The 252956-nt window shown below is 45.5% G+C and overlaps 77 protein-coding genes and 1 non-coding gene across 78 annotated transcripts; 40 read left to right on the plus strand and 38 right to left on the minus strand.

Annotated features, from left to right (window-relative positions):
* Positions 1-1597: 1597 nt before the first annotated feature.
* Positions 1598-2824, minus strand: BDR25DRAFT_205207 (putative isomerase YbhE; the record flags this gene model as incomplete). Its single annotated transcript, XM_033684452.1, has 2 exons — positions 1598-2396; positions 2451-2824. Coding segments are annotated over 2 exons (1173 nt in total), but the record flags the coding sequence as incomplete, so codon positions are not given.
* A 575-nt stretch (positions 2825-3399) lies between these two features.
* BDR25DRAFT_334732 (amidase) lies at positions 3400-5868 on the plus strand (the record flags this gene model as incomplete). The annotated part of the gene is made up of 4 exons (XM_033692957.1): positions 3400-3418; positions 3902-4149; positions 4208-5471; positions 5524-5868. The coding sequence occupies 4 exons, from the start codon at positions 3400-3402 to the stop codon at positions 5670-5672; spliced, it is 1680 nt and encodes a 559-aa protein (XP_033546630.1). The 3' UTR covers positions 5673-5868.
* A 732-nt stretch (positions 5869-6600) lies between these two features.
* BDR25DRAFT_288193 (methyltransferas-like protein) lies at positions 6601-8407 on the minus strand (the record flags this gene model as incomplete). The annotated part of the gene is made up of 2 exons (XM_033688376.1): positions 6601-8270; positions 8319-8407. 2 exons carry the CDS (start codon positions 8405-8407, stop codon positions 7031-7033), a joined length of 1329 nt encoding a protein of 442 aa, XP_033546631.1. The 3' UTR covers positions 6601-7030.
* Positions 8408-8607: 200 nt separating this feature from the next.
* Positions 8608-9320, plus strand: BDR25DRAFT_263163 (uncharacterized protein). The gene is made up of 2 exons (XM_033686806.1): positions 8608-8823; positions 8882-9320. Exons 1-2 carry the CDS (start codon positions 8626-8628, stop codon positions 9137-9139), a joined length of 456 nt encoding a protein of 151 aa, XP_033546632.1. The 5' UTR covers positions 8608-8625; the 3' UTR covers positions 9140-9320.
* Positions 9321-9617: 297 nt separating this feature from the next.
* BDR25DRAFT_325961 (uncharacterized protein) lies at positions 9618-10757 on the minus strand (the record flags this gene model as incomplete). The annotated part of the gene is made up of 7 exons (XM_033692244.1): positions 9618-9849; positions 9879-10113; positions 10162-10197; positions 10231-10339; positions 10394-10456; positions 10491-10631; positions 10734-10757. 7 exons carry the CDS (start codon positions 10755-10757, stop codon positions 9618-9620), a joined length of 840 nt encoding a protein of 279 aa, XP_033546633.1.
* Positions 10758-14312: 3555 nt separating this feature from the next.
* BDR25DRAFT_263165 (uncharacterized protein) lies at positions 14313-16214 on the plus strand. Its single transcript, XM_033686807.1, has 3 exons — positions 14313-14828; positions 14961-15501; positions 15648-16214. Exons 1-3 carry the CDS (start codon positions 14519-14521, stop codon positions 15841-15843), a joined length of 1047 nt encoding a protein of 348 aa, XP_033546634.1. The 5' UTR covers positions 14313-14518; the 3' UTR covers positions 15844-16214.
* A 50-nt stretch (positions 16215-16264) lies between these two features.
* Positions 16265-17136, minus strand: BDR25DRAFT_227681 (EBDP4, emopamil-binding protein; the record flags this gene model as incomplete). Its single annotated transcript, XM_033685254.1, has 3 exons — positions 16265-16639; positions 16700-16863; positions 16923-17136. 3 exons carry the CDS (start codon positions 17134-17136, stop codon positions 16265-16267), a joined length of 753 nt encoding a protein of 250 aa, XP_033546635.1.
* Positions 17137-18312: 1176 nt separating this feature from the next.
* On the plus strand, positions 18313-19943 carry BDR25DRAFT_325964 (glycoside hydrolase; the record flags this gene model as incomplete). Its single annotated transcript, XM_033692245.1, has 4 exons — positions 18313-18405; positions 18461-18547; positions 18594-18945; positions 19126-19943. 4 exons carry the CDS (start codon positions 18313-18315, stop codon positions 19941-19943), a joined length of 1350 nt encoding a protein of 449 aa, XP_033546636.1.
* A 796-nt stretch (positions 19944-20739) lies between these two features.
* Positions 20740-26935, plus strand: BDR25DRAFT_39659 (uncharacterized protein). The gene is made up of 3 exons (XM_033698446.1): positions 20740-23527; positions 23581-26628; positions 26685-26935. The coding sequence occupies exons 1-3, from the start codon at positions 20897-20899 to the stop codon at positions 26742-26744; spliced, it is 5739 nt and encodes a 1912-aa protein (XP_033546637.1). The 5' UTR covers positions 20740-20896; the 3' UTR covers positions 26745-26935.
* BDR25DRAFT_394166 (uncharacterized protein) lies at positions 26659-27873 on the minus strand (the record flags this gene model as incomplete). The annotated part of the gene is made up of 8 exons (XM_033698290.1): positions 26659-27042; positions 27083-27125; positions 27187-27205; positions 27234-27433; positions 27471-27504; positions 27547-27595; positions 27659-27711; positions 27759-27873. 8 exons carry the CDS (start codon positions 27871-27873, stop codon positions 27010-27012), a joined length of 546 nt encoding a protein of 181 aa, XP_033546638.1. The 3' UTR covers positions 26659-27009.
* BDR25DRAFT_288212 (phenylacetaldoxime dehydratase) lies at positions 27770-29233 on the plus strand. Its single transcript, XM_033688377.1, has 2 exons — positions 27770-27851; positions 27905-29233. The coding sequence occupies exon 2, from the start codon at positions 28056-28058 to the stop codon at positions 29133-29135; it is 1080 nt and encodes a 359-aa protein (XP_033546639.1). The 5' UTR covers positions 27770-27851; positions 27905-28055; the 3' UTR covers positions 29136-29233.
* Positions 29234-30456: 1223 nt separating this feature from the next.
* BDR25DRAFT_227598 (class II aldolase/adducin domain-containing protein) lies at positions 30457-31471 on the minus strand (the record flags this gene model as incomplete). Its single annotated transcript, XM_033685250.1, has 3 exons — positions 30457-30693; positions 30753-31011; positions 31068-31471. The coding sequence occupies 3 exons, from the start codon at positions 31469-31471 to the stop codon at positions 30457-30459; spliced, it is 900 nt and encodes a 299-aa protein (XP_033546640.1).
* A 3764-nt stretch (positions 31472-35235) lies between these two features.
* BDR25DRAFT_227736 (uncharacterized protein) lies at positions 35236-35751 on the plus strand (the record flags this gene model as incomplete). Its single annotated transcript, XM_033685257.1, has 2 exons — positions 35236-35509; positions 35558-35751. Coding segments are annotated over 2 exons (468 nt in total), but the record flags the coding sequence as incomplete, so codon positions are not given.
* A 5749-nt stretch (positions 35752-41500) lies between these two features.
* Positions 41501-45107, minus strand: BDR25DRAFT_39726 (uncharacterized protein). Its single transcript, XM_033698494.1, has 5 exons — positions 44704-45107; positions 44220-44651; positions 42910-44161; positions 42264-42859; positions 41501-42214 (listed from the first exon to the last, which is right to left on the minus strand). Exons 1-5 carry the CDS (start codon positions 44858-44860, stop codon positions 41517-41519), a joined length of 3135 nt encoding a protein of 1044 aa, XP_033546642.1. The 5' UTR covers positions 44861-45107; the 3' UTR covers positions 41501-41516.
* Positions 45108-45309: 202 nt separating this feature from the next.
* Positions 45310-51481, plus strand: BDR25DRAFT_334744 (uncharacterized protein). The gene is made up of 7 exons (XM_033692958.1): positions 45310-45674; positions 45728-46505; positions 47106-48388; positions 48440-48778; positions 48828-49825; positions 49874-50227; positions 50317-51481. The coding sequence occupies exons 1-7, from the start codon at positions 45356-45358 to the stop codon at positions 51142-51144; spliced, it is 4899 nt and encodes a 1632-aa protein (XP_033546643.1). The 5' UTR covers positions 45310-45355; the 3' UTR covers positions 51145-51481.
* Positions 51482-53331: 1850 nt separating this feature from the next.
* BDR25DRAFT_t30 lies at positions 53332-53415 on the minus strand. The gene has a single exon. It is a non-coding gene; the product is annotated as a tRNA-Arg (tRNA).
* A 1160-nt stretch (positions 53416-54575) lies between these two features.
* BDR25DRAFT_227394 (uncharacterized protein) lies at positions 54576-56447 on the minus strand (the record flags this gene model as incomplete). Its single annotated transcript, XM_033685246.1, has 2 exons — positions 54576-55003; positions 55049-56447. 2 exons carry the CDS (start codon positions 56445-56447, stop codon positions 54576-54578), a joined length of 1827 nt encoding a protein of 608 aa, XP_033546644.1.
* Positions 56448-56777: 330 nt separating this feature from the next.
* On the plus strand, positions 56778-57798 carry BDR25DRAFT_39775 (uncharacterized protein). The gene is made up of 2 exons (XM_033698518.1): positions 56778-57257; positions 57312-57798. The coding sequence occupies exons 1-2, from the start codon at positions 57108-57110 to the stop codon at positions 57675-57677; spliced, it is 516 nt and encodes a 171-aa protein (XP_033546645.1). The 5' UTR covers positions 56778-57107; the 3' UTR covers positions 57678-57798.
* A 1523-nt stretch (positions 57799-59321) lies between these two features.
* On the minus strand, positions 59322-60674 carry BDR25DRAFT_39795 (uncharacterized protein). The gene has a single exon (XM_033698519.1). It carries the CDS (start codon positions 60535-60537, stop codon positions 59449-59451), a length of 1089 nt encoding a protein of 362 aa, XP_033546646.1. The 5' UTR covers positions 60538-60674; the 3' UTR covers positions 59322-59448.
* A 1624-nt stretch (positions 60675-62298) lies between these two features.
* Positions 62299-63981, plus strand: BDR25DRAFT_370455 (uncharacterized protein; the record flags this gene model as incomplete). The annotated part of the gene is made up of 2 exons (XM_033697141.1): positions 62299-62400; positions 62458-63981. 2 exons carry the CDS (start codon positions 62299-62301, stop codon positions 63550-63552), a joined length of 1197 nt encoding a protein of 398 aa, XP_033546647.1. The 3' UTR covers positions 63553-63981.
* BDR25DRAFT_39818 (uncharacterized protein) lies at positions 63944-66263 on the plus strand. Its single transcript, XM_033698520.1, has 2 exons — positions 63944-65104; positions 65155-66263. Exons 1-2 carry the CDS (start codon positions 64334-64336, stop codon positions 66112-66114), a joined length of 1731 nt encoding a protein of 576 aa, XP_033546648.1. The 5' UTR covers positions 63944-64333; the 3' UTR covers positions 66115-66263.
* A 510-nt stretch (positions 66264-66773) lies between these two features.
* On the minus strand, positions 66774-69070 carry BDR25DRAFT_343496 (galactose-binding like protein). The gene is made up of 2 exons (XM_033693829.1): positions 68494-69070; positions 66774-68125 (listed from the first exon to the last, which is right to left on the minus strand). Exons 1-2 carry the CDS (start codon positions 68678-68680, stop codon positions 67008-67010), a joined length of 1305 nt encoding a protein of 434 aa, XP_033546649.1. The 5' UTR covers positions 68681-69070; the 3' UTR covers positions 66774-67007.
* A 743-nt stretch (positions 69071-69813) lies between these two features.
* BDR25DRAFT_39860 (uncharacterized protein) lies at positions 69814-71550 on the plus strand. The gene is made up of 5 exons (XM_033698521.1): positions 69814-70102; positions 70162-70260; positions 70317-70702; positions 70749-70816; positions 70867-71550. Exons 1-5 carry the CDS (start codon positions 69935-69937, stop codon positions 71364-71366), a joined length of 1221 nt encoding a protein of 406 aa, XP_033546650.1. The 5' UTR covers positions 69814-69934; the 3' UTR covers positions 71367-71550.
* On the minus strand, positions 71389-72290 carry BDR25DRAFT_356063 (uncharacterized protein; the record flags this gene model as incomplete). The annotated part of the gene is made up of 8 exons (XM_033695567.1): positions 71389-71406; positions 71477-71584; positions 71636-71801; positions 71834-71875; positions 71901-72000; positions 72040-72072; positions 72153-72193; positions 72265-72290. 8 exons carry the CDS (start codon positions 72288-72290, stop codon positions 71389-71391), a joined length of 534 nt encoding a protein of 177 aa, XP_033546651.1.
* Positions 72291-72324: 34 nt separating this feature from the next.
* BDR25DRAFT_356064 (uncharacterized protein) lies at positions 72325-75464 on the plus strand (the record flags this gene model as incomplete). Its single annotated transcript, XM_033695568.1, has 24 exons — positions 72325-72367; positions 72411-72457; positions 72520-72619; positions 72687-72763; positions 72795-72851; positions 72909-73105; positions 73141-73289; positions 73344-73368; positions 73424-73435; positions 73485-73678; positions 73717-73781; positions 73869-73978; positions 74032-74041; positions 74097-74173; positions 74215-74232; positions 74264-74373; positions 74398-74826; positions 74854-74879; positions 74946-74951; positions 74982-74999; positions 75043-75122; positions 75184-75288; positions 75327-75363; positions 75405-75464. The coding sequence occupies 24 exons, from the start codon at positions 72325-72327 to the stop codon at positions 75462-75464; spliced, it is 2052 nt and encodes a 683-aa protein (XP_033546652.1).
* Positions 75465-75493: 29 nt separating this feature from the next.
* On the plus strand, positions 75494-76425 carry BDR25DRAFT_356065 (uncharacterized protein; the record flags this gene model as incomplete). The annotated part of the gene is made up of 6 exons (XM_033695569.1): positions 75494-75519; positions 75611-75756; positions 75795-75844; positions 75882-75975; positions 76025-76249; positions 76292-76425. The coding sequence occupies 6 exons, from the start codon at positions 75494-75496 to the stop codon at positions 76423-76425; spliced, it is 675 nt and encodes a 224-aa protein (XP_033546653.1).
* Positions 76426-76925: 500 nt separating this feature from the next.
* BDR25DRAFT_288241 (uncharacterized protein) lies at positions 76926-78232 on the minus strand. Its single transcript, XM_033688378.1, has 2 exons — positions 77713-78232; positions 76926-77649 (listed from the first exon to the last, which is right to left on the minus strand). Exons 1-2 carry the CDS (start codon positions 78132-78134, stop codon positions 76971-76973), a joined length of 1101 nt encoding a protein of 366 aa, XP_033546654.1. The 5' UTR covers positions 78135-78232; the 3' UTR covers positions 76926-76970.
* Positions 78198-80045, plus strand: BDR25DRAFT_394179 (uncharacterized protein; the record flags this gene model as incomplete). The annotated part of the gene is made up of 11 exons (XM_033698291.1): positions 78198-78225; positions 78259-78283; positions 78319-78440; positions 78475-78493; positions 78526-78871; positions 78906-78998; positions 79041-79140; positions 79223-79259; positions 79318-79356; positions 79405-79576; positions 79644-80045. 11 exons carry the CDS (start codon positions 78198-78200, stop codon positions 79731-79733), a joined length of 1071 nt encoding a protein of 356 aa, XP_033546655.1. The 3' UTR covers positions 79734-80045.
* On the minus strand, positions 79494-81299 carry BDR25DRAFT_343499 (uncharacterized protein). Its single transcript, XM_033693830.1, has 3 exons — positions 80818-81299; positions 80263-80760; positions 79494-80213 (listed from the first exon to the last, which is right to left on the minus strand). Exons 1-3 carry the CDS (start codon positions 80864-80866, stop codon positions 79834-79836), a joined length of 927 nt encoding a protein of 308 aa, XP_033546656.1. The 5' UTR covers positions 80867-81299; the 3' UTR covers positions 79494-79833.
* A 715-nt stretch (positions 81300-82014) lies between these two features.
* Positions 82015-84718, minus strand: BDR25DRAFT_334750 (DnaJ-domain-containing protein). The gene is made up of 5 exons (XM_033692959.1): positions 84504-84718; positions 84370-84454; positions 84087-84313; positions 82457-84029; positions 82015-82392 (listed from the first exon to the last, which is right to left on the minus strand). Exons 1-5 carry the CDS (start codon positions 84534-84536, stop codon positions 82223-82225), a joined length of 2088 nt encoding a protein of 695 aa, XP_033546657.1. The 5' UTR covers positions 84537-84718; the 3' UTR covers positions 82015-82222.
* Positions 84719-85275: 557 nt separating this feature from the next.
* On the minus strand, positions 85276-87715 carry BDR25DRAFT_39894 (kinase-like protein). Its single transcript, XM_033698522.1, has 2 exons — positions 85940-87715; positions 85276-85886 (listed from the first exon to the last, which is right to left on the minus strand). Exons 1-2 carry the CDS (start codon positions 87563-87565, stop codon positions 85428-85430), a joined length of 2085 nt encoding a protein of 694 aa, XP_033546658.1. The 5' UTR covers positions 87566-87715; the 3' UTR covers positions 85276-85427.
* Positions 87716-88474: 759 nt separating this feature from the next.
* BDR25DRAFT_288250 (kinase-like protein) lies at positions 88475-94597 on the plus strand. The gene is made up of 8 exons (XM_033688379.1): positions 88475-89029; positions 89090-89256; positions 89308-90504; positions 91318-91444; positions 91777-92731; positions 92781-93303; positions 93372-93515; positions 93607-94597. Exons 1-8 carry the CDS (start codon positions 88720-88722, stop codon positions 94357-94359), a joined length of 4176 nt encoding a protein of 1391 aa, XP_033546659.1. The 5' UTR covers positions 88475-88719; the 3' UTR covers positions 94360-94597.
* A 1162-nt stretch (positions 94598-95759) lies between these two features.
* BDR25DRAFT_152159 (MoaC-domain-containing protein) lies at positions 95760-96335 on the minus strand (the record flags this gene model as incomplete). The annotated part of the gene is made up of 1 exon (XM_033683911.1): positions 95760-96335. A coding segment is annotated over one exon (576 nt), but the record flags the coding sequence as incomplete, so codon positions are not given.
* A 2754-nt stretch (positions 96336-99089) lies between these two features.
* Positions 99090-100717, minus strand: BDR25DRAFT_304242 (molybdenum cofactor biosynthesis prote). Its single transcript, XM_033690165.1, has 2 exons — positions 100323-100717; positions 99090-100268 (listed from the first exon to the last, which is right to left on the minus strand). The coding sequence occupies exons 1-2, from the start codon at positions 100636-100638 to the stop codon at positions 99259-99261; spliced, it is 1326 nt and encodes a 441-aa protein (XP_033546661.1). The 5' UTR covers positions 100639-100717; the 3' UTR covers positions 99090-99258.
* A 482-nt stretch (positions 100718-101199) lies between these two features.
* BDR25DRAFT_315059 (uncharacterized protein) lies at positions 101200-101730 on the minus strand (the record flags this gene model as incomplete). The annotated part of the gene is made up of 1 exon (XM_033691495.1): positions 101200-101730. One exon carries the CDS (start codon positions 101728-101730, stop codon positions 101200-101202), a length of 531 nt encoding a protein of 176 aa, XP_033546662.1.
* A 1475-nt stretch (positions 101731-103205) lies between these two features.
* BDR25DRAFT_370467 (uncharacterized protein) lies at positions 103206-103979 on the minus strand (the record flags this gene model as incomplete). Its single annotated transcript, XM_033697142.1, has 1 exon — positions 103206-103979. One exon carries the CDS (start codon positions 103977-103979, stop codon positions 103206-103208), a length of 774 nt encoding a protein of 257 aa, XP_033546663.1.
* Positions 103980-105080: 1101 nt separating this feature from the next.
* Positions 105081-106320, minus strand: BDR25DRAFT_39938 (uncharacterized protein). The gene is made up of 3 exons (XM_033698523.1): positions 105392-106320; positions 105198-105303; positions 105081-105143 (listed from the first exon to the last, which is right to left on the minus strand). The coding sequence occupies exons 1-2, from the start codon at positions 106099-106101 to the stop codon at positions 105231-105233; spliced, it is 783 nt and encodes a 260-aa protein (XP_033546664.1). The 5' UTR covers positions 106102-106320; the 3' UTR covers positions 105081-105143; positions 105198-105230.
* Positions 106321-110038: 3718 nt separating this feature from the next.
* On the plus strand, positions 110039-111438 carry BDR25DRAFT_356073 (uncharacterized protein; the record flags this gene model as incomplete). Its single annotated transcript, XM_033695570.1, has 9 exons — positions 110039-110146; positions 110176-110342; positions 110395-110425; positions 110458-110517; positions 110550-110690; positions 110722-110770; positions 110848-110990; positions 111027-111135; positions 111167-111438. 9 exons carry the CDS (start codon positions 110039-110041, stop codon positions 111436-111438), a joined length of 1080 nt encoding a protein of 359 aa, XP_033546665.1.
* Positions 111439-111503: 65 nt separating this feature from the next.
* Positions 111504-111878, minus strand: BDR25DRAFT_227946 (uncharacterized protein; the record flags this gene model as incomplete). The annotated part of the gene is made up of 2 exons (XM_033685263.1): positions 111504-111572; positions 111624-111878. Coding segments are annotated over 2 exons (324 nt in total), but the record flags the coding sequence as incomplete, so codon positions are not given.
* A 2712-nt stretch (positions 111879-114590) lies between these two features.
* BDR25DRAFT_370470 (uncharacterized protein) lies at positions 114591-115824 on the plus strand (the record flags this gene model as incomplete). The annotated part of the gene is made up of 2 exons (XM_033697143.1): positions 114591-114698; positions 114754-115824. 2 exons carry the CDS (start codon positions 114591-114593, stop codon positions 115531-115533), a joined length of 888 nt encoding a protein of 295 aa, XP_033546667.1. The 3' UTR covers positions 115534-115824.
* Positions 115825-115879: 55 nt separating this feature from the next.
* BDR25DRAFT_304247 (uncharacterized protein) lies at positions 115880-116937 on the minus strand. Its single transcript, XM_033690166.1, has one exon. It carries the CDS (start codon positions 116809-116811, stop codon positions 116056-116058), a length of 756 nt encoding a protein of 251 aa, XP_033546668.1. The 5' UTR covers positions 116812-116937; the 3' UTR covers positions 115880-116055.
* A 167-nt stretch (positions 116938-117104) lies between these two features.
* On the minus strand, positions 117105-118007 carry BDR25DRAFT_343507 (uncharacterized protein; the record flags this gene model as incomplete). The annotated part of the gene is made up of 5 exons (XM_033693831.1): positions 117827-118007; positions 117654-117775; positions 117427-117601; positions 117246-117373; positions 117105-117190 (listed from the first exon to the last, which is right to left on the minus strand). Coding segments are annotated over exons 1-5 (657 nt in total), but the record flags the coding sequence as incomplete, so codon positions are not given.
* A 1656-nt stretch (positions 118008-119663) lies between these two features.
* BDR25DRAFT_154234 (uncharacterized protein) lies at positions 119664-120005 on the plus strand (the record flags this gene model as incomplete). Its single annotated transcript, XM_033683947.1, has 2 exons — positions 119664-119810; positions 119835-120005. Coding segments are annotated over 2 exons (318 nt in total), but the record flags the coding sequence as incomplete, so codon positions are not given.
* Positions 120006-121023: 1018 nt separating this feature from the next.
* BDR25DRAFT_356077 (uncharacterized protein) lies at positions 121024-122372 on the plus strand (the record flags this gene model as incomplete). The annotated part of the gene is made up of 11 exons (XM_033695571.1): positions 121024-121037; positions 121148-121175; positions 121215-121338; positions 121402-121412; positions 121488-121570; positions 121600-121716; positions 121768-121774; positions 121868-121914; positions 121955-122076; positions 122136-122213; positions 122308-122372. The coding sequence occupies 11 exons, from the start codon at positions 121024-121026 to the stop codon at positions 122370-122372; spliced, it is 696 nt and encodes a 231-aa protein (XP_033546671.1).
* A 294-nt stretch (positions 122373-122666) lies between these two features.
* On the minus strand, positions 122667-123644 carry BDR25DRAFT_195624 (nucleotide-diphospho-sugar transferase; the record flags this gene model as incomplete). Its single annotated transcript, XM_033684327.1, has 1 exon — positions 122667-123644. A coding segment is annotated over one exon (978 nt), but the record flags the coding sequence as incomplete, so codon positions are not given.
* An 876-nt stretch (positions 123645-124520) lies between these two features.
* On the minus strand, positions 124521-126133 carry BDR25DRAFT_370474 (acyltransferas-like protein). The gene has a single exon (XM_033697144.1). It carries the CDS (start codon positions 126024-126026, stop codon positions 124551-124553), a length of 1476 nt encoding a protein of 491 aa, XP_033546673.1. The 5' UTR covers positions 126027-126133; the 3' UTR covers positions 124521-124550.
* Positions 126134-126696: 563 nt separating this feature from the next.
* On the plus strand, positions 126697-128198 carry BDR25DRAFT_370477 (uncharacterized protein; the record flags this gene model as incomplete). The annotated part of the gene is made up of 2 exons (XM_033697145.1): positions 126697-127836; positions 127897-128198. The coding sequence occupies 2 exons, from the start codon at positions 126697-126699 to the stop codon at positions 127978-127980; spliced, it is 1224 nt and encodes a 407-aa protein (XP_033546674.1). The 3' UTR covers positions 127981-128198.
* Positions 128199-128894: 696 nt separating this feature from the next.
* BDR25DRAFT_356080 (uncharacterized protein) lies at positions 128895-130619 on the plus strand (the record flags this gene model as incomplete). Its single annotated transcript, XM_033695572.1, has 12 exons — positions 128895-128941; positions 129003-129055; positions 129090-129365; positions 129400-129520; positions 129576-129630; positions 129669-129809; positions 129873-130027; positions 130070-130159; positions 130201-130292; positions 130336-130449; positions 130506-130557; positions 130586-130619. The coding sequence occupies 12 exons, from the start codon at positions 128895-128897 to the stop codon at positions 130617-130619; spliced, it is 1230 nt and encodes a 409-aa protein (XP_033546675.1).
* A 315-nt stretch (positions 130620-130934) lies between these two features.
* On the minus strand, positions 130935-132453 carry BDR25DRAFT_343509 (uncharacterized protein; the record flags this gene model as incomplete). Its single annotated transcript, XM_033693832.1, has 3 exons — positions 130935-131624; positions 131671-131788; positions 131885-132453. 3 exons carry the CDS (start codon positions 132451-132453, stop codon positions 130935-130937), a joined length of 1377 nt encoding a protein of 458 aa, XP_033546676.1.
* Positions 132454-132973: 520 nt separating this feature from the next.
* BDR25DRAFT_263232 (carbonic anhydrase) lies at positions 132974-134004 on the plus strand. The gene is made up of 6 exons (XM_033686808.1): positions 132974-133196; positions 133247-133326; positions 133386-133442; positions 133496-133612; positions 133663-133771; positions 133829-134004. Exons 1-6 carry the CDS (start codon positions 133159-133161, stop codon positions 133962-133964), a joined length of 537 nt encoding a protein of 178 aa, XP_033546677.1. The 5' UTR covers positions 132974-133158; the 3' UTR covers positions 133965-134004.
* Positions 134005-142116: 8112 nt separating this feature from the next.
* BDR25DRAFT_356082 (uncharacterized protein) lies at positions 142117-143203 on the plus strand (the record flags this gene model as incomplete). Its single annotated transcript, XM_033695573.1, has 4 exons — positions 142117-142161; positions 142210-142280; positions 142616-142778; positions 142805-143203. 4 exons carry the CDS (start codon positions 142117-142119, stop codon positions 143201-143203), a joined length of 678 nt encoding a protein of 225 aa, XP_033546678.1.
* A 770-nt stretch (positions 143204-143973) lies between these two features.
* Positions 143974-144540, plus strand: BDR25DRAFT_343510 (uncharacterized protein; the record flags this gene model as incomplete). The annotated part of the gene is made up of 1 exon (XM_033693833.1): positions 143974-144540. The coding sequence occupies exon 1, from the start codon at positions 144064-144066 to the stop codon at positions 144538-144540; it is 477 nt and encodes a 158-aa protein (XP_033546679.1). The 5' UTR covers positions 143974-144063.
* Positions 144541-145100: 560 nt separating this feature from the next.
* Positions 145101-147349, plus strand: BDR25DRAFT_343511 (uncharacterized protein; the record flags this gene model as incomplete). Its single annotated transcript, XM_033693834.1, has 2 exons — positions 145101-147078; positions 147135-147349. 2 exons carry the CDS (start codon positions 145101-145103, stop codon positions 147275-147277), a joined length of 2121 nt encoding a protein of 706 aa, XP_033546680.1. The 3' UTR covers positions 147278-147349.
* A 706-nt stretch (positions 147350-148055) lies between these two features.
* Positions 148056-150234, plus strand: BDR25DRAFT_304249 (L-gulonolactone/D-arabinono-1,4-lactone oxidase). Its single transcript, XM_033690167.1, has one exon. The coding sequence runs from the start codon at positions 148316-148318 to the stop codon at positions 150050-150052; it is 1737 nt and encodes a 578-aa protein (XP_033546681.1). The 5' UTR covers positions 148056-148315; the 3' UTR covers positions 150053-150234.
* A 39-nt stretch (positions 150235-150273) lies between these two features.
* Positions 150274-151292, plus strand: BDR25DRAFT_40034 (uncharacterized protein). The gene is made up of 3 exons (XM_033698525.1): positions 150274-150323; positions 150372-150680; positions 150732-151292. Exons 2-3 carry the CDS (start codon positions 150468-150470, stop codon positions 151011-151013), a joined length of 495 nt encoding a protein of 164 aa, XP_033546682.1. The 5' UTR covers positions 150274-150323; positions 150372-150467; the 3' UTR covers positions 151014-151292.
* Positions 151293-151966: 674 nt separating this feature from the next.
* Positions 151967-152800, minus strand: BDR25DRAFT_161220 (PAP2-domain-containing protein; the record flags this gene model as incomplete). Its single annotated transcript, XM_033684044.1, has 2 exons — positions 151967-152470; positions 152522-152800. Coding segments are annotated over 2 exons (783 nt in total), but the record flags the coding sequence as incomplete, so codon positions are not given.
* Positions 152801-154961: 2161 nt separating this feature from the next.
* On the plus strand, positions 154962-156577 carry BDR25DRAFT_40081 (uncharacterized protein). Its single transcript, XM_033698526.1, has 5 exons — positions 154962-155203; positions 155249-155284; positions 155336-155386; positions 155440-156178; positions 156236-156577. The coding sequence occupies exons 1-5, from the start codon at positions 155142-155144 to the stop codon at positions 156335-156337; spliced, it is 990 nt and encodes a 329-aa protein (XP_033546684.1). The 5' UTR covers positions 154962-155141; the 3' UTR covers positions 156338-156577.
* A 3321-nt stretch (positions 156578-159898) lies between these two features.
* On the minus strand, positions 159899-161251 carry BDR25DRAFT_356087 (uncharacterized protein; the record flags this gene model as incomplete). The annotated part of the gene is made up of 9 exons (XM_033695574.1): positions 159899-160098; positions 160154-160254; positions 160286-160423; positions 160466-160570; positions 160665-160704; positions 160754-160930; positions 160996-161028; positions 161096-161204; positions 161243-161251. 9 exons carry the CDS (start codon positions 161249-161251, stop codon positions 159899-159901), a joined length of 912 nt encoding a protein of 303 aa, XP_033546685.1.
* Positions 161252-161278: 27 nt separating this feature from the next.
* Positions 161279-162835, plus strand: BDR25DRAFT_356088 (uncharacterized protein; the record flags this gene model as incomplete). The annotated part of the gene is made up of 13 exons (XM_033695575.1): positions 161279-161379; positions 161454-161498; positions 161557-161671; positions 161765-161810; positions 161836-161856; positions 161888-161986; positions 162028-162100; positions 162144-162253; positions 162292-162368; positions 162403-162456; positions 162507-162703; positions 162732-162772; positions 162810-162835. 13 exons carry the CDS (start codon positions 161279-161281, stop codon positions 162833-162835), a joined length of 1005 nt encoding a protein of 334 aa, XP_033546686.1.
* Positions 162836-163918: 1083 nt separating this feature from the next.
* Positions 163919-165379, plus strand: BDR25DRAFT_334756 (uncharacterized protein). The gene is made up of 2 exons (XM_033692960.1): positions 163919-164280; positions 164334-165379. The coding sequence occupies exons 1-2, from the start codon at positions 164244-164246 to the stop codon at positions 165056-165058; spliced, it is 762 nt and encodes a 253-aa protein (XP_033546687.1). The 5' UTR covers positions 163919-164243; the 3' UTR covers positions 165059-165379.
* Positions 165380-166140: 761 nt separating this feature from the next.
* On the plus strand, positions 166141-167077 carry BDR25DRAFT_370494 (uncharacterized protein; the record flags this gene model as incomplete). The annotated part of the gene is made up of 1 exon (XM_033697146.1): positions 166141-167077. Exon 1 carries the CDS (start codon positions 166154-166156, stop codon positions 167075-167077), a length of 924 nt encoding a protein of 307 aa, XP_033546688.1. The 5' UTR covers positions 166141-166153.
* An 82-nt stretch (positions 167078-167159) lies between these two features.
* Positions 167160-169013, minus strand: BDR25DRAFT_356091 (uncharacterized protein; the record flags this gene model as incomplete). The annotated part of the gene is made up of 13 exons (XM_033695576.1): positions 167160-167229; positions 167286-167318; positions 167401-167444; positions 167468-167509; positions 167582-167673; positions 167726-167876; positions 167926-168030; positions 168095-168161; positions 168224-168315; positions 168358-168378; positions 168419-168583; positions 168625-168693; positions 168729-169013. 13 exons carry the CDS (start codon positions 169011-169013, stop codon positions 167160-167162), a joined length of 1236 nt encoding a protein of 411 aa, XP_033546689.1.
* On the plus strand, positions 168896-172531 carry BDR25DRAFT_304254 (uncharacterized protein). Its single transcript, XM_033690168.1, has 3 exons — positions 168896-169201; positions 169257-170984; positions 171035-172531. Exons 1-3 carry the CDS (start codon positions 169111-169113, stop codon positions 172174-172176), a joined length of 2961 nt encoding a protein of 986 aa, XP_033546690.1. The 5' UTR covers positions 168896-169110; the 3' UTR covers positions 172177-172531.
* A 259-nt stretch (positions 172532-172790) lies between these two features.
* BDR25DRAFT_288278 (uncharacterized protein) lies at positions 172791-174702 on the plus strand (the record flags this gene model as incomplete). Its single annotated transcript, XM_033688380.1, has 2 exons — positions 172791-172835; positions 172889-174702. The coding sequence occupies exons 1-2, from the start codon at positions 172802-172804 to the stop codon at positions 174700-174702; spliced, it is 1848 nt and encodes a 615-aa protein (XP_033546691.1). The 5' UTR covers positions 172791-172801.
* Positions 174703-174902: 200 nt separating this feature from the next.
* BDR25DRAFT_304255 (uncharacterized protein) lies at positions 174903-175514 on the minus strand. Its single transcript, XM_033690169.1, has 2 exons — positions 175282-175514; positions 174903-175215 (listed from the first exon to the last, which is right to left on the minus strand). Exons 1-2 carry the CDS (start codon positions 175379-175381, stop codon positions 174959-174961), a joined length of 357 nt encoding a protein of 118 aa, XP_033546692.1. The 5' UTR covers positions 175382-175514; the 3' UTR covers positions 174903-174958.
* Positions 175515-175828: 314 nt separating this feature from the next.
* Positions 175829-178271, minus strand: BDR25DRAFT_343519 (MFS transporter-like protein Fmp42). The gene is made up of 2 exons (XM_033693835.1): positions 177911-178271; positions 175829-177855 (listed from the first exon to the last, which is right to left on the minus strand). The coding sequence occupies exons 1-2, from the start codon at positions 178173-178175 to the stop codon at positions 176288-176290; spliced, it is 1833 nt and encodes a 610-aa protein (XP_033546693.1). The 5' UTR covers positions 178176-178271; the 3' UTR covers positions 175829-176287.
* An 822-nt stretch (positions 178272-179093) lies between these two features.
* On the plus strand, positions 179094-180689 carry BDR25DRAFT_370506 (uncharacterized protein; the record flags this gene model as incomplete). The annotated part of the gene is made up of 1 exon (XM_033697147.1): positions 179094-180689. One exon carries the CDS (start codon positions 179094-179096, stop codon positions 180687-180689), a length of 1596 nt encoding a protein of 531 aa, XP_033546694.1.
* Positions 180690-181353: 664 nt separating this feature from the next.
* Positions 181354-182954, plus strand: BDR25DRAFT_304257 (mitochondrial carrier). Its single transcript, XM_033690170.1, has 3 exons — positions 181354-181619; positions 181740-182448; positions 182503-182954. The coding sequence occupies exons 1-3, from the start codon at positions 181462-181464 to the stop codon at positions 182596-182598; spliced, it is 963 nt and encodes a 320-aa protein (XP_033546695.1). The 5' UTR covers positions 181354-181461; the 3' UTR covers positions 182599-182954.
* A 276-nt stretch (positions 182955-183230) lies between these two features.
* On the minus strand, positions 183231-185061 carry BDR25DRAFT_263255 (alpha--amylase-like protein). The gene is made up of 2 exons (XM_033686809.1): positions 184928-185061; positions 183231-184873 (listed from the first exon to the last, which is right to left on the minus strand). The coding sequence occupies exons 1-2, from the start codon at positions 184938-184940 to the stop codon at positions 183357-183359; spliced, it is 1530 nt and encodes a 509-aa protein (XP_033546696.1). The 5' UTR covers positions 184941-185061; the 3' UTR covers positions 183231-183356.
* A 1559-nt stretch (positions 185062-186620) lies between these two features.
* On the minus strand, positions 186621-188489 carry BDR25DRAFT_315083 (HET-domain-containing protein; the record flags this gene model as incomplete). Its single annotated transcript, XM_033691496.1, has 2 exons — positions 186621-188272; positions 188333-188489. The coding sequence occupies 2 exons, from the start codon at positions 188487-188489 to the stop codon at positions 186621-186623; spliced, it is 1809 nt and encodes a 602-aa protein (XP_033546697.1).
* A 1045-nt stretch (positions 188490-189534) lies between these two features.
* Positions 189535-191300, plus strand: BDR25DRAFT_304260 (uncharacterized protein). Its single transcript, XM_033690171.1, has one exon. The coding sequence runs from the start codon at positions 189562-189564 to the stop codon at positions 191017-191019; it is 1458 nt and encodes a 485-aa protein (XP_033546698.1). The 5' UTR covers positions 189535-189561; the 3' UTR covers positions 191020-191300.
* Positions 191301-191309: 9 nt separating this feature from the next.
* Positions 191310-192113, minus strand: BDR25DRAFT_304261 (uncharacterized protein). Its single transcript, XM_033690172.1, has 4 exons — positions 191831-192113; positions 191726-191761; positions 191535-191650; positions 191310-191480 (listed from the first exon to the last, which is right to left on the minus strand). The coding sequence occupies exons 1-4, from the start codon at positions 191850-191852 to the stop codon at positions 191427-191429; spliced, it is 228 nt and encodes a 75-aa protein (XP_033546699.1). The 5' UTR covers positions 191853-192113; the 3' UTR covers positions 191310-191426.
* On the plus strand, positions 192069-193920 carry BDR25DRAFT_40234 (glutathione transferase). The gene is made up of 5 exons (XM_033698527.1): positions 192069-192080; positions 192267-192516; positions 192650-192962; positions 193192-193255; positions 193308-193920. The coding sequence occupies exons 2-5, from the start codon at positions 192470-192472 to the stop codon at positions 193667-193669; spliced, it is 786 nt and encodes a 261-aa protein (XP_033546700.1). The 5' UTR covers positions 192069-192080; positions 192267-192469; the 3' UTR covers positions 193670-193920.
* Positions 193921-194202: 282 nt separating this feature from the next.
* BDR25DRAFT_334765 (uncharacterized protein) lies at positions 194203-197652 on the plus strand. The gene is made up of 3 exons (XM_033692961.1): positions 194203-195532; positions 195618-195815; positions 195874-197652. Exons 1-3 carry the CDS (start codon positions 194554-194556, stop codon positions 197229-197231), a joined length of 2535 nt encoding a protein of 844 aa, XP_033546701.1. The 5' UTR covers positions 194203-194553; the 3' UTR covers positions 197232-197652.
* A 557-nt stretch (positions 197653-198209) lies between these two features.
* Positions 198210-199948, minus strand: BDR25DRAFT_325995 (uncharacterized protein; the record flags this gene model as incomplete). Its single annotated transcript, XM_033692246.1, has 2 exons — positions 198210-199837; positions 199906-199948. The coding sequence occupies 2 exons, from the start codon at positions 199946-199948 to the stop codon at positions 198210-198212; spliced, it is 1671 nt and encodes a 556-aa protein (XP_033546702.1).
* Positions 199949-200494: 546 nt separating this feature from the next.
* On the minus strand, positions 200495-202178 carry BDR25DRAFT_325996 (uncharacterized protein; the record flags this gene model as incomplete). The annotated part of the gene is made up of 4 exons (XM_033692247.1): positions 200495-201871; positions 201920-201952; positions 202004-202065; positions 202121-202178. 4 exons carry the CDS (start codon positions 202176-202178, stop codon positions 200495-200497), a joined length of 1530 nt encoding a protein of 509 aa, XP_033546703.1.
* Positions 202179-203343: 1165 nt separating this feature from the next.
* Positions 203344-204885, plus strand: BDR25DRAFT_304265 (uncharacterized protein). The gene has a single exon (XM_033690173.1). The coding sequence runs from the start codon at positions 203509-203511 to the stop codon at positions 204751-204753; it is 1245 nt and encodes a 414-aa protein (XP_033546704.1). The 5' UTR covers positions 203344-203508; the 3' UTR covers positions 204754-204885.
* Positions 204886-205993: 1108 nt separating this feature from the next.
* On the minus strand, positions 205994-207257 carry BDR25DRAFT_370514 (uncharacterized protein; the record flags this gene model as incomplete). Its single annotated transcript, XM_033697148.1, has 3 exons — positions 205994-206426; positions 206491-206613; positions 206677-207257. Coding segments are annotated over 3 exons (1104 nt in total), but the record flags the coding sequence as incomplete, so codon positions are not given.
* Positions 207258-252956: the final 45699 nt, after the last annotated feature.

The raw sequence follows: 252956 nt of genomic DNA on the forward strand, positions 1-252956 counted from the left end.
GATGTTAAACAAGCTAACAACATATTTTAATAATATATATAGAGACTTCTTTATTGCTTAGGATAAGGACCTAATTTACAAAGATCCTATAACTTAGTAGCATTACATAGGCAAGAAATAGTACCTTATTTTATATAAAGTTGCCTTTAATTATTTATCTATACCTGCTACCTCTTATAAGTGTAAAAGGTGCTTTAGTAAAGCACAGAGGACTATATTAATAAATAAAAACTTTCTTTCTTTAGCTATAATAGAGGCCTTGTAACTCTAACATAATTAGATTTAAAATAAGGCTATTAAAAGTAAGCTAAATAAGCTTATAGCTTACATCTCTGCTAGAGGGATATTTAAGGATATAGATAATAATTTAAGGGGTACAACTCTAGTAACTCTAGTAACTCTAGTAACTCTAGTAACTACACCCTTTAGTTACAGAGCTATTAAGTAGTAAGCTGTTACAGTAGCCCTCAGTTACTGTACTTAACCCACCCCCCATCAGTTGGTCAGTCGGGCGAGACGTACAGTTACGGCTTCAAATATACCCAATAGTTACTAGTAACCGACTATTGGAAACGATGTACGAGCCCCTTAAGCGCTCCTCCTCCATATGCACTATAAACTTCAACAATGCTAGGAATGTTATTGTACAACTCGAGAACGACACGCTCGGAGAACTGGTAGTGTCCGGGAATGCGGAGTCTTCTACACTTTCCCATATCTACCCGGTAATAGACAAAATATTCTTAGAGAATACGAGAATTGCTTGTCTCGCGTTAAACAGCACTACTGTAATGGAATTTGATCTTCAAATTTAGGCACAGCTGTGAAACTCCGCAGGATGTAAGGGCGTCTGCAAATTTTTGAGGCAACTAGGGTCCGAATATTGGGTCGAAGGCAAATTTCACGATGATGGTTGTAAGTGAGATGCGATGACAGGTAGGCCATAGTTGTAGTTGCGAAAGGTAAACAGATGTGAAGCATGGATAGGAGGCACAAGTGGAACAGCAAGTGTCCTTTGTAGAGCGGAGATCGTTGAGACTCCCCAACTTATAGCAGGTTTGGTTGCGGTACTTTTGAAGTTCCAACATGGATTCATGGAAACTCTTGACTACAGGCGTAAAAGCTGACTTCAAAACCCTAGTCGGCGTTATGGGTTTTCGGTGCCCGCGTCCTTAGTTTTGTATGGACAGCACTTTAGTTATTTTATGTTTCTAATCTATGTACTCGCCAACCCCTGTCCTATTCCTGTAGCCCCCTCTCCTCTCCCCACAACCATCGCAAATTATGGCGCCTTAACCCTAATTACCCGCCGCTTCAACCGGATCGAAGGTGTACGAAAGAGCAAATCTGGAGAGGCGCAAATTAGGTGAGTCTGGAGAAGCGTAGGGTAATTTGCAAATGGCACCGGAAGTGCGGCTAACTTGGAATAGCATGCAAAGTTATAAAGGACAGTTGAAGAGCTCTGCTAAGCCAACCAGACTTTATATAGCAACTTAGAATGTAAGTTAAAAACTCTAACAAGAGAGGAAGCACCACGTAGTTTATTGAGCCGCCAATAGCCTCGGTACTTTGTTTAGCCTTTTATATCTTACAGCTATTATTCATCCCAAATCACAGAGCTCAAGCCATCTTCGCCACCATAGGTTCCCCTTGGAGGAATGACAAGATTAGCAACCAACTTGCCCAACTTGCCAGTGACCGTGTCCCTAGCGACAATGGCAACGTTCGCCGTTGTCTGACCGCCAATAGCCACATACGTGCCGGCCTTGTTGATGGAGAACGAACGCGGGTAGTAACTGTACGAGTTTGCTAGCTCGATGAAGGTGAGGGAGCCAGACGGCTCAATCTTGAAGGTGGCCAGAGAGTCCTTCTCTGAACCGAACGACGTATCGTTGCGGTTTGACGCGTACAAATAGTTGCCTGCAATGCGGATCTCAGCGGACTTGACAGTGACGCTGCCGAGGGGAACGCTTGGCCCGTAGTTGGATATAGTCTGGACTAAGACGAGCGAAAGGCAGTCTGCACCGTTGCTTGGGTACACGACATCGTACACGCCCATGGAGCTGCTGACCTCATTGAGACTGTAGTACTTCAGGACAGACCCAACTTTGTTGAAAAGGCCGTGACGCGGACCGTCGCCAGGGAGTGAGGAGATGGCTGGGCACGCCGTCAATATCCCCGTGTCCTTGTTGATTTTGAAGATGCGCGTGAGATCCGCACCCAGATCTGGAACAATCATGAATGCCCCCGTCGGGTCGGTAAATGCAGAATGTGGATGGGGTTTATCTTGGCGGTCTGGCCTTGGCCCTGGACGGTCCATCTTAAATTCCAGTAGCTGGATTGGCTTAGTGGTAGAAGTTATAGGTAGTTTGTACGCTGTGAGAGTGGATGGGGAGCTACAATTCTTGTTAGGAACTGGGCTTATCAGGTATTATATTAGACGAACTTACTATTCAGAAGTAATCACGAAGCTCTTTCCATCTGGTCCTCCGTAGAGCGAACCATGGACACTGTTTCCAGGTGTCGGCGCAGACCCAGTCAGAGACAAGGCGCTAACGCTCGCATTTTTTGAGTTGAGCGAGTATTGGGTGATGACACCGCTGCCTTGCCAGCTCTCGTCGAAACAATAAACGATACGAGTGCTCTCGTCGAGATACAGCCAAGTAGGGGTGACACCACAGCCTGTGGCCTTTGAAGTAATCGTTAAGGCACCGCTAGTGGCATTGGAAAAGGACAGATCGAGGGTATATATTTGTCCAGAGAAATGGGAAGCGAGCAGTTTCACGGCGACGGTCTCGGAAAGGAGAGATAGTCCTGTTAGAAGGAGAGACTTGATGGGGGCCATGGCGACTTGAATCCTCCAATGCTAGAGTAGAGTTCACGAGGTTTTACCATGAGCCAGCCGGACGGCGCATATTTAAAGCTGAACAGAAGGTTAAATTCCTTGAAAAACATTGGCATGCGTTTCTCCGCAATTCCGGGAACAATATAGTAGGTGATAACAGGGAAAATGCGCAAGATTTCATCTCCGGGTAGAGGCTCCGTAATTGTTTCGGCAGCTAGCAAACTATAATGACAAGGAGGTTTCAGCCCTAAAAAGCGAAATCTCTGATTAGCCCTGATGAGCATGACAATGATTGGCTGAAGGGCACGTGGAAGTGTTCGGAGCAAATCACGTTGGAACCGTGCACCACGTGATATTGCGGGGTACAGACCTTCGGGAAGTGTTGCGGTGAATGGTGGAGTAGCCGTCGCGATGCTATTTCAGGCCTGAATTTACAACACAGCATTTTCGACTCTCTGTCCCTCTTACCTACGTTTAACGAGTATCTGAACCTGTAGATTGAATGGGTAATGACTTATGGAACGACAACAGAGCATGTTCAGGATATTGCGACGATGGCCAATGTGGTAGCAAGCAATTTTTGGTCTGCGTTCAAAGGCGAAGTCTTGAAGGGGATGTATGAAGAAATTATCTGTCAGAATCAGCAAATGGAAAATTTACTAAGCCCGGAATTTCCTAAATGCCCACCAAGGAATCAGTTCCGGTAGCTCATCAAGTTGGCGTCCAATATTCTGACAACTGCATCACTTCTACATGCCTCCATTCTCAAAGTCAAAACTCGTAAGCTATGTAGGCTTTCAGACCTCTCTGTAAATCGAACGAAATGACAATGGCGATGGTTACAGAAACTTTCCATAGACCAACGAAATAGGCTAAGTCATAGCAGATGAATGTCTCAAGGACCTCGGGAGGCAAGGAAAGTTAGAGTGAAGGATCCCTCTGCTGACTAATCCCCTCTCTTGCACAACCTCGGCTTGTCGATCTCTCTATTGCTACTCCGACCTTTCGTCGGTTATATACAATCTCCACCATGAAAATTTGCTACAATGGCTTCAGTGCCCGAAAAGTGGCAATTAGCTTCATGGATGAAGAAGGATGAGCGATACAACCGGATACCTAAAGACTGGCTCCTGAAGGACTTACCATCTTCTAATGTGACGACTTATCTCGACATACCTCGCAAAAGCAAGCTGTTGAATGCGGAAGAGCTGAAAATAACGGAGGAATATGATGCCACATCGCTGGCTGAAGCAATCAGGAGGAAGGAGTTGAAGTGCGTGGATGTTACGAGGGCTTTTTGTAAGGTGAGCTGAAGCATGTTATCACATGAGGTGTGAGGAAGCTAATGTAGATGGAATAAAGAGAGCTGCAATTGCGCAACAACTCACGAATTGCCTGACGGAGATTCTATTCGATGATGCTTTAGCGCGTGCTGCAGCGCTTGATGATCATCTCGCTGCCGGAAAACCTCCTTTGGGTCCACTTCACGGCGTTCCCGTGTCCCTGAAAGACACGTTTAAGATCAAGGGATATGATGCCTCCATCGGTATCGCAGCCCTGGTTTACAACCCTGCTAAAGAGAACTCCATCTTGGTCGACATCTTGCTAAATGCTGGCGCCGTGCTGTATTGCAAAACCAACATCCCGCAAACCCTTATGGCGCTGGATACACACAACAACGTCTTCGGTCGAACCATAAATCCCTTGAATACCCTTGTCACTGCTGGCGGGAGCAGCGGCGGTGAGGGCGCCCTTCTCGCAATGAGAGGCTCAATTCTTGGCGTTGGTACGGATGTCGGTGGATCCATCCGCATTCCAGCGATGTGCAACGGAACGTTTAGTATCAAGCCTAGTTGGCAGCGTATCCCATATGCAGGACAAGAAGGCGGTACTCCTCCAGCAGCCTCGAAAATGGGCATACCTGCGAGTGCAGGACCCTTAGCTCATTCAATGCGGGACATCGAATTGTTCTTCCGCGTGGTCTCAGAACAGAAGCCGTGGGAATTGGATCCAGATGTTATACCTTCTCCATGGAATACGGTGCAGTCTTCGCTGGGCAGAAAACTAAGGATAGGTGTTGTTAAAAGAGACGGCGTGATTGACCCCCATCCTCCAATCCTGCGGCAGTTAGATGAGGTAGCTGGCAAGATGAAGGCCGGAGGAATCGAGGTCGTCGAAATGGACATCACGCATCTATTCTCCCAATGCCAGTCCCTCGCCAACGCGCTCTTTAGTGTCGAAGGAGGCAACGCAATGTTTGATATTCTCGAATCGACGAAGGAGCCGCTTTCCCCTTGGCTGAAAACTCGCATGCGTCGCAAAGCTCCTCTATCTCTTGAAGAGGTCAGGGAACTCCATGCTAAAAGAACAGAGTTACGGAAGCAATTCCTCAAGATATGGAGAGATGCAAGTGGCAAAGAGATTGACGCCTTCATTTGCCCTGTTGCACCGCACCCAGTACCACCAATCGATAGATGGAATGCTGTGAGCTACACTAGTTCCTTCGTGCTGTTAGATTATCCCGCCGGTACGCTGCCAGTGCGAATGTTCGAGAGTAAGGATATGGAAGGCGAAATGCCAGAGTCAAAGCCCTTGGGAAGCTGGGATGAGGCGAATAGAGAGCTATGTGAGTCTTTTCTTTTCATTAGCGCGGTGCGCATGCTGACACACTAGCTCAGGGACGGACTTCGACCGCTCGGTCTATATTGGCACTCCGCTTTGCGTTCAAGTCGTAGCTCCAATGCTGGAAGAAATGAGGTTGTGCGAGGCCATGGCTGCGATTGATAAAGCACTGAGGGGCGATAAGACACTTTCCGCGAAACTGTAGTATTAATGGTACCCCTCCTCCGAACCATGAAAGGATGCGAGTATTCCTTCCCCCATCATCGCCAAGAGAGCGAGGCCCAAATCAATACATATGTCACAATGTACATGCTTCTCTGTTCAGCCCCCAAGTACGATATACCACTCCTTCCTACCAGTAGCTAAGGAGCAAAGTCACAATAAACATGCCACTCCCAAAACCTTTCCACTCCCACGCAACCTCCCTGCCCATCCTTGACAAAACACGTCCAATCCCCATCTCTATCATCGTACGCCCAACCACTCACCGCAACCCCACCTTTCACACCCTCAACATAAGTCCCAGCATAGAACGTTCGATCATTGCTGCAAAGCGTGCTGCACCCTGGCGTTCTCTTCTCCAAGAAATTGGGAATTGATCTCGGAGCGGATACGGATCGGCGTAGCGGCCATCCGTTGTCTTGCAACAAGCTTCCTACCAGAGGGATCTCACATGCTACCGTTGCTGCGTCGGCAGAGATGCTGCAGTAGCCGTTGTCGGAACGATATGGGCTGAGTGCGGGATTTGGGCTTAGGATTGCGTGTGTGTAGGTGAGTTGGACGGCAACAGATGTGTATGTGAGAGATGGAACTGCAGGGAAGGTGAGCAGAACGCTGCTTTTGTCCGAATTGAAGGTCATGTGTGTTGAGGCGTATGTGGAGAGGAGAGGAACAGTGGAGGGCGGTGAGAGGTATAGAACTTCGCCGCCCGGCCAGATGGAAATGCAGCCAGGGTAGATGGTTGTGCGTTCCGAGAGGAGAGTGGGAGTATTTAGCATGGCATGACTTGGGAGAGCGGTGGTTTGTGGGAAGGGGGTTGCAATGAGCGTGAGGAGAGCGAGAAGGAACATAGTGCGCGTTATAGTTTTGGAAAGGATGATAGGTGGCGAAAGTGCTTTGCAAGAACTAGAGGCGAGGTAGCCTTGATAGCTATGTGGTTCATTTGCAGCCATGCCTCAAATATATAGTTTGACTTTTATCAGAGCTGATACCTGCGAACAATTCCCCAGAAACTGTTTAAAGAAAATCATGCAGTTGAACGTGGATGGCAGCCTCGGAAAGGGTGGACCCTAATACGGACATGCGTCGAGTTGCATCCCTCGTGTTCGCTCTGCCTGCCCGTTGTAAACGAAAAGAGCCTTATACATCGATGCTTCTTGGGTCGCTGATCATGTTGATGGATTCGGAAAACTTCTATTGGTGGCTAGCCTTGGCATATGCTGGTCGTTATCGAAAACACTCGTATCCGATTGGCTGGGATATGGTTCGCTCAGCTTGTGCAGAGCACTTTCGGGCTCCGGGTCCTGGAGCACAGCTAGCACAGATGTGCAATCAATTCCCATTTCAAATGCTGATTGCAATGTCGTTCTTCCTTGCTATCCAGAAAGATGGTCGGTAGATATTCTGCAACATGCTCTCAGGATTCGAGATATATCCAGTCTCAATTCGGCCCGTCTCATGTTTCTCTATGGTGAAACCAAAATGCTCAACCAGTTGGACAACCTCTTCATCTGTTAGTTCAACTGATCCAGGATCGGCAATCCCAGCACCTAAATGCTTGTTTGCCGACTTCGACTTCTCTTCATGTTCCTCCCCAGAGCATTGTAGTCTCGATGCATGATGCCAGAGAAGCGGGCCTAAGTTAATCCAGATCCCTCCGACCTTTAAACAATTTTTTACAGCTTCAATGTATCGAATGATGTTCGGCGCGGTATCGATGAAGAAAACAGTAGCTACCGCATCAACGGTGTCTCTGGCACTCGGTATACTGTATAAAACGCAGAAATCGCCCGCTGCCATACTCATCCGCTCACTTGCAGGAACTTTCCTACCTTCTGAGGCCTTCTCGAGCTCTACTCCCGGGTGGATATCTGGGACCTGGAACGTGCGGAATTGGTCGCCACGACTGAGATGATTGGAACATTGCAGAGCGAAGGGAGCAATTTTGTATTCCCCGATAGTTTTAGTGTGATTCAAGACCAGGGAGCTGGCGATGAGGGCGTGATATGACAGTTCGTTTCCTTCGACAGAGAAGCCGGCACGGCAGATGTCGAGGAGGAGGCGTCCGAGACCGGTACCGGGTAACAACACTTTAAATTCGGCTTTGTCGAGCCCTGGGCTCTCTTTGAGCCGTTGCGCAAATTCTTCTTCAAGAGCGTTCACAACCGGATCGAAGCACTTGGCCCGCTCAGCCGCCCCTGCCACACTCCAGTCCCGATAGAATTGATGAACGGTGCTCCTCGCTTTGTCGACATCATTTTGAAAGCTCTCTTGCGTGGTCCGAAACGTCAAGTGATCCATAACGGTGGAGTAGACTAAAAACTCATCATGGACGCTTTTTTGGTCGACAATTTTGGCAACCCACTCGCTATCGAGCGCCGGCGCTATGAAGGCCTTGAATCCGACTTTGAAGATGGCTTCTGCGAGCTCCGCATTGGAGTCGATAAGATCGTCGAGCTGTGACAGGGAGTCCAGGATGGAGAAAGGAGGCCTAGATAGGAGACCCCAGTGCTCTGACGGGAGGGAATAGAAGGCTTGACGGCGGACGTGGGTTGCATTAAAGTGAGCGAGACGCCGGTATGACCTAGATGATGAGAGGGTATCGTCTGGTCAAACAGTATGGGCGACCCACCGGAAAGAGTCTAGTACAGACAAGAGATGTTTTTGCTCGTCTGGATCAGCAAGTGGATCAAAATCGCCATCCCACTCTCCATCTGCCATTCCGTCCCTCTTACCCTAAAGCAGGAACACGATATATTACGAAGACTTCCGGAACACTGCAGGAGTAGACAGTCTTGGAGGAGTTATTTGTCCGGGAACAGGATCGCCTGTGATTATTAGTTGCGGGCTTGGCGCCCGGCGTTTACTCCGAGACACATCCGAGAGAAGCTGTTTGATTTCCAGCCTCACACAGGGCAGTTCAACAACTCAAATCAACAATGGTGTTCTCGGTTCCGAATGGAACTCCCTCAGGCAAGCCAGTCGAGGTCTCATTCCCACTTCCACGAGCTCCTCAAGCACACATCCACCTTCAACTCACTAACAGCCGTACCTCCCTTTTGATATTCCTGAGCACCTCTTCGACCGAGTCGCGGACTGCGGCATCGCTCGGAAGCTTTGTGTATGCTATGCCCAATGTACATGTCTCCCTCACCCTACCCCATCAGGCCAAATTCTCTGACGCCGCGGAACCAGCTAGCGAGCCCTTCGAATCCTTACAGCACGCCGCTCTACACCCAGAGCGCGACGCTGGACTTTACCACACGACTAGCGAAAGTTTTGGCGAGGAAAGCCAATAAACCTGTATATGTAGGCAACTCAATCAGCTTTGCGAGCGCTGGCATGGGGGGAACGGTGGAGGAAGAGATGGAGGGCTTTCGGAGGTGTGTCGAGGTTGTGACAGGCCTGTTGGAGACGCGACAAGGTGGGGAGCTTGGCCAATCTGGAGTTTGAGCACATGGTCACGGGATCAGGCGACGCGACCGTGTCAGCCCTGGAGTGCTACTGTAGTTTTCATGAGCGTGGTTCCCACTCTCTTTTCCTCATTGCCTCATCCCCACTACCATGTCAAACGAAACACGGAATCGAGCGATCCCCCTTCCATGCTGCATTATCGCGTCTCACAGACCTGTCCCAACATCGAGGAATCATTCCATGCAGTTTACCAGCTGACAGGGGTATGTTGACCTCATACTCACTTATTAGCCCCATGCTCTTCTTCCTAGGTCACTTTTCGAGATTATCCACGTCAAGGCCGAGGTCTCATGGCGATTCGGAGCATCACAAACCATCATTGCATTCATCTGATCTTACAAATGAGGTTTCTATTCTGGTCATCTACTCACACATCCTCTCGCTATTCCTTATCCGGACTACTTCTGCATTGATTCATATACGTCTTGGCTCTGAATCGCTAACAACCGCACGCTAGCTACTCTTGAGGGTTTACAACGACTCTGCCGCTGATTTTCCCTTCGAAAACCTCAGTGCTTGCTTGATGTAAGGCAGTGAGTCCTCTGCCTGGTTTTGTGAATTTAACCGGCTCAACCAAGTTCCCTCTCAATACCTTTAGTAGATAGTCCTTGCACCACCAGGCGCGAGACTCGCTGTACTGATCCCTCTGAACCGCTTGGCTAAAAGCCTGGTAAACCCGATTAACATTGCTAGGCAATTCAATGTCTCCTCCCAACACTGATCCAATTGCCCACCACCTTGTGCCTGCAATAGAGAGGTCAGCGCTTTCTGCGATGTGGAATCACCGCTAGCAGTAAACAGGTATTTGTAAGATCCAAGTGAACGAAGATGATCCACAACATTTGGAGCTTTATAATCGATCACCTCAGAAGCACCAAGCCCTTTCTGGCGTTCTACATCTCTTGAAGAAGCCGTGGCAATTACTGTATGCCCAACCTGGCATATGTTAGTATCTTCGATTTCTAATCGCTCTGGAAACAAACGGTCAGAGATACTCCCACTTTTCGCATATTGCACCGCATAACTTCCCACTGCTCCTCCAGCACCCTAGATCAAGACTTTATCCTCACCTTTCCCAGTATTTGGTTCTCCCGTTCTTAGGAAAAGATTGAAGACTACAACAGCAGTTTGCAGAGGGTAATCGATCAAGACAGCCTGTTCAAATGAAAGGTCTCCTATCTGCCAATTTGTTAGTGGCTAGCCTTGCCTTCTCCCAGTGGACGATACCAGTACCCTGGCTAATATTTTAGCATTGCAGATGACAAGCGGCTGCCACGTTCCCTCGCGCCGTTGTGTCTCCGTCCTTCACATATGCTTGGGTATCAAATACCGCACGGTAACCAACCTCAAGTCCTGTTACGCCTTCATCCAGCTCCTCGATAGTTCCTACTCCACTTGTCCCGAATACGACCGGATAGCTCAACGGACCAGCGCCTCCATATCCAGAAAGAAACATTTTCGCATCCAAGGGCTAGACAGCGATTACCTGATTGCGAACCAATACTCCTCTGCTTGACGGGCGGTTGACTGGAAGACTTCTCACCTCCAACTCCTTTCAAGGGCTTGGGAATACCCATACGCGGTTGTCGGGTGTCATATCTGACAAGGTGGGACGAGCTATAGATGAAGGGAGGAATATGCCGCTCAGATCTGTGTGCAAGTGACACATAATCAGCGATAGTTAGCATGAAAAGCAAGTGGACCAGTGATAATATAGGTGAGCCCTTAATTTCAACATTTCAGAGAAAACACTTTCATGGGGTAAATGCTAACTGTTTGAGGCTGTGGTTCAAAGGCTACCCCTCAGTTGTACTGTGTAACCAATATCGCATGGTGGAATAAGCCCTTTGGCAATCCTTTCATAAACCAGATCCACTTCTACAGGACCATTTGTCGAGCATGGAAATGCATCGTGACATCGTAAACGAGTTCGAGCGGCGATTGCGTAAGCATAGGGTAATCAGGTAATCACAGGGCCAAGGTAGCCAGAAGTCCGTTAATTAGGCAGCTTTAAAACTGAGCGCACTAATTTAGGGACATCATCTTCGCTTCAAGCCCCCATCCACATCTCCGCGATAAATCGAAGCCTTCTGTGTTTGATATTGTCTTGTCTCGTCAGAAGTTAATGATAACTCTTTCGGGAAGACGTGCAAGCAACAGAGCATTTACAAACAATAAGCACCGACTTGCTTCCTCAACACCATGCAGAGACATCGTCGATGCTCGCTTACGCTGGCACAGCCTCAGCCCTGGAGACGATAATAGGACCTATCTCTACCAATCTATTGGCAGTCCATATCCTCGGTGACGAACCCGCGTTCCGGCAAGAAGGAAATGACTGCAGGACCAGATGTCTGAGATCAGACAGTTCGACGGGATCTCAATTTGGAAGTCTTCTAGAAGTCTACTGGAAGACTGTCCTGGCTTCCAGAGAATCGTCTTCTGCAGGCATCCCCTGCTTAGCGTGAGTACAAATCACCCAAGCGAGGAATCTCCGCTGACAAAACCTCCGAGCAAGACACTAATATTGATCTCTTAACACCATTGGGTGCCTAATTTGGGACATTATGCTCTCTTCCCTCTAGCTATGACCTCATGGCGTGTCATTTGGGAGACGTTTTCCTGCAGACTGGGGTGGGGCCAGAGCGGAAATTTCAACCACAGATGAGTAAACTCTCCCAAGTCGAGAACCACCTCGTGTTAAAACACCTAATATTAGAGCCTAGCGGACCTCTGATTCGTGTGCGTTCATTTCACGGCTTCTCAAGATGACAGTTCGACAGAGTCAATGCGTTCGAACCATACTCCTCGTCACGCTAATTACTTCCTCCTATACAATCATGACTAGTCAGTTACGCCGAGCTTGGGCATCCACCCATACAAAAGTGTACGAAGTTGAGAGAAAGATGACAAAGAGTATGCCACTAATCACGTATACGTGCCGCGTCGAAGAACACTCGGCCTCATTCCGTCACTGGTCAATTTGACATGCTTACCAGAGTGAAGACAAACCGCGTTCTCCAGACACTAAGAGAAGGGGTAGAATTTTTAGTGTATCATGAACATATTCAGAAAGGGCCAGCATTACAACAAGGCAACAGTTTCGATACTGCCCTGGATGCGCAGGACCAATCTGCTCAGAAGGGAACTCTTCGTCTTGGAGCATATCGAGCCTTCGTTTACCCTTGCAACGGAACCGGTCATTTTGCATGCGGCTCAGGATAAGCATCTCACGACAGCAAGCCTTCACCCTCCCGCTGCCAGATCGGTACCACAAACGCATCCGAAAGGTTTACACAACCAGAGCGAGACGCCACACGGCTAAAAAAGGCGTGTCCGTCCTACACCTCTGCACTAACCCAGCTACTCCGCAATCTGATCATACCCTACCGCCCGGAATCCGTCTCAACACCTCGATATCATTTGTCGCTGGTCTTGTGCTTCGAACTCATCTAGGGAAGAGGTACTCCGCTCTGACCTCCACCACTGGGCGCGGGCCATCTATATCACGATTACTTCATGCTTTGGACGCTTATGCTAGAGAATTTTGTCTGAGTTCAGGGTCTCCTCTTGTTCTAAGCATCGGATTCGTGATTTTGGAATCTGGACCGAACCTTTGGATTCGTGGCCCCGGTTACTGGATCCAGGGCGTATAAAGACCTGGCGAAGATCAGTTAAGTGAAGTATACAACAACTTCAACAACATACCAAAGAGTTCCTGCTCCTAGCTAACAACTCGGAACCCCAATATTGAGCACTATTGCCACGGTGTCAACTCCAGCACATATCAGGAGTTGCGAAATCAAATTCACTGTCGGTAGGACAATCAGCATATGAGCAATCACCATTCACGAGAACCCAATCCACCAAATTCATCAAAGAATCTCGTTACCCAAGAAGCTCCGGCACATCCTGAGTCCTCGAGTCAGCAACCAACTGCATTTAACGGCCGAGAACACTTTGCGGAAACCTCTCAACGTACCTTTGGACCTCGCTCTCAGTCATTTCCAGACTTGCCATCAACCGCACAAGATACTCAGTCGCACAACCCACCAAACCCACCAAATCCAGTCCCGGAGGCGCCACGAATAATAGTTACCGGTTCTCCCGAACGCCACGACGCACGCACATCATCCCCCGCGTTTGAGTCGATCCCACGACAGAGTCGCTCACTGGTATCTCGACACAGCCCCAGGAACAGCTGTTCGCAGCCAGCAAGGCGGTCTAGCACACCGTACACCCGCCTAAGATCTCGATCGCAGTCTCAAGAAACCCGAACCGCCACAGCTGCCGCGATGTCTTCTGCATCCTCCTCTCCAGGTAACACCACGACCGCCGGGGCCTCAACACCGCAGCCCTCAACATCCGGGACGAACCCATCTTATCACCTACCGTACGCACCATTCCCATATCCTATGCCTGGAAATGCACGTGGCTCTGGGCAAGGCAACCAGGGAAGCAGCAACTCGGGCAAATAAGCGCATTTTCCAATCACATTTTCCAGAATTGTTGCATTTGTGGCGTTCTGATATGACGAGACGGCTGAATATGAGTTCCTAGATACCATGCATTGGACCGGTTGCATATGGCGGCGCTGGATAGAATTGTCCCTTTGAATACTTCCTCCACTTCTTCACCTTTTTTCCATTCAATAGTTCACACGCCCTTCTGTATATATTTCCCCCCACCCTTTCCTCTCATTTTGCAGCTGCAAAGGCACTTCTCCATTCGACTGGCCACCGACTGGTAGGAGCAACGTACGAAATGAGTGGATGGTTTGGCACGAACCGACCCTAGTTCACTCCTTTGATTTTTGGCATGACGATACGACTTTGCATACCGACCATTGTTTATTCATTTTGCTGTAGACCGACCCCAGTACATTCATTTGAATTTGAATTTACGAGATAGATAAGATTAGACAGAGCTTCAATGAAAGAGAGCAATCTCACCTTCCGCGCGGAAAGCTTTGGATCAGGCCTGACACTTACGTGCAATGCTATCGTGATGCAATAACGGCGATTCGTGCGCAACAAGGTAGTAAGGCAGTAGAGGTAGATAACAGGAAGTGGGACTGTGTGGCTGACCATTACTAATAGATCTCTTGGCACTATCAGCCACGGCAGCCTGTCGTTTCTCTGGCTTCGTCATTGAACCAGACTGCTCACGTTGTCTGAGCACAAGAGCATCCCTTTTCATTCACGCGATACTCCAGCTGCCTCGTGCCGGCACTGTTATTACCCTTCCTCCTCTCTTTTGTCCCTCCTTAGCAACTACTCCCACTCTCTGGCTACCTCTCCTCCGCGATCCTCCTGCCTCCTTTCCCTTTCGCCGTCCGTTTCACCATTTCCATCCAACATGCGAGCCTGCACCTCTTCCAGCCCCTCCAGCTCAAAATCGCCCTCCATATTTTCGGTATCGATATTGTCAGCATTATTTCTTAGTTTTTCGTCGCTATCGGCCGGTTTCGATTGCCAGGATGTTGCTGCGGACCGACAGCATTTTGACTTTAATCAGTTGGGGGGCCCACACCGAGTGCACTGGTTACAGGACCCAGACATTGTGCACCAAGAGCAGTTCAACTACACATTCACTCTAGACATCTGCCATCCGCTAAAACGGGATAAAGGAGTGCCTAAGGTTGAGTTCTGTCATCTCGGGTCTAGAGGTGTGTTTCTTCTCATTAATGCGCTACCCCCCTCGCCCTTTGACAACAGAAGGACTGCAGATGCTGCGCAGTCCATGTCCACATTTATATCTAGCTCGTTGCATTGAATCGGTGCTGATCTGCTGTGGATAGTATGCGCTGTGAGAGAAACCATCGATATGTCAGACAAGAACAATCGAACAATCAACCCTATCGATATCGCAGGGACATACAGAATGGACAACGGCCGCACCATCGACGCGAAATTCAGTCTTCTCCGCAACTCAAAATCACACTCAGATGCTGGCCGGGAGGGAGTACGAGCCGAGCTGCACGGCGGCAGATTTCCATTCAAAGACAATAAGAATGGCTTGGATCAGATGGCCATCATCGAGTTTGTCTGCGATAAGGACCGCACGGGTCTTGAAAACGACGAGAAAGATGACGGGGAGAAGGAGGATGATGGGAAGGACGGAGAGAAAGAGGACAGCAAGAAACTGAGGCGGCGAGAGGACAGCAAGTGCGAAGACAGCGATAAGAGTCTCCGCTTCTGCAGCTACGAGGTTGAGGAACAAGAAAAGGGTAAGAAAGTCAGTGTTCTCCGATTGGAATGGCGGACAAAGTACGCGTGTGAGGACGCGCTTGACGACGCCGAGGGCTCTCACTGGGGCTTCTTTGCTTGGTTCATTATCATGTGAGTTATCCATTCCTATTATCCATTCCTAATTCCTCGTCGGAGCCTCCCCCATCGACACCTACACACACCAACTTTGGAAATCGGAGGTTGGAGGTTTCCACAATATGCTGGGTTCTGTGGTGCTGACGTTTCACCCAACACAGCCTCTTCCTTGCAACAGCCGCCTACCTCATCTTCGGCTCATGGCTCAACTACAACCGCTACGGTGCCCGTGGCTGGGACCTCCTACCTCACGGTGACACCATCCGTGATCTGCCCTATATTTTCAAGGACTGGGCTCGCCGCGTCGCTGGCGCCATTCAAGGGCCAGGAAGCAGGGGCGGGTATAGTGCGGTCTAAGTTTGGTGGTTAATCAGCATTTCTAGGGTCTGCACAGGTTTGGGACTAGGCAGGGGACAGCAGCACCTTGGCGTTAGTTCGTATTGCTTCACACATCTTGGATTGGGTTGTCTGGAAAGAAGTATAGCGTAGTTTCGAAGCCCTTGTTCTGTTTATTAGCCTGTACATTTACTAGTACCGAGTCTGGTATAAACAAAGTGATTGGTGTTCAGTCTGTGCGTGGCACTGGCAGATTTAGGGGGGGGAGGGTGTTTCTGTTCAAAAATTAGTATATTACCGTTTCAATGCTGTCGCATAGAAACGAGCTCTAGTCTAGAGGTATCAATGCACGCTACAGTAAGTATTGCACAACGCAGAATAGTCCTCCCATCAACTGAAGGATCGAGCAGCCAAAAGACCCCCAATCAGCAGCCACCACCCCTTACTGATGCTTCTTGACAGCACCGTTAGCAACCCCATTAGCTCCCTTCGCCTTCAGAGTGAGTTCCTTCAACGTCATCTCTACTTTATTCAACGCCGCAACGGCCCTAGCGCTCGCACTCACGCTCGTGCAGAGCAGATACAGGGGTATTACAATCCAGAAGCTGTTCATAAAGACAAAATACCCCCAGTAATACGCTGCCTCAGGCCTCGAGTATGAGACCTGCAGAATCATGTGGTCGAATAAACTGGTTGCGTAGTAGAGGACGTCGCCGTAGAGCTGGCCGAGCGAGACAATGGTTTGGAGGGGGTAGCGTAGAGGGTGGTCAGTGGCGACTAGGGCAGCGGTAAGGAAGGAGAGGGGACCCCAGAAGATCTGTTGTGGTTCAATTGTTAGTGGGCACTTTTGAGGTAGGGGAGGAAGGGGAGGGTGTACCGCGGTGATAGTTTCCATGCAAAGAACGAAGGCGTCCTGGGTTAAGTAGCGGGAGTCGGAGAGCGAGTACTCTTTCCATAGCTGCCCGAATAGATCCTGCATCCCACCCATGCGGCGGAAGTTATACGCGAAGTAGCCTTCGAAGAAGAGGTGAATGCATCCGCCTATGCCGAGTGTTAGTCTACCAACCCTAACCGTCATATGTGCGCATTGGAAAACCTACACAACACAAACCACATGACGGTTGCCAGATCCGGAGTTGACACATGAGGTCGCAATCTTTTCACGGCCAAATATGTAGCCACGAAGATGACGGCACAGCCCGCTGAGAACATAGAGCATAGCTCCAGCGTGTTCCATTCATTGGCGAGGTATCCGACGATCTCGGCTTCAATTGGGTAGTAGGGGTGAAACGGAGTCTCCGTTGCGGTGGGCATGGCGGGCATGGCGGCGGGCGGCGAGAAGGATTCTTGCAGACGTTTGAAGAAGGATGCCATGATGAGAGGCCTGCAACGTCACTTTATTCCTCGAGCGATGTTAGGGATACAAAAGAAAAGGGAAGGGACCGTGGGGAAATGCGCTTGCTAGAGATGGTTAGGTCAGGTCGGGTGCGTGTGTGCCTGCCAAGGGACATTGTCGCTAACGTTCCAACCTTGGAATTCATTCACCGTCCATGTGACCACTGCTGCTGACCTCGGGACCTTCACACGTCGTGAGCTGGACTCAGACTTCATCTTCCCCGCATAATCGCTTTCTATTTCTCACTTCTCCCATCTTTTCATTCTTGTTCTTCGCGCTGTTGTGTTGTTGTTGTGACATCCGGGGCGCTTCCCGAAAACCTTGGAACCCGATCTCAAGCCAGGTAGCCATTCGTTGCATTGTCGCATAGCCGAAAGGATGCACAAGGCGGAGGAGCCAACCGGCCACCCAGAAGAACGCGGCTACTCAGAAAAGGTAACCTTGTCCTCCTGTTCCAAGAACCTCTGACATCATGCGCGCGTGTACGCCCGGAAAGCATCCCCATTGTCACTTTCCTCTCTGGCTTTGCCAACAACACCCCATCGATGGCACTTGAATGCATCACACGGCTTTAGAAGTGTCCTGTTGGACCACACGTCTCACCGGGACGGGCTAATATATGCCGGGGTCGGAGCTTCCCCTGATCTATCCACCTTCCCCGCTCGTCGATCATTTTCACTCCTGCAACCTCGATCGGCACGCATCTTGACAACCTTCAAGAATGCACCAATCGAAAATATGTTCCGAGCGCATCGCTGACTGCCACGCAGGAACAGTGTCAGATCACACGCAGCAGCTTCAACCATGCAGCCACACCCGGCCGGCAGCCGTTACTTTGCCCCTCTAGCCTGATTGGCGATGCGAAGATTGGATCCTGGACCCAGCAACGTTCTTTCCCGGCCCAACATCCAAACGTTGCCTACCAAGCCGTAGTTAACCCATATGACCTTGCGAGGAAAGGCCTCCTGCGGAGATGGGCTAACCCAGGGGCGGCTGATCAATTCTTTACATTTAAAGCGGGCTCTCCCCAGAAGTCTTCATGGCGGTTGACCTCTTTTTCCACTGGTCTTGTTATTTCCTTTCTGCTTTTCGCAATGTGGTATCTGTATGCATTCTTTCTTGGCTTCTTTCCAACTACAGCTCCACTAGTCTTGGAAAGTGGTGTTGGAAGACTCCCGGCCTTGGGTGTGAGTTTGCTCGAACAGTTTTCAATACATTAACTCTATGCTAAATATCCGACAGTGGAATTCCTGGAACGCGTATCATTGCGACATCTCTGAATCGCAATTTCTTACTGCAGCACAAAAATTCATTGACTTGGGATTGAAGGTCACCATTCCCCAAGCCTTCTTTGCTCAACTACTCACAGGCTTAGGACGCTGGATACGAGTATGTCAACATCGACGACTGTTGGCAAGTCAAAGACCGCCGAGACAACAAGACCAATCGTCTGATCCCGGACCCTGATCGCTTTCCAGACGGTATTCACAGCACGGCTAAGAAGATCCATGACCTCGGTCTCAAGATCGGCATCTATAGCAGCGCAGGTACCCTGACTTGCGCCGGCTATCAAGCGTCTATTGGCTATGAATCGATAGATGCTGCCCAGTGGGCCGAATGGGAGATTGATTATCTTAAGTATGATAATTGCAATGTCCCGCATAATTGGACGGATCCTTGCCGTGGATGTGTTCCGGAAAGGAGGGGCGATTTGGTGAACGGAACTTGTGAGTTATTTCGCACCCGTCACTTGTCAAGCACATGCACAATTCTAGGAATCTAGCCGCTCTCCCGAGCTGAGAAATATCTATCTTCTTTCAGATGCCTGCACCGCCGGGGTCCTTCATTTATCTTCTAATGATCACTCTTGCGAATTACTGTGCCAGACAAGTTCTAAGTGTAGCTAGGTACAAGTGCATCCGGCATGTGTCCTTCGGGCTTCGACTACTCCAACTCTCTTACTGCCGAGCGTTTCCGTATAATGCGCGACGCACTGCTAGCCCAAAACCGTACAATTCTCTACTCCCTCTGTGAATGGGGCGAAGCTGGGGTCCAACAATGGGGAAACAGCACCGGCTCTTCCTGGCGCATGTCCGGCGACATCGAACCGACCTGGCAACGTGTGCTCGATATTCTGAACCAGAACTCGTTTTATTTAAATAATGTAGACTTCTGGGGCCACTCTGACGCGGACATGTTAGAGGTCGGGAACGGGTTGAGTATTCAGGAGAGTAGGAGCCATTTTGCGTTGTGGGCCGCGATGAAGAGTCCGCTTTTGATTGGGACGGACCTGGCGAGGATTGCAAGCGACCAGCTCGAGGTGTTAAAAAACAAGTATTTGTTGGGCTTTAATCAAGACCCGGTATATGGAGCCCCAGCCAAGCCGTACAAATGGGGTACAAACCCCGACTGGACGTTCAACGCTTCATATCCTGCAGAATACTGGTCTGGAGCTTCAACAGCTGGGACTTTGGTTCTCATGTTCAATCCTTACTCTGATGCGAAGAACAAGACGGCAGATTTTAAGGAGATTCCAGAGTTAAAGAAGGGAGGCAGCTATCAAGTTAAGGATATTTGGTCGGGAAGAGACTTGGGGTGTATAACGGGGAAGATCAACGTTGAAGTGGAAGGGCATGACACAGTGGGGCTTTTGATGACTAGAGAGTGTTCGGGAAGACTAGGGAGGTTGGGTGCTAGAGGCTTGGGGTTCTTTGGGAATTGGTGAGAGGAGAGCGTATGAGATGAGAAGCTGAAAGAGGGATAGAGGTTAGTTTTTGGCATCCAGTGTACTGGCGCGGTTTTATGGCATTGCTATGCGAGTCTTTCTTGATTCCTAGTACATAGATATTTTCATTCAGCATATAGCATGTTATCGCAGAAGGTAGAACATAAGCAGGGTGGAGTCTAGCTGTTATAGCTCTTACTGGAGCCAGGGAGAACATAAACGAGATGAAAATTTGATATGCTGCATTCTCCCTCTGTGACATACCACATAAGATGATTAGATTGAGCTGGCCGAACAAACTCCTTCGGGGCGGGTGTGGCTGTCGTGGCTGATATCGAGTTCGTCAGGGTGGATGATTGGTTGCTAGGTGGGGGCGCCACGAGGACCACGATAGGAATAGCGTGATGGAGGATGGAGACTTTGCCTGCACGCCTCACAGGCTGTGCAGGGCCAAATAATAAGGTAAAGAAAGGATAACAGCAAGAAGAAATGCGAGACTCAAGACAAATGAAGGTCTAGAAGCTCGTCGACGTGTCCCTGTTTGCCCGTCGCTTGCGGTCATTATCGGATTGTGTGGTTGGAACACCATTTCGGATCGGATCTGCAGTGAGTTGCGCGATCCCTGCTCGCAGCTCTAGCTTGCTTTCAGCGACGCACCATTGAACAGCACTCACCTGTGGGACTGATAACTGAGAACCCTTCACACCCTTCACACCACCACGCTTTCATGTACAGATGCTGCTCACCATCCACCATCCTCTCACACATCATCAACATCTTCGCACCCGCCGCTGAAGCTTAGCGAGGTGTGCGCGGGCAAGGTACGTCGTCGAGGGTTTGTTTACAAGTTCCACCGCCCAGCCCCAACGCCGCAAACATCACAAGTAAATGCAGACGCGGTTCTCGCTCTCACCATGGCCTTTCACTGACTATTGTGACGTGCTTCAGACCCAATGCCCGCATCGCCGTCCCCGCAGACGCCTCGAAACCCCTCTCGTCAAAAGAAAGATGGTACGCCGAGCAACAGGAAGGAGCAGACCAGCGCATCGCCGAGTCCCCTCCGCACCATGAAGCCAGCCGACTTCGGAAAAGCCATTGGCATCGACAAACCCGCAAATGTCAAGGACAAGATTCGAAAATGGCAGATCGACCTCGAGGGCGACGACGCAGCTCCTGAGAATCTGGTCCCATCCGCGCTGGCTGACACCAACCCAGCGCCCTTGCCCAAGCTGCAGCCGACACCCAAGGGCACACCGCTAGACGAGAAGCCGAGTCTGAGACCTGCACACACACCCTCGAAATCAACAGATGAGCTTCCAGAGCGTCCGAAGAGCGCAAAAAAACCGGTGCACAACAAACTGGACGACGATCTGCGCATTGCGAGCGCCCCGAAGAAACGTGTGGTCAGCGACTCCCACTGGCGAACGAAGAAGTCTCCCCCAAAAGATGGCGCGACTCGGCCATCGCCAAAACAACTCCCTACCGCATGGGTCCGGCCTGCAGTGCGACGAACTGAAACATCTGAGGCCAAGGTCTCAACCCCCAGTCGCCCAGAGCCGAAGCCTCTGCTGCTATTTACAACCAGACCCACAGGCCCGCGGCCAAGAAGCGCAAAGCGGCGGAGGCCGTCACGGCCTTCGAGTTCAGGGAACGAGGAGCGGCCAAGTAGTAGCGGGTCAGGAAGTTCCAAAGGCGCGAGGAGCGGGGATGATGGTCTCGCATCACCAACCTCTCCCACCTCGGCCAATAAAGTGGAAAATGTCCCCAGGCGTCGACGACGACGTCGTCGCGGAGCAACCTCTCCGAGAGTGTCGCTGTCGACTGAAGACGGGGACCCCGTTAAAAGGAAGTCCATGCGGAAATCAGATGCGTTGTCAGCAGATGATGCCTCTGGCGAGATACCAGATGAGAGAAAATCTCCGCACTTTCAACCGTCTTTCAACGAAGACGGTCGAGAAAAGCGACGAAGCCACCATCGGAGGGAGCATACCCTCACCTCTCCAGAGGATCTCCCAAGAGATGCCCTGTCCAGTGGCCGACGCCGCTCGCACCGAAGATCACATCCATACGACTCGGAGTTCGAAATAACTACCCTTTCACACAAACCTACGATACCAGAGACTCCACCGAAACCACTAGGGAGCAGATTGGAAGCCTGGCTCAACACCACACCAGATCCATTCGTTGACGCGGATTCTCGGACACGGCGACCTTCAAAAGAGTCAATATCGACACTGGAGTTGTCGCATCGCAAGCCTGAGAAGAAAGATGCTTCTGAGACCATCGAGGTCACGAATGCGCCTCTTGAAGATGCCCTGGAGCGCAAGAGCGGCAGCAGGCGGCGCACAAGAACCCGGAGCTTGAGTTTCAAATTAGACACTGAGGCCTTGAACGATAAGCAATTATTAGCTCCCTCGACAGATCATACTGAGACTTCCTCCGTTAAGAAGGATGAAGAAATAGCTCCCAGCCTGACGCTAAGGCGGCGAGGTGCGAAACGTACACAACAATCCCCAACCAAGGATCGAGCAATATCTTCTCCGCTCTGTGAATCAACTGTGCTGGACGAAGATATTGCGTCTTCTGCTCCTCCCTCATCATCCGTCGAGGCTCCGACAATGGCACTTGAGAAATTGTCCCTACGGACTAAACCGGAGAACCCCGCAATGCGTCGCGTCTTCCCGTCGACTGGAAAGCGACTTTCAACGATCGCGTCCGTGGAGACTTTTGCGACAAAGATGCAAGCTGCGGCTCCTTCAGAGACCGTAGGCTCCGAACCAGTGGAGTCTGTTGAGCCAGTGGATGTAGTAACGGAGCCAAACAAAACTGCTAACGAGGCGCCTGCCTTGGAGTCTGAAGATCACTTCAATGCGGATACTCTTAATACTCTAAGTCGTAGGAGCACGAAGCGCAGACTTGCCAGCCATGCTGATTTGATATCGGTGCTGTCGATGCCCACGAGCAGGGCAGGCACAAAGAGTATCATGTCCGCTCGAAGCATCCGTACAAACAGGAGTCGCTTAGCAACTGCCACAACTAGCGATATCATGAGCGAGCTTGCTTCTGATGAAACCAAATATATGCGAGAGCTTCGGACGCTGGTTGACGGGGTCATTCCTGTCCTGCTCAGTTGTGTTTTGTCGAAATCTGATTCTGCCGTAGCAGCGGGATTGTTCAGTCCTTCCGCCTCGAAGGCAGATCCGAATAATGTCACAAAGCCAATAATAGACATGGGTATCTCTTTAGAGCGACTGAAAAGCTTACACAGACGCGTCCCGAAGGACGACCCTGATACCTTCCTTTCCTGGGCGCAGAGTGCGCAACGCGTGTACTTCGACTACATCAATTGCTGGCGGATGGGATTTCAAGATGTGGTGGTGAGCCTTGCTCCCGCTGATGAGGATCCTTCTTCATCTACTCCCGCTAAGGTTACCGATGGCACGGAGGACTCTGGCGCTTGGGATGAAGGTCTGCCGCAGAATGCGGAAGGCTACGTCGTAAATGGAGACGGGGAGAGGGTCGATGTCGCCTACATGCTTAAGAGGCCATTGGTTCGATTGAAGTATCTAGCCAAGAGCATCAGAGTACGTGTAGCCTTCCTTGTTCAGCATTATGGAGGGACGCTAACCATGTGCAGGGTATCAATCACGTAAAACCCTCCGAGAAAGCAGAAAATATGTCGAGCGTGTTCCAAGAATTGGTTGATGCTGCTCGCAAGCGCTCCAACGATGAGCGAGCTCGACTCGAGGACGAAGCGGCTGCAAACATAGATCCGACACGCGCAAGAGATCCGCGAAGCCTAGCGCCTTTGACCGGCGTGCGCATTGACCAGACCCGTTGTGTCAGGGCCAGAGACTATTTCGACTTGCACTTGATCCACTCCAGTGGCCAAGAAGTCGACTGTCGTGTGGAGTTGCTCCTTCGCGACAACGCCCAGGGCACAGGCAGCGGTGGAGATGTCCTATTATGCGAGGTTGACGGAACTGGCCGTTGGCTATTCTTGCCGCCAATTCAGCTCGGTCGCATCTCCGCGCGTAATGGCGACGTGAAAGGCGAGATCATTGTTATGATTCGCGGATATCATTCCGATGGAAAAGAATGGAGTGAGGTCTTTTCTCTGCAATCAGACTATGAGCAGGCTGGGTTTGAATGGGTTCAGATGTTGGGACTGAATCCAATACCACCCCAGCTGGAGGAGCTGAGGCAAACCCACAGCCTTGTCAATAAAACGCCACGGCCGACAAGCAGTGACGCCACTTCTTCTTTGGTCTCCACAGCAACAGGGTCGACGCCTCCACACAAGAGCCGTTCTCCAAGCCCTCACGAGATCCAAATTCCGATTGGAGAACAAGCCAGTGCTGCATCCAAACGGTGGGGCTTTGAGACGCCTGAAAGGGCCTCGAGGTCATCAGAGGCGTCGCCTACCACACCACCAAGTAGTGACGACTTGAGGCTGAGCAAAAAAGTTGCTGCAAGTCCAATATCGCTCTCATCGCCTGTCGACCCTCGCCTACGAGCTGAAGATGGCGTTCGCATCTCCACTCCTATACATGCAAGCCATTATGACGATAGCCAACTTGAGCGAACACCTCGAAGCCTCGATGAAGCAATGATGATGGCTGGGAGTGGTTCGCCGATCAGTCTTAAGCGGACCAGAGCGAAGAGACTTTCGAAAAATTCCTCCTCATCCCCAACTTGCTCCCGACCATCCAGACAAATTGTTCTTGATGATCCTTCGGGAGAGCCCAAGCAATCGAGGAAGTTATCCAAACGCCACCGATCCGAGCAGCCACACACCTCTCCAGCCTCGTTAGTGTCTCAGTCAAGCAAAGGCTTCAGTGTATGGATGCCGACATCGGAAGCAGAGTATTCCAGTGATTCTGATGAGGAATTTCCGGTAAAGGGAAAAATACGAGAGGAACCAAAGAGACTGGAAATGCATAGACGGGCATCGTCTGTGCCCTCAATGGACCTTCCCATTATTCCAAAGATTCGGAAGACAAGTCAGCCGAGTACTCCGGCCAGAGAGCCTTTCAAGGAGGAGTCTTCGGAGGCCAAAGAACCACCAGCATCTGCCCCTGCCAAATTAAAGAAGACTGTCCCAGAGCCAGTTACGGAGGGAGCTGAGAAACCTGAGGATGAAGACAAGCCACCACCGGTACCACCTCATCGATCACCAAGCCCTGCGACCCCAGTGACGCTTAAAGGATCCAATACGCCTTATTTCACGCCATCTCTCCCAGGCTACAAAACACGTCGAAGATCCTCATCACCTCTTAAGCATGAATACGAACCCTCCACGGCCACGGAGTCATCAACAGAAAGTGAGGAAGAGGTCTCGGCGGAAGAGGACGACCCGCTAACCGAGGAGTCATCTGACGATGAGCTTGAAGATGATGTGCCAACTCCTCTGATGCCAATTGGCCAAGCCAAGCAGTTCCCAAAAGTCTCTCCGCCAGCCTCCATCTACACTCTCCCCAACGGAACAATAACACCATCTCAATCTGCCTCTAACACGCCCTATAGGGCTGTTCCAAAGAGCTCTGGTCAAGCTTCGAAAACTATCGCGTCGATATTCAGTTGGTCTGACGCAGGTAAATGGGATAGTCTTCATCCCGATGAATGCAGTATTGTCGTTACACCAGGAAAGATCGAGGTTTTTGAGATTACGGCCGCACACTCAAAGCCCTTCCTAGCAGACGGTGATGAGATCATTCAACCTGGAGGACGCGCTCCCCTTATTGCCCTAGAGCTAACTCCTTTGGTTCCCATCCGCAAAGGAACTGCCATTGATATTACAATTCGCTCTCCACCAACCGCTGACTCTCGCATCAGAAGCGGTAATAACATCATGCTACGGAGTCGAAATCCCGCAGAATGTGCAGACCTTTACGCCATGATCAATCACGCTCGAATCAACAACCCGACGTACATTGCGCTCCAGAATGCACGAGGACCATATGGCCAGACTAGCTGGGCTGAGGCAATGGACCGTCAGAACGCAGCTCGATCTACCGCCGGTTCCTCAAGTAGTTGGCTTGCTGGTACGCTAGGTCGACGAAGCTCGTACCGAAAGTCCAGCACTCGGGCGGCCTCAATTTCAGCTGCCACGGAGTCCTCTGTTGGAACAATGAATACTGCCTTCAAGTCGGCTCTCAATCGCTTTAGCTTTGGCAAGAACGGTCGTTTCAATATCAGAGGCTCAACGCTTGGATCTCGTAGCACCAATAGTTTTGACTCCGGGTCAAATGGGTCGGGGTCCGGTACCAACACACCACCAAATCTCGAGCCAGGGCGAGCTCCCGGTGCTCCTGCCGGTATCACCAACACGAAATGCCGCCTCTATGAACGCGAGTCTTTTACAACTAAATGGCGAGACCAGGGAGCAGCACGTCTTACTATCATGCTTCCGGATCCTTCCGCCCCGCAGACGACTATGAGACAAGGCCAAGGTAGTCCCGGTGTCCGCAATCCCACCCTGGAGAAGCGAATTTTGGTCATGGGCAAGACGAAAGGCGAGACATTGCTGGATGTCACACTTGGAGAGAGCTGCTTTGAGCGCGTAGCGCGAACGGGTATCGCAGTTAGTGTGTGGGAGGATGTTGTCGGGCCTAATGGACAGATCGGGACTGTGGGTGCGGTCGGTGGTGTGAGTGGGGCCAGGGCGAGGGTTTATATGATTCAGGTACGTTCTTGCTTATTCCTCTGCATCTCAGGACAGCTGCTAACCCAACGAAATAGATGAAGTCGGAGCGTGAGGCTGCGTACTCTTTCTCTCTTCTCGGAAAACTCCGATACTAATAGGACGCGCACCCGCAGAGACGACATGACAGCGGCTTCTCTCGGCATCTTTTTTTTCAGCCAACCGTCTACACTACAGACACGATTTCTCTTTCCTGTGGATTTTTAGCGACTTCCATTTTCTCTTTCCTACCGCATGCAATGCATATACCTGTTTTCAGCGAGCGTCGGCGCATGCATGTTTTGTTCCGAAGTATCTTGCGGTTTTCTCACTCGATTTCGGAACTTCCACGGCTATACTAAGAGACTAATAGAGCTCTACTGCTTATCGAGCCAACACGATTTCTCCAAGTTCTTTCTTCGAGTCATGTCTCTGTCCCTTATTTAACTCTATCCACTTTTCTCCTCCAACCATTTCCTGAGGGCGATATTGCAAATACACTCACAGGTTTTGCATTTGGAATGTTTTCTTTTCTTCTTTATGTCTAGCTTTTAGCATTACGAGGCAGGTATTGGTTCTACTATTCAGCGTGCGTGCAGATCCGGGACATTTCTTTCTGGCACTGGAACTGGTCTCAGGGGCTTTGGCAATAAGGGCTGACGCTGGCGTAGCAGCAGGGGCTCCATAGATAGGCGGTGTACTGGTCCGGGGAACGGGAAGCCGGGGGCGTGTATAAGTAATAATACTATGTGTTCGTCTCATCAAAGTCTCAAGACCGATATTGCAATTTGATGCTTGAGTACCTTCGCTAGTGGATGTACAGAAACGCCCTTAAGGTAATTTACCTCTTCGTGTAAGTGGTTCGGTATGGAATACTCACTAGAGATGATTACTTACAACTTGGACGTATGTAAAAAGTACTTCCAATTGTGTCTTTCAGCGTCAAATGATTAGGCAATGGGTGCTCGCGCTAACAACGGGGACCCACTAATCTATCTGCACACAATTTCTTAAGGAAAGCTAAATATTAGACTACTCTCAATAGAATTAGTCGACAACAGAGTAAGCGTTCTATTGTTGGGCCTCCTATTTATCAACGTATGAGCAGTGCTCTAAGCTACTATGAAATGCACGAAACGAGTAGTACAGAGGCCGGTCAGAAAAGAATGCGCGACGACTTTCGAGCCCCATGGCAATAATTAAGGCGCACTCCCAGTTCAAAATCTGTAAGCCGCATCTGCATGCCATTGGAAGTCCTCGAAGCTAAGAATATCTCTTGATGACAAACACCAAGCCTACCTGCAGTGCAACGCACACGTCACAAGTGCTCACTAGTATCAGAAGCAGAGTCAGTTCGGTTGCTAACCTACATAATCCATAAAACCCCCTAAGAGATTCTCCCGCAGTTATCGATATCATAGCATAGCAAAATGTCTGAAGTTCTCGAACACGCGATTCCCGAATACCTCCAACAAGAAAGAACCAAACCCTCTAAGCTTCCAGCCAGTTATGTCCCTCCGTTTCCAGCATACGTATCCCGATACCCTCGCTCCATTAAGGAGATTGTCATGGCCATCATCGGCGTGCAATATCGGTCCAAAGACCTCGACGATGGCGTAGTAATCTCCCAACTATCGGAATTCATGACGGCATCATCGTCCAAATCCATCCAGCCAACTTCCTGGGAGCTGGCGTCTGTCACAGATCAGGCTGGGGCTTACAACGTTGCTATTATTGCATATTGGCCAAGCGCAGCCACGCACAAGGAGTGGGGTTCTGCCTCAGGATTTGAAGCATGGTGGCAGGGACTAGAGGCAGGAGAAACTCACGGCTGGTTCTTAGAAGTCCTTTCACCATCCATGGATCGCTGGGAAGATGTGTATTCTGGTAACGAGGCCATAGAAGGAGCTGCACACATGCGCGAAGGAGTCAGTGGTCCTATCCACGAGCACGCGTATTGGGGAAGCATGCGGGATCGGATTCCGGCGGCTCAAACGGACGACCTTGCTGGTGAAGCCGTCGGAAGCTCCACGCTGGATGGCGGAAAGACTGCCAGCCGTGTCCAGGTCCCTGGACGAAAGAACTTAGCCGTCATTCGCTCCGGCCAAGATTGGTCGGCAACCCTCCCCGAAGAGCGCAGATTATATCTAGAAACGATGCATCCCGTCCTCCTGAAAGGCATGAATTTCCTGCGAGACCACGGTTCCGAGATAGGCTGCTACAGCTGCCGTCTAATGTCCATTATCGACGCGGGAACCCAGAAACCGGATAAGGATCGCACGTTTGGGCTGGCGTACTTCGACGACTTGGCTTCATTGGAGAAGTGGAGTAGAGAGCATAAGACGCATCTAGATATTTTTGGAGGGTTCTTGCAGTATGCTAAGAAGCTGAATAATGAGATTTCGCTGGAAGTTTTTCATGAGGTGCTAGTTTTGAGGCCAGAACAGCAGTATTTTGAGTATATAGGTTGTCACACGGGGACTGGGATGCTTGCTGCTTTGACGAAATGAGGAAGCGGGTTGTAGCGTGTAATTGGGCGCTTTGTACCCTGTAGTGCATTGAGTCTTGCGGGATGACCTTGGATTATCTCGCATCCATCTTCATTTACTTACCCCTGATATTGTTCTTGTACCTTGTTAAGCTTTTCCCAACACTTGAGTCTAACGCTTCACTGACTGTGATCCCAACACTGTGTTCAATTTCCAAATTTACGACTTCCCATATCTCCTTACCCATATCCTCCATGCTCCTCTTCAATTACTGTAACACCATTTGACAGCCGCCACATCAGCGCCTATCATACTTAGTAAACTCGTGGCAAAACCCTGAGTCCAGATGAGTACCGATAGTCAACATAAGTGGTCGCTCTGCATCCGGCACCGGGGAGGCATCAGGGGGGAGCCTGAGACGCGTGTTTGCGGTCATTAATTGTGGACAGCGGTGGGGACGTCGACACTCGCATCTATAGATTTTGACATGCCAAATTGGTATCATCGTCAAAACGCTGGAGACAAAATGGGCGGGGCCGTAAAGGACCCCTAAGCTCTTGGTATAGTGCTCCGCGATGTTATTGTCAGAACTCCATGTACGACTCTCGCAAGGTGCTCGTAGCTGCATATCCTTGTATACGAAATCTGCCTCGATGTGAAGACTCCCTGTAAACCAAATTGGTCAGAGACGAGCACTCAGATCGATCCAGTGGGATAAATTTTGGCGCACAAACTGTATTTACCATGCCGGAACTCCGCTCTGGGACTGGCTTCCCAATATCCTGGCCTCCTTGTTCTTCCTTGCTTTCTGCGCCTTTGCACCGCCGCGTCTCCCTCAATTCCTAGCCATTCAAGTAAGGGGGAGTAGTTGAAGGAACGAAGGCCGTTGGGATTTAGACTCTTTTCTGTATGATTTGTGGGCTGTAGATACTGGTAGGGAGTTATGGGGGCAGCGGAGTTGAGGTGGAAGGAGTAGAATTGGCGAAATAGTAAATGAATAGGTGGCAAAATTAACCAGTTACCACTTGCAGTTGATGGTGTGGGTGTAGTGAAACTGATGACTAGAGTGTATGTGAATTTGACATTTAATGAATGTAGTGATTTATGTGACTAAAAACTAAGCAATCCTCCGTTTTGTGGAAGGAATTGTAAGGATGAAAAGGGCGGAAGACTAGCCGTTAAATGAAACGTCAGAAACAATTCCAACATTAGAGTGAGCCGTACGAAGATAAGCCCTAGTTAACTGTTGGAGGAGACGTGTTTGAGTGTTGAACGCGAGTCTCTATGTCGTAAGCAACAGTGAACAAAACATCCCCCCCTGGGTACTGTAAAGTCGCCCACCCTAGTTTGCGAAAATACCGTCGCAAATTTCCCGCTCATACTCTAAGTCAGGTTGGAACTCCCAGTAGAGGCTCTCAGGGTCACTAGCCATTTTGAAGGTATATGCCGCCGCTTCGTCATCAACGAATATCTTTGGAATGCCATTGGCAGCGGCAGCTTCGACCATCAGCTGGACCTCACAGGAGCGCTCCATGAGAGTGTAGAGATACGCAGCCTCGTCAACTGTGCCTCCTACGGTCTATCATTGTCAGCTGGGTATACCCCCTTAATTCGGTAGGATGCTTGGGATAAACGTACTAAAAGCCCGTGATTTCTCAAGATCATACCTTTCCCATTTGGGCCTAACGCAGCTGCAAGACGCTTACCTTCGGCCTCGTCCAGTACAACGCCACCGAATTCCTCATAAACAGCCTGGGCTTCGCCATACATATAGCAGATATCCTGATTGATCATCTCAAGCTTCCTGCCAAATGCACTCCACGCCTTCCCCGCCTTCCCATGACAATGACATGCCGCATGTACATCAGGCCTGGCTTTGTGCACAGCGGAGTGGATCCTGGTTGGAGTTGAGCACAATTATTTGTTAGGGGATCAGGTGGACCCATCACGTACAAAAACCCAGCTGCGTTGGCCGGTCGAGAAGTGTTGCCTCCTACTACCTTACCATCGTAGTCGACAAGTATCATATCAGATGCTTTCAGTGTTGCGAAATGTTTGCCGAGAGGATTCGTCCAGAAGGTGTGGCAATTCTCTGGATCACGTACGGAAATGTGGCCGGACATGCCTTCTGTGAAGCCTTTGCGAGCAAAGACACGGAAGGCGCCTGCCATGTGTTCTAGAATCCACGCTCGATGCCTGTCCATGGAAGAGAAGATGGGGATGCCGGGGAGGCAGACTCCTTGCGATATGGCCTGAAGCGGGCTGAGTCCCTGGGCGGGCTTCTCTTCACCTTTTGAGACCAGCTGCTTCATCTGTGGGACGACTATTGATTCGGCGGGGACAGCGGATGGAGCCATTTTGTAGGCTGAATTCTACGAGAGGGCGTAAGAGGATTTACAGACGAGATGGAGGATCCTAGAAGAAGCTCTTCCTGCTTCCTGTCAAGGACTTGACATGTCCACAAGTGATACGCTTCATAACGAATGAGGCTGCCGGGAAGGCAGTGTCCGATATACTTCCGAATCCATCGCAATTGGGAAGGTATTTCCCAAAGGTGGGGGACATGGTCGAGTTTGTCTGATGTTGAGATGAGTGCTGATACGTTCATCCCGAAGCGGGGTTCGCGCGGCAGACGCCAAGGGACACCCAGGTAATGACAAAGCTTTGATGGTATATAAAAGGCCGCCTCGACCTTCTTAGACGTTCAAATGAGAGGGAAAAGGAGCTTTTGAGACGGCGAGCGTCCAATATTCTATACCTGAGTAATGTCTCCAAAATAACGAGGGGTAAATGAATGTATATATGGGAACGCATACAAAAATCTCAGTCCATAATTAAGGGGCCCTAACGCCAGTGCATGCCGGAGTAATAGTTGTGGATAAGATTCCACCCTTACCCCAGAAACAACTTACAGCTCTCCAGCCAGTTAGTGCATGACAGGACTTCGCAGTTGTGGCGAGATCGCGCGAGGCTGCTGGAGCCATTAGGTGAGGGGGCTACGAGATGAAGTTGAAAGAAGCGGTATGAGGGGACGCACTTTTCGATATCTAGCCATTAGGATCGTGGAAAGGAAGGCTAAGGAAGACAAAGATGTGCATGGAGATGAGCGAGTGGTGGGAGAGACATTGAAGCTCGAAAAGCCGCGGCTGTGGCTGGGTGGCTGTGCACCTAGGGCATCTCAACTCAGGTCTCAACCTGCTTCCTGCGCCACCACTCCGAACTCATCCCCAGCCTGCACTATCGCCAGCAGCTCTTCAATGTACCCACCAAGCAGACCGTATTCACCTCCAAATTTCGGCCTCGCGTCTCTTCCCACATCCGCCGACCGTAACGATCAGCACTTTCTGCGCCCGAAATCACCTCCCCTCTTAGGCCTTCAACAGTGCCTCCTAAGAACGAATTCAAGTCCCTAACACTTCGACTATTTTTGAATAATGAAAGGTCACCTAAATGCTCGAAATCTTGAGAACTGCAGCAACCTGTGCCGAGCTGCTGTCAGCTCGTGCTCGGCTATACATTCCAAGCCCCATGTTTTCTGACCGGAAGGGTGTGAGGTGGCGCTACCGACCCGTCGTGCGCAGCTGCGTGTTTCTGCTGCGCAAATCAAGTTCATTACACAAAATGTCTTTTCTCTTCCACCAAACCTCCCACACTTCCCATTCTTTCGCATAATCTGTATTACTGCGCAAGGAATTGCTCTGACACTTTGGTCCTACCCTATTCCAACAAGCCGCTATTCCCGCCCGAAACCCAGCAAAAATGGCGGAAGTTGCAAAAAACAAGTACCAGGCACCAGCTGACTCCATAGCGCGATCGCAGGAGGAGACAGCTATGGGCAGTGTTAGGATACGACTACGGATCTTAGATAGTACCGAAATCGACTCAAGTTCAATTATCGAAACAGATGCTAACAATTGCTCAAGTAAGTCAATGTTCCTCATTCATGTTCTCAATTCTACTAACGCTTTGACTGGCTAGATGCTGGGGCGGATATCATACTCCAGAACTACTACCTGTCGTCTTCTTCAATAGGCAAAGCAGATTCTGCCTTTTTGGATGCGACAGACGGTGCTCTGCACAATATCGATTACCCTCCTCGACGTCCTGAGATATTTTCTGATGAGTTGTCATTCGACCAGACCAATATCGATGAACGGCAATGGCCTGAATGCCCTGTCGAGAACGACAAACCCATCATTACTTGCGCTGTGGCGAAACCACGTCTGACGAAAGAGGAGCACTACGTTCTCGAGTCCCATTTCCAGAAAGAACGCAAGCCTAGTACCCCGACCAAGAGAAGCTTGGCGGAGACTCTTGCAATTCCTGTAGACAATATCAACGTTGGTGGCCCCCAGGCCCCGATACAAACTCTCTAGAATTGTGCTAATCACCCCCTAAGAACTGGTTTCAAAATCGAAGAGCCGCGGACAAGTTAAAATCGAAAACAGGAACCAAAGATGCCACAGTGGAGGGTATGGCAACGTGCCTGTATAGCCCACTCCCAGCTACAACGAGCGACATCCGATGTCCAACGCATCCAGCCCTTGATTGGAATTTCATCACGCAACATGGCCCGAAACCTAAGCTCTCTACAATCTCAACATGCCCAAGTCTCACAAGCGGAAGCACATCGACCAGCCGAAATTCCTCAACGAGGTCGACCAAATCTCTCAGGTGGACTGAACGTGATAGTCCTGCCCGTGGAGTGAATCCGGACATCCTAAGTGTTTTTGACTCGGGATGTAGCGAAGATCTAGAAAGTTCGGGTTTCCACTCGCTGACTAATTCCACCGACCGCCCTATAAAATGTCCAATACAGACATGCGAATACCATTTGAAGGGCTTTGCAAGAGCTTATGACCAAATGCGACACACCTGCACCCATTACAAGGGCCGCATAGTCTGTGGATTCTGTCCGGGATCCGGTACCACGATAGAGAAGGCTTTCAACCGCCACGATGTGTTTTCGCGCCACCTGCTCAGCGTCCATGGTGCACACCGACTACCAACATCTTCAACAGCTGCGAAGCAGATGTCGCCGTCACGAAGGACACAGGCAAAGACTCGAAGGGGAGAGCTGTACAAGACTGGCGAATTCAAAAAACCACAAAAACCATTCGAAAGGGAGATTCTTGCACAGTGTACCTTATGCTCGTTACCTTTCGACCCCCAAGGGATGTATGAGCATCTTCTAGGCTGTGTTCTTCGTTGTGTGACAGAAGGTACTAGCGCCGAAAGTAATGAACCACCAAGAATCCCCATGGAATTCAACGATCCTACCGGGAATGCTCGTCGAACTGATTCGGTCATCACTCGTGATGAGACAACAGAAATTGGTGCTACTACAAGCGATTGTCTAGAGAGTCTTGACTTAAGACCTGAGGCAAGCTCAACTCCGGAACCAGCTACGAGTTCTCAACATGATACCAAAACGAATACTCTCCTCGAACCGAATACAGACAACGACTACCCAAGTTCCAGCGCAAGATCTTCCAGAAGCACGACTACCCTTTCTGAAACCGACGATTTGAGACCACAGGAAATTACAACACCTTCTCGTTGTCCCTCGCCGACAACCTCAGACGAAATCAATTCTTCTGACGAAGAGACTGATTGGACAGAAGACACATCAGCCCTTTCACCTCAGAGTGAGCCAGATGTACGGATCCAGCCGGTGCTCTCACCAATCAAACACGAACTCATTGATGAGATCATGAAGGAGTTCCACCTTCAATTTGACAAGTATTCGGCTCATATTCAATCATGCAATGGAGAAAGCAGCCACAGCAGCTCTCAAAGCACTTCTAGGCACTCATCTTCGAGTGGAAGCTCTGCAGACTCTTCCCACGTGTCCCGGAAGCGAAGCCTTAGCAACCGGTCAACCCCACCACCTAATCGCGATGGTGACAATGGAGATGACCCAAATAAGCGTCGAAGACCTGACTCAAAGCGCTGTGGAAAAGACGCCGTTCTAGAGCGGCGATTTGCGTGTCCGTATTACAAGCGAAACCCTGGACGGCACCAGACCTTCACATCGTGTCGAGATCCCGGGTTCAATACCGTCGCTCGTTTGAAGTGAGTATGCGTTCACAAGTGAGTTTTGCATCTTGCTAATCTCTTTAGGGAACACCTTTATCGCCGACATCTTCTTCCAATTCAATGCAATCGATGCTGCTCTACTTTTCCGAACGAGCCCTCCCTTCGCGAACACCAGCGCGACCCACGTGGTTGCGAGATTCAAGAACAAATCCCATTGGAAGGATTCGACAAGGATCAGGAGAGAAAACTGAAAAGTAAGAAGAGAAACCTCGGGTTTCTGACCGAGGAAGATAAATGGAAGGGTGTATACCGAATCCTGTTTCCTGACGACAATGAAGAGAACATGCCGTCGCCGTGTAAGCACATGTCATAATTTCTCATTGATTTAAGCTCATTATTTCCAGATATTGATTACCGTGTTTCCTCGGAAAACACTCTTCAAGGGGAATCATCCAACATTACCCGCTTCCAAGAGTTCTCTCGACTCGAACTCCCGCGCCTTGTTCGTCGTACCCTTGAAATTGTCGTTGAACAAGAAGCACAACCATTAGAGGAGAAACTGAAGGATCGACTCGTCGATATTGTCAAGGAGTGCTAGACGCAGTTGATATCCATCTTCCAAGGCGTTGAAGGTACGATTGAGGAGCCGGCGACTCTAAGCTCGACACCCGGGCCCAAGCCTTCACAGCATAGACTTGAAACTCCGTTTGATTTCCCATGGCAAAACATAGACCCCTTGCCTAATCTCAACCTTACACCAGCTACAGATAAGTCGAACGTAGACGTATGCACCTCTCTGAAGGAGCAAACGGAACCGTCTCCTGTTGAACATATTACGGATTCTCCAGACTCGGGCTATGACTCGACTTGGGCCAGCACACTGCCACAAGATATGTCGTTCGAGTTTCCCTTCTTCCCTGACTTAGGGCACGTGGTCGCCGGGGACTATTGCGGTTTTGATGACAGTCAAAGTTTCAATTTGGACCCGTCCACTTGGTCATTCGATGACGCGGTGCAGGCGATGGGTCCTCCATTAACCGACACCGCACAATCTCGAAATTAGCTTTAGGAAAGATTCGTTTTCATTCTCAAGAGAAAAAGCAAAAGGGCTAGGAGAAGGAGAAACGGAATTGTGTGATGGGGATCGCGGAATTGGGGTAACTGGGGTTATAGAAACTTTCGTATTCCTAGTGTTGCTGTTGGGAAGCTCCAGTCTCCTGGCGAGTTCTGCTGTACCTTCGGTAAACAAGGACACTATTTAATCTCACTACTTAAGGTTGCCTTTTGTGTGAATCAACCAATGTGGATGAGGCTCATTAGGAGGCAGGGGTCTTGAAGCATCTCACTAACTCTGGGGAGCTAGCGCCTTCTGAGTCACGTGATACATGAGGCTTCGCAACCTTGCCACTCTTTGCACTCGCTAGATTTGCCTTTTAGTATTCTATTAACCACTAATTTGACAGCTTTTTGGAGCTTTCCTTAGCTTGCTACAGACTTGCGATAAGCTGTTTAGTGGGAGTAATTGGAAGCCCCAGCGTTCAGCGTGGATGAAAATCGACAATTGCGGTGATGGGTGTGTTAACGGCGAGGTTGCATCGGCTTTGCCGGTCATCGGCGACCACAAGAGCGTATACGAGCGCGGCTGAACAACATTTCTCTGAGAAAAATGCAAATCTGGGAAGGTTCCCTGCAAACAAGCTTTTTCTTTTCTTGGATGTCAGACGGCCTTACCAAATTCGGTTTCGTGATGTTCGCCACACTTGCCCAAGCAAGGCTGGCGCCTTTACAGCCTCAACATTGCCTCCCTAGGTAGTTTTATGATGCTCGTACTGCAGTGCATATAAGACCCGCGTGCGTTCCTCTTAAGTTATGATATCGCCATCACCAGGATGTCAAACTTGACTCAAACCCCCGCCCAATTCGACAGTTGAATAAAGACATTTTCGACAACGACATGCATATCTTCTCGGCCGCCACGGCTGGCTTCGTAGCGGTTGCCTCCCTCGCAACCCCAACACTCTCCACTCCTCTGCAAACTAGCGAATTGTCCCCCCGTGATCTTGCTGGAAAATGTACGAATGGACAAACAATATGCGGTTGGGCTCTAGTTCAAAAAGGTGAGGACCCAAAATCCCCTTGCATCATTCCTCGCTGCTTGCCAATCTCAAGAGTCTTCCTCCTTGTTTCTCTCTATCAACCCCTTCTTCCCACCACTCGTTTCGATGAGCACCTGAGAGCTGACAGAACACGCAATAGGCTGGAGTCCGAACAACCTGCAAATATGGTGTAATGGGCGATGCAATCCCAACAGCGGCGACGTGTGGAACACGCTATGGCAGTGCACGGGTGATTGGTCGGCTGTACCATTGCATCTTTGCGGGGGAGAGAATAGCTGTGTGATTGATAAATTTAACTGGGCGTACACGTGTAGAGGCGGCAGTTGCTAGGGCTCTAGGGAAAGGGCGGATGCGGAATACTTAGGAGGACTGCGGAGTGGGGAGATGTTCGCGGACGATAGACTAACGAAGCAGATTTCATCGTACGTCTCGGCGCATAATCAAGACTCCTTCTTATAGAATCAAACCTACCTCGAAAGAATAATATCAACCAACTTATCGGATGGATCCAGTCCAATACTTTTGCTCTAGACTCAATACTGCTTCTGCGCGATTGTATACTGTATATTATTAAGTGTTAATCTACTATACATGTCCACTTTGTTATCCGCTCTCACGATATTAAACCCGACTGTCTTCAAATCTCTCTATTTCTGACTAGAGGCGGTCTTGTTAACTTTAAAATCCTCAATTATGTAGCTAAGACCAAGTGTCATCGCTTTAGAAAGCCGCAGGATTTCTCAGAACTGCTGTCGTTGGATCCACACTAGCCTGTGCAGCGCCATACCTTCATACACGAATAGCAATTGGAAGGGGGAGAAATAAACAATATGACAAGTCGAAAGCCAGGATGAACGGGAGTCTGGTATCACGGCAATCCCGCAGATAAATACCTCCACTGGCTTCCAAGAGAACCTCCGAATGCAGATTTAAATGGCATCACAGCAATAACCAGCGCATTGATTGCTAATCGAACCCAATTTTAGCTGAGCCTAGCACCAGCGGACACACCACAGCGGCACCAGGAAATCAACCGTCCGTGTCCTTCAAGATCCGGGACCAAACTTCCAGCACCCCAAGAGCACAAAACCTCGTTGAGCCTATCTTTTGAAACATGAAGACGTTTACAGTCAAACCCCGCCAAGCCGATCACCCGCTAAGCTAATAACCTTAATATCGCGATAATTTTTTTGTGCCTTAATTATCCCCCTATACAAATTAATTAATACCTTACCCCCTAATATATTAGCTGCAAAACACTAAAATATTACTTTACTAAAATTAACAAGTAATAGCTTGCAGGATTATAAAAGAACAGCGCAGAGCTCTTAGAAGCTAGTATAAAAGTTAAACACCTTAACTATGCTATAAAGACTGTATACAGTAGTTCTTATAGCAGTACAACTATAGAATTAGTTAGTTAATAGTCTCTAAGTTACTAAGTAGTATGTTTAACAATATTAACTAACCTAATCTCTCTTAGCAGCCTTTATTAGCAGTGCAACATATAACTAGTAATTAGCTAATTCTTAACTTAATACTTTTTTAGTAGTTCTAGTTAATAGAAGCTTGCAGAGCTTATATTACTAGCAACCTGCTTTTTAAGAAAGCACATAAGATCTAGCTGTAGATTAACAAGTATTAACATCTACTTTTTTTAAAGTTTAGCTAGGGCTAGCTATATTAGTTCTAGCAGCGCTTTAATATTAAGTTTTAACAGCGCTATAGTAAGGCTAGATCTGTAGACAATACTATAGCAGAGAAGGTAATAAAATTAGTTTAAACAATCTATAGCAAGTATGCTAAAGAGAATATATATAATATAAATAAAACAAAGTTATTTTAGAAAAATATACTAGTAAGAGGGCTATTAACCTAGCCTCTACCTAGAGTTAAAAAGTTAAAGTTAAGGATTACTATAGTATGCTGTACTAATATAACTAGCTCTTATTAGCTATCTTTATAGCTTATTAGCTATGCTAAGCAGCCTTAACCTCTCTGTGGTATTAATCTCTAAGCGCTTAATATATATTAGTGTGTAAATAAAAAGGCATAGATAAACTTAACACTTATAGCTAAGTAGTTAATATATTTTTATAGCAGTGTTACAGCTTAGCTAATTCTCCTCCTTATAGACAACTTTAAGGCTTACATTTAAGGCCTATAGCAGGCTTCTTTACTATTCTATATCTGTGTTGCCTTTCTTTTACTAAATACAACAAGCCTATATTAACCTCTTAATTAAAGGATTATCTAGAATCTAAAGACCTACTATAAGAAATACTAGCTTTAATTTATAGTAAAGGAGTATAAGGCTAGCTATAACTCTTTATTAATAATTACACTTTAAAACACGCTTTAATAGCTGCGCATTGCTTAGATAGACAATATATTAAGCTTAATAATATATAATTGCTTCTGCTGCAGTACAGTTATCCTACTACAGGTACTGCAGCTACCCCTCTAGCTAGAACTAGACCTCTTAGGCCTATACAATCGTACGCAGGAGGCTAGCTAGATATAAGATATAATAAGCCTTAGTAACTTCCTTAATCTAATTAATAAGGACACTAATATTAGGGAGAAAGATTAAATGCTTAAGGATATAGTTACAGAGCATAATAATAGTGTTAATACTAAGAAGGCTTAAGCTAAAGATAAGAGTAAAATTATACTTTTACCTACAACTTATTAAGCAATTTAGGCTATCTAGTTACTTTTATAATACTAACAACACTAAGAGACAGTAATTAATACAGACATCTGCTAACTTAAGCGCCTAGAGAGGCAATATTAAGCCTACAAGGCTTAACATCAGCGCTAACAAACACTAGATAGTTGGCTTATATAATTAAATTATTGCTAAGACACATCTTGGCAACCCTAGTAAGCCGATACCCTTAGTAAGGCGATTGAATTGACGTGGCTGGATTCCTATCGGCTTGGCGGGGTTTGACTGTATCCTGGTTTCAATCACTTCCTCTCCCCCACCTTTCACTCCCGCGCTCACTCCATCTCCTAAGCTTTAACAGCGACCATCCTTTATAATCAGATTGATCGCAGACTTCAACACACCTTCCTCGTAGGTGTTAAGGATTCAAAGAGCGGAGCACTGATGTTAAAAGCGCTTTGTTTTCTTTCGTAAAGGCAGCATGGCATATACCGCGGAGAAGGAAGAGAGAAGAGACAGTGAGTAAGTGTCTTCTATGTGCATTAGCCGCATATAAAACTCCCCGGTTTGCAAGTTAAAGATCTGGGAAGTAGGAGGAGGTGTGGGAGAAGGGTAAGGTGGTTTATCTTTAGAAGCGCAACCTCTTGCATCATCATCATCATCATGATATCTTCTGCCTGAATTTGATCCTAGCTAATGATCTGTAACGCTTGGTCTATACCCCGTATTCGAGGTCTGCATTCCTGATATCCACGTCTTGCCTCTAGAAGACTCCCATATTCCTCCCCGTTAGATGTGAGGTTTTACAAGCGCTAAAGCCGCCCCCTTCAGACTCCACTTAGGCATGTTCCAGGCATTAACGGTTGTATATAATTCGTCGCAAGTCTAGATGTAAGAGTGGAGGGAGGTTTTCGCAACTGTAGTTGGTCAACAGGCATGGCAGACATCTCCTCGCAGCCAGCTGCCTACTAACTCTTGTCTGAAAACTACGTATGCATAAACATCAACTTGAAGCACCACATCACGAAGGAAGATAGTTAAAGAGGAAAAGCTTGATTGAAGGGAGCATGCCTCCTGAGTTCCCTAAGCGAATCATCAATGATGTGAAAATATAATAAGTTGAAGCCATTCGAAACTTCATACACATCATCCGCTCAGTAAGGAGGGCGATGCGTAAAATCCGATCCGAATTGATGGGAATTAAGACAGTGGCCGAAAGTCCGAGAATTCTTTTCCATTCCATCCCACCCGCATATCCTAACAGGGCCGAAAACATATTATATCCTTAATGCCAATCCCAAAATGCCGCTTCAAATGTTTAAATTTGCCGCCAACGCCAGATACGAAACATTTACACAAACTCGAGTCTTGCATGTGCACGCTCTTCAACTACTCTTACAACGCCGATGCGTTAAGTTTTTTCCCGCTAGTGAAATCCCCGCTGAGCCGTTGCGGTCTCAGGTATATTCCTTTTCACCTTTATGATGATGGTACACTCGTAAAACGCCATCGCAATCCGTGCTCGCCTACCCAGGGTTACTAGGCTAGTCAATCGTCCATGATGCAAATCTACCATCACTGTCCAGGTCCAGATCCTGGGTCTCCGACGAACCCTCCACCATTGTCATAGAAGGGCAGTATATCATGTGGCATATATTCCAGATCCCACGGCATCATCTCACTTGCCAACGCCGACATATCAATTTCCTGGCTCTCAATCATCATGTCTCCGATGAAATTGACACCAGAGTTCGTCCCGTCCGAAGGTGTTGGATATTGTCCAAATGCTCCCGGTGAGAAGTCTTGGTTTGCGTTTGGGGGCTGGTTTGTAGGCACTGAGGTGGAGCCGCGGTGGGTCGTAAAGGGTATGTTGGGGAGTCGAGATGTATTTGGCGAGCCTGCGGAGAAGGGAGAGTGCAAATTCAGGAGAAGGTCGGCATCGGAAACTAGGACTGGATCGGGAGTGTGGACGTTGTGGAATGTATTGCTCGGCGGTGGCATCGATGTGGGGTTGAACTGCTGGGAACTTGGCATAGGGAAGGTGGACGACGAGGGCATCGTTTGGGAAGATTCGTATTTGATGCGCGGGTTCGCCGGAGGGCCGTTCGTTGGAGGCTTCGACAGAATAGAGGCGATAGATGGCTGGGCACCGTCGACTACATGGTTTGAGTTCGAAGGCTTACTTTCACGGGTGTGGCCGTTATCGGGGGTATACATGACTGCAACGCTAGTCGAGGGCGAATTCATAGTGCCTGTGAGCGACCACCCGATTGCTAGACTAGGTATTAGCAAATGTGGATACGCACGAATGGGAGAACGTGCCTTGACTTGGATGCACCATGGGTGATCCTGGTATCGTGGGCGTGTGAGAGCCTTTGTTTCGGAGCGCTGCAGGCACCTTGGCAGCATTCATGGCGTCACCAAAATTCTGTGCAGTCAGGTACGTCCCCCAACTCAGTTTCCGCCGCCATCCAGGGCTCGTAAATGAAGGCTCGGGCTTGGGCAACTCCAGGGCACTCTCCATCTCTTCTCTGGTGTAGAGCAAAGGATCCCCAACCCCTTTGGCTTTCTGATCTAGCACGGTCAAGATATATTTCACCCCCGCCCAATACGTTTCTAGTGACTGTAAGGCTCGGTAACAGCGCTGATAATTCTGGTTGGCGGCTGAAGCAAGCAATGTGTGCTTGGCGGCTTGCTTTTGATCGTGATCTTGCGTGTGACTGGACCGTTCGCCGTTGGGCGGAGTTGGGTGCTTCTCAAAGGGGAATTTCATGTGATCTAGAAACGTACTCTCAGCTTCCATTGGTCCATGGTCGAGAATGGAACCTGGCGTAGACGGACGGGAATGGGGATTGGACGATGCAGAATGCAAAGCAGTCTCTTTTAGAAATGCACATGCAGCAATGTAGATGGGTTGGCTGGAGAGCAGAGATTAGCAAATGCAAGAAGACCCGACAACGCGACGCACCTCGTAAAAGGATTCCCAACCCCTGTCTTCGCATCGATAAGGTCGGTGAATGCCAAGATATCTGCAACGGTTTTCGCAGAAGACATTGATAGCTCACGACTGTTGCTTGAAAGAGGCTGAATACTGCCTTCAAACGTCTTCAGTAGAGTAGGCTGGTGGAGCAATACAATCAGCGTATGGAACCAACAGTGCAGCAGTAGGAAATTGGTCCCCTGGTTGATCTTGACGTAGTGCTGGAAGTTGACGGCGTTGAAATGGAGCCGGGGCGACAGATTTTGGTAGATCTCGGTTAGGTGGTACTCGAGCGTGTCCAGCTGCTTTCGGAGGTCGTCCGTAATGTGCACCTTTTCTTTGATGCTGTTGAGCAAGTCTGTGACTCTGCCGTACAGATGCACGATTCGTATCAGTGCGGGGAAAGGCAGCGGCCACCCAGAAGCTGGGTCGACGTCGTTCAGAGAGGGAAACGAGATCTCAATGTCTCTGTCGCGCAGGGTGACAGGGCGTCCAGTGCCCGACGAAATGACGCGGTCGAGGAAGAAGATGGACCAAAAGGTATCCAGTCTCTCACGCTCCACTGCCCGTTGCTCCTCGACCGAAGGATCGAGGCTTTTTCGACGCTGTGGCTCAGGAATCTTCGCCGCAGCCTCGGACCCCCCATTCGGGTCTGTCTTCACTGACTTGGGTGTCGGGCCCTCGCGGCCTTCGTACTTGAGCCCCTCCAGCGTTTGCATGCCGAGATCCTGGGCCATCCGAATCGATATCCCAAGGTACATCCACAATCCACTGTCGCGGCTCGCCCCGAACTCATCGTACGCCAGGAGCAGTGCCGCCTGGACGACGGCAACGCTCGGGCAAGGGAAAGTGTCGGGAATGGCCGATTTGGCGCGTTGGGCAAATGCTTGGCCGAACTCGGACGGCTGTATACTCGCCTCATTCCCCCCATCTTTCTGGGGTTCAGGGGTGCCGGTTAACATCGGATGAGTGGAAAAGCGCGCCGCTAACGCGCACACAGCGTCGACCAATATAGCGTCGACTTGCTTTTCCTCCAGATCGCGCATGAAGCGCTCTTTTTGCAGAAAGGGGAAGTTGCAACCGAGATGGACGAAGAAGAGCTTACAGAGGTGGGTGATTAAGGGGCTCGGGGACATGGCGGAGGTGTCATAGACGGGGATTTCAGCGGGGGTGCGAGCCTCATGGAGTGGCGGAGACAGCTGGCCGACCGAAGGGGGTTGGCCAGGCGAGGACTCAAGGGCTACAGGTACTTGGTCAGCGGAGGGGCGAGTTGAGCACAGAGAGCTAGACAAACGTACGATCGGACGACGTGTGGCCGGTGCCGTGTTGCTTGCCGCGAACCTTGACGACCATCTGCTTGAAGCCGGGCATGATGGCGGTCGGGCCGAAGTACCTGAAGTAGGGCATACGATTGCGGGTGCTGAGACTGAGGCTGTGATGCTCTCCAGACGCAGCTGCCCCGCCATGTCTCGCGCGGTCCTGCGACTCCGTCGACGCTGTGTGCGGCAGGGGCGGTCGTTGTGATGGCGGGGGAGCTGCTTCCTGCTTCAGCTTTCGCGCAGGCGGGCTGGAGGCGGTCCCGGCATTGCTCTCGCGGCGCTGCTGGCTGGTTGCCTTCTTTTCTCTGCCGGCCTCGGTCGGGCTGTTGGACGTGTGAGTGTCGGTCTCGTTGCCGTAGCCGGCGCACTCGTGCTTGTTCTGCGTGCAGGTGCCGCATACGGGCCGCTCTCCTGCGCATCAAGTCAGTCTCCATCCGTGCGGTCGTCTGCCATCGTCACTGACCCGAGCAGCGCGTCTTCTTCTTTCGACATGTCAAGCAAGCCGAGTTGATCCTCCTGCGCTTCGCATACGGTCCGTCGTGGTTCGTCACGAAGCGGATCGGCTTCGGCTGGGGCGGGGCAGCATTTGCAGAGGCCGTCGAGGACGCGCTGTGATTCATGAAAGAGGGTGTCTGGGTGCTGGGAGGCAGTCTCAGAACTCCAGCATCGGGCAGCGAGGCCGAGGCCGATGGGGTCGGGCGCGACGAGTGCAGGAGCGGGTGCGGGTGTGGTGTGTGTGGTGCTGGACCAAGAGCTAGGTCGGGCTGGCGGGGCACCCGGAGATTTGCAGAAGGCAGAGAGCCGGCAAGAGCGTCGCGCGAGAGCAGAAGAGCATCACAAGGTCGCGGATGAGCGCCTTAATGTTTGGTCCAGCGAGTCGGCGATTGAACGGTGTGACGGGCGTTGTGATGGGTCGTGGTCTGCAGGACACGAAGCGTGGAGCGATGCGCCGAGACGGTGCCAGAGTCGCGCAAACCCCAGGAAGCCGCCCTACACGCCCCAGCAGGTGAGCCGAGCGTGGGGATATCGAGAAAAACCGACACGGCAGATCACCACCTCATCTCCACGTCTGCACCCCGTGCGATCCTGCTCCCCCCTGTGTATGTCCATTTATAATGGATGCAATGCGCCCGGCTCTCGTGTCGCTGCGGCTGTCTGCCCCCCGACGCAGCCCCCGCCCCCGCGCGCTGTTCCAATGCCTTCTTCACACGTCCCCATCACGATCTGCGACGCCGCTTCCCCATCCCTCAGTCCCTGGCCCGCCACCAGACACGCCCACGCCTGCTGCAACAGACGCGCTGGACAGAGTCGCACGGAAGCGGAAACAAGCCGAGCTGTTGAAGCAGGCGCAGGAGATAAGAACGAGCCCTTCGAGGCCGGATACCATTCTCAAGAAGCGCTTCTGGAAACATGTCTCGGTGCGGGACCAACCTAGTACGCATCACCAATTGCATTAGAGGGGGGTTTGCTGCGCTGACTGCCCGCAGGTGGACTACAGGTCTTCCTGGACAGCAGGCCCGTCCGAACCCCCAGCAAACAAGTCCTCAACCTTCCTCCCTCAAAGCACCAGCTGGCCACCGCCATTGCCCTCGAATGGGATCTCCTCGTCAGCCCCCAGCAGGCTCTCAAGACGCACTACATCCCCATGACGTCGCTCGCCGCTCGCGCTCTCGACATTGAAAAGGCGGATGCAGAGGGGAGGGCCAGTGTTCGCGACAACACTATCCGCACGCTGCTGCGGTATCTCGACAGCGACACATTGCTATGCTGGGCGCCCGAGCGAAACATACACGACGCGCCACAAGACAGAGCTTCCTTACGGCAGCTTCAAATCGAAGTCGCGCAGCCCATCATCAATTACATAACCACCTTCGTGTGGCCGGGCGTCGAGATCAAACCGATTCTGGAGCCGGACAGCATCCTCCCAATTTCACAGCCCGACATGACGAAAGACGTGGTGCAGGGATGGCTGTCAGGGCTCCCAGCATTTGAGCTCGCGGGATTGGAACGCGCGGTGCTGGCCAGCAAGAGTCTGCTGGTCGGTGTGAGACTTATCCACGAATGGGGCGAAGCGTTTGCGCACTCACGGGAGGCCGGAGATGCGGACCGTCGCTTCGGAATTGAGGAGGCGGCGGAAGCATCAAGCTTAGAGGTGCGGTGGCAGACGGGGCAGTGGGGAGAGGTTGAAGACACACACGATGTTGAGAAGGAGGACCTGCGGAGACAGCTCGGAAGTGTGGTGGTGCTTGTGAGCGGAGATAACTCGTAGAAAGGGTGGGAATAATTTGTCCACGAGAAGGATTGTAAGTGGCCACAGACCCTGTACAGTGCCTACCTGTGTATGTAATCATGCAGCACATACGCAACAACAGTACGCGCTCTCTGGAGGTGAATTCACTCATCGATGTGTGCGTGTGCTTATTGAGACACCAAAGCATGCAGTCCCGGAGCAGTGATTGGGCGGTGCTGTGGCGACCCCCTGAATCTGGACCGTGAGCTCGGAGCCCCGCCACCGGGTGTGCTCTCCAGGGCCGGCCCTATGCTGCACTTTTGAAGCTCGGCGCCGCCGCACAAGCCCACACTCCAAAGCACTCTCTCACTTCTTTGACCTTCTTATATTGGATACACCATCTCCTCTACAGCCCACATTGTTACTCCCGTTTAGCCCTTCTGGCTTATGACAACGCGGCGACGGCCCGCCCAATCGCACAGCAATGGAAGGGTGAGTGGTTTCTAGATTTAAGACTTCTGTAGTATCAGCACGAGACGGCATTGCAGTGCCCGACATGTCCAGCAAAAACTGGATATCATGAGCCTGAATGCGCGTATCTAGGCATTCTTCGAGTGGCTGACCCAGTGCCACAGACACAAGCGTACCAAGTCCAACAGCGTGAAAAACCTCCTCCAGCGCGTGTCGTCAAAAAACGACGTCACCGACCTCACCGCCGAGGGCAGTGTCCCGCCCTCCAGTTCAGCCACGTCTCTCAGCTCCCAGCAGGCCCCCTCCATTGCCTCCCATCACCACCACCACCATCATCCGCATGTACATCACCGCACCGCCTCCAAGCACCGGCCGCACCTCTCTGCCACCATGTCGAATGTTGGTGCCCCGGACATGCTGTCTCCCGCCTCGCCTATCCACCAAGCGTCCCCCTCCTCCCCCACCACCAAGGGCGCTTCAATCGAGCAATCTGTAAAGCTCTTCCGCGTGTTTGAGTCGCTTCGCAATGGAGATACTGGTGCCATTTCCAAGGCAATCAGAGAGCAGTCCCCCCCCACAGACGGAGAGCAAAGCAGTTCTTCGCTGTCTTTGACCGGCGGCCGCTTAGAAGGGACATCGATACTTCACCTAGCCATACAATGCGCCGAGGTCCCCGTTATCGAGTTTGTGCTGTCCAATGCGACAGCCGGCTCCGACTCGACCATCGACATCAATGGCCGCGACAGGGACGGTAATACACCTCTGCACCTAGCAGCCACCCTCGGGCGTACCCCCGTGGTTCGCATGCTGCTCGACCGACCCGGCATCAACGATTCCATTACCAACTACCAGGGCCAGACCCCATTGGACCTGGCTCGGACCCCAGACATCTTCCAGCAGCTGCAGCTAGCACGGTCGATATTCATAGACACAAACGTCAAGAAGATACACCAGCTAGTGACAGTTGGGGACATTGCCACGCTCGAGAAGCTGTTGCAGGATCCCAGGATGAAGAGCACTCTGGATGTCAATGGCGGTGAGTTGGCGACGGACCCGATCGTGGTAGATAGCGGAGGTACATTGCTCCACGAGGCGGCAAAGCGGAGGGATGTGAAATTGATCCAGATGTTGCTATTGAATGGTGCGGACCCATTCCGCAGAGACCGGAAAGGGAAACTGCCTCAAGACTACACCAAGGATGACCGCACCCGGGCAATACTGAAGCGATCCCCTGCCGCTGCTGCTGCCCAGAGGGGCATTCAGGAGAAGACTATCTTGGCGGGGGCAGGTCCTCAGGCGGGGGCAGCATCTGGGGAAAATTCGTTTGGCCCCAAAGAGGGGCGCGAGATGAAGGGCTATCTGAAGAAGTGGACCAACTACACAAGTGGCTACAAGCTAAGATGGTTCGTTCTCGAGGACGGGGTGCTCAGCTATTACAAGCACCAAGGTACGGTCACGGAACATTGCCACCTGGGCTTACGAGACTAATTGCCTCTAGATGATGCTGGGTCGGCTTGTCGTGGTGCAATTAACATGAAAATTGCAAAGCTGTACATGGACCCCCAGGACAAACAGCGCTTCGAGATTCAAGGCAAATCTTCGGTGAAATACCATCTAAAAGCCAATCACCAAGTGGAAGCTAAGCGGTGGTATTGGGCGCTGAACAATGCTATCCAGTGGAGTAAAGACGAAGCGCGGGAAGAAGAGAAACGACACAATCGGGACCAAGAGGCGCTGAAGCTGGCAAAAATTGAGCAGATTACGCGACCATCGAAGGAAGGCGATTCGCTGAGCATCACAAGTTCAAGATTGACGAATGCGAAAAATCTTGCCCCATGTAGGTCTCTGTCCGTTGAGTGAGTGAAATCGTATCTCACAACCAACAGCAACATCGCTCGGCGTTCCATTGTCAGGCCAAGACACCACCTCCCGCACAGGAGCCAGCACCGCAGAAGAGCCCGATCCTAGCATTTATGAGCCCAGCGTAGGCGGGAATGAGCTTGGAAAGATGGTCAGCAATATGGGAACTGCAACGATTGAAGGCGACATGGATGATGATGAAGATTACGGCGATGATGGGAGTAGCCATGATATTCGACCTAACAACAAGGACGCCTTCAACATCACAGCGCAGTCTGCAAAATTGCAACTCGACCTTCTCGGTCAAGTCTCTACAGCTTTGCAGGCTGAAAAAAGCAAGCACCCGACAATGCAAATATCTGATTCGCTTGTCGTTCAAGCTTTGTCGTCTTATGAGGCAGCTGTTGGGAATCTTAAAGGCCTCGTTGGCGACTTGCTCCGAATATCAAGGGACCGCGATGCGTACTGGCAGTACCGTCTAGATCGCGAAGCGAACGTCCGCCGCATGTGGGAGGAGAGTATGGCAAAGGTCGCTAAGGAACAAGAAGAGCTTGAGAACAGAATCGGCGAGTCGGAACTCAAGAGAAGGAAGACAAAACGAGCGCTTCGTGAAGCTTTAGAGGAGTTTGAAATGAACGAGCACGTACCTAGCGAAGACGAATTCACCGAAGCAGAAGAGTCAACGCACCTAGAACCAGAGCCCAAGGCTTTGAGACCGAAAGCCAGTTTCAGTTCCCAGGCTCTGCGGCGCAAGTCAACGTTTGCAAACATTAAAGCTGATATGTCGGAATCGGAATCGGAGGATGACGAAGAATTCTTTGACGCCGTCGGAGCTGGCGAGGTTGAAGTTGTCGAGATGCCAATCACCAGTCCGGGCCTTGAGGCTGTGGAGATGGCTCCGTCGGTCGAGGATTTGTTTGAGGGGAGGTCTGCTGAAATTGCTACTGGTTTCAGGGGTTACGAGGATGGCCCACGACAGAAGCTTGCTATGGATGCGGATAACAGACCAAGGATTTCACTTTGGGTGAGTTAGATAGTGCCGGAGGTGTTTTGAAGCTAACGTTTGATTTAGGGCATCCTCAAATCCATGATTGGCAAAGACATGACTAAGATGACTCTTCCCGTCTCTTTCAACGAACCTACTTCGCTCCTCCAGCGCGTCGCCGAAGATATGGAATATACGGACCTCCTAGATACTGCTGCAGAACGTATGGATTCAACAGAGCGGTTGCTCTACGTTGCCGCGTTCGCCGCATCCGAATACGCATCTACGATTGGACGTGTGGCTAAGCCTTTCAACCCTCTCCTTGGTGAAACATATGAGTATGCAAGGCCGGATAAGGGATATCGCTTCTTCATTGAGCAAGTTAGTCACCATCCTCCGATCGGTGCTGCGTTTGCCGAATCGAAGAAATGGGATTACTATGTGAGTCACCCCCCGACCATTTTCGCATCTATTTGGATACACGGTCCAATAAACCGCCGAATCGTAACATTTTTGCTAACGTAACGTAGGGCGAATCGAATGTCAATTCCAAGTTCTACGGCAAATCATTCGACATCAACCCATTAGGAACATGGTTCCTTCGCCTCCGACCAACCTCGACCGGCGGCAAAGAGGAGCTGTATACCTGGAAAAAAGTCACCTCCTCTGTCATCGGCATCATCACGGGCAACCCCACTGTCGACAACTACGGACTCATGGAAATCACAAACTGGACTACGGGCGAAAAATGTCAACTCAATTTTAAGCCCCGCGGCTGGAAAGCATCATCAGCCTACCAAGTTATCGGTAAAGTCCTCGACGCCTCAGGCCGAGTCCGCTGGTCCGTTGGCGGCCGCTGGAATGACAAAATCTACGCAAGGCTCACACCGGGTTTTGAGGATGCTGAGATTGATAAAGGCGGGTCGATCTCCTTACACATCAACAGTAGACACGAGGAGAATAAAGCTTTCCTCGTCTGGCAATGCCACGAACGCCCTACCGGCATCCCATTCAACCTCACTCCCTTCGTCGTCACGCTCAATGCCCTTCCAGACGCGCTCCGCTCGGTCGTCGCGCCGACGGATACACGCCTCCGCCCGGATCAGCGCGCGATGGAGGACGGAGAGTATGATTTCGCGGCGACGGAGAAGAATCGGGTTGAGGAGAAACAGCGGAAGAAGAGGAGGGAGAGGGAGGCGATAGGTGAGCAGTTTATTCCGAGATGGTTTTCTAAGGGGAAATGTGAGGTTACGGGAGAGGAGTATTGGGTATTTAATCATGAGTATTGGAAGGCAAGACATGAGGTTGCGGTTAAGGAGGCCGAATGGGGGGATAAGGGGCTGGAGGATATCTTTTGATCGTTGAAGTAATCAATGTTCGGGTTTGAGGTTAGGATAGCCTCGTATATATGCATTTACGTTGTAATGTGTTCAGGTTTTATACACTTATTGTTTGGACGGTTATGCGATTGTTTTTCCTGCAGTGGACTGCGAGTGGACTGCGATCTTATTTCGGAAATGCACCAGATGAAGTTGAGCAGGTTGAGAATAATGAGGGCGAAGGCGAATAGTGTGGTCGTGGTTGACATAAATATCGCCAGTGGTGTTCACGTCAAGGTTTGGATCATTGAATTGCCGTTAGGTTTACTCCCCACCCCACCTTGATTTTTAGCAACAATAGGATGGTGGGACGACGAAATATAAAACGCTCTAATATTACAAAACCATATAGCCTAATCAAAGCTTTAAAATGGGTGCGATATTTTACCAATTCATCACCATTTGACACTATCAAAGCTCTCCTAACCCCCTACATGATCCATCAAGTCGTTCGTACGTTCAGTCGAACCACCTCAACAACAACACCGAAAGCTCTATAACAACACCGCCTTTTAGAATCAAAATTACATATACAAAGAGGAGCAGCAAGTGTAAACGCTTTTGTATCAAGATTCTAAAAAATCTGTTTGCGTTGGAGGTGGTTTGATTCGTGCGTTACATTCTGTGTGCGAACGTAGGTTGTACGGATTTGTGTGTGATATCATTGAGAATTTTTTATAGCGAAGATGGTATGTAGATGATGCTGCTATGTCATCGTGGCAAAGATGTTGGGTGTGGATATTGATTTGGTCTGGTTTTGGTGTGTTCTATTGCAGTGTGATGTATATTACTAGTCGGAGGTTTGATATCACTTTGGTCGAGTTAGTGCGGATGTTTCATTCAATGTGCCGGAGTCGTGGAGTTGAAGGTGCTTCTTGATGAGTAGGCCCCTACGCCACGTTGCGTTTGAATTCATGCTAAGTTCTAAGGGGGTCGGTGGAGTTCCCTTGCTCTGTGGTGGTGACGATGTTGTTGGTCATATGGAGTACGACGGCTAGGAATGCGATCGAAAGGACTGCAGGAAGCGTTATGATATCCTCGATGAAATAGCATATCCCGGAAGTAGGTCTAGCGTGGAGTATAGCTACCAGCTGCCGTGCATAGACTCAATGAGGCTGAGGTGGCTGTTTATATATTCCTGCCACCGTGGCCAACACAACACTTTCTTAGAATAGGCAGAGGGCCTTATTAGGGGTTTGCAAATAGATCCTTCAAGATGGTTGCTTACCAGGTCAACTAATTCCCCCTTTTGGAAATCTCGCTCGTTGTTTTGCTTATACTTCCCTCGTTTAACATGGTAGTTAATCCATCCAACAGAAGTCAGATCCTCAGCGTAGGATCTCGGGGCTAACGTGATGATGAACGAGGCAGCGGATCCGTGCGGAATTGTGAGAATATGCAGGATCCTAAGGCCACCTATCCGGATAATGAAACTCAAATACCAACTCCGCTGAGGCATGTGTATGCAGGAATGGGGTTTGGAATGGGTGCAGTAAACCCAAGATTTTGGTGGAGGGTATCCCTACTTGTCTTTTTCTCTCCCGAACCAATTACATATCCAGGTTTGCCTGTCACTATCAGTATCATCGTTGACGGCTACGAACGCCTCTTAAAAGCTTACCCCACTTTCTCGAGCCTTGAAGATTCCCCCTCGACATCTCGGAACGCACACTTTCGTGGTCAAAGTCGATTGCATATGCTGTTCTCTCATGGGTAAAGTAGAACTGTTTTTTCTATCTGTATCGATCCTGTACTTCCTAGGTTCCATAACGTTCCTACTTGTTACCCTCATTCTGGAGAGCGTTTTTAAAGATGATTCGATATACCAAGGCGAACTACCTAAGCTGGACAGAGCGTGGGAGGATTTGAAAGTACGTCTACCAACCTCTGCTACTCAATTCGCAATCTCTTTCTTTCTCTCTCCCTCCCTTTCTCCAAGTCCAAAGTCTAAGCTTTCTCTAACGTATGACTGCGGTTGAATGACATCCTGTATGCAAATAGAGATGGCCGAAGCAGGCGCTACTAGACCCCTAAACAGGACATCCAAGACTCCAGGCGATGAAGACTACTACATCGTCGAGCGCGATGTTTTCTACCAATTGCATGGCTTGAATCTTCGCACTAACGTAGCAAAAGAGAACAAATAAAAATGCAAGAGAGCAAAAACGAAGCCCATGGGGCTCGAACCCACAACCTTTGGTGAACAGGCGAAGACCGAAAACCAACGCGCTACCATTGCGCCAAGGCTCCAATGATAACTATTTTCTTAAATTAGGTTTTATATATACAAATTAGATAGTGACAACAATATGACGTTAAACAAACTAGAAATGCTAAGAGGCTGTTATGTTGAGAGATTACAAGCGCCGGAAGGACGTGTGGCGTAGTGGGTCTAGGTTTGAAGTGTGCGGGGCTATGATTATCGTCTAGTTCCTGTAATTGGGAGCCTTCCGTGCCAACAAAGCCTGGGTTACTAAAGCCACACAAAACGGCAACGGCGGACTATCATGCACATTCAGGTGTTATAGCATCACCAGCATAGTGGAGTGACATGGTACTTTAAATGTATTGTGCCCAACACTATAATCAAGTATACCAACCCATCTCGCCCATATATTGCTCCTCACCTCCCTCTTGCTTCTCCTTCTTTCCTCTCCCATTTCCATCTCCACGTGCCTACCCTCAATAACCCCGTCCGGCAAATCTACCAGACCCCTCGTTAAGTAATCCAAACGCATTACGCATAGTAATGGCCTCTCAAATCATAAATTTTTTTTGTCAAACACACCTATCATAAAGGCATTCTATTCAAAAGAGCGTCAAGAAAAAGAAATACAAACCAAAGGGGCGTGAGCTCGTCAGCATTACGTGTCATCTCTTCCACGTCCTCACCTGCACACACGCATACATAAACGAAAGACAAAAACATTAAGAGCCATCTATCCCGCCCACCAGCCAAACTCCTGAGCCAGCGGGAATTGTAAACGGATGGCGGGGAGGGGGGAAGGTTATTAAGGGTTGGGCAGGTGCGTATCGGGGAAGTGGAGAGTGCATTAGGCTGATTAACATTGGTCGAGCTCGAGGCCGAAGGTAAGGACTGTTGTGAAAGTGTGGGAAAGAAAACCGATGAGGGTGTATGCAGAGTGTATCGATGCTTGCTACGCTGCAAAACAAAAATTTCAGTCAACGCTAGACTAAAAGCAGGCAAAACGCCGGGATATCCAAAGGGGAAATGCTGGGATACGATGTTGGGTATGCTGAAGAGGAAGCAATACTTCAATCGGTCTCGGGTATCCTAGAATATCGATGTTGTATGAGATCGATGAGTGGGCGGTTTATATAACAGGGCGGGGTATCGTGTCGTTCGCATGGCCTGATAATAGGGTCTCGCAGGAGGTGAAGACTACGTCTTAGCGCCGAAATACCGATTTATGGGTGAGCGGCGAGTCGAACGGTGGCATTGGTCCACGTATTCTCCCACCTCTAGCAATAGGAGTTTGTCCCGTACAGAAGACGCACACATAAACAGGAGGAAGATTGTGGGTATTGAGTCCAACGCAAGCCATGTGGAGCCATTTCGTGCATGATTCACATTGTACCATTGCCCGACCGTCATCCGCAGAGTTGCAGACGCAGCGTGTAGTCTCGCTCGAAAGACTACTTCGGTCGGTAGATGGTGTGGTGAGACTGGCGTCGGTGTTTGTTGCCGGAGATCCGTTGAATGAGTTGCTATAGGGGTCGTATAGGCTGTGTGGACTTGTGTTTTGATGCGCCATGTCGGCAGATGCTTGTGCCCAGCGTTGGTTGTGAGCCTGGAGGGTATTCTGAGAGGAGCGTTCTGCAGGAAGTTAGCTAGTGGAAGAAAAGAAACGTAAAACCATACCAAACCGCTTCTGTCGACCCTCGACTACCTTCTTCAGAGCTCCAAGAGCATCTCCGGCCGAATCAGACATCTTCTGGTCTTCATTTTCTTTGACATCGCTAAAAGGGGTAGGAAAGTCCATCATGCTGTACCTCCGGAAGGGGTTGTCTTGCCCCTTCTTCACAGGACGTAGTGTCTCAAACGAGGACTTCTCAAAGACTCCCGAAGAGGGCCTCGGCATCTTAAAGGAATTAGAACGATCGAGGCCATCACTGTCTGTCCGAGCGTGCTTTGACGTCCGGCGTTGTGGGATGTTGAAAGACGCGTTTCGACTCAGAGTGACTGGCTCATCTGGCTCCGACTCGCTGTCGTCGTCAATCCAAAGACCGGGATATTGGCGCCTTAAATCCTTCTGCGAGCCCCCACGAGTATCCCTCTGCTTATCATGGTCCTCAGCAGGAACAGTCTCTGTGCGTGCCCGACCGTCTTCGTCAATGACAAGCCGAGTCCTTGGTCGTCGAATCTCTGGTATGGACGTGAGGGAACCGCCACTCTGCCTCTTCAAAGGAGACGAGCGTCGAGGGATGTGAAAGCCTAGTACAGATCCTGACGATTTTGATTCCATAGATGATGGCCTACTCTTTCTGAAGCCACTGTCGGTGTTGCTACGCTGCAACCCTGGTCTAGGGTTTTCAAAGGAAGCAGTGGACGAGTTAGTATTTGTCCGTGAGTGCTGGCTCTTTACTATTTTGGCCGACTCCCTTTCCCGAAGCGATTCCCGAACCTGTGTTTCATAAGGCTGTCTCCCTTCATGATTTACGTTCATCGGCTGTGTCGGGTTGCTAAACGAAGAAGCTGGTCCCGGACTAGAGAAGCTGAACAACATGCTAGGATCAACGCCCCCAGAAGTGGAAATGAAAGAGTTGGGCCGCGAATGTGAACTCTCAGTGGGACCTGGATTGTTCGCTGCAAATGAGGGAACAGGACCAGGAGAAGACATGCCATGCAGAGCTTGAAAAGCCTGAGGATCCATTTGGTTAGCTGGAGTATGGAATGTCTGCCAATTTAGAGTGCCGTCGATCTTGTGTGGGGTTGGACCAAAGGGATCTGATGAGATGGGCATGTCTACATCCATGCCACTTCCATCACTCGGCTGATCCCAGAACAAGCGCGAGTGAGGAAGAGCAGGCGCCGACATCGGCCCTGTGCTTGGAAATTGCACCATATCGGGCGAGAACTGGAGAGCTGGAAAGCCGAATGGTGTTTGATTGAAGAGTCCATCAGGTGCTTGCACTTGGCCCGATGTCCGTGAGGTCACGGTAGCAGGTGTGGCAAATTCATTCCCTATACTCTGATGTTGACCCCTCCGTGAAGTTGCGTCTCTCGTAGGAGGCGGCGTCTGCATTTGCGATGTGTCCATGCTAGCAGGATGAAGCCGTGAAGATGAAGTTTCCCGTAGCGTATATTCAGGTTTCTTCACCGACAACGGCCCTGGTGAAGACGACAACCTTCGAGAAGGGTCGACGGGAGGCAGAGGAAGATTGTTCGGCCTGAAGTGGTTGACATGAAATTCGGGATCTTCGGGGGTCCGAATGCTCTGACTATATGAGCTGGATGGCCGGTCTATGGGAGTCGAAATTGTAAATGATGGGGTTTGTGCGGGTGTCTGGTGCCCATTGACCCGAGGGGTAGACCAAGCGTCGAGAAAATGCGACTGAGGAACAGGCTCAGCCTTGGGCGTTCTAAATGTCGAGTCCGGAAAGGTCACGGACTTGGGGGTGGAAGAAGGACTTGGAAGGTGCCAATCCGTTGATCTGACGAAACACCTCACACGTTAGCCTTGAAACAATTGGGGGATTCACTAATACGAGAGTGAGAGGGGCATGCTGAAATATTAGATCAGACGACGGACATGGTGGAATCCATTGCTGGAGCATTGGGGAACGATTCCTGTCCTCGACGTCTAGAGTGAAAGTGAGGTCCAATTTGAGGGGGAGCTTTGGGGGTCGGTGCATGAGCTTCACGACGGCGATAGTGGGGTGCTGCCTGCCACTCTGCCTAGAGACAAGCGATAGACGAGATGGTGATTCGACGAGTCTCTGAAGGAATAGGCAGCAAGCCGTGCCGGAGACTCCCCACCACCTATACAGCCATGCTCGAAGCACCCGCCCTATCGCACCTTCCCCTTGAACCGCAGGCTGGCATCGGGGCACACGAGGAAGCAAACCAGGTAGAAGAAGACCCGTACCCATATATGTGCTGATCCAAACTCATAGCAAACCAGGTGAAACAGGATTCCCGCCCTAAAAGACCATGTAGCGTGGGATATCTGGCGGCGTGCGGCGTTGAGCAAGTCTCGGAGAGAAGTGGTGATGGGCGGTTGAGGACGAGCAGGGACGACGTCGCTTTGGCAGAGATTTTTTTTTTTTCTCTTCACTGTCTGGGAGGTCTGGACAGGATGGGAGCGGATCCGGGCAAGGAAGCTGTGGTACACTGTGGTACGCTCGAGAGGAAGGGTCCGAGAGGTGCCAGTGCGGTGAGACCTCGTGGCTGCAGGTACATATGGAGACCGCAACGGCTAGTGGGTAGTGATGATGTCTGCAGGCCTAGGGGGGGGGGTGTGAAGGTTAAAACAAGGTGGGTGTATTAAGGAACGACTGCACTCTGGAGGCACTCCGTCCACTTTTCGCGAAAAGAGTTATTGCGGCTGCAACGAGAAATAATTGGGCGTACCAAGACGATGCGCGTGGGCCGGCCAACTGCCAGCGAGCAAAGGAGTCTTCTCCTGAGCCTGGGGGGCAATAATCACGGATCTGGCAGCAGGAGATCAGGAACCACGCCGCAGTGGGCTGGAGGCATGCTGGCGGGGATGCTGAGGTTGAGGCGAGATCATTATTGGCAGGGAATCGTGGTAGAAGCCTTCAGCAGCACGGAGGTAAGATGGACTCGCCGGCTTGGGCGACAGGCCACACTGCACAGGATGGTAGATTGCCTAGTACTCGCCTCTCCCGAGATACAACGATATGCCCACTTCCAAACGGCACGGTTGAGAGGGCTGAAGGAGATGTGTGCGGGATGATAAATGGCATACGATATCGCCATCCATCAATTCGTCATTACGCTAAGAGGAACCGCTGGTGAACGTCGAGCGGCGCAGCTGCACCACTATTGGCCTTCAGCCCGCCCTCTGAGCTCTCTTCTGCTGCAAACTCCTGTGCCGTGAGCAGGTTCGCTGCACTCCTGAATTGTGAACGTCAATGGCGCCGTAGTCGGCTTGAAGCAGCAAGTGGGCAGCCAGTCATCGCGGTCGTAGTCCAGAGTCCATGCCCCATGCCAGCTCATCAGCAGTAGCTTTTAATCTGCGGTCTTATGCCTTGGAGAGCCCGAGCTTCTTTTGCATAATTCAGCCAATGGTAGCCTTAGGATCTTTTTCCTCGGGGGAATTACCGCCTGCTCTTTGGTCCGACCATGTTGGCTCAACTCTCCTCACCATCTCGAGCTTGGGGCCGGGTAGGCTTCTTGGAAAGGAAAGCTACCTCATGCCAACATCGCAATGGTCGTCTTGACTAACTGACAGCTGTCGCCCGCCCTGCCTCAGGCGCTATTTCGCTTCGGAGAGGAGCCCTCTTTGCGACGGTTCGTTTCATCTACCGCTAACCCTTCCGCTGCTGCGCTGTCTGCTCTCGTGTGATGTTTCCGGATCCACCGCGAAGTCGAGAAGCAGGGCGTGTTTCGGTAGCCTAGCATTGGTGCAGCCCTGCTAAATTACACTCTCTCGGTACGAGCACCTCTCCATCCTGTAGGTACCTCTATGCAAGGTACAAAACACTCCTTCGCCAGTCCAGTCTCCTTCTGTAGACTGCATCCATTCCACAGTAAGCCACTGCACCCGCCGAGCTCCCCTAGTAGCTGAGTCTGTCTGCAAAAATCATCTCATCCTCTGCCGACCGAACAAGCACACAACGACACCAAAGCCAGGGGAACCCCTCCAAACAGTTTTTGTCAGTCGGCCATTCACAGCGCCTGCCTGAATTCTGCCTCTTGAGGGGTCAACGACATCATCCTCCGACCGTTTTCGGCGGCAAAAGGCACCCCTGTGAAACACGAGGTCCTTATTCAGGACACCAACTTGGACGAATTGTTCATCAGTACCAAACGTCATTGTCATGAAACTGCTTGCATTCAGAAGATGCTATATATAACCCTATTTTCATGCCTGTCGTGCTATCCAAGAGTTAACCTGCCTAAAAATCCTATGGCCTCACGAGTTCATCCTTTCGCCAACGCCGAGCTTGCATGCACTGAAGAGAAATTAAGTAAGGAATAGTGCAGTTGACTGCATCGAACCTGCTCGTCTTCCGGACTATTATGTACAGGTACGAAACCGTTTCCTCTCATCTCGCCTCGTCTCGTCTCGTCGTTCATACTGCCGGTCTTACCACTACCGGGTCGTCTTGGTACGACAAGTCGGATACTACCGAGATCCTATCCTGGTTTCTTCGGAACGTGGGCCCTGACAAGTCCGAGACTGCATCATCATCATCGGTCGGATCTGCGAAAGGCGATCGCGTGGGGTGATCTTGGCTCGAAATCAAGTTTGTGTGTGAATGCGCGGCTGGGGGAGCTCGCAGGCTTGTGTCGCGCGACAGAGGAGCAACACTTCGGGGCCGGTATGGTGGTGGGGGTTCGTCCTGTGCCTCATCTCCATTGACGAACGGATTTCCAAGGCCAGTGCGATCCTGCGGGTCATGCATCGACACAATGTCTGAGGTGTCAATACCGGTGTAGTATGCTCCACTGGAACCTGGCGCAATCGGTCCTAGAATGACCGGTTGGGGAGTGGTCGGGCTTGCTAAAGTGGGAAGAGGGTGGGATGGAGGTGTAGCGTATTGGGGTTGGGTAGAAGGTGGGGCTCCAGGATGGACGAGAGGTTGGACAAAAGGTTGATTTCTCGTCTTCATCTCCTCTACATGCGCCTGCACAGCCTTCACCTGTTTGTCCCGCTTACGCTTACGCAGGTAAAAGAAGAGAGCAACACCGAGGATAGCCAGAATCACGACTGGGACGACTCCAGCTGCAGCGTACGTTATTGTATGATTAGGCCCATTCCTTTGCATATCCGTCGAGCCGTCGTTCCCGTTGTCATTGTTGCCAGTAGATGTGGGATTTGGTCCAGTATAGATGCGAGTTGGTGTTGTTTGTGGCCCATTAATGTCGGAATATGGGATGGTATGCGATATGCTGGACTGTGTCGACGGAGCACCTTGTGGTGGCCGGATCCCAGTCAACCACCCAGACAGAAAATTCCCAGTCTGATGCTCGTAGGTGGGCATCTCGCTCTTAAAATCAGATAGAGTGAATTCGATTATGGCAGTGAAGGATAGACCACCCGATGGCATTATGGTTGGTATCGGGGTCGGCTGGTTGGTCACGTCGTCGTTATGAGATCCCCAGGAATGATGGTCTTCCGAATCTTCATGAGCATCGTGCTGGAGGACAGGAATGCCCATCGAGACGGATCCCGGGTGGGCAGTGATATGTATGGGGGTTGAGCCTGTTTCTGACGTACTTTCCTTCCAAGGGTGTATCAGAACCTAAATCAAAGAGGGGTGAGCTCGACGAGTGATGATAGGTCCTTAGTTGTGCTGTTGTTGGCAGGGTGCCGTATCAGTCACCAGTGTCAGCGAATTCAAACACGGGACGAATGCTGAGGGCGCAGTTTTGTTCCCTGCCTGTACCGGTGGGGCCGGATAACGGAAAAGTCGCAACTTCACGGCCTATAACCTAGTAGATGGCCTCAAAAGCAAGGGCTGGTGATGACGCCAGGACTAGAAGTGGTGCTGTCTGACTTAAAATCATGAAATGGAGCGGACACGAGGCATGATTGTTGCAACAGCAAGAATAACAGCGAGTGTGAAGAGTGATGAGGAGAGAATAAGCTAGAAGTGGGCGGTGGCATTTTGGGGTTCGCTGGCATGTTTCCACATTCTCACAAGCTCCAGTCAAAGTCCGACTCCCGAGGGCTGAAGTTGGGTGATGGCTGGGGGCACAGCCTCGATGGCGCTGGATGATGGCGGTCACGGAAGCTGGAAACACCCCACCCGCTCGGAAATGGATTATTTTTAGGCTTGGCCTCCCCATTTTGACCAGGTTCATCTGTCGATCAGAAGCTTGGCCCGGAAACAAATACTCGTCTTGTGCTCCCTGACTTTGGAAACAAGACCCTCTTGGTGAATGGTGCTATCAACAGTGGAGATCTGCTTTGGATGAAGCCGCTTGGAGACACTTCACGAAACATTTGACGGCAACAAAAGAAAGAAGCTGGAATGGGGACGGCGAAGAGATTGCCGACCTTCCTGTGAGACTCACCAAAGCACTTGCAGATCTCCCAATCAAGTTCCCCGTCAAGCAGGGCGCACTTTATCATTGGTCGCTGCAAGAGACTATCTGCTCATGCCCACCTAACAAAATCAACTCTCTCGCGCGCTGCATTTGGCAAACCACTGTTTCGGAAAGCGATAATGACATCCAATTGGAAACTCCCAAAAGACCTCTTGTCGAACGCCTCCAGAGAATGCACCAAACAGGAATCGGATAACTTACGCTCCGGGCTCCGTTACGCTTCTTGATGTCCTCGTCTAAGACCGCAGGTTGGCACCAACTCCGGAACATGAATAGTAAGCATCTAGATGTAAAAAAAATATTGTTGGATCTAAGTAGAGCGTTCGAAGGAAACAGGTTTGTGTCTTCAACCAGCGCCGGTTCGATTCCAATATGCCAAGACTCAGTACCACCGAGCGAGTTTCGGAGGACGCAAAAATCTAACCACTTGCCATTGTGCGAAGTGAGGCTCGGGGATACGAGATGTTACACAAGTCACTTTAGTCCTTATTCAAGAATGCGGCTATAGCGTCCTGTGCATCGTTGTTCAAGACTGCCAGTCATCCGTGGCGTTGAGTTTCTTTCCACTCTTCGGTAGAGCCAAGTCACAATGAAACACCAAGCCCAATTAAAAAGACAGCAGCTTACTTGCTGAAGAAGCTAATGGCTCGTCCTAGAGTTGTGTCTCTCCAGCGATTCCTTGGGGAACTCCAGCTCCATCTTCCGAGTCCCAAAGTTTGATACTCGCCTGATTCAGGAAAGGTCGATTTCCCTTTGATAGGGTAGCTGAATCATCCTTGGCACCTCGTCATCGGCACCTCGACAATGGTGCAGTTCGACACCTCCTGCTCCTCCCACATGACAACACCGCGGTCCATGTAATCAATATCATGAGCGGCCTCAAAGAGCTAGCAAAAGGGGGGTGGCATCCAAAAAGTAAAGGGAGCGGGAAAGAGAGCTGGCGCGGTGACTTCAAGGGTGTGAACACGGTCGTATGTCCCTCTTCCGTATGTTCCGCGCTGGCATTGCGAGCTAACTCAACTATCCAGGCAGGATGGGTGGGCAAAGGCAAGAATCCAGAGGAGGAGGCCCATAGACACCAATCGGCGCCTCTATCAACCCTCAAAGACCCTGCTTCGTTTGGCCCTCCGCCGAAGCACATTAATTACCACGGAGCCGCAGCATCGCCGAACTCGACAATGTCAGACCGCCAAGAGCTTGGGGAGCCGCTGTCGCAAGAAGAAACTGCAGCAAAGCAAAGAGTGCAAGAGGCACGCGAAGCAAAAGCAAAGATAGAGGAGGTAGCGAACAAGCCAACCCCGGGTCCCTACAGAGCAAACACGACAGGCCTTAACACCACCCACGTACCCAAACCGCCTACTCGTCGATTATCACCTCCTCCCACCGTAGACCTGACGGTGAAGCTGAAGCCCAAACTCCCGCCTAGATTACCTCCTCGACAAAATTCTCATCCCGATGGGTACACTCAAGCGCCTCCACCTCCCTACAGTGAGAGCACACAAGGTGACTCGTCTACACCAGGCCACCTGAATCAGGGGCCGTTGGAGCGGTTAGGACAAGCTGGAATCTCTGTACCTGGCTTCAACATTGGCCGTACCGCGTCGCCGCCTGTACCACCTCGTCAGAACTCGTCGCCTCTGCACGCACCTCCTTCTCCTGCAGCAAATGCGAACCGCGGGCCACAGTTAAGTGAACTACAATCCCGGTTTGCAAAGCTGTCGACGTCGTCATCGCAAGGTCAGGCGCCCACTACTGGAACGTCTTTAGCAGATAAGCAGACTGCATTCAAAACTGCGCGCAATCTTCGCAATGACCCCTCGAAAGTGTCACTCTCGGACATGAAAAGTGCTGCAACTACAGCCAGCAACTTCCGTGAGAGGCATGGGGAGCAAGCCACAGCAGGCTGGCGAACTGCGAGCAGTTTGAACCAGAAGTATGGAATTGCAGACAGGATGAACAGCCCTACTACCACCAACGCTCCCCCTTCAACCCCGCCTCTCCCGCAATCTCCTACCCGGTGGGGAAAGAAACCTCCCCCTCCGCCGCCACCGAAGAAGAGGGAGCTGGTGCCAAACTCTAGTGAGCCGCCACCAGTGCCCCTGGGAAGTAAACCCAAGTTTTGAATGCCGTTGTTGCGATTCCTTGCTAGTATACCCTGTGTCATGCTCAAAGCTGTATTCATGTACATATCATTGGACATAAAAGCTATGACTCCCCAACACGTTGAGAAGACAAGGCAGCCAGTAGTGAGCTGCTTCGTGTGAGGTGACGCGATGCTCGTGTAACTACCACAAGTGCAGGCGCCGTCATCTCGTACACTTTCATATAGATTCGAGAAAGCGTCAGATTTGATTCAGAAAAGAGCAACTCTTAAGACTCCAGATGCAGCCCCAGGGCACGATGCACTCATTTGGTGTTGAGGGGCGGCTCTAGCAGGCACGTGCCCGCGTCATACCGAGGCTTGTTCCGACCTCGGGTCCAACTATTTTTCCGATGCCAAGAAAATTTCTAAACTTTTGTTGCCTTCACTGTCCTGCTCAAACGAGTGTTTCGTTGGACACATTACACGCAATCTGAGCTACGATCCGCTCTCTATTGCTTGCCATCCTCCTTCTCGTCGCTCCTTGCACACTTGTTCAATCCATTGGCGCTGTTTTCAAGCGTGTCATCCAAACAAAAACACTCGCGTGCTCAGCCAGAAACGCGCAGAAAACAAGCCCAACAACACTCAGACGTCGAGTAGCTACAACGTACACTCGAAATTCAACTCCCTAGTTTTGCCTCATAGCCATTTCCGCCAATTGGCCTTCTCTTCCGCAAAACACCGTCTTCGGGCCATTTCCACATCTTCCCGCGCTTCCTCAACACCAACAACTGAGCAAGCACATCAGCTCTGACGTTATCATGTCTGCTGCGGGACCGACTCTTCTAGCGGGCAAAATGCCATCACGCTCCCTCTTCGAGTTTCCCCCGCATATGGAGCCTGCCGTCATCCTACCACCGTTCCAGGAGCCCTCCTTCAAGACGCCCTTCCCGATTTCCTCCGAATTCTACAATGGCGCCTTATCCACCGTCGTCCCGCTCACAATCGCTGTTATCTATGCAACCACCGTCTTCTTCGTGAATGCGTACAACCGTCGCCACAAGAATCAGCCATGGGCCATCAGCAAGACTCGTCTATTCAAGGCGTTCGTCATTCTCCACAATGTCCTCTTGGCCATCTACTCTGCTGTCACGTGTGTTGCTATGGTTCGCGCCTTGAAGCACGCCATTCCGCACTACACTGAGCCCAACGCTCTCGTCGGCACCGTCGATGCGCTCTGCAAGATGCATGGACCTCGCGGCCTTGGCGATGCGGCAGCGTTCAACATCACTCGCAATGCTTGGGAAGTCAAGAATAATCTCATCCATCTTGGCAACAACGATATTCCTGACTCTACTGATCTCGGGCGCGTCTGGAACGAAGGTCTCGCATTCTGGGGCTTTATCTTCTATCTCTCCAAGTTCTACGAGGTCCTTGACACCTTTATCATCCTTGCTAAAGGAAAACGTAGCACCACTCTTCAGACATATCACCATGCCGGCGCGATGTTGTGCATGTGGGCTGGCATTCGCTTCATGTCTCCGCCTATCTGGATGTTTGCTTTGGTGAACTCAGGTATCCACGCAATGATGGTAGGCTTCCCTAATATCAATTCTTACGCCCCTGTGCTAATCCTCCTCAGTATTCCTACTACACAATCTCTGCCCTCGGCGTTCGCGTACCTCAGGCGGTTAAACGTACCCTCACCAGTCTTCAGATCCTTCAGTTCGTCGTTGGAGCTTCTTTCGCTGCCGTTCACCTCTTCGTCTCTTATACCATTCCCGTTCAAGTGGCATATGAAGTAGCAGCCACACCGACCGCCATCACAGCACCGTCGTCAAGCGTTTTCTCTGCCTTCGTATCGGCCATCACAGTCCCTCTGACGTCATCACCAGCGCTAAGCACAGCCACCGGCGCTGCTTTGGATTATCTGAAAAAACTCGTATATCGTGCTGCAGGAGAGGAAGGACTGGCAGAGAATGTCGTTCCAGCACCGGGCGTCACCCACTTCCCAGGACAAGCCCAAGGGGAGCCGCAACATATCCTCCAGGACACTCTAAAACAATTCACCTACCGGACCGAGTACCACGAGATCTCCTGCATCGACACAACTGGCCAAGCATTTGCCATCTACCTGAACCTCATTTACCTTGCTCCTCTAACGGGTCTCTTCGTCCGATTCTTCGTCAAATCTTACATTCGCCGAACCGGCGCCACCACCAAGCACCAAACCAAGAAACGTGCCCTTTCAAAATCAGCCTCTGACGCTATCCACGGTGTCGATCGCGAGATCGAATCTCTTGGCAAGTCGGCCGAGGATGGACTCCAGAAGGCAATCAAGGCAGCAAAGAACAACGTTCGCGGCAGGCCCATCAAACAAACCACCCTCAATAGGGATGGCTCACTCTCACCAGCAAACAAGAAATTTGTCGAATCCTTCAACCGACGCGTCTCACAGACCCTGGCGGAGATCGGCGAAGATGGCCACGCTGATTCGGTCAGGAAGGCCAAAGAGATCGCGAAGGAGGTTGTTGAGCGCGCTTCCTCCAGGGCCTCCACACCCAAGAGCGCTAGGTCCATGAGCCCAGAGGCTAGCGCCTAGATTGCTAGTGTGAGGCCAGTATACTTGTTCTTTTTCTTCTCCCTTTTCATCGCCCCTTTACTGGGTTTAGACGGAAAAGTTTTTTTTGTTTGTTTTTTGCTTGGGTAGCTCGGCTACTTTTTTGCCTGGCTTAATGCATAGCGCGGCTGGCATTATAGATACACTCTCTTGTAGGAATACAAACGTTGAAATCATTAACTGGGTGCTGGAATTTGGTGTGAGTGAAGCGGAATTTTTCTCGATCGCTGTTTACTGATAAATATTGCTAAAGCGATGTATAGATTGTAATCTAGTCAACTATTGTATTGCAACTAGCATAGTGCAAGTGTAAGTCTTGTTAATAAAAATGAATCCAACACCCTTAGACCCTATGTGGCAGAGCATCGGGTGGCTACTATTATACTAACTACCCCCCCTTACTTTATGCTAGTTGAGTGAATTGTCTTCTTAAAACTGCTTTTTTCACAATCTTGCTTTGTTATTTTCGGTAGGGTATTGCTATAGTATTACCTCTGATTAAGATTCTGGAAGTATAAGACAACTGCTTAAATATATCTACTTAACACCTTAGAAGTCTACGGTATAGAGTGTAGGAATAATAGTTGATTCACAAACTGTTTGCCTGGTTTGAATAGCAAGCGAGCATGTTCTAACGTACTACTTTGTTTTAAAAGCTATCTCATTGCATTTGGTCATAGGAATATTGTCCGATCTTCCACCACCAAATTCTATAATCACAGCAGACACCTCTATTGCATCTGCTTGGGACTGGAGCGGGCCACATAGTCCCTTACACCCTATGAGTACTCTTCCACTAGGCCACTTGCTGGACTTTTGTTACTCAGTAAATATGCTTTCCTCCAGCTTCCCTATGACAGACGTGATGACTATCCCTAACGAATACTCCCCTCAACATCCCACTCACTCCTCGCCAACAGTCTACCACCACTACCACCACCACTCTCGGCTCCCCCGATTACCCCACCACCTCGGCTACCACTAGTCCTCTTCCTTCCCCCAATCCCTCCACCTCCAACGGACTTCCTTCCACCAACCACTACCCTACTCTCACTCTCCCTCCCTTGCCCTCCCTCATTATCCCGTGCAAAGATCTGCAGACCTCGTAGGTGCGTGTCCTTTCCGTTTTGGTGGTTCTCCAGAATCTTGATTTGTACGAGATGGGCGCGAAGGACGGGGAGTTTGGGTTTCTTTTTGCGGGAGAGGCGGGGGAAGGGTGTTGTGTTTACGGAGGGGAGAGGGTGGAGGGGGGCGCGAGGATGGGGACGGATTGAGGATGGGTTGACATTAGGGTTGGGAATTTGTTGGTGGACGTGTTGGGGGGAGTGATGGGGGACGGTGGGAGGGAGCTGGAGAGGAGGTGTTGGACCTGGAGCTGTGGGTGTGTCGATGGCCATGGGGTCGCCACGGGTTGCCCCCGCTATTGCTATTCCTGGACCATTTATTACGGGCGTGTTGGTAGGTTGCGTATTCTCGGAGTCCGATATATCGTCATTAAGCGCAAGTTCGAGGTCTGGCAACCGCCCTATGACCCCGCCTTCACTTCCGTCATCCTCACCATCAAACCCCCCTTCTCCATCCTCATCCTCAGAATCCTCGCCTTCATCCTCTACATCTCCCACGCCCGAAAAATCCGCCCACACCCACCCCCTCGGCTGCTCCAACCTCATCTCGCCCCACTCCACAAGATCATTTCCACCACTCCCCGCTAAAAATACAATCCTCGTCGGTGTATAACTCTCATCGGCATCGAAATCCAGATACAATCTCAAACCCACAATGCGCACCAGTTTGAAGAAGTGGATGTTGAGATAATGCGGTTGCGGACCGTCGGATTGCCAGAATAGGGAGTTCGAGGGCGAGCGCAGTTGCGGGATGGAACAACCGGGTTTGTTGGATGAGACGGTCCAGGAGGCGAGGTTGGAGATTTCGCGGAGGTTGGGCGGGATTGGGTCGTTGTGGGTGGATGGGGCAGTGGAGTGGGTTGGAGAGACTGGAGAGGGTTTAGTTGAGGGTTGAGAGGGAGAGGAGGGAAAACAAGGGATGGAAAGCGCTGTATGGTAAAAGAAAAGGACTTAAATATGGCGGAGGGGTGGAAGTGCAAACCATAAGTTCTTTTTGAACGATATAAGAACGTGCAAACGAATATGAAGATGAGACAGGTGTTGACTAGAGAAATGAAGCTGAAAACACGTGCCTAAGGCAGACAATCGCTGCCCATGCGTCGAGGCGAATACAAGCAATTAATAGATAAAGTTGGACAAGCACCCAAACAAAAAAAGCAAACGAAAATGTCCCCGAAGCATACATCAGGTAGGTGCAAATCAGGAAATTGAAGTGCATAACAAACCGTGCACTCACCTAGTGGCTCCTCCTCGTCATCATCTTCATCCTCTTCTTCCGCTTCAACCCCAGCCAGCTCGTCTCCAATTACTTCCTCTTCATCCTCTCGAACACCCTGATCGTCCGCCTCATCGCTGTCAGAAACTGGAACTGCGTAGTGCTGATGTGGTGAAGGCTGGCCGCGTCGACGTAATGTTGGTGGCATGATTGCCGCTTCAGGGAGTGTTTGGTGGGGGAGTTGACCTGGGTAGTCCGGCGAAGGTCACGGGATCCACCCCAGGGCTGACTTCGGGACGCAAGGATTGCAAATGAAGCGAAGCTCTGAGTGTTTCAAAGGACCCCGAAAGAGAGTCGTAGATATCCAAGCACGAGGAAATAACGGTTGGAGGTCACAATTCCGATTGAGGCAACAGGCGGGTAGATGCTGCTGTGATATTAAACTCTTGATGGTGATTGGCAAAATCTTTCGGGAGGATAACGAATTGTGAGCAGAAGGGTGAAACGTGCTACAAGCCCGAAGCGCTCAACGTAATACTCGGCGCGCGTTTAGTTGAGACGAGAAGTTGTATCTCTTCTTTTGCTCGTTTGTTGGAGGTTCCTGTCGCGGAGGGTTCAAGCAGTGTAGGCCCGAGCTTTCGGGAGCTTCCTTAGATTCCGCGGTCCTTAATTGTGGTGTCAAGTGTGTGGTCGGTGCGGGACAGGGATAAACAAAGGCTATTGCTGAATACTTTCACCAATGGATGATTGTTATCTTGCTGATTCATCTTACTCTTACTCTGTGCATTTGTTTAAAACAAGCATATGAGGGTTTTGGAAGCGTCCGTCACCGCACAGTCACTCAACATCCTCCACTTCCATCTAACTAACATATGACCACAACGATGCATCATGTTTGAACTGTCTCAACCTCAGTTCAAGTTTTCCGCATTCCTCCACTGGTTCCCGGCTACCTTCTTTCGTCCATGTCTTATAAATACGGGTCGCTCAGAGGCGTAATGCATTACAGAAGTCGAGACCACTCAATGGCCGAACAAATGATAGGTCATGGGCATTTACCACTCTTTGCTTTTCGGCCCCCCTCGAGAATTCCCTATGTCATCATCAGCTGCACCTAAGGCTGGGTTTGGAGGCATCCGCCGATCTCGCAATGCACAACAGGCCCCTTGCCGCCGAGCTGGATGCATTCCATCCCATCGTTGGCAACGACGAAACCACATGTTGCACCAAGCAAAAGAAAGCCACACCCAATGGCCGACCAGAGGGGTTTTGTATTATTCGTCCCATCAGACCGAGGAACTACGTCTGTGGTAGAACCACAGTTTCCCTTGGGCGCTCAGCCACCCGCTTTTAAGTCTCATTCTTTTCTTCAACTTCAACTCCAATCTCGATTGCTTCCCGTCCATGCAGCATAGCCACATCAATTCTCCCCAAAATTTCCGGCCCCCAAAACCTGTTGAGAATGGCCCAGCACGATGATAATTCACTGGCTTCCCGTGGAAGACAACAGGCAAACGTCGCAATAGCCTTCCTTGTTCTCGCGTGGGTTTTTGTTGCATTGCGAGTATGGACACGAATCTATGTTATTGCCAACTTCGGTTGGGACGACCGAACAATGATTCTCGCCACCGTATGAATTACCAACCTATTTGATTGTCTATAGCACTTCATTTACGCATATACCTCTAGATGATATTCACTGTCTATTGCGCGGCAATGTTTTTTCTCGAGGCCCACGGTGGAGGGACTCATGTAACGAGCGTGGCTCAAATGATTAAGCTTATCAAGGCGAGTATCACATTCCATTGCTATTCTCCATAACAACATGGCTTACTTGGAGACAGTGGACTATTGTTGGAGAAGCTACATACCTTCTCACAATCCTCGTGCTTAAAATCTCCCTGGGCATATTCTTTTCGCGCATTATCGTTAAGCGCTGGCAAGCTGGGACAATCTGGATTACCGTTGGTATTAGCATTCTCTCCGGTACTTCCTCGCTATTCTACGTCTTTTTCAGATGCGGCGCCAACCTAAATCACTACGTCTACCGCCAGCTGGAAAACAAATGCACCTCACGAGGACTAGATCGATTCTTTGCCTATCAGCAGGCCTCATTTACTACACTTACGGACTGCATATTTGCAACACTTCCCATATTCATTCTGTGGAATTCTGGGATGGACACACGTTCGAAAATATCAGTTGGACTCATTCTCTCCCTAGCTGCGCTGTAAGAAATCATTTTAAGCCGAAAGGCCTTTCTGACAACAGAGTAGTGGCTGCATATGCTCTATCATTCGCTTCCAGTATGTGGATGGTCTGACACAAATCGAAGACTTCTACTGTAAGCGTATTCCCAGTGGTGGAGGATTTTGGTTTAGTGACCGTTTCCAGGGAACGCCACGAACGTTGCAATATGGTCCACGGTAGAGCCTGGGTCAGGCATTGTAGCAGGTTGTCTTGCGACGCTCCGGCCGTTCTTGAAGCGATTCATTACTACAGCACGATCAGTACGATCAGCGACGGCCAAGCAACTCTCCCGCTCCCTTCGATCAAGTGAACCTGGCTCGGACTCAAAATGTCCCACTGAAAGCAATATGAACCACACAGCCGCTAATAGGTCGTGCCGAAACACAAACGACGCATTTTCCAAGCATGGGGAATCTTTCGAATTGAAGTCAGAAGCGAACAGAAAAGATGGTGAGAGCACAGATTACATCCTCACTCAAACAGACGAGTTTGATGGGTCGTGGGCAGCACAACAATCTCGCGGCAACCTCGCTCTGGACCGACGAAGCACACGAACAAGTGGAGGACTGAGTGGCACACACTCCATGGACCCACTTTGGCCCCCAATTCCGACTCAGGGCACCTCTAACGACGAGATCGTCTGAAACTCGACCGACTTTCCACCTATCAGCTCTGGTTTAGCATCTACAGGATCACCACAATACACACCATAATAGCATTATCCGGCACTTCTAGCCCCAGACTTTAGCTCTACATATGGTGTTTCAAGGCTGCCCAGAATGGCTCGCATACCGAACTCGTTTCTTCCTGCATGACTACCCGTTGTACGTTGTGTCCAATCACAAATACCATGGCCGATATCCTTCGAGAGAACAAGGACTTGACATCTCTATTCTTGGGTTTTAGGCGCCACATATTTGCTTTTTAGTTTGTCGGCGCCCGTATTACCCCGCCGTTTTTTGCTGCCTGCAATACACAGCATGGCCAAATGACTCAACACCCTGAGCTTTAATGCTTCAGACCCCAAATTTGAGACTTGCAGATGGTCGATACGGGGATACTGCGGAGCAATGCAAGATCTTAGTGTCTGAAAGGATGGGATTTATGGGACCGGGCAGGCTGTTTGCTTCTCTTCTGCATGAGATACCATTTACTTTTTGTTCACGTTCTGTCATCACAATTGCTTCCTCTTGTCACTAACTGATCTATTGATCTTGCGGCCTGAATTTCTAAAATAGTTCGTATATTTGTACGGCATGTTACACTTACCACCGAATGCTTACAAAGGGGTTTGGGTCATTACCTTGCAAGCAGAACAAGGCGGACTACCAGAAGGTGCAGACTCCTCCACTAAAACGCACTTTTGACATTATATCGGATGGGTTAGCATTCAGTTGAGTTTACGTTGCTAAATCTCGTGTAATACGTACGCTTTGGGCAATATTTGTCAACTCGAAACATCTCCTCGTGCCTCTCGTACTACTTTCCTTCTAAGCTAAATGCCCACTTTTCTAATTCTATAAACTGTTCCTTCATCGGTACTTCTTCTCAAGTTCGGCTCTCGGCATCCACACATGTTTGTTTTTCGTCACACTACTCTGCATGAGCCACTGTTATCAACCCTTCGCCTCAAATAAATCCCACGGTCCCCACTAATACACCTTGTCCGCCGCCGATCGACTGACAAGCTGAAAGTCCCCCCCGGTCCAATGTCCCAGCTTGTTTAGACCCCAGTGTCCTCCAAAATACGAGCAGAAACATCATTCTATTTCTGCATGCCCGCTGACAAGGTTCAAGGTCTCTGTATCATATCCAGGCCTAAAGCATTTGACCAACTTCTCAGCCAGCATTCGCAATCGCCAATCTGGAAGCAAGAACCGACATAATCGATCGACCTGTCAGGGCTAATTCGGAATAGTATACAACGCAACACAGTGCATGTGCACGCGCTTGGATTGCTGCAGGGAGAATCAAAAGTGTAATCTGCCCCACCATTGCGATGTTGGCGTTCCGAGCTGTCAGAGTTGGCTGCTATGCCCAGGTAAAGGCAGGCGGAGAGGGATCTTCCGGAGAGGGATCGCAAAATGGATGGTGTGTGGGAAACGTCGGTATGGAGCAAGATCGACCTTGTGAAGCCTACTAAGACAAGGTGAAAAGCATTCTCTAGTTTGCGAGCACAACTCTAGCATATCTCCGAATGCGAATGCGATATCGAGCTTCACATCGCTCCACGAAGGATCACTTGTACTTCCAACAGTCGACAAGACGAGATTTGTGCCATGCTGATAATTCGCACGATCCTCAAATCTCCAACAACGGGTGTGCTCCACGACCATACAGCTTTGTGGAGTATCTTCGGTGAGATTCCTCCTAGTACGGTTCTGTGGAAAGCATCAGGTACTTTTATTTCCACCTCAGGGTTGTGTCGAAGCCACTCGGCCAGGATAAAACGAATCATTCTCCAGTACTTGCCCTTCAGATGCCCACACATCTTGATGTCTACGCCAAGCTGGAAGCCTGGACGGTAGGCGCCGTTGCAAGGATTTTTGCGAAGGATCGAGTACAGAGTAACAATATAATATAAGTAGATGGAACAAGGTACACACAAGAGCATGGATCAGGGCCATCTGTGTTCCAACTTGCCACGTGCATACATTCTCCAGCCCCCTAGTTGCTTCAGAAGGTAGATACCGACTTGGAGCTTCGCCTTGTAGTGAGGATGCCCACCACACATCCCGAAAAATTGCCTGACCTTATTGTAGTATGATCTCGAGATCGACTGCTATTCACAATGGTGGCAAAAACGAACGATCCAAAATCCGCAACCCACTAAAGAGGATAATTAAGGAATCTATGTCATCTAGTCTTCACGGCATAGGTAGCCACACCGCAACCCTCTCCCCCTACGGGAACGTCTATCTCTCGAGCTTCAACCATTCGCTACCAAGTGTTATTCGTTTCCAGCCTCCCAAACGCCATCGTCTCCATCGTCAGCGCAAATCTTCTTAACGGCATCAAGCCAGTCGCTAGCTAATACAGTAGTAGCACCGCCACCTGGGGTCCAATCATCCATAACAACTTCTTCGCCAGCAACCCCTCCTCCCACGGCTAGTACTAGTCCTTCAACACATCCAAGAGACTTCTAGGTTGATGCGATCCGTGGCTTGACTCCGGGCCATTGGAGCATGCTTCAGAAATATACCACGTCGCCTTCGTCACATATCAAGGACATCCTCATAGATGCCTCGCAAGCTACGTAAGTCAGGCGCAACGATGTTGAAAGAAATATAAAATTATTGCGATGGGAAGACAAATCAAAGTGCACGCAAAGGCAGAAATAATAGTCAAATAGCTTGACAGATTCAAATAAGTAGGGGATGCGACGGTCAATGCTATTCCAATACACGTTGGGCTGCCTTGCGCAGCTATTCGACTACTTTGAATACGATATGTTTTTCTCTTCATGACGTGGGAAGTTGACACACAGCGTAGACTGCCGTTTCGGACCAAGTGCAACTTAACGCGCAGTTCTTAAGATCAGAGCAAGTCATATATACCATTCACAGATACGTGGTTTATTTCGCCCCCTACCTGCAGATCACGAAACCATGCCCAGCCTTGTGCAACCAATCGTCAAGACGTTATTAGAGAGTCTGTATGAGTTGATATGAAAAGTACTAACCCAAGGCCTCAAAGTCTTGGCCAAGAAGGCAATTGGGCGGACTATGTTTTCAATATGGAAACTGGAAGGGATATTTTCATTCGCCGAAAGTTGCCAAAAGATCGAGACTCGCGTCGAAACGGAAATAGAGAACATAGAGCGCACACTTCATCACCAGGACCAACCAGATTTAACTCGAAAGCCTAACAATTTAGTAAAAGAGCTCCGGGAAGTCGGGGCCAAGCGACCAACGGCCGAAATTTTAGGCTCCAGATGGGAGGTGTTCGGAAATACCAGAAGAACGAGAAGAGGGCTGTATTACTGTGCTGGGTTTCGGACATTCCTTTTGATGATGATCATACAACTGCTATCAAGAATTGCAAGCCTGATACCGGACAATTACTTCTGCAGCCTAGCCGATATGAAGGTTGGGAGAGTCCTCAGTTGCCAATGATCCTTTGACTTCACAGCATTCGTAAGCCACATCCCTAATCTCGTAATGCAATTCTAACGAATGCTGTGAGCTAATGCGAGAAGTCGTAACTCGTCACTTGCGCCCTAGACCATCGTATGCAGAGCGCGATGCACCCTGCTCTAGCGTTCTTCTACCATAACCGTGATGAGGCATTACAACGTAGCGTAGAGGGGGTCCTTCGTAGCTTTGTTATGAAATTGGCAGTCTTGTCAACGAAGGGCGACAGGCTGCTTCAAGGTCTCTTGAAGGCCTAGACGGGAACAAGTAGTCTGGCTTTGCATCTGCTAAGCTAACCCTTGAGGTGCCGAGAATGCTCCTCACCGAGATTTCTTCAAGCCTTCCCCGTTGCAAACCTAGCACTTGACGCACCAGATGAACGCAACGAAGACAGCTGGTCAATCTTAATCGACTTTTTCTATGAACTGGTTTAGTCATTTCCGGCAATAGTGTAAAGATCTTCATCTCGAGTCGCCACAACGGCAACAGTAAAAGACAGTTGAGTCAAGTAGAGAGCGTTAGTGTCGAGCAACGAACGACGGGGACTAGATAAGCAAATTCGTTATCGAAATAATTGACCATGACCATCAACTGGCACAGAAACACTAATCTCTAATGTTGTGAAAAAAGAAGTAACGATGCATTGCTCGAGAAGAGTTAGGGAGTGTCAGAGCATTAGTTTTATTCATTGTCTCCAAAGAACTGGCCTTCTATAAATTCCAATAGGCAACTTTACAGATTGGTCAGCTGTTGAGATTTGAAAGAAAACACGACGTACGGTTACGTCTCGGCAAACTCCCGAAATATCTAAAGGAAGCTTATGATCCCTCTTGGTGTCGATTCGTGCTCAAGAAAGGAGCGAATCAGAAATTAGAATTGGGGAAGTTCCATGAATTACTTCGTCCTTCTCGCCCCTAAAGATTGACACCCTCACTCAAGCAGTGTGCAATAACGGTAGCAAGGGCGACTTTGGCTATGACATTGCTGAGGTGGAGTTGTTTCTTAACGCGTGCTAGAATCTCGGAGTCTTGGATGCTGAGGATCACTGCCAGTTCTCACACTTACCTCTGGAGGGGTACTTTTAAAATCATTCCCCATGGGCTATTCAAAAAACTCATCAGTTGATAGGTAATATTTGCGTGAGTACATTACTACCGAACAGCGCCGAGTGCCTACGGCTCAATCCACTCTTTCGTTACGCCGTGAAGTGTGGACGAAGTGGGTGTTGTCGATGCCATTATACTTCTACTTGCAAGGGAGGACAGATGTGAATGACATGCCTATGGGGAGAATCACCTTGCTAAAGGTGGCAGCTAGGCAGGGACACAAGGAGATTCTGAATTTGCAGTGCAGGGGTGACGCAGACGCGAACAAGAAGATGGAGAATACTGGTAGTGGATTGGCCGGGTTAGTGTATTAACGGAAAGCGGACGCAGCCAAGTTGCTTTGCAAGATTTTGGCTGGTGCGGACATGAAGACAAAGGGGCATGGTAGCGGATTGTGTCGCGTGACAATTGACGTGGAATTGGATATATTATCAAGTTACTTATCGACAAGAGCACTGATATGAACTTGGGGACTTGTCACTCATCTGTTTCATTACTTGCCTCTTTACCTCCATTCCCCATCTCTCCTGCTTCCAATGCTTTTCGGCATTTATGCGCTATAATCTCTTAATTCAAGATGACGCAGTACCCGCCCCTTTTTGCTCGGTACAATCTATACCTTTCGTTTAAACATAGCCTTAGTAATACGATCTGTAAAAAAGTCCTAAATAGTGAGGCAGCAGAAATCAACCTGGGCTTTAAACTGTGCTACCAGCCTTCAAAATATGTTGCAATCTAGTCCGGTAATACTCGAGGGAGGAGGAAATGAAGTATCTTGTATGGAATAGCAAAGCTTGAGTAGTTGTTGTGTTTGGAATAATTAACATAGGTGACCAAATAAAAAAAATACTTACTAGAGGGGAGTTATTTGGGTGGGGGTGGAATTAAGCATAACCAATGTAGATCTGAGAGCAATGGAACATCGACATCGTTTTCTAGTTATCCACAGATAGCCTTGTTGACACGATAACATAACAGCATTGCCTGACGTTCAAACTCCAGCACCCCGTTACTGACCCCTTAGAAGTATCTCCACCGCAGCTACAGCTACACTTAAGCTTTCCCCATCCCAAGCATACTGTTCAATGCGATCCTTCAGCTTTTGAGCTCTTCTGCTCAACTCCTCCTGCCCATCACCCCCCATATTCTCCTCTGCCTTTTCCAACACCTGCTTGGCTTCCATTACACTTTCCCAGAATCGCTGGGGCTCCGTCGCATATCTCGTATCTTCAATTGGCTTCGAAAACCTGAGGTGGTTGAACGGGAGAGAAGTGAGCAAGTCGTCCATGAGCTTCCAACGCTTTCCTTGAAGGTCGATAGGGAAGCGCACGAGAAGATCGTCTTCAGAAATGAACCCATTGTTTGTCACGACGCTATTGTACCAATGGGCGGGTTGGTAGAGCGCTTTTTCTTGGTATGGGTGTTCTTTGAGAATAACCTGGAGAATCGAGTCCGAAGGGTCGACGCCCGATTCACTTAATACAGGCTGTAGGAAGGAGGATAGCGCTCTCGTGAGGATTTGAAGCGAGCTCTCGGAAACGCGGATGAAGAAAGTTGAGGTTGATATTGCTTTGCCATCCGGCTTCGCTAAGATCAAAGTGACGTCGTCGAAGATATCTTCCGTCGGCGGTAGAAAGACACGTAGAGGAACCCGAGAATTGAGAAGAACGACTGAAGGCTCGAAGTACCTATATGACAGAAACAAGTCAGCTCAGGACAGGGGAATTGCAGAGGAGGGAGCCAAGGCAGACATTATCCAGTCAACCCTATCCTCAGCTGATTTCCGCAGTTCGTTTGTTACGAGACTCTGTAGCCAAAGCCACTTGCCCCAAATGTCTTTCGTGATTTGGTGGCGGAGGATGTGCATCTCATAGCCATGCAGCTTATTGTGCTGGGCATGCGAATCGAGCGCTTTCTCGTAAACAAAGTTCTTCTGTCCATAGAGAATCGTTGCCTTCGCAACCCGTACGTCCCGCACTGGCTTGGTGGTATTTAACGTGACTGGTGTGAAGATGGTAGGAAAAGCTGAGGTAGAAGGAGAGGTGATGTGAGCTGGTTTGATATAATAGCTGGAGGCCACGAGCAAGAGAGCGAGTGCCAGAATCTGCAAGCGGAATCTGTGAAGGAAAGAGTGTCTGAAAGAATGAGAAATGCATATCATCATTCTTGCCATGCCGGAGTTAGTAAGAACGTGTTGTTAGCCTTCAATCGTGAAGAGACGTGTTAGAATTCCCAAATGAAATTTGTTGTATCACTAGCAGATGGTACAATCTAGACCCGGTATTGCTGTGTGTGAGTGAAGGTACAGTGGTGGAGTTTGAGGTACATACAATTACGCTTGTCTGAGAGAGACTTAGCGCGGGTAGTCCTTATCTTATCAAAGCCACTCCACCTCGCCAACATCTCTTCTTGCTGGAAAAGACTGAAGAACAACTGTCAGCGCAGTGGTGGGTGATAAAGCTCGAAGATGGAGGGAAGGGTGAGAATTCTCTGCCCTTTGGATTATTCTAAAGTCCTCCTTCATTCTCATACGTTGTCTTGTCTGTTGCTCTCTGAAAACAAAGCTTCAACATATTTGACGACCCCGTCAGTCGCATCTTCAGCCTCGACAATTCCAATAGCCGTCTAGCCCTGCTGAGAAAACATTTTGGTTTGTCGAGGGAGGATTCCGGTTGTACAATTCCTTCCCACCTTGCCCATGTCACTCAACTTCAACAATCCCGATACCTAGCTAGCCACCCTTCCCTTCGTGCAACACACTTGACACACCTTCCCACCACCAAACCTCACCTCTCTCAAACAAATTCCATATCTTCGACATTCAAATCCTCGGTCATATACTCTTCCGTCGTGTTTGAAATCGGCCTCGGTCGATCGCCAAACAGCCACTTGATCTCCGAAACACGCCTTGTTGCAAAACACCCCAAAAACAACCCTGCGATAGGCTCGCCATGCAGAGGAGGTTTTTACCAAGTGTTTTGAGAACAGAGTGGCCGAGGTAGCGCTAATTGTGATGTATTTTTGTAGCACGGAATGGGTGGGGACCGACAGCTAGTGTGAGGATGGATAAGGGTACGAGAGTACAAAAGGTGGGAGTGCCCACCTAGATGGACAATTGATTGATGTGATGGCGATTTCGACCCGAAACAGTGGCCTCGAATTTCGAGCAAACTATACTTGTGCTCTTATTAGGCATCGAGTTTTAGCCTCTCTTTTCAGGATCCTTTTCACTGCGGTTACTACAGTCATCCAGCACCTCAGTGGACTTGGATAAAGCCTTGATGAAGCGAGATCAGGAGTGTGTTACCTGTATCTCACCTCCATGGCTGTTCCATTACACTTGACGGTCAGCTGAGATCTTCCACTTGCAGTTCAAGCAAGTTTTTCCGGCGTCGGTGAGTGCTATGCCTTCTTCTTGTCCAACCATCTCTCTCCAATGCAAGTTTCACCTGTCACTTCCACACACTCACATCTCCTTCAAAATATGCATTAGCAAGATTAACAATGCAAATATATTTCCTATTCCGTTTTTCCATCTATGCAACCTGTCACATCTTCAGCCAAGCCAAGCATGACACGAAAGGGTCTTTCATAATTCCTTCATTCTCCGAACCAGTCAGGAGCTGGCATTCACCCTACCACACAACAAAGTTGCTATCCAATACCGCCCGAACCATGACAGAAGCCAAACGCCACCAGAGGGCATGAGCATGCACATGCACCTATCAAGAATGAGAACACTTGGACAATGAAGAAAAGCGAGGAAATCTAGAGAAACGACATTTGAGGGTATCTGCTATCATCTCTGCACCAACCTCAGATCACAGAACGCATACTTCCATCTGCAGTGGAATCGCAATGTCGGTTGTCGCTTAGTTCTTCCCTCCCTTGGCCACCTCTCCGATCTGCTGAGCAGCCGCCTGGTTGGCCTCGTTGTTCTGGTTAACGTTCTCAACGTTTTGTGCGTCCTGGAGCTCCGCCTGCCACGCCGCGGCAATGCTGGCAGCAGGGTCCTCAACCACAGATGACCAGGTTGGCTTGTCACCAAAAAGCTGAACGCCAGCAGTGGCAGTCGGGATGGCGGTAACGGTTCCGTTTGAGGGGATTTCGCCCGCGACGGGGGCGTTAGTGGGAGAGGCGACACCGCCGATACCACCACCGAAGCCATTGTTGCCACCGAAGCCGTTGTTACCACCGAAGCCGTTGCGGCCGTTGATGACGTTAGTTGCAATGAGAACTTCGGATTGGAAGACTAGATGATGTAAGTATTGCGTTGGGAGGGGAGGTAGGTCAAGACTCACTCATGACAGTCTCGCTCTGGCGACGGCCACGGTTGGCAACAACAGCCGACTGAGCAAACACAGACTGACTGAAGAAATTGCCTTCGCCATCATCAACCGCAACCTGGATTTCCTGGACAACCAACATGACCGTGCTGACATCGTTTCGGTTATTCCTGAAGTTGGACTTTCGGGCCAAGTCGTTAAAGCCATTGCGGCCGTTGTTCTGGTTGATGACCAGAACCTGTTCCACTTGCTGAACGATGGCTTGCTCGCGGCCGTTGTCGACGATCTGGAGGTTCTCCTTCTGCACTTGGATGACCTGCTCGTTATTGAAGTTGTTGAAGTTGTTGAATTGGTCAAAGAAGTTGAAGTTGTCATTGTTGCTGATGTCGTTGAACTGGTTACCGAAGCCGTTGCCAAACCCGTCGTTCCCACGCTTGGCGGGGGTCACATCGGTGCTCCGTCGGTAGGCGGGGAGTTCCTCAGGCGTACGGGGAGCCTTGACGGGCGAAGCGGCTGCGTATAGTCATCAGTAAACCGTCCAATCTTGACTAATGTTAATGTCAGACGTACCAGCGAAACCAGTCGCGAGGGCCAACACGGCACAGTTCTTGAAAAACATCTTGTCGAGTGAAGGAGGTATAAACCCAGTTAATACAAAAGAAGGGATTAGAAAGGTAACAAATTAACTAAACGTCACAGACGTAAATAAAGAACGTTGCTTCAAGAGTAAATTTGTCAAAGGAGAGACCGGCAAGTAGACAACAAGCAGACTATCAAAGTCGCGAAGAAAAGAAGGTATTAACTGGGTTGAAGGAGGGAAGGTTAGAAGGAAGGTGGGTAAAGTCTTTCAGCGAAGACTACTAAAGACTGTGATGGTGGTGAGTGAGGAAGAAGCGAAACCAGGAAGCGACACCACCATCAGCTTATATTCCGAATTCCTGAGATTGGAGGCTGCCCGGCACCAAGGCCCCTGTTTGCCTCATCCTCAGCCCCAAGGCGACTGTCTTGCTGCGACCCAAAGGTTTGCACACGCCTGTAAACCTGGGCATCTGTCATGCCATCCGGCCACTTGCAGACCCGTCTTGGCTAAGCTTTTGGATGGACAGCTAAAACGGCTGCCAAGAGTGCTTCGAACTACAGGGCTTGCTGGAGCCGCGCTATCAGATTGGTCTGCTGGGGCCTACCGTCTGCGGAGAGTTGTATCCCGCATCTCTTGCCAAGAGACGTGTGCGCGGATCACCTGCTCGCCACCTCGCTCACACGCCCAAATCGGACTGACAGGGGGCATCAAGAGCGAGAATTTGTAATGTCGAGACTTGAATGGCTTCACTTGAGACGGAGTGACCTACATACTGGAGTACGTTGGGAGGATTGGGTATGGTGTTGAGGGTTACGCGAGACGGTGCTGAAACCCCTGTTGTGTGGGTTGAAGGAATCTGTGACTTGCAGCGACCCCCGACTGTCCAAATAAGCTTATATGTCCATGCACTAAGTTCATGCTGCATCATTCGGAACCGTGCCGTTCCTTTTTGATATTTTCCACCGAGCACGTTTTGCGCCTAGCTGCCCTAGTAACAGGCCTGTAGCACATCATGGAGGATGCTGAGCACATCAAAAGTGGCACCATGTTCTAGCTTCAGCACGTTTTAACACGAGACGGTACGCCTTTTCATCCATTCTCCCGTCCCCTAAGTTTTGATTTGCAACGTCCAAGACACAACATCTGGGAAAATGATTTGAAGGAATATTTCAAGAACTTGAATTTGACTCATGTACACGTACTCTTATACCCCATTCGGTAGATGCCGAGTCTGCCATAGACTTCGGAAGAATTGAAAGCCCGCTTAGCAACCCTTAAACGCCTGGAAATGCCAAGTGCTGCGACCGCCATGTTCCCCCGCTACCGACAGGAAGCAATGCTGAAAGGCATCTGGCTCTATGCCATCTAATCCGATTTGATTTGACAGACAAGAGATTACTCCTCGTCTGTATCAGTATCAGTATCGGTATCGCTCTCGGAACCCACGTCTCCTTCTGTATCGCTTCCATCGCTTGAGTCGTCATCCTGAGGCCTTCGTTTCTTCGGTTTGGAAGCCCCAGGAATGCCGCCTGACTTGAGTGTTCGCATTTGGCCGGCAATGGTATCTACAAACAAGATTAGTCAGTCTTCTCATTTCAATTCTATATTTGGAATGTGATCGGGACTCACCATCATCCGGTTCACTGATCTCATCTTCCTCCTCCATTTCCTCGGCCTTACTCGCCTCCTCGACCAAAAGAGTAACCTCCATCTTGGTATCCATGCCGATGTAGCTATCGCAAATCATGTGCATGACAAACGTGTAACTGCCGGCCTGGGGTGGAGCTCCGAATTGCATGTTCAGCGTCTGCATGTTGAACGTGGGCTTACCACTTTCGTCGAGAATTGGCTTATTGAAGGTTGAGAAGGTGAATGGAGGCACGGCAATTTTGCCTTGCTTGCTGTCTGCTAGGAATACATGCCATCGGGGAGCATGGTTGCGAGCAAAGTACGGCCCATGAGCTAGAGGAGGTTGAATGGGCTTCTCGTTTTCCTTGTCATCCTTGCGTCCTTTGAGGGCGGTGAGATCACCTTCCTCGGGATCAACATCTTCCAGATCCGACTCTTCAATAGCGGGAACATTAACGGTACCAGGTGGGATGAATCTTGCCTTGACGATGAACTGCACCAAGGAACTTGGGGTAATGAAACGCTCGCCTATGACTTTGAAGAACGCCTTCTCCACGTGCAAAACAGGCAGCTGCGACACAAGAGACATCGCATTCTTGTATTGAGCTTCGCTGAGTAGACCAGGTGCGACAACACGGGCCTTCCGTTGACCCGCAGGGATTCGCATGAATTCCTGAATAGCAATGTGGGTCCTCGATCGGTCTGCCTCCGCAGCTTTAGCGACTGCAGGAGTGAAATAAGGAAGTTGTTCTAGAGGAGATGCGCCTGGTCTTAGAGCTTGAATTAGGTTCTGTGAGGTGTGGTAGGCTGAGAGAACAGCTTTTGTGTTGCCATAGGCGAGGGCCATCGCTGTATAGGCCTCGTTCAACGTAAGGGCAATTGGAGCAACTTCAAACTTTTCGTCGTTGAGGATTGGGTCGTTGAGCTCGATGCGACATAGGTAGGCCCACAACAGAGACAGGACCTTCCTCCGAGCGCTATCATCCAAATCCTCGAGCTTTTGGCGATCCTTCTTCGTCAAGACGCCATTGACGGGCGCATCGACTCCATCCGCCAAGACCTTCTGTTCGAGTTTCGATAAGCCATTATCTGCTTTATGCCCTTTCAGAACTTCGTTGAACTCTTCTCCGCTGCTCAGGACGCCGATGACTCCGCTGTCGCTGTGGTCGTTGTCGTATTCGCGGAAGAGCTTCCCAGCACTTGCGACCAAGATCTTTTCTTTGGTTACCCTTTGTATTCCATACCACCATCGGCCAACAGTGTAGGGCAAAAGGACACCCAGCGCCAGGGCATACAAAAGCAGGACGTATGTGCCGTGCCCTTCGGTCACGATCCACTTCGGCAGGGCGATTCCAATGCTAAAGCTTTGCTTTCCGTCGGGGTGGCCGTATTGGAGGTAGTTGTTTCGGATTTCCTCGTCCGTGAGAGCCTTGAATGCCTTTGTAACCTCGACCCAGTGATCGTTGATAGATTCCTTCGTAATGTTATTTGCGGGATCTTCGCGGGCCTTGTCGGGATGTGCGACGAGGGACAGTTTGCGGTAGTACTTCTTGATCTCCTTCTCGCTGGCAGACTGTCATTTTATGTTAGCGAATGTTTGAAACGCCGAGGAACGGACGAGTGCACATGCCCTCGAAACACCCAGAACATCATATGGATCCCATATCTTAGGTACTGTCCGTGCCGTGACTGCCATCAAATACACCATCCAAGCTATGATAAGCCATCCCCCGACGCTGAAGAGAAACCGTTTTAGTCGCCGCTCCCGTCGCTTCTGCTTCTTCCGTTGCCCCTCGATGAGATCGGCATGCTCGGGCTTGAAATCTGTTTCTATTCGAGTGGCGGTATTCTCTAGTTCTGCCCAACGGTCAGAAAGGGAAAGTCCATGACTTGTACTCGACCGGGGAACGCACCTTTACTTGGTTTGAGGAGGGAGTATGTAACGGGGATGGTCACTAGACTAGTGATAGTGAGGATGAAGTAGGGAAAGAATTGTCCCTAGAGATAATTAGAATTGAAAAGCCATGCGTCGCAGCCGGCTGCGCACCTGCTCATCGTAGTTGTAGTCTGTCCCAGACATTTTGGACAGTTGCCCCTCGACGGGATGCCGACTCGAGAGGTTGGTTCAGGCAGGGAAAAATTAGAAGCGAGGTGCTGTTGAAGTCGTAGCGCATGCAAATAAATTGGCGAGTTTGGGTATCAAGATGGTGGCATAGCGAGAGGGGAGTTGGCGCTTTAAGAAAGTCAGGGCTCAAAGAAAGTCGTGGTCAATAAAGTTCCCGCAAGGACACATTTCGGGAGGCCATCATGGGGCCTTGGCGTCACGTGGTACTTCGCCACAAGGTAAGCCACTGCAGTGATTGGGGGGATTGAAAAAGTCATCTCTTTGACATTTCTTCCCGCCCCAAAAATAATTCGACAGATCTAGGCATGTGCACGAGTACTAAAAGATACTTGCAACAGGCTGGGGAGAAATTTACACGTGTTCTTGCTTAGCAGAGTTTATGTCTACATATTTTTCTACGCCCTGCGCACTCTGGACCTGCCGTGCTCTGCACTAATGTTTCAACCCAATGCATTCATTGGGAAAGCCCTAGCATTCGTGCCTGGTCAATTCATCATCAGCTCTCACACTTTCCTCCCGAATCAGCCCAATCCCCACACATAGAAGAATGAGCGACCTATTCCTTTGCAGGGAGACAATCATGGTCATATACAGATTTTCCCTGTAGGAATGAAGAACGTTATATTCTTCTGAGTGTTTGCAATGGATTGTAGGCCCTGCTTTCTAAGATGTGCTTATCAGGGAGAACAAACGCGGCTAAGAGATCCAGAAGGATGTCAACTGCGTTGCCATGACCAAGGTAAGCAGTGAGTGCGGGTGGAGAAGCAGGTGCCGAAAGAGCATTGAGGGCACGGGCGAAAGATTTGGAAAGTTGGATGGACGACAGATCAAGAAAGTGATGACCCTTCAACTACTTTCAACAGTTGTCTCTGCAGTGGACGGTGAATTCAGGCCATTGACTCCTCCAGGGCTAGGCATGGCGTCCAAAGGCGCTGCGTGCAGAGCTGGCTTCTGAGCACTCGCCAGGGTTCCTTTCCTTCGTTTCTCTAAGGCATCTCTTACCCAAGTTGCAACCTCCTTGTCCTCTACACCTTCTCCCGACTCCAGCGATCCTTTGGATGCAGTCGATGCAGGTGATTCAGATTCACTCACAGTTGCGATTGCGGCTGCGGCTTCTGCCTCCTCTTCATCTTCCTCGAGAATTGTCTCCGGCATGACAAGGGGTGCAAGCCATGCGTGCTGAAGAAGCATGGCATAAGTTGGCCGAAGGTTGGGAATTTTGTTCAAGCAGCCTCGGACGAAGTTCCTCGCTGCCTCTGAAAACCCTTCTTCGGGAAGGTCAGGAGGTTCACCATCCACAATGGCCTAGTTGCGTTAATTAGATAGCGATGCACATGGAGAGACTGTATGGGACTTACGCTGAGCTGACTGAAGATGTTGTTGTAGGTTTCAGGAGGGTACGGATACCGGCCCATTGCACACTCGATGATAGTGAGACCCAGACTCCAAATGTCACTCTGGACACTATACGTGCCTCCTCCGGGGTTGGCACCAGCTTGAGCGATTCCACCCGAAGAGATTCGCTCCGGTGCCATGTAGCTCTGGCACCCTATGTTTGTCTTGGCAACACTTGCCACGAGATTACCGCTAACTCCGAAATCGCAAATTTTGACTTGACCCTTCGTGTTCATGAGAATATTGGTGGGCTTTACATCTCGGTGGATGATGTTGTGTTCCTCTTTGAGTGACTTGAGACCCATTGTCGTAGCCAGGGTGATCTTCCGCAGAACGTTCTCTGGAATGCCGCCACCGTACAGTTTGTCTATTGAGCCTCCATCCATGAACTCCATGCAAATATAAACAGCCCCTTCTTGGAAGAAGGCACCATAGAAATCTACGATGTAGGGTGATATGCAACGGTGCAGGATGTCGAGCTCCATTATGATTGCCGCAAATTTAGCATCGTCTAGTTCAAGACGTAATTCCTTCATGGCCATGATGACTCCAGTGCCTGCGACAGGTTTTACAGGCGCTTGATTCGGTTCGTCTCCCTCGCCGGAAGCTCTCCGCGTTGGAGAACCTGGTATAACCTTGTTTCCGGCCAATCCCAAGCCAGGTCTTCGCATACGTGGCCTGCTATGCCTGACCTTAAACACAGTGCCGTAGTTGCCTTTACCAAGTTCGTCCAGAGTATCAACTTCGTCCAGCGAAATGTTGAAGCTTGTGCCGCTTGCAAATTGCACACCTTCGGAGTTCAGAACTGCTTTTCCTTTGAAACGCAAGCTACCCGTTTTGGCATCAAGATACTCTGCGTATTTTTCCAGCATAGTTTCTTGTTTGGGAGGAGAATTTTGCATCGTAGTCTGATCCCCGTTCATTTGCGACAGCGTTAAGCCCGGCTTCTTCCTGCCTGCAGGCGGTGCGGGACTCTTGCTCGATGGGGTTGAGCCTGGTAGACCACCAGGGAGCTTGAGTCCACGCTTCTCAGCGAGGGAAGGCTTTCCTCCTCCGCCAAGGTGGAGCCCGGGAACGGCGGGAGCTGACTGGAAGTTGGTCATCTTCGGTTTCCCCCCTGCTCCGGGAGGAAGTCGAAAGTTGGAGGGAACACCACCTGGGCCAGTCATCAGCGGCCCCCCAGAAGACCCGGGACCTTGCCTACCAGACACTGGCCCTGTTGAGTGCGGGGACATGATTGGAGGCCGTCCTAGTCCTCCGCCTGGGAGTGGTACACCTTGCCGCCCAAGATGCACGGCTTGTACTCTTGCCAGTATGTCCTGCGAGAGATTGAGACCGCTACCTCGACTCGATATCGTAGGAGCTTGTGCTCGTGGATTCCTCGCGGCATTGACATTGCCCAGTGGTGTCGAAGAAGTGGTCATGGCTGCAGTTGCTCCCGGTGAGGATATAGAGCGAACGGCCTGGTGCGGGGATTCAAGGGAGGCGACAGGGGAGGCAGCAGCATTGGGGTCAGGGGATACAGGAGGTGACGAGGGAGATTCGAGAGGAGTGTTGTTGTCGTACTCGGTGTCTGGGGTAGATGCCATGGCAAAAGCCGAGCTGTGTACGGCGACAGAGGCTCGCCGCGAGGTTTTGGCGTGGCTAGAGGCGGGAATAAGAGTGAAGGCGGGCGAGTTAAATGCAAATAACGATAGGGTTCAGCACGGCAGAGGTGGGATATCTGTGGTGTGTCCCGGAACGTGACTGCCAAACCAGGCGCGATCTGGGTCCAGATAGCGCGTTGTGGTGGTGGTCGTGGCTGTGCGGGCGGGCAAGCGACCTGTGACGTTTTCGTGCAGATGGAGCTTATCACAGAGAAGGAGCTGGAGTAACACAGACAGGTGCGCTCATGGCGAAGGAGACAGAGAAGGAGGATGGGAGAGTGAATGGCAGACGAAGAAGTGGCCAGCTAGCCCGCAAGGAACAAGCAGCAGGCAGAGATGAGAACCTGCTTCGGCGCAGACAGAGCTCATGCAGTCAAGAATGTGAGGGGCGGGCGGCGACGCCAAGGGGCCGAGCTCGAGCGTGTTCTGGGTCCTTCGCTTTGACAAAGATCGCGACTTCCTGCACCTGGATTGAGATATAGTAGGAAGGTGCGATGCGAGAATGGGGTAGGAACAGCAGCAGCAGGAGGAGAAGGAGGAGGAGGAGGAGGAGACGGAGGAGGAGGAGGGAGTGAGGGAAGAACAACGGACAGCCATCACCAAAACCTGAGCATCGAGCAATGATGGGAGCGATGTCCGATGGCGATTGAAATGCGATAGCCACTCGAAACAGACGGCCGCGCTCGTATCAGTGAGCTGCTGTGGCGCAGGCGAGCCAATTGTCCGTCATCCAAAGGCGGCTCGCTGCCAGCGAACGTGCAGCAGAACCCTTGTCAGTGCGTCGAAAAGCATGGAAGAGTGTTTTCACCATCGATACGCGGGATTGCGCAGCTATCTTGGCTCCAGCCCTGTGCTTGCTTCTGCTTTTAACGTGTCTCTCGCCCACTCGCACTTCATAATAATGACTCTCCTCGCCCACGCTCCCAATTCTCCTTCGTCTCTCTCTTAAAGTTTCCTGCGCCCGCTCGCCGCGCATTGTGTTGGCGATCATACGTCAAAGCCAAGCATCTCCGACCCTTTGCGCTTCACGCTACCACGGCTCCCACCCCTTCTCCAGAAGCGGCTATCGTGTCGTTTTACGTCGCGGGCTCAACAAAATGCCCCTCTTGGGCGGCCTTCAGTCTCTACGACTGCGTAACCTCCAGACAGCACCCGCTGAATTCATGTCTATGGCGACCGTCCCCTATTCTTCCGGCAATGGCTTCATGGATGCCTTGAAGCACAAACCTCCTCCCCACAGCCAGCACCCCGACTTCGCCAATCTAACACTACTAGTCTTCGAGGCAGTCCTGGAGGTCGTGTGCGTAAGCTTGCCGGGCTACATTGTGGCCAGGATGGGCATGTTCGACGCCGAAGCCCAGAAATTTGTCGCCAACCTCAACGTGCAGCTGTTCACGCCGTGCCTCAGTACGCCCTACCAACCTTCACATGCCATTGGTACTATTGCTAACGCACGTGGCCGCACAGTCTTCACCAAATTGGCCTCCCAGCTCTCCGCTGACAAGCTTGTCGAGCTCGCCGTTATTCCTTTCATTTTCGTCGTCATGACGCTCGTGTCATACATCTCTGCCCTGCTCGTGTCCCGTGTGTGCAGTTTCCAGAAGCGGGCCAGCAATTTCCTCATAGCAATGGCCGTATGATTCTCCGTTGTTCCCCCCCCCGACTCTGAATGCTAATCAGACCAGGTTTTCGGCAACTCCAACTCGCTTCCGATATCCCTCGTCATCTCTCTTTCCAAGACGCTCTCAGGACTACATTGGGATCGGATACCGGGCGACAACGATAACGAGGTTGCGGCCCGTGGCATTCTCTACCTTCTTATTTTCCAACAGCTAGGCCAGCTGGTGCGGTGGACGTGGGGCTTCAACGTGCTCCTTGCGCCTCCGGAAGCATACAAAGATGAAGATGCAGGCAGGAACAGCACTATCGAGCGTGGTGATTACAGCGACGACGAGGCCGAGCGTCTCCTTCACGATGACTCCCACTCCGACTATGAGTCCGGAAACATCACCCCAGAACACCGTCGAACCTACGCCGCCTCATACTCTTCCAGCTCCAGCTCCAGCGATTCAGACTCTATCATACAGCGCGAGAATGCTTTGTCGTCCCCTGAGGTATTGCCCACACCTTCGAATGGCAATGCCGTTCTCAAAGGACCAGGAAACATTATTGGCAACGGAGATGTACCTCGTACTAATGGTTACATCGTGCCGTACAAGCCAGACAGCGTTCCCAGAGGTCCTAAAGGCTGGTGGGTGCGTCTGAGTAGAGCTGTTAAACGTCGCATACAGTCCGTATCTGGTGGAGTCGCCCGCATCTCTCGACGTGCATTCTTTGCCCTCCCTCAATGGCTTCAGTGGGTTCTTTCCAGGGTGTACTCTTTCACCACCAGTTTCCTCCATGGATGCTGGGAGTTCATGAACCCTCCGCTTTGGGCTATGCTTGTAGCCATCGTCATTGGTTCAGTACCTCGGCTGCAACACGCATTCTTCGACCCAGGCACATTTTTGAGTAACTCAGTTACCCGTGCTATTAGCCAAAGCGGCGGTGTAGCTGTTCCCTTAATTTTGGTCGTTCTAGGGGCCAACCTTGCGCGCAACACCCTTCCAAAAGAGGACCAACATTCGCTTGAAGACGCGGCTATTGAGAAGAAACTGGTGTACGCATCACTCATCAGCCGCATGCTCATTCCTACCGTCATCATGGCACCTCTTCTTGCAATCACAGCAAAATTTGTCCCAATCAGCATTCTAGACGATCCGATTTTCGTTATCGTTTGTTTCCTTCTCACGGGTGCTCCCAGCGCGCTCCAATTGGCACAGATATGTCAGATCAACAACGTCTACATGGGTGCCATGTCGAAGTTGCTCTTCCAGAGCTACGTGATCTGGATTCTACCCTCGACACTCATCCTCGTCATGCTCGCTTTGGAGACCGTGGAGTGGGCGGGGTAGCTGACTTCAACAGTCAGACATTTGGTCTGTATATTCTTTTCTAGGCTGCATTGGAGCGGAGCGTGGAGTCACAGGCTTGAGTAAGGGTAAAAACTGTCATTCTATTCGGTGTACAAACATGGGATAGTAGGGGTATAGACTCGGCGGTAAGGGTTCAGATGACTTTGGGGTGATGTAGGATACCAAGCAGCCACTCCGCCGCAAGTGGTAGTTCAAAGTACATAATATACTCGGAATCAGAGCCTACTTATACTTCACTAACGCATCCCTGCGCAACCGGCGAATCCTAGGCACACGTGATACACTGACGTCGCCTTTAAAAAGAGGGATTGATATGTGTCTATCAAGCAAGGCGATAACATGCAAGGAAAGCGCCACCGGATTCAGCCCTCAGCTTCCAACACCTTGCCCTCTCCCCCAGGGAAACTGACCTTCGCAATCCCCCCACCCCAAAAACTCTTCAACGCACTTCACCTGCAGCTCGCAACCGGACCATTTTCCAAGAATCTGTTTGGCGAACCGCTCAAGCCTATCGCTTTGGCACGTGCCACCCTGGTCGCTCATCGCCTGTTCTAGCCCAACCGTCGGGAGTGGTCTGCTGTGTTTCAGAAACCACCAACTTCTCAATCACACTCTAAAGACGTCAATTTCGCTGAGTTCGTGGTAATATCCCACCTACGAAAGGATCGTTCCATCAGCAAAGCACAAAGTTACCTTATCGAGGCCACCCTCGAGTAACAGCGTTTGGTAACTGCCATGGCGTCTCTCAATGGACCGCCTGAGACTGCAAGGCAAAGCTTGTCTCCCGGCAACTCTCGCTGTGACACTATGGAAGGAGGCATGTCACCACGCTCAGCCGCCACAAAGGGTTCGTTTTCACCATTCATTTTCTGTGTATCCTGGTACCATCTTTGGGGTTTACTTTCTTTCGTCCCTTCCTTTCTCTGCGTTTCTCACTGTGCATGAGCTTGTGTGAATGCTGCGTAATCTTGATATATTGGCATTTTTGTTTTCAAAATTTCCTCGAACGTAACCTGCAAACCTCATTGCTCTCGAGGGCATATTTGTATGGCGTATCAATTGCAATGCGGCTGTGGCAGTGGGGGTAAACTGAGCGATTGAAATCACGTGTGAAACCGATCATTCACCACTTCAAGCGTCAAGTTTTCTTTGAAAGCAATGCTTATTCCTTCTCTACAGTTGTTTCCATTGCCGAGCCTGAGAGTATCTCACCTTCAATCAAGGGCAAGCATAAAGAGTTTGATCAGAATTACTCACTCGATCTCGACAAGGCAACAAAACAATTTCGCGCGAGTGTCTCTGGCAAGCGACTGTCAGGACGACCATCCATTGAGAGATTAGGGTCATCACATAGGGGAAATACATCCCTATCTTCAATCAAGTCTGAGGATTCTGACCTATCCAACGCCTCTCCACAAAGTCAACACCCACACGACAACCTCATAAAGCAATTATCTGCATGGCTGAAGCAGGAGAAGGCGAGGCGAGTGGCACGAAAAGCAAAGAGAAGGGCGGCGAAAGACGCCCCACAAGACACAGATACCAGTGCAAGGACACTACCCGGACCGAGTGATGACACCTCTAGTCAAGGAAGAAGAGCTTCTGAGAGCTCGGAAGGCTCAGTCGCACTTGAGCAATTAGAAAGCTTGCTACACAGGTCTCTCTCTACAAAGTCTCCCGAGGACTCGCCCCGGAGACATAGAATCTCTCACGGCCACAGACTATCAGCGATGTTGAAACGGCACTCAGCCGTCTCGTCAGACACAGACTATTTTGACGGAGTGGAACAACTTGTTCCCACTTGCGAGGCCATACTCGACAATTCTAAGACGCTAGCGTATAGTGGAGGCGGTGCAGAGTCTAGCGAAGAGGTCGCGACACCAGGAAAACCTGGAAAGAATACCCCGAAGGAAAAGGAGGCATGGGCAACATTCAAGTTCGAGATCGTGCGGCTTGCACACACCTTGAAGCTGAAAGGCTGGCGCCGTGTGCAGCTAGACCGGAGTGGTGACATCGAGGTTGAGCGCCTCAGCGGTGCGTTGACGAATGCCGTTTACGTTGTTTCCCCACCAAGAAATCTCCCTTCGCAAGGAGAAAATCCAAGTGCGCTGCCGACACCCAAAAATCCGCCTCCGTAAGTTTCGCATGCTAAGTCAACAACTGGGCTAAAAAAATAATTCTAGCAAGCTCCTACTTCGCATCTACGGCCCACAGGTAGAGCATCTCATCGACCGGGAAGCAGAACTGCAGATTCTTCAACGACTTGCTCGTAAACGCATTGGACCACGATTACTTGGCACTTTCACTAATGGGCGATTTGAAGAGTTCTTCCATGCAATCACACTGACTCCGCAAGATTTACGCGTCCCAGACACTTCGAAACAGATTGCCAAACGTATGCGAGAGCTACATGAGGGCATTAACTTGCTGCCTAAGGAGCGAGATGATGGGCCTTTCGTCTGGCGCAATTGGGACAAATGGGTCCGTCGCTGTGAACAGATAGTCACCTGGCTTGACCAGCAGATCCTGGAAGGAAAGCAAGGTTCTGTCCGGTCTTCGGCCGATACATGGAAGCAGCGGGGGTTGATCTGTGGTGTTGAATGGCCTGTCTTCCGGAAGACAATCGAGAAGTACCGGAAATGGCTTGTGGAGCAGTATGGCGGTCAGCAGAAAGTGAACGAGCGGCTGGTGTTTGCGCATAATGATGTGAGTGCCACTTAAACCTGGTCTCTCTGCGTGACCGAGCTCCCAAAGCTAACCAGCATAAACCACAGACTCAATACGGCAATATTCTCCGGCTCATTCCTGCTGGGGAATCTCCGCTACTGCTTCCTGCAAATGAGCACAAACAGCTTGTGGTCATCGACTTCGAGTACGCAAACGCCAACCTTCCGGGGCTCGAGTTCGCGAACCATTTTGTAAGACTCATCTTCTTCCTTGATCTCTTCTTAACTCCACAACTTTAGCAAAGCCTCGTCACCAGTACAAACACGCTAACTCCCACCTTAGACGGAGTGGTGCTACAATTACCATGATCCGGTGGCGCCGTATCGCTGTAACACACCCTATTACCCCACTCCAGAAGAACAGCAGCGCTTCATCGGTGCATACCTCATGCACAACCCAACCTTCAAAGCCCCTGGTGGCTCGGCATCCAATCCGCCCACGCCATATCTCGGTCCGCTGCCTACATCAAGCAGCACCACCGCTCTAGCTGCCACCGCAACAGCAACCCCTTCGTCCTCAATCTCGACATTTATGTTAGACTCGCGTGCTCCTCCTGGTGACAAGTATTCGTACCAAGAGCAAGAAGCGCTGGCGGAGAAGCAGAGGGAGGAAGAGACGAAGCGTCTTATGGCGGAGACGAGGCTGTGGAGGCTTGCGAATTCGGCGCAGTGGGTGGCGTGGGGGATCGTACAGGCTCATGTTCCGGGATTGCCAGATTTCGATGCGATTGAGAAACAGCAAGACGGCGAGAATTTGGAGATAGATACGATAGGGGGGCAGCTTGAGAGCGCTACGTTGGAGACGAGAGTGCAAGCAGAGGCGGAGAATAAGAATGAGAAGGATGTTAATGCAGATCCTCCTAGCCCCGCTGAGGGGTCTTCAGAGGCTGAGGCGGAAGATGAGGAATTCGATTACCTTGGCTATGCTCAGGAAAGGGCTATGTTTGTTTGGGGCGATGCTATTCGTCTAGGTATCATCAAGGCTGAAGAATTGCCCGAGGAGGTTCGAAGTAACGTTAAGGTTGTCGAGTACTAGACGATCTCCCCGCTTCACTAGTGAGTTGAGAGGTGGTAAAGAGGTTCTGGTAACCAGAAGTAGTTCGAGGTGCGATGCAGGCTGGCCTTATTTTTGGCGGTGTTACTTTTCCGCGAACTGATAATCACTGGCTATATGTGCCGGTCATGCATTGCTGCGTTCGAGATGCCAGCGGTTTGGGAGGCTTTGGACATGAGTAGTGTTATTGGGGGATGTTTGAAGAGCTCTCTTAGTCCAGGGTTAGCGAGTTGAGGATTAGATTGATAACATTCGTAGGAGTAGCAAACACTCATCTTCCAAATTTGACATATTCCCCAGCGTTACCTTGGGACTTGGTCGGAGAGGTCATTGCTGAAGCTTGGTGTTGGCATCTGCGAAATCTGCTTCTTGAACTTGATCCAATGGAAAAGAACACAGATTGTCCTTTCTAGGAAGGGGGATATATCCCCTGGCAACCCAGTACGTAGCTGATTCATATAGCATGATCTGGTTAGTCATTTTAGTGCGATTCTAACACCCCTCGACATAGTATGTACGCGTTTGTGAGAAAGAACTAGTATAGAGCGGTTGCTTTGCTTTGCTTTGCTTTGCTCTGCTTTGCTTTGCTCTGCTCTGCTCTGCTCTGCTCTGCTCTGCTCTGCTCTGCTCTGCTCTGCTCTGCTCTATTAGAATATCTCAAAGTAGTAGGAAGGAGCGCTCATGGCTGGAAGCAAAGTTGAGAGGAGGGTTTGGGTTGGGTGTGTGTGTATGTGTTTGGATAGTGGCGAGGGGGAGGGGTGGGAAAGGCTTGGATTGGAAGGGTTGTGGGGATGGGTGCTAGATATATTTTTAGATTCGGACTTTGGACTTTGGGCTTGGAATTGTATTGAATGGGGTAGGTATGACCAAGGGAGAAGATGGCGAAGGATTGTTGTTGGTGGTGAGCTTCTTGAGATAGATTGGGAGAGGATTGCAAGGCTATGGTCGTCGGGGTTGGAAACTTGTTAAACGGCTGTAAAGAAGAGTAAATATAGTAAATATAGTTTAGAAGAAGATGCGAGAAGGGCCGGTAGAAACGCTCAAGGGTGTCGCAGAATTAAACATATAAATCCTACTAGACGCAAGAGTATGGCGATCCACAGAGTAAGCAAGACCAGTTTTGAACTACCCCAGAGGAACGCAATAAAGGATAGCAGGCCGCCTTATTTCTCTTTTCGGTACTTCCACCGCAGTGAAGGGTTCCCTGTATCTATAGAACATATTTATCATACAATTCCCAGCCACAATCCTCTTATTCCTTTCACCATGCACGCAGATGTAGTCTGCAGGCATCATCCAAACACACAAGGTCTATCGTACACCTACTCACCGCTATCCCCTTCTCTCCCGCTCCCGTTCTCCTCCCCACTAACCCACCCTCTCTCCCTCCACGCCCCACTCCTCCCTCCCTCCTTCACCACAACCCTAACGCCCTCAATCCTCATCCCCTTATCCACTGCCTTACACATATCCACAACTGTTAGTCCCGCCCCCATAACTGCCGTCAACGCCTCCATCTCCACGCCTGTCGCTCCTGTACACTCCACCTTCGCCTCGATCCCCACTTCACCCCAGTGCGCCAAATTCGCCTTCATTTCCCCCCCAATATCTGCATTCACGTCCGGGTCACGGAGGAACAACTCAACGCCGACGTGTGACAGAGTTATAGGATGGCAGAGTGGAATGATCTCCGGACACATTTTCGCGGCCATGATGCCTGCGATTCGCGCGACGGAGAGGACGTCACCCTTTTTGAGGGAGTTGGTACGGATGAGGGAGAGTGGAGTGGGATTTGAGAAGGAGACTGTGCCGACGGCGATAGCGGTGCGAACAGTTGGAGTTTTGGTGGAAATAGAGACCATGTGTGCGGAGCCAGTAGGTGTTAGATGGGGAAGTGAAGGGGCAGGTGGGGATGATTGGAGTTGTGGGGTTGAGGTAGAGGTTAGGTCCAATGGGGAAGTAGATGAAGGGTCGTCTTGATCTTGGGTGGATTGGGGGTGGCGGGATGAGGTTGAGAAGGTGCGGGCCCTTTGGTTGGGAGCTCTGAGCCCAGTTCCGGGTTTGTTTTGCCATGTAAATGGGAGGTCAGGGGAGAGGCCTCTTCCTTCGTTCTTGGCTTCCGGTATACTTTCTAACTGTGATTCTCGTTCTTTGCCCTCCACACCCTCTAGGTCTTTACCCAGCATGTTCGACAAATACGGGTCCTCCACAAAATTATCTTCTTCTTCTTGCTCTTGTTCCGGTTCCCGTTTTCGAATCAACGGCTCCTCGTCCCTCAACCAACTCCCCACCTCTGCATCAAACTCATCCAAGTCCACCGACCCCTCGGCATCCCCACTAAGCTTCCCCCTCTTCGAAAACACCTCTTCAAACCGCCTCGCCATGCGCTCCGCCGCATCAGCCTCAAGCTCATGTATTTGAACCATCTGATCCAGCACCCTCTTAATGCTTTCATTCCCCTTAACATCCATCCCCACTCCCCCATTTACACTCACATGATCAAACCTAGTTTTCCACTTCGCCGCTAAAATCTTCAGCCATCGCTTCAACACCTCCCTGTTTTTGCTAGTCCAGACTTCGTAAGGGAGGGTGTCGATCTTGGGATAGGCGTTTTTGAGACGGTCTTGGAGGCGGAAGAGTTGAGATTGGAGTTCGGGGAGAGGGCTGTCGAAATCGACGATGAGGCTGTTGTCGATTAGGATGCGGCCGGCGGCAGGAATGGATTTGTCGGTGGAGAGGTGGGACCATTGGGATGGGGATGTGGTTTTCTGAGGTTCGGGCCATCGAGGGGGGATGGGGTCGGGTTTGAAGGACGAGCCGAATATGGTAGGGAGAGAGGCGGGAGGGGCGGAAGGTGGTGTGGATGGAGTCGCAAGTGTAGTGGGTTCTAGGGTGGAGGATTTGACTGTTGACTCCTCTGACTTTTCGGTTGATAGGTTCGTCGTATTCCCGGAATCATTCTGGGCCATGATTTGTTTGATGGCGGAGACAGACTGCGCGATGTCGCGTATTTTCTGCGACGAATTGTCTCGCTGTACGTCTGTAACTCTCAGTCTACCCTTGATTTTTGAAGCTTCCGGTAGAGCCTTTGCGATGTCTGGCCTAACTTTCAATAGCTTCTTCATCTTTTCGTCCCGTTGTCTGAGTAACTCCTTCGACTGCTTCTCCAATGCTTTGAGCTTCTCTTGCCTATCCTTATCTTCAGTCTTCAACGACGTAAGCCTGTACTTGAGATCCAGTAGCGATATCTCCGCATCCCTAATCCTCGTTTCGTGGTTTTCCAAAAGATGGGCTTTCCGACTTTCAATCACGCTCTTCACAGCTGTTTTCTCAAGCTGGGCTCCCTCCCAACCGAGCCCGTTTATCTCCATCTTAACTAGCAGGCTCGCAGCTTTCTTTCTTTGCCTCCACATTTTCCTAGTTGTCTTCCTCGACATATCCGAATCTTTGCCGAGTTCCTGAAACCTCTTCCACTCGCCGGGGTCGGTGATCGGGTTACAAAGTTTCTCAGCCTCGAGACGTTTCTCCATATCAGCGATCTTCTTCTCAATCCTTCGAATCATGGCTGGAGCGGTCTTCCGCGCTTTCCCCACTTGCGGTTGATCCAGGTCTTGCATTAACCGCGATGTATAAAATTTCTGGCCTGAGATGGTCTTAGCCTTGTCCAATTCTTGCCTCATCGTTTCTTGCGAGTTCATCATGTCGTCGATATCCTTGATGAACTCAGCTTGAAGCTTCCTCTTGGTTCTCTCCATAGCTATTCTCGTATTCGTGTTGACTCCCTCCGGGATCATTCTCGTGCTCGTGGCTTCTTCAGATCTCAGTATTTCCTGGACATCGTAGCGCGCTGTAGAAGTGAGTTTGCGATGACCACTGGCGGTGAGCTGCGCTTCCATAGAATCCCTTTCTTTGGCAATTTTCTGCATTACCATCGCCGGTCTCACCATCTCGGTGTGATTCTCTTCCAGCAGTTGTTCCACTTCCGAGTCATGATCGTTGTTCACCGCCGGCTTTACCTCCATAATCTCTTGGCCGTTGTGGTTCATCTGAGACCGAAAATGTCGACTCTCATCGTTCATGCCCGACTCTCCCGACAAGATGGCATCCTTTAGCTTGTTGGCCGATGGCGCGACGGTTTCTTGCCGTTCCGCTTTCCGCCGACGAATCTCCGCCTTCTTATTTTCGACTACTTTTCGCAGTTCCTCCAGCGAGCGCGCGCCATCCTGTCGAGTACGCTCCCCTTCAGACCTTCGCATTGTTAAAACGGCAGTTGGGTATCGGGGATTGGCTGACGGTAAGAGTTCTGGAAACAGGTTTGTCCCAGGCTTCATTGTCCCATGATATGCACCTAGAGGGCCCTTCTCTCCTCGATTTCGCGCTTCAAAAGCACGCCTTTTCACCTTGTGCGCTTTCTTCGATACCGAGCCCCGCACCATCCAGTGTGCACTCGGCCCTAGGCGGTAAGCTGTCGTAGAGAAGGAGCGGGAAAACATAGGAGCGGCCATGAGTGAGGGATACAAGAAAGGGAGTGGTGGTTGAGTGATAGCTGACCATGGACGGAGGAATGATGCACTTGGATCGAGGTTTGGGCGATTAGGCAAGTGTGGTTCTTGACGAGGCTGAGAAGACATTGGATGACTGAATGGGTCTGCATAATTATCAGCACTGGACGTCACGTACGGATGAAAGAGACATGTATGGGAATGAGGGTAATAATGGGTGTATATAGAGACTGGCTGTGGTCTTCTATCATCCAAGCGGCGTCCTGATCAAAAACACAACGCTCAGAGCGCCATCCGTGCTGTCGCATTCACCATGATCTCATCAAAGACATCCACGCCATGAATCAAGAAGCAAAGAGTAAACAAAACGAGGTCGAGGTCACCCACCAATTAATATCATCGGGCGGTTCTTCATGTTCTCCAGGTCGCCGATATCAGCATGTTTCTCTGCTTTGCGCTTGACCGCGCCGCCAATGACTTCCAGCAGCTCTCTTTCTCGTTCGCCCCAGCCGAGAACAGTCTCATTGCCCAGGAAACCGTCTCGACGATCCATTTCAATCTGCTTGATGCGCTCAAAGGCTTCTTGGTCAATGGGCTCACCACCATTGTCTTTGCGGAGCAGATCGCGGAGAGAGACCTCGGCATTGCCGTGCAGGCAGACTTTCAAATTGCCGTCGCTTGTGATTCGTAGCCGGTTGCATGTTCCACAGAAGTCGTTTGTCATGCTGGAGATGAAGCCCACTTTGCCCACAAAGCCGGGCACTTCATACGTCTTGCTGGTATCGTTCTTATGGCCAGCGACTCGCCTTAAAGCAGGGTACTTGGCCTTAATGATATCTAACATTTCCTGGAAGCTTATCATCTTGCCCTGACTCCACTTGTTCCCATCGAAAGGCATGTACTCGATGAAGCGTACCTCGATGTCTTGTTCGCGACCCAGCTCGACAAAAGGAATCATGTCGCGCTCATTGAGGCCGCGCATCACGACGCAATTGATCTTGAGCCTCAGGTTGGCACCGACTTTGTTCATTTCTAGAATCCGATCAATGGACTTCATAACGGCATCGAAGCCGTTCCGTCTGGTCATGATCTGGAACTGAAACGGGTCCAGGGTATCCAGGCTAAGATTGATGCCCGTCAAGCCTGCTTCTACCATGCTATCCAATTTCCTGTGTAGCGAAATGCCGTTCGTGGTCAGGGCGAGTTCTCGAAGCCCTTTGGAACGGAGGGTGCCGATGGACTGCATCAGGGGCACGATGTCGCGGCGCACGGTGGGCTCCCCGCCCGTCAGACGGATTTTGGTCACGCCTTGGGAGACGAAGAGGGAGGAAAGGTAGAAGATTTCCGGCGTGGTGAGGAGGTGGGCGGGAGGGGACAGTGGAACTCCCTCTACATCCATTCGTCAGTACACGGAAGCCAAATAAACGTCTACCCGCAACATACCCTCTGGCATACAGTACAGACACCGGAGATTGCAGCGCTCTGTAATGCTTATCCGCAAGTAGTCATGCTGCCGATTGAACGTATCCGTCAAGAAATCGGAGAAGGGCTTCGCGTGCTTGATCGCTTCCCTGCGGTGCCCGAGGGCAGTTTGGCCCGCGACCGGGACGGGTGACTCGCGAGCCGGCGGCCCTGAATACTCCAGAGAGTGCAAGACGCGAATCGAAGGCGGAATGCTATGTTTGCCACGAAGAGCTCTCCATTTCGAAGCATTGCGCACCGTGGTCGGCCCCGGCCGCATAGAAATCATGGGCGCCATTACCTGGAGGAACGAAGAGAGCCTCGCCTAACATCTGGACAAGCGGACATGGGGGATATATACAAATACAACAAGTGCGGGATGAGGGCGAGTTTATGCCACAAGAGCCTTCGAACAGGAAACTTTGATCGTGCCAAGCCATCGGCGGTTTACTCAGCCGTCTCCGCGGCGAAAGTGGGGTGAAGGCATGCATTTCCGTCGCCAGCCGCCAATTGCTTCACTCTTCATTCTCCGTAAGCCAGCGTCAGTATGGCATTCCATCTAACCCAGGGTTCTGAGCTCTTGACGCCTGGCTTGGTGCATATTCCTCCTCAGACTTCCTGCTTCGGTTAGCGCCAAACTAGCATTCACTCCAGACCTGGCCCAACACCCCCCCCTTTCCTCTGGAGGTCATTCGCACCTACCATGGGAACATCAACAGAGGCACTTCTGAAGGCTTGACCCTCTTGCTAGAATTAGGAAGAGCGTTAACAGGATCTGAACTTCTGTCCTAAAATATCCTTGCCCATGTTCCTCCTTAGTCCAAGAAAAGGCAGCAGATCTTGCTACGAACATGTCCACCTAGTTTACGAACGGCGCCGCTATCCTCCCTGACCCCTTCAGCCAAAGCACAAGCAAGAGCATCAGTGCAACAACACCCACCCAAATAAGCAATGAGATGCAAGTCAGCCACTCCTTCCTCGTCGTATCTGGTACGTTCCGTGCTAGCCTCTGAAGCAAATATCGTCTCTTCTTCCTGCGAGTCTCGACATTGATCGATGGAACTTCTTCAGCTAATTGGTTTCTTCCTGTTCTGTGTTGCTGGTTGGTGATGGGTACCGAGGAGACTTGGCCGCTCGATGCTGTGGCAGACTGCGGCGTGGTGACGCCACTGGAGGCGGGCATGCCGCTGCCGAGTTCGATGTCGTTGTTAGATGTGTCAGCCCCAGTACTTCCGCGATGGCGAAAGATTGATGAGAAGACCCGGGCTATCCAGAGCTGAGATAGGCTGGGAGGCGGGCGCGGTGGCAGAGATGTGGGGAAGACTTCTTCCAAGACATCTTCCCTGGCTGGTGGTATGGTGGGCGAGCCCATTTCGTTGAAGGATGGCATTTCGACAGGACAGATTGCTGCGCTGCCGTCGTGGATTTATATACGCAGAGATGGCGGAATGCGGTTAGGGCCGCCACTTTCCTTATGAGGATTTGGAACTTGAGTTTCTTTGCCAACGAAAGCGTGTCGGAGAATAAGGGTAGAACTTATAGGAAGGTGGTTCATTTTGTTGAGTTAGTTCCGTCGTTGAAGTTTGGGTCATTACCGTTGACGATATCTCCTAACGTAATGTTCGCAAGAAAACTACTCAGCATACGTAGCTCTAACCATAAAACCCCTCTGGAACTTGGCTTGGAGGAATACAAGCAAGACAAAGAGAATTCATCAGGAAGACGTAAGAAATAATATCTCCCTTTGAAGGTGCCAGAACGAGCATATGGTGAGATATTTTGGGCAGCTTTCCCGAAGTCTTTCACCTCATGTATGCATGTACAACTTCTACCTCGCCGTTTCTATTCTTCCTGAAACTAAGCGAATAAGGGCTAATTGGCTCACAAACCAGCCCTTTCCAAGTGTGGTTTGGGCTTTGGTGTCTTCAAGTCTCGGTTTTGTGAGATGAATCAGTGGGATATTGCGTGCTAACAAGGCTTGTAGTGACCACACAAACACGCTCAAACAAGACAGAAAGAAGAAACTGCTTGTTCTATTTTGGGTGCTGCTGAGGAAATTTGTATATCGTGGCTGCTGGGCTAGGACCGTCTTTTCGAGTTCCTCCACTCTTGTTTTACAGTGCAATTGACAGGTAAGGGCACATAACATGGAACTGGCACATTAGTCGATATTATTGGGACGGAAGGGTCGATGTGAATTTAAGAAATGCAGTCGTTGAAGTTCCTGCTGCACCCTGTCACCTAGCGCGGAACATGGCTGAGGTAATTTTAGGGAAGAGGCTTTCACCTTGTTGACGTTCTCCTTAATTCTAGCAAGAGAGCTACCGGGTTGTCATTACCCTAGTGAAGGCCCACATTGCGTTTTAACATGCTGTAGAACCGTCGCCAAACCTCCAACAGCATTTTACCCGCACACGTGAATAATGCCAGTCTCCCCCTGCACATCTTCATCTCGTATCTTCCCCTCCGAACCTTCTTCAGACGACCATCGTATCCTCGCCCGCTCAAATTGTGCTGATTCGTTCACGGAAGAGCAGATTCGAGGTCATTCTAAACTTTTCACATTCACATTCTCTCCTGACAAATTGCTTTGCCAATATTCGTATAAGTCATATAGGTATGCATGCAAGACGGCGCATGCCAACCAAGTACACACAGAAAGAACACCGTATCATGCAATGCAATACATACAGGATAAGGCCATTCCCCCAGCTCTCCCTGTCCTCTACTCACACACATGCAAACTCACTTTTCTAGCCCTCGGCACCACAAAGCTCCCTTGGTTGTGCATGCTATGCGTTCTTCGGACAGTGCCCCTGGAAGCAGAACCTTGGAAGTGAAAAATTCCTGCCGCACATGATCTGCTCACCACAGGCCTAGAAGCTGGGGCAGCAACAGCAAAGCTGGCATCGCTCTGCCCGCTCGAGACGCACTCCCCTGTTTTGCGGGCGCCGTTGGCAGTCCTGTAATCCTCCCCGACAATCCCGTCCCGCTTGCTATCGGAGCCGCACTTGTAGCGCCGAGGGCTTTACTCGGCTGATCATGGACCGTCACTGTGACGGTCCCCGCAAGCGTGGGGCTCGGAGTCGGAGTCCCCGTGCCCATCAGTGTCCATGTTACCGACACGCTTTGTCCTGGATCCGGTGCAAATGCGAAGTTCTGAGTATAGCTTAAGACGGGGTCTTTGTTGTTTATCTCGGGCTTCAAATAGTCGTCCACATACATCTTGATCCAGAAGACCCGTTCTGCGCGCGGGAAATCGGATCCCGGTTTCGGGATGTGCCATTCGTAGGAGCCAGTGTTTGGGGCGTGGGAGACGATGGTCCCACAGAAGGGGTTTATCCAGTGGTAGCAAAGATCACCGAAGTCGCGGCTGTAACCCCATGAGGTCTTGTCCCATATTTCGAGGGTAACATTGGAAAAATGCGGGTCTGGTTGCCATCGAATCGTGAATGTGCCCCCGGGAGTGAGAAGGTCATCGCGGTTGGGGTGAGAGATAGGCTGCTGGACGCGCGAGGGCTGGGTCGACGGCAGCACCGAAGACTGTGATGTGACGATAGGGATGTATGAGAGAATGTTGAAGATAATGGCGAAAAGGAAGAAGGGGTAGGAAGAACGGAGGAGCGAGGCTCCCCGCATTGTGGAAGGGTTTTACCCCGAGTTCTCCAACACAGTCTCTGATCAAAGCTCGATCTGAATAAACCAAAAGTAGAAGAAGTTCGTCAATCTTATTCTCCGGGAAACTCTGGGCGAGAGCTTTCGCTCAATCAGAAGTTCAAAAGTCAAACGTTCATCCTGAAGCAGCGATCCGTGGTCGGTGATCCTTCATCCACCGCTGCCAACATCGCAGCGTTACAACGCCCTTATAATATGGCGAGCGCAACGGCAATTCATTACCCCAAATTCGTGATCGTGAATTAATATGTCCCCAATAACTGTTCGGAAGAAACCTCTCTAACATGATTGGATCCTTGTCGCTACCCGTAAATTGTGCTTGGCGAGCTTAACGGTCAGAGCGGGAAGATCTCCAAAAGCTTGTCTTACGATCCTTTACCATCTGGACATGGTTGAGAGAGCGAGATGGCCTAGACCGCCGGGACATGTCATGATCTTGTACTAGGGGGATGTAGAGGTTGGGTAAAGAAGGCTCGGGAGAGGCACCCGGGATTAATTCTCACTTGACGCACCCCGCAAAAGAATTTTCCAGGGCAGTCCCAAGGCCGTAGGACACCAATAAAAAACTTACGGGATTTCCCAAAGTCGTGGTATATTAGTCTTAGTCACAAGCAAGAAGTGACTGCCGCAAATATCAGACACCGCCCACAGCACATCGGCTATCCAGCTGGCAGTTTTTAGGTACGGGAACAGCTTGCCATTCCGCTTACAAGAGACAGTCTCCCTTCGAACGATCGTACAAGAAGCGAGTCTAGCTATGTGTTCCTCACCCAGTAAATGGTCATGTACACCGCCAACTCCCCACTTGCTGGATGTTCTGCTTATAGAGAATGCATGCGTCACTGCTATAACGATAGGCAAGCGACGTGTGGGATAGTTGACATCATCGTGGTAAATGTACTATGGGAATTTGTTGACGCCACAGATAAAGATGTAATGAAATAAGAGAAAAAGGAAGGTCTGGTGCAGAGAGGGGTAGGGCGACTGCCTGGGATCCAGCATCAGTCAGCAGTTGAACTAGACGACATAGCCAGCGGAGGACAGGATTAGCTTGACTCTGTCGAATTTGTGAAGCTCACCGTGATTGAAGAGTGCACTTTGGGTTTGTCCGGTGTGTTTGCGACCCAACTATTGCCCCAACCATTAGTACCTAATCTGACCGAGGAGGCGCATTATACTGACAGGTCCGCGCTTTGCTAGAAGCCGGTGGATGCGCTACATTGCACGCCCCAGCAACGGTACAAGTGCTAACACAAATAACGGATTCGAAAGGGCCCTCGGCGAAGATCTTGACACACAAGTAAGTATCATATGAATCTTTGCAATTCAAGGGAGTGTTTATGGCGGGATTTCTGAGGGAATCGGGGGCATCGTACCCTTTGACTCCACTGTACCCTTTGACTCTATCCATCTTCCCTTTATTGTATCCATTCGAGCCTGTAATCACAACCTCAAAGTCATGATCGGTGTACCCGGCGTTATTGGTGTTTTCTATAGTAACTAGTCCACTCCAAAACGCGCATTTAATATGTGTTGTTGAAGGCGGGTTCGGGCATTTGGGGCCGACCTCTTGACTTGGGTTACGCTCGAAGAAGATGTTGATGGCGAGACAACCGTCCTGTTCATTGCACTTGGATGCACACAGATTTGTATCATAGGAATCCAAAGCGATGTACCCTAGAAAGCCGTAAGCGCTGCTGGAAGCATGGAGGTTCCTGAAGGCCTGCGTATAGTTCGATGGGGTTGGCGCAAAGCTAGCTGCCGAAGCCAGTTGTGGAGAGTTGAGAAATGCATAGCTTGTGTCTGGTTCCACCTTGAATCCAGCTCCTGTGGGCTTGGGTTGGCATGTGCCGTCTGTTCTCTTCATGAACTTCGGCTCTGAGGCTTGCGGAGTGGCGCTAACCTCGACGGCTACGATTCCTGATGGCAACACTAGGGCGGAGTTGTAGTTGACCCCTTGCGGCGGTGCACTTCGGTCGATTGAGTAAACCAGGTCATGCCTGTCGTCCGCGGGGCTGAAGTTGGTCTCCTGGGCGTGAGTGAGGGATACAGCTCCTAATAGTGCTAAAAGCTGGAATGCGCGCATGATGAACCGGTGTTATGAGTACGAGGCCAGGAGCAAGTCGGGGAATGAAGCTTTTAGAGCACGATGGGTGCTGTTTATATGGTGCTAATCCAGTCAGAGCTGGTCGTGAGAAAAAGGGTAACTGAAATCAATAGTCGATAGACCAGGGGAAACGCTGGTGTCTGTGGTTTGGCCAGCTGCGCCCAATATCGAAGAACTTTGGAAGGAGTAGGAAGTTCAGGAAGTGACGACACAATTGATTGCATTGGAAGATGGTCGTACCTGCAGCATTTCCAGGCTAGAGAAAGAAGCTTGGTGCTCAGCCACAGAAGGCGGATGAGAGTGACCGTTCACACCCCAACCTAATAGTCAACAGTCGGAGTTTGAGGCCAAATGCTCATAGACAAATACAGACTGGGGTTCATGAGGGAAGAGACAGGCGCGTAATGCATCGATACGATGATGCGAATTCACGGGATGATTGAAGTATGGCCTAATTTCCCCCCCCCCCCCCCGAATGCTTTAGGGGTACATGAAGCGGGAAAAGAAGAAACGAATAAGCACCAACAAATCGGTGGAAGAAAACATGAAGCGGAAAATACAGATCCCATTCGCGTGCTCCACGTGCAACCACCCGTCTTATAGATAGGAAATAGCTCGGAGGTCAGTGATCGAAGAGTGACGCGATTTTAGCAACAGGACAATAGAATGAATTTATCTTCCAACCTAGTGTCACACTTTCGCAGGACCTACGATTCTTAGCCTAGTGCAAACTGTGGCAAGGAGCCGTATTCATCGGAGAGAGCCGATGGAAAGAGACCGTCATGGGTGAAGAAGAATGACAAACGCGTGTTGGAAAGATGGAGATCGGCTCGCCCCGTCCGACCCGGCTTGGCCAGACCTTTCCTAAATAGGTAGGATATCCTACTTCCCATTCAGATACCAAATTATAGAAATTACTGTAAGAGACCCGGTAGGTGGAATGATCATAATGAAAACTACATTTAGTTTCCATTAAAAGCTGAAAATGGTAGCAAAAAATGGAAAGAACAAGAGAGGAGATGATCATCAAATTTCATACCACTCGATCCTCAATCAATCCTTTCCTATCAAAGAATAGAAATGATCTTTTCACCTGTACGTTTTTCCAATCTGCCTTCACACCCACCTCTAAGCCGCCCAAATCTCTGGGCAATCCCCCACAACCGATGCATTTACCCATGCCCCACGCCGAATTCGGAGCTACTTTCGGCAATGGTTATATGCAGAAAATATAAGGGAACATCACAACAACCAGAACCCAACACACCCTCAAGGTCAATCTTCCACGCTCGAGTATGCAAAAAAGCTTATAGATAGTATTAAATGATAATGAATAAATTACTATAGCGTGAGAATCCCTGCCTATAAATCTTGATTTATGGGGAAATGCGAGAGTGAGGGAAGCAACGTAGATGAAGATCAGGATTGACGGCATGAAAATCTTGATCTTGTGACGGGATTGCTAATACGGCGAATAGGTCTTAGGGATTCGTGTGGATGAGAGAGCTTGACGAAGGTGCGGATGGCACAAGGTGGAAGCTCGAGATGGACTTGTGGAGTCCAGGGAAGTGGTGCGCGGCACCGGCTGAGTGAATTTCGGTGACACCCAGCGTGGGCGTTCAGACGCAGGATACAAGGCTGAGAACATATAGGGGCATGAAGACACAATTGCACCTTGCCCTTGCTTGGCAGCTATGGAATGTACGCAAACAAGTCCATTAGTATATCATACTGCACAGTAGCAGGGTTTTACTAAGTCAATGGTAATCGCACCATCCCGAGAAAAGTGGTACCGCAGGATTATTTCTGCTAAACGCCGGACTCCATTCAGATGGTATACCCAATGCAATGCCCTTCAAATCCTCGACAGTGTTTAGTGTATCAGTTCACCCCCAAGCTTTTAATGCTTGTGCTCCTCCTGCTCCTGTTGCTCTAAGATACTAGCTCCGTAGGCGGACATGGCTGCGTTGCCTCGTTGCTTCTGGTTTTGCCATCGGGATCGAGCAGCATCCATCGCGTTACCTTCGCCTCGGGCGACAACGTAGGTGTAGGTAAATGAGAGACCTGAAAGATACATAATTAGCTTGGTAAAAAAAGGTTCTATCTTGAATGAGCTAACCAATGAAGGTCCCGAGAACAGGCCAGAAAGACTTTGCAGGGTTAGGCATGTTGGGAGTTTCGGGAGTAGAACCAGGTACGCGGAATGAAAAGGTGATGTTTTAGGTTTTCAAGCTCGTTTTTAGTAGTTTGAGGCGTAAGAAGTGTATCTGAGTAGATAGTGGACTGTTGTTTGGAGGTTGATGTGGTAAAAGGGAATGTGGGGAGAAGGAGAGGCTTTTGGCTTTTGTATTTGATACGAGAATTCTCGAAGCAGAAGAACACCTTCGAACACGGACACCGCCGATGAAAACCGACCGGAATATCTTCGTGTAGCGTGATCTTGTCAGACGCATAAGGAGTTCGCAGATGGTGCCATCCCACGAGCCTGAATCTTTACAGTAACAAACCAGGGCATCGGGTGAGGCCGAAGAAATCAGGAGATACAATTGGACAGCAACAAAATTAAGCAACGCATTTACCTAGAAACGGACCGTCTGATATAAGCACACGAATAATATCTCGAATCAATTTGCGGCGCTGCGCTCAGCCTCACAGATGCAATGCCCAAATGTTTGGAACACGATGAGTCCGGTGGGGTGATCAACGTCGTGATCGTGGTTCGATTTGCGACTGAGAAGGAATGACAGCGGAAAGCCCCAGCCTGACCCTGATTTCGGGTAGCTGGAACGCAAAATCTTAACCGCACTGATGGAGCTGGTGGGAATCTCGTACGCTCCTCCTAGGAAAAATTCCCGACAAGTTCCTCGATATTACAGATGAAGAATGGAAGGAAAGGGGACAAGGACGCCCTCGGGAGCCTCGGCAGACACCGATTCACGTGATTTAGCGTGTTGGCGGGAACCGAACTTCTTCTGATAATTCCCTCGCTTACGGATTACAAGAGAGTGCCCTGAACAACACATACTGTACACGTCTGTACGCGTAACCGTGCATAGCAGCTGTCTCGTGGTCGTACTAGATTAGATGTGACTATTGATCACTCTAATGACTCAGTATGCAACATGACCCCCAAAACACCTCTTCGTCGCCTAACGCAGACAGAACGCGCTCGAGACCTTGAGATACCTGTTCTACCGTACAAACCTGCCTCAAGCAGCCTCAAATTACTCCAACAAAGCTTTTTGGCTGCTCTAAAGCCCAAGACTCCAATTCGTCACTGTCTTATTGAGCTTGAGCACGCCACGTCTTTCTGCCTCTAGCGACGTTAATTGATTTAGGAGATAGAACATGAGCTTGAAATTGAATCTAGCAAAAAGACGCCGACAGAAGCTTTTGAATAGAGGGTTATACTCGACGAACAGCAACTTAGAAGCCCCTCTCCACGCCAAAGCATATAGAAGATCGCCCGTTCTGGGCTCGGGTTTTTGGACTAAGGCTTCTTTTCGCTGTGGAAGTAGGAAAGCCTACGGTACTAGCCGAGCTGAAGAGAAATACCGGCCTGCCTACTGCGTCCCCAAGTTTAATGATACAGTTGCGTATTCTTCTAGGTCTGCAATACTACTTATCGAAACGGGCTTCTGAAGATCTGGGACCAAGAGCTCTTAGAAACTTCAGGTTAGAATGTTCATTCGATATACGGCCACTATGGTGAATTCGTTCAAAATAGAGCACAGTATTAGTAGAGGTTGGCAATAGAACATCGACGGAGGTTGGAGCTGCATCACATCACATACAGTAAAAGCACTCTCTTGTATTAACGTTACCCTCAAAAAAGCGCATAAGCCACGGCGGAGTATACTTGATCTCATGTCTTCGCATTTCCCTCTCCTCCCAAGAATCTCTCTTGTGTCCTGATATGATCTTCGATGAGATCTTTGTGGTCACCTCAACTCGAGTCCTTCTATCAATGTCCCGTTTCCAAAGTCCTTCACATCATTATTTTGGTTTTCCTCACCAAGTGCAAGTGACAAGCCAACGACTTATATAATTCAGAAGTCCAAGGATCATCCCAACAATACCACTAAAGTCGATCTACTCCTCCCACCAACCCGAATACTGATCTATTTCCATCAATTCTACTGTCGATCTGTTGTCCTGGAGCTCATGTCTCTGTGTTCTTGCTTCCGCTTCATGTGCTCTGCCGACTTGAACCGAACCCGGTCTGTGGCCAATCTCCTTCCTCTGGTTATTTCTCATATAGAACCACAACAGTACTCTAGCGAATATTACAATCGCAGCTGAAGTGCAAATCCGGATGTTGATTCCTACCCCTAGATTGTAGATCGAGCTACCCAATCAGCGCTGCTTGAGCTGCCCGGTATCGGTAGACCCTGGGTTCACAGATGTGGAAGCTTGTGGCGATGTAGCGTAGTGATACTTGCAAGCAGCGGGCAGCGTCTAAGTTTCGTTCACGGCCAAACAATTTTGGTCGCTGTATCCTTTGCAACAGAAGAGATCACCAAAGCGCGACCGTAGCGTGCTACACAGACCCAGATCCGGCATCGTTAGTCCCATCGTTGGTCGGGGCGATTGATTCAGATCACCGTACATCGCATTCTAACCAAAACCCCCTCGGCCGTTCACTTTTGTGCCTGGCACAACAATTGAAGCTTCTGCGTTACTTTAGGTATCTGCCTTGTATAGGACACCGGAGACCTGGAAAAGACGTACCTGTACGATTCTTGCACTCATGCATACACGTGACAATGGCCAATCTGAAGACGTACATCGATTGTCAAAGAAAGTCTCCGAGCACGACTTCAACTTATTTGAACTTCTACAAAATACTTACTCATAAAAATGCCACCGTACAACACGCACTGACTTCCACAGTTTAGTTGTAGGGCATCAAAGCATATCTTCAAGCCCATTACTGTCTCTTTCGAGACTGCAGTTACAAAGAGCAACGAAAAGAGAAAGGAGAGCTTCACGAACCCAGCCAGAGGATGCATTGTGATGGATGAACATCATGTCTTGTGAGAAGGGTGGGCTAAAATGGTAATTGGCGCTTCCGCATCACCTCCACTCACCCCGATGTGCGCTCTTGGCCTGATCTACATGCATGGGTATGGACTGGGGTGGAAGAGGCCAAAATTATTCAACTGTTACAGGGTGCTCATTTTGCCCCACCAGAGAAGCAACATGCCATGGAACCAGCACTTTCATTCACGAAATACATCTGTATTGAAGCCATCTATACTTTCCAAAGCAATTGTATTAGAGATTCCTCTTCACGTCCCCCCATCTGCATATTAGCATGCTCGCTAGCTTAAGCACACGATAATTATTGTTTTCACAAACCCCAAAACCTGCCCCGTGCTCTAGGTAAACGAAGCTTTAGATACTTCAGTTTTCTTGCGCAAAGTTCCTCCATTGACGATGATATCTCGCTAGAGTCGGCATCAGCGCAAAATCTTGACGCTCTATGCTAACGAACCTACACCAGTTACGAAACCCGCTTTAATTAGATACAGCGCTGCATCTGTGGTGTTATTGGGCCTTCCTGCTTGAATTGCTGGGTGGTCCTCGATATCTTTCCTGCTGACTTGGCCTTCCCAGTTCGTCCCATTCTCATCACATTCCTTACTCTCATGAGCCCCCTTGGTCCTACCTGATACGATCAAGTTCACTCGAGTATCTAGCGTACCAAGACTAATTGCCATAGAGTACATAAATCCCAATTGACCGCCCTTGGTTTGTCTCCATGCATACTTTCCATTCGTCACAGGCCGCTAGATCTTCCGTTGTATTCCTATTTATTTATTTTTTTAGTACGGACTTGCAATGCTCCTATTGACCAGGTCTTCGATATAATTTAAATGAAGAACATGGCTGCCGTTAAGATTTTGGAACAGATGTCATTGACGTTGCGGAAGTTGCATATCATGGATTCGACTTTCCCATCTCCGTGGTATTGAGCGAAATACATACGCATGCATGATATTCTTGAGCCCGACTTTATCGATGTCGAAAATGTAGATGCGATGTCCGGCTTCTAGTAGATGTCAGCATAAGGCTCTTCCGGAAATGATGATGTTCTTTGACGTATATGAGCCGGCCACTGGAGCCATGCTAGAGCCATGATGGAATCTGTTGCTATTGCCATCTTCCACATCTGATGGTGGGCATAAGATTTAATGTAGGACACTGTCCCAATGATTTTCAGATGCCTTGTTGTCCTCCACATCGCAATGAGATTACCCACATGTCACCGTCACATTTCAGCGTTGGTATCGAAAACCTAAGGAAGTTGGTATTTGGGAAGAGAGTGACCCACTAGACTCAATTAGCGCCTAAAAAGTGATACTTGGTGACAATGATGTGGCTGTTGTGGACCCTGCTCATAGAACGGAGATGCTTCAACTTTACACAGCCGCAATCTAAGAGCACATGGAAGCCGGGTATGGCCACTTAAACTCTCTTACATTGGTTTTTGTCTAGCTTTACGGGCTGGAGTAATTCTCAGTGGCTAGAATATAAATCCATTACGCATTCACACTCCCTTTTAGACGCTCACCTCATCGCTAATCCAAGGTTTAGGATCCAAACACTCCTCGGGACTAAGGACAGAAACTGCTAAGGACCTCAGCGCTACGTACCTCTAAGTTGCTCACACCAGCATCGAAGTCCAAGAAGACAAGCATTTCCATGTTGCCACGCTCTTCGGATCGCAGCACATCAGCAAGACGTAGGCTCAGCTGCTCAATCTCTTTTGATGTTCTCACCTACAGCTTTGTACGTTCATTTGTCTGCGATGCCTTTAACGAAAGAGCGCCCTGTAACTTTTCAGGGGTACTAGTTATGAGAGGAGTCATGTATTGTGAACTGAGGAGCTATATGATTTATATAGTGTTGATTATTGATGGACGCCAAGCGCAAGGTTGATTGGGCAGCCCGTCGTAGAGCCCTTCGACTTACACACCCTATAAAGTCACTCTCTTCGCGTTCAGAATGAATTGCTAGGTGCAATGAATACTGAGAGAACTGAACCAGCTTCATTACGTATTAGCCACAGAACACGGCCAGCTCGGAGCTAGCGCTATGGGCACCCAGCGCTGTACTGCATCGGCTTTGCTAGCGGAAACGAGATGGTGCTGGTCGGAGAGTCTCATGCCAAGTTTGACGATTGAGCAATTTTCGAGGACGCTACCTCCCTGCCGCCTTATTTCGGGTTCGCAAAAAGTACAGAGATGCATGACGCTGCGATGGCGAACATGAGTTCATCCGAGCGACACTCCCATACCGAAGTATGAATTGTTAAGCTCGACAAGGCCAGAGAACTTGTGGAAGTCTGCCTACACCTGTGCAATACCCCAAGTTCGCCCCGTAGCTAGCAACCATTGACTCTGGTTAAACAGAACATTTGCAACAATTTGAGTAAGAGGCTAAGCTTCACGCCGGCTTTATCAGAACTCGCTCAAGCCTCAGCAACCTCGCTTGGTCTTGCCCGCTCACAATACTTCTCATTGCAAACCAATCAGGATTTCTCATTTAGTTCTCAGCGTCTGCCGACACAATGGACCTTTCCCTTTTATGATGCCGACCGAGAGGTCGAGGCTTGAATCGTCGCACCTTTACAGTATGATCGCCCTTCGAAACGGGAGTAAACGTCATGGTCTGCGGGGTGGTCCGCTCCCTGTTCCCCACAAATGACGCTCGGTTGGGCCTGACCGCCTCGCGAACTGTCCACGACTCATCACCATTGCCCAAGGATCTAGCCTGGGCAAAAGCTTGGTTAGGCCTCACGCCTGTATGTCAATGGAGAATAAGCTCTGTTTACGCTGCGCCCTCAACTCGCGACCCACACGAGCGATTCCTTCTGTTGTTATAGTCACGTTAGGCCTGTTGGCGCCCTTGTTGTGTTTGAGTTCATGTGCCTTTTCCTCCCCCGTCATTATACCCTGCGGTCTTCATGGGAAGCTCTAACTGCTATGACAGCTTCACACCTTAGGCCGAGCGCCTACCCAACCTTAGTGGATCAGGCATTGCTTGATCACCACCTTGAAACTATGCGGGCCATTTAGGTCACTACTCAATCCAGTAATAGTTCTGAAAACTTGCGTATGCATGTCGGAGAAATGACTTGGGAGAGGCACTTCGTGAAGGATCACCGTTCGTTTCCCTAGTACTACGAGATGAAGGATGCAGCTAGGCGCTTCTCGTTGGGGATATAGTCTAGCAGTCAAGGGTTGTTAAATAATTCTCATCAACACCCCCCTACAACACCTTTTGTACTTAAAGCTGCTCAGTCTCCGCCCAGTCAAGGGCCACCATCCTTCAGTTCGCCTTGCTTTATACCTTCAGGTTGAGGTTTTTCTTCTTACACCTTCTCTTTTCTCTTCTGTGAAGACTTTTTACATTCCTTTACTGCCGGACAGTATTATATTCTTTTGTTTTTTATATTCGCCATGCGCTTCTCCACTTTTACCCAAGTCGTCGCCCTTGGCCTTTTGGCCGCAACACCGCTCGTTGCCGAGCCCGTTGACTTCTCTTCTGGCGTGGCACGTCGTCATGTGGTACGTGAAGGCTTTATCCCTTCTCTCTCCCTTCTACCCCACTGACCCGTTTTAGGGAGGACTGGGTAACTTGGCGTCCTCGTATGTGAACGCTGTCCGCGCCATCGAAGGCAACATTGAGCGCCGTCATCACAAGGGGAAGGGCAAGACTGCTGCAACTGGTGCCGCAAAGGCTGCAAAGGCCGCAAAGGCGAATGCAAATAATGGTAATGCGAATGCAAACGCAAATGCTGCCGCGGCAGCCAACAGCACCGCCGCCACTGGAGCCACCGCTGCTACGACTGCTCAGAACTGCGCAAACCAACGTCGACACCACAAAGGCAAAGGGGGTGCCGCAAAGGCGAACGCAAACACCGCCGCTACAGCCGCCAACTGCGCACGTGATGTAGAGGAAGAGCTCGAAGCTCCTGTACGATATCGCGACCTCGGCCTCGAGCGACGCCACCACAAGGGCAAGGGCAAGGCTGGGGCTGCAAAAGCAAAGGCAAATGCTGGTGCCGCGAATGCTGGTGTAGCAAATGCTAATGCTGGCGCCGCAAACGCGAATGCCGGGGCGGCAAATGCCAATGCTGGTGCTGCGAATGCTGCTGGAACTGCCAACACTGCCAACGCTGCCAACGCTGCCAATACTGCCAATACTGCCAATACTGCCAACACTGCCAACACTGCCAACACTGCCAATACTGCCAACACTGCCAATACTGCCAATACTGGAGTGACGGGAGCAACTGCTCAGAACTGTGCAAATCAGCGCCGACACCACAAGGGCAAGGGAGGAGCCGCAAACGCCGCGAATGCAAATACCGCCGCTACTGCTGCTACGGCTTGCAACTAGATGGCATTGATGGAGAATCATCCTCTGTCGAGTGTTGGCCCGTTGCCCTGGATGGATGGACTGAGTTGGTGACGTTAAGAGGGGTTGGAGTGAGTTGAGCCCCTTTCTTTTCTTGGGTTGCTGGTAAATACTTATGGAACCGGACAAATACCTCGTAACTATTGTATATATTGCAAGCGGATTTGCTTGCGAACAACTCTAGTCGCCTTGGCTGATGCCAATGTGGTAACTTTGGCATCTCATGGTCGTAGGCTCAATGTGTCGATATGCTGCGTTTGTAGCATGGCAAGGAATATTATTCAGTGTGTATAAGCCAAATTTCTGACGCTACTCTAAGCCTGGAGCATAACTGAACCAATCCTCTTCGAGATTAGACCGGAAACCCGTCAACTTTCTGTCATTCACATTGAGATACTTCCAAACAGGGACTGAAGCCAACTATACCCAAAATCCCCAAAACCCCCGTATTATGATAACTCATTACATAGCTCGTAAGTCATTCCTCGTTCCTCAGCTCCATTATCACACCACCGGCTTCCCGAAATCCTGCAAAGGCTGGGCATCAAGCAACCCCTCGTCTCCCTCTACACTCGCCTGCTCTCCTTGAAAAAAGCACAACACCTTCCTCAGCACCACACTCGCCGCATAGAACCCAATCATCGTCAAATCCACATTCTGCAGATCCTGCGGACAGTACAATTCCCCAGACAGCCTCAAGAACCCGTTCCAGAACATCCAGCACCCAATGAAGAGCACGAGCGAAATGAACATGGTGATCTTGTACCATCGTGAGAACCAGACGTTGTGGAAAGTAAACAGGGAGTCTGGGGAGCGGTATCGTTTGTGCCCGCGTACCAAGTAGTACGCGTTTTGGAGGATGATTTTGAGTTCTTTGAAAGGGGCTACGATGAGCATCATCCAGGCTAGGACTACGGGGAATGTAACAAGGTATGCAAGAGCAACCAGACCACCACAACAAATGAAGGCGATAGAGATGCCAATTGCAGATACGTAGAGCAACAGGAAGTCGGTAACGATTGAGGCCATGGCGCCACCTGCGAGGTAGGTTTTCCACCAGATTGGGCGTGAGGGGTCAAGGGTGTGATTGGCACTGATAGCGCCGAAAAGCGCCATGTATCCTCCGAATATGGACAGCAATATTTGGGCGATCATGTCCATCATACCATCAGGTCCCCAACCACCGTCAATGTAGCCAAGGAGCGCATGAAAAAACGCACCGCGGGGGCGGATGCTGAACAGGACAAAGGTCTTTAGCATGTCAATCTGATATCCCTGCCTTTGGAGAACAATGCCCACCAGCACCACGTTCTCGCAAATGTCTTTCGCAATAGTTGCCCAGAAACCGAGATTGCTGACACGAAAAGTGCGTGAGCGGACTTGCACATGTTTGCCTTGAACAAAACGGCGGAATAGCCGGATCCAGAAGCTGGGGTTATCAATAAGGAGGAAGACGAGGAAGTCAACTATCGTGACACGTGTTAAATGTGAAATGGTTTCAGTAGGTGTGGGACAGGTGTTTCCGTTGCTGTCGACTTGGAAGCCGATTGGGACGAAGTTTATGCGTTTTGCTGTTCGAGATACACATTGGGTGATGTTAGAGTCTTGCTTCGCGGTGCAGCCAACGTATGTACGAACACTGAGATGATGCATTAGGAAGGACGGAAAAAGATGCGGAAGGGATAAGTGTGTACCTTTGAATACTACATGCGAGTAAGTTGAACGACATCTTTCCACATGGTCTGCTGCTGCTAGGTCCCTTAGCACAGCAAGTACTATTCGCAATCGAGTCGTAGTCGAACTGGCAGGCTGCCTCCATAATCTAGAGGAACGATCTGTTAGCTACAGAATCCACTCACGAAATAGGTATCTCACAGGAACGATACTAGGCAACTTCTGAGTGCTATTACTCAAAGGAAGCACAGGAAGAGTCGCGTTTTTCCAGGGCCTGGTATCGTTGTTTTGTGTGTGATACATGGCTGGGAAAGCCTCGACAGGCAGAAACTTCAAGTTCTCGAAAGGCTGCGAACATGCAAAGTAGTCGCCATATCTTAAGTGAAATCAGCAATAGCAAGCAAAACTTGAGACATGTGTGAACGTACTGTGTGGCAAGGCATTCCCCATAAATCTGGGCAATAGTAAATCGGTCCTTGGAAGAGTTCTTCGGATTCTCAGGGCTTGCCTCGAGGTGGTCCGCAATGAATTGGCAGTTCCTAGTCAAAGCCTGGTAGTGGGATTAGGCTGGCCACCGCCTGTGAGCATGGATTCGACGTACATCGAAGAAGCCCCGAGGGTTGAATGTCAATGAAATGTTCCCAGTGTATGTGCCGTTAAAAGAGTACGCCGTGATTTGCGCTGAAGTATTCCATGCCTGGAACAGGACGCCAAAAATGGCTGATACAAGAAAACAAGAGAAGACCATAATTATAAACGAGCGACTGGAATTTTGGAAAAATAACGAGCGACAAAAGGTTTGAATTTAAAGCTACATCTGGCAAGGCATGCAAGAAGTATATACTATGCATCATCCAGGGCTGACCGGTAGTGTTACAGCCTTGCAGGCCCTTCACGGAAGGCTTGCCCGTGAACCTTACCATATCTCTATTCGTATCTTTCATGGCATCACATCCCTATTCCTGCATCGCAATCTTCAGCTCGCGGACTTTTTCTCAGGAGAAAAGACTTGGCAGTTCAAAGGACCAATAAGGAAAGGGTCCAGGACGTTGCATCGCAAGCCACCAACCCCTGGGGGATTTCCACAACGATTAATTAGGCAATAAGGCGCTACACATGTACGACGAAGACTGATGAAGAAATTCTTGGTGAAGAAGGCTGAAATGAAGAGGGAAAGTTAAAGGTATTTTTAGCAACCTAAGCTAGGATGGGACTAGGTCAAAATTGTGTGATTCAACCCGCCTCGCCTTTATGATCTGACTCAGCTACCCCACCTCACTGAACGTTATCTATTCCCACCAACCTCCTTCGAGCAGGATTGCAGAAGATTGAATTATATCTGGGCGCATGATGAGTATCTTGCTTTGACGTCCTCATTGACAGAAGCCTACAGCAACGTCATGACGTTGACCAGGTGTCCCGCTGCTATGATTATTTGACCAATCACAGGAAACGCTTCCTGGCCTGGCCGTTAGCAGCACAGCTTAAGAACCTCAACTGACTGTCAGTACCTTTTGTGACATAAGGCAGCGTATTCCTCTTGTCATTCACTCTCTCCTACAATTTTGTCGTCAAGCTTGGCTGGTCTCAACCCCATCATCTTCTCATACACCGTGGCTCCCCTGGCACCAAAATACGACTACATAATCGTCGACGGTGATACCGCCCGTGTTGCAATCGCATCCCGTCTCTCTCATTATCTCCCATCTCTCTCAGTCCTCCTCTTAGAAGTCGGCCCCAATGCAGTCAATCACCCAGATGTCACCAACCTAATTGCCTTCATATCCTGATGACCACGGGACACATAATCAATCGACTACTCCACAACCCCGCAACCGTATCCCAATAATCGGAAAATCTGGAATCCGGCTGGCTGTATGTTATGCGGTTCTTCGGGCGTGAATGTCGGGGTATGTGCGAGGGCCTCTAGTGCGGATTACGGCGACTGCCCTGTTTCTAGGCTCTTGTTCGATGAATCCAATTTTGCTACGGGTGTCGAATTAGTATCTGAGGATGTGCTGTATGCAGTCATATTATCCTGTGGTGCGCGAAAGATATCCCAGACCCTGATGCTCTCCGGTATAAGTCCTTCGAGCGAACTAATCCAAACATAACATCCCGCAAATTGTAGATTCTCCAGAAGTTGGAATAGATCTCCTCGACTACAGTTCGCTCACTCAATACATCAGACTGAAACCCCGGGGTATGGTTTCGTACATCCGTTCTCAGTGGAAACGGTGGGACCTGAGTATGGTCAGGGCTTACCATGGCAATGGATCCTTTCCACAATATAGCTCCGGAAGACCTCGCTCCCATGCTTGTTCCAGATAACGAACCAGGCGTACAAGGAGCACTACACCCCCACCTTCAACTCAAAAGGTGGCACTACATGACGATACCCTTCTACTTTCCCATCTTGGTGGCTCCCAGCCTACAATCCCTTGTCCCGCAGAACCACAACACTGCAATCTCCAAACCCCCTAGACAACCCAATCGTCAATCCAAAATACCCTTCTACTACCACAGACCGATACATCCTCCGCCACACCATTCGTTCAAACCCCGCTCTTATCTCCACCTTACATGTTCCTGAGTAATTCTATGGAGAGACACTGTTGGCTCCCGAAGGATATAGTGGTCCTGCATTCATAGCTCTCGTAGTTGATAGTACTGACGATGAATTCGACCACCGAATCAAAGAATTTACGCAGACGATCGCGCATCCCATTGGCACGTGTGCTTTGAGTACGATGCTGGATGGGGAGTTTAGAGTTAAAGGGGGTGAAGGGTCCGAGAGTTATGTGATGCGAGTGTGTTTCCAGAACCCGTGGGCACGATGCCATGTCAAACTGTTTGTGCCTTTGTGGAGTTGTGTGCAGATTTAGCTGCTGAGAGGCAGTGAGCAGTGGATGGGGAGCAACATACCCATGACAACAGCTGAAAAAAAAATAAAAATAAAAAGGAAGAACGACGTCAAGGTAAGTTTTTAGCCATCACGCCAAATCTTTGCGACCTCCAGCCCAGCCAGAATCCTACGATATCAAAAATAAGCTTCGTATACAATTCGTTATGGTCGATATATAACTCCCCTTTTCAATCCAGCAAAGATCTTCACCGTCCACATCATAAGCACACCATAACCCATCGTATGATACTGAACGGCACATTAAAAATAACCTCGCAGCCCACCTAATTCCATTTACAAGTTATGCCAGCCTCTTACAGGATTCGTTGTAGTGAGATTGTATTCGTCATCGAGGCTCATGCACTCGAAGAGAAGTTCCTTGTTCTAGACTTTGAAGGGTGACTGCCATGTCTTTGGGTAGGTTGGTGAATAGTGTGTATTGTGATTAAGTATGTCTTTGTGGTTGAGGGAACGGAATTTGAGCGTTCGCACTCTGGAGTGTCGAAGAGGTGTGATGCGTGCGTGTGATATGTTTGAAATAGAGAACTTGCAGAAGTGCGTTACTGCTGCTGTTGCCGGCTGATTTTTGTGTTGTGTCTCGGGTTGATATTGCGAGATGAGCCCTTGGGTCTCTTTAGATATTAAATATGAGATTGCGTTTAGGTAAGTCTACGTAAAGCAACTCGGTTGAGGTGCTAATATGTTCACTGGGAGATCGTCCAAGCTGATGATCTTAAATGACGACAGGCGACGTCCCTGTGGATGATCGAGTTGTGTTGCGCAAAGGCTGCCGATGTTGACGGATGAAATGTTGTGCCTAATCTTCGTGACAATAATCTAGGAAGACTCCCAAAATATGAATAGGCATTCTGCCTGCAAGGCTAAGAAAGGACATGGTACCATGGCTGTGGCTCCGCTAGTTTAAAACTGCAGACTAAAGTCAATTTCTATCCCGCAACGCGTAGTAGGTAGCTTCTGCGGAGATCTCTGGGTTTATTGAAAGATCAATGACACGAGCCTTCGCTTTGCCAACCCGATTAATCAAGTAATTGACGAGAGGTAATCGCATGTTGAATATTCGAAGGCATTATGGCACTTAATATATACCAAAAAGTACGACCCTGCTTCCAACCCATATGTCACTCCCGTAAATGCTCGCAAGGAAGTCCGGCGAGAATATATTGCATTAGCAGCTGTCCAAAGTACTAGTCATCCCTTGTTATTTCTTCACACTGTCTAGCTAATTATGTCTCGATGGAAGCCCACCTCAGTGGAGTTTTCGGTGATGAAGAAAGGAGGTATCTAGAGAGGTTCCCCATATTGACCGATATGAGCTAATGCGCCCAGGTATCATTAGGATTTCTTGATTGGACCGAAAGCGAAGAAGGGTGTAGATGTTCCTAGTGCTCAGTTTCATGTAAAAGACAATCCAATCTGCGGGTAGACATACGGAGAGAAGAGAGCGACAGTGATGTCCGATCCACCAACACATGGCTCACCCACATCGCCATTGCAAAGTTAGAGAATGAATATTGTCGAATAAGACTTCTTCGAAATCTTCTAGTAGTTAATAGCGACCCAAGCCGGTGACGCCATACCTTGGTTAGGCAGGTTCTAACAGAGATTGGAAAAGATAGGAAATTCGTGGGCACTTCAGAGCTGAATTGTAGAAAATCAAGGCGTTCTTAAGGCAATATGTCTCTCATAAAACAGCTGCAGGGAGATACACAAAGGTAGACAATATGTGAAAACCAAAACCAACAGATGAAAGACGTTGTCATAAGGTAGGAATCGTTACATTAAGCCGCGTTTAGAAAATTGTAGCAGTTGCACTAAGTTCACCACCCACCCCACTACTTATTGCACGTTCTTCCATTTCGAGTTCTTCCAGAAGGGGTTAGGTAGTAAGATTTCCAACCCACGCAGATATGTATTCGCAATAGGAAGTATACCTACCTAATAACTCTTATTTAAGAACTGTATTGCGACCCCCCTTCTGATGTAGTCGGCATCTTCAGTGACGTAGCTGCCTGTTTCTGTTACTTTAAGATCATTTCTCAGCCAGAGGTGAAATTATTGAGACGTCACAGGTTCTTATTACATTTCAAAGGGTTGGGGAGCTGTAGGGCTACAGCTCTGCAGCAGTCGATTTACAAACGAGCCTTAACAAGCATTAGTCCAGAACGCCTGCTGGATTAAGAGTGAAAACTTCCACGAACATGCGAACTTGCCGCTTCCTTAAGGGTTCAAATTAATATCTACCTGTCGTTACTAGACATTGCGTTGGCGATATAAGCTTACCTTTAGAGGATAAGACTTCCGTCGCACCAGTGGATTCCGGTTGGATTGTAGTTATAATGATTGGGTATGTCCTCTTGGCCATTATCCTTCGCACAGCGTCCCCTACAACACCAGAAGTTGTTTGACTCGATATCTCTCTCACAGTGCCGTCGCGACGATGTCTTCACAAGAGTGAGTGCTCATATTTGGGAAAAGGTTTCTTATTTTCATAGAAAATTGCCCATTAGAAAATTCTCCCGTCCCTCTTCCTTTGCTCCAGAAAGTCAGTACCCGTATAGAACATCAGCATCTCCTGCCACTGTGAGAGCCATTCCTGTTTCAACCAGCTCCTATCCTCAGACCATAGCTTTTCGTGAACGACCTTAAGCATCCCTTCTTCGTTCTCTGCTGGGAAGAAACCACCGTATTCTCTCTCTAGCTGTGTAGCCGGGAATGCCCCGTTCACACTGAACTGCCAATTAAGGAATGCTTGTTCAGCCATGAGACAGTTGTAACGGTCGGTCTTGACGTAGTTCTGCAACAGCCGCTGGTGCATTCTTTCAGAGGGTGCAAAAACCATACTCCCGACATTTATATTCACGTCTGTCTCGTTGAATGGGTTCTGCGGGACGCCGGCGAAGACGTAGGGTTCGCAGACCTGTGTTCCATCTGCGAGGTAATCGTCTGGTTGTAGTTTTGAGTCGATGCAGTTCTGGGTCGGGGATATGTCGAAGATTGAGTCGACATTAGCGACAGGGAAAGCATCAGCGTCCAAGAAAAGGATGCGTGAGAACTCGGTTTGGTTCCACATGTTGAGTTTAGCAAACAGGTCTTTCCAGCGACGCTGGACACCTTCAACATTTGGGTTCCATTCCAAAGGATCGAGCTCTCGAACTATGGCCCCGGCTCCAGAGAGAAGCTGACGCTGCTCGGGGGTGACAAAACCTCCTACGAAAACTACGAAAGGGTACTTTTCCGTGCGTGACCGAGGAGACCACAATACTCTGTAGATGAGGGAATGAATCGCCATGAAATACGCATCTTTCAGTGAGGGGTTTCTAGTGGCCATGAATGTGGCATACACGTTTGTTTTGGGTCCATTGGGCTCGTAGTTATGGGGTTTATTATTACTAGCTTGCTTCAATATCTCAATTGGGAGCTCAAGCTCAAGGTCTTTCTGGAAAGGGAATTCAGCTTCGAAAACTGGCGGATTGCTATCTGGTCCTGTCGGTAGTTCCAGGCCGGCCGGCGGTGGCAGCTCGGGGACGTCAGCTAATGCTGGTGGAAGGTTCTCTGGTAATGGTACATGCTCCGAAGATGATTCATGGTGAGGAGAAGAAGCGCGCGGCGGATCCAGCTTGGATTGAAGCGGACTGGTCAAAGACTCGCCACCATTTGGACTTGACGGAGTCTGCTCTGGCGTTGTCCTGCCGCCGCCTTTGTTCCCCAATTGCCCGTACGGTCTCCCGAAGTGGTCAGCCTCTGGCAACACGGATTGATGCTGCGCAAAAAATAAAGCTGTTCCAATAAGTAGTATGATTGCTGCCACAAAACCGCGCAGCCGTCTCATGATAGCAAGAGAGGAGAAGGAGCGATGGGAATACAAACACAAACAATGTTGCTCTGCTTCAAGACTTTACGGGTCCGTGCAGATCCATTCCGCCTCCGTGCCCCGGACGTCACCCGGGAGCTAGCTCAACCTGAGCCGAGGTTTTGAACTGCACATGTTCCTCCTGCTACAGAGGAGGGGTAGACGCAGTGGTTCGTACCCTCACTACGTTTGCTTGTCATCTAAGACTTTAACGGAAGGTTTCAAGTTAATTAAAAGCTCTAATTAGACGACACCTTGTTCTTTTCCACTGTCAGTAAGAACCAGCAGATTTACATACTAGCAAGGGTACGAACCGCCCGCATACCCCTGTAGCATCGGAGGCAACACCATTTCAGGGCATCCAAGAAAGTCAACAGCAGTGCCACTCGCAGCGTTCCGAGGTTCATACAAAGGGCATGTGGAGACACATGTGAAGCCGAGCACGGCACGCAACCATAGGGCCAACGAAGGGATGAAAATACCAGAGTATGGTTACGATCAAGGTAACCCATTTCCTTGCTTGTGTCGATTTTCGACTATTTGAGTCAACTATGCTTTTCGCGACGGCGGCTGCGCTAGAGTCTTCTTGTATACCCAATTCGAAAACTTCACGCTAGGCCCGTCAAAAAGCTTCGTCACCACTTCCGCTGCATAAAGCGTGACAACGAGGATGACAAGCTGTGGAGCCCAAAACGCCAATTCAAATCCCATCGGCCCTTTCTTGGAAAGGGGGAACGCATCAACCCACTTGGGGATGTGCTCCTTGTGCACTTCTCTTGCAAAGCCCACTGCAGCGTAGAGTCGGTCGGCTAGTACCCATATCACTAGCCCATGTACCAAGTATAGAGCGAACGAGATGCGAGCGAGATACTGGCAGAAGCGTGCTTCGAAAAATTGCTTCAACCATGGCAAGCGTGGTATCGATGCGACAACGAGGGACGCTGCCCAGAAGAGATAGAACCATTTGGCATCAAAAACAGCCTGTGGCTTGAGGTGTGAAAGCCAAATCCATCCGGGTGACTTGGACAGAAGGTGCTCATAGTCGGGTGTATCATAAGATGGCACGCCACCAAGATAGAGGGCAACGAGGAAAAGATGGAAAAAGATGAGCTCCTTGAATCCTTCTAACATCTTGAAGAAGCGTGGCAGTTGATCGTCGAGAGCAAGCATATCGAGATCGCAAAGTAGCATGCCAGACATAAAAAGGGCTCCGTACCAGCCATCGACGATGTAAAGGAAGTAGAACACCAAGCCAGCTTCGCACCACAGCCGCGCATTCCTCGTGCACCTAGAGAAAGCAGAGAGCGCGGTATAGACGATGATGGAGCCTTTGAACTCAATTGGAATGGACCACGAATGAGGGTGATAGAGCAGCGGAAATTCGTACATGTTGCCAGTCAGGAAGACAAAACTGTAGTTCTTGAATGTATAGTACCAAGTCTTGACATCTTCGCGATAAGTGCTCTTGGGTTCGCCAATCTGAACCCAGATTTTGGTCCAGTGTCGTTGGGACATCCATATAAAGGTAACCGCGATTACGGGAATGTAGAGCCGTAGCCAGCGACGAAAGAGTGCCGAGCCAACGCTGTCCGCCGAGTTCTGAAACTGGCCGTTATGGATCAGGCCCATGGACTTGACGGAGAGGACATATCCAGAGATTACGAAGAATATGGCTACTGCAAAGTGGCCACCTGAAAAAAGGTGGCGCACAAAAGGAAGGGCAGCAGTGTAGTGCCTACCTTCGTAGCCAAAAGCGTTCTCGTAGATTAGATTTCCGTTCTGGCCGTGAGCCCACAATTGATTGTGGTGGATGTAAACCATGAATGCCGCGAATCCTCTTAAACCATCTAGCCATGCTGTTCGTCGAATGGGTTTTTTTGGACTGCTAAGTCGCAGATTCAGGAATTCCGGTCGAACAAGGTCAAAACTCCACCTTGAAGCCCGTACTGGCTTCCAAGCTGCGGATTTCAGGCTGACTTCCTCCATACGGTCGTGGTCCAACAGCCCATCGAATTTGGCTGGCATTGTGGGCAATCAAGCTTGAAAGAAGAATGCGGTCCACCAAAACCAAGGGCTGCTGATGATGAGGAATTGAAACCCGGTGTTCTTGAAAGACTGCAAGTGCGAATACGAACAGTAGCTGAACCAGCAATGCGGTAATACATTTTAAGGGCTTGACAGCAGCGCGGCCGTCATACCGAGGAGCTGCAAGTCGGTCTAGTTTCGGCATTCGTTAGACGTTGTCAAATTTGCACAAGTTGGACTGTAAATGCGGGGATAAGCTAGCCTTCCCCACCAAGAACAGGGAATGTGGGCAAACACGCTGCGTTGGATTCCACATGCGAATCCCGGACTCGCCGTTCTCCCAGACATGTGAGTGATGTGATAGGGCTGTCCCTGGCAGACGGACAACGGTCCGAAAACGACTATTCTCCTTTGCTCATTCCGCCGAAAAAGATCTCCCGAGTTTGCAATGCATATGCAGTGTGCAATATTCTCCCCTGTTAGCCTCTGCATCTGACCTGCCTATATTGTACGTACCCAGTGTGAATCCCTTCACAAGCTTGGACATCACCGCGGCTCAGAAATCGTGGGGACGAGAGGTCTGTGGGCCAGGGAACTATGGTCAAACTGCTCATAGCTTCCAGCAGGGTTAGCAAAAACGTGGCTGTTGCAATTTCATGATAACCTCAGGATGCGTACCAGGTCGTCCAGGCCCCCTCCTCTCAAGCTTCATCTCGACACCAAGATGCCTGCCCACTCCCCAATTGCCTCCCATTTTCGGATCAGGCTTACTACTCAAGTCCGGAGAATATTACCAGCATACATCGTCCTCATCTTGTTGTTCTTCTTCTTCGCCAACTCAGACTACTTCACTGCCCCCATTCGAGCTGCGCACAAGTACAAGCGAGAGCTAAAATACCAAAAGCCTCTACAGCAGTCAAGCCCCCTCATTCCCAGAAAGATTTGGCAGACATGGAAGACGAGCCCGCTCGCATTCGAGCAGCGCGATTCGGATGCAGCGAAGACTTGGCCAGCGAAGAATCCAAGTTATAGGTACGAAGTGTTGACAGACGAAAATGCTTTCCAATACGTCGAGTGGCACTACGGCGTCCATGGATTTAACCGACCGGATATCATCGATCTCTACAGAACTTTAAACATAACGATCATCAAGGCCGATCTCCTCCGCTATCTCATCATGTACGCCGAAGGTGGTGTGTATGCCGACATTGATGTGGAGTGTCTCCGCCCTGTCAATAGATTCATACCTGAACGGTACAATGAGCATGAGGTCGATATGATCATTGGCGTAGAAGTTGACGAGCCAGCATTCGCGAACCATCCAATCCTAGGGTCTAAGTGCCAGTCATTCTGCCAATGGACGTTCGCGGCGAAACCACAGCTTCCGGTTATGATGAGACTTATTGACAACATTCAGGACTGGCTTCATAATCTCTCAAGACAGAAGGGCGTCCCCATATCACAACTTGAGCCTGATTTTAATGAGGTCATCAGCGGAACAGGTCCTTCCGCCTTTACGCAGGCGGTTCTTGAACAGATGACGGCGCAAAACCATAGAAAACCGGTGACCTGGGACCTGTTCCATAACCTGGCAGAGTCAAAGCTCCTTAACGGCATCCTGGTTCTTAATGTGGAAGCCTTTGCTGCAGGACAGGGGCATTCAGATTCGGGTAACCATGATTCGCGGGCTGCCCTCGTCAAGCACCACTATCATGCCTCGGGGTGGCCAACTCTCCATCCACGGCAGAACCATCCTATGTACGGTGAGGTGGAAAAGTGTAATTGGAAACCAGATTGTGTCGCTGAGTGGGTGAGTCTCGATCTACTTCTTTCTCTTTGATTCATAGCTGTCCTCGCTAACAAGAGATAGGACAAGAACGTAGCCGAATGGGAAACGCTCCCGAAGGATGAGCAGGACAAGCGTCTTGCTAGTAAGCCACCCATTGCATCTTAGATTCAGGGAGCCTGTGAATATTTATTCCTCCACCGAGTCTTGAATACTAGTCTTGAAAAGCAAGGATGATCGCCAAATCAGCCGACGTCCGGTTCGTGGCATCACCGAAATGAGAAGGCGTGGCCCGAAGAGTAGGACTATGCAAGCCATTTTGGTTCTTCAGTGAGAAGGTATAGGTTCGTTGCTTGAAGACATGGGACATGGAAAGGGGTCTTTCATCAAGCTAAGACAGAGGTTCAGGCGTTCGGGGAAAGTGGGGTCAACGTAGCTATTTATAGACACGTGGGATACGAATGACATATATTGATCTTTAAAAATTGTCCAAGTAGTTCTGTCACAGAGGTTGAATGCTTGGTTATTTCGATGGTCTCACTACGAGATAAGTCAAAGTATTAACGGGACCCCATAATTTGGGAGGGAGCACAATGATGCAGTAGCATCAGCAGCTTCAGACTCTAACTGAATGTGTGGCCAATCAACCGTGAGCTATTTTTCCAAGTAGGATACCTATGCGGTTATTTTAGGATAAGGGTAGTATTTTTAAAGTAGCAGTATAGAATAACCAACACAAACGTAGATAGAAAAAACAATTGTAAAATTCGCAGTAGAATAAGTAGATTTAGTAATGTTCGTAGTACAATATTATATTTTCTCTACTTAGAACAAACATAAAGCGTGGAGTCTAAGTAAAGCGTAGAGTCTAAGTAAAGCGTTTTAATGCATTTTTTTTTAAAGATATAAGAAATGACCCTTAAATTAGCTTGCTATATCTAAAAGTAGTAGTCAAAGTAAGTCTTCAGATCTAATCAAAGAATTCGTGACGCATAGTTTTCTAACATTACGTAGAGATGTAGGTGTTATCAACGAGAGCTTACAAAAATATATACGAATAGGATCTAATTTTAGAAAGATCAATGCAGGAGAAGGCGAAAAGGCAAGGTGAGAATCTGTCATTGCAAGTGTGTTCGTTCTATCTATTAGTAGCAAGGCAAATTTCTTACACTCGCAAACACGAGAAATAGTAGTGGAATAGATGATGATGACGACAACGACGACGACGACGGCAGTGGCAACCGTGCAACAAAGTGGCTGACGCTCAAACGGAAAAGACCTCGGCCAGGCAAGCAGCACAGCCAAACGTCGTATATTGCATCAAAGCTGCGGCAGGTCGCCCTCCAACCGTGCCTTGACCCCAAACCCTCTTTCAGTATCTCAGTACAGCGGTTACGATCCCAAGATATGCTATAGTGATGACAGCGGTGACGACGGCAGCGAAGAAAGCGGTGATCACGGCCGCGATCTTGGAGGCAACAAACGACCAATATCAGCCGCACGCCGGTATCGCTCGCGCAGACATATGAGGAGGCGGAATTGCAGCAATGCTGGTTAGGGTCGCAGATACGGCCATCACACGATAAGCCCTCAAGTTCAGGCTGATACAGAGCTCTACTTTGACAGCCAGCCAATTCCGGGAATTTGGACAGAAGCTAAAAGGTAAAACTCTCCCTCCTGCCACCTACAAGCGCCAGAGGACAGAGCGGTGAAAGGCCAAGTAGAAGCGCAAGCTATCACAACTCGATGACGAAGGACAAGAGGAATACTCTGGGGAGTAATCAAACTTCCGGCCAAGCACCTGGAAACCCACTAGAGGTCCTAAAAGGCGCGAAATCACTAATAGCAATGCCTAGACGACCTCGACCGCAACCTCAACCAAAGCAGAAGCAGTAATAGCCGAAGCAGGTAGCAACGAAGATGGGTACAATACTTTAGATGCATCCGCCGCTTCGGTACTAGCTAATCCTAACGACGCTGATCATGTGAAGGTTTTGGTAGAGATAGCGGAACAAGAGGAATACATGGCACCACCAGAACGACGAGGCTGACCACCAAAGGAACGAGACTCGATTGCCATTCCCCAAGAAGACCTTCGAATCAAGCAGGGAATTAAATATGAGACTTATGAACGATTTGAAGAATGGGAAGAAACCTTCAAATTCTTTAAAGAAAACGGCAACCACCCCATTCTAATCAATGCCCGGAACACTGCGTAGGCTCTCGTTACACAGTACATTTCTAACGCCGGCACCAGCACTTCCGAAGTTATCCCCCAAGGACGAATTCGAAGACGACCTGGATGTTGTAGATTGCCTGCTCTCAGAAGAAAAGACCATCGTATAGTGTGATTGGATGACCAACAACTTCGAATAACTCCACGCGTAGCAGAAGAAAATGCTCTAAAAAGCCGAAAAGAGGCTTCCAAAAACCAGAAAAGAACTTCATCGCAAACATCAACAAATGGGCGATGAAAGCCTGTTCTCAGGCCTCGCGGCTGCGAGCCCTCCGCATGCGGTTAAGACGATTCTGGAAAAGCCCGGGGAGTATATTCTCTCAGAGTTATCAATTATGACGGGCTTAATAAGGTGAATTCCGGTGCGAGGACGGAGTCACAGCAGGATTTTTGCCTAAAGGGTAAGAAAAAGTGTAGTCAGAGTAGACGTAGATCGAGACGTCTGACAATTGGGAAGAGAACGAAGAGGAAGAAGCGCAGGAGGTAGCCGAGGAAGAGGTTGAGGAAACGTAGGAGCAACTTGATGATGATGGTGAGGGCTTTGGGTGGAAGTGATCTTTACAACGACTAGACTTGTGATCAACCTTTTAGGCGATTGATATTTGGAAATTATCTTACTAATGGGGATAGCATTAAAGATTGGGGGAGGATTGTGTAGTGATACCCATAATTACAGAGCTTCTTTTGAATGCTAATATTAATTTTAAGGGAAATGGGTTCTGAATGTGTGACAGAGTGTGCTTGTCTGAGTGCTTGAGCCTTTGGACAAGTGTGGGTAGTTTATGAAAATGTGAAGGTTTCAGTGGTATGGCGATTGTTCGGTCGGCAAGATGGGTTTGGAAATTATTTTGGCATTTCTAGCATTGCCTCATCGAAATCTTACTCTCTAAATTGTATCGATACAAGCAACGGGTCCACCCGTCGCTCGACCTAGCAATGAGCACCAAGCAACGAATAAACTCGGCTCAACAGTCTCAAAAAAGCCTTGAGAATATTGCAATTCCGGGTTTGACCAATCCTGTGCAGTTTCCTGGATAGAATGTGCAATTCTCAGTGCAATTTTCATGCGTAATTTGGGAACTGAGTCGGCGCCTAACAATTCGGCAAGCTGTATCACCCGAGCTGCTGCTCTGGTTGCTTCCTCTTCAGCGCCCGAGGCCGGATCTGGACGCATTGCAAATAGAAATCGATTTGTTAGAGCTAGGTATGCGAGGAATCTGGTAAGGGTCCCGATCCGTTGCAGCAAAGTAGGGTTGTTGAGGAAAGCGGTTTGCTCCTCAGGCGCTTCGCTAATCCTGAGCTCATGATTCCACTTTGTATACCACCTTGAGTAGTTACTCAACAAGTCGCGGAGTTTGGATATGATTTCCTCTCTTTGGTCGTGTTGCTGGGTCATGATAACCTCCGTGGCTCTCTTGAATAGGCCTGGAGCGCAAGCTGAAACCATCCAGAACGACACCACGGTCTCAGAACGATCTCCTAGGTAGGACCCAGGAATAACGGTTGATTGAAGGGCATTCTGCCATTCCAGCTTGTCAAAGAATATGGCCACATTCGCGAAACAGGCTTCTAGAATCTGTCTAAACTTAGTAGGTTGTGCTCGGGTAAGGAAATATATGTACCATAAGTTCAGCTTGTGCTATGAGAATGTCTTTCTCGACTTCTGTAGTGATATTTTCTGGCCCGAGTGCTTCTAGAATATCAAACGCACCGCGGGAGTGCATGATCCAGGCGCGATGGCTGGAGAAGTCAAGAAGCTTCTAAGAGTCAGACAAGAGAGCGATTAGGAGGATAGCATATCTCACCTCGAATAAGGCCATTAGCAGTGTTGCATACCATGTATCCCAGTTCACTTCTGGCGAAGTGATGGCGTTTGATAAACTTCTAATTGCTCGACCGTACATTTGCGTGATCCGAAGCTCCTCTGATTCCCGTAATTGAACTTCCGCACCTTGCTGCAAACTGCAGCGGACACGCATGACGACACAGTCGATGGAATTATCCAGACATTTACTGTAGCCATATATTTGAGGAAGGGTGTGGAGAATCGAGTCATTGGCTAGTCGACAGATTTTAATCCATCTCCTTGGATTTATGGCTGCGTCGCTAGCCGCAGCGTGGCACAGAAGATTTGCTGTGAGATCAGGCTGCAAAAGGATAGACATTTCACTAGGGAATTCGCGCCGATGGGGTAGAAAGGATATCGGGGGGGGAAATCGAAGGGGATGTTGTTTTTGTTGTGTGAGAAAATCTGGAACCTGTAAGGTGTTGATTCGAGCTTGCACTCCCTGCTCTCTGCGAGTTGCGGCGCCGACGCGTCTAGAGACCTTTTGAACGGTGCGTATATCTGATTCGCTTAGACGGGTATTGTGAGGACCTTGGTTAATGAATTCCCAGCTGCGCATTGTCAACTTTGAGTATATTGTGACCTTGTCGAGGTTCAACAAACTCCAAGTTGCCAAGATTTATGAATTTGAAAATGGGATTCGGGTGACGTTAAATAGTAAAATACAAGGGCTCAACTATCTCGAAACAGTATACCTCAGGGGTTAAGACTCCTCGATGCTGTGATCCATGAATTTGAAGTGGAATTCAGGTGGTGCCCGAAGCTTGGCTGACTGCTCTATGACTGCGCTGGCTCTCACCCGAGCCTGCGCGTCACTCCCCTGCCAATAAATTCTCGCTCAGCGGTTTAATGGCGCGAGAACAAGGGTTTAATTATCTTGAAATAGTATAACCTTAGAGTTAAAACTCCTCGATGCTGTGATCTATGATTTGTAGTGGCATTCAGGTGACGTTAAATAGTGCGATGACAAGGGGTCAACTGTCTCGAAATGGTATAGCGTCGGGATTAGGTAAAACACGATGACAAAAGCCGCAGGCATCACCACGTTCATGGGACTGCATGCCCGAGCTGTGCTGCAAACCACCCTTACGCCCCAGGGTCATAACAAATCCAGAGACATGTTTGAGTATAAGAAGGTGTCGGGTTTGCCTTTCTATTTATTAAATTCGCTCTTCCCCAGGTCTACATACTTAAATTACCTGACCACTCGTCAACGTGACCTCGCACCGAGATTTTCCACTTCAGTTACTTGAACTGAAGTACAATGCAGTTGACAACTCAAGATTTGCTTGATCGTCATGAGGAAGTTTACAAGAGGACACATGTTGCGATGAATTCTGACTTTTGGATAGGGCAAGCCTCTGCGACCACAAGTCCTTGCCCCTTTTTTCCGAATTGGCAGATGTTGGAGTTTTCCCCCGAATATTCATAAGTAAGGACTCTGCCAAGTAACCTCGTATTATTAGGAGAGAATATTTAGTAAGAATGCAGTTTCATGCGTTGACCCTCGATGCGTACCGGAAAACATTTTCGGGATTCGGCCTGGAGGTTAGTCGCCCTCAATCTCACTATATGGAGCGAATGACTAATAGTCGGTGTAGAAGTAGACGCGGTTGTTTTTCGAGTCGCGGGTGGAAATTCTCAATTTGCCTTGAATTCTCTGCTTGCTGTGGACACTCTTGCCGGGCTCATGGAATGCATTATCATCCAGCATACCGGTATGATGTCCGATCACCCATTATACGGGTAATAACGTGAGCCCATGTAGACTGTGGCGCCACTATGTTTCGTGACGCCAATATCAAGGACGAACTGAAAAAGCGGGCTCCAGATATGGGACTGGAAATCGAGAGCTTAGAATTTGGCCAGATTACAGGGTAGGTTTTCTCCGCTTCGAAAATTGAGGAAAGCACTGGTATTGATAAAATTGGTAGAACACTGGAGGAAAATGTGAAGAAAAGCATGGATTTCTTGCGCATGTCACCTCTAGTTCGCCCGGCGCTCAAATCAAAAATTCGAGGATTCGTGTATGACATTATAACTGGCAAGCTTAAGGAGGTTTTAGCATGAGCCAACCGTTGAAGTGAAAATTGGAGGGGTGCATTTCCGGGTTTGTAGCTTTGTAGGTGCTCTCTCACGCTCGTTTTAGTATGTATCTATTGGTGAGGAGGCAGTAACATGTGCCTTCTATATTGTTAGTTTAAAAAAAATGCTATTTTACCTTAGTTATTTTTAACGTTATAAGGTTATTAAAATTTTTAGTCTAAAAGCTTTTTTTTCTAACTAAAATTTTAAAGTTAGCTTTAATAGCTGAGTAAATAATTGTTACGGTCTACGGTTGGACCAGCGTAACCCCACCAGCGGTGCTCCACAATCCAGCTGGTTTGGGGCAGGGCTCGCTTAGAGACCAATTGGAGGACGCGGTGGCAGCGCGGCTGCCTGAAATCATGGAAGAATGTGTTGTCTAATAAGGGAATAGGACGTAAATCTTACAAGTCTAAGAAAGCTTAGTAAGCTCTGCTTAGTAAGCTTATATAAGCTTATTTAACTCACCTTAGCACCCTAGCACATATATATAGTTTCTAAGTTAAACAACCTTTAAAAAGTGTGTTTAATGTTTAGTTTATTCTTTACATAGACTAAGTAGCATTTAGCTTTCTAAAGAGCTATAATACTATCTGTATATCTTACACTATATATACCTTTAACTTTGTCCCACAGGACTGTTTAACTCTAGCTTCCCTACTGCTGCATATAGGGCAAACTATAATCTAGTCACTCTTCCCTCTCTATTAGCCTAATAGCCTGTACGTAGGACTGTACACCCTACTAGATTAGCCCCTTCTACTTATTCTACTTATTCTTTAGAAATATTATTAGACCTAAGTGCTTTTTAAAGTAAAAATTATAACATTAAACACTACTTTTTTTAAAAAGTATAGTAACTTTACAACATAACCTAGACTCTAACATAGCCTATGCTGCGCTATCTAGATCTACAGAAGTTTCTACCTAAAGTAAAGCTGTCCTTGCAGAACAGATTAACTTAATCTAGGACAACATTAAGGGACTCTAGTAGATTAGTAATAAAGTTAGTAAATTATTAAAACTTAAGTAAGAAATAGCTAACTTTTATAAAAAAAAAACTATAAATTTATAAAGCTTCCTACCTCTTATTAACCTTTATAAGGCCACTACCTAAGCCTACTAGATACACAAACTACAAGTAAAACTAGCAAAAGTTTAAAATATCTTAATAAACAAAGTAAGTGTTATAGCTAAAAAGGCTTTAAGACTAGCCCCTTTAAAGCTTTTTAAAGAATTATTAAAAGACCTCTAACTATTCTTTACTAAATACTACCTTTATATGTAATATAATAAAGAAGCATTTTAGACTAACATAGAAATAATCTTTTAAATAGGATTATACTTAGAAGGCCCTCTTATAATCTAGTTCTAACTCTACACTAATAATTAGATAAATTTTAGAGCTAATAGCGCCCTACTTAATTCTAAAATAAAAAAAGTATTTAGTAGCATTAAAAATTTTAAGGCAGCCTTATTAGCTATTTATAAAACTTTAGATAAAAAAAAATTACAGCTAACTAACTAAATAATATAAAATAAAGCAGTAGACTAGTCTAAAACTATGCAGCATGTTTTAGAGAGTAAATAGCTATCTGCAGATAGAACAACTAGAAAGCCCTATGCTGCATGTTTTATAATAGACTAAATAAAAAAGTAAAAAATAAGTTTATACACATAGACTAACTAACTACCTTTAAAGACTACATTAAGAAAGCAACAACCTATAATAACTATTATAAGGAACATAAAAAAAAAAAGAAATTAAAGAGAACCTTCTAAAAGCTAGAATTTATCTCTAAAAAAAAAAAGCTTTTATAATTGTGAGAGCACTGTGAAGCAGGAAGCGTGAAGCGCAGAAGGGGGTACAGGATAGTATTGATAGACGAATCCTTGAGGAGACTCAGGGGTTTGTAAGAAGATATATATATATGTGCTGGGGCACGTGACGGGACGTCATGTGCCCAAGGCTGGGCCGAGGGCTCTCCGGGGAGAGTCCGAGGCATGTCCAAGTTGACCGTGACAATAATATAATAAAAAGCTAATAGACCTTAGTTATGTAAAGCATATATAAAGCTCTCTTTTAAAAAAAAACTAAGTTTTAAAACGTAATAGGCTGCCTCTAATAAAGAAATAACAAAAATAGTTAGAGAATAAGGCCTACCTAAACTATAAAAAAGTAGAACACTTCTACTAAAATTACCTAAACTTTTAGAAGAGGGAGAATAAAAATACTACTATAATAATAAAAGCTATTACTACTAAATATAGCCTTATAAATAAAAAAATATAAGAAAGACTAAATAACAGACTTTACTAGTAATGTAAAGAAAACTACTTTTTAAACAACTATTCTAAACTATATTAAAAAGTAGTTATTTAAAACTTTAGCAGCTTTAATATAGTGTTACAGGACTTTATAATCCTAAAGAGATATAAAGAGGAGACTTAAATCTAAGGATATATTATAAATGTTTAAAAAGAAGAAGAATAGTTCTCTCTTTAAAACTAAACCCCTAGTACTTTAGTAAAAGAGCTTTTCTAACAGTTTTAAAGATGCAGGTGCTAGAAGTGTAGGTTATAATATAACTACCTAAGTAATTACATAGTCTTGCTTTACTAAATAAACATTAGCAACAACTACTTAACATTTAACATTATATAAAAAATAGCTAAAGTTAAATATAATATTATAAATAAAAAAAAGTAATAGTAATTCTTTACTAAAATTAAAGATTAAAAGCTAAAATAGCTAGGTAAACCTGCTAGGTTTAAAGTACTATAGCTAGCACCTAAAAAACCTAAGACACTGCTTCTAAGCCTAGTAATCTCTAGAAAAGCTTTTATAATATAATAAAACTATAGATAATGCGTTCTTTGCAGAAGCAGCACCTATAGCACTAATAGCTGCTAATAGAAAGGTCACCCTGTACAGCTAGTACAAACAAAGAAATACCTATAGTAGACCTAAAAAAGTCTTTTTAATATGTTACATAGACCTAACAACTGTTTATACCCTTAGTACTAATGCATATAATAATATTGTATTAAGCATTAGAACAACAAACATTAAGCAGGATAGTAGCCTACATAGGAAAGAAACTATAATAGTTGCCTATAGCAGAGAATAGCCTTAGCCTACAAAACTATAAATTATTACACTTGTTAAACAGCCCCCCCTTATAAATAAGAAATATAGGTAAAGTATAATAAATAAAAGAACTATAAGTTCTACTATTTTTAGTAAAAAGTAGCAAAAAAAGAAAACTACCTAACATTACATTACCTAGTTAAAGATTATAAATGTAAAGTAACTAACTACTATAATTAAAAACATTAAATCTATAAAAAAAAAAACAAGTTTAATAATAACTTATAAAATATTAACCTCTATCTTTTCTCTAATAAAAAGGTTAAGCATAACATATTAGCAGTAATTACAGTAGGGTAAAGAGTAGGACACAGCCTAACAACCTCTTTTACGTATAAAGGAAGGCCTAGACTAGCCCTTATAGACAGTAAATGCACCTTTACTGCTATAAATAAGGATTAGGTAGACAAGCAAAGCATACTATTTTACATAAAAAAAAACCTGTTTAAGGTAACTCTTACTAACATATTATTAATTAAGTACAGTAGAGAATAAATTAACCTAGAAACCTATAAAAAAGACTTTAAAACCTTTAATATAAAAAATTAGAAATTTATAAACATACTTAAACTAAAAGGTAAATATAATGTAATTTTAAGCTATAACTAGCTTAAAACTTACAATCCTGTAATTAATTAAAGAACTATAACTATAGAAACCCCTAACAACCACGCACACATAACCTAGTTAGCATGCTATAATAACAGATGCCTAGTCTACAAATAAGCAAAACAAGGTAGCAGTTACTACCTTAAGAAAAGAAAACTCTAAAAAGTCCTTTACTAAAAGCTAAAAGCCTAAGCAATATAATTAATAAAAGAAAAGCTTAAGGAAGTCTTCTATAAAATAATTAAAAAAAATAAAAATATAGAATAAGTTAGTGTAATCTAAATTTAAGAGGAAGGCTGCATCCTGCCTAAATATAAAGACTATAAAGACATGTTTAAGACACTAAAGGACCCTAAAGAACTACTACTACACTAGCCTTAAAATTACACTATTAACTTAATAAAAGATTACAACCTAAAGACGCATAAGCTTTGCCCCTTAACTAGAGTACAAAAAAAGGCCTTACAAAAATATGTTAATAAGATGTTAGCATAAGGCTACATCTAAGAAAGCTACAGCCTAGTAGCATTAGCAGTAGTTTTTGTAAAAAAGAAAAAAGAGAAAATCTAAGTCTATTAGAATTATAGAACTCTAAATAATAACATAGTCTAAAATTAGTTCTTTCTACTAATTATATAAAACATTATAAACTAACTAAGAGGAACCTAGTACTTTATAAAGTTTAACATATAAGACAGATTTAATAAAATAAAGATATAAAAAGAAAATAAGTAGCTTATAGTGTTTAAAACCTTATAAAGACTTTATAAACTACTAGTAATGCTGTTTAGCCTAATAAACACCTTAGTAACATTTTAGTAAATTATTAATATAGCTCTTAACTCTTATCTAGATGTCTTTACTCTAGTATATTTAGATAATGTCCTTATCTACTTAAGAGATACCCTAGAAGACTACGTACAGAAAGTATAAAAAGTCTTAAAGTAGCTTAAGAAGTATAGACTTTACCTACAGCTCTCTAAATATAAGTTCTATGTTACTAAAACAAAATACTTAAGATTTATAATTAATAAAAAAGAAATAAAAATTAATCTAGCTAAAGTATAAAAAGTACTTAAGTAGCTAAAACTCTAGATAGTTAAGAAAGTAAAAAGATTCTTAAGACTATTAGGCTACATTAGACAAATAATTAGAGACTATTTAAAAATTACTATACTATTAACAAACACTATAACTAAGGAGTAAGTAATAGTAAAGTTTGTCTAGACTTTTAAAATAAATAAAGCATTTATAATGCTAAAATAAGCTATAATAGATAAACTAGTACTAAGAATGTACAATCTATAATTAGACATAAAAATCCACACAGACGCATCCCTTAGAGCTAGTAGGGCCGCGTTATACTAAAAGCAGGAAGACAGAAAATAGCACCTAGTTGCATACTACTCTGCTAAGTTCTTAGGTCCTAAAGCAGGCTACAGCGTACCTAACAAAGAACTAAAAGCAATATTAAACGCTGTAAAAGTATAGGCTATAAAGCTACATAGAATAGTAAAGCTATTTAATATTATAACTAACTATGTAAACTTAGTTATGTTCTTATTAGTAAAAAAACTATTACTAATGTACATAAAATAAGTAATAAAACTTGTATAGTTTAACTATATTATTAAGCATGTGCCTAGAGCATAAAACTAGTAGGCTAACACTCTTAGCTAAAAACTAGACTACTTTAATAAAAAAAAGAAAAAAACTAAAAAGTTTACACTCTTTAAAAAAACTAATAAAAGATAGATTTATAATAAGCCCTAACTTATAAAAGAATTCTACATGCTTATAGCTAGTAAGTAAGGATAGAAGAATTTAATCTAAGAATATTACAAATCTCTAATGTTTAGACATCTAGAAATTAGCACCCTATAGAAAAAACTAAGAGCTGTAATACTGCAACAAGTACTAAAAATTAAGTAGTTATGCACTAAAGTACTTAAAAAGTGTAACATCTGCAATAAGAATAACTTATAAAGGCATAGGGCCTATAGATACTTATAACTAATTAAAGCGCCTAAATTACTATAAACAATAATTATAATAGACTTTATTATAAGATTACCCCTATCTAAGGAACTAGAAACAGACAGGATGTGCAACATAATTATAGTAGCCCTAGATAAAACTACTAAGTATTTACATACTTAGCCCTTAGAAAAAATAATAACAGCTAAAAAATTTATTTATAAATTAAAATAAAATGTAATATTAGTATATAAATGCCTAAAGATTATTATCTCTAACTAAGACAAACTATTTACTAGCAGCTTCTAAAAAGCAGTAATGCAGCATTTTAGTATAGCATACAAGCTATTAACAGCCTACTATCTGCAGACAGACAGCTAGACTAAAAGAGTAAACACAGAAGTAGAAAGGTACTTAAGAAAGTATATATTTTATACCTAAAACAACTAGATAACTTAGCTTCTAATAGCATAGTTAGCTATTAATAATGTAGAGTTAGCTATAATAAAAGAAACACTATATAAAGCTAATTTTAGATATAACCTCTACTTTACATTACATAGAAATTAACTTATAAATCTACAAGAATTAATAAATTAGCTAACAGACCTACATTAAATACACAAAAAATTAGCTATAGAAGCTAAGACTAGCAGAAAAATAATAAAGAAATATGTAAATAAATTATAATAACTAAGACTAGAAATTTACTTTAGGGATTATGTGTACTTTAACACTAAAAACTTAAAGATACTAAGACCCTCTAGAAAGCTAGTAAAAAAAAGGATAAAACTATATAAAGTCTTTTAAACTTAATAAGACAACTGCAAGCTTAAGCTTTTTCTGCATATAAAAATACACCTATAGTTCTATATCTCTAAATTAGAAAAAGCACCTAAAGAGATTTCTCTATCTACTTAAGAATAAAAAGATGTAGAAATAAAGTATAAAGTTAAGCGCATTATTAGTAATTAAAGAAATTAGAAAGAATTTTTAGTAAAATAAAAAAAGTAGCTTACTAGTAAAAACACATAAAAACTAGCTAAGAATTTAAGAAACGCGCAGCTATTAGTATAAAGGTACCTTTAGGCTTATCTAAAAGAAACTAGCTAGGCAATAAAGCACCTATATTAAAAGAAATAGCTATGTTATTACTAAATAGCAGCAGCCTTTAGAGACAAGTCTTAGCTAATAATAGTTAAAAAAAAAAACAGCCTTTTACTTTAGCTTTAAGCGCTTTTATCTTATCTAAGGAAAATAAATTCTTTTTTAAATACTTTACATAATAAGCTTCTAATAGATCTAGTAATTTTTAAATATAATTCTGTTTAAAATGCTTCTTAGCCTTTGCCTTTAGGGTCTTCTAAACCTAATGTAATATCTTGTTATTAAGATTTTACTTTTAAGCTCTTATAGTAATTACTTTCTAAAAAAGTGCTTCTCTTTTCTTCTCTAAATAATCTTACATAGCATTAGAAATAAAAGTGTTGCATTTACTATTTTTTTTTACACACTTAATGCACTTGTCTAAGAACAAAGTTAACACATAAAACAACTCTAAAAATTAGTAAGCACTATAGGGCCTTATTTTTATCTAATAAAAAAGATTAAAATAATAAGTAACATAAGGACAGTAAGATAAGCATAACTAGCAAGCTATTTAGTATAAAATAAATAAATGTTAAAAATGCCTTTTAGTAAATAAATGCTTACTTTATAAACAAACTTTTACTAACACAGTTGTTTAAGCAGAGCAGTAAGGACACTGCTAGGGAGAGGGGGCAGCGTGTTACAGTCTACAGTTAGACTAGCGTAACCCTACTAGCAGTGCTCCACAATCTAGCTAGTTTGGGGCAGGGCTTGCTTAGAGACTAATTAGAGGACGCAGTGGCAGCGCAGCTGCCTAAAATTATAGAAGAATGTGTTATTTAATAAGAGAATAAGATGTAAATCTTATAAGTCTAAAAAAGCTTAGTAAGCTTTACTTAGTAAGCTTATGTAAGCTTATTTAACTTACCTTAGCACTCTAGTATATGTATATAGTTTCTAAGTTAAATAACTTTTAAAAAGTGTGTTTAATGTTTAGTTTATTTTTTATATAGACTAAGTAGCATTTAGCTTTTTAAAAAGCTGTAATACTATTTATATATCTTACACTATATATACCTCTAACCTTGTCCTACAGGACTGTTTGACCCTAGCCTCCCTACTGCCGCACATAGGGCAAACCACAATCCAGTCACTCTTCCCTCTCCATTAGCCTAATAGCCTGTACGTAGGACTGTACACCCTACCGGATTGGCCCCTTCTACCCGTCCTACTCATCCCCTAGGAATATTATCAGACCCGAGTGCTTCCCGAAGCAAGGATTGTAACAATAATAATCTAGTGTAAGGCGGGATGTCCCAGAACGGGCTAGTATGGCCTCACCTGACCTGTTTGGAGGTCACATGACCTGTGATTCGTATCTAAGCATGAATCCTGACAAGCGAGGATTGGCAGCGATTCGTCTCTCTTACAATACACTCCTATCTTTCTCCGAAACCTTGCTCTCAGTGCTATCCGTGCTATCTACTATCCCATCTTTACATCTTCTATTTAAAACACCTAGCAGCCCCTAGCGCAGTTCATTAAGAAGTTTATTAATAGAAGAATCTACTCTATGCCTTAAAGGCTTAAGGATGTAATTAAAAAGAATAGGCAATTAACTAGGTAGGAAGGGAGGAGAGACAGAGCAAAAATAGATGTTAAATTTAGTCTAAAAGGCTTCTATTACAAGCACCTAAAGACTTTACTCTTCTACAAAGCTTATATAGAGAGATTATATACATGCAAAAGTTTCATGCGATTTTAAGTAAAAATGGCGTTGCGCATTTGATTTGGTTGGTGATTGTACGAGGGAGGTGTGGTGCCAAGCATTTTTGGAGTGCCGGTTTTTTGTCAACCGCCTGACAGCCTCCGTCCATTTCATCTTCCAACGTTTTGATGTCAGATCAAACTGTGCCTTCATTACCATGTTATCATTCCAATTTTTCAACCGGACTCGAAGACGAGAGGGCCCGGTTCGTTTGAATCCCAACCAGACCAGCCCTCGACCATGATGACGACGACGTCAAAAAAGCGGAAGGCATCCATAAGTTTCGAGCAGCAACCACAGCCTGATGAATCGCACTCGCATTTAACGCATGGACTCTACAAGTCCTACAAATTCCGGTCTTTAGTTCAAGGGAATGAATTCCGGCTCCTCCATGTCACCAAAATATCAATCGATGAGAAATGGGAGTATGGAATTGAACGCCACGTCCTGGAGAGGGCACCACTGTTCGAAACCATCTTGTACGTCTGGGGCGATGCAACTGGCCAACACACGCTGGTCCTCGCCCCGAACAATGTGGGCGGTGCTTCAGAATCGATGTCTATCAACGACAATCTGCGGAAGCAATTCCCCCGCTTTCTTGGCATTGCCGCACGGGATACCTATCGATAGACCAACTGGGCACTAATTAGACAAGCATTAACGAACGAAATCATCATGTAAAGATTATGGGGAAGGTCTACAGCCACGACGAGCGTGTTATTGTGTGGCTGTGGAATGTGAAAATCCACAGCCGCCTCATCAAGCTGAACGATATATGACAGACATCAATCAGGAAGAGGGGGGTTATAAAGCCGCTCCAGGACACACTGATAGAAGCTTTGCAGAAAGACGTCAATGATTGGTGGAACGACAGCGACCTTGATTAGCTCCACTTTTTCGAAAACAAGTGGTTTCAACGGGAGTGGGTGTTTCAAGAGGTAGTTTTATCAAAAGAAGCTGGCTTTGTGGCTAGAAATTCTATATTCGGCTTCCTGTCGCTGTATCACATGATTCGGCACTTCTGTATCAATTCCATCTCGAGCCCTACGCCTTTCGGCTGGGTGTTAGACGAGAACGGGCATGCAGTGTCCTTTAGTACACGTTCAAAACAATGTGGCGTTTCAGACGTCTCGAATCACCGGACGCCAGACAATCAAGCTTCTCTGATTTTCGACTACTGCACTCGAAGCGTACATCGAGCATGTACTCATCAGATCGACGGAACCGGATATACGCTTTCGCCGGTATCAAATCGTGGTGTCCTCGATAACAATCAATCTAGACTACTCGTTGTCTTATTCTCGGGTCCTAGTCGGTGTCGCGAACTCGATGGTACGCGAATCTGCCAGCTTGGACATTCTCGAGAATGCATCTCCGATAGATGACGCCTGCAGCCTTGTAAAAAGAACTGTACCCTCATGGGTCCCAATTTGGAGTCCGCACTTTAGAGTCTCAATGCTGCATCGTTCGCACAGCAGAGGAGAATCGCAATGGTTTGCAGATGGCGGAAACGAGTTCAATTCACAGAACCTACAGACATGATTGGCGCGGCTCTACATCTCCACTGGATCTTCTCGTCAAGGCGAAAGGCACCCCTACCATCACCGGAGCGCTCGATCATTTTGGTAGTGATGATCCATTCTGGTATATTACTGGCTACGCATTGGGAATTTATCCAGTCCGGGATTTACATCAACCTAGACAGACGCCTACGGGGAGTCAATGATACTCCAGGTCAGAACCTGTTAACTCGACAGCTGCTAGAAGTCATTCTATTCGGTCGAACAGCAAAGACGGAGGTCTCTGATGATCTTTCGGATGCAAGTATGGGCGCCGATACTAGTGAACTTCTTGCCGTATACGATCTGTTTGCGACTTGTAAAGGTCTTTTCCACCCCGCCCTCCCGGGAACAGCGCAGTATTCTGTCCACCCTCCAGCTCTACACCTACCCCCCCAAAGGTCGTAAGCTATTTCACACCGCAAATAACATGATTGGCTTAGCATATGAACCTCGACTAGGTAATCGAATCTTCTTCTTGCGTAGCTGTGTGTTGCGCCTGTTATTCTGCGCCATGTCGGCGGAAACGAATATCACTTTGTAGAGGTGGCCTACCTGCATGGTGTGATGCGCGGAGAACTGGCTTCACTGGATTGGGAAGAACCCAATGATATAAGTTCGGCGTAGGGAACGACAAGTTAGGACTACTAGGTTCATTAATTGTGCTCGTCCAACAGCAAGTGAGGGTCCATGAACGTCTGCCCGTCTTACTTGCCAGCTTTTGATCATGCGCGAGCCCGCCTCCAAAATCCCCATGCCTCCAATAGCACCTTGGCACGAGCATTGGAACCAGCGAGTGACATTTCGAGAAGGGCGTGGAAGAGGTTGCACGTCGTGCTTGGCTGCATGACAGCTGAGATGTGGCGTGGAATACCAAGAACGCCATCTTGTGGCTGAACAGAGAGACTTCTTAGACAAAGCCACAGACGATTCTCGTTCACCACATCGTAGACCTTCTGGAGATCGACATGGCCAGTGTCGTCCTGGATTATACCTTCAAAGATACCTCCGTGGCCAATCCGGACGGCACATTCGTCTCCCAGCTCCCGTCTGATGCCCAAATCGTGCCGTGGTCTGGTGGGAGTATCCAGGGTCAGAATCTTTTGCGGGCTGTAGTGTTCGGTCCCAGTGGGCCACTGGAGGTTGATCTGAGCAACTACGCCGTTGATACTACCAGCCAGTTCCACGCCAGAGTCGTTTTCATCTACGGAGGCACCAATCCCCCTCCCAGTGCTCCATATCCCCCAAGGATCATCCTCCAGTCGAACTTTATCCCGTTCAGCTTGAACCTCGTCTTTCGCGATGGCAAAGTATGGCTTCAGTCTCAAGTCAGTGTCACTGGGCCGTCCACCCGGCTATTCCCATGCGCAACCCAAACATTCAGTACGCCTCAAATCAATCCGGGAGTGCCCTACGCTGCGGAACTGGTTTGGGATAGCGAAAAGGGTATCTTGGTCACCTTCCTCAACGGCATCGCAATCAGCTCTCATGGGTGTGGCCCCTCAGCAAGCGTTCAGCCGCCGAGAGCGCCTCTCACGGACAAAACGGTTTTCATAGGAGGTCCGAAGGGTCCTGTGTCCCGATCACATTTTCTAGGTTCCATTGCCGCGGTCCAAATCGAGCTAGCTATTCCAGGCAATCTTACGGACCAAGTGGCGCAGCAGAAGCAATCCCCCCAGTGGTATATCACGACAAAATTGGAGACGTTGAGACCGAATCGAGACTTCGGCCAACCTGGTGGCCCAATTGTGCAGCAGGACCATACTTCTACTCAGCAGTACACGGCTGGTGCAATTTCTTACCATCCTCCCCTCCTCATACATCAAAGTTCGAGGGAGGCTTTCGAATTACATGGAGTTTTCTGGAACGCGTACAAGAACCTCCCAGACGCACTTCACGGTTTTTTGGGGTATCAAACCTCGGATGAAGCCCCATGGAACGAGGGTGGGGTCACCGGCCGGCGTGTCCGGTTCTCCAACGGCCAGCTCGAAGCATCCGATTCGCCTAATCCAGACGACGTCCCCATATATGCAGTAGCGGGAGAAATCTGGAAGGCTAGAAGAAGCGACGGAGGCTTACAACGATGGGGAATCGCGATTGGCCTTCAGTACACGCCGCTCCCAGATAATGTCGACCGGAAAGATGTTATCATGCAGCGATTCGAGCACGGAAGCTTCTACCAAAAGGACCCCTCAACCACAGCCTGGGGCCTATTTGGGCTAATCGATCGAAAGTACCGTGATAATGGGGGACCACGAGGTGCGCTACCCATCGGACCCGAAGAGAAGATTCACGGCATCACAACCGTTCTCGGCCTACCACCCAACATCCATGTGATCGAGCTCGACGTCCGCAAGAGCCCCCTCTCCTATGATCAAGATATCTACTGGAGCAGCGTCACGGGCGCCCACTTCGTATCGGGCGACATTCGTCAACAGTGGATTAACCTTGGCGGTCCGACCGGCTTCCTCGGCCTTCCCACATCTGACCGTCGCCTGGAGACCCGGACCGAGTACCAAGACTTCCAACATGGCATGGCTGTCGTGGAGCACACTATGAGCGGCAACGTGCGCTTCTGGGCGCCTCGCGCGTTTAAAGTAATCGTCGACATGATCGGAACAGGCTGGCCGCCGGATCCTACGGAGCCGGGTGACCCACTGCCTTATAACGACGTATATATCAATATCCAAATAGAGAAGCGGATCCGCGGAACCCCTTTGGGAACGCTGCTTCTCGACCAGCGGTATCCAGATGGCTCGGACGGAAAGCGTGTGTGGAAAGACTCGCAGATTTTCAGTCTAGATCCTCCGGTGGTGCTTCCACCCTTGATGGTGCCGGCAATGGGCGTGGAGTATGTGGTCAAAGTGAGGGTGTATGATGAGGACAAGCCGCCGTCCGGTAATGAGAGTCGTGATACTTTGATCGGGGAAGGAAGTTTTACGCTCAGTGAGTACCAATGACATGCCTTTGGGTTTGAATGAAAAGATGTTAATGGTGTACAGATTACCAGAATGTGTTCATGTTATCAACCTTCGATGCAAACTCGGGGCGTTCCCATGGCTCCTTCGATATCAAGCTGTCTGATGACCCGACAAAGAGGGAGTCGGAACGGGTTAGGTTTGTGACGGAGGTGTTTGTAACGTAGGCTTGAGTTTCTTCTTCTCCTAAGGTATGCATCTGGGAACGATTATGAATTGAGCAATCAAGTATGTCGAACTCTTGTGGCCTGAGCATCTTACATGAATCCCGGCGATCTCTCAGCTAATATGAGGTTAACCTATGAATTCATGGAGGTGTGTGATAGCGCTGAATGCAGCCGCGCCGACGCTATAACCCATTTCCGAGCCCTAGGCCCCTCTGGTCCAACCCCATAGAGCATGGTATTCCCCGTAATAGGCGCAATGGGAAAGACCGAAGCTAGTCTAGACTTTTGCCTAAAGTCAACAACCTCACGAGGTCTACAAGGGCTAAGACAAGGCGAGCCAAAATCCCGGAGACCCCATGGGGTACTTTGAGCTCACTTGGATAAAGCCAATAGCAAGCCCGGGACGTCTTTGAACATCTTTCTATTTTCAAAGCTTCATTGCTCTCTCTCACAAGATGGAAATCGCAACTGCACATGAGGGGTCTCCGTTCAGGCGCTCAGTCCTGGCTCAGATGCACTCAGTTTCGACTCCTGATGCGCTCACCCAGCACAGCTCAGGTTCCTGAACGGGAAAGGAAATCTCTTGGGTGCACATTGGGATATTGTATTACTTGTTATAGTGATCCAATGTGCGTTAGGGCTATCTCAACATTATGAGGATGAGGATGAGGAGGATGAGGCCAAGGGTACAGTTGAGGTTAGTTCCGGACCTCGGCCGCTAAACCCTTTCCGACCAGGTCGGTCGATACGATGGCATCGCTCATTCACCGCCCAACAAGTGCATCACTTCACAGCCAGCAACAAGCTTAGAATAGCCACGCCATGGCTTCATCCTTCTTTTCTTTCACCAAGCCCGTCTTCTGGCTGCGTGGTTTCTCTGTCCAAATTATCTGAGCGCGTCGATCTGCCCTCCTAGATCCACCAGAAATCATCTGTCGCGGGGCAGCGGACGTCATTCCGAATTTTACGTTCACGGCCAACTAAACCTCACGTTAAATAGCCCGACTGTCTGCGGCCATGGCGCACTCACCCTTCAGCATGTCCTCACGCTTCGCCATTGAACTCGAGAAGCTCGACCCCGAAGTACCATTCCGAGCGTCGCAATCACACATCCACCACACATGGGCACGAACTTTCCATTCCCGGCCGGAGCTATACATCCGCCCTCAGACGCTGCCTGAGATTCAGAAGATTGTCACCCTTGCACGGCGCATGCGACGGCGTGTCGTCACGGTAGGATCTGCTCACTCGCCTTCGGATCTCACGTGCACGTCGGCATGGATGGTGAATCTAGACAACTACAACCAGCTGCTAAACGTAGACAAAGGGCACAAGACGATGACAGTGCAGGCTGGCATACGCATGCATGCTCTCAATCAGGCGGCGAAGGATCATGGCCTTACCATGCCGACCCTCGGGTCAATAGACGACCAGTCCATCGCCGGCGCCATCGCCACCGCGACACACGGCAGCTCCATGTCCCACGGCTTGCTGTCCGACTCGGTCCGTAGTCTCCGCATCGTGCTCGCCAACGGGCAGGCTGTGAAGTGCTCGCCCTCGCAGGCTCCAGACCTCTTTCGCGCTGCACTGGTGTCCCTCGGCGCGCTGGGCATACTAGTAGAGATAGAGTTCCAGATGGTGGACGCCTGCAACTTGGAGTGGGTTCAGACCATTTTGCCCATTGAGGATATGTTGGCAGAATGGAACAAGGGCCTCTGGATATCAGACGAATTCGTGCGTGTCTGGTGGCTACCATACACGCGTCGAGCCATTGTCTGGCGCGCGTCTAAGACCACCAAGCCCTTGCGAACGCCAGAGTATAACTGGTATGGTGGTAGTGTCGGATACCATACCTACCATATACTACTCTGGATATCGCAGTACGTTCCTCGAGTATTGCCGTGGATAGAGTGGTTCGTGTTTGGCATGCAGTACGGCTTCAAGAATGGGTCCTCAATATCTGCAGTCGAAGAGCAGCGCAACGGACTCCTCATGAACTGCCTATATTCGCAGTTTGTGAATGAATGGAGCATACCTCTTTCACAGGGCCCTGAGGCGCTCACCCGCCTAACGAAATGGATCCATGGCGACGAACACGGCTCCGGCATTCCTTTTAGTCCCAAGGGAGTCTACGTACACTCACCAATCGAGGTCCGCGTTGCGAATACTACCAATAGGGAACCGCGCCCCTATCTCGATACCTCTTACTCTGAGACTCCCTCGCTTTACCTTAACGCTACGCTCTACCGCCCCTACGGCCAGGATCCGCCATGTCTGCAGCGCTACTACGAAGCCTTTGAGCACTTAATGAAGGAAATGAACGGTCGACCACACTGGGCGAAGAATTTTCACTCCGTCGACCACACCTACCTCTCCTCGGTTTACGGTGCTGACCTAGATGGTTATCTCCGCGTGCGTAACGAGGTCGACCCGGAAGGCATGTTCATCGGATCCTGGCACCGGCGTACAATCCTCCCATCCAGGACCGAAATGTCTGTCTTTGCGCTCGAGGAAAAGGAAGTTGTTAGGCGAGTGCGCAAGACTGGGGGTTCCGACTGGGTTGGTGAACAGGCCAGATGGTGGGATGGTGGCTTCAATGTATTTACCAAGACGAACGGGAGCGAGAGTGAGGAAAGCTTTGATTTGATGGCCGAGGCGGAGGCAAGCGTGCTGCTTGAAGGCCTAAGAGATGACGAGACATTGGATGTCGGGAAGAGGATTAGGGAGGGCGAGGAAGAGGGATTTAGTGGGGCGAGTGTGTTTGATAAGATGTAAAAATGGACTGCAATGAGGCATTTCTAGAGGAGCGGTTAGAACAGGTACAAGGAGAGGAGCTCGGATTGGGGGTTTGTATGGAGGCAAATATCCAAGGGGCTACGAGCTACCAGGATCCTTCGTCTGCAGGGAGACGTGCGAGAAATGCATTCAAATCTGCAGATTTCAATCTACACGAAAACTCTGACTGCAAAGCCAATGCATTCTTAACACTTCCATTCCTTCTGTTCTCACATGCGCATTTCTACAGCTTCAATACGTCAGTAAGCCAGTCAGCTTCTCCATGCTCCCTTTTCCGGCCTTTTCCGAAAGTGGACAGTGCCCCGAGCTCGTCCGAGAGAAACCCGCGCCTCTCCCCACGCAGCGGCCAAACATCCCTGTTACTTCCGTCCTATCATGATAGTGTCGAGTGAACATGCTTCGAGAGTTCCCTACGGTTCCCTCGGTCTTCGTTCGGCGGTATGGGATCCTGGTTTTACAGCCTCGCGTTGGCAGGAGTATAAGTAGAGTGGGTGTCATCGTGCAGATAGTTGTGAATCCTTACGAAGCATACATTGACTACACTGGAATTTTCGATCTTGCTGCGAGGGTATTCAGGACTATCTATCAGTCACAGCCATCAATCACAGTTAAGGCCTTCATAGCCCTTACCTACCTGCCATTCGAACAACAATAACAGCATCACCACCTGAACCGTCACACACATTACAACCTCCAACCAAACCAAATTCACACACTACATCCAACCACCAACTCTCAAAATGCTCTTCCACAAATCCACATCATCCCAAACCACGCCCACCACCACAACACCCCGCCATTCCATCTCTGCCAATTCAACAGCAACAGCCCACACCACCCAAACTACAAACACTACATCATCCAACAAATCATCCGTTGTCTCCGCGCTCAAGAAGCCATTTCAAGGATGGTCAAAAGATTTACTTTATGCCAAGGATGATCTCGATGACGAGTATAATTTCGCAAGTGGGAGAAGGAGGGGTGGGGATTATAATTTTCCGGCGGTGGGACGGAGGGGTGTTAATGAGTAGAGTATGGTAGGGGAGGGGGTGGGAAGATGGGGATGAGAGAGTGATGGAAAGATACCCCGAAATGCGGAGTTTCGTGTGTTTTATGCGAAGTTCTTGGGCTGGAGTTTTATGAGGTTTGTGGTACGCAAGAGATAAGGATAGGATAGAGGATGAGAGCAAAATATCACGCTTTAGGATTTACGAAATCATTCAAATGCTTCACAAGAGCAGAGATGCTCCACATTGACGCTGTACTTCACTGGAACACTACACACTAGTAGGTGGAGAGAAAACCAAGCTTTTGCCCTACGAGAATCCAAACCGCGCGTAGTAATAACCATGCCAAACCCAACCTCCAATCCAAGAAGGTCAAAACGCAAGAGAGCATCAAAGCTAAAACACAACGAAAACACAATCTCGCCAAAAGCCCGGCCAGATTCCAACCAACACCAATTTTCCCTGCCAGCAAAATCTCACTTCATTGTCGCTAATCGTCGATCTCCGTAACCTTTGGCATTGGTAGGTGATTCCCGCTCGGAATCCTCTTCGAGTAGTTGATATTCACAGATCTCGCGGTACCAATCTCAAACCCCGTCGGCGCGGCCGGCGACCCTCTCCCGCTAGCGACGTGCAGGCTGCTTCCCGGGCTTGGTAGTTGCAGGTCAAGATGGTTCTGGTATTGTCCTTTAGTGCAAATATCGTAATCAGTGCGAATATCGTCGGCGCCGTCAACTTGGGGAACTGGTGTTGTGTTTGTGGTGTGGGATGATGCTGTATCCGACTCTGGCTTTGCTGGAGTGGAGGAGCGCTTGTTCTGCCAGCCGTTGAAGTTGATAGCAGTCAGGTTGCGAGTTGGCGTGTGGGCATCAAAGGAAGGGTTGGTGACGTGTCTTGGGAGTGGTTCGTGATTGTAACGGTAATCGAATATGGAGTAATACACTTGTCTATATCCCCATAATGCGAATAAGGTTCCAATGATAGCACCCGCGAGAACATCGTACCAGTGGTGCCAGTAATCAATCGTCTTACTTGCAGCAATAAGGACAGCGACCAAGATCGGAAGCATGAACAAGAGTAATTGCCACATGCGCGTCTTGTAATCTGCAAAGACCTTGAACTTTGCGTTGATCCAGAGTGCCAGGAAGATAAAGCCGGAAAATGCGGCGACAGAATGGCCTGAGGGGAACGACATTAAAGCTGCTCTGATTTGTTTGGGGTTGCCGGTGCAGATTGAGGTGTCGTAGAACATGTTTTCGTAGCCTTCGCCAGACATCATGGGGCGCGGTTGGCAGATTTCGTAGAAGTGAGGACGAAGACCACCAATGATCCATTTGATGACGGCTTGGAAGAGTGTTGCTGCAGAAAGTGCGTAAGAGAGTCCCATAATCTATAATTGCTTTAGAATGTTTATGTGAAAGAAAAGGTAAGAGAAACGCACTGCACCATCAGTATCCCAAAAACTGCCGATGAAGAAAATAGAGATGAGCCCAATAAAAGCAAATGGGATAAGGAAAGAGCCGAGTGCCGACATCCAAGTGGGAATGTATTCCTTCATCCAAGGGTATCCAAACTGAGGGGAAATGATTTGGTTGCCGTGGGTAAGTGGGAAGTACCGGGGAGCGAGTGGATTCAGGAACGCGTAGATACAGAGGGAGGCAGCACCACAGAGCGCAAAAGCAAGAAGATCGGGCCAGGATGCTCGGAACCATTCTTTGAATGGCGCTTCGTCAGGGAAGAGGAAATACCCTCGCTTCTTCTTAGGCGTAGGAGTCACTGGCCTGTGAGGCTCAGGGTCGGCGACAGTGCCATCGTTGTTGGAAATGGCCTGACAGTGGGAGATAATCGGTGCTCCAAGCTCGATATCGTATGCTGGCATGTCATGTTCGCTATGTTTGTCGAAGTGACTTGGCGCGAAGTGTTTTTCACACCATGCTTTGACTGTGAGTCTATAGGTAGAGGTATTCTCGACGGCCGCCTCAATAAGACCCCGGAAAGGGCCAAATCTTGGCCTTGGTCGATCAGGGATGGTGACGATAGAGGAATTGGCTGGCCTCTTTGGCTGCTCGTGGTGCGACTGAAGAGGCGATAAAGCCAGTGAAGATGTGTCCATAGCGGCATGAGAGTAGTGAGAATGGATGACGGCAGAGAAGTGATGTGTGCGGGAGTAGAAGGGGCTCTGCGGCGAAAAGTCCGCTTGGAAGCTCCCCTGGCCACTCCGGCGCGATATTGGTAGCGCCTTCTAGGTGCTAATTTTCACTAAGAGGTAAGAGGGATCACGGAGATGTCTGGTTTTGGGAGGAAAGGGGCTACGAGAGCGACTGCCCTGCGCTTGATGAGGAAATGAACGATGTCTTTGATTTACAATATCGATTTAGAGTTTTGGAAGTACTTTGCAGACGCGTTGAGTGTATTAAAGAGTGAGGTTCTTTAGTTCTCCACACTAGGGGATGATAAGAACTTAAAGAGGTTGACCTACCTAACAACGCGTCGCCATATAGGCTGTCTTTCCTTCTCCCTACACTCACTAATCCTCTTCACTAAAACAGAGAGGATAACAAACGCAATCAACATAACTATATAAAACACCGAGTTATTTTAGTCATTCTCATAGACCCCCTACCCTCAATGTGAATGTACTGCAGGTTGCTGGCTTAGAGTTGCCTTGTATAGCAATTCTCTTTACCAATTTTACAGAGACCTTGAAAAGGATACTGTGTCTCCACCTAAAACGCAAAGAGATTTCGCTCGTTCTTTAGTAATAGCTTTATTACTCATAGCAGAGCGAGCGAGTATTCAGACCCGTACCTTACAGTGCAACGGCAGCTTTGATACCTATATGTTTGGAAAGGACACTCAGAGCATAACACACTTTCCTGTACCCAACAACTCGTCAATTATTCTTGGGACCTGCCTTCCCCATCTGTTGTCTTGTGTACTATTTCTATAGCTCCCAAGCCTCTCATCACACGTTTGCGATCTGTTTCTCAATACCTAGCTTTCTCTATCCGTAATCCCGAATGCTGGGGCCTCTGAGAGATCCGAACTCGGGCTCTGCTCAATCTCACTAATCACGCCGCATCAGCAACTACTCATGAGGGCCATACCGTTCCAGCGAAGTTCATATTCGTAAATAACTCAGGGTGGTCTCCCAAGAGTGTGGGGGGTAGGATATGCCAGCCTCTATATGTCAGCGAAGCCTGGTCTAGGTCCGTTCTGTGTTCAATCAGTGCATCCAGAAGTCGGCGAATACAGTATAGACTTCAGTCCCCACCGCCATCGTAGACATAGGCTTTGGTATGGTAGATCTGCCCTGTAAGAACGTCTGTGAGCAAATCTTTTCTAAGTAGTAGCTTCGCAATGACAGATTACAGGCTTTGTTCGTTGTTCGTCGTATATTGGTGTTGAGATGGTGTTAGATCAGCTGCGAATTCCCCATCCATTTCCGTTACGAAACTCGAGAGTTCTCAATTATCCAAGACGTGATCGTTCATAGGTTCTACCCCAGAAACCCGTGGCCTTAGGAGGCCAGGATCAGGATCGTCAAGACGCCTTCTAGCAGCGCCAACATGCCACAAGAATGGCAACAGAAACGACTATCATCAGACGCGCTTTGCACATACCTCGTGCTGGGACCGGGGTCGGACAGTTCTAAAACTGCCATGGGCAGATGCGTGTCGAGGAGATTAATAGAGGGCTGATTGGTCCGTTGTCGAGATCAGAACGAGGCCGGTTCACGTGATCATGCTTCCCTCCCCCCTATCATCGCCCCCCTATCATCGTGATTATAAACTGCTCTCTTTTTAGGAATTAAAGGCTATACCATGTGGAACTCAAACTTTTCTCCTTGAGGCAGACTTCGAAGAATCAGAGAGGCTCTCAAGGCTGCGTTCCAAGCTTCCAAGGTTGACTCAGCCTCTCGTTGGCCCGAGCGCTCTTCATCACCTACTACAACTTCCCGGAATCGTTCAACACTCAGACCAACAAAACCCTTCTGCTTCTTGTACACCCTCATCGGCATTTCTACAAGAGCGGCGGTGCTACCAGAGCCAATACCTATCATGGAGGTATCCTGTTCAGACCTTGAGCAAGAGTTCCAGCAATCCATTTCGCGGTTGCAAGAGTGCGTATTCCTCACCCACAGAACATTCAATGCTGATGGGCCTAGTCAACGGGAAGCGCGTTTTGCAGAGGTCAAAGCTCAGTGAGTGGCGATGGCAGTAGCTCTAATATGTATCGTATTAACATCTTTCAGGAAGGATTCTTCTTTAGAAGCCAAGATAGCCAAGAGGCGGCTGGCGGATCAGTGAGTTACAAAGGCTAGTCCGGCGATAACAATCCTAACCTCCTTGAGCACAGTAACGACCATAAGGAGATTTTAGTAATCTCAAGGCAATGGGCTTCTCAATTTGCTTTACACGTTCGCTCAAGATTGCCTCGCGAATTACGAGATCAGATCTACGACAACTTAATCTCGCCGCACCTTTGGATACAGATTCCCACCCTCTGGGTAAAGAGACCCACTTTCAGGACTGAACATAGACACAAGGTCATGGTAGATGCTCTATCACTCGGCCGTCACTTTTACTTCAAGCCGGAGTACTTCGGGCATTTGGCTATAGAGATTGCTGAGAGGTTCCTTAAGCATTGCACTTTAGAACTTCGCGACGCGGACCTTATACACACCATTCTTGCATTGGAAGTCGCTGACCTAGGATCGGCCCCTAGGAACACGATTAGTAAGGTCGTCATGGACATCATTCCACGCGAAAAGCTGAGCATCATGTCCCGTCTGCCAGACAGAAAGGATGTCGCTTTGGAAGCCGCAATCCAGTCTCTTTTCGATGCTAGATCTAATTCCATATTCCAACTAGATCTCGTTGTAAACTCCGGAATATTTACGTTCATTGTCAACCAGCTCAAGTTGATCATACCAACTATGTACGCTACGAAGAAGAGGAATTTCAGGATCAATGTTAGAAGTCCTCTCGAAGAGCAGCCACGACGGAGGGGCATGTGGTTGGTTCATGATTTTACGAGCTTGTTTGACGGGACTCAGGAAGAGTGTCATCTAAGACTGGATAAGGCAATAAAGGTCGTGAGTAGCACAAAGCCAGGTATTCTCAGACGTCACGTGGCTAATTCTCGTCGAAAGGCCGATCTGGCGGAGACTGTCACGCTTGACCATCCTGGTCGGTTCCTCTTACAACTTCCATCTCCCAAATGGTATCATGCAATACCTGTATGCTGCCATTAATATTTTTTCCAATCAAAGGTATCTTGTACGCTTCACATTCACGGCCGACTTTCACGAGTATTTAATAGGCTGGAATACATTCATGGCAACGTCTAGATTCCTCAGAAGGTACAGCTGCAGTAATTGCATAGGTTAAAGAAGTCACTCAATTATACAATTATGTACGGAACATATTCCCAACCCGTACATAGACGTTGAGTGGCTTATCGAGGATGTTAACAAGTGCACAGCCACTTCTCTCTGATCGACTAGCAACAACAGTGCTCAACATTGCGGTGCAACTTTACCAGTCACAGAATTATCGTCTCGTGCCGGCCGTGCGAGCGTCAGAAAACGTTGTTCATTCCCACCGTTGGTAATCTTACCTAGTCCAGTTACCCGTAGAGCTGAACCAAGTATCGCGAAGTCGCGATTATTACTTTTTCGGGGACTTTCTTAGCGATACCTTAATATACAGGCGGAATAAGTGGAGAATTCAAATGAAGACGGATGTTTTTATCAGATGGACTTCGCGATGCCTACGTCAAGAGCATATTTTCGTCGAAGGCCGCGAAACTACAGAGACCTCTCAATTTCTTAGGCCTATTTCTGTTCTAGCAATTTACACTCATTCCTCCTGCTTTAAATTACGATGATTTCCCACGTTCTTTCTCTATTTTGGGTCGCTTGCTTAGCGTCAATTGTATTGCAACCGCACTGAGTAGAGTTAATAGCACGATGGTAAAAGAGTTCAGAGATAGGAGTCAAATTTCATCCTCGTAGCTCCCTCCGGCAACAATGTATTTTAGATCAAGTCTTCGTCAAATCTTTCTTGGACTCTTTGTTTCAACAAACTTAGTTGTGCACTTCTACTAGAAATCCGTTTCATGACTTCCCGCTCGAGTTCATAAAACTAAAGCATTAGGTTTCATTGAATTATACAGACCCAAGTGTCAGGACTACGAACATAGCTTTCGTTAAGAAGGAATCTTGCAATCCATCGGCCGAGGATATCTGAATAAATACATATAAGACATCGCAACCTTTAGGATCCTATATCAACTCGGTAACACTCTTTTAGGGTGACAAGCAACACAAGTGTTCAACTCCTCTTGACCAGTGCGTCACTCCTCGGGCAAACATTCGGATCCCAATACAATCTCATCAGTTTCGATCCTCGAGGCGTCAACAACAGTGGGCCAGCGTTGACATGTTTACCCAAGCGCACGGCCGCGCAAACCGTATTTAGAAGTTAGGATTAGAAGTCGATTTCAACTTGTCACTGATGCATCGGTCAAGGCCGTCTTCAAATATTATTTCGAACCTAGCCCAGACAAATTCACATTCTACGCTGAAAGCCGGGCAGAACTCGAAGCACAATTTACAAATGTTCTTCTAGATGCCAAGGACAACCGCATCGTAGTTACCGATACGTCCTTTGTCCAGATGCCGACACTGGCAAGTACAAGACCTTCCAGCCCTTGAACTTCCAGGCGTCGTTCGCGCCTATCTCTAGATTCCCTTCGTTCGCACACCTCATGGTTATATTGGGGAAGCGGAATGACAACGCAATAGTACGGAACTCGGGTTTCAGTGATCTGACGAATGAATGCAAATCCGATCTACAGCCTCGAGAATACTATATGGACCCTCGACTGATCATCATGTGCAATTACGCAAATAGACGGTCGAATTTCTCTTCGATTGAGAGTTTCGAGAAACAGGTAGACTACTTAGTTGACCAGAGTTTTTATCTGGGAGAGTCGTGGGCGGGTGCTACCAGTGTGAATTGTAGGTCGCCAGACATCAAGCTTCCCAAGAGTCAGCAGTTTAACAGTGTGTCCAAACTTTTAAATTCCAATGAAAATGCAATGGTGAAACATCTTGAAAACTTACTAAGCGATAAGACCGGCACTCCGATTCACTTCGTCTCAAACCCAATCGATCCCACATCGATCCCATATCGCCTCCCCGGAGCAAAAAGAATGATTTCCTTATTCTCAAACTCTGGTCTTATTCTAGTAGAAGGTAGTAGGAAATGTCTCTACTACTCCATCAAAATTCACAGCCCGGTATATACAAAGCTACCTCACGGCCGAAGAGTTACCACCATCAAATGCGACTTGCACTCTGTTTCTCTGTAGCAGTGGTGGGCGAGGGAAGGCCCTAACCTGATAAGGATGCGATTTGAGATGTTCAATTTTGTTTCATTTCCTGTGCCTTCGTATTGTTCTCCCAATGCTTATCCCTTCCTTTTTGCCAACAAATCTGAGGCCCAGGGGTTGTCGTATTCATAATGCCAACTAAAACATTTCCTGGAGGAATTCTCTCATCCCAAACAACACCGCCGGAGTAATAAGAGATCGACGTATTTGACAATTCATATGTAAGTCCTTGGGAGAGAGCCAGCATACTCTCTTTTGTTGGAACTTACGGACCACAGCAGAAATCTGCCTGATAATAAATCGGCGGTGCTCTCTGTTACATCATGCGAGTCTAGACGAGTTAATAGATCGTTGCCACAGAAATATATGCAGTCCATTAACAGTGGGGCTTTTTATTGTTCATGGGAGAGATGGTGAGGGCAACAGCAACCTGCCACGGAACCTAAGTCATCTACAGGCACAGTCAGTTTCTTGCCATCTCCATCTCGAGCTGTATGAGGACTACCGGTTTGAATACGGAAAATTCTTACCTTTCCTTAGGGTTATACAGTCGACTGCTGCCTTAAAATCTCAACCGATGAAGGAAGGGAGTTTCTTTTTTCCCGCAAGACCATCAAATTCAGCTCCACACACGGCGAAAGGACTCAGAATAGATTATTAAGATTTCAATCCAAGGGTTTTCGGTGCAGCGATTATCCTTCCGTTCTCGGAACTACAGGACGTGATTATTAGCTTAATCTTCAGGTAGAGGATTAGTACAGCGTCTGAGTAAACTAGGCGACATGGGAGTATTGACAATTCGGAAACATATTTGGTGACGAGTATTATAGAGGGTTTCGGGCCACTATCGAGGCTTTCTCTAGGGTCCGTAATTATATAATGTGGGGCTTGATCTGAACTGGAATTAACTCATATACCATGATTCCAACCTATCTGGCAGTGTACCCATCAACATTGAAGTTCATTACCCAGTCACTTTCCGTGTTCATCTCCTGGCCACTTGCCAATTAGCCAAGGAGGAAGCTGAGCCTTTCTCATGTCCAAAATTAGAGACATTGAAAGAAGATACGGAGGCTGTGAGGATTATTTGCAGGCTCCCAGCGTTGAAGTAAGAAGCTCTTAAAGATATCTTCTGCAGGGTCTCAACATAGTTATGGCTGCCCATACTAGGGTTTCTTAACACAGCAGGCGGTCAAGAAGTTCCTGTGGAAAGTTAATCATGGCCTTCGGATCAATACCAAACCAGCTCTGCTCAGACCATTTCGTGGGCACCAACTATTACCACCACAGATCGTTCTCAATGTCCAGGACACATGACTATGTCGAGATTAGGGCATAATATACATGTGAACTACGGCTCACAGGTCCTTTCCTACTAAGGCAGTGGCAACTTGGAAAGGGATTGGGAGCCTCCCAATTATCCAGGCGTTCCTTTCATGCGCACCTCACTGAGTGGCCCCAGGATAACGTATGAGCATGATTGCCTGTTCTCGCGTCCTTCCTTGCGTGAACTTAACGGGGGATCGGATACCGTTGTGAGAAAAGAACTTACTTGAGCAAACCGCTCAAGCAAACCTGAACTTAGGGTAATGTAGCAGGCCAGATAATGCCTTGGACCTTGGACCCACAGAAATACACTCAATTCTTAGTATAATGACGCAGCTAAGCATACCCCTCCCGTATTTGTTTAGCGTGTGCCAAATTCCTTTCCTAAAAAAAATCATATTAGTGTAGACAATACAAAGGCAGGTTGGTTGTGTTGCGCTATGCCTCCTGAGCTCGGTCACCGAACCTCTTCCTCCACGCCCGTGAGAGCATCGAGACCCTATTGAAGTAGTAATCGCCTCGGGTCATAGATCCTGAGGACAGATTAAGGAGAGCAATTGAGGGTTGGATGGAGTACGAGGTTTCTTGCGCTGAGGAGTCGGGGGTTTGATGAATGCTTCAGTGAATGTGCGAAGCTTTTAGCAATATTATGTGGCACTTTTTGAGTCCTTCGCGACCATTCTTGAGTTCAGTAATATTCGTCACGAAGCTAGCGAATTCGTATTCGGGACCGTGTTTGTGCCCAATTATTGGTAGTTCGGAACTTCAGATGGAACTACAGGAGACTACTTGGCAGTAATATTAAATCTTGAGGATGCACCTGCGGTGCTTGTCTAGCTATCTTCGTCGCAGTCGACTTATTGAGGTACCTACGTGCGGCCTGGAGCGGGAATACTTCTGCATGAGCAATCTGAGTCTTATTCGGTGCGAGTATTAGTACTGGAACCATCGTTATCATTGTCCGCGTTGTACAGCCTGACCTCTTCGCCTTGCTCCGTCTTAGGAGGCGACACAGATGTCGCAGCTCTGGTCATCCACCCTCCCCCTGGCATGGCGAAGGCTTTGCGGATTGGAGGCGACGCTGGTTGATATGTAAAATGGATGCGATGGATTATGGAGAGAGCTTAGAATGTTGCTAGAATGTGTTTGCGCTATTGGAGGGTATTTACCGCGTGTGATTGTGTGAACTGGAGTTGAGTAAATTTAGAGCCTCGAATGTATCTCATCGGTACATGTTGATCTAGAAAGGACTGCGCTATATCGAGAAAGTTTTATCTCGGATGCGTACAGTGTAAACTGCTGAGCGCTGTGCAGTGGGTGGTAAAGCAATGATGGGTCGTAACTTCCACAAAATCCAAGTACTCAATGTGGGAAAGGTTCCAGAGCGAGACGAGAGCCTAGTTGAACCTTCACATATTGGGATTTATAACCTGACATGGAACATGGCAGGGGGGAGGGGGGAGGGGAATGCATGGCAGAAATTAGCGTCCTATTGACTTTGTCCCTAATTCTAGGATGCGGATTAATAGATAAAGCCAACCCCAGCGGTGTTGCAAGTGATATGACACCATAGTGTAGATGGTGGAGATTGAAACAGTTATTCTAATGCAACTTTGTGTAAGGCTACACAGCCGATTTTGCTACAGCTTGTTTGACAAAGGCTTACTAGATGTTGAAACTGACCACGAAGCGTAACATGCATCACATTGGGATAGTGTACACATCTTCTTGGCCTCTGACCAACCCTAGCGATAGGATCGAAGGATTGCTGTACCTTGTTAATATTTCATGGAACTTAGTGAGTGGCAACCTTGACGAGCCGGAACACGACTATGGTGTGGTGGGTGCCTATTGGGCCCATACTGTCCGAACGATCATCACAACGGCATGGAAAAATATAAAATGATACCTATGATATATTGCTAACACTGGTGTGAACAAAAAATTCGCTTGCTAGGCTCCAATCGCCCTCCCGGAGATTGCGGGAAATCCGCCCGTTGAAGGTAGAAGAGGGTGGTGATGATTCAGATTCGATGACTCCTCCACCATGTACGCATGCCCTTTCCTGATTCCTACCTAGGCAGCGACGCTCGAGCTAGGGGGCACAGTTGCGAGCCAATAGCTCCAGCGCGTCCACCCCCAAGCGTGCATCAAGCTGCCCTAAACACCATTTTGCCCAGTTCCACCGCACATACGTACAGTCCGAGTCCTAGGGCTGAGCTTTGTTGGACCAATCCGACATCCCCAATACCAACCCAGCCGAGTTAGTTGAGGAGTGCCTTCTCTGCTTCGAGTCCTCGCCCAGATGTATCCCACGCCTCCGACCTGGTCGCCAGAGTCTATCGATATCTGAATGGAGAGTATCCGTCACACCATCACAACTTCAGACGAATCGAAGATGTTTGCAAGCTTGCGCTGGCCGGGGGTGAAATGTCGGCAAACGAGAGTCATGTATTGCTATGGACAGAAGCCCAACACCGCTAGTCGAGGGTCACAGAGGATATGGCCAACCTGCTATGAATGGACAAGGCCAGATTCTGGCCTTGAATTTCTCACCGCTGGTGGGATAGAGTGGAGATTGAAACCGATGGAAAGGCTGGCGTTGATGAAATGTCAGGGATCATCATAGTCGATGGCACCGTCGAAGAGGTCTGTAACAACCTTCAGCATCGGTTCGAGAAGGCTGACTTCGTCGCCAGCTTCGCCACCGAATATTCGCAGTTGATGGGCCTCCAAAGCTTCCTGCTCCTGCTCATAGTAAAGTCGATTCTGCCAAGTTGAATACGTTTGATGCCAATGATCCGCAGGCCGAATCGCAAAGGGGAACTGTGGGGGAGGTTGGGAAGATGAATAGTTCGTCGAAAAGGAAGAAACGGTATCGACAGAGTGGGTTCGAGTATGATTCGAGCGCGTCCGATGACGAGGACGACTCCTAGTGCGCTTTCTGTTGTGACGTTTGGACATGGTGGAAGAAAAAAAGGAGAAGGAGAGGTGGCGACAAGTCGCCGCGTTGCGCGAAGACAGGTGATTTCGAAAGGTAAGAGATAGCAGCATGAAAAACCTACCTAGACTTTATATATGTTTACCATGCCATACTCCAGTCAGAAGGCTGCAGTGAGTCATAGCCACACCACAATCGTGTGAGAGAGAAAATAGGATCCGTGCTGCCGCATGACTGGTCGAAATGACTTAATATGGCCCGTGCGCGGAATGATGTGGCGAAGCCGATATCGCAAAGTCTTGTGTGGAGTCACACCTCAAGAACAATCCTTTGCACAATTCATCAGTTTTTCATCTAGTCTGCCTCTCCCTTCGACTCACTATGTGGACTTAGATCGAGGGTATGCAAGACAGTTGCGCGGCGTCTTACTATATTGTGGCTCCGCCTGCGATTCCTTGACGTTTTGAGCAAACCCAAGCGTTGGAGGCACAAATTCGTGGCTGTGCACAAGTCATTCCTCCATCTTTCGAGGAATGGGTGTGCTAAATCTATTCAAATACTTTTTGCTAGACCACATAGGGCAGATTCGAAGGTCCAAACGGCGGCGCCGAGATGTACTGGTGCACGTTAAAGGCCATGATACTGGCTTTGCGATCCGTTCCCCCAGGCCGCCTAAGGACGACTGAGTCCCCCTGGATAGAGAGCTTGAGCTTCATCTTAGCTGATGAGGCCATCCTCAGAGATCGTCACCGAATGACAAACGTTGTCCTCTCATGGAAGGCCGCGTGGTGGTCGGAGACCATGGTCATACCCCTATCTGGATAGTCAGCCTGTTTAACAACCCTCCATAACCGAAGTTGTGGCCTTCCGAATCAAAGCGCGTCACCAGTGTCGCCTGCGATACAATCAAGCAGTTGTGACTGTTATGGCCTCGTGCGGTGTTGACTGATGTCCTGTTCGGAGCCTATACAAGGCTGCACCCTAAGATCACATGTTCACTGGATCCTTTTCCATCTAGACGGGAGGCACCAGGACGTCTCTCCGGACTACCTTGTCAAAGAAGGCAGAGGATGGAACGAAGACTGTAAATCCATAGGCATTCGTGCGCCAAGAAATTGCAGATGTCGGACTTTTGGCCCAATTCCTCCGACGACTCTAATCGGCCAACTTGTCAGCCGGCTCTCCACCATCTGAATTCTCCGGCCCTGCAAGTGTGCTTGGTCTTGACCACTCCCATCATCCGAAATTCGGTCGCATACGCGTAATCTGGGGTATTTGGACGGAAATGGACGTCATTTGTGTCTGACGGCTCCGTCTTCACCATGTTTCAACCTGTCGTTGTGGCTTGGCTGCATTCCTAACCAGCACCCTCAATCTTGACTTCACTTTATGGCGCACGCAAATAAGTAGCCCGCCTTCCCTTGTGTTTCATTTTCAAGTTCCACTGCTTCTCCTTTTGCGCTCTCCTTTGTGATCGCAATATACCCACTCCAAGATGACCTTCAGTTCAAGAACACTTCTACTCGCACTCAGTACGGCATTCATTCACTCTGTGGAGATCCCAGTGAGGCTTACATTTCTACAGCAAGAGTTGCTTCTGCGCAGTATCCTGGTTCCCCTGGCGGTGGAGGCGGAGGTAGAGGCAACCCCTTTGGAGGCGGAAACAATGGAGGATTCGGCGGCTTCAACATCCAAGGCTTTCTCAATCAACGGGAAAAGGTCCTCATCGCCCACGGCGTCCTCGCAGCTCTTGCCTTCGTAATCTTCTTCCCCCTAGGCTCAATCCTTATCCGATTAGCATCTTTTCCAGGTTTATGGTTGGTCCACGGGCTCTTCCAGATCTTCGCATATTGCATCTACATTGCCGCTTTTGGCATCGGTATCTGGCTCGTTAAGAACATCCCCATTAATCTCCTCAACCACTATCACCCTGTTATTGGTATCGTGGTGTTCTGTCTGCTCTTCGTCCAGCCGATTCTGGGGTTGATCCACCACTCCCAGTTCAAGAAGTACAGCCGCCGAACCGTCTGGTCCTACGGACATCTCTGGCTTGGCCGAATTGTTGTCACCCTTGGAATGATTAACGGAGGTCTCGGTATGCTTCTCGCGACTGAGACCGGTTACTTCGTTCCAAGCAGAGGACAAATGATTGCCTATGGCGTCGTCGCGAGCATCATGTGGCTCCTCTGGATCTTCGCTGCTGTGATTGGAGAGTCCAGGAGGTCGAGAGGACGGGTGTCCGTGGAGACAGGCGTTAATAAGGAACGATATGCGTACGATACCCGTGAGACGAATGCCTACCGAAATTAGTTCATAATGGTATTAGACACCGGAGCCACCGAGTCTGGCCCTAGTCGGAAATCCGGGGACCATTATTGTCGTTGATATCTGTGAATATGGGACGAATATGGCTTCGCTTTAAGGTATTCCATTCATGAGCAGAATATTCTTTCCCCTGGTTGGCGAATGGATGATATGATCGGAAAATTGGTGATGGTTGTGCTTTATGACTTGCCATATTCCAGGCGGTTCATCTTTTGTTCCAGACAAAAGCCTATGGCTCTTCATGCTATCTTTCTAGGATAAATTCTATACATATACTGTATTCTATTTCCCCCTAATTCATCGTGGACAAATCTTTCGGATAACAGCTTGCGACTGTCCAGGAATTTGCTATAGCCACCAGCAACTGACCACACTCCATATGGATCACCCTATCTGCACCACAACCTCCGCCATCACCCTCTGACCTCAACTCCTCTTCCTCCATGCCATCATCCTCCCAGAAATCTCTTTCGCCTGACATTATCATCCCTCACCGCCAAGCCTCAGCTAACTTCGCACCTCGCCTCGCCCGGCTTCGCTTGCCAACCCCGAAAACGGATCGCAACATCAGGCGATGGTCGCCGAAGCCAGGTACCTACCTGCCACTCACCGTGAGGTTCTTCAGCCATAGGGTCCCGACTACCTAATCCAGACTGCGCGGCAGAATTGATTCTCTCGTGTAATGACTCTTTAGCTCTAGGTTTATTGCGCAAAATCGTCGTATCATGATGAAGGGATCAAGGATCACGACACCAAGCTTGGAGCACGATCGCGTGTAGTGGAGTGGAGTGGAGAGAGATGGAGGAATGGAGACGAGAAAGACAGGACAGGACAGGAGGTGAAACAAGAGATATTAGGCTGTGCTGCCGTGGCTCTAAGGTGAACGAATTTGTGATATTTGTTGATGTGTATCGGCATACAGAGCAACGCACTGATCAGGTTGTAAATTAAGAGAGAAGTCTTCATCCTCACTACTATCCCTCAGTTCCCAGTATCGATCTTAAACGACTATACAACTCTAAACCGATCCGAGGACCGCGCCTACGCGCTTTACACTTCCACCACCCCTAAAACCTTACCATGGCCGATCTAGCAAGCACAAAAACGACCTTCAAAATCGCTACTCTCACTACATCCGCCCCCTCAACAACCTCCACACCCCCCGAATCCTTCCTAAAATGGGACGGAACATGCGGCGCCGTAGACTCCTCACTCACACACTCCTGGCAATGGGGACTCTTCATCACGGGACTTCTCGTCGGTGCCATCGCGTCCGCCATCTCCAACTTCAGCACCCGAAGACGTAGCCGAATGACCCAGCATCTTTTCTCGCGATACCTGATAGCGCAACTCTTGTTTGCGGGCGTGCTAGCAAGATTCGCTGCGACGTTGATTGTCTGGGGGGTTGTGGCGAAGTGGAAGTCCGGGACGGAGATTGAGGAGGCGAAGTTCAGGGCTACGCTGTGGGGTGCGTTTTTGGGATTTCATCCTGGAGGTGTTATGGGCGTGCTGCAGATATTGGAGTGGAAGAGTAGGAAAGGGGTGGGAACGGGGAGAGGGATGCCGAGTTGGTGTGCGGTTGCGGTTGCACAGATTGTTGCAGATAGTTGTGCGACGTGGTTGGGGCTGGGGAATGTGCTAGCGTCGCAGTACGGATACGAAGCTCCTGTCGCAGTGGGGAAGAATAGGCAGCGGGTGTTGGTTAGTACGGATATGGCTGCTGCGGCTTTAATTATGGTTTGGTTACTTTTTGCGTATTATGTTTTTGCTAAGAGGGGCCACTATGAGATATTCGAGATGTGGATAGTGAAGATTTTGGTTTGTGTGGCAAGTGTAGCGTTGGCGGCTGCGGAGATGGTGTTGACACTGACGGGGGCGGACTTATGTGGAAAACCGTTGGCGCTGAGCGATGGTATTGGCACTGGGTTCCAGCTTGTGGTGTCGATATTGATCATGTTGGGGAGTGGAAAGGTAGTAGGCATGGAGCAGATGGGGCCAGGATAGGGGATGTACTACGGGTGAGGTGAATTGAGAGATAGGTATAGTACGATTGATTGAACAAGCCCATAACGCAGGCTGATGCTCTTCATAGTGTATTGAATGGGGCTAGTTGATTCTCCTGGCCTATTGTTAAATCACGAATTGAGACTGTCACTCTTCAGCATTGAATCCATCCAGACAAGTCTTCGGGTTGCTAATAGCAACCCGAAACTTGCTATAAGAGTGCCTTGATTTGGCATAAGCTCTCATTGAATACACTTACGAGGAGGCTTAGCAAGCTAGCACCTGCTCTTTCTTAGAGGCACAGCCAGATTGATCCTTCTCACCTGTTTATTGGATTGAACGGGAGTGGTCTTTGAGATGCACTCTTCTGTTCTCCGGTGTGCCACTCACCATATGTATCCATAGTGGCATATCTCCAGCTACCGGCACGCACTGGGGCGGTCCATTACTGTACAGTGTAGGCTAATGTTCCTTAATCAGAGATCCTCGAAGCTTGGCTGTGACTTTTGCAAAGTCTATTTCCACTTCACGGACGTTAAGGAATTTGGACCCCATCTCGTAATATTCCCATTTAAGTAAATCATGGGGCGGTGCCTCTATTGGACTGTCGCCACTCAGTACTATCCGCGAGTAAAAAGTATTGGTGACTCTCCGGATCTGCCGTCTGGTGATGCAGCAGCTTTTGCCCGAAGCCTACTTCAACCTCATGAATGGAGGAGACAGATAATTGTGACGGAGTATGGGACATATCCGGGGAAGTGGCAAGGCTGTGCCTATATTGAATAGTGATACCCAGTACCTGCATACCGTCAATAAACCTGATTTATTCCCCAACCTAGCGCCTGAACTAAATCGGGAATAATTGTGGTTGGTTGAAGATGGGAGCGGCGGGGAACAACAGTGGTGCCTGTGGATAGTGAGACACGATGGGTTGCAGTGGCCCTGTCGTACTCCTAGTCCACAGTGCCCGTCCGTTGGAAGTATTGGGAAAGGGGGGAAGTGGCAAATATCATGCACCTGCAGGAAGCCCGTTATCGGGTTGTATAGCCTTGCCAAGATGAAACGATGAAGGGACTCTAAAGGCCTCGACAACGTTGCGATTGAAGCTGGTTCGGGACGGCGAGCTTCTAGAAGCCTCAGCCCTACAAAGAAGGGTTGACATTGATGTCGTGGAAGACAAGGTGCGAATTTTGGAGGTCAAACACAGTCAAGATCGGCATAACCGAGCCCTTTGAGGACTAGCATGACCCGCGTTCTTTTAGACGTCCAAAAATAGCAACGGCATCGAGAGGGAGTTTCGGCTCCAGTGAATGTCGATCCTTTGCTGAATTTGCGTCTCACAATGCTGTCTTCGACAGGTTGCGCCTGATACGAAGAGACCGCTATTTCTGCAATCTCTGCAAGGCTGCCGTGGCGGACGCCTAGTTTGCTCTTCGTTCTCATCTCGGGAGCTACTCGCGACATGGTGCGTTTTCGTGCCTGGTCGAGTCTGAGCATACGAGAATTCTCGTGTCTACCAGGCCATGGAAGGAAGTTATCTGTCGGACTGCTTCGACTGTGGCCTCTGAGCACTCAACAAGCGACAGATTGCAAGTAAGATGGTGTAAGGCAGCGCGCTGGTCCGCGACGGCGTGGATTGCTGCTACCCCACGACAACCTGGTCGCCAGCACTGCCACCACGACTTGATAGTAGCAACTCAAACCGGCGCGGGCTCTGCATGAGCTGCAGCGACCCAGGACGCAATTGCAGTGGTTTGCGGCTCGTGTGTTCGATTTGCTGACGGCCCTGCACGTGCGGCTGGCTCTGGGGCTGAATTCGTGCACAGTGCCGTTCATCTCGTCGCTCGTTACTTGAAGAGCAGTCTCCAGCAGTGTGCGCTGCTGTCTTGCGGATACGCCATGCAAATGAGTCTATCCGCCTAGTCCGCCCACGCATCGTATGTTTATTCTTAGCTGAGGGCCAGTCTTCTCCGCCCCGCCCCCCTCTTCGTTAAGCTCCATCAGAGGTGAAGCTCTTGGCCGTCGACACTGCAATGCCGACCCCAAAACTCCAGTTCTTGAAGTCGAATCGCTCGCGCTCCTCGGTCGACAGCTCCTCTGGCCACGCCTCGCCGGTGCCCTCTGGTAAGTGTCGGCCGATGCTCAATGATTCGTGCGGCTGACAAGGGAGCGCTTGCAGTGAACAACGAAGCCTCCGCGCAGCGATACTCATCACCCGAGGGGCCCCAGCAACCATCGCAGAATCAACCGCCTCAAGGACAGCACATTCCCCAGGGTGTTCCCCAAGGTCCCTACCGCCAGGCGTTTCCTGCCCGCACCACCAGTCACAGGCACTCATCGAACCTGTCCGTCGACCACCCGCCGCAGAACCTCCCGGGCGGTCAGCTCCCCGTCAACCCAGGCCAGCCCTCGCCCGGCATTGATCAACCACGACGGTCTTCATACCAGCCACAGTCGAACACGGCGTACGTGCAGCAAGAGCCCAAGAAGCAATCGTTCCGCAGCCGCATCGCCGCCGGCTTCTCAGGGCACAAGGACGAGGATCCGTCTCGGTCGCACGTGAACAAGAACGGCCTAGGGAGACGCGTATCAGTCCGGAAGAGCGACGGACGGCCAGAGAGCTTTCAATCGCTGGGCAACGAAAGGTTACAGGCACAGCAGTGGTCTCAACCACAAGGATCCAGTCCGCATTTACCCACCTCAACCGAGCAGGACGAAGACAATTTGGACCCCTTCCTCCAGCAGGAAGGCAGAACGCCACCCGAGGTGCCTTCGAAGGACCTCCAATATCAAGCACAGCATCCGCAGCAATTTGTGTCGAACCACAATCAGGAACAGTATAATCGGCCCCCACTCGCTAGAGTGAACACCGAAGGGAGTTTCCACACCCAAGGCGGGGTAGATCACTACAGCCCCGAGCAACACCAGGGTATCCAACAACAACACCCCCAGCAACAGCAGCAATACCAAAGCTACTCACCGCCAACTCAGCAGCCGCAGAACCCCCACGAATACCAGGCATTCCACCCCCAGAACGTGCCCAGCCCCCACTTAGCCAATACTCAGTTGCATCCCCAGGGCATCGCACAACAACAACAAAATTACTATCAGTACCAACAACAGCAGCAGCAGCAGCAGCCACAGCCACAGACACAGACACAGACACAGACACAACAGCAATCCCCTCAAGACCATCAGCCGCAAAACCTGGTCTACCCACCCCCGCAACAGTTTGCTTCCCCTCAGCCGCAACAGGGTGGTCAAGAATTCCAGCATCAGCAAGTCCAACACGCACGTCCGACGTCTCAACACCAGCCGGAGCTGCAACACCCTCAGGCTACGCACCAAATCCCTCAGATCATACAGCAGGGCCAGCAAATCGACACTCAACACCTGCAGCAGCTCCGCCCTGCCTCGTCACAGGCACCGCTTCCCCCGCCATCACCCCTCCAACCCCTCCAACCTCCACCATATCAGGCTTACGACAACCAGCAGAGCCAACCAAATCAAGGAACCGAACCACACTCTCAGAACATAACCCCTCCACAAGAAGGGCAGCAAGGGCAGGACAACATGGCTCCGCCAGCTAGCCAGCAGCGCAATACTTTGCGGAAGGTCAACGACTCGGGCCAACCACAGCCTGGGGCACCGTCCCGGGAGTCTTCGCTCCTGCAACAGCCCCCAGTTCAAGGTCAGGCTCAAGGACAACCGCCGGTGTCGCCGGGAATTCCCACATTCGGGGCTAACGTCGTGCCAACAGCTTCGCAAGGGCAACCTTATCGGGGTGAGAAACCGGGACAACCAGGTCAGGGTGGAGAAATAGGACGGGCAACACCACCGCCGCGGTCTGCGTCTGATATGTCGGATGAAGAGGTCCACCAGTTGCTCAAGGATCATGAGGTCCTGCGTAAGTACAAACGATTGCGTGGATACGGTGGTGCTAATCCTTTTCCGCAGGCGAAAAGTATCAAAAAGTCAAACGGTACTTCTTCGAGCAGCAATCCCAAGTTCACCAGCTGCAAAATACACTTGCACATCAACGCCTCTCACTTTCACGAACATCTTGGGATGACAGCGAGTATGCTACTCGGTTCAACAGGTTAGACGGACTAGTAGCACAGCTGTCTTTTGCTATTCGCAAAGACTGGAAGTCAATCCCTCCATGGCTACAACCAGTGGTCAACAAGAACGCCGTTGAGACCGGGAAGCAAGAAATGACCGCGGTTGGCCGCGCCTTCATCTCCTCCTGGATCGTGGAGAACATATTCGATAAATATTTCCATCCTGACCTAGAGCCCGGCTTTTCAACACAACTGAAGTTGATTCAACTCAACATCCGAAGGTTCTCTCCAACGTGCCAGACAAGCGAAGACGAGGATGCACTTGTAGCGAAGACGATTAATTGGAGGCTAGCCACACTCGAAGGTATTGCTGAGCTGCTTCGCTCTCCACAATCACCTACGAACCGACAGAACTTGACCGAGACCCTCAATGAAAAGCTCATTGGTTCTCTACAAATGTTTTTGAACGACCCAGCACCACCAGATCTTAGCGGAGGGGTTCCAATGATTGTCGAGTTGGCCGTCAACATTGCCCAGCACTTACCGCTTGAGAGTCGAGAAGTACATATCGAGTACTTCCCTCCCGGTCATAGTTTAGTCTCGGAGTTTATGAAGATGGAGTCCGGCATCCCTGCTCTGACTAGTCCAATCATGGACCCCGAGGATGCGGACCGTGCCTCTCTCAGAAGTGTGGCTTCCGAATTAAAAGATTCGACCAACGAGCTAGAGAGTGCGCAACAAGCACAGCAAGCTCAACAGACCAGCCAGGCCCCGTCCAAGGAGCCGGCAGACAAGAAGCGTGGGATGTTTGGCTTTGGCGGCTCCAAGAAACCGACGGCTACACCAGCCCAGCTTGGCAAACGCGAGTCCTCTCTCGGCCAAGGAGGAAGCCAACAAAGTCTCACACAGCCACCACCTGGCAGCTCAAGCGGAGGCAAAGAAGAGCCGCCTCCACCAAGGGTCCGCATGGCCGTAGGTGTTGCTGTCCAGATTCGCGGAAAGAGTATTTTGATGAAGGCGCCTGTTTACAGCACATGAGCAAGTAACATAGAGCTCATTTCTGGGTTCGGAGTCGATAGAATTTGTGGGGGATGAAATCGGAGTGCCATGTTGAGATGTATAGACTCAGGACGGCGATGCGACTATGAGCTTTCCTTGGAGTTTGTTTCGTTCACTTCTTTCATACACCTTTTGTATTCAGATTTTGGGTGGATTTTGAATACAGATGCGATGTAGCTAAAATGCCTAAGTCAGAATGGCCGGATTCTTGACGCTAAGATTGGGACGAATATTTCATGGACGTGGAATTGATTGACGATATGCCGATACCCTCGCTACTTCTCCGGTTTGGTGGATTGGTTGGTTATAGATTTAATCAATAGCAAGATGGTTGACGAAACCCGCATTGCTGATGAGAATTTGTGGCGTGGTTTAGCTATGTATTTTGGCAGAAGCTTGATCCTATCGAGACCATACTTGAACCCAGCAATGACCTTTGCCTTTGCCTTTGCCTCAGAGGGCGCTACTAACTATGCTACCTATTCAGGATGGATGATAGATGTCGTCAAGCCAGGATCTGATTGGTCGATGCGCAACCAACATTTGTTTACTTTGATCAACACGGCGAACTTTTAAACCCCAACCCACCAACCCGCAGCACAACATGGAAGATATTGAAGTATCACAACAGTTCAAAAGTAATACTCTCTCTTTATGCTCACAAATCTCCAAAGCTAACAACCTTTTCTAGCAAACTCCCCCTCTCTCCCCTCCCCCACCGCTCAACACATCGCCAGCATCTCCGGCACTCGCCTACACATCCGCTCCTTAACCTCTCTCGAAATAATCCGCAGTATTCCCCTACCTTCATCACACGACCTCCGCAACTCACGCTTATGCTGGAGCCCCCCAACAACGTCGACCTGCGGATCCGGAATCGCAACGCCTCCGCGACGCGGCCTGGCGCTAAGGTCGAATCGCATACTCATAGCCGACGATGAGACGACGCGGGTATATGACGTCCGTGATGATAAATGGAATGCTGTGATTAGCAATGGGAGTGGCGGGATGGGGAAGAATGTGCACGTCGAGTTCGGCGCGAGTGAAGACGAGGTTGTTGTTTTCTCGGATTTTCAGAGCAAGATTACGGTGTGGTGTTTACGGTCTGGCCGGACTGTGGAGATAAAGGATCCGAAATATTCGTCGGGGCGGGGTTGGGGATATAGGCCTTGTGGAGAAGTGGTCGGGAGCGAAGAGGGAAGAGGAAAGAGTGGGGTGTTGGCTGTGTTGTGTCGTAATTCGGGGCAAGATGTAATGATTTTGTTGGCGCCGAGGACGTACAAGGTGCTTAAGAGGGTAGAACTTAGGACTGTGGATGCACAGGGGCTGAAGTGGTCAGGAGATGGAAGTTGGGTTGCGATTTGGGATTCCTCGGGCTCGGGGTATCATCTGCATATTTACACAGCTGATGGACACCTCTATCGAACTATCCAGCGGGAAACACAAATGCTGTCTTCGGAATTCGATATCGAGGGCCTGGGTATCAAGACCGTGGATTGGTTGCCTGGAAACGAGTTTCTTGCAATTGGAGGCTGGGATCGGCGCGTTCGCATGCTATCTACGCGGACTTTTGCGCCCGCATTATTCCTGGATCACACGGCGCAGATATGTGTGCCGAAATGTCAGGTGTACAAGGAGCAAATTGACGCCACTAGATCGAGAACATACGTGTTAAGCCCGCAGCCTATACTGCCGCCAAAAGCCGAGATAGGGAAGGACGACCGGAGTGCAATGCCGAAACAAGGTATCAGCATCATTGCAGTGAATACAGATGCTACGCTATGCGCGACAAGAGACGATTCCACCCCTACAGTAGTCTGGATATGGGACCTACGATCCTTAGAACCAAGGACGATTCTGATTCAGCATTCGCCCATTAAGAGTCTTCAATGGCATCCAACAAACCCATCACTCCTGCTCATACAAATATTCCAAGACTCGCCAACTGTATACCTCTACACCGCTCCCTCTGTTCTCTTCCACTCCACCTCCGAAGCTGTCACGCTAACCCCACCAAACATCCTCGACCTCTCCTCGCAAATCAGCAAGCCTGCCGGGTCCTTACCCGCGAAATGGACGGCATCATGGCTTCCCACTCCCATGGATAAGAAACCGTTCTTCGTGTTCGGCCACCAACAAGCCTACACTCTCATCTGGCCAGAAGGGAAAGACCAGATCCTCAGATTCGAAGGCGAAGATGGGGAGGAGAGCGAAGATAGCTTGTATGACATCCTAACCGGACGAACGCCAGTGCCGAAGCTCTGTGAAACGATGAGAGTCGATTATGGGGACAGTGAGATGGAGGATAGTGGCGATTTTTTGGGGGTGGGGCAGGGGGAAATTGAGGGGATGGGGTTACCGGCGAAGGAAGGGAGTACGGGGAGTTTTGAGGATACGTTTAGGGAACGGAGAAGGGTTGTTAGTGGGGGTGGTGTAAGGCAAGGGAGAGGGAGAGAGAGGGGGGAGAGTGTGTTTGATGAGAGTGGGATGAGTGAGATGTTTTAGTGTCCGTGTTGGAAAGATAAGAAAGATCTTGTGCCTTTCCCCGGTCAATAAAGAATCCGATCATTTCGTTTGCAATCTTCCAGCATGCATAAGAGATCAGCTAAGGCGTCTGTCCGAAACCTTGTTTCAACCCACGACAGCCCATCTCATAGTGCAGAATATGGTATTAATATAATCAAACGTGCATGTGTATCATTCTTCCCCTCAAATCCCCAAACCCTAACCTCTCCCCCGCCTCCCTAATACCACCACCACTCTAATCCTGAAACCCCCACCGACCCGTCTGGTCCAACCCCAACGGATTCTGCCCCGTCTGCTCCTTCCCCGCAATCTTCTCTGGCTTATTATAAGAATCCTTGTTATTCCCACCGACGATCTCCATTCTCTCTTCTTTTTCGCCCATGAGAGGGCCAAGAGCTCCACGTGTGGCCCCTCCGAGCGCATTACCGAGCGGTTGCGTGACCTTTTCGAGTGGTGCGCCGATTGGCCGGAGGACTGTGTTGAGGCCTTTACCTAGGGTGGATTAGTTGGGAGCATTGCGGGGGTTGTGGTAGAAAGATGATAGGAGAATATATATACCTAATGGATCGCCGATTCCAGAGAGGAGTCCTCCGGTGCCTTTTTGTTCCTCTTCTTCGTCTGGCTTTTGTTGCGGGATGTGGTCTTTGTTGTTCGACATTATGATCGATATCGATTATACTTCGAAAATAGTAGTAGTCGAGGTTCTTGACGGACGAAAAGATTTTGCTCAAAATGTATTTCGATTTCTGCAATTTCTTCAAATGGCAGGGCAGATGTTAGATGAATTCAGTGTAGTCCCCCAAGTACGACCACGAATAATGGCCGTTTATGTATTCAATTCAAGATTCAGCGCTAGTGACGTCAGATGTGCCCGTGTGGAACTGGCGTTAGCGCGAATATTGATTGCCTAAAGGGGCTAGCGCGGGTTGCGCGGCAGTGACTGCTTTAGTGCCACAGGTGAATCCTATCCTCTCAGTTCTCAAAATTGCGTGGGAAAACCAGGGTAGTGTAGGGTCCTCCGAGGCGGTCTTTGGAAATTTGGTGGACTGAGAGTATACAATGAGCTATCGAATTAGTAGGTATTATGATGAGCATTCTACGAACTCCGAACATAACGCTTCAACTTTACGGTACCAAAAGGACCAGACTGCATTGACAAGAGACCCTGAAAATCATCTGTGCACATATCCAATTCCTCAGAAATGGTTGAAATTGGGAAAGAAAGAGATTCCTCAAAAAGATTCCGAATTCAACGCACCAACTTTTTCGAACAAAGACCCTCGAATCCACGCTTGTACAGTACGTACCAAATTTACGGAAACGCTTGACACTGGAAATCGACGAAAGAACGAGGACAGAAACCACAGAAATTCATGTTCGCATGCAAATCTTAGTTTGCTTCCTTGCAACAATGCCATCCCATGCTACACGTCGGGAACATAGAAAGCATGGGAAATTCTGCAGGTAGTATCTCGAAACGCGGAAGACATCATGGAATGCCATCCCATACACATGATTGCCGTCGCCCAAAGATCGTGACACCGCGTTTCTTTCGAGTCTGCGATCAAAAACTGTTAGCAATACTACCATCAGACCTCGGTTCATTCTCCTCAAGCAGATTATCCAACATACTGTCCACCTCTGTATTAGTAAGTGTCATCGCATCCTCATCTTCCAGCCTTTTATGCATGCGGTGCGACTGAATGCCTACGAACGCCACCAGCGCAGCTCCAATGACAAACCCGGCACTGGCGAGGAATGCGTTGACAGGAATTGGGTTTCCATGGAATGTGGCTTTGGTAAGCGCGTCAATAGCGGTTTGTGAGAGGTTGACGAGACCAGAAAAGCAGATGATGGTTCCATAGACGCGACCGAAAGTTGCGAAGCCGAAGACTTTGGCGGCGTAGTCGGACATGGCAGAGTAGTATAGAGGGCGGAGAAGGACGAAGAGGATGACGTTGATGTAGCCGGCCCACATTGCTGAGATGGAGCCGATGACACCTATGACGGTAATGATTGCTACGAGGATAAAAAGGACTCCGGGAGTGCTAACGTTGTCAAGCAATAAGCCGAGGAAAGGTGTGGAGATCACGCCGCCGAGGGGGAGCGCCCAGTCAAAGAATGAGTTGATCTGGGTCGCGAGAACGCTTGAGCTGAGCATGTAGTCATACTGCTCGCGGATGGTGGCGATGAAGTAGTTCATTCGAACCATCTGCAGAACTGTGAGGAGAGTGATGAGGATAAACCATGGACTCAGCATCTGTTCTTTCGCAGGCTTGTTGTGCAAAGCACCCCAAACTTTAGATGCTTCTTGCCTATGCTCTAACTTTTCTTCTTGATGTTTTCGAAACTCGGGATCTCCAACCAGCTTATCGAGCTTGTTTAGCCTCCTCCTTCGACGTACGCTTCGAGTCTTCCTACGTTGCCACATCTCATCGTCTGGTAGCTCATCGTCCGAGGAATGAACATCGCGCGTTGGATCTTCAGCTCGTGCAATCTTCATATCTAGTTGTGGGGGTGTTTTATAGCTCTCGCTTGGTAGGAAAGTCATTTGGGCAATGGTGATGGCAATGGGGACAATGAGATAGACAAGGAAGAAGACTTGGGGCGTGAATCTACCCATACTGGCATCATAAGCGAGCCTATAGAACAGAAACACAGCAGCTGAGGCATCGAAAGCGCCAGTAACGAGAGCGACAATAGTGCCAGAGTACTTTGGAAAGGCGTTCGCGATCTGGAATGATGGTAGGAAAATCGATGTCCCTCCAAGCGCAAGGAAGAAGTTCGCAATAGTATAACCGTCAAACTCGTCGATCTGAAAAGCAAGGCTCATAAGAATGCTCCCAGCAGCAAGACATAGAGAACCAAAATAATAACAGAGCCTAGGTCCATAGCGATCAAGCATAGTCCCAATTGGCAGCGCGGAGACATTCGCGGTTGTGGAAGCCAAGCTGAAGAAGAAGTTCAGGCGCAAGTCCTGTTCGAGACACACTTCGACATTCATATCAATTTCCTCTGGTTTGCAGAGCTCTCTGAAGACACCCTCTTGGATGAGAATTGGCTTCAGCGCCGCGAATCCAAAAACAATGCCGCTTGCAAACCAACATGCTAATACTGTCGCGGTGACCTGCACTAGGAGCAAAGTCAAAGGGAAAATTCTGATATTTCTTGATGGGGTTTAGCTTACAGATACGCCGAGCCATAGAGATGTGGTAAGGAGTGACTCCACCGTAGTCCTCTTGCATTTCCTCTGGTGCTTTCAGTGCGTCATAGCTGATTATCCGTCGAATTGTTTTGACTTGTCCAGGAAATTCGGAACTCTCAAGAGACAGGCGGCGCTCTGACGCCTGTTCAAGAGAAATTTGGCGTTCGAGCGGCGGGAGGAATACGTCCACCAACGCCTCCTCTCTATCTGTACCCTCGAAAGTCGTGACATGTTGTACTAAAGACATTTGCAGCTTAACCCAAAGGAAAAGAAGCTCCAAGGCCTGTTGGGAGACAGCTTCAAAGGCCGCAAGCTGCAGGAGGGGTCAGGAGAGTGAAAGGACGGTCGCGCCGGTTCCAGAACAAGGCGGAAAGCGGAGTTATATGGCTCCTTGGCAAGGACCCTGGCCGTGGCCCCGAGAAAGTGGGTACCGAAGATTCGAGCATAAGGTCACCCGCCCTCGTGAAGGTTCTTGTGTGTTACCGGGGCCCTGGGTACTGAAGCGCCAGATATTCACTGTAGTGCCGCTTTTGGTTGTCCTTGCCACACTCATGAGTTGCTGGTAAACGGCTATGCGAGCTTGCCCGCTGGTGATTGGCTAGGATATTTTGGCCTGATTGGTCAAGGTCTAAGTAAGATAAGCTCTACCATCGTCAAACCGGTGACTGAAAGTGTGTCGATGTAAATTTATGATTTTCCCTCAGATGAAAGCAATATGCTGTCTCGCTTTACGGCACGTCTGAACTGCCGCTGATAAGCAGACATAGGCGCCTGTCGATCGGTGCCTAGCCCATTAAAATCGGGTTACTAGCAGCACCTCTATGGATGACGGTCCGGTTGCAAACTCCGCCGTGCGGTTGTCTTTATTCAATGGATTCTCTATGGGAGAGAGAAGTCGGCGCGACTTTATTGCTCATCGCGTGGGCTACCTGTGGACCGACTTGAAGTTGGCCAGGCCGGTTGAAAGCGGAATAGAGACTCACATCAAAATCGATTCACGATGCACGCTTCACAACGGGGCAGTGCTTCAATCACAAAATGCTGCAGTCCGTGGGAGTGTCCGTATTTACTTACTTGGTTCTACAATAACCTGGATTAGAACAAACTGTCTCAAAGCCCTACACAAACTTACTTGGCTAATACTGATGCCCGCCTGCCAAATATCATGAGCTTCCCAACAACCCGATATACGCCACCGGGTCGTGGCAAGGAGTCCGCATTAAGGGCTGCTGTGCGGGAAGTACTTTGTGAGCCTGACATTAAAGAGGTGCGCTCGCCGGACGATGATCCTTTACAAAGTTTGCAAGGAAGAGATCTGCTTTGTGCAAACAGTCCTAAGCTTAGCGAGGACGGAGACAATTCGGATAAGATATTAATAAATGCTAGGGCATGGCTCGAGGGTTTGTACGAACAGGAACAGCAGAAAATCGACTGGACCCCGGAATACCGTTCTCGACCATTCGGCTCCGTAGCTTGTGGAAGTGACCATCCTATCATCTTGGAAAATGAAAAATCCAAGGGTGTAGAAGAGAGACTGCCTACACACATAGGACAACCCGACCTATGTGTGAATACGGAGCCCCTAGAGTGGATACGCCTCGGGCACGGTCCACGCTCCAGCAGTATAGAAGACCTTATAGCCCCCCTGCGCCAGGTTCGGCTAGAACAGAGAAATGCGACTCGAGGTGTTCACCCAGTTAACGATACTTACGAAGACCTCCTTAAGACACTTCAAGGCTGGAATAGAATCGCTACAGAACAACTTGTTAAGCCGAAGAACACCCCATCTAGTAGTCAAGGCGGCTCGAGCCGAGAGTTGCGGAGGGTCTTGAAAGAGCGTTGGGAAATGCTTCAGCAACTCGCAAAGAGCGACCAAAACCCTCGGCTTCTTGATAAGCATTCCGAGAACCTGCTCAGGGCAATCCATGCATATCGGTCTGAGACTACGCATTTTGTGGATCAAACCCCGTACAATCTCATGGCAGTGATGTTGGCAAACCAGGGGATAGCGGATCCCGGCCTTGATGTTGACGTGAAAGCGCACATGATTCAAGTGATGTTAGGAGAAATGCACCTATTTTACAGGCACCAATACGCTCAAGAGAGAGCGGCCATGTTAAATGAGTTTTCTTTTGCCCGAGAGCAGAAAGATTGGACTAAAGTTGAAAGTTTGCAACATCAAAAGCTCGATTTTGACCTCAAGATATGGGATGATGCCGGACGGAGGGTATGTTACGATGTCCAGTCAATGTGGAATAATCTAAGAGCGAAAACGTTGGGCGAAGTCCAGGATTTGGCAGTATTGCAAGCCGCACAGAAATGGACTGTGGCGGAACTACTGTCTTCCCCTACTGGCATCTTGAGGAAGAAATGCGGCGATGAGGATGCGGCAGTGGAACGGGTAATCCGACAACAGTTGGAGGCAATTGATGCTGAGCTTGGAGTGATTGAGGGCTCGTTAAGGGCTATGTTCCATCTCCAGAAACGAAACGTATTCAGGGTAAAGAAGATGTCGGGATTAGATGTCGATGATCCAGAGCTGAGGAAGATTGTGAGCGAAAGGCGGCTCAGCCGACCTGATATGCCTCAGATTATGACAGAGGTCGCGATGGAATTGGGCGATGTAAAGGAGAAATCTGCATACATGTTGCGGAGGTTAGAAATCCTAGAGTCCTCATTGCAAACAGCGCAGCAAGCTGCACAAGGTCGGGAGAAGGATGACCATGCGGCTTTGGACATGCTTAATGGGAAGGTGGAATAGGAGCAGAGAGTTGTGATTGTCTTGGTCTGGTTCTCCTGTAAGCGGGGGTTTGTACCCAAGAGCAGACTTGCAAATGCTGAATCCCACTCTGTCCTGCTTCCCCCAAAGGAGCTTTCTTTACCCGTTAATAGCACCAAATACAAGTTCTTCCTTTAAACAGTCCTCGAACCGATGTCAGTATTGCCTCTTACGAGCCAGTGCGGGGTAAACAGGGGGTGATGCAGAGTAGGAGCATGCATCTTGTTGAGCTTCTCTCTAATTCTAGCAAGAGGCTTAACAGATATTGTAGACTCTACCTTGGTCGTGCTCCACGTTTGGTGGGAAGATGCAGGATTGTCCTCCGAGCATTCATCATTCATCCGACACCGTGAGCGCCGATGAGATCCTACGCAAAGAGAGGCCAGGAGAAGGCGTTACGGTAGTGAAAGAATCTCCATCAATACTGATGAGGCAATAGTTCGATGGGGGATGAGCGATTATTGAGACAGAAGTGAGTGCTCGGGCTTTCTCAACGCTGCCTGAGTGTTGGGAGTGCTGGGTGTGGATGCCGGAAGATCGGCGAGAATCTCGCACGCACTAAGTCGGGCTGCTGTGAGTGGCTAGACTGGCATTTTCCGGCGGCTCGGGCAAGACCGGGGCGAAGTCGAACTTTTCAAAAGACAACCTCGTCCCTATCTCCGAGAGTCTCACCAACGACCCCCAGCAACTGAATCTCCTCTCACTCTTTGAGCATTCCCCCTCCTTCGCTTTTCCATTTCTCAGGCTCAGCGAAATGGCTGCCACCATTACCCCCAAAGTCGATGCCGTGAAGGCGCAGGCCGCTGCCCTTGACCCGACCAAGCCCACCGGTTTTGCGCTCTATTCAAGATTCGCCTTTGCCGGTGCCGTCTGCTGTTCCGTCACCCACGGCGCCCTCACACCCGTCGATGTGTATGTATCCCGCATATTTCTGTTGCCATGGGGAGCTCCAATGGCCCGCAGTCCGTTGCCGAGCGCCCGCAATCGCTATCCGGCAATGCCAGTTTCAGCGCCCAGCTAACTCCCCAACAGCGTCAAGACGAGGATCCAGCTCGACCCTGTGACATACAACCGTGGCCTCGTCGGAGGCTTCAGACAGGTCATCGCGAACGAGGGCGCCGGCGCCATCTGGACGGGTTTCGGGCCCACCGCCGCCGGATACTTCCTCCAGGGCGCTTTCAAGTTCGGCGGGTACGAGTTCTTCAAGCAGCAGAGCATCAACTTCCTTGGGTATGAGGCCGCCTCGAACAATCGCACCGCCGTCTATCTCGCCTCGTCCGCCCTCGCCGAGTTCTTCGCCGACATTGCCCTCTGTCCACTGGAGGCCACCCGCATCCGTCTCGTCTCAGAGCCCACCTTCGCCAACGGTCTGATCGGCGGCTTCGGTAAGATCCTGAAAAATGAAGGTGTCGGCGCTTTCTACTCCGGCTTCGGTCCTATCCTCTTCAAGCAGGTCCCATACACCATGGCCAAGTTCGTCGTTTACGAGAAAGTCTCGGAGCTCGTCTACCGATCAGTCGACAAGAGCAAGGCTTCCGGTGGCACCCAAACCGCAATTAACCTTGGCTCCGGTCTCATTGCTGGTTTCGCTGCTGCCATCGTCTCCCAGCCTGCCGATACCATGCTTTCCAAGATCAACAAGACCAAAGGCCTTCCAGGAGAGGGCACAACCAGTCGCTTAATCAAGATCGCAAAGGATCTTGGTTTCCGTGGCAGCTACGCCGGTATTGGCGCTCGTCTGGTATGAGTTCAACCCCCTCACTTTGCTTCGAACCAGCAGTTAACTTTGCCCTAGTTCATGGTCGGAACCTTGACCGCAGGTCAGTTCGCCATCTACGGCGACATCAAGAAGGCCTTAGGCGCCACTGGCGGCGTTGAGATCGCCAAATAGGTGAACCTCGGTTACCGGATCTCGGGGACCTTGGTTGGCGGGGTGGATCGGCGGATGATACCAAGACAGCCATGAAGTTTGAGTCTCAGCCTTACATCACGAACAAGGCTTTTCAAACGTCTAATAACGGAAAAGTCGGGTCTGTCTTTGTGTTTCTTGCATATGGCGGGCATGGTTTTATATTTTTTTGGTTTCCCTTTGAAGGGGGTTCCTGATGATTTGCGTTTGTCCTACGGCACGGCACACGCAATCAGTTATAGAGCTGGAAATCTCCGCTGTTAGATGGGACGGACGGACGGACGGGGATTCTGTAACAGTACGATCGAGCATTGGAAGTCTTGCTGCAAATAGATGGCGCGTCATTATCAGCAATTGCTGTGCAATGTGCTTAAGCGGTCTATGTGGAGAGGTCGAATTTCTAATAACTCCAGCTAGACCCTTGGTTCCTGCTTAGGATCTAATAGGATATTCGAATCCACGAGGATTCCGTCATTCTTGTTCTGTCCAGGAGAACACCAAGGAAAGAATTATTTCTCCAAGTCTGGCGGACTGAGAAATGCATGTGCTAAGTGGCGGCTGCCCGAAGATCATTGGAAAAAAGCAGGAGGGTAGAACTATAAAGTTCAATGTGTGCCGAACCTACCAATTATCCCGCGCTCTCTATCCTGATGTCCCATCTATATATTCCCATTCCCATTACTCCAGTCATCATCTTCTAATGTCGGCTATTTGAGAAAGCCCCAGCACCCTTTGGTGATTTACTCTCCGTAAATATTCGAGTCGAAATTCGTTGGAAATCTCTCCCTCCCCTCCGCACCCTTATTCACCCAAACACTCAGACTAACTCCTGGACACTTGAACAACCCAAACCCCTCATCATCAATCACAACCCCACCATCTTCCCACCCTAGCAAATCCGTCCACACCTCACCCTTATGCAATTTCCCAACCGCCATCCGAATCTCTCCCACCTCTGCATTGCTCATCAAGCACGCGAGTCCATATGGTTTATGTGTAGTTCCGCGTCTTACAAATCCGATGCAATTCGGATCATCCCAGTAATCGTTCTGCTCACCATACGCATATAGCTTCCGGGCCAATGTGAGGTCTGCGAGTTTCCCACCACAAGACGGAGGTTCGGGATGCTCTCCCTTCATGCCGTACAAATCGCCATAGAAAGTGCAGGGGTAGCCGGTTTCTCGGAGCAAGATGAGGGCGTAGGCAAGCGGCTTGAAGAACCCTTCAACGGGCGTGGCGACGGTTTGTCCGGGCTGGGTATCGTGGTTCATGACGACGGTGACGGCGTTGATGGGCTGTTCTTGTACTAGTGTGTTGTCGAAGACTTTACGCATATCACCCTTCTCCGTCTTACTGATTTGGCTAAAGTTGTAGAGGAGTGGGGCGTCGTAGAGCGAGAATTTGTGGTTCATGTCTGCGAGCCAGGTGGACATTGTTTTGGTGTCGCCGACCCAGAATTCCCCGACTACGAATATGTCGTCGCCGCATTGCTCGCGCAGATTGTCAACCCAGTCGTTGGTGAAGCGTTCCGAGAAGTGCTGGACCGCGTCGAGGCGGAAGCCTTTCAGACCAAGCTCTTTGGTGATCCAGACACCCCAGTTTTTAACGTCATTTTGGACTTCTGGGTGCGAGTAGTCGATGTCGGCGAACATCATGTAATCAGCGTTTCCTTGCTCTTCGTCCACGGACTGTGACCAGCCCTTGTTGTCGCCGAGGATCTTGTAGATGGCTTTCTTCCCCGTGGCTTCGTCCCAGTCTGTGCCGCTGAAGTGCTCCCAATGCCACTTCATCGCCGAATATTTATCCCCGCGGCCGGGGAAATCAAACCCCAACCAGCCCTCAATCTCATACACATCCGAGATCTCCATCGTCCGGTCGTTCTCATCCACCTCCTTGATCCGGCAGCGCTCGGTATGATCGGCACCAGCTTTGTGGTTCAGAACTGCATCCCAATATACACCAACATCATTCTCCTTCGCCACGCGACACAACTCAAGCAACTCATCCTTAGTGCCCCATTTCGTGGCTTTCTTGCCCTTCTGGTCGAATTCCCCAAGGTCGTAGAGATCGTAGATATCATAGCCGTTACCTTCAGGTGATGCCGCTTTGCAGCCTGGTGGAAGCCAGATGTTGTCAATGCCGATGGACTTTAACGTTGGAATGGCACGGGTGACTCGTGCCCAGTGCTGGTTGTCGGCTGGAACGTTCCATTCGAAGGCTTGGAAGAGGGTGACGTTGTCAGAAGTTGGGGATTGGTCTGGGTTGATTATTAGCATTGGTATTGCAGTTGGGGATACATTTTGAAAGGTACCTGAGTGGCCCATTGTGATAATGTTGAAAGAAAATTGTTCCCAGGCTAAGAGAAGAAAATGATGAGAAGGGAGGCCTTGAGGAACTTTAGGAAAGGACAACCTAGGAAACTATGTTTCTATTTGAAAGGGTAGGCACTGAGGACAAGTCGAATCAGTCAGGCTTCAAAGGGACTTTATCTATATACTAATGTTCCGACCAGGTGCAGTTGTCGTCATGGCCCTGCATAAGCGCGTGGACAGGCAGGTTTATCTCCCGCTTTCTACTGCCCGATAAACAAAGGTCTAAATTCAAGGAAATGTGAAAGACAGGCTGATCAGTGAATGTTCAACATATCTGTTAATGACGTCGTCGTGCGTGAAGACCGCTGCAGAGCGGGGGAAAAGCGAAATCTGGTTTGAATGTGCTTTTTGCAGTGGACGCGCGATTGGCATGTGAAAAATGGATGAGATGGTGGCGAATTCTAGGTTCTGAATAAAACAAAGCAAGCTGCCTATCATTGCAAGCCGAATAAAACTTTGATAAAAGCCATAGTCCAATGCTGCTACTTCATGCAAAACTTCATGCTAGGACTGAAACAGTTAGAGGGCAGCATCTCCCCACAACCTAAACTCACCATTTGACTCCCTCCCTGCATGGCGGAACACCCATGATCCAGAGCACTTTAACTTCTCAGCATCCACATACTCACTACTATTCTATGCTGCTATATTCGTGCCTTCTCCAGCAAGTCCTTCCCCTACTGGATCTTTCCCAACTAAAATTTTCAAAAATATGGTTGACTTGTGCTGCCTTGATTTCACGAAGTATATCTTGGTGCTGCGACCAAATTGCCGCACTACAACACTACCACCATCGAAATATTGCTTTTAAATCTATAAAGGGGCCAGACTGGAACTATGCAATCGCATGTGATGCCCTGAAACCATCATCAAACAATGTACGTGAAAAGCAAAGGCAAATCCTCCACGATAGTGCATCCGCCTCGCTGCTTTTAGCAGCTTGGAGCTGCGTTCAGCCATTATGAAGGAAGTATTATACGATAAGATATTTTAGATAATTCACGTACTATTTAAACTTAAACTGCTGGATCCAACCACTTTCTAGGCGACCAAAAACTCCCATACCCACCAATCAATATCGTAGCTTGCTGTCAGTCATTGAGGGTCATTGAGGAACACAGAGTGAATTCTCAGAGTCTGTATTGGACTGCGACTCCTGTACTATTGCGCCGAGAATGCGCCGTAAACCAGATTTCTATTATACGCAAGAATTTCTTCCCTTCACCTACCGACCCATATCAGAGTTGGAGAATTGAGCTGTGATTCTCAAACTTCAGCGATTCACTCTCCTCTAGCCCGATTTCCGTTTCGCTCTTCCATGTCCTTTTGGCATACTCGCGCGGTATTTTTAGAGCAGAGGCTTACGCTTCCGACTGAGCTCGCCTTTAACCACTGCAACTTCGGTGGCATCGCGCTTCACTTATGCCTCGTCAGGATCTTCATAGCTCACCACTTTCGGGCTCTTTACTCCCGTTATCGAAAGCGTTAGAACAGCGCGCAGTCTTGTCTGGCAAGAGAGAGGTATCATTACGCTCGTTACGATGGGCGAAGACGAGGCTATCCAGCTTTTACAGAGCACATAGTGACTTGAAGGCGAGCAACCATATCCATTGGCCAAAGCATGTTTGCTCGTTAGACAAGAACTAGAAAACCCCTCTCACATCTGAAAACCCATTTTACGTCGAAGATCATTCCTACTCCAACCCTTTCGAAAACACGGTCTTTAAAAGGGTGATCGACGGCTTTCTTGGCCATCAAGCAATAATAGACTGGAGAGGATGCCTCCTCAGATCTCCATCGCACAAATATTGGAACGAGCCAGACTCGGTCAGGACGGTCGTCTGCCACATCATATTCTAGTTCTCCGTCAATGCAGTCACCTTTCTCTGTATAGACACAAGCCAGTTGATTATTGTTATGCTGACCATCATGGCGAGAGGTCACACATCTTGTTGTGAAGCATTCAAGAGTTGTGCCATTCAGCAAAAGAGCTTTACATGAAGGCATACCCGGAGCTTGATGGGCGCGAACCCCCAACACCTTGAGATCGTTTTTGCACGGATGCCATAGGTCTACAAACCAGTAGCTGCTCCTATTGTCATGTACAAGGTCGACGAAATCGATTGCTCCATCTACCGAGGCCCACGACCATGATGGGGCACGGCGGTGTGCCGGTCTTTGTAAAGAGGCACCCCATTCCGCTCGCCACAGAAGACCTTGTAGCTCAAAATATGGCGAGCCAAACAATAATCCTTCGTTAAAATGGAATGGGTGACCGAGGATCCGTTCGAGCTCGAGCGAAAGGGAAAGGATGGCGGGAAGTTTGTCATTTGGATCCGTCAAGCCGCGCGTGGAATAGTATCTTATGAGATGAGCCCAGATACTGTAGATATCGGCGACATTGTTCATCTCGTTGTTTTCTTCAGATTTTGGATTTCGGTGAAAACCTCTGAGCCCGTCGAGAACATAGCAGAGAAAAGCGCGATTTGGAAAAGCCATGTCTGCGACATTGGTGACCTCGGTATTGTCCTCGCCCACGAAAGTCTTATAGCACTCCCAATAAAGTTGGTTGGGTGCAAAGTGCAAGGTCCGACGAGCGAAGAGATGCTCCTGGAGAACCCATCCTCTTCTGTTGAGCGGTGCTTCGAAGATGGTCTCTTCTGGTTTCTTTTGGAGTCCGAAGTACATGAAACCGAGTTTTGGGTCCTCAGCATCGCATGGTACCTCTACGTATGTCCCTTGGGGCGACCGGAGAAAGAGGCCACCAGACCCGTCCCTGGCCCCTGTCGCTGCGATTGTTACGTATGAGTTTTCGTACACGGATGCCATTCGGCGGGACTCTCGATCGAAATCGTCTTCATCTTCCTGAATGATACAGAGGCAATCGACCCAGAGGTAGCATACATCAAGCTTTTTCGTAACCCAGGCGGCATTGCGAATTGTTTCCGAAAGTTCTCCACAAGAAATGTGCTTCTGATGATTAACTAGAGTCTCTTTCGTAGTTCGTAGCTGTGGTTTTCCGCCCCAGCAGTGGCTCAATGCCACGTACTTGGCCTTTCTACCATCTGAAATTACTAGGCGAAGCGACGATGGATAATCTCTGACATCGAGAATTCGAGTAGGAAGTACCGGTGTGTTGTCTAGCGCAGTACCAGAGATTGCTAACAGGCACTCTGGGTGGTTATCTATGCAACCTTGGATCCAACACTTGATCCTGCTTATTGCCATCTCTGATCCCGGCGGACTAATGGGACGGTAGACTAAGTGTTGGCTAGCATAGGATCCTGGCCGCCATGTTATATATTTTTGATATACAATAAGGTCTGAGCTCTATGTCAGCTCACCTTCACTGGCATGACAGTAAACTTTGACCAGCGGGTCACGAGTCGAAGTGTCATAAATCCAAACACTCTCCACTTTCTCGTTAAGATCCTCACATCTGTAAGCTAAAAGCGCTTCTGTATCGATCGATATTTTCTCATGAGTCTCAGTGAAGATCATCAGGCAGAGCGGACATGACGAACGAGCCTGTCTTATCCGCTGGAAGTTGAGGAATATAGGTGGTGTCTTTTCATATTCTCTAAGAAGCCGATCTTTGTCAAGGTGAAAGTGATTGTCTTTCAGGCTTATGCTAGCCGATTTCGTGAGTTTATCTATGGAGAACGGGCTACACCCAGAGCACGGCTGGTTTGAATGACGATGAAAAATCGGTGATACGCTAGAATTCGCCGAGATACTTTGGCCGGAGCCTTGGTTCGGACATGAACGCACATTTGCTAAGCTCATGGCAGCTGTTAGAGTGCAAGTCTGTCGGGCTGATCAATTTGAAAGAGTTTTGAATGAAGAGCTGAGAAGTCTGAGTGTAATCCAACAATACTTGCTAGATCCATTTTACTGTGATGATCGTGAAGGAAGGCGCGAGGTGGGCCACGTACTCTGGGTGGTTGCTGCCTAGCGCAACGGCTGGCTCACCCTTACTGTATACAGATGCTGAAAGAATCTTCTAACATTTCAGTTATATAACTGGTAAAAGCGAAATAAAACCGTATATTATACAACTTAGACAGGTACTAATGAGAACACGTCTTGGCATCTTCTTCGGAGGTATTTCCTCCTCCTCGAAAGCACCTACAATGGCTAGTCAACTTGAGCAAAGGGTTCACAAAGCCTATAATGATGATTATCATGGGTGAAAATCTAATTTGATGATCTTGAAATTCAACCCCTTCTCGAAAGTCCGGATACAGCAAGGTGTACAGCTAAGTATGGCCGGTTTTTGTGACGCAGAGGGGAGGCTACACATCGGAGGAGAGACTACACGACAGTCGGACCAACGAATGTGGTTACTTATGTTTTGATGATCTTGGCTTGGGGCTTTCACAGCATCTGCTGTTATCAGTGAGGGTACAATTTCGTGTTCAGCCCAGGCCGAGTTCAGCCTCGCACCTGCAGGTGCCTAGCCTGGAATTTCACAGCCTCCCTCGTGTCCCTAAAATCGCCTAGGGCCCAGCTGCTCAACTTCTCTTTAAGGTGAAAGCAATTGCCCATTCACCCTCAGAGGAAATCACTGACAATGGACGATGAAGAAAAACATAATCTTCGCTCCGTGCGGACCAGCTTCTTAAACCACATTCTTAAACGCCCGCACTCTAAACCCCAATCCATTCGCTACGAAGATACACAACCCGCAGAACCCCTTGAACCCTTCAGTGTTTTACCAAACAAGCGCTTTATGTTCAGAAAGTCAAGGACAGACGAAAGCATGGAGTCCGGTGACCATCATATCCACAAAACCCCACTACTCATTCGCTTCTACGACCCAGAGGTCAACGCCCAGGATACAGCCGGTCGCACTTTAGATGACATTCTATCGTGGAGCAATGCTAGACTCGAACACAGTCACAACTACATTCAGATGTTGTTCCCGCTCCCCGAAGGCTCGCCGTTCAATTACGACGCCCCGGTTATTACTCGTGAAGTGATGGAGGCGTTTCATGCAAGGCCCAAGCTGCAGAGTAGATTGAGGGAGGCTTTTGTTAGGATGCTGGACTTCTATGGCTTTGATGTTCTAACACGTGAGGTGGGTCCCGTACCAGAACCCGAGGCCAAGCAGAAGGAGCAAGATGAGTACATGGAGCAGCAGGGGGGTGCGGCGCAGAACGGTATCGTCGAGCATGAGCAGAGCGCCGATATGGAGAACCACGTAGCACAGGAGGATCAGAATAAAACGGATGCGTCTAAGACCCACGAAGAGATCGAGTATGTAGTACAGCAAGAACACACATCGCCTACCTCACAGGAGAATCCAACAAGAGCTCCCCAGAATGAAGCAACATCTAATCAGACTCCCAACAAACCTACTAGCACTACGGGTGACTTAGGCCAACCCCAGCCCGGGGCGGATGCGGACGCGAACGCGGATCCAACTGACACCTCTAACCCCGCCAGCGCCGCCAATCATGAGCATGAACAACCTGCAGTCGATACTACTCCGCTTGCAGAGTTCCCAAGCCCACCCGAACAAAAGCCTGCTGAGGAGCGTCCTGTATTCATCATCGTCCGCGCCGCAAATTATCGTGACCGCTTTCGCAACTGGGCCATACGATTCGACCACAATCACCTCCGCATCACTCGCATCCTACGTTCTCTCCGGGTCCTTGGTTTGAATGAGGAATGCTGGGCCTTCTACTGCATCTTGAAACACGTCTTCGATGATCCGAGTATCTTCATCAATGAGCGATCGATGGTGTATTGGAGGAGAGCTGTTAAACAATCGCTATACTTGACTCCGGATAAGGAGGAGGTCTTGTGGTTGAAGCGCTGGTGTGGGGAGGTAAGGAAAATTAGGGAAGAGGAGAAGGTAAGGGTAAAGGAGGAAGAGCTAGCAGAAGAGGCAGCGAGGGGCCAGGGGGATGGGCAGGATGAACCACAGGATGAACCACACTGCCAAGTGCAGGGCCAGCCGGTGGTGCACGGAGTGGGACAGGGAGAACCGACTGTAGGATGGGGTGAAAATGAGGTACCGAAATAAAGTGGTCCAGGCAGATTTGCTAATTTGGAATGCAGATGGGAAAAATAAGCTGGCGAGAGCAAAGTATCGGGTGAAATGGCTATGGAGGACACTGAATACCTTCTAGGTTTTAGTTATTGAGGCTAAGCAAAGTCTCCCATCGGGACTTATGAGTTCTAGCAATTGCCGAAGTTGAAAGCTCGTTCTTCAGCTTGGAACCTTTCTGATGTAGGTTTGCGGGAAAGCAATCCGCCGTTTTGTGAAGCTCTTGGGTAGTTATAAGTTCACAAGCAGATTTGATATACTGTGACTTGTTGAACTATTTCGTTTAATGTGGTTGCCCAATATATACACAATGCTGGCCATTGGCCACTTTTCAGCACTACATCACCGCCAGCCCCTCATCCCCAGCACATGATCAGTGGCACTCAGTACTCTGAGATAAGGTCACCCCTCCTCTTGCCACGCATGTTGTACTTCCCCTGCCTCCATTGTTAGCCAAGACTCAACGAACCAGAGTATGAATCTACACGCACCTCTGTCATATACCCCGCAATACCGACCGGCAGTGGAACTAGCACCATGTACACGAACGTGATCCATGCGGTGCGTGGTGTCCATCGGAAGTACTTATGTCGATTCGTCCACATACCTATCCTCGCACGTCAATACTGATTTAGACTATAAACTGTATATTCAGAGGGAGCGACGGTCGGGAGAGGCATACTGTTGTATCTGATGAGCGCCGGATCCTGGTGCATCGCTGTCGGCCACCGAGTTAGCAATTGAGGCCATTGAACAGCGAAACAGATGTTGAGAACCGAGCACTTACCTCCTTTATTGTGGCCCGCCATTTTGAAGAGTTCGTGGGGCGGTGCAGGTAGGTTTGAGGTTGTGGTACTCGTTGGAGCTTGAGCTTCGAAGTGAGTAGAGTTGAGAGCGTGACGTGACCCAGAGGGTGACTAAGCGGCTTGGCACGGGTTCCGCGCCTCGATTTCCAGACATCCTCTAAGGTTTGGCCATGCTTCTCATCCTCGACCAGATTAGTTCGAACAGATCTCTCAGCCTGCGCGCATCCCTAGGTATGGGGTCCCTCTCTACGCAGGTGTTTGATATGAATGTTCTATCAAACAACATAGCGGCACTCCGAGGGCACTGCGGAGATCATTCAGTTGTCCGTACGAGCCTCGGCGTTTCGGCCGCCAACAACGGCTTACCGGCGCCGTTGGTTCCTTTAAAGTATCAAAGGTTGTGTCTGATTGAACAAGATGTCTCCGCATCGGATAGATAGACTCCCGATGAAGAATCCTAGAACTCAACAACCCGTCAAATTCCTCCGCCCGAAAAAATCCTCGCTCCTCAAAGACCACCGAGCCTCTATTCCGCTACTCTGCTTGATACCACCTCACCACACTATCGCATTTGACGTCTAAATCACGCAGTCCGACGAGGCGAAACCCCAGCCACAGCTATGTCATCAGCAACCAATCAGCAGGATGCAAAGATTACAGTATACTGGTATGCCACATCCGCTGCGCCACTCTACTCATATCCCCAGTCTTCACACCGCAACTTTTTCTGATTTCAAATATTTTCGGATCCAGCAGATTCCGAATCTTCAGCTCACACATCGTATTAACGAGGCGTACAGGCTGGAAAAATCTCGTGCACAACGAATCATTTGGCTTCTGGAGGAGCTCAAGGTTGACTATGAGCTGAAGGTCTTCAGGCGCGGGAAGGATTTCCTGGCGCCTCCGGAGCTCAAAGAGGTTCACACTCTTGGAAAGTCTCCAGTCGTTGGAATCCAAGCCGCTGGAGCTGAGAAGCCTGTAATCCTTGCGGAGAGTGGCACAATTGTTGAATATCTTACCGAGCACTTTGGCAGTTGGATGATCCCTAAACGATATCCCGATGGGAAGGAAGGGGTCATTGGAGCAGAGACGGAGGAGTGGTTGAGATATCGTGTAAGTACCCAACGTTTTCTTCTCCTATATTCTAGCGTGCGGCCCAGCAAGACTCGGGTGAATATCCTCGGTGGATGTCTACTCAAGCTTATAAGGTGAGATTAAGCTCAGTGAGACTATGCCACTGGAAACTCCCTCTAATTCATTTGCCTATTTTGGCAGGATGCTGCGCTTATACCATATGCGAACAGCGGAGAGCATTTCGGACTGAAAGTTGACTTTCCGACAGTACTTAATGCATTATGTGGAGGGCAGCTTAATGACCATCCTCCTTTTGGCCCTAGTGACTCAAAGTATGGGTGGCAATTCTACGCAATGCATTGCGACGTGCTAACAAGACCCAAGACATTCGTAACGCTCCCGTGCCGTTCTTCTTGAAGCCGATTACACGAGGCATTGCCAACAAGATTGATGGATCATTCGTTAATCCGGAACTGAAGAATCATATGACGTTCTTGGAAGAATATCTTGCTACGTGTCCGAACAATGGAGAGTTTTGGTGCGGCTCGACTCTCACAGGGGCCGACTTCATGATGACCTTTGCGCTCGAAGGCGCGAACGTCCGAGCAGAAATGGAGACGAAATATCCGAAACTGTACAATTATTTTAGGATGATCCAGGCGCGAGACGCATACAAGCGAGCTGGAGAAAAAGTTTCTGAAGCGAGCGGGGACAAGTACATACCGTTCTCGGATCTTAAGCTGTAGTTGCAGAAGCGCGACGTCTGAATAGTTATTAGTCAAGCCGCAGTTGTGCTGAATCACGTCACAGATGCAGAATGTTCGAACCGTCCAGACACATGTCCCTGAATTTTCGGTAATGGGCGAGAGGAAAAGATTTGTAAATACAACCGTTGCTTTCCAACGAATTTCTCGTAACGACCAATACAATGTATTCACTGTTCGGCTCGGATCTGAGCGACGGTGTTTAGGAGCTCGGCCTCCCGAGTGACGACAATTGGGAATGCCTCACGTCAGCTGTGCCTTTTTTGTTTCTAGGCCAAGCGCCGCGGGCGGCTCAGGAATACTCGAAATATCCGCCTCGGCCACGGCGTAAGCATCAGCCTCAGCCTAAAGAGCGTCAGTACTCGAGCGGCCTACACGTTTCTAGAAACCCCTAATTGATGAGGTACATTCTAATGCCATTGATTCGCCCAAGGCACACTCGTCCGAGCCGCGATGCAGGCTGCAAATCAGCAGCATTACTGTGCTCGGAGTACCACATAAGATATATACTGAGCCAGTGCCATTGCATGATGCATGTCATGATGCTATAAACCATCTTGCCGTATAGCAACGAGATTCCCCCGCTACCCTCACAAGACGTCCGGTTTCCTTGAATTCAAAGAATTCCCCAATCCGAACTCGATTATCTAAAGGTTTCTCGTATTAGCAATTCTGCACGCTAATCCACATCCGGCCAGCTATACGGCAGTTAACCACTTGCCACTACTTACTCACTCATCGATCAGCAACCTCCTTCAGGACCTCTGTCCCCTTCTGTGTCCTTCTGTGTTCGTTGCACTCTCGTTGTACTCAGTTGTCTGCTGCGACAGCGTATAGGCCGACCTCTTGGATGCGAGTTAGCCTATATGCCTGACCAGTCCGGCCGCACCTCGTCCAGAGACTTTGCATTTCAAAGCACTGACCAAGCTTTCGGAACGTCCAGCAGCTCCAGCTATTCGACCCACAACCACGAACGCTACTATGCGGAGGGGAGTACAAATGCTGCCAGCGTGCCGCCGTCATCGAATCACGCGCCGCAGCAGGACGCTTCTTCCCTAAGATTCCAGGACTACGCCCACCAACAGAGCCCTCTCCAGTCCCAAGCTCCGAACCAGCTCTCCAGCTACAGCTTCAGTCCCGGAGGTCCGCTTGTTTGGGACTGGAGCAACTCAATTGAGTTCTCCGACTTTGCGAACCAGTACGAGCCGCAGGGCGAACTGGTCCAGGAGCTCCAGAATCAACCTGCTTCCTCCGACTTCAGCATACCGCTCCCCGTGACAACAGCTGATGCGGTATACCAGTCGCCACAGCAGATCTCAAGCGCGCCGGCAACAACTGTTCAGAATCCACTTTCCCCACCTCCGCCACCTGCCAAATCTTCGCAGAAGCCCGCCCTCCAGACGGGCATGAAGAGGAAAGCTGAGTCGGAACCCAATTCAGCAGTGTCTCAGTCTGCCAGCTTCTCCGCAGAGCTCCAGCAGCCAGCCACGAAACGCGCGAACAAGTCGCGCTCGTCGTCACAAGCTTCGATCACGTCCCCCGCGGTCGCAGCTGCCACCGAAACCCGACGATCGTCCATGACCCAATCAGCCACAGCCACAGCCGTCGTGGCTACCGAATCTGCACAGCCTGCCAGCAATAGCAACACCACCAGCGCTGAGGCACAACGAAGGAAGGAGCCGAGCAAGGGCACTGGACCACAGGGAAGAGTTATTGATGTATCAAAGCCGCGAAGGATAGTGGAATCCCCCGCGGGAGGCGATCAGCTTCCTTCAGGGAAAGTTTTTCCAATACAGATTGGGTCTGAGTTGTTCAGGTTGTCTGGGGCATCTATCTCCTCTGATGGTAAGCTCTCCCACCCTTTCTTCCCCCTTCACAGGAAGTCAAGTCTGCTGCATTTGATCAACCACAAAGGCTGAGAATTCTAGAGCACCCTCATACTTCTCCCATTTCTTTGGGGAGCAACTCCATAACAATCTGGGTCGAGCTGGTGACTTGAGAACCCTCTACATTGACCGCGATCCAGACACTTTTCGCGATATTGCGTTACACCTACAGGGATACCACGTCAAGCCTCGAGATGGCGAGCACTTTGTCCGCTTATTCGCTGACGCACAGTTCTACTCACGTAAGCACAACTAATCTGCCCCTGAATCTTCTGTGGAGTCATGCTCACACAAGCGCAGTTCCCCGCCTCACCAAAAGTCTGTTTAGCACTGATATCTTCATTCGTATCGGCGATACCCCCTTCCAAATTCCACGTGATTTGTTCTCTAGTCCAGGCGATAGTCCGAATTACTTCTCATTAGGCTTTGCGCATTTCTTCTCAACTCCGTCTGAGGTGTTTCCAGGATTAGATCGCAATGCACTACTTCGTCCGCCGATGATCCTACCTCCAGCGGTACCTAGTCGGAGTGGAGAGACGTTTGCAGAGTTGATTAAGGTCCTCCAAGGCTACGATATTGAGATCAGGAACGAGAAGCACCGAGCAGAACTGTTAAGAGATGCACGGTACTTCCATCTGAAGGGACTCGAACAGAAACTTATCCCTTGCGACATCTCGTACAATCTCAAACGTAATCGATCCGAAATTCTCATTCGGTTAGAAGATATTCGACAGTCTGGTGTATCTTTTACCCCTGATGGACCACCTAGCAACTCTAACTCAGGTTCCACGTCCAGTACCTCAGCGTCCGCAACAGCTCTCTCTCCCGCCCCTGGCAACATCAGCAAACCCACGAGCCCGTCTCCTTCCCTTCAGAGCTCGCACCACCCGCGCTCAGGCACGGTGTCCTACGCCCGTCCGTACACAGACGACCACGCCAACACAAACACTCTCATCCTCGAAATCTCTGCTCAAGAATCAACAAGCCTGCACTTCCCCACGTACCCCCCAATCCGCACCTCCTCCAACCTTCCAACGCTAAATCTCCGAGCCACATTCCACTCCTCCACCCTCGCGAGAATAACATCCCTCTTCTCTGTCATAGCCTCCAAAATGGGCCTCCCAGCCACTCAACCCCTCGGCCTCATGATGCTCGCGTCCGGCGGCGGCGTCGCCGCACAACCCGTTTCACCCGCTAACTCGGGCGTTAGTGAGCGCCGGGTTCGCGTCCGCTGGGATGAAGACTGCGATGTGGAAATTGATAATGAAAGCGTTGAGCTCGGTGTAGATCCTAATACGGGGCGTGTGGGTGTGAAACGTGTGGATGTTGACAATAACCACAGACATAAACGCGTTAGAGTGTCGGTTGAAAGTAATGATGAGGCTGATGCGGGGGTAGAGCGGGAGCTTGATAAAGGAGATTGGATATGGGGTGGTGCAAGGCCGGAGGAGGGGGAGGAGGAAATGGAGTGGGTTGTTAAGAGAGCGCATTGGAGACTTCGTGTTGAGCCCGTAGATCCACAAGAAGGCGGGAATATTAGCAGTGGGAGTGGTGGTGGGAAGATGCAGGTTGTGCTATGCGGCGTCAAAATCCAAGGTATCAGTGTCGAACGGTCGAGAAATCGACAACGCGCTTTTTTGAGTGGGGGTTCCGGGTAATACTATCCTATGCTGCGATGGGATGGGGTTACTTGAGTTTGGTATGAATTTCGCTTCTTCGACCCCTTCTGCTGGGGGTCTTGCGACTGGTTCTCGCACTTCAGCAATACTTTGATACCAGGCTTGGTTTGATTTGATGGAATTGTGACTGACAACACTTTATCTGACATTGGCGTTTCTTGAAGGCAAGGGCAGGAGTGTCGATGGCATCGATCAAATGGATTCCTATCTACGCTTTTCTTTCCTTCCTTCTGCTTCAGCTTCAGCGGCATTGTATCATGCATCCAAGATGAATGCATCTGTTATGCAAACAACTTTTTTCACTTTCATTTCTCAACACTGCACAGCATTTTGGCGGATAGCTTGGCTTAGATTGCAGCTCTTGTCTGTATGTAGATCCAATAAAGATCAAGATTGATGTAAGACTAGCAAATCATGATTCTAGTGTCTCTTCGAGAGTATACCCGTAGAAAACTTTATGTTCAGAAACATTAATCGAGATAGAAATTTCATTCATATGCATGTTTTAAATCATCCATCACATCACTCCCTAGTGAGGAATATTTGCGAAACGCATTCCGCGTTTGGGATAGACTGGGATATACCTGAAGAGATAGCTGGATATGCCCGCGTTTCCAATGAGGGTGCTGTAGTCCTGCACATCGTCGAACACTCACAGTTTGGCGAGCCTAGTATTAGAGTATACATTTGTATTATCATAACAGCGATACCGAAAACTCCCTAGTGTCTGACTAAAACCCCAGGACCGAGAATATTATGCAAAGATACAAGATGAATTAGTGTAGTATATTAAAGCAACAAAACACACTAGTTTCATACAGTTCCATGCAACGCAGTTATCCATCTATAACCCATCTCTAAGAAATCAAACATCTCCCCCTCCAAGACCCCTTCCTGTCGTCCGCTCCCTCCTCGCTCTTCCCCGAGCAAGCCCCATTACAAACATGCATCTCCGTCTCACGCGTCCGGCGGTTTCAGCGGCCCCAAGCCCCCAGCCCACCACCCGGAGTCCTGCCAACATCTATTCTCAGCATTCGTGACCTCAACCGCACGAGCCAGTTTCCGGCGATCGAGATGCAGGTCGGCGTGTCCGTTGGCTGCTAGAAGCATTGGGCTTGAGGCGGTTGATGCTGATGGGGAAGGTGAGGTTGAGATGCGGTCTGAACGCGCAGACGGAGAGGGGGAGCGTGTTGATGGAGTTGGGGTTGGGGCTGGAGTTGAAGAAGGGGAGAAGTTGGAGGCGATTTTTCCGAGAATGTGGCCGGCAGCGAAAGCGCATCCACCAACGGCGTGGCGGATTAGCGAGTCCCCGGCTAGACTGCCGATGACGAAAATGTTGCGTGCGACTTCGAGGGAAGATTCAGTTTTAGCTCGGAGGGTACGGCCGGATATTAGGGTGGAGGAGGAGACTTCTTCGAGCGCGGTTCCGAGAATCTCGGAGCGCAGTTCTGGGGAGAGGTAGTCCAGGGAGCCTCGTCGACCAACTACGTACTCCAAACCTCCGACTAAGCGGGTAACAGTATTCCCAGACGCAAGGCGAATAGTGGCAGTTACTGAGGGGGCCCCTTCAAGACGAGAGACGGACAGTATTTCTGCATTTGGGAGTCCTTCATAGTGAGAAGTCCAGTCTCGGCTAGAAAAGAAGGGGTTTGACTTTCGCCGGAGCATGGAGGATCTAATCGAGAGAGCCTTGGTGGATGCGATTGCAGCCAGCTTCATCTGCCGGTATACAGTCGCATATTCCGGGTATGCAGTATGATGGCAACCACGAAGCGGAGATGGCCGGGTATCAGGTGCCCACTGGAATATATGGATTATCTTGCGTGTTGGTGGCGCAGATATGATGGTATCAGCGGCAGAGAATCCAGAGCCAATCACGAGCAGGGGCTCATGTGCCGAGTCTATATCCGCAATCGGCAAGAGTAGAGGCGGTGGTGGGATGTTGACTGTGAAGATGCCGGAGGCTAGAACCAGGTGCTTGCAGCGTATCCCTAGAGATCCGACAATGAAGCCATCCACAGTCCTAGAAACATTATCGACCTTTACACCTGTGTGGATGGCATCCGATATCCCCACAGTTTCCGGATACATTTTCAAGTAGTTCGCAACTTCCGTCCTCGAAGGCCTCACAAAGTCGCATTGTTCTTGCTTCTTACTCTTGCCCATATATTCAGAGTACGAGTACCCAGGAAGAGACAACATCTCCGCATAGCTTAAGGTTCCAATTTCCGCGCTCACTGAAACGGGGTTCTCCCCCCATTGCCCACCAGGTTGTGACGTTGCGCCAACCGCAAGATGGGGTACGGCCTTGTCAGGTTCATACCGCCATTCGATGCATGACTGAGGGTTTAATTCAGTGTCTGCATTTGGTCTAATCAGGGTATCCAGTAACGTATTGACCGGAAGCGCTTGTGTCGAGTACCGCAATGAGGAGAGAAAGTGATCATATAGGTCAGGGGTAAGGTCCAACAAGTTTGGTTTTTTTGTAAGCTTCAGGTCTAAAAGGGCATCGTGATGGCCCCCAACATAGTAGGGAATGTGGCCGTGAAGGATGTAGGAGAGAATGAGTGCAGAGGGTCCATTGCCTGTTGATTTATAAGCTGTCGTTTTAGTGCCGAGAAACCGAAAATGGTCTTGATCAGTGACAGCCTACCTATGATGAGGGTATCCACATAACGTGGGAGATGATGAGCCATGGAAGGCCTCTGGTATCTGCAGCTGCCATGAAGAAGGTCGGTGCAAGGGAAAGGCTTAGGTTTTGTATTGTCAAAGAATTATCATGACGGTGGTCGAGTCCGCCCGCGCTAACGTTGCAAGCGGATCCCGTGTCGGGCACAAGCAGGCGTCATCTCGCCAATGGTGGGGCACGTTGCCGGTCTCGCTTTCCTGTTTCGGGCACTGCTTATTCATTGGCATTCACTCCAGAGCATTTTGCTTTTGCGGCAGGGCGTACCTATCTCGCACACTCGAAGTATGGGGAAATGGACCAGTTCATTACCAGACTAATCATCTTAGCCATACAGTGAATGGAGACCCGAGATAGCATTTGGTATCTACCTTCAAAAAGAGTCCCAGGTATCGAGTCGCCGCCGAAAATTGTACACTAAAGAAAGAGCCAAGGCTTCGGCTTCTGAGCCCAAATCACCATATGTCCGATCCTTCTCCGCATGACTTGTCCTCAAATGCACTTTAGGCAGTATGGACGCAATAAAGAACATACAAGTCTTATCGCTCTCCAGCGCCTAGTATCTGTATGTGACAGTGCCTCTCTCCGCGATAGGCGACACATCGCTGTCTCGCTGCGGCCTCCGCGCTTGCTCCGGCGTTCTTGGTCCGTTGCTGACCGGGTAGTCACGTGCATATTCTTCCTCTTCTGTCAACGTTCCTTGTCCAGCACCGTGCATCGTGAGGTTGTTGCTCGAGCTCTGCTGTTGGCCTGGGTACGAGGGTGTTGATGGGTAGCCGGGATTGTACGAATTTGGCGAGCCTGTGTGGGGACCCAGGTTGCTCGGGGGTGAATTATCTGCGTCTGAGGCTCGGCGTGGCGGCGGAGGCGGCGGGCCAGATGGTGCTACATAGGTTGGAGAATGGTGGTCCGCGAATGGGTTCTCGTCCTCAGCTTCTGTTCGCCGGCGGGTTGGGCCAGCTTGGAGAGATGGTGGCAAGGGAAGATCGCCCTTGTCCTTGGAGCCAACGTCAAGAGGGGGTAGGAGAGGCACTTCGCTGCGAAGAGTCTGCGGTGGAAGCTGTGGGACTGGTGCAACAATCGGGGTGTACGTATTGCTTGGGGGAGGGATTGGTGGTGTAGGATTGGTGGTGTTGGCTGTTAAGACTGGGGGAGACGGCGATGGGCCCTGCAGGCGGCGAGCTTGAAGGACGGCACGCTGGTGCTTTGATGCGGCAAGGGAGAGCTGCTCGTTCGTCTCGATCAGCGTGAGCATCGTGTCGTCATCTGGAGGCGGGTTGTCACAATTGATGTAGCCTTGAATGCTGCGCTGCGCCGCCATGCAACGCTCTGAGAATTCCTTCACAAGATCATTGCCCAGGAGCTCGTTCGGTGGTGTCGACTGCACGAGTTGCAGGAGGAGCTTTGCAGAAGTGCGCGCCTCTTCGATGCGTCCCACCAGCTCCACTGGAGCTGGCAGGCCACGCCCCCCCGATCTTCCTCCGCCTTGGCTAAAGCCTCCTGGTAGTTGGGCGTCGCCTTGCCATGGAGGTGCGTTCATGGTCCGTGGGCCGAATTGCTTCGCTGCATTGGCCATCAGCGTCTTCTCTTTTCTCCACATTGCGAACAGCGTGTTCAGGTTGGTATCGTATGCTTTCTCCCGTTCCAGTGCATCCAGCGTCTCTCTTAGTATCTGCGCCACGCTAGGGTCTTGTCCATTTCGTAACAAGTGCTTCACCGTGTCGGAGAAGTGCTTGTCCAGGTTCTTGGTGAATGACTGTCCAGGATTGTCCGCCAAGATGCGAATGATCATGATTGCATTGTACTGGACGTGGGGTCGCGAGTAGTTCTCCTTGGAGAGAAACTTGCGTATCTGCGCCGCGGCCGCCGCCGCCGCGGAGGGACTTGCGACGGCGGCTTCGACGATGGTCGGGAGGTGGAGTACTTCTTCGCCCTGGAATATGTTAGACGAGTAGGATTGCGGTTTATGTGGGGGGCGTACAGAGTTCGCAGCGCCGGACTCGCAGAAGAGTCTCTGTCACCCGATCAGCTTCAATTCGGCGGAGGGCAGCAACCAGAGTCCTACCACTCCTCGTGCAGCATTGGCTTCTGGTGTGTCGGCATCGGGGGCAGGTTCGACCTCGGCAGCTACGCCGGTGCTATTAGCTGAGGGTTGCGACCGCGTTTTCTGGGTCCTGCTCACTGGTGTTGGACCGTTTGATCAGGCTCCCCAAATTTGTAAACCGCTTCTTCATGACCATGGTGGCTGCCTTCCTGGGTTGCGGGGCAGACGCGCCGCGGGGATAGCTGAGGAAGAAGATCTGCCAACAGGCAAGGGCTGGTGCAGTTTGTTGTGGCCGCAAACACTGTCGAATAGCGAGGGGGAGGTGAAACGTTTAAAAAGGCGTGTTCATTTCGAAATCGGTCGACGTGATGCTGGTACAGGGCATCAGATCCTCCGCACGGACTGTCCACTCTGCACAGCCCCGAGGCAGGCCCACAAGAGGATAACAAAGAACGTCGTCAACTGCCGCGTGGATTACAATGGCTGCGCTTGGGTGTGGCGACTCTCTGTTCTCATTTGCTTCTTTAGCTCTGGTCACTCTTCAGTCTACTGGAAAAACAGAGCAGCACACGCGTTCGACGAACGGCCATCTTGGGTCTGAAGAGCCAATCAGCGGCGAGCTGGGACCATCCGCTTTGGGCGATATACAGAGCAAACCTGGGGATACTCCGTAACAGACTTTTCTTACCGATCGACAGGCATATCTCTCAGGTTTATTTCGAAGATAGATCCAGGCGAGTAGCGACCCCACTCCTTCATGGGAGCCTCATTTGCGGTGCCGTTGCCTCCAATCCTGGAGGTAAGGCAAGAAGCTCAGGCTCTCGTCACTAGTGCCCATATTGAAGTTCCAGCCACTTGGATCAAAGAGCGAACCCTGTTTCGCGATGCCCGCAGCTTGCGCTGGCTACTTGCACCTTCGGAGATTGACTTCGACCCCAGACGCAGAGTAATTATATTCTTTGCATTCAGAGAACAAGGAGAGAGGAGGTATTAGTTAGGACTTGATGGGACGAATGACTAAGCATGTCAGGGTCTTCTTAGTTAACTAATGGGTGGAGGACTTCATCCTCGCAGGCATTTTTGTGACTCCACACAAGTCAAAGATGCCAAGTGTACCCTCTAGTGTCCGTTCCATGCACCAACACGCAGCGCTCATCCGAGGCTTGGATTCCAAGGCTTGGATGCATTCTCGAGGCCAGGTCAGTTTGCGCGCATTTGAAGAGGAAAGGCATATGATACGTACATATGTGTCACGAGGTTGGGCTGTTGGCGTCAAAGCTTGGCGGGGAATCACCCTTCCCCTCCCCCCCCGGCAAGCCACTGCCTCAGCTTAGCCACCTAAATGGCTTGTCAGTCGTCATTGCTGGCCATGCGCCTCAGGCTGGAGAACACGCCTTGACGCTGACCTGCTCACGATGCTTTTTCCCTCCAGGAATACATCTCGTGCAGAATTTCCCCCTCCTGACTCCCTACCACCTTAGACATCCACTAAACACACTTCCTCCTCCTCAACTCAGCTATTCAAAATGGCACCTGAGTCCGCGAGCGCCATGGCGGGCCAGGCCAGACAGCGCTTTCAAGAGACTGAAGAAGATCGCATTACTCGAGAATCTGGAAAGTTCCCTGACTTTGAGAAAACTATGCCTGCCCTCATGCACCGGTTCCAATTCTCCCTCAAGGATAACCTGTCTTCCTACCTTGGATCGCACAACCCCTTCTACAAATACGTCGACCCGGAGAAGGATCTCGTATGGCTATTCGACAGTACCGGTTACAAGGACCGACTGGGGCTGTGGAGCACCGAGGTTGTTGCGGCATACTTTGTGAAGAACAGCGGCAAAGACTTGGGAGAAGTCGTCGCGTGGATCAGCGAGCAGGTTGGGCTTGCAGACGATGACCAGGCAAAGGCTACCATTGCCAAGAGGGTTCAGCCTCTCCTGGACTCGATTCTCCCAGCCCACGCTGTGAAGATCGAGCTGCAGGGCGTTCCGACACAACTTGGCCCCAGCGGCCGAGATGGCATCAGCACCGATTCTTTGACTATCCCTGGACAGAACATTTTCCATGTCGACAAGAAAGAGGGCCAAGTCGCCAACGCGAAGCCAATCAACGTCGATGGAATGGCCATGAGAATCAACCTTGTGACTCCAACTGGATGGGCCATCATCAGCGACATCGACGATACCATTAAGAAGACCCTGACCTCTTCGCCCATTGGTATCCTGAAAACAACCTTCACCGATGAGCCAGAGCCGATCCAAGGCATGCCCGAGTTCTACAAGCACATCGCTCAGACGCTCAACAACCCACCTTTCTGGTATCTCTCTGCCTCGCCCTACAATTTATATCCCTTCCTACGCGAGTTTAGGGATGCTTATTACCCTGCTGGAACTATGGTCTTGCGCGATGCGTCCTGGATGAATCTCGCTGGATTTCTGGAAAACCTCACGCGAGGAACGCAAGCATACAAGGTGGGAGCCATGCAAAAGATCCACGCATCCTTCCCCAAGCGCAAGTTCATATGCATTGGGGACAGCACCCAATCTGATCCCGAGGCATACGGCGAAATGTATCGCAAGTACTCCAAGTGGATCGGTGCGATCTATATTCGGAAGGTTACTGGAGTCTCGGAGATGGATGAGGACAAGAAGAATGATCCAGAGAGGTTCGAGAAGGCCTTCAAAGACGTACCAAATAATATCTGGTGCGTCTTTGAAGATCCAAAGGAATTGTATTCCAAAGTAGAGGCACTTCAGCGTGTGGGCTCATAGAATTGATAAGACGCGGATTGACTTTTTACTTCATTATTTGACTGGGCAGATGATATCAGCGTTTGTTAACTTGAGGTGGTTATATAGTGCCAGGCATATCTTGTCCCTCAGTAATGATTCCTGTGGCTTCACAAGACGACCTTGGCGTGTGAAGATGCAGGTGATGTCCGCTCCTGGATTCCACCTTGACTGCCACATCTAAACCACGTCTACTCAAGCTCCCCCCTTCATAAAGTCCCCCGCTTTTCATTATCTCCGGACTCCACCACCACCAAACAATTATTTTCCTTCAACTCTATCCAAGTAGCAGTTGCCTTCAGAATGCATCCACTCACTTCTTTCCTGCTGGTGGCTACCATCTTGGGCCTCACATTGGCCACTCTCACCGATGCCTCACCTGCTCAGCCAACGGTACTGACTACAGCCAATGGGCAGTACGGAGGACTACGAGCCCGGCCAGAGGAAACTCTTCTCGCTTATTCTCCACACTGTTTCCCCCTTGAATCCACCTTATCCCCAAAACTCGTCAAATACTTGTGGGCTCACCCCCCAATACTTCCCAACCCCCCTTAGCCATATCCATCGAAGTCTATGTATCCCAATATCCACACTCCATGCACCTACGCTCCAAATCCCATTCTTCCCCTTCCTCCTCATCAACTCTCAAACCTAGTCTCTCTTCGGGTGCACCCCTCTCCCCAGCTCCAATTTCGCCGCGTTCAGCACTGGCCTTGTTGATATCTTTTTTCATTAACTTGTATGAGGTTAAGGCATTAGTGGGAGGTAGGGCTAGACAGGAAGCTTTCGCTGACGGGCCCCGGGCGAGGCAGGAGATGGCGCATTTAGCTGGGGATGTGTGGTATGTGGGGAGGGGATATGGGGGGATTTTATTTTTTTGGTGGAATTGATGAGGCAGAGAGCGGAAGGGGGCGGTAGTGTTGGAGTATGATATGGGAACAGCGTTTTTGGTTGAATGTGATTGCTGAGGGTGAGGAGGCTGGAGGTGGATTGCGAGGGATAAGTGTGTCTTTCCTCCTCCGTACCTCAAGATCATGGGCAGACCTGTTGGATGTGTCACTTTGCTAGTTTTGCTGGCTGTTATTTTCTGGGGTACTATTTGAGTCCTATATCATGAATGGTTCATAAGAGGTAGTGATCGATGTGTAGATCCCTAACAAACACTAATATACAATGGAAACTATCCTGTGCCTATTTCTAGCAACCTCTCAATCCTCATCCTCCTCAATCCTAGTCAACGTCCCAATCTCGGACCCTAAGTCCACATCCTCCAGCACAGCCACCCGCTTCCCCTCACAAAACCCAACAACCGCCCTACCCCAAAGCTCTCTCCCCTTAAACGCCGCAATCCCCTCCGGCCACGACTTAATCTCCTCACAAGGTTCTTCCGCCCCTCCTTTGGCAAGTCCGTCAAACTCTGCACCGACGTTTTGACCGTGAGGGCAACCGTGTTAGATTTAGGAAGCTGACGGAATATCTGTCGTTCGCGGCGGATGATGATGTCTTGTGGGTGAAGGTTCCAGATGTTTCCGGGGAAGAAGTCTTTACCTGCTTGGATGAAGAGGAGTTCTTCGAGGGGGCGAGAGTCGGGGTCGGTTTGGATGAAAAAAGTGGAGCACTCTAAACAGGTTTTTGAGGTTAGGCGGCTGAAGTAACTGTTGTTGGGGATACATGTTAGCCAAGGCTTGGGAATAGGCAGTCATACAGTATGAAGCTTACTGTTCGACGGGCTGTAATAGCTTGCTTTTCCACTCGTTTATCGGGCCGTGGAGGTTGAAAATGGATTTTCCGATACGGCAGGAGAGACGCCAACCTGCTGGAAAGGCAGTGGCACTCGCAATCCTTGATTGGATTTTTTAGCAGGCTGTCTAACTCTAGGTAGGCGTTTGGTAGATGTCAGCCTACAGGTAATGCATCCCACTGAACTCACTCTTCCTCAAGATATTAAAATCCTCCATTGCAAGCCTCGCACACATTTCCAACAGATGAACGTCATACGGTGGATCCAACCTCAGTTCCTCCTTTACAACCTTATTCCTAATCTTCCTGACACCCGCTCTTTTAACAACATCGTAGTACTTCGGATATTTATCCAGCCAGAAGCCCACAACCTCCTGCATCAACTCTTTACAAGCATCCTCCGCCTCTGGCAATACTTTAATAACCTCCGCTTGTTTTGTCTCCAGCAAATACTTCTTCGCATTGTAGAACTCGCGGTATGTCTCATCAACAATAAGCCACTCCTCCATACCCAACTTCCTCAGCCCCAAAGTCATATAATCCCCAGGGTTCTCCCTAAACCTCGGCCTCGGATACGTTTCCTCCTCTGGCATCGCCAGCGACCGTGCAACCAGCTCCTCATCTGCGTACGGAATATCCGGGAAATTCCTACCATCGCCACAATCATCTTGTTCAAACGTCGGTAGCCTCGCTATTCTTGCTTGCTCCGCTGCTGCTGCCCGAGAAACTAGATCAGCGAGGTCTCCGATACCAGGGCCAGGGTTCCCAACCGTACGTACTACGAGTCATAGTATACGACCCGTAACAGTCACGTGAGCCGTTGAAACGTAGGAGAGATATGAGTTGTAACATATGACTGGAGGAGCGCCCATTACAGACTGTAGTACGTCTTAAAAAGGCAACTTTTCCTACTAAAATAAGACCTAATTAGACACATGTAAAATTATGTTAAAAGCATATTTAAAGTTACATTTTTAGATTAATAATTAACGTACTTCACAGGCGAGTTGCTTACACACCTAAGTTACTTACTTTTGCTAAGACTCTACTAAACTACTCTTTTTATACTAATGCATTTTTAATAACACTACTTAGACACGCTAAAAAAATATTAGATATAGCTTATACTTTAAGCTTTTAAATAAAACATAAAACTTTTAAAAAAAATACTATAGCTATATATAAAGTCTTTTAAAAGATAATAAATAGCTATAACGTACTTCACAGGCGAGTTGCTCACACACCTAAGTCGCTTACTTTTGCTAAGACCTCACTAAACTACCCTTCCTACACTAATGCATTCCCTATAACACTACTTAGATGCGCTAAAAGAACATTAGATACAGCTTACACTTTAAGCTTTTAAATAAAACATAAAACTCTTAAAAAATATACTATAGCTATGTGTAAAGTCTTATAAAAAATAATAAATAACTATAGCGCTAGATAACCTTTATAAGCTAATTCTACAGCTAAATTATAAAGGCTAGGTAATAAAAAGAAGCAGGTAATTATTAAAACTATACTTAAGCTATAGGCGTAAGAAATTTCTCTTTAAATAGTATTTGTAGCTAATATAGCTAATTCTTTGCGCGCTAAGCGTAATCTAGGCTATGTTTACATAAACTAGCCTAGTATGTTTATAAAGTGTTATTTAAAGCTTAAAGTAACATTTAAGTATAAGTACAACTATAAAAAAGCTTTTTATAAGAGTTCTAAAGTAATTTAAAGTAGGTTTAGCCTTATAGAGAATATTAAAGCTAAGTATAGCATCTAGAATAATAACACATACAACTTTAGTAAGATAGAGTTTATAATTAGCTAAATATTTCTTAACTATACTTACACTTAAAACTTTACTTTAAGCTTTAAATAACGCTTTACAAACATACTAGGCTAGTTTATGTAAACATAGCCTAGATTATGCTTAGCGTGTAAAGAATTAGCTATATTAGCTATAAATGCTATCTAAGAGGAAATTCTTTACGCATATAGCTTAAGTATAGTCTTAATAATTACCTGCTTTTTTTTATTGCCTAGCTTTTATAATTTAGCTATAGAATTAGCTTGTAAAGGTTATCTAGCGCTATAGTTATTTATTATTTTTTTATAAAACTTTATATATAGCTATAGCACATTTCTTTAAAAGTTTTATGTCTTATTTAAAAGCTTAGAGTGTAAGCTGTATTTAACATTCTTTTAGCACGTCTAAGTAGTGTTGTAGGGAATGCATTAGTGTAAAAAGAGTAGTTTAGTAGAGTCTTAGCAAAAGTAAGCAACTTAGGTGTGTAAGCAACTTGCCTGTGAAGTACGTTAGCACTAAATAACTTTTATAAGCTAATTCTATAGCTAACTTATAAAGGCTAAGTAATAATAAAAAGTAAGTAATTATTAAGACTATACTTAAGCTATATATATAAAATTTTTCTTTTTAAATAGCATTTATAGCTAATAGCGCTAATTCTTTACACGCTAAGTGTAATTTAGCCTATGTTAGTATAAACTAGCCTAGTATGTTTATAAAGCATTATTTAAAGCTTAAAGTAAAGTTTTAAGTGTAAGTATATTTAATAAATATTTAGCTTATAATAAAGCTTATTTTACTAAAGTTATATATATTATTATCTTAGATACTATACTTAGCTTTAATATTCTTTATAAAGCTAAACTTACTTTAAATTACTTTAAAACTCTTATAAAAAGCTTTTTTATAGTTATACTATACTTAAACATTACTTTAAGCTCTAGATAACACTTTTTAAACATATACAGCTAGTTTATGCTAATATAGCCTAGATTATACTTAGTGTATAAAGAATTAGCTATATTAGCTATAAATGCTATTTAAAAAAAATTCTTATATATATAGCTTAAGTATAGTTTTAATAATTACCTACTTTTTATTATTACTTAGCCTTTATAAGTTTGCTATAGAATTAGCTTATAAAAGTTATTTAGTGCTATAGTTATTTATTATTTTTTAAAAGACTTTATATATAGCTATAGTATATTTTTTTAAAAGTTTTATATTTTATTTAAAAGCTTAAAGTGTAAGCTATACCTAACATTTTTTAGCACATCTAAGTAGTGTTATTAGAAATGCATTAGTGTAAAAAAAGTAGTTTACTAGAGTCTTAGCAAAAGTAAGTAACTTAGGTGTGTAAGTAACTTGCCTGTAAAGTATGTTAAGTAAAAACTTTAAAGTTTATAAAACATTAGCGCTTATAGTAAAAGCTAAGAGTAAAGTGTGCTATTTTATATAAATAGTTAGCGTTTTAGCCTATAAATTATTATTAATTTATTTACATTTATTATTCTACTTACTATAAGCTAAATGTCTTAATTTCTTTAGCACAGTAGGTATACTACTTTATTTTAAGGATTTTTTAGAGCTAGCTTTTTTTAGTAAACTAATGTATTTTATTATACTAGTTTTTATTACTTTACTAAGTTAAAGGCTTTATTATTTTCTTTTTTAGTTTTATCTTAAGGCAGTACACTATTTAATGCCTATTTAAAGAAGTACTTAGCTAACGCTAGTTTTAATAATAAAGTAGCTTTTACTATAAAGTAAGGTAACTTCTAGCTAGTAAATAAAAAGCTAAGGCCTAAAAAAGTTAAGTATTATGTAAAGCATAAAAGCTAGCTCTATAGAAACTAGCAGCTCTTCTAGATTTAGCAGCATAGAGTAGATTTAGTGTATAATAATAAAAAATAGCTTTAAAGTAAAGCTATAGCTTTATAAAAAGTGCTACACTAAAGGTGTTTATAAAAAGTAAAGAAAGTTAATAGTTACACTTATATTATAAGCTACTTTAAAAAAATATAAAATTAATATTTTTAAAAAAGTTTTTTACTTAATGCGCTAAAAATCTTAGTAAGTTTATTTAAAGCTACTTATAAAGTTACTAGCTTATTATATATTATCTTTTATAGTATATAGTAAAAGAAAGTGTTATAAGTAGTAGTTATTAATTAAGTTATTCTTTATAATATTTTTTTTAATATAGTATTATTAGTAGAACTTTAGAGTATTTTTACTTAAAACTAAACTAATTTTCTTATAACTTTTTTAGTCTTAAATACTACATTTTCTTCTTATATAAATAAGGCCTGCTTACACTAGAGAGTAAAGATTTAAATAATACTAAAAATAGCTTAAAGTAAAATTATATTAAGTATTAATATATAAACTTCTCTAAACTACCTTTTCTTTCTAGGTGTAGTGTTACACTTTATTAGTATATGTACCTTAGCTTATTATTTTAGCACTTTAGCACTATAAAAATTAATAATAACATGCTTACTTATACTAATATAAATGTTAACTACTAGCACTATAATGTACTTATTAGCTTTTACAACTTATATAGTAGCTATATAAAAGTAAACTAAGCTAAAGAAATTATTAAAGTTATTAATAACTTTAAAATTATGTTAAAATTTTATTATTTAGTAGCTAATAATATGTTAAATAATAATAATAAAACTATCTTTGCCTTTATATAGCATTTTAAAAGGCCCTTTACCTCTAAGCACTATATACACTGCGCTAGTTATACAATATAGCTAGTAGTTAAGGCAGTTATATATAAGAAAAAAATAAACACTTTTAAAGCAGCACTAGCTTAAGCTGCTTCTTAAGATTAATTTAAACTATACTATTAGCATAAAGTTATAGGCAAGCTTTATAACTTTATAAATATAGTGTTAGTATTATATAAACACTAAAAAGCTTTTATAACTTTTTAAGCTACTTTTTGTAACAGCACAGGCAAGACAATAGGTCTGAATGCGGTGGGAATCCACTCAGAGGCATATGGGAGTGCGTGGGGACTCTAAACCTGAGAATGCCATTAACACCTATAGGCCTTATATAAAAGGATATTAGAAAACTACTAAGTTAGCTATAAAAGTAAGGTGTAACTAAATACATAAAGAAATAGAGGTAATAGCAAAGAGCAAGGTGTTACAATCCTTGCTCCGGCAAAATGGTATTTTTGGGAGCACTACGGCCTATGGTGTTGTTAGCGAGGAAGGGGAAGGACCTAGCTTGATCGGGTGTACGGTCTGTCGAGCAGAGTATAGGTGAGGCGGGTTTTAAGAAGGCAGGTTGTGGTTTAGCCTAGCAGCTGTATAGGGAGCTGGCAAACCTAATCTAGAAGGATAGAAAAAGAGGTATATATAGTGTAAGATATATAAGGCAGTAATGTCCTTTTTATAAAGGTTTTAATGCCTTTTAGTCTATTAAGTAGGTAGAGACTAAATAGTAATCACAACCTCCTAACTATAGTTATAATTAGGACTATATACATTTAGTAGCATATAGTTGCATGTTGTTGCATGCTTATACTAAGACTTATTAGTGTGCATTTAGCTGCGTGTATGTGCATGCAAACTGTTCTTTTTTATTAGACAATGCATTCTTCTATGCATTTATTTAATAGCTAAAGCTATTTTTTATTTATTCTATTATGTAACTTATTTAAGACAGAGTTAAAGACTTTTTATCTTTAATTATTTAAACTATAAAGCACTGCTAATTAGTTACTTACAGTCTAATTATAAGTTATAACACATAGTGTTCTTTTCTAGTTAGTGTTTTTACTGTTATGCTTACACTATTTTAAGTGTTAGAATTTTCTTTTAATTAGTAGGTGCCCTTTTATGTAGGCTTTTTAGATATTTATCTATTTTAACTATACCTTATTAGAGTTCTTATCCTTCTGCTATTACCTACTGTCTTTGCACTATTACCTAACTTAACTCTTTTTACTGTATAAAGATGCGCTCTTATAGTTCTTATTATTTAAGTAGTTCTTTCTGCGTAATAACCTTATTATTAAAGAAGTGTGTAGAGTGCTTAAAAAAAAAGAGCTATTATAACACATTTATTTTAAACACAGCTTAAGATTATTTAAAGTAGAAGCATAAAAGGCTTTTATAAAAAATAAAAAGTGTTTATTAAAAAAAATAAAAAAAGTGTAAGAGTTTTCTAGATAAATAAGCTTATTACACTGCTTATTAGGCTTTCTAAGTGTTAAAGCTTTAGTTATTAAATGCCTGTTAAAGTTAAGCGTAAAGATAGCTTAATATTTTAGTAAATTAAAAAGTAAAATATTTAAAAAAAGACTTCTTATCCTTAGATAAGCTTAAAGCGCTTAAAGTAAAAGCTATAGGTCTTCCTTCTTTATAGCTTATATTAAAAGGTTATAAACCTTTTATATTGCAGCTAGCTAATACTGCTGTAGTTTTAACTAATAATAATGTTTTTTAAACTAAAAAGCTTTCTTTTAGGTAGTTTTATTTAAAAAAGACTCTAAGTATTTATAAAAGGCTAGAAAGGTGTTTAACAGGCTTTTAATAAGTTCTTAGGTGCTTTTACTAGTAGGCTATTTTTTTTATTTAATTAAGTACTTATTTTCTTAATAGTCTAGAATTTATTCTACTTTATACTCTTTTTTTTCTTCTTTTTATTTAGTAGTTACTAGTAAAATAGTTTTAAGCGCAAGTTTAAGCTTAGAAATATAAAACTAAAAGTGTATATATATATTTTTTTAGTAACTTAAGTTTACAAATGCTAAGGCGTGTTTATATAACTTTATAAAGTTTTATGCGCTTTTTAGTAAGCTTTCTAGAGAGTCTTAGTGTTTTAAGATTCTTAGTATCTAAGTACATGTAGTTATTAAAGTGTATTTCTAGTGCTAGTTACTTTTTTTAGTTTACTGCTTTTTTTATAGCTTTCTAAGCTAACTATGCTTTTCTAGTTAGTTTCTAGTGTAGTTCTAGAAGTTTAGTTATTTAATTTATAGCTACTAAAAAGTTTATTAGCTAAGTAAAATACAGTTTATACTATAAAAAGTACCTAAAATTAGCTTTATACAGAGTTTCTTTAGTTATAGCTAATTCTATAGTGTTAATAGCAAATTATGCTATTAGCAGCTATTCTGCCTAGTTATTTTGTTTATATAACACATATTTACGCAAGTACTTTTCTACTTTTGTGTTTACTCTTTCTGTTTGTTTGTTAGTTTGCAGGTAGTATACTATAAAAAGCTTATAATTAATTCCTAGGTGCTTAACTGCAGCTACCTAATACTTGCTTATAAATAGTTTATTGCAGTTAAAGATAATAACCTTAAAGTAACTATAAGTAGCTAAGACTTTTTTTTCTAGTTTAAATATAAATTTTTTAGCTATAATGTTTTTTTTAATAGCTATAAGTAAATAAACTTAGTAGTTTTGTTAATAACTTATGTAATTATATTATAAAGTCTTTTTATACTAGGTTCTTATAATAGTAGTAGTCTAGTAATAAAATTTATAGTTATTATAGTCTATAGTTAACTTAGCGCTGTAATTAGTTAAAGCAGTCTATAGAGTTTATGTTGTTGCAGATTATTCTTATTGCAGGTGTTACATTTCTATAGAACCTTAGTACATAGATGCTTTAGCTAAGGTACTTTTCATAGTATAGCATCTTTAATTTTTTTATAACAATCTAATTCTAGGATGTCTAAACATAGAGGCTTTATAATATTCTTTTATTAAGTTCTTTTATTCTTGTTTAACTATTATAAAAAAAACATAGTAGTTTTTTTTAGTTTAGTCTTTTATACACTAGGCCTTTTAGAGTTTTTTTAAAAATTATAAATTTTTTAGAATTCTTCTTATTTTTCTTAAAGTAATTAGAGCGCTAGCTAAGAGTATCTACTTATTAGTTACTACTCTTTACTACATGCTTAATAATAAAGTTAAACTGTGCTAATTCTATAGCCTATTGCACATGCATAGGCAAGAGTTTTTTTATAGTAAAAAAGGTAACAAAGTTTATATAGTTAGTAAAGATTATAAACTATTAACTAAAACTTTAAAGCTTAACTTTCTAATTCTTACATATATTAACTATAGCCTTTAGTTCTTTATTAGAGATAGTATATTTTTATTTTAATAGTGCAAACTTTGCTAAGTAGTAGGCTACTAGGTGCTATTAACTATCTTCTTATTTTTAAGAGAGTGCTGCTTCTTCTGCTTTTAAAAAAGCATTAGTGTGCACTTTTATTTCTAGTGTAAAGTTATACATTCTAAGGATAGAGTAGCTTATTATAATTTATTTTAATTCTTAAAAAGAGTTTTTTATTTTTATTATTTATTAAAATTTCTAGGTTAATTTTTCTTTTAAAGTAGCATTTATAAAAGGTAGCGCAATTTTTAAGTAGTTTTTAATTATCCTTTATACATAGCTAGTAAGACCTAAAAATCCTTTAATTTCTATAATAGTTTTTAGTGTTAGCTATTTAAGTACTTTACTTACTTTAGTAAGGTCTATTTTTATTTCTTCTTTATTAATAATAAATTTAAGGTAGTTAGTTTTTTATACATTAAATTTACATTTTTCTAGCTATAAGTAGAGTCTATATTTACAGAGCTTATCTAGTACTAATTATACTTTTACTACATAGTCTAGTTTGTCTTTCTTAGTGTATATAAAAATGTTATCTAGATATACTAAAACAAAAATGTCTAAGTATAAGTTAAGTGCTGTGTTAATTACTTTCTAAAAAGTTACAAAGGTGTTAGTAAGTCTAAATAGCATAATAAAAAGCTTATAAAAAGCCTATAAAGTTCTAAAAGCTGTTATCTATTTATGTTCTTCTTTTATCTTTATTTTATTAAATTTATTCTAGACATTAAACTTTGTAAAGTGTGTAGTTCTTTTTAACTAATTTATAATATTTTAGATAATAGAAAGAAGAAATTAGTCTTTTATAGTATTTTTTATTAAGGGTTTAATAGTTTTAATAAACTCTAACCTTCTTGTTTTTCTTTCTTACAAAGACTACTGCTAATGCTATAAGGCTCTTACTTTCTTAGATATAGCCTCTTACTAGCATGTAATCTATGTATTCTTGTAGTGCTTTCTTTTAAGCTGTAGTTAGAGGGCATAGCTTGTGTGTTTTTAACTAGAAGTTAAGTTTAAAGTTAATTGCATAATTCTAAAGTTAATATAAGAGTAGTTCTTCTAAGTCTTTAGAAGTTATAAACATGTTCTTATAGTTATAGTATTCTTTTAAGAGTTCCTTCTTAGGTTTTTCTATAACTTAGTAGATTTCTACCTAGTCTAAATCTTTTTTTAAATTATTTAAAGAAGACTTTTTCTAGCCTCTTCTTTATTATGTAGACAGCATATGCTTTTAGTTTCTAGTAGAGGAACTTCTAAGGCTTTATTTCTTTTTAGGGGTTGTTTAGCTATGCTTTCTGTGTACATTTAGATTTAGGTTGTATTAACATTATCTGCTAGTTAATACTAAGGTTGTGTTTGTAAAGCTAGTTATATTCTAATATAACTTAGTATTTTTCTTTAAGTAGTAATATGCTAAATAATATCTAGTTATCTATTTCTTTAGCTTTTATAATTAGTTTTTTAGTTTTAAGTTAGATTTTTTCTTTACTAAACTTAATTAATAATGCGTTAGCTAAGGATACTTAGAAGGGGTTTTTTTTTAATTTAGAAAAGAATCTTATTCTTGTTAACCTAGGTAGAGTTAATTACTATAAACGTGCAGCTGCTATTTATTAGCGCAAGGCCTTCCTACTTATAGCCTAAGCAATGTAAGGTAATCTTAGCTGTTAAACTTCTTCTAGGTTCTTATTCTACTACAACTAAAACTTTTATATTATAATAGACTTTGTTATAGTTTATGCTAATGTTATCTTTTTTAGTGCTTAAGAGGTAGTATATTTATTTATCTACTTAGTTAGCTATAACCTTAAATTCTTAGTAGTCTCTTACTATGCAGTCTTCTACTAAGCAGTTAATGCTTTTTACTTTATTGTAGTATAAAAGTTAGTTATTCTACTAGTTAGCTTTCTATTAGAAATAGTAAAAAGCATAATTAGAGGTGTTTTTATATTTAGTCTAGAGTTTCTTTTTATGTAGTAGACCTGTGCTGCAATGCTAACAGTTCAGCATTTTACATGTTATAGCTAATCTTATTAACGTACCTAACGGGTTGGCCGGCCACACGGGTTGGCCGGCTACTTTTGCTAAGCCCCTACTAAAACCACCCTATTCTAGCGCAAAACAGCCTACTTTAGCCTTGTATAAAGTAATACAATATAAGATATTATTTAGAGTCTACTTCTGCTACTTTCTTACATATACATAAGTTATGCCTAGTCTAATTGCACTGCCTATATTACCTTTAACTTAGCTTACTTTTTTTAGCGCACACTTATGTCTTTAGCTTCTTTTTATTACTATGCGCTTTAAACTTCTTTAGAGTAGTTAGACAAGCTTTATTTTTAACTATTAAAGTCTTTTTTACCTAAATTTACTTTTTTTTATGTAATTTATATTGCGTGGCAGCCTTATTTACTGCTTAAAGCTCTGTAATCTTCTTTTACACTAACACTAGCTTATATATAATAATTACTGCCCCTTTTAAGACCTTTTTAAAGGCTTCTACTATAAACATTAGTAAGCTATTTACATGCTTTTAAATTCTTACCTTTATAAGCATTAATTATAACTTAAATTTAAAGGTATTACTTAGAGTTTACAACTACTAGAGCTTATTATTAATAAGTAGTAGTAGTAATAGAGTATATAACTAAATATTAAGGGCTATTTTAACTTATTTTAGGTTAAATAGGACTAAACTAGCGCTTTAAACCCCTTTTTAGATATTACTAGAAGTAATTACTATATTATAGGCGTGTATAAAGCATAGTAAAAACTTAAGTTTTATAATATAAGTAATTTAGTTATACATAAGATCTTTAGCTTAGCGCCTATACACCTTTTTTAAAGGGGTAAAACAACCTATATTAAGAAGCTGTAAAAAGTGTAATAAGTGTAAAAGCATATAAATAGTAATAATCTTATTTTTTTTATAGTACTGCTAGAAATTAAGTAAGTTATAGCTTTTATAGCTATTAATAATAAAAAGCTAATAAGTGCTTATAACTTTTTTTTATATGCTTATTAAAGTGCTTTAACTACTATAGCTTAAGCTTATTTATTATCTAGCTGTTTTTAAAGACTATAATAACCTAGTTCTAAGGCAGATTTTTCTTTTTATACTAGGCAAAGAGGTAATAGCAGCCTTTAAAGATAATAAAAAGTAGAATAGCCTACTTTATTATGTTAATGCTTTAGATAACTATTATTTACTTTTTATTACTTTACTATATTACCTTTAGCTATTCTTATCTCTCTAAAGCTATAATAACTGCTCTAGTTAATATCTAGCTTATTATAAAGCCTAAGTTATTAAAGTTATATATGTCTTTATTCTAAATACTATACTTAGCTTTTATGTTAGCTACTAGGTAAAACTAGCCTTAAATAACCTCTAGATCTTTATAAAGCACTTTTTTATAATTATACTTATAATTAAACTTTATTATAAACTTAGGGCAGTGCTTAACCTACATACTAGGCTAGTTTAAGCTAACCTAGCCTAGATTACGCTTTGCGCGTAAAGAATTAGCTATATTAGCTATAGCTGTAAGCCTAAAAAGAAATTTATATGTAATAAGCTTAAGTATATACTTAATAACTACTTTTTTTTTTAAACTTAGTTAGATTTTTTAATTTAAGCTAGCATTCTACTTCTAAAGGCTGTCTAGCGCGTTAATTACTTAGTGTTGTGTAAGAGACATTATAAATAGCTATAGTGTGTTGTAAGAAAAGTTTTAAGTCTTATTTAAAAGCTTAAAAAGTAAGCTATATCTAATATTCTTTAGAAAATTTAATTTAGTGTTGTTGTTAAGGCATTATATAGATAGGTAGAGTGTGGTAGAGGCTTGGCAAAAGTGGCTAGCTAACCTGTGTAGCCGGCTAACCTGTTAGATACGTTATAGTGTCTGTAAATCTTTTACTTTTTTATACACCTATTAGCTACTAGCTAGCTTAGTGCTTAGTTAGCTAGTGTTAGACACAGTATTTATTTATACATAAGTACTAGGTGTATAAGCATTATTTAAAATTAGTGTAGATAAGTATAGGTTATATTTAGGCCTATTAGAGATATTCTTTTATTTAGATAATTTGTAAGGGATAGTTCCTGTACTTATAGTAAAAGCTGTTGTGCCTTTTGCTTCTGCATAGAACACAGTATCTATAGATTTATTATTATTCTAACTTTTTTCTTGCTACTGCTAGTGCTAGAGGCAGTGTGTTTAGTTGTTCTTTTAATAGAGCTAGAGTTTATAAGGGTGTCTAGTGCTAGTTAAAGCCTTTCTTTTTTACTAGTATTTTCTTAAAAAAATCTACTATTTTTTTTTATTTAGTATGTTATAATAGACTATAGTAATCTTCCTTATAACTTTATAAGTGTTATAGTTATTATTAAAAGCTACTTTATAAAGTCTTATTTTATAGAGGTTATAATTATAGAGTTCTCTACATTTTTAGCAGTTCTTTTACTTAAACTATTGCTTAAGCTTCTTTAGTAAGATGCCTAATTAGCTTTATTTAAAAAGGTAATGTTCTTTTTTTTATATATTTTTAACATAGTTAGCTACTTACACTAGGTTCTACTATCCTTTAAGGACTACAGCTTATTTAATAGCCCTAGAGATACTGTCTTCTTTTTAGACTTTTACCTTCTAGTAGTTTATTAAATAGTTAGAGGATTTATAATTAGCTCTACATCTCTAGTAGAGTTGTTTATTAAGCCTTTTATATATTTCTTTATAAGTTAGGCCTTTATTAACATATATAGCTTTTATAGTTAATCTGCTATTTTTATTCTCTAGTTGTTTAGAGTCTAAATATTTCTTATAAAAGTAGCCTACTTTTTTATAGTTAAGGTATGCCTTTTTTTAAGCTATTTTTTATTTTTTATTTAAAAGTAGCTTTACACTTTTAGAGAGACTGCTTTTTTTCTTTAAAAAGCTATATATATACTTAGCGTAACTAAGGTCTATAGGTTTACTGTTAAACTATAAAGCTTTCTTCTTTTTTTTAGAACTAGTTAGGTTTTAGAATTATTACACCTATTTTTTCCCTCTTATGTTGCTTAGCATGTCTTTTATTATAAGTAAGTGCTTTTTTAATATAATTCTTAAAGCTCTTAGGCTTTTCTATGTAAGTAAATTTGTTCTTTATAGTGTCTAAAAGTCTATTATAAAACATTTATCTTATTACTTTGTTATTAGTCTATCTATAGATAGCTAGCAGCTCTCTAAATTATGCTGCATAGTGTTAGATAAAGCTTTTTCTTTGTTATAGAAAGTTTATTTTATTAACTGCTTATTTTTCTTAATTAACTAGCCTATAAATTATAGTAAAGACTGCTTTAAATAAGTTAAAGTTTTTAAAGACCTTCTATGTTTTTAGTAATAAAAGTTTACTATTAGCTTAATAATTTATCTAATTATTAGTGTAGAGTTAGAACTATATAGTAGGTAATTCTTTTAAATGTAGGCTTATCTATAAAATTATTTTTTTGTCTGTTGTAAAAGCACCTTTATTATATTACATATAGAGGTAGCACTTTATAAAGAAGGGTTTTAAGTCTTTAGCAGAGCTATTAAATGCTTTAAAAGGCGCTAAGCATAGAGTTTTTTTAGATTTAATACTAGTTTTTTTTATATAATGTTTTTAAAGTTAGCTACTTTTAGCTAAAAGGCCTATAGCTAATAGATGTTTAAAGGCCCTTATTATACTTATTACTAAAGGTGTTACTTAAGTTAACGTACCTAACGGGTTGGCCGGCCACACGGGTTGGCCGGCCACTTTTGCCAAGCCCCCACTAACCTCTACCTATCTATATAATGCCTTAACAACAACACTAGATTAAATCTTCTAAAGAACGTTAGATATAGCTTGCTCTTTAGGCTTTTAAATAAGACTTAAAACTCTCCTTGCAACGCGCTGCAGCTATCTATAATGTCTCTTACATAACACTAAGCAATTAACGCGCTAGACAGCCTTTACAAGCAGAATGCTAGCCTAAATTAAGGAATCTAACTAAGCTTAAAAAAAAGGTAGTTGTTAAGTACATACTTAAGCTTATTACGCGCAGATTTCCCCCTAGGCTTGCAGCTGTAGCTAATATAGCTAATTCCTTGCCTGCAGAGCGTAATCTAGGCCAGGTTAGCTTAAACTAGACTAGTATGTGGGTTAAGCACTGCCCTAAGTTTATAATAAAGTTTAATTATAAGTATAATTATAAGAGAGTGCTCTGTAAGGATCTAAAGGTTATCTAGGGCTAGTTTTGCCTATGTCACGGTATCCTCCCCGGATCCCAGACATAACCGTATCGGACGCGTACTGGAGTATTATTAGTGCACGTCTGACACGAACACAACACAACATAGACATAAACTTAAGCACAAACTGCCTTAACACTAACTAAACCTAGAATAGGCTTAATTTATACCTAAAGCGCTTAGACTTCTAAGCTAAGTATTTAATTACTAATTTTTTTCTAAACTTTCTTATTTTTTATATAACGTCTTGTACCTACTATAATACCTTATGTAGTAATTAAACTAGACCTCTGTAAAGCTCTATAACCTACTTGTGCATAATTATAACATAATGTTATGTTAAAACTTTAGCTAAGAATAGCTTCTAAATTTAATTTAATAAGCTTAGTACTTATATAACTTTAAGCTATTAAAGTAAGCTAAAAAGCTTTCTAAAAAGCGCTTACTTTATAAAAAAGCTACTATGTTATAAGCTTTAAAGCTTTTTAAAAAGACTTTAAAGAATAGCTTTATATTATTAAGTAGTCTATTTTTACTTTAACTTTTGTTATAGTAGTAGAAACTAAGAACTTACTAGCCTTAAAGCTTACTTAGAAGTCTAGAGATAGCTTAACTTTTTTCTACTTAACACTGCTTATAACTTATAACTTTTTTAACTTAGTAATAAAATCTAACTAACTTCTTAATCCTTTACTATTTAATAAAAAATAAAAAGACCTACTTTTTTTTTTACATAAGCTTTAATATAAACTTAAAAAAAACATAGACTAATTCCTCTTTAAACACTTTTAGTTACTATATGCCTACTTTTAACTTAACTATAACATAACAGCCTTAATTAACTTACTAATAAATAAAGATATTATTAACTTAGATTAATTTATAGCATTCTTATAAGTAACTTATAAAAACTTAAATAAAAAGTTAATAGCCTTAAGTTACCTAAACACTTTATAATAAAAAAAAAGCTTTACTTTATACTTTACTAAGTTCTACTAACTTATATTTAATATAGGCCTAAATAAAATAAGTCTAATTATAGCTTTATATAACTTCTTCTTAACTAAACTATAACACGCTATAGTAAGAGAACTCCTCCTAAACAACTTTAATGTGTATGTAAACCTAATTACTACTTATAATAATAACATAAGGTTTCTTTTTATATAAGCCTTAATACACCTCTAAACTAGCATAGTTGTAAATAAGAACCTTAACATAATAAAAATTAATTTAAATTATGCTCTAGTTAGTTCTAGAAAGTATAAAAATTATAAAAAAAAAAGTTAATGCTTTAAGTGTAGTAAGTATAGTTATATTTTTTAAAACTGCTTTATTTCTTTTTTTTAAGTCTACGCAAGTAGTGCTGCTAGTACTTATTAAAAATTTTTACTATTTTAATCTTATTTTTATAAAAGCTTTAACTTATATTTAAGCCTTAATTTTTTTTACTACTCTTAACATAGCTGCAGCTATAGTAGTAGGAGCCTATAAAAAGGCTTGTCCTAGGGCTAAGTTACCCTTTAGAACTAATTTAACACTAGATTTTTACTAACTTATAGGCTAAGTCCCTTACTAATAACTAAAAGTACTAAGTTAATATTCTTATATATTTATAATAAAAAACTATATTAGCCTAAATATAAGCTTTTATTAACTTAAAAGTAAATAGTATAGGTTACATTAATAAAGAACTAGTGTGTAAACTAAATCTTTATTAACACTACTTACTTAAATAATTTACTTAACTAGATTTAATAGAAAATAACTTAAAAAAAGTTTTATTTTTTATACTATAACTATTATAATTACTTACTAACACTATAAAGAGCAGATTAAACTCTATGTAATAAATATAAGACATTATAACCTAATTCTAAAATAACTATAGCTATATTAGCATAAAGTTGCTTTTAATTACTAAGAGTAAGTTCTAAACTTTAACTTTTTTTAATACTAAAATGTATACTTATACTTACACTTAAATAACACTTAAATAGCACTTAATATAAAAAGTTTCTAGACTTACTTTTTAATAACTTAGAAAAGAACTACTTAAGTAAGGCTAATAAGCTAGGCTTTTTACTAAAATAAGCTATGTAAAATAATTTAATAACTACTTAAACTTAAAAAAAGAAAGCTTTTAAAGAACTTTTACTTACTTAATTTAGACATAAACTAGGACTTAAATAGCAAATAAACATCTACTATATAAGACCTACCCTATTTATAACCCTAGCTTAATAACTAGATTATAAAATTTATGTAGTTATAATTTTTAATATAAACTAAGCTTTAGCTTTCTAAAAACACACTAACTTAAAAATAATAGTCTTTTAAAACTACTATAACCTATTATATGTTTTTTTTAAGATAAGTTTAATAAGCTTTTAATATAACATCTATATAATTACTAAATAACTTTTAAGCCTAGTAAATAACCTAGTTATAGGCTACTATATAAAATGTTACTAAATAAATTAAAAGTGCTTTAAAAATACTTTAATAAAAACTTAAAAAAAAGGTTTATTTAAGCTAGCTTTTTACTAGTAGTGTTACTTATACTATTTATAAAAAAACCTAAAGGTGGGCTTTAATTTTATGTTAACTACTAAAAACTAAATACTATTACTATTAAAAACTAATACTTAATTTTTTTTTTATAAAAAACTCTAAGCTAACTAAGTAAAGTAAAGTATTTTATAAAGTTAGATATTATTACTGCCTTTAATAAGCTAAGAATAGTAAAAGGTAATAAGTAGCTAACAGCATTTTAGACCTAATATAGACTATTTAAGTACTTAGTAATGCTTTTTAGCTTAGCTAATATGCCTAGTACTTTTTAACATTTTGTAAATAACTTACTTTAACCCTACCTAGACATGTTTTGCACTATGTATATTAATAATATTCTAATTTATAGTAATAGCCTTTTAAAGTATAAACAGTATATATACCTAATGCTAAAGGCTATAGAAGAAGTAGGTCTATAACTTAACATAGATAAATATAAGTTCTACTAATTAAAAGTTATATATTTAAGATATATAATCTTTATAAATAGCATCTAAATAGACCTTATTAAAGTTTAAACTATGCTAGATTAGTAATACTTAAAGAACATAAAAGATGTTTAAGCCTTTATAAAATTTACTAACTTTTACTAATAATTTATTAACAACTTTTTATAGCTAGTAAGCCTTATAATTATACTTACTAAGAAAAAGGTTTAATTTAACTTTAACTTAAATTACTAATAGTTTTTTAACTAGCTAAAGAAAGCTTTTACTAAAGCCTTAATACTTTACTACTTTAACTTTAAACTACTAATACTTATAGAAGCTAATGCTTTAGACTACATAGTAGTAAGAGTTTTTTTCTAGACTAAGCTAGATAGAACTATTAAGCCTATTACATACTTCTTAAAAAGAATAAGTTCTATAAAAGGTAATTATAAAATTTATAATAAAAAATTGCTTACTATAGTACACTACTTTAAATAATAGCAACCTAAACTAAAAAGTGTAGCGCATCTAATATAAGTTTTATTTAACTATAAAAACTTGCAGTACTTTATAACTATAAAATAACTTAGCTACTAATAAGCTTATTAGTTTAAATACATATTTTATTTTAATTTTAAAATTACTTATTATTTTAGTTAAGATAAAGAGAAACTAGATACTTTTATAAAGTAATTCTAAAACATTCTTACTTAAAAAGAAGTGTAAAAAGCTTAACACTAAACTTTACTTTAACTTAAGCTATTTTTAGACTTTAACTTAAATAAAATAGATTAGATAATTAATTAAATTATTACTAATAAGTATTTAAATAATAAATTTATCTAAAAAACTTTAAACCTGCTCTAAAATAGCGCTAGTTAGTTAAAAAAAGTAACACTAGCTAACTATAAAAACTAAAATAGTAAGCTATATTACTATAACTAACTTATAATCTTTAATTCTAATAAACTAAGAATTAAACTACTTTAAATTATATATAACTTGCCTGTTAGAAGACACCTAGGCAGAGGAAAGACTCTTAACCTACTACAGAGAGAGTACTACTAGCCCCGCATGTTCTATACTGTACGCTAATATGTATTATGTTGCTATACTTGCTGTAAAGTAAAGGCCTTTTAAAAAAAGTATAATAGCCTACTTAAACTACTTCTAATCTCTAAATAAGCTTAGAAAGATATATTAATTAATTTTATTATAAACTTACTTTTATTTAAAAAGTACATAAATATTATAGTAGTTGTTAATTACTTAACTAAGTATTAACACTTAATACTATGTTTCTTTATAACTGCTTTTAATATAGCCTAGTTATTCTACTAATATGTATAAGTTTACTATAGCCTGCCTAACATAATTATATTAGATAGAGGTACACAGTTTGTCTTAGCCTTTTAGAATAAACTCTATAAATAGCTCTAAATTATCTTCTATTTATCTACAGCTTTTTACCTAAAGACTAATAGCTAGACTAAGAACATAAACACTATAATAAAATAAGTCCTATAAGTATACATAAACTACTAGTAAGATAACTAGGTAAAATAGTTAGCTATAGTATAGTTTAAAGCTAATAACATAACATCTAAATTAACATAAGTATCTCTGTTCTTAGTAAACTATAAATACTACCTCTAAATAAGATTTAAACTACTTATAAATACCCTCTAACTAACTTATTAATCTATATAAGTAATAAATATAAATAGACTTATTAATAAGATCTAAAATATATTTAAATATATTTATAAAAAGCTTACATAAGCTTAAGCTTTTTAATAAAAGTACATAAACTAATTCTAAACTTCTGCCCTTGCGTATGCAGCTAGTAAGAAGGTTTAGCTAGACACTAGAAATATCTAAATAAACTAATAATTAAAGAAACTTAATTAAAAGAACTTTAGCCTTTTTATAGTAGCCTATATAGTTTTATTGCATGCTTACTAATTAATCCTACCTAACAGTATAAAGATACACCCTGTGTTCTATGTATTATTACTGCGCTAAGTAGCTTCTAAATCTAACTATCTACTTAAACAGCTAAACCTGCTACTTAAACTTATTATTATAAATAATAAACTAAAATATGTTATAAAAGATGTTAAATAGATCTAGTTTAATAAAAAAAAACATATCTATAAATACTTTATAAAATAGACTAAATATAATAAACTGTTATAGAAACCTGTAGAAGCCTTATAAAAGAACTCTATAGTAACCTAATTCTATGCCTAATACCTATCTAAACTAAACCTGTACCTTAATAAAGACAACCTAATGCTAGAACTACTAATGTAAAGGATTCCCTTCTTAATAAGGGGGGAGAGTACTGTTACAGTATCCTCCCTAGATCCTAGACATAACTATATTAGACGTGTACTAGAGTATTATTAGTGCACGTCTAACATAAACATAACATAACATAGACATAAACTTAAGTATAAACTACCTTAACACTAACTAAACCTAAAATAGGCTTAATTTATACCTAAAGCACTTAGACTTTTAAGCTAAGTATTTAATTGCTAATTTTTTTCTAAACCTTTCTGTTCCTCACATAACGTCTTGTACCTACTATAATACCTCACGTAGTAATTGAACTAGACCTCCGTGAAGCTCTATAACCTACTCGTGCACAATCGTGACAGCCTAGTAGCTAACATAAAAGCTAAGTACAGTATCTAGGATAAAGACAGGTATAACTTTAACAAGTTAAGCTTTATAATAGGCTAGATATTAACTAGAGCAGTTATTATAGCTTTAGAGAGACAAAGACAGCTAAAGGCAATACAGTAAGGTAATAGAGAGTAGACAACAGTTATCTAGGGCATTAACATAACAGGGTGGGCTATAAGATTACAGAGCTTTAAGCAGCAAATAAAGCTACCACATAATATAGATTGCATAAAAGGAAGCAGATTTAGGCAGAAGAGACTTTAATAGTTAAGAATAGGGCTTGTCTAACTGCTCTAAAGGAGTTTAGAGCGCGTAGTAATAAGAAGAAGCTAAAGACGTAAGTGCGCACTAAAGGAGGTAAGCTAAGTTCAAGGTGATGCAGGTAGTGCAATTAGACTAGGCATAACTTGCGTACATATAAGTAAGTAGTAGAAGTAGACTTTAAATAATATCTTGTGTTGTATTACTTTATACAGGGCTAAAGTGGGCTGTTTTGCGAGAGAATGGGGTGGTTTTAGTGGGGGCTTGGCAAAAGTGGCCGGCCAACCCGTTAGGTACGTTATTCTTGTAACGATTCTCGTTCCATCTCGGGTCGCCCGGAAGCTATCCGAAGGGTCCCCGTATCGGCCCCGACCCTGACTCGACCTGGCCCTGACTCTGCCCTGCCCCCTGCTGTTATCCCTATTCTCCTATGTATTTAGTTGCACCTTGCCCCTGTAGCTAGCTTGGTAGTTTTCTGATATCCTTTTGTACAAGGCCTATAGGTGTCAATGGCATTCCCAGGCTCTGAGTCCCCACGCACTCCCATATGCCTCTGAGTGGATTCATACCGCATTCGGACCCATTGTCTTGCCTGCGCCGTTACAAGAGTCCCCACGCACTCCCATATGCCTCTGAGTGGATTCCCACCGCATTCAGACCTATTGTCTTGCCTGCGCTGTTACATTATATTAGAAAACTTGCTTTTGCTAGTAACAGCCTTATTAACAATATTGCACTAATTGTTTATTTAACTATGTCTAAGCTCTAAGACGCGTCTAATTTAGTTTAGGTTGCAATACTTACACACTGTTATATTAAACTATTTAGTCTATAGACTAGATTCTATTAACCTCTAGTTAACTAAAGCTTTTAGGTTTAGAACTTCCTATCTCTATGCAATTAGGATTGCCTTTAGAAAAGTTGTAAAGAATGCGCTAAGGTAGAAACTTAGAGACTACTAATAACCTATTAGGATTAGAGACAACTGCTGATGCCTGACTTTTAACCACCCCTTAACTCTAGAGTTAAACACGCTCTAGCCAAGCTATACCACCACTCTGTTAACAGCTAAACCTGCCTCTGTGGGACCTAAAGCTGAACCCACCTGATTCAGAGCTGAACCATGGCAATCTGTCCTGACAGACCTTGTTGACCACTAAATCACCCCTAATAATGCCTTAAATCACTACTGCTACCCTATAGCAAGAGACCTTTAAGGCACCTCTAACAACGCCTAAATGTCACTAACCTAAACGCACAACTAAGATTAATAACCGCACAGATAGCAAAGAATAAAGGGAAAGTCTTAATTATTAACAGGCTAGACATCTATACAGATCACTATTAGAATAGGCGCGCATGGCGTTTAGTGTGGAGGACACTGCTGGCAGTGCGAAGGAATAATTTGGAGCAAGGACACCTAGCTAAATTAGACTAGTTTTAGTTTAAGGAGGCAGAGGACATGACAAAAGCGATACTTTGTACTATAACTACTACTGATAGGGACGATTAGTCTACAGAGGGGGGGGTAGTGTAACGATTCTTGTTCCATCTCGGGTCGCCCGGAAGCTATCCGAAGGGTCCCCGTATCGGCCCCGACCCTGACTCGACCTGGCCCTGACTCTGCCCTGCCCCCTGCTGTTATCCCTATTCTCCTATGTATTTAGTTGCACCTTGCCCCTGTAGCTAGCTTGGTAGTTTTCTGATATCCTTTTGTACAAGGCCTATAGGTGTCAATGGCATTCCCAGGTTCAGAGTCCCCATGCACTCCCATATGCCTCTGAGTGGATTCCCACCGCATTCGGACCCATTGTCTTGCCTGCGCCGTTACAATTCTAACTTATTATAGAGATATAATATCTGCTAATTCTACACTTCCTTAGTTGCTGTAGGGGTCTAGCTAGTGCTAGCAGCTAAGGCGCCTATTATGCTAATGTCTAAGGTAGTAGTAGCTATACTTTATAGGTAGTAGTAATTACTATTATAATTCTTACTTTAGTAAAATAGTATTTTTAGAAGCACTACAGCCTATAGTGTTATTAGCAAGGAAGGGGAAGGACCCAGCTTAATTAGGTGTACAGTCTGTTAAGCAGAGTATAGGTAAGGCAGGTTTTAAGAAGGCAGGTTGTAGTTTAGCCTAGTAGCTGTATAGGGAGCTAGCAAACCTAATCTAGAAGAATAGAAAAGGAGGTATATATAGTGTAAGATATATAAAGTAGTAATGTTCTTTTTATAAAAGTTTTAATGCCTCTTAGTCTATTAAGTAGGTAGAGACTAAATAGTAATTACAACCTTCTAACTATAGTTATAATTAGGACTATATACATTTAGTAGCATGCAGTTGCATGTTGTTGCATGCTTATACTAAGACTTATTAGCGTGCATTTAGCTGCGCGCATGTGCATGCAAACTGTTCTTTCTTATTAGACAATGCATTCTTCTATGCATCTGTCTAATAGCTAAAGCTATTTTTTATCTATTCTATTACATAACTTATTTAGAACAGGGTTAAGGACTTTCTATCCTTAATTATTTAAACTGTAGGGCACTGCTAATTAGTTGCTTACAGTCTAATTGTAGGTTGTAACACAAGGCAGAGTTAGGGCTAGGTTAAGTTAGGGTTAAGCTAGAGTTAAAGCTAATACAGGGACTCTTTAGATAAGTTCTAGGCAACCTAAGATAGAACAAAAATTATTACACTACTCCCCTCTTTATAAACTAATAGTCCTTATTAGTAGTAATTATAGTATAAAGTATTACTATTATGTTCTCTGCCTTTTTAAACTAAAACTAGTCTAATTTAGCTAGATGTTCTTACTAAGTATTTCTTTACACTGCTAGCAGTGTCCTGTAAACTAAACACTATGCGTGCGCGCCTACTTTAATAGTAATTTATAGATGTCTAGCTTATTAATAATTAAAAACTTTATTTATTACTATTTATATAGTTATTAATTTTAAGTGTGCGTTTAGTAAAGTAATATTTAGGTATTATTAAAAGTGCCTAAAAAGTCTTTTACTATTAAAGTAGTAAAAGTAATTTAAGGCATTATTAAAAGTAATTTAGTAGTTACTTAGCAGTGTTTTAGTAAATTAGCTGCTTAAGCTATGCTTATAATTAAGTATAGATATACTGCTAAAGGTTAACTCTAAATTAGGTAAGTCTAGCCTTAAGTTCTATAAACACAGGTTTAGCTGTTAATAAAGTAGTAGTTAGTAGTTAAAAGTTAGTAACGTACTTCACAGACAAGTTGCTTACACACCTAAGTCGCTTACTTTTGCTAAGACCCCACCCTAACAAACTCTATTATAGCCTATAACAACCTGCTCTAGCACTATATAGTACAGTATAGCCTAGAATATTATTTAGATACTACTTCTGCTTCTTGCTTACATATTTGCGTGTTATGCCTAGTCTAATTACACTATCTGCAGCGCCTTTAGAATAGCTTACTTACTTTAGCTTATACTTACTTCTTTACTTTTTTTTATTACTATGTGCTTTAAACTTTTTTAAAGCTGTTAAGTATAAGCTTTTTTAAATTATTAAAGTTTTTTTTACTTTAATCTACTTTTTTTATGTAATTTATATTATATAGTAGCTTTATTAGCTACTTAAAGCTTAATAATTTCTTACTATACTAATACTAGCTTATATATAATTATTACTACTTTTTTTAAGACTTTTTTAAACACTTTAACTATAAAAGTTAGTAAACTATTTATATACTTTTAAATTTTTATTTTTATAAGTATTAATTATAACTTAAGTTTTAAAGTATTACTTAGAGTTTATAACTACTAAAGCTTATTATATATAAGTAGTAGTAGTAGTAATAAAGTGTGAAACTTTACATTAAAGCGTATTATAAGTTATTATAAGTTAAAAAGAACTAATCTAGCGCTTTAAAACCTTTTTTAAATATTACTAAAAGTAATTATAGTATTATAAGCTACTTTAAAGTATAGTAAAAACTTTATTTTTATAATATAAGTAATTTAGTTATGTATAAAGTTTTTAGCTTAGCGCTTATATACTTTTTTTAAAAAAGTAAAACAACTTATATTAAGTAGCTATAAAAAGTATAATAAGTAAAAAAAGTATATAAATAGTAATAATCTTATTATTTTTATAGTATTACTAAAAATAAAGTAAGTTATAGCTTTTATAGCTATTAATAACTAGTAAATAGTAGCTGCTAATAGTACACTTTTTTATATACATATTAAAGTGCTTTAACTAGTTTAGACTAAGCTAATTAGTAGTCTAGCTACACTTAAAGATTATAATAACTTAATTTTAAAGTAGATTTTTTTATACTAGTTTAAAAAGTAGTTACTACTTTAAAAGATAATAAAAAGTAAAATAGCCTACTTTTTAGCATTAATACTCTAAATAGCTATTATTTACTTCTAGTTACCTAGCTAGACTGCTTTTAGCTATTCTTATTTCTCTAAACTTATAATAACTACTTTAGTAGATATTTAGCCTATAATAAACTTTATTTTATTAAAGTTATATATGTTATTATTTTAAATGCTATACTTAGCTTTAATATTCTTTATAAAGTTAAACTAGCTTTAAATTACTATAAAAAATTTATAAAAAGCTTTTTTATAGTTATAGTTATACTTAAACTTTACTTTAAGCTTTAAGTAACGCTTAATAAATATATTAAGCTAGTTTATACTAACATAGCTTATATTATGCTTAGTATGTAAAAAATTAGCTATATTAGCTACAGCTACTAGTTAAAAAGGAAATCCTTACACATTTAGCTTAAGTATGTGCTAAATAATTACTTACTTTTTATTATTATCTAGCTTTTATAAGTTAGCTATATAATTAGCTTAAAAAAGTTATTTAGTATATTAGTTACTTATTATTTTTTAAAAAACTTTATAAATTACTATAGCATGTTACTTAAAAAGTATTATATTTTATTTAAAAGCTTAAAGTGTAAGCTACATTTAATATTTCTTTAACATGTTAAAGTAGTGTTGTTAAGAATGCATTAGTGTAAAAAAAGTAGTGTAGTAGGGTTTTAGTAAAAATAAGCAACTTAGGTGTGTAAGTAACTTGCTTGTAAAGTACGTTAGTTAAAAGTTAAGTATTAGCAGTTATTTTTAATTCTAATAAGTTATTAGTAGTCTTTAAGTTTCTACTTTAGTATATTTTTATAACTTTTTTAAAAGTAATTTTAATTATAGAGAATAAAAAGTTTTAAACTTAAAAGCTTTAGTTAACTAAAGGTTAATAAGATTTAGTTTATAAACTAAATAGTTTAATATAATAGTATATAAGTATTATAACCTAAACTAAGTTAGACACATTTTAGGCTTAGATATAGTAAAATAAATAATTAGTATAATATTATAATAAAGCTATTACTAGTAAAAGCAAGTTTTCTAATATAATGTAACAGCACAGGCAAGACAATAGGTCTAAATGCAGTAGGAATCTACTTAGAGGCATATAAAAGTGCGTGGGGACTCTAAACCTAGAAATGCTATTAACACCTATAGGCCTTATACAAAAGAATATTAGAAAACTACTAAGCTAGCTACAGGGGTAAGGTGCAACTAAATACATAAAAAAATAGAAGTAACAGCAGAGGGCAGGGCAGAGTTAGAGCTAGGTTGAGTCAGGGTCGAGCTAGGGTTGGAGCCGATACAGGGACCCTTTAGATGGGTTCTAGGCGACCTAATGTTACGGCCAACGAACAGGCCGTAAGGACTCAGCTCGCTGTTGCACACAGCCCCAAGCATAGCGGATGGAAGACAGTTAACCCCGCGATTAGCGGACCTTATAACTAAACAGAAGAAGAATGGCGCTATCTTATAGATAAATGCTTAGCAGAATGCACTGTCTAATAGGGACTAGAGCATTGCAGGCAGTGCAGGCGTTGCAGGTAAATGCAGGTAGTGCATGCAACACATGCAAATCCTATGTATATAGTCTTAATCCTAACTATAGTTAGGAGGTTGTAATTAATGTTTAGTTTATTCTTTATAATAGACTAAAAAGCTTAAATCTTTTCTAAAGAGGATTAAGCTGTCTTGTATATCTTATAATATATATACCTTTAACTTTTGTCTACCTAACTAGTAATACCTAGCTACTTATACAGCTATAGGGACAAACTACAGCCTGCCTCCTAAACCCTAACTATCCCTTACTCTGCCTAATAGACTGTACACCTAATCTAGCTAAGTTCTTACCCTTTCTCTACTAATACCTATATAGGCTGTTGTACCTTAGAAAACACTATTTTTCTAAAGTAAGAATTATAACATTAATTACTACCTCTTTAAAAGTATAGCACCTTACACCTCCCTTAATATTAGAATAACAGGGGCTAGTGCGGCCAGCACTAGCAAAACCCTGTCTAGGAATAAGAAGGAATACACTTAGCAAATACAATATTTCTATTAAAAAATTAAAACACTTAAAGCCTAGCTTTAATAACAACTCTACGTCTAATAACTCTACGCCCTCTACCTAGAAGTTGCTAAGCTCTGCAACGCTGCTAAAGATAAGACTAGCATTAAGTTAAAAAAATCTTTATACCTAGCCTTACTTAAATTATTTAACAGCACAGCTAAGGACCTTAAGCTATTCTTTACTTAATGCTACTTATATATGTAATATAATAAAGGCGCTTTCTAGACTAATAAGGAAATAATCTTATAAATAGAACTTTACTTAGAAGAACCCCTAGCTATCTAGTTCTAACTACACATAGATAATTAGATAAAATATAAAGTAACTAAAGAAATTTTTTTTATTTACACTTAAAAAATTTTTTAAAGTATAAATGCCTTTAAATAAGCCCTTATAATAATTTATAGCTAAGCTAATTAGAAGGAGAAGGCAGTTAACAGAATAAACACTTTATAATAAGAAAAGGGCACTGTCTAATTATATGCAGCACGCTTCTGCAAATAATTAGCTATTAGCAGATAGACTAATAAAGCAGCTATTAGAAGAATGTTTTATAATAGACTATCTAATGTAATTAAAGACAAATTTATGCATTACAGCAAACTAGAGGAATTTAAAGAATACATAAAAAGGGCAACTACATATAATAATTAGCATTAAGAACGTCTTTAAAAGAAGCGCCCTAGCATAACGCCCTAGAAACTAGAAGTATTCTAGAGAAGAAAGAAGACTTAACAGTCTAATAGTAAACTAATAGATCTTAGCTATGCTAAACATACATAAGGCTTAACTAAGAAAAAAAGCAAGTTTTAAAATAGTAAAAGGCTACTGCTAAGTACTAAATAATAAAAATAGCTTAAGAAAAGAGCGTGCCTTAACTATAAAAAAGTAGGACATTATAGAAGAGAATGCCTAGACTTTAGTAACTAAAAAAATAAAGATAAAGAACTAACTATAAAAGCAATATATATAAAGCAGGGTCTAACAGGACCTAAAATCCTAGACAGACTAAACAAGAACCTCTGCTAGTAATATAGAGGCAATTACAAATCTAATAGATGCTTAATAGAATACTAGAAGGTTAAAGTTTAGAACAATAATAATATATTTAAAGCACTAGAACAAGCAGCTACCTACAAAAGATAGTAAGGCTACACGTAAGCAATAATGTATAGTGTGAACATAAAAGAAGGGAAAGAATTATTCCCTCTAGAACAGCTAATAACTAGAATCTTTACCTAAGAACTATAATATTAATTTAACTACAGCAACTACTAGAAGTGCAGCAACACCTACAACCTACAAGATTGCAGAAAAACAATGTACAAAGTGCACATTAACAACAACACAGACACCTATAGTATAATTAAGAAAATTACTAGGACCTACTACACTGTGCTAAATAATAAGAAATAATAGAAAATGTTCTAGAAAATTTTAAACAAAGAAAGGGGCCCTAATTAGTAATGTACCCCTTTAATAACTCTAAAACTCTGTAACTAGTAAGCTAACACACCCCCTTTAGCACTAGCAATTACATAAAAAGACCTAGAAGTTTATTAATAAAAAGGATACTACATTTTATATAAAAGCTAAAGACATAATAAGCTTTAATGCACATATTAGAGCCACCCTTTATAAATAGTACAAACAAAAAAGTACCTAAGATAGACGCAAGTTTAACTAATACTAGTCTAAAATAACCTTAGGGACTGCCCTTACAACTAGTATCTATGCGTTAACAAGTACTGCATTAAACACTAGCTAACTAAACACAAAGCTAGCTAGTAGCTATATAGAATTTAGACAAGCAAGCTTGTGAACAACACGCTCCCCAAGATAGCATTAACTTGCAAAATGCCCTAGTGCGCCCACTGCAACACTAGAACTAAGCACAAACAGAAACCCTAGACAGAATGTAAAAAACAAGCAGACTACGCATTTTACTACTTCTAGTAAAGAGCACATTAATAAAATAACTAAATGCTGCATTATTACAAAGTATAAGACTAACACTGCACAGTAGTAGAATGCATAATATAAGGTTATTAGGAATATAAAATATAGTCTAACTAAATTAAAAGCTATTAAAAGAAAGCCCTTAAAGTAAAAGAAGACAATAGTATAGACTATCTAGAAGTTCCCTATAAACTCTGTACCCTTGTTGCTATAGGATAAGGACTAGGCAGAAGCCTAACTACAGAAGTAACCCTCTCTTGCCTAGGACAAAAATAGACAGGCCTTACGCTAATAGACAGTAGCTGCACCTTTATAGTAATTAACTCTACATAGGTTAACTAAAAACAGATACCTTTTAAAAGTAAAAAAAAACCCTTTAAAGTAACTCTAGCAGACGCCTTATTAATTAAATATAAAGTAGGCTAAATATAACTTAAAACCTATAAACTTATTATAAATGCTAAAAGAACTAGCAACTAGATATCCTTTAACATCTTACTGCTAAAAAGAAAATATTAAGTAATACTTAGATATAATTAGCTTTATAAACACAACCTAATAATTAACTAGTAAACTATAACTCTAGTAACTAAACAAGACCACCCTTATATAGCATAGTTAGCATGCTATAACAATTTATGCACCTTCTATTAATAAGTAAAAGAAGGAAGCAGATATTTTCCTAAAAAAGGAAAACTAAAGAAGTTCCCCTACTAAGAGCTAAAAGCCTAGGCAGTCTGTCTAATAAAAGAAGAATTAAAGGAAATGTCCTTTAAAGAATTTTAAAAAAAATAAAACTTTAACTAGATAGAAATCTATAAAATTTCCTACAAAGCAGGAAAATTACTAGAAGAATATAAGAAATACAAAGATATATTTAAAACCCTAAAGAACCCTAGAGAACTACCCCTGCACCAGCTATAAGACCACGCTATTAATCTTAAACTAGGACCCTAGCTAAAAGCCTATAAACTCTAACTACTAACTAAAGCCTAGAAAGACGCGCTACAGGAATATGTAGACAGGATGCTATTACAAGGACATATCTAAGAAAGCAACAGCCTAACAGCATTAGTAGTAGTCTTTGCTAAAAAGAAAAATAACAAAATAAGAGTATATTAAAACTACTAAACCCTAAATAATAACACTATATAAAATTAGTACTCCCTTTTAATAATCTAGGACATTATAAACTAACTAAAAGGAACTAAACACTTTACTAAGTTTAATGTCTAAGATAGATTTAATAAGATAAGAATTAAATAAGGACATAAATAGATAACAGCTTTTAGAACCCTTAAAGAACTATATAAACTACTTATTATGCCCTTTAAACTTACTAACGCACCTATAACCTTCTAAAGAGTTATTAACACAGCTTTAAACTTATACCTTAATATATTTGTATTAGTATACCTTAACAACATACTAATATATACTAAAGAAAGCTGTAACAATTACATATTAAAAGTAAAACTTATATTAGAACGTCTTAGGCAATATAGCCTACACCTCTAACTAAAAAAATGCAAATTTAATGTACAAAAAACTAAATACCTAGGATTTATTATAAACTAGAATTAGATAAAAATAAACCTAAAAAAAGTAACTAAAGTACTTAAATAGCCTATACTTAAATCTATTACAGAAATTAGGGGATTCCTAGGATTAACAGGCTACGTATAAAGAATAATTAAAGACTACTCTAAAATAGCGCTCCTACTTACTAACACTATAACAAAGAAAAAAGCGTTACACAAATTCTAGTAAACAACTAAAATAAATTAATTCTTTAAGAAATTAAAAAAGATTGTTACTAGCTACCTAGTCCTTAGGATGTATAACCTAGCCCTTAAAACTAAGGTACATACTAACGCTTTAAAACAAGCTAAAGGAGCAGCCCTACTACAAAAGCAAGAGAATAGCTATTAGCACCTAGTAGCATACTATTTAGCAAAGTTTGCCCCTGCAGAACAGAAGTATACTATACTAGATAAAGAACTTAAGGCTATAGTTAACACCTATAGAAATTAAAAAGTAGAACTATAAAAACTTAAACAGTAATTTATTATCTACACTAACTATGCTAACCTAGTAACTTTTTTAACTATAAAGAAACTGTCTTCTATGCATGTATAATAAGTAATAGAGCTAGCGCAGTTTAACTTTATTATTAAACATGTCCCTAAAACTAGCAACTAGCAAGCTAACGCCCTTAGCAGACACACTAACTACTTTAATAAGCTAGAAGAAGACACTAAAGAATTTATAATCTTTAAGGAAACTAACTAGGGTCTAGTATATAATAAACTAGAACTAGAAAAACTAATCTGTTCCTTAATAATTACTAAATATAGATAAAAAAACCTTATTAAAAAGTATTATAAAGCCCTAATGTTTAGGCACCCTAGAATAAGATTACTTTAAAAAAAAATAAAAAAAGTAATTTTTAAAAACATTTTACAACTAAAACACTTATGCACTAAGGTACTACAGGAATGTAACTTATGTAATAAAAATAATCTCTAAAGACATAAACTATATAGATAACTCTAGCTAATTATAGCACCTAAACAACTCTAGACTATAATAACAATAGACTTTATAATAAAACTACTACTATCCTATAAACCTAGAACAGAAAGGCTTTATAATATAATTATAGTAATAGTTAACAAAACTACAAAGTTTATTTTTATATAGGTAACAAAGAAAAGCATAACAGCAAAAGAATTTATGTTTAAACTAAAAAAGAATCTCTTTATAACATATAAATACCTATAGATTATTATCTTAGACAGAGACAAACTTTTTACTAGCAAGTATTAGACAACTGTAGTCTAACACCTTAAAATAACCTATAAACTCTCCACAGCCTACTACCTTTAGACAGATAGACAGACAGAATGTATAAACACAAAAATAGAAAAGTACTTATAAAAATACATCTCTTATAAATAAACAGACTAGCCTAAATAGTTGCTAATAGCCTAGTTAGCTATTAACACTACGCAATTAGCTGCAACTAAGACAACCCTATACAAGGCAAATTTTAGCTACTCTTACAGGTACAAGCTTTCTAGAACCTAGCTAATAGACCTACTAAAGGCTTTAAATTAAACAGCATAACTTCTAAAAATACATTAAAAATTAAGTAAAAAGGCCTAGCTTATAATAAAAGCTATAAAAGTATTAGCAAATTAACACTAATAAACAGCGCTAGAAATATATCTTTATAACTATATATATTTAGATACTATAAACCTTAAAAATCTCTAACTAGCACAAAAGCTAGCTAAAAAATAAATAAGACTTTATAAAGTTATTTAAACTTGCTTAAAAGCATGCAAGCTTAAATTACTAAAGAACATAAAAATCTTTCTATAGTTCTATGTTTCTAAACTAGAACTAGCACCTAAAAATATTCTGTTAGCAACTTAAAAATAGAACAAAAAGGAACTTAAATATAAAGTTAAAAAGATCTTAGATAAAAAAGAAAATTACTACCTAATAAAGTAAGTAGAATACTTAACCTACAAAAACACTTAGGAACTTGCTACAAACCTGCAGAACGCCTAGAAGGCGCTATAAGAGTATTACTTACACCTTCTAAGTTAAACTAACTAGGCAAAAGTTCCCTAGACTAAAAGACACTTTTATTAGCTAAAGCTACTGTAGCATTAGTTAGCTATAATGTAAAGAAACTACTTCTTTTTAATACTAATTAAGAAGGAGAATAACTTTTAGATTCTGCCTTAAGCGCTTTAAGCTTATCTAGAGATAAAAAGTCTTTTTTTAAATACTTTACTCTTTAATTCTTTAACACTTTTAATTATTTCTAAACTTATTTCTGCTAAGCTATAAAAGACTAAAGACGCTTTAAGGATTTAGCCTACTCTTACATCTCTTTTTCTTTTTTATTTATCTCCTTCTCTGCTGCTGCCTCTAGCTCCCTACGCAACTTTCTCTCCTCACGCTCTAAACAATTCTAGGCTGCGTTAGAAACAAAAGCATTACAATAACTACCCTTTTGCACACACTCTACGCACTTATCTAATAACAAGGACATCACGCAAGGCGTACTATATAAACAGTAAGAACTACAGGGACGCATTTTTGTACAACAATAAGGATTAAGACAAGTAATAGTACAAAGGCAACAATTAACAGCAGAGATACAAGAAACCTAACAAAGCATAGTTAAAAAAAATAAGCATACATTAAGCGTTTACAGAAGGACACGCACTAGCTAAAAAGAAAACCTAACGCTTACAACAGAAAGAACATAACAGCAAGGACGCTAACTAAAAGGGAAGCCTACATGTTACAGCTAACAAACAGGCTGTAAGGACTTAGCTCACTATTGCACATAGCCCTAAGCATAGCAGATAGAAGACAGTTAACCCTATAATTAGCAGACCTTATAACTAAACAGAAGAAAAATAGCGCTATCTTATAAATAAATGCTTAGCAGAATGCACTGTCTAATAAGGACTAGAGCATTGCAGGCAGTGCAGGCGTTGCAGGTAAATGCAGGTAGTGCATGCAACACATGCAATGCATGCAACGCATGCAAATCCTATGTATATAGTCTTAATCCTAACTATAGTTAGAAGGTTGTAATTAATGTTTAGTTTATTTTTTATAATAGACTAAGAAGCTTAAATCCTTTCTAAAAAGGATTAAGCTATCTTGTATATTTTGCAACATATATACCTCTAACTTTTGTCTACCTAACTAGTAATACCTAGCTACCCATACAGCTATAGGGACAAACCACAGCCTGCCTCCTAAACCCCGACTATCCCTCACTCTGCCCGACAGACTGTACACCTGATCCAGCTAAGTTCTCACCCTTTCTCCACTAATACCCATATAGGCCGTCGTACCTCGGAAAACACCATTTTCCCGAAGTAAGGATTGTAACACCTAAGATGGAACAAGAATTGTTACACTTTTAATAATAAACACTTTTTCTAAAGATTTAGAACCCTTAATCTTATATAAGACAGTAGTGTACACTAGCATAGTATTTATTTTATGCTTCTTTACTATTATAAGCTTAAAAACACTATTACTAAGTTTATTTATAAGTAAAAAGGCACTAAGAATAATAGCGCTAACTTTACTATTTCTAGTAATACTGCTTTTACTAAGATTATTACTAAAAATAAATAAAAAAAGTTAATTACTTTTATAAGTTTTCTAAAGTCTTTTACTTTATAATAAAACACTGTAAGAGTAAGAGCTTATATAAATTTTTATAGATAACTATTATTAACTTATAACACCTATATACTAAGCTTTTCTAGATAAGAGATAAACTTAAGAGTAAAAGTAATAATTACTACTTTAAATCTAGTGTAGCATTTAGCATAAAGAAGTTGCTTACATACTAAAAAAAGTTTATTATAAAGCTACTTATATTTTATTATTATGTTATAACTATTTTTAACTTTTAGCTTTATCTTTTTTAGTTTAAGAACTACTAGTATAAGCACTTTTTATAGCATAAAAAAGCTAAGGCTTTAATAAAGGCTATTTTTTTAAAAGTATGTTAATACTAAAGTAGAGGTAGAGGCAGAGGATAATAAGTAACTACTATTTATATAACATAAGTTACTAGGTAGTAAGTATTATAATAAAAGCTTTAAGTAGACTTTTTTTTATAAACATAAGCTCTTTTACTAGTAATTATTTATATAAAAAGCAGTGGAAAACATAAGAATTATAGTAATACTATAATAGTTACTATAAAGACATTACTATAGCTAAGAATAATAGCCTTTTATTTACTAATTTTTTTTATATAGTAGAAATAAGTTAGACAGCTTGCTTATTTTATACTATATAAAATTACTCTTAACTTCTTGTCTATTCTATCTATAAGCTGTAACTATAAGAGGAGCTTTAGTAGTAATAAAAAGACTGTTACTTATAGTAAAAATTGTAACAGCGCAGGCAAGACAATGGGTCTGAATGCGGTGGGAATCCACTCAGAGGCATATGGGAGTGCGTGGGGACTCTGAACCTGGGAATGCTATTAACACCTATAGGCCTTGTACAAAAGGATATTAGAAAACTACTAAGCTAGCTACAGAGCAAGGTGCAACTAAATACATAAGGGAATAGGGGTACAGCAGGGGGCAGGGCAGAGTTAGGGCTAGGTTAAGGTTAGGGCTAATACAGAAGCCTTCTAGAGGTTCTAGGCAACCTAATAATTTATAAAAATTAAGTTAAAGTTAGAGCTAATATAGTGACCCTTTAGATAGGTTCTAAGTAACCTAAAATAAAATAAAATTTGTTACACTACCCCCCCTCTATAGACTAATAGTCCCTATTAGTAGTAATTATAGTATAAAGTATTACTGTTATGTCCTCTGCCTTCTTAAACTAAAACTAGTCTAATTTAGCTAAGTGTTCTTGCTAAGTATTCCTTTGCACTGCTAGCAGTGTCCTTTACACTAAACGCTATGCGCGCCTGTTCTAATAGTAACCTATATAGATGTCTAGCCTATTAATAATTAAGACTTTCTCTTTATTCCTTGCTATCTGTGCAGTTATTAATCTTAGTTATGCGTTTAGGGTAGTAACATTTAGGCGTTATTAGGAGTGCCTTAAAGGTCTCTTGCTATAAGGTAGTAGCAGTAATTTAAGGCATTATTAGGGGTAATTTAGTAATTAATTAAGGTCTATTAGGACATGTTACTATGCATTAACTCTAAATTAGGTAGAGTATAGCTTAGCTAGAGCGTATTTAACTCTAGGGTTAGAGAGTAGTAGTTAGTTAGTTAGACATTAGCAGTTACCTCTAATTCTAATAAGTTATTAGTAGTCTCTAAGTTTCTACCTTAGCGCCTTTTTACAACCTTTCTAAAGGCAATTTTAATTATAGAGGATAAGAAGTTCTAAACCTAAAAGCCTTAGTTAACTAAAAGTTAATAAAATTTAGTTTATAAACTAAATAGTTTAATATAATAGTGTATAAGTATTATAACCTAAACTAAATTAGACACGTCTTAGAGCTTAGACATAGTTAAATAAATAATTAGTGTAATATTATTAATAAAGCTGTTACTAGTAAAAGTAAGTTTTCTAATATAATATAACAGCGCAGGCAAGACAATAGGTCTAAATGCAGTAGGAATCTACTTAGAGGCATATAGAAGTGCGTGGGGACTCTAAACCTAGGAATGCTATTAACACCTATAGGCCTTATATAAAAGGATATTAGAAAACTACTAAGCTAGCTATAGAGCAAGGTGTGACTAAATACATAAGGGAATAGGGGTACAGCAGGGGGCAGGGCAGAGTTAGGGCTAGGTTAAGGCTGATACAGGGGCCTTCTGGAGGTTCTGGGCGACCTGACGATTCATGAGAATCGAGTCAGGGTCGGAGCCGATACGGGGACCCTTCGGATAGGTTCCGGGCGACCTGAGATGGAACGAGAATTGTTACAAAAATAAGCTTTTTAGCCTAATAATTAAAGCTTTTTAACTATAGAAAAACTAGCTATATTAGCGCTATATTTATAGTAACGTACTTTACAGGCAAGTTGCTTACACACCTAAGTTGCTTACTTTTGCTAAGACTCTACTAAACTACTCTTTTTACACTAATGCATTTCCTATAACACTACTTAGACGTGCTAAAAAAAATGTTAAATACAGCTTATACTCTAAGCTTTTAAATAAAATATAAAACTTTTAAAAAAATATGCTGTAGCTATATATAAAGTTTTATGAAAAATAATAAATAACTATAGCACTAAATAATGTTTATAAGCTAATTCTATAGCTAAATTATAAAAGCTAGGTAATAAAAAAAAGTAAGTAATTATTAAAACTATACTTAAGCTATATATATAAGAAATTTTCTTTTAGATAGCATTTATAGCTAATATAGCTAATTCTTTACACACTAAGTATAATCTAGGCTATATTTACATAAACTAGCCTAGTATGTTTATAAAGTGTTATTTAAAGCTTAAAGTAAAGTTTTAAGTATAAGTATAGTTAAAAAATATTTAGCTAATTATAAAGCTTATTTTACTAAAGTTATATATATTATTATCTAAGATACTATACTTAGCTTTAATATTCTTTATAAAGCTAAACTTACTTTAAATTACTTTAAAACTTTTATAAAAAGCTTTTTTATAGTTATACTTATACTTAAATATTACTTTAAGCTTTAAATAACACTTTATAAATGTCACGGTATCCTCCCCGGATCCCAGACATAACTGTATTAGACGCGTACTAGAGTATTATTAGTGCACGTCTGACACAAACACAACACAACACAGACATAAACTTAAGCACAAACCGCCTTAACACTAACTAAACCTAGAACAGGCTTAATTTATACCTAAAGCGCTTAGACTTCTAAGCTAAGTATTTAATTACTAATTTCTTTTTAAACCTTCCTGTTCTTTACATAATGTCTTGTACCTACTATAATACTTTACATAGTAATTAAACTAGACTTTTGTAAAGCTCTATAACTTTACTTGTGCATAATTATAACATTATATTATGTTAAAACTCTAGCTAAGAATAGCCTCTAAATCTAATCTAATAAGCTTAGTACTTACATAACTTTAAGCTATTAAAGTAAGCTAAAAAGCCTTCTAAAAAGCGCTTACTCTATAAGAAAGCTACTATGTTGTAAGCTTTAAAGCTCTTTAAAAGAACTTTAAAAATAGCTTTATGTTATTAAGCAGTCTATTTCTACCTTAACTTTTGTTATAGTAGTAGGAACTAAGAACTTACTAGCCTTAAAGCTTACCTAGAAGTCTAGAGATAGCTTAACTCTTTTCTACCTAACACTACCTACAACCTGTAACTTTTCTAACTTAGTAATAAAATCTAACTAACTCCCTAATCCCCTGCTGTTTAATAGAAAATAAAAAAACTTACTTTTTTTTCTACATAAGCTTTAATATAAACTTAAAGGAAATATAGACTAATTCTTTTTTAAACGCTTCTAGTTACTATATGCTTACTTTTAACTTAACTGTAACATAACAGCCTTAATTAACTTACTAATAAATAAGAATATTATTAACTTAGATTAATTTATAGTGTTCTTATAAGTAACTTATAGAGACCTAAACAAAAAGTTAATAGCCCTAAGTTACCTAAACACCTTATAATAAAAAAAAAAAAGCTTTACTTTACACTTTACTAAGTTCTACTAACTTGCATCTAATATAGGCTTAAATAAGATAGGTCTAATTACAGCCTTATATAACTCCCTCTTAACTAAACTGTAATATGCTATAGTAGGAGAACCCCTTTTAAACAACCTTAATGCGTATGCAAACTTAATTGCTACCTACAATAATAGCATAAGGTTCCTCCCTGTACAAGCTCTAATACGCCCCTAAACTAGCGCAGTTGTAAATAAAGACCCTAATATAATAAAAATTAATTTAAATTATGCTCTAGTTAGTTCTAAAAAGTGTAAAAATTATAGAAAGAAAAGTTAATGCTTTAAGTGTAGTAAGTATAGTTATATTTTTTAAAACTGCTTTATTCCCCTTTTTTAAGTCTACGCAAGTAGCGCTGCTAGCACTTATTAAAAATTCTTACTATTTTAATCTTATTTCTATAAGAGCTTTAACTTATATTTAAGCTCTAATCTCTTTTACTACTCTTAACATAGCTGCAGCTATAGTAGTAGGAGCCTATAAAAAGGCTTGTCTTAGGGCTAAGTTACCCTCTAGGACTAATTTAACACTAAATCTTTACTAACTTATAGGCTAAGTCCTCTACTAATAACTAGAAGTACTAAGTTAATATTTTTATATATTTATAATAAGAAACTATATTAGCCTTAATATAAGCTTTTATTAACTTAGAAGTAAACAGCATAAGTTACATTAATAGAAAACTAGCGCGTAAACTAAATTTCTAATTAACACTGCTTACTTAAATAATTTACTTAACTAGATTTAATAAAAAACAACTTAAAAGAGGTTTTATCTTTTATACTATAACTATTACAATTACTTACTAACACTATAAGGAGTAGATTAAGCTCTATGTAATAAACACAGGATGTTATAACCTAATCCTAGAACAACTATAGCTATATTAGCATAAGGTTGCCTTTAATTACTAAGAGTAAGTTCTAAACTTTAACTCTTCTTAATGCTAAGATATATGCTTATACTTACACTTAAATAACACCTAAATAGCACTTAATATAAAAGGTTTTTAGACCTACTTTCTAATAACCTAGAGAAGAACTACTTAAGTAAGGCTAATAAGCTAGGCCTTTTACTAAGATAAGCTACATAAAATAATTTAATAACTGCTTAAACTTAAAGAAAAGAAAGCCTTTAAAGAACCTTTACTTACCTAATTTAGACATAAACTAGGACTTAAACAGCAGATAGACATCTGCTACATAGAACCTGCCTTATTTGTGACCCTAGCTTAACAACTAAATTATAAAATCTACGCAGTTATAATTTTTAATATAGACTAAGCTTTAGCTTCTTAAAAACACACTAACTTAAAAATAATAGTCTTTTAAGACTACTATAACTTATTACATGTTTTCTTTTAAGATAAGTCTAATAAGCTTTTAATATAACGTCTGTATAATTACTAAATAACTTTTAAGCCTAGCAAACAACCTAGTTATAGGCCACTATATAAGATGTTACTAAATAAATTAAAAGTGCTCTAAAAATACTTTAATAAGAACCTAAAGAAAGAGTTTATTTAAGCTAGCTTTTTACTAGTAGTGTTACTTATACTATTTATAAAGAAACTTAAGGGTAGGCTTTAATTCTGTGTTAACTACTAAGGACTAAACACTATTACTATTAAAAACTAATACTTAATTCCTTTTTTACAGAAAACTCTAAGCTAACTAAGTAAAGTAAAGTATTTTATAAAGTTAAATATTATTGCTGCCTTTAATAAGCTAAAGATAGTAAAGGGTAATAAGTAGCTAACAGCGTTTTAGACCTAATATAAACTATTTAAGTACTTAGTAATGCCCTTTAGCTTAGCTAACGCGCTTAGTACTGTTACAATCCTTGCTTCGGGAAGCACTCGGGTCTGATGATATTCCTAGGGGGGAAGTAGGACGAATAGTAGGGGCCAATCCAGTAGGGTGTACAGTCCTACGTACAGGCTATTAGGCTAATGGAGGGAGGGAGAGTGACTGGATTGTGGTTTGCCCTATGTGCGGCAGTAGGGAGGCTAGGGTCAAACAGTCCTAACAGACAGGGTTAGAGGTATATATAGTGTAAGATATATAAATAGTATTACAGCTCTTTAGAAAGCTAAATGCTACTTAGTTTATGTAAAGAATAAACTAAATGTTAAACACACCTCCTACAGGTTGTTTAATGTGGGAACTATATACATGTGTTAGGGATGCTAAGGGAGTAGGCAGAGTCTATAGGAGCCTGCTAAGGAGAGCTCCTTAAGCTCCCTTAGGCTCCTACTAATACGCAGCCTGTTTCCTTATTAGACAGTACATTCTCTTATAACCTTAGGCAGCTGTGCTGCTTCTGTGTCCTCTAACTAGTCTGTAAGCGAGTCCTGTTCCAATCCGGCTAGATTGTGGAGCACTGCTGGTGGAGTTACGCTAGTCTAACTATAGACTGTAACACGCTGCCCCTCCTTCCTAGCGGCGTCCTCGCTGCTCTGCTCACACAACTGTGTTAGTAAGGGTTTGTTTATAAGGTGCGCGTCTGCCTACTAGAAGGCATTCCTAACATCTATTCTTCTTATGCTAAATAGCTTATTTAGAGAGGGAGAGGGAGTTGCTTCTTTAAGAGGCCTTAGTTGCAAGGGCTTGTAAGTAAGAGCTTAATAACTAGATGTCGCGTTAGGTTTAGGAGACGCTAGAGGCGAAGGCTAGGGAGCGTTCTAGACAGGATCACATCTAAAAATTGCTAGATCTGTTAGAGGCTTGTTGTGCAAAGTACTTAGAAGGGGACCTGTCCTTCTTAGACAAGATAGAAGCTCTTAAGGCTAAAGTAGAGGGCTGTTCCCCTCTTTAACTGTTGTTAGTTAGGACTTGTCTCTAAAGGCTGCTGCTATCTAGTAATAATGTGGCTGTTCCTTTTAATATAGGTGCCTTATTGCCTAGCTAGTTTCTTTTAGACAAGCCTAAAGGTACCTTTATACTAACAGCTGCGCGTTCCTTAAATTCTTAGCTAGTTTCTATGTATTTTTGCTAGTAGGCTATTTTTTCTATTTTACTAGGAACTTTTTCTAGTTTTTTTAATTGCCTATAATGTGTTTAACTTTATATTCTGTTTCTTTATCTTTTTATTCTTATGTGGATAAGGGAATCTCTTTAAGTGCTTTCTCTAGTTTAGAGATATAGAACTATAGGTGTATTTTTATGTGTAGGGGAAGCTTAAGCTTGCAGTTGTTTTGTTAAGTCTAAAGGACTTTGTATAGTCTTATTCTTTTTTTTGCTAGCTTCCTAGAGGGTCTTAGTATCTTTAGGTTTTTAGTGTTAAGATACACATAATCTCCTAGGTAGATTTCTAGTCCTAGTTGTTATAATTTATTTGCATATTTCTTTATTATTTCTCTACTAGACCTTGCTTCTATGGCTAATTTTTTGTAGATTTGCTGTAGGTTTGTTAGCTAATCTATTAACTCCTGTAGGTCTGTAGGTTAACTTCTGTGTAGTGCAAAGTAGGGGTTGTATCTAAAATTAGCCTTGTAAGGTGTTTCTTTTGTTGTAGCTAACTTCACATTGTTAATAGCTAATTACGCTATTAGAAGCTATTCTGCCTAGTTATTTTAAGTGTGGGAAATGTACTTTCTTAAATATCTTTCTACTTCTGCGTTTGCCCTTTTAGTCTAACTGTCTGTCTGCGGGTAGTAAGCTGTTAATAGCCTGTGTGCTATGCTAAGGTGCCTAATTACTGCTTTCTAGAAACTGCTAGTAAACAGTTTATCTTAGTTAGAGATAATAATCTTAAGGCATTTATATATAGATATAACATTTTGTTTTAATTTATAAATAAACTTTTTAGCTGTTATTGTTTTTTCTAAGGGCTAGGTGTGTAGGTATTTAGTGGTTTTGTCTAGAGCCACTGTGATTATGTTGCACATCCTGTCTGTCTCTAGTTCTTTAGACAGGGGTAATCTTGTAATAAAATCTATTATAATTATTATCTATAGTAATTTTAGTGCTTTAATTAGTTAAAGGTATCTGTAGGCCTTATGCCTCTGCAGGTTGTTCTTGTTACAGGTATTATATTCTCTAAGCACCTTAGTGCATAATTGCTTTACCTTTAGTATTTGTTATAGTATAGCAGCTCTTAGTTTCTTTTAAAGGGTGCCTATTCTAGGGTGTCTAAACATAGAAGATTTGTAATATTCTTAGACTAGGTTCTTCTATCCTTGCTTACTAGCTATAAGCATGTAGAATTCTTTTATAAGTTAAGGCCTATTATAGATCTATCCTTTATTAGTTTCTTTAAAAAGTGTAAACTCCTTAGTTCCTTCTTTTTCTCTGTTAAAGTAGTCTAGTCTTTAGCTAAAGGTGTTAGCCTGTTAATTTTGTGCTTTAGGTATGTGTTTAATAATATAGTTAAACTGTGTAAGTTCTATTACTTATCTTATGTGCATTAGTAATAGTTTCTTTACTAATAAGAACATAACTAGGTTTACATAGTTAGTTATAATGTTAAATAGCTTTGCTATTTTATGTAGCTCTGTAGCCTATACTCTTATAGCGTTTAGTATTACTTTTAGTTCTTTGTTAGGTATGCTGTAGCCTGCTTTAGGGCCTAAGAACTTAGCAGAGTAGTACACAACTAGGTGCTATTTCCTGTCTTCCTGCTTTTAGTATAACGCAGCTCTGCTAGCTCTAAGGGATGCGTCTGTGTGGATTTTTGTGTCTAGTTGTAAGTTGTACATTTTTAGTACTAGTTTATCTGTTATAGCTTGTTTTAATGTTGTAAATGCTTTATTTATCTCTAGGGTCTAGACAAATTTTGCTATTACTTGTTCTTTAGTTATTGTGTTTGTTAATAGTATAGTAATTTTTAAGTAGTCTTTAATTATCTGTCTAATGTAGCCTAATAGCCCTAGGAATCCTTTTACTTTCTTAACTATCTAAGGTTCTAGCTATTTAAGTACTTTTTATACTTTAGCTAGATTAATTTTTATTTTTTTTTATTAATTATAAATCTTAAGTATTCTGTCTTAGCAACATAGAACTTGCATTTAGAGAGCTGCAGGTAAAGTCTGTACTTTCTAAGCTGCTCTAAGACCTTTTGTACTTTCTGCACGTAGTCTTCTAGGGTATCTTTTAAGTAGATAAGGATGTTATTTAAATATACTAGGGTGAAGACATCTAAGTAAGAGTTAAGAGTAGTATTAATAATTTGCTAGAATGTTACTAAGGTGTTTATTAAGCTAAACAGCATTACTAGTAACTTGTAGAGTCCCTATAGGGTTTTAAACACTGTAAGCTACTTATCTCCTTTTTATATTCTTATTTTATTAAATCTGTCTTGTACGTTAAACTTTGTAAAGTACTAGGTTCCTTTTAGTTAGTTTATAATGTCTTGTATAATTAGTAGGAAGAACTAGTCTTAGACTATGTTATTATTTAGAGTTCTATAGTCTTAATAGACTTAGATTTTTTCTTTTTTTTTTTTTTACAAAAACTACTGCTAAAGCTATAAAGCTATAGCTTGCTTAAATATAGCCTTATGCTAACATTCTATTAATGTATTTTTATAAGGCCTTCTTCTGTACTTTTGTTAAGAGGCAAAGCCTATGTGTTTTTAAGTTATAATTTTTTACTAGGTTAATAGTGTAGTTCTAAGGCTAGTGTAGTAGTAGTTCTTCTAGGTCTTCTAGTGTTTTAAACATGTCCTTATAATCTTTGTATTTAGGTGGGATATAGCCTTCTTTCTAGATTTAGACAATGCTAATCTATTTTATATCTTTATCTGCTTTAATTATTTTGTAAGAGACTTCTTTAAGTTTTTTTTTTATTATTTTTATTACCTAGGCTTTTAGTTTTTAGTAAGGGAACCTTTAAGGTTTTCTTTTCTTAGGGTAGTAACTGCTACCCTGTTTTGCTTGTTTATAGACTAGGCATCTGTTGTTATAGCATGCTAACTAGGTTATGTGTGCGTGGTTGTTAGGGGTTTCTATAGTTATAGTTCTCTAATTAATTACAGGGTTATGCGTTTTAAGCTAGTTATAGCCTAGGATTACATTATACTTGCCTCTTAGCTTAAATATGTTTATAGACTTCTAATCTTTTATGTTTAAAGTTTTAAAGTTCTTTTTATAAGTTTCTAAGTTAACTTATTCTTTACTATACTTAATTAATAAGGCATTAGTAAGGGTTACCTTAAATAAATTCTTTTTTATGTAGAATAGTATGCTTTACTTATCTACCTAATTCTTATTTATAGTAGTAAAGGTGCATCTGCTATCTATAAGGGCTAGTCTAGGCTATCCTTTATATGTAAAGGTGGTTGTTAGGCTGTGTCCTGCCCCTTATCCTACTGTAATTACTGCTAATATATTATGTTTAACTTCCTTATTAGGAAGAGAGTAGAGGTTAATGTCTTATAAGTTATTATTAAATTTTTTTTTTTTCTTTATAGATTTAATGTTTTTAATTGCAGCAGTTAGCTGCTTTACATTTATAATCTTTAACTAGATAATGTAATGTTAGGTAGTCTTTTTTTCTTACTACTTTTTACTAAAAGTAGTAGAACTTATAATTTTTTTATTTATTACACTTTATCTACCTTTCTTGTTTATAGAGAGGAGCTGTCTAACAAGTGTAACAGTTTGTAGTTTTGCAGGCTAAGGCTGTTCCTTGCTATAGGCAACTATTGTGGTTCCTTTCCTATGTGGGCTACTATCCTGCTTAATGTTTGTTGTCCTAGTGTCTGACACAGTATTGTTGTGTACACTAGTACTAGGGGTACAGGCACTTATTAGGTCTGTATAACGTGTTAAGGGGACTTTTCTAAGTCTACTAAGGGTATTCTTTTGTTTGTACTAGCTGTACAGGGTGTTCTTTCTATTAGTAATTGTTAGTGCTATAAGTGCTACTTTTACAAAGAACGCATTGTCTGTAGTTTTGTTATATTATAAGAGCTTTTCTAGAGATTGCTAGGCTTAGAAGCAGTGTCTTAGGTTTTTTAGGAGCTAGTTATAGTACTTTAAACTTAGCAGGTTTGCCTAGCTATTCTAGCTTCTAGTCTCTAATCTTAGTAAAAAATTACTATTACTTTTATTTATTTATAATGTTATATTTAACTTTAGCTATTCTTTATATAATGTTAAATGTTAAGTAGTTGTTGCTAATGTTTATTTAATAAAGCAGGACTATATAATTGCTAGAGTAGTTATGTTAGAGCCTGCACTTCTAGCACCTACATCTCTAAAACTGTTAGGAAAGCTCTTTTACTAAAGTGCTAGAGGTTTAGTCTTAGAGAGGGAACTGTTTTTTTTCTTTTTAGACATTTATAATATATCTTTAGATCTAAGTCTTTTCTCTGTATTCTTTAAAGATTGCAAGGTCCTATAACACTATATTAAAGCTACTAAAGTTCTAAATAACTACCTTCTAGTATAGTTTAAAGCAGTTGTTTAAAAGGTAATTTTCTCTACATTGCTAGCAGAGTCTGTTATCTAGTCTTTCTTATATTTCCTTATCTGTAAGGCTATATTTAGCAGTAATAGCTTTTATTGTTGCAGTAGTATTTTTATTCTCCCCTTTTTAGGAGTCTAGGCAGTTTTAGTAGAAATATCCTACTTTTCTATAGTTTAGGCAGGCCTTGTCCTCTAGCTACTTTTATTGTTTTTTTGTTAAGAGCAGCCTATTGCGTCCTAAAACTTAGCTTTTTTTTAGGGGGGGGCTTTATGTATGCTTTACATAACTAAGGTCTATTAGCTTTTTATTATATTATAAAAGCTCTTTCTTTTTAGGGATAAATTTTAGCTTTTAGAAAGTTCTCTTTAATTTCTTTTCTTTTTTATGTTCTTTATGTTAGTTGTTATAGGTAGTTGCTTTTTTAATGTAGTTTTTAAAGGTAGTTAGTTAGTTTATGTGCATAAACTTATTTTTTACTTTGTTATTTAGTCTGTTATAAAACATGTAGCATAGGGCTTTTTAGTTATTCTATCTATAGATAGCTATTTGTTCTCTAAAGCATGCTGTGTAGTTTTAGACTAGTCTGCTGCCTTGTCTTATATTATCTAGTCTGTTAGCTGCAATTCTTTTTTTGTCTAGAGTTTTATAGATAGCTAATAAGGCTACTTTAAAATTTTTAACGCTACTAAACACTTCCTTAGTTTTAGGGTTAAGTAGTGCGCTGTTAGCTCTAAAATCTATCTAATTATTAGTGTAGGGTTAGAACTAGATTGTAGGGGGGCCTTCTAGGTGTAATCCTATCTAGGAGATTATTTCTGCGTTAGTCTAAAATGCTCCTTTGTTATATTACATATAGAGGTGGCATCTAGTAAAGAATAGTTAAAGGTCCTTTAACAATTCTCTAAAAAGCTTTAAAAAGGCTAGTTTTAAAGCCTTCTTAGCTGCAACACTTACTTTATTTATTAAGATATTTTAAACTTTTACTAATTCTACTTATAGTTTATGTATCTAGTAGGCTTAGGTGTTAGCCTCTTAAGGGTTAATAGGAGGCAAGGGGTGTTGTAAATTTATAGTTTTATTATAAAGGTTAGCTATTTTTTATTTAAGTTTTAGTAAGTTGCTAACTTTATTTCTAACCAGGGTTGCCGTTTACTATAGTAATAGTAATTACTATTACTATAGTAATTACTATGCAACCTTTTAGCTCTAGTAATAGTAATTACTATTACTAA

The sequence above is a fragment of the Lindgomyces ingoldianus genome (genome assembly GCF_010093535.1).
Source record: "Lindgomyces ingoldianus strain ATCC 200398 unplaced genomic scaffold BDR25scaffold_19, whole genome shotgun sequence".
Classification (NCBI taxonomy): Eukaryota; Fungi; Ascomycota; class Dothideomycetes; order Pleosporales; family Lindgomycetaceae; genus Lindgomyces; species Lindgomyces ingoldianus.

Excerpts from the sequence above, each read along its gene's own strand:
- BDR25DRAFT_263163 (XM_033686806.1), top strand. The coding sequence starts at position 8,626 with ATGGTGTTCTCGGTTCCGAATGGAACTCCCTCAGGCAAGCCAGTCGAG. Across the intron at positions 8,824-8,881 it reads TTGTGTATGCTATGCCCAAT|CTAGCGAGCCCTTCGAATCC; the intron begins GTACATGTCTCC and ends CCGCGGAACCAG.
- BDR25DRAFT_263165 (XM_033686807.1), top strand. The coding sequence starts at position 14,519 with ATGCGAGCCTGCACCTCTTCCAGCCCCTCCAGCTCAAAATCGCCCTCC. Across the intron at positions 14,829-14,960 it reads CTGTCATCTCGGGTCTAGAG|TATGCGCTGTGAGAGAAACC; the intron begins GTGTGTTTCTTC and ends TGCTGTGGATAG. Across the intron at positions 15,502-15,647 it reads TTTGCTTGGTTCATTATCAT|CCTCTTCCTTGCAACAGCCG; the intron begins GTGAGTTATCCA and ends CACCCAACACAG.
- BDR25DRAFT_39659 (XM_033698446.1), top strand. The coding sequence starts at position 20,897 with ATGCCCGCATCGCCGTCCCCGCAGACGCCTCGAAACCCCTCTCGTCAA. Across the intron at positions 23,528-23,580 it reads ATCTAGCCAAGAGCATCAGA|GGTATCAATCACGTAAAACC; the intron begins GTACGTGTAGCC and ends AACCATGTGCAG. Across the intron at positions 26,629-26,684 it reads CGAGGGTTTATATGATTCAG|ATGAAGTCGGAGCGTGAGGC; the intron begins GTACGTTCTTGC and ends CCAACGAAATAG.
- BDR25DRAFT_288212 (XM_033688377.1), top strand. The coding sequence starts at position 28,056 with ATGTCTGAAGTTCTCGAACACGCGATTCCCGAATACCTCCAACAAGAA.
- BDR25DRAFT_39726 (XM_033698494.1), bottom strand. The coding sequence starts at position 44,860 with ATGAATCACAGCGCGTCCTCGACGGCCTCTGCAAATGCTGCCCCGCCC. Across the intron at positions 42,860-42,909 it reads GTTGGGAATCCTTTTACGAG|CCAACCCATCTACATTGCTG; the intron begins GTGCGTCGCGTT and ends TCTGCTCTCCAG. Across the intron at positions 42,215-42,263 it reads CATGGTGCATCCAAGTCAAG|CAATCGGGTGGTCGCTCACA; the intron begins GCACGTTCTCCC and ends TACCTAGTCTAG.
- BDR25DRAFT_334744 (XM_033692958.1), top strand. The coding sequence starts at position 45,356 with ATGGATGCAATGCGCCCGGCTCTCGTGTCGCTGCGGCTGTCTGCCCCC. Across the intron at positions 48,389-48,439 it reads CAGCTATTACAAGCACCAAG|ATGATGCTGGGTCGGCTTGT; the intron begins GTACGGTCACGG and ends AATTGCCTCTAG. Across the intron at positions 49,826-49,873 it reads GACCAAGGATTTCACTTTGG|GGCATCCTCAAATCCATGAT; the intron begins GTGAGTTAGATA and ends CGTTTGATTTAG.
- BDR25DRAFT_39775 (XM_033698518.1), top strand. The coding sequence starts at position 57,108 with ATGGTGATTCGACGAGTCTCTGAAGGAATAGGCAGCAAGCCGTGCCGG. Across the intron at positions 57,258-57,311 it reads CACACGAGGAAGCAAACCAG|GTGAAACAGGATTCCCGCCC; the intron begins GTAGAAGAAGAC and ends ATAGCAAACCAG.
- BDR25DRAFT_39795 (XM_033698519.1), bottom strand. The coding sequence starts at position 60,537 with ATGGGCATTCCTGTCCTCCAGCACGATGCTCATGAAGATTCGGAAGAC.
- BDR25DRAFT_39818 (XM_033698520.1), top strand. The coding sequence starts at position 64,334 with ATGTCTGCTGCGGGACCGACTCTTCTAGCGGGCAAAATGCCATCACGC. Across the intron at positions 65,105-65,154 it reads CAGGTATCCACGCAATGATG|TATTCCTACTACACAATCTC; the intron begins GTAGGCTTCCCT and ends AATCCTCCTCAG.
- BDR25DRAFT_343496 (XM_033693829.1), bottom strand. The coding sequence starts at position 68,680 with ATGCCACCAACATTACGTCGACGCGGCCAGCCTTCACCACATCAGCAC. Across the intron at positions 68,126-68,493 it reads TGACGAGGAGGAGCCACTAG|TCTCTCCAACCCACTCCACT; the intron begins GTGAGTGCACGG and ends AACCCTCTCCAG.
- BDR25DRAFT_39860 (XM_033698521.1), top strand. The coding sequence starts at position 69,935 with ATGGCCCAGCACGATGATAATTCACTGGCTTCCCGTGGAAGACAACAG. Across the intron at positions 70,261-70,316 it reads AAATGATTAAGCTTATCAAG|TGGACTATTGTTGGAGAAGC; the intron begins GCGAGTATCACA and ends ACTTGGAGACAG. Across the intron at positions 70,817-70,866 it reads ACAAATCGAAGACTTCTACT|GGAACGCCACGAACGTTGCA; the intron begins GTAAGCGTATTC and ends GACCGTTTCCAG.
- BDR25DRAFT_288241 (XM_033688378.1), bottom strand. The coding sequence starts at position 78,134 with ATGGCAAGAATGATGATATGCATTTCTCATTCTTTCAGACACTCTTTC. Across the intron at positions 77,650-77,712 it reads GATAGGGTTGACTGGATAAT|GTACTTCGAGCCTTCAGTCG; the intron begins GTCTGCCTTGGC and ends TCTGTCATATAG.
- BDR25DRAFT_343499 (XM_033693830.1), bottom strand. The coding sequence starts at position 80,866 with ATGTTTTTCAAGAACTGTGCCGTGTTGGCCCTCGCGACTGGTTTCGCT. Across the intron at positions 80,761-80,817 it reads CCTCGCGACTGGTTTCGCTG|CCGCTTCGCCCGTCAAGGCT; the intron begins GTACGTCTGACA and ends GACTATACGCAG. Across the intron at positions 80,214-80,262 it reads CCAGAGCGAGACTGTCATGA|TCTTCCAATCCGAAGTTCTC; the intron begins GTGAGTCTTGAC and ends TACATCATCTAG.
- BDR25DRAFT_334750 (XM_033692959.1), bottom strand. The coding sequence starts at position 84,536 with ATGTCTGGGACAGACTACAACTACGATGAGCAG. Across the intron at positions 84,030-84,086 it reads ATGTTCTGGGTGTTTCGAGG|TCTGCCAGCGAGAAGGAGAT; the intron begins GCATGTGCACTC and ends ATAAAATGACAG. Across the intron at positions 82,393-82,456 it reads GATCAGTGAACCGGATGATG|ATACCATTGCCGGCCAAATG; the intron begins GTGAGTCCCGAT and ends TCTTGTTTGTAG.
- BDR25DRAFT_39894 (XM_033698522.1), bottom strand. The coding sequence starts at position 87,565 with ATGGCATCTACCCCAGACACCGAGTACGACAACAACACTCCTCTCGAA. Across the intron at positions 85,887-85,939 it reads ACATCTTCAGTCAGCTCAGC|GCCATTGTGGATGGTGAACC; the intron begins GTAAGTCCCATA and ends TAACGCAACTAG.
- BDR25DRAFT_288250 (XM_033688379.1), top strand. The coding sequence starts at position 88,720 with ATGCCCCTCTTGGGCGGCCTTCAGTCTCTACGACTGCGTAACCTCCAG. Across the intron at positions 90,505-91,317 it reads AGTTGCTCTTCCAGAGCTAC|CGTTTGGTAACTGCCATGGC; the intron begins GTGATCTGGATT and ends CTCGAGTAACAG. Across the intron at positions 92,732-92,780 it reads ACACCCAAAAATCCGCCTCC|CAAGCTCCTACTTCGCATCT; the intron begins GTAAGTTTCGCA and ends AAATAATTCTAG.
- BDR25DRAFT_304242 (XM_033690165.1), bottom strand. The coding sequence starts at position 100,638 with ATGGCGCCCATGATTTCTATGCGGCCGGGGCCGACCACGGTGCGCAAT. Across the intron at positions 100,269-100,322 it reads TCTGTACTGTATGCCAGAGG|AGGGAGTTCCACTGTCCCCT; the intron begins GTATGTTGCGGG and ends GAATGGATGTAG.
- BDR25DRAFT_39938 (XM_033698523.1), bottom strand. The coding sequence starts at position 106,101 with ATGCGCGCATTCCAGCTTTTAGCACTATTAGGAGCTGTATCCCTCACT. Across the intron at positions 105,304-105,391 it reads GGGTACAGTGGAGTCAAAGG|ATCTTCGCCGAGGGCCCTTT; the intron begins GTACGATGCCCC and ends TTGTGTGTCAAG.
- BDR25DRAFT_304247 (XM_033690166.1), bottom strand. The coding sequence starts at position 116,811 with ATGCTAAAGACCTTTGTCCTGTTCAGCATCCGCCCCCGCGGTGCGTTT.
- BDR25DRAFT_370474 (XM_033697144.1), bottom strand. The coding sequence starts at position 126,026 with ATGCCAGCCAAATTCGATGGGCTGTTGGACCACGACCGTATGGAGGAA.
- BDR25DRAFT_263232 (XM_033686808.1), top strand. The coding sequence starts at position 133,159 with ATGCAGTTGACAACTCAAGATTTGCTTGATCGTCATGA. Across the intron at positions 133,197-133,246 it reads GATTTGCTTGATCGTCATGA|GGCAAGCCTCTGCGACCACA; the intron begins GGAAGTTTACAA and ends ACTTTTGGATAG. Across the intron at positions 133,772-133,828 it reads GAATTTGGCCAGATTACAGG|AACACTGGAGGAAAATGTGA; the intron begins GTAGGTTTTCTC and ends TAAAATTGGTAG.
- BDR25DRAFT_304249 (XM_033690167.1), top strand. The coding sequence starts at position 148,316 with ATGTCCTCACGCTTCGCCATTGAACTCGAGAAGCTCGACCCCGAAGTA.
- BDR25DRAFT_40034 (XM_033698525.1), top strand. The coding sequence starts at position 150,468 with ATGCTTCGAGAGTTCCCTACGGTTCCCTCGGTCTTCGTTCGGCGGTAT. Across the intron at positions 150,681-150,731 it reads AGTCACAGCCATCAATCACA|CATCACCACCTGAACCGTCA; the intron begins GTTAAGGCCTTC and ends CAACAATAACAG.
- BDR25DRAFT_40081 (XM_033698526.1), top strand. The coding sequence starts at position 155,142 with ATGGAGGTATCCTGTTCAGACCTTGAGCAAGAGTTCCAGCAATCCATT. Across the intron at positions 155,204-155,248 it reads TCCATTTCGCGGTTGCAAGA|TCAACGGGAAGCGCGTTTTG; the intron begins GTGCGTATTCCT and ends TGATGGGCCTAG. Across the intron at positions 156,179-156,235 it reads TGGATAAGGCAATAAAGGTC|GCCGATCTGGCGGAGACTGT; the intron begins GTGAGTAGCACA and ends TCTCGTCGAAAG.
- BDR25DRAFT_334756 (XM_033692960.1), top strand. The coding sequence starts at position 164,244 with ATGACCTTCAGTTCAAGAACACTTCTACTCGCACTCA. Across the intron at positions 164,281-164,333 it reads AACACTTCTACTCGCACTCA|CAAGAGTTGCTTCTGCGCAG; the intron begins GTACGGCATTCA and ends ACATTTCTACAG.
- BDR25DRAFT_304254 (XM_033690168.1), top strand. The coding sequence starts at position 169,111 with ATGCCGACCCCAAAACTCCAGTTCTTGAAGTCGAATCGCTCGCGCTCC. Across the intron at positions 169,202-169,256 it reads CGCCTCGCCGGTGCCCTCTG|TGAACAACGAAGCCTCCGCG; the intron begins GTAAGTGTCGGC and ends GAGCGCTTGCAG. Across the intron at positions 170,985-171,034 it reads CAAGGATCATGAGGTCCTGC|GCGAAAAGTATCAAAAAGTC; the intron begins GTAAGTACAAAC and ends CCTTTTCCGCAG.
- BDR25DRAFT_304255 (XM_033690169.1), bottom strand. The coding sequence starts at position 175,381 with ATGTCGAACAACAAAGACCACATCCCGCAACAAAAGCCAGACGAAGAA. Across the intron at positions 175,216-175,281 it reads TGGAATCGGCGATCCATTAG|GTAAAGGCCTCAACACAGTC; the intron begins GTATATATATTC and ends AATCCACCCTAG.
- BDR25DRAFT_343519 (XM_033693835.1), bottom strand. The coding sequence starts at position 178,175 with ATGTCTTTAGTACAACATGTCACGACTTTCGAGGGTACAGATAGAGAG. Across the intron at positions 177,856-177,910 it reads CTCTATGGCTCGGCGTATCT|TGCAGGTCACCGCGACAGTA; the intron begins GTAAGCTAAACC and ends CTTTGCTCCTAG.
- BDR25DRAFT_304257 (XM_033690170.1), top strand. The coding sequence starts at position 181,462 with ATGGCTGCCACCATTACCCCCAAAGTCGATGCCGTGAAGGCGCAGGCC. Across the intron at positions 181,620-181,739 it reads GCCCTCACACCCGTCGATGT|CGTCAAGACGAGGATCCAGC; the intron begins GTATGTATCCCG and ends ACTCCCCAACAG. Across the intron at positions 182,449-182,502 it reads CCGGTATTGGCGCTCGTCTG|TTCATGGTCGGAACCTTGAC; the intron begins GTATGAGTTCAA and ends ACTTTGCCCTAG.
- BDR25DRAFT_304260 (XM_033690171.1), top strand. The coding sequence starts at position 189,562 with ATGGACGATGAAGAAAAACATAATCTTCGCTCCGTGCGGACCAGCTTC.
- BDR25DRAFT_304261 (XM_033690172.1), bottom strand. The coding sequence starts at position 191,852 with ATGGCGGGCCACAATAAAGGAG. Across the intron at positions 191,762-191,830 it reads GGCGGGCCACAATAAAGGAG|CGATGCACCAGGATCCGGCG; the intron begins GTAAGTGCTCGG and ends GGTGGCCGACAG. Across the intron at positions 191,651-191,725 it reads GGCGCTCATCAGATACAACA|GTATGTGGACGAATCGACAT; the intron begins GTATGCCTCTCC and ends GTGCGAGGATAG.
- BDR25DRAFT_40234 (XM_033698527.1), top strand. The coding sequence starts at position 192,470 with ATGTCATCAGCAACCAATCAGCAGGATGCAAAGATTACAGTATACTG. Across the intron at positions 192,517-192,649 it reads GCAAAGATTACAGTATACTG|GCTGGAAAAATCTCGTGCAC; the intron begins GTATGCCACATC and ends CGAGGCGTACAG. Across the intron at positions 193,256-193,307 it reads TTTGGCCCTAGTGACTCAAA|ACATTCGTAACGCTCCCGTG; the intron begins GTATGGGTGGCA and ends ACAAGACCCAAG.
- BDR25DRAFT_334765 (XM_033692961.1), top strand. The coding sequence starts at position 194,554 with ATGCCTGACCAGTCCGGCCGCACCTCGTCCAGAGACTTTGCATTTCAA. Across the intron at positions 195,533-195,617 it reads GGCATCTATCTCCTCTGATG|CACCCTCATACTTCTCCCAT; the intron begins GTAAGCTCTCCC and ends AGAATTCTAGAG. Across the intron at positions 195,816-195,873 it reads TGACGCACAGTTCTACTCAC|TTCCCCGCCTCACCAAAAGT; the intron begins GTAAGCACAACT and ends ACACAAGCGCAG.
- BDR25DRAFT_304265 (XM_033690173.1), top strand. The coding sequence starts at position 203,509 with ATGGCACCTGAGTCCGCGAGCGCCATGGCGGGCCAGGCCAGACAGCGC.